Genomic DNA, 257,030 nt, shown 5'->3' with positions numbered 1-257,030 from the left:
TATCAACTATATCTATATCGGAACAAGAGTACAAGAACCGACCCATAAGTAATATATTGCAGTCTTGGCTCGACTTTCTTGGTTCCGATTCTAGTGGTTCAACAACTGGAACAGCTAGACTGATGAGGGCATAACTTTGGATAATGATCATAACTGTAGGGTCTGCTTCTTATCAAGGAGAAAAGGATACAAACAAGGACATTTGCAAGAATTACTCGGAAGTCGATCCTCAATTCTACTCTGAGTCCAACAAGGACTTACAATTATAACTCAGCCACAAATCCTCAGGGTTACGCTCCGTCTTTTAATGAGCACACACAATCGTTCCAACAGGTTTTGAGAAGGTTGTGCCCTTGGCGGTCTTGCGGTTCTAATTCCTGTTCTTGAACTGCTAGATCCAGAACCGATAAAGTCGAACTGAGACCACAATATATTGCTTATCGGTCTAGGTTCTTGTACTTTTGTTTCATCATAGAATATATAAAGAAAATAAAATATATTTATAAAAATAAATTAGCTTTAATCAATAAGTCAATTTTCTGAGTTCTTTTTGTAGAACTAGATGAAGCCGTTTTCCAATGATTTTTTTACGTTGCCAGTGTGATACATTTGTATCTGTGTTCCAAATAGCTAAGGGATTCTTAAGAATCTGAAAATGGGGTTTTAGGCACCAGACTGTGTAAATACAAGAGGAAGAGGGTAGGGGGGGGGGTAGATATAGGATCCAGGTACGCAACTATGTTTGTCTGGGCTCAATAATATGATATCGTATAATATTTCTTATGTCAGGGTTTCCCAAACTTCATGATACAAAGCTCCCCTCCCCCTACACTAATACATTTTAAACTGAGGCCCCCTTTATACGAGTTTTCAGGGCCCTGTTGGAACTTGGGGTGATACGCACTCTCCATATGAGGTAGCTTCCCCCTTTTTGTATGGAATATCATTTCGTGGGCCCTAATTTTCTACTGAAGGCCCTTGTTATATGTGTCTGTTACCAAAGTGATCATGTATTAAAAAGAACCGGGACCGATAAAGCTAAACCGTGACCGAAACTGTTGAAACGGAAGAACTGAGACCGGGACTGATATAACCGCTGAACCTGAACCGAGCACAACCTTGGAATTTGAATATAATTGAATCTCTTTAGGAAAGGATGGTCACTTCTCAGGAATTAATTAATCATTATAACTGCTATGGAAAAGAAAATTCATTTTTCAGATTACCAATTTCAAAAAAATGGACCGATTAAAAAATCACACGATTTACATCACTATTTATATGTTACTTAATTATTAATTAAGGATGGGTTTTTGGGAGAGTGCAAGGAGAAGGGAAGAGCAACACTTATTGTTTTACTTAAGGTTAATAGAAATACAAGGTTATAATACCATAACGCATGTACGACAGTATTGACGTCATAGTATATGATTGCTTGCGGGTTTTTTCAAAATCTGTCTTTCTTGCTTTGCAGTTGGTACGATAGTTATAGATAAATATCTTATTTTTTCCCCTTTGTAGTTGTTAATTTTGATTTATAATATGGAAATAAGATTTTTAACGGTGTAATAACATATTTTTAATACATTTTAGGGTCAGATTTAATAATAAAACTATGCCATAAAAGTTGTTATAAAACTTAGTTGTGTAGCCCCCTAAAATAACTAACACGGAAAGTCCTGTTAAATTAACTTAATATAATATACTTATATGTAAGGTTACGAGATATTATGCTTAAACTCTAGAAGCATCGAAACTAGATCAAAACAAACAGTTTTAAATAAAATAACAGTTTTGTTAAAAACAATGGAAGCCAAAAGAGAGGCTAAAATCACTGAGTACCTGAAAGGCAAATCTCGACCAGCCATTTTGAGAAACCTGAAGAGCCTGGAGGTTGACCCCATACTCATCAAGAGAACCATTGAGATGTACGAGGAGACTCAATCTATAGAGGAAGATCCAAATCAGGCACACCAATGTAAAAAAAGACCCCCGGAGTCGTCAAAGCAAGGATATAAAGAAAGGAGAGGAGGAGGAACCTCACCAAGATGTCCAAGGATTTCAATATGGGCGCAACAACAATGACCTTGGAATGTATCCCTACAAATTGGAGAGGTAATAGCACTTGTCAAGCAAGGTTAAGGCTAAAAGGCTCGAGAGAAGCGATGTCATTCTTCAGAAGCTGAGGACTGGCACAGCTCCCAACTTTGTGTTCAGTGATAATAAGATTTTTACTGTTGAAAACCCTTCTGGCTAAAAAAAAAGTGAGTTGGGTGACCATCGAGTCAACAGAAATCAGAAGCCACATTGTATGATGGTTTGGGTGGCAGTGACTGAGACAAAGAAGTCCCGCTTGGTGTGTGTTAGTGCTGACCGGGACGAGGATCAACATCAAGGAGTACATCCGTAACATCATGGTGGAAGTTCCTGTTCCCCAGGCCCAACAGCACTTCCAGAATGAGCCATAGACCGTGGTCAAGGCTAAGGGTCTCCATTTAGCATGAAATGTAATACCACATGTTTTTGGAACTTGTGTCGATCTACGGATGTCTATAATTATATGCAAATTAAGTAATTAGTTATATCATTAGTACTTTAATTAACATTAAACATAACTCTCAGCGAACTCTGTACAATGGGCGTCACGTGAAAGCGCTGTTTATGATTTATAGGGGAGAAAATTAAGTATTTCTAAATTTGAAAATCATTGGTGGAGGGAAAAAATTATAATGATATTCAAATACATATATATTTATTTTATTATTATTCTATTGTTTAAAATTTACACCATAGATAGTCGAAAATAATAAATGTAAGCCTGATCAATCTGAATAACCTTTTAGAATAGAGAAGTTTAGCTGACCTTCGGTTCGATCAGTGACAAGAAGCTGTGACGATGTAATAGCCTTTTTGAGTTCATAAAAACGTTGAGTTGACTGCTCTTAATCATACAATTGAGTCAAATTATGAAAACATAAGATAACAGATGAAAGAAAAATAATCTTATTTATTTCAAAAAGCAAGGTTTAAGTGTGACAAATGAGTAATGTCCTTTAAATTACCTTCCTCTCTAGCTCCTTGGATAATATCTAATGAAAAGTCAATACAGCTCATCTGCTCTCTTAAAAATTGTTCAAATTGTTGGGATTACCTCGTTAATTTGTAGGTTTATTTATCATGATCTCAACCTCAAACATCAAATAAGAAAAACAAAATATATACATATTATCAAATAAATGTGTAATTCAAAAATATTTTTATTAAACGAAATGCTTGATAATTTTGTTTGAAATAAAAAACATTTCAATGTTTCCGCAAATAAAAACTGTAAAATATTAGTCGAATAAATTTACTTAATTTACTTTTTTCTGAATAGTAAAAATGAAAGAAAATACAAATATACTCGGAACCTTTTCATCTAATGTTAATAAAAAACTCTCAATATATGAATTATACATCAACACAACCTTTCAATAGAATAATAATAACTACTGAGTATTATAAAAAGACAGAATAATGAAATTCTGAACTTCTTTTCTTCTTAAGTCAATTATGCTTCGTTTTTTACTCTAAGGAAAATAGTTCATTGATAAGAATCCTGAAGTCTCTTTGATTTATATGAATATAACGCCGAAAAAACTTAGCTAAATCACAATTTCATTTATAAGGTGGAGTTTGTGATGTATAGTCTACATGGATAATTAGTATAACCTGGAACCTTGATTACTTTATTACTTGTGGACTTTTTTTGTCATTGGAAAACGAGTGGAAGATTATTCTAGGCTAGTAAAGATAATGTGCCTCTCTTTTCTCGCTAGTTTTGTCTACATTGTCAATGCATATTCTATTCTGCTAATAAGTATACTTATTAATGTATAAAAATGTCTCATTTTATTCTAGATGTATAATATCACTCATAAATTGTTGAATCAATTTATTTTATTTTTTATTAAGAACTTCTATATCGTATCATTTATACTCTTAAATTTGTTTGATTCTCTACTTATGACTTCTATTAAAAGTTATAAATAATATAATTGTGTTTTTTATTGTATTTAAAAAAAATTACCCATACTTATTTAACTTACTATTATAAACATACGTTATAATAATTTAATAAATTAACATAATAATGTTCACTATTTCAATGTAACGATAAAGACGTAATAATTTGTAATAATTAATATTTCTATATAATATAGTGCTTCATACAAATTCAAATAAAGTAAATACTAATTATATGTGAAATATTGAAAGTCCCTACTCATCGTGAATGGATCTTTTCAAAGTTGCAATCTTGGAATTAACTTCGTAAGGAAGGAGTCTAATCTCCTTTCTTGAGATGGATGATCAATTTAGAAGTGTCTTTCTTCGATTTCCTCTATCTGGCTTTGGTCTAATCTCTTGAAAAACATATCTGAATAGTTTCCGTATTTTCATCTCATCAAAAATGCAAGCCCTGATTTTAGCAGTTGGTAGTTAAGTTGTATCTGGATTTACGAACAACGAATAACAACTGCCTGAATGTGCTCCAAAGGGGTCTTAGCTTCAAATGGTGCGCAAGGTGTTTGTCTAACATCCGTTTATTTGGGTAAACACTTGGGTTTACTCCATGGATTCAAACATGTAAATGTGAAATTTATTTAAGATCATTGAAAGTATTTTTAGTTTATTTAAAGTAGGATAGGATGAAGATGGATTTTATTTCTATTAATAATTAGAATATTTATTTCTTAGTAAAAATTCCATTATTAATTGGTTTGATTTTCCATGCTTAATTTCTATTTAATACTTTTTGTAATTTCGTTACTTCAGTTATTTTCTAATTTGCCCATATTTTTTTGACTTAATATCACAAATATAAATAGTAATATCAATATACTAATTAATCTACTGCTACGGCTAAGGTGTCAGCTATATTTTGATTAGTCATTGTACAAAATATCATATTAGCAACTTTAAGAGAAGAAATTTAAGAGATCTCAGTGTTAATATATCCATAATATAGAAATATGAATTTTTTTTTGATGAGTTTCACGAAGTGAATCAAGTATTTGAAATTTTCGATTATTTTTTATATACTCTGTTCTAGTGTCACTCATTTCTATAGTCACGTGATATAAAAACGAGCAGTACATCACTCAAATCAGTCCTCATTTTCTTTTCTCTCACCCTTCCCGATACAACCAGGGGTTTAGCCAAGGAATACTAGAACTATTTGTTTTTAGTATTCCTTGGTTTAGCGTAGTGAAGAATAAACATGTCTAATGATGAAAATCCGGTGTATTTTTTTACTGGCCCGTTTTTTTTTTTTTTTTTGGAATTGGTAATCTAAAGAATAAATTGTCTTTTCCTTAGCAGTTGTCATTATTATTTAATTCCTGATTAGTGAGCATCCTTTCCTAAATAGAATCATTATATTTAAAACCTTTTTGAACATTTGTGTAACTTTGAGGACTTTTTTACGGAGTTAAATTTCTAGTACTGTTGGACTCAAAGTAGATTTGGGGATCGACATTGGAGTAATTCTAGCAAAAGTCCTTGTTAATATCCTTTTCTCTCTCCTCCCTTGCAAGGCTGCGGAGTCGGTTCATAAAATACCCGATGCCGACTCCAGTATCTCCAAACTTCGTCTCCAACACACATTATTATTTTTTAATCATATGTTTTATAGCCAATATAAGTATTAGACAATTGAGTCACTTGAGTCTATATACTTTAAATATAAATTTAATTTATAGCTATGGGTAGTTATTAGCTATTTGTAATAAATAAAATATTTGGAATTTAAGATATTTAACTAGATGAACAAAAAATGAAATGGATCAAAATCTATATTATATATATATCTATATTATAGATTATAATAATTTTTGTTGTAAGAGTTGGTAAAAAATTTCCGACTCCTGACTCCGACTACACCAAAAATGGAACCAACTTTGTAGCCCTTCTCCCTTGTCCCAGCTGATTGTAGCTGATATAATGAAACGTCATGAGCATGATTCTTTCTCTCCTCCAAAACATTCCTCAAATTGTCAGGGTTACCATTTTGATTTACGTTTTTTTAACATTCCCATTCTATACTTGATTTTATCACTGAACACGTCCTTATATATGGCGCCAGGATAACAAAAGCAAGTCCAATGGATGTATATCTTATCTAAAGTACTTTAATTTAAACATAAAAGAAATATAATCTATAATTAGTATAGTAGAAAATCATGAAAAGAGAGTTCCTTGATCCCTGTTTTGACAATTTTTGATTGCATACCAATGTATGATAAAATAAAATTATATTATGTGACAAGCGAAGCAATAAGAATTTTCAAGAATGCTCGTCAAATCAATTTGATGTTATTGAAAGAAATAGCAAAGCTCTTTGCATCTTATGTAAGGAACAAGTTGTGAGAAGATCATGGAATGTGAAAAGACATTACGAAACTGATCACATGTGACTGTTAAAAAGAAGTAAAGAAGAATGTAAAGAGTACATCAAACAAGACCTAAGAAAGACAAATACTCAATCAAAAAATTTACTGCGATTCGTAAGTGATAACTCAGATTTAGGTTTTGCAAGTTTCTGTCTTTCATATACAGTATTGTTAAGCATAGAAAACCCTTCATGGATGGTGAGTTTCTTAAAAGTGCTTTTGTGGACTATTCACCTTTTTTATTTGATGAATTTAAAAATAAAGACACTATGATCAAGCACATAAAAGAGTTACATACTTCCAGAAACACTATTAAAAATCGGGTAATTACCATGAACGCTAATATAGCCAGTAAATTAGGAAGAGACTTGCCTGGCTGTGATTTCTTCTCAATTTGTCTTGATGAAACTACTGATATCCCAAAGTCTGCACGACCAACAATATTTGACAGATATTTTAATGGTCATGAAATGTATAAAGAATTGCTTCCTTTATAAACATTGTCTTCAAATATCACAGGGATCATACATGTGAGATTGTTAAATATATTTTGCCTGAAAGTAACATAGATATGACAAAAATTGTATTGGTAACAAAAGAGGGTGCTCTCAACATGGTTGGCTCTAATATTAGATTGGTAAAGTTTTTCACAGAAGTAGTTGGTCATCCCATTTTACCGTTTCATTGCATTATACACCAAGAAGTATTATATGCTAAATTTGGGTTAAAAGAAATCAATGATCGATCGTCACTAAGGTAGTTAACCTGATATCAGCACGAGAATTACACAAACGTGAATTCAGCTTACTACTAAATGAAGTAGAGCCCGCTTAAATGGATTGTTAATACGAAATAATGTACGCTGGCTTAGTAGAGGAAAATCTTTTGAACGATTCAAAGTATGTTTAAATGAGATAAAGCTCTATTAATAAACATGAAAAATAATAACGATTTTCCCCAGTTCAATTATGATGCCTGGCTCAGTAAGCGAATATTTGTACTGATCTATCAATGCATTTAAATGAATTAATTGCTAAGCTACAAGGCTATGGTAAAAGTATTCATATTATGTTTGGGATTATCATCGCTTTTGAATGTAAGCCTCATATTTTCCAACGTGATGTTGAAACTAAAAGTTACAAATACTTTCTGTGACGACTGAAAAAGAAGCGAGAGGGATTGAATTATCAAGATCAGGCTGTAGTGGTTGCTAAAAAAGCCTATTTGACCTAAGTTTTAATTTATCTGAAAGACCATTTTCATCAAGATTTACTAAATTTCGGGCGCTTCAAAAAGTTCTACTTATAATGATAAATCCAGAGAAGGCGAATTTAACCAAACTGAAAATAGACTTGTTTGAATGACTAAAAATATATAATGTGGATATTGAGTTAGTGGAATGTCAATTAGCATAACGTGAGCGAGATAATTTACGTGGATTCAGTGCTCTTAATGAAGACAAAGAATTATTCTGTGCTTAGAATAGCATTCCTGAAACATTTGGTGCTCTCAAAAACTTCGGTAATTTTCTCTTCAAATGGCACATGTAAAATATTGTTTTCTTTACTAAACTGCATCAAGCACAAATAGAGAACAGTTTAACAAAGGATGCCAGCTCAACCTGTTTTCTTTTTCTTTTTAATAAAAAACACACATTATATTTTTTCTCTTTTAGTCTGTTTTATCTAATAGATAATGGTAAAAAGACATTTTGATACCAAAATGAAAAATTTAATTTTAATATTAAGGAAGTTATGACTAATTTATCATCAAAATTTCACGTCTTTTTTTCCTACTGTTTATGTTATAATCTACATCAAAACTCTCTGATCTAATAAAATATGATATTTCAATAAAATAACACAACTTTCGTAAACATCAAGAGCATTGAATGAAATTTTCTTGAATTATAGAATACAGTATTTTGCATAAGATGATACTTTTAAATACCTGCAATTAAATGGTATAATATGGGATTTGAGTAAATGCATGACTTTCCACGCTCTCCGGACAATAAATGATAATTATTAAAAAAAAAAAAAAGTTAAAAATTAAGACAAAGTACTTTCATATTATGTTGTAATAAAGATTGAAAATGCCACTATCGGATACCAATTTGTGTACTTAGCATCAACAAATTGATTGGAAAATACACTGAATATTAATTTGATAATTGTTTTAATGTCCATTACATTTTTTATTTTATCCGTTATACTTTATTTGTATTTTTGAAAACTATACTGAAATGACTTATTTTTCAGCAAATGTTGCGATTAAACGAAGCAACGAATTAAAAAAAAAATAAAGCTGGGTGAAAGATTAAGAATTTATTTCCATTAAATAAAAATGACGTGAAATGGATTTTTCCCATATAACTAATGAAAATCCAGCATTTTTATATTAGATATCCCCAAAACACTTATAGACTTCCGTTCACGCCTCTTGTAAGTTTTTTTAAATTAGGATTTTGCAATAAATCTAAATATTAAAGAATTGTCCGTAGCAGTACAATATCACTAAATAAATTAATAATTAAGTAACTTTTTTTATATTCAGTTTTTATAGACTTGGTCATTTTGTTTTATAGACTGATAGCGTTAGTTTTGGCCTGTGAAATAATAAAACAAAGTTTTAAAAAAATGTGAATCTTATACCAAATAAATTTTGGACCCATATATTTGTTTTAAAAACATAATTATATAATTATGTCCTATTAATTGATGAATTCTTTTTTGTGAATGAGGTTCCAGTCATATACTAAAAATAAAAATAAAAAGACTAGATCTTCCCTAGTGTCTTAGAAGCCGAGAAATTGCCATCTGAACGTGAACGACGAATTTCGGTCTGTGCACTTTTGGACGCTGGAAAGAAACCAACAGAGATTGCAAAACAGTTGTAGATCTCCAAGACAACCGTTTAACCCGTTATGAAGTCGGAGACGATGGTCAAGAAGCTAGGATCGGGCGGGAAAATGAAATTGAATCTGAAAGAAGTCAAGGAGACTGCCCAGGGCAACCCTTTGAAGTCGATGCAGGAACACACCAAGGACTTTGACGTTTCAGACCGAACCGTCCGTAAGACCATCAAAAAGGATGAGGGACAAGAGCCTTGTGAGGGCGGAGATGCCCCTCATAACACCAGCATCTCCAACATTGCAAGGCTCTGTTGAATGACCTCAAGAAGGATAAGGTCAGTCGGGTTGTGATCTTCAGTAGACCCCGTGCGAAAGTGCCAAAATGACAGGTTTGTCCTTTGGGGCCGAATAAAATGTGGTCTCCACTTACGAGATGCTTACTCATTGAACTTCACCTATTGGTTGCATGTTGAGTCCAAGGCATGCATCGTCCGTTACGTAAATATCAACAATCTCAAGAACACCGTCAGCCAGCACTCGGATGCCATGCCTGAGGACTACATCTGCATTGGGTGTAAGGCCTTCCGTTGCCACCTGGAAGCCATCATTGCTGAAAAGGGGGGCTACATCCATGATTAGGGTACCCAAGACATCATATTAGTTATTTTTATGTTATTGACATACCCATTTATAAGTGATTGCTGAAATATATTTCGATAAAGTTCTAGATTGAAAGTGTAAATATTTTTTTCACTGCACCCAGTATATGAACAGGTTACAGAGATGAGAGTATTCTATGGATGAAGTGTATAGAGTTACAAACAGGCTATGTTGAAAAATAAAATAAAAAATGAAGAAAAACATATCTTTGTTAGGTCGGAAACTTTTCAGATAACCCTCGTACACAAAGGGGTGTTCCATGATTCATTCATTCAGTTATTTAAGCTGTATAAAATGCCACTCAAATATTATGTTTTAATATTGTTATCAAACGGGTCAAAAATGACAGGATAGCCCCCTCTCCAATATAATAATGATTATAAGAGATTCAAATACATGCATCATGCAAAAACTGGTTATGAGCAATTATTCTCAAGAATGTGTTCTTCATATCATTTATTCTATTTATCAAGAAAAATGTATATGGGCATGGTACAGACTTGACTTGAGAAAAGGTACCGGGTGTTCCATTAAAATCTGAGCACTTGGAATTTTAAATTCAACAAGATATTATTTATTTATTAAAAAAATAATGATATTAATAAACGTAGATCTGAGCTCTTTTAATAATTAATCTCTTAGCGGCAGGCACGGCTGCCAGATGGCAGCAATGTAAGGTCTACCACGCGGTATAGATGTAGTCCTCTCTCATCCCAGTGAGGGTTGCCAGTGGCTTTGAGGGCTTCAGTGTCTGAATGAAGGACACTGTATGTAGGTCTTCTGCTCGACATGAACACAAAAGGTGTAGTCGAGGGGGATTTGGAATCAAAGCTGTAGGAGGGAGGGGGGCAAAAGTGTCAAAAAAGAGTTCAAAAGATCATTACAACAGAAGAGATGGGTGTCTTTCATTGCTGGTCTCAAAAGTGGCCTCTCCACCCTCACAAGCCTCTTTCCACCCACTTTTTTTCAATAGCTATCTGGAATCTGTGGTGTGAAACCCCAATATTTCTTGCATAGGCCTCCACGGACTTTAGGTGATTGGTCTGGCCTGTTTTCTTTAACTCCTCCGGGCCCAGTTTGGCCTTTTTGACAGAGCACTTCTTCTTCTCCAATGTTGGACTAGCTAAAGATGGTCCTGGAAACGCCCAACTGATGGAGAGAGCGAATGGACATTTGTCGATCAAACTCAAGTGTAATTTTCTCGACTTGCACATAAGCTAGAGAGCTCACGTTTGGTGTTTTATAACTAATTGCTTATGCTTTAATACTTCAAAATAACAATTAATTTCCATCACTCAACTTTCATTAATTTTAGAATTAATAAGTGTTCAGATTTCAATGGGCCACCCCATAAATCAGTATTTCTCATACGAAACTATTGCCTCAGGTTAAAACGACAATTGAAAAAAACATTTTTTGAGCAAACTCTTATGTTTTACCTGGAAAAAATATTTAAAAAAAAAGAAAGGGACAATGAAGCACCCAACCCTAGTGCTGTAACTATGGGGGGGGGCACATTAGGGATCCAGAATTATAATATACATTAGAATAATGTACACCATTTTGGTACAGATAAATTTAGTCTTGGTTTAGTTTTGAATATTAATATTAATTATTTGACTATAAATTTATTTCTTTTAAGTATAATTAATACTCGAGTAGGTTTCCCCGTCCTTGTCAGAAACATGAAGAAATTAAAATTAATTCTGAACTCTTTTTCCTCTTAATCATCAAAAAATAAAGACCATAAAACAGTAAACTCATTTTTTTTTTAAATAAGAGATTATAAGGTTTACAGAATAAAAAATATTCCAGTTGAAATGTCGTTCGATCAATTTTTATATTATTGTCAAAATCCTTTGTCTTTTTCTTCTTTTTTAAGCCCTATTATCTCATTTACCAACATATAAACTGTTCAGTGTATAGATTTAATTAGAAATAATTGTTAAAAAATTAGCTGAAATATTTTATACATTAAATATCTTGGCTATACTAAAATTAGAAAATGTTACGTGGATGATCTATTTTTGCAATAATTTCAAAAAATGTTTCGCAGTACACCATATATGTAGTTCATGTGATAATTTATATCAAAGGTTGACCATTTTGGCAAGGATACAAAAGCGTGTGAGGAGAAGGGAAGAAATACTTATGGTATCATTGTCCATTGACTAAAATAATAAACATCTTCCTCTATCAAGAACGTTATCAATTCCTGCCTTTATTATTCAATATTAATATAATATTAGATACTGATAGTCGATAGAGAACTGAATAAAATCCCTAAAATAACGTCTCCTTCAGTATGGAGTTCTGGAAATGGAGGCCCAGGAATTTGGAAATACTTACCAGACGAGAAACAGACGGATTGTCGGATTTGTCGATATAAATGTGCCTTTAGCCCCCCCGTCTAGAATTAAACGCCACTCATTATCCTCATCTCTAAGGGTGATAATTTTGGTAAGAATAGAAAAGCGTGCGAGGAGAAGAGAAGAAATACTTATGGCATCATAGATTAATTAATATACATCTTCTTCTATCAATCAAGAACGTTATAATTCCCCCCTTTATTATTCAATATTAATATAATATTAGATGGGGATAGTCGATAGAGAAATGAATAAAATGCCTAAAATAACGTCGCCTTCTGTCTAGATTTCTGAAAATGGAGGCCCAGGAATTTGGAAAATACTTACCAGATGAGAAACAGATGGTTTGTCGGATTTGTCGATATAAATATGTCTTTAGTCCCCAGTCTAGAATTACACGCCACTCATTATCCTCACCTCATATCAAGAGCATGGATATTCATCTAAAAAATCAAATTAATGATGAATACATCAAGTCAGACTTTAACTCTGATCTCACAAAGATGCTTATTGCATGTAATATAACCTTATCCATTGCTAATCATCCTACGTTCAAAAAATTGATGGAAAAATACACGGGTAAATTCTTCCCTTCCCGATGAACCATCATTAAATTAATGGATAGTATGGAAATAATGGAAATTATCAACCTTAGATATATGTAGTACGTATATATGCAGGAATTGATAACGTTCTTGATAGAGGAAGATGTTTATTATTTTAGTCATTGGACAATGATACCATAAGTATTTCTTCCTTCTCCTCGCACGTTTTTGTATCCTTGCCAAAATTATCAACCTTTGATATAAATTATCACATGAACTACATATATGGTGTACTGCAAAACATTTTTGAAATTATTGCAAAAAAGATCATCCACGTAACAGTTTCTAATTTTAGTATGGCAAGATATTTAATGTATAAAATATTACAGCTAATTTTTTAACAATTATTTCTAATTAAATCTATACACTGAACAGTTTATATGTTGGTAAATGAGATAATAGGGCTTAGAGAAGAAGAAAAGAAGAGAGGAAAAGACAAAGGATTTTGACGATAATAATATGAAAATTGATTGATCAGAAATAAAATCGATCCCTCGCGACGACAATCAGGTTGTTTTTACTTTTTTTTTTAAATAATTATTCTGTTCTAAAATAGAATAAATTATATAACTATTTAACAATATAATATTGTTTTTTATTGAAAATTAATGTCAACTATTTAACTTTTTTAGTACAAAACAAAAATTCCTTAATTTGGACGGGGGGGGGGGTATAGCCCTTCCAGCTACCCCTCTGGTGTAAAAAACGGCACCACCCTTTTCAACTGATATATATATAAGTAGGTTATAAGGAAGACCTACTTATACTCGATACCTTTATACAAAAAATATAAATTATGTATGTATTTACATATCTTTTGAACCATAAATAAAACCAGGTAGGTATATGAAGAATTTTTTTAAAATCTACATCTATTATTCTGTAATGTAATGCAAACAGTTTTTTGTCCTGAGGCCAGTTATCTTATTATGAAATAAGGCCAACAAGAGTATTTCTTGCCGGACTCAATATTTTGGATATTTTTAAAAATGAACGCTACAAAATTGTCAAATAAACTTTTACTGGTCCGACTACCCTTGATCCCTGGATAGAAACCATTTAAGGCATAAATAGAGTTGGGTTTTTTTTTAAGAGAGCAAGGAGTAGGGCATATGGCAGTACTAAAGATCTGGAGTAAAAAAGAAAAATGATTAATGCGTGTTCTCTTTCATTTTCTTTGTTTATTATTTAATAATTCGTGTCTGTGTTAAGATCTCTCGCCTACATTTCGTGTTAATTGATTTAAAAATGTATAATAACATAAATATTAGTGATGGGACGATTCATCTGAATTTGAATCAGGAATTGGACAATGGGGTGTTTTTTCTGGAATCCCAAAAATAATGTTTAATTTGTGGTTCCGATTCTTCTTCATACCTGGTATTTTTTCTTCTTCTTTTTTTGAACAGCAGTGGATTTTGGAAATGAATTTTTTGTCCAAAGCTGTGGGTTGTTTTAATTTATTCCCAGATAATTTAACTTTTTGAGAACAGCCATGGTTTTTTTTTGTGAATTTTTGAACTTGTTTTAAAAATCAATTTGAAAAAAAAATGATATTTGAAATTTTTTCCAGAAAATTTTATTATTTAAATTTTAAAAAACTTAGCCCCCCCCAAATATAACCCTCTGGACACCCGTGATAGCAAAATTGTGTTTTGTGACTATCATTTAAAATATTCAAAAATTGGAATCGGTATTCGGTATATCCGTATCGGCCCATCACTAATAAATATATATGAATTTCAATATAATTAGGATATTTTCTCTGTACTAATGATATTTTAAATGTAGAAGGGTTTCCTCTTTGAAACAATATCTCATTTTCTCCCTCAAAAATCATAAAACAAGCAGCTGTTATATATAGGGTCAATAAAACCATCTCTAATTATTATATGAGTGGTCATGCAGTTCTATGAAATTAAGTGTAAACTCAAAAATAATTCCTCTACAGACATGCAAACTTTGCTTCATTTTTTAAAATCATTCTGGTACTGACAGTCCGGAGGACCAACGGTCTTAAGGACATCTCCCAAGGACTAACAGAACCTGTTCCAAGATTGGACAGGATAGAAAAAAAAAAAGAAATAACCGACACAGCTAGGAACGTAAATACTAAAATCTTTAATATGTATAAACAAAAGAAACCTAAAAATAACATGGTACCCCTGACAATGTTTTGGAAGAGAGAAGATTAGCTGTCATGATGTTTCTATGAGATGAAGGAAATAAACGCAAGATTTTTCATTGGAGCTCTTCAGAAATTTCCCTATTTTTTTAGAGACATTATTCTTCTGAACTCAGTGTACGTATGTTTGAATCCCAGTAGCTCCGAGAGAAGGAAATATAATTTTACGTAATTTTTATATGATTATTCTGCGGAGAGATCAGTTAAATGTTTATTAAAGTACTAATGATATAACAGATTACATCATTTGCATATAATTATAGACATCTGTAGATCGACACAAGTTCCAAAAAAATGTGACATAGCTTCCTTTCAAAATGGTCACCCTTAGCCTCGACCACAGCCCGAAGTCGGGGATGGTGTCGCAGAAAGCCCCCAGTTTGGCCTTCTGGTGGCCCAAATTCTTTCTTGGGATCACTCAGGCTCTGCTCTCAAGAATGGTCCACATGGAGTGTGGGAAGGGGCACCATTGTGTTGGAAGGGATATGGCTCATTCTGGAAGTACTGTTGGACCCAGGGAACAAGACCTCTTCCAAGATGGCCGATACATCAAGGGGGACTTACCCGTCTCAGTCACAGCCGTCCAAACCATAACAGACTTTGCCTTCTGTACTCTATTGACTCCATGGTCAACCAAGTCACCTTTTTTGGGTATAATCCTATCATTTTGGGGTTAAAAGACTATTACATAGTGAAAATCTTATCATCTCTGAGCCCAATGTTGGGAGGCATGCATGCCAGTTCTCAGCTTCTGAAGAATGACATTGTTTTTCTCAAGTCTTCTAGCCTTGGCCTTGCTGGACAAGTGATGTTGTAGGGATACATCTTAAGGTCATCTCAGATAAGGTCTCTCATTGTTGTTGCACCCATGTTGAAATCCTTGACCATCTTGCTGAGGTTCCTACTTGGATTTCTTGCAATCCTTACCTTCACGTTCTTGACGACTCTGGGCATCCTTTTCGACGTTGGTCTGCGTAATCTAGGTCTGTCCTTGATAGATTGAGTCTCTTCGTACCTCTCAATGGTTCTATTGTAGAGCATGGGGTTGACTGCTCGGGCTTCTATTTTGGTTTCCATTGTGGTTAACAAAAATATTATTCTATTCAAAACTGTTTGTTTTGATCTAGTTTCGATCCAGCTAGAGTTTAAACATAAAATCTTGCAACATTTAATAAAATTACAGGGTTCGGAACCAAAACGTGGACTGTTAATAAATGCTAATTATGCAATTAAAATAGAGGTTTTGGGATTTTTCTTGCATATTCCGAATCTTCTGTCCTTTCTGCATAAGTAAACAATAATAAACATTTATGAAATCTTTCATCACGAGTAAGCAAGAAGCAAACAGGCAGAGGATCTCAGACCTTCTGGATGCCAAAAGTGAGGTGGCAGAGGTTATGGACATTGTGAAGTGCTCCAGGAGCCTCATTTTCAAGGTGGCCAAGATGAAAGAGGATCAAAAAGACCTCTCAAGGAAAGAAGGAAGTGGGGTACACATCTTGAAAAGGGATTCTGAGTTTCTGGTGACCTGAAGAAGAAGATCAAGGAGGACCCCACAAAATCCATGAATGTATTTCCGTGGACCCTATATAAAAAGAGATGTTTGTAATGAAGAAACTAAGTAAATCAATTATAATAGGAAAAACGTTTGATTTAAAAATGCATAATAAATTTATATAAATATGCATTTATATAATAATATTTTCAGAATTTTAAATATATAAGATTATACTATTTATAACAGCAAGAGTCCCCATTATTTTTAAAATGAAATAGTATAAAAGTGCACATTTAAAGGGTGAATTTGACATATCAAAAAGTTAAAAAAATAGTTTTGGTTTCACTCTATGTCTTTTCAAAAATCGCCACGGTCATTTTAAAGATTTGGTCTAATATTAGTATGAGGTTGCGATAATATGTATATATTTTTTGATATGCCCCGAAGAAATGATCTTATGACAATAACCCTTCCAAAGATTATGAATTAAGTAATGTTTAATCGAAATCATATGTATACAAAATATTTTTTATTGATAATCGACTTTTTTTTTTATACATTTGTCATCAAAATTACATTTTCTAAATTTACATGGAAGTTTATTGAACAATTTTACCTTATTCAGAATACTAGAATTCCCTTTCTTCTGTCCAATTTCATGTTTTGAAGCCCTTGAAGTGAGGGCAACAAGTCTTTCCAAGCATTGAGAATGAGTAAGGATTTTATTTAATTCTAAATCTCGCTTTCCTTGAGCTGTAAGTTTTAGTTCTTCATTTGAATATTTTCTCAGATGAGAATGGGGAAAAATTACTCTGGGCTTAAGTTTTTTCCAATCCAACATGGTACTTTGAATTTTCTAATATTTTTGTCTTTAAGTTAGAATGCCTGTCAACAAAATTGCCTCAGAATGAGCAAAGTATGAACTCGAGAGCTTTGAACCCCTCTCCATGTTATGTCTTAACGAGCGAAGAGATTTAATACAATTTTTATTAGAAGTTTCAAATTGTAGTACCAATTAGCGTCATTACTAGTAGTAGGTATTGCACTAGATTCCTCGTTTGGTGCTTTAGATTGACAATAGAGCCTAATAATATTTCCTGCAGTAGTGTGCCAACGAGCTACGCTCAGTTTTCCAGGTTTGCGAGTCAAAATGGATAAATCTCCTTTAATTGGCCCATCCTGGACCAAATGACACATAAGATATAAGTTCTCAAAGTTATTGTCTTTTATATCATAATCAATCATAGGTACTATTCTATCAACTGCTTCAAACATTTTGCATTATTTAGGTGGCTTTATCATGATCCCATCTTTTGAAGAAATTATTTTGCCAATGAATCCTGTATAATTTTCTGGTCCTTCAAATTTACCATCAATTTCTTCGAATAAGTGCCTGAAAGGGAACTCATATTCGTGTAATGAGCAAATAATTACTTGTAGAGCTTGTTGCAATTCTAATTCGACAAATCTAATAGCCCCTTTTCAGAACCAGTGTTCACTCCACACCCATCAGATAATATTGTATTTAACGAGTTTTTAGGTTTAACTTATGAACTCCACGAACGATTTCGTTTGCAATTGAAATTCCCTTTCCATTCGAAGGCACAAAATGGTCGACATAAGTGGCTCCAGGATACTTTACTATTTTGTATTTGTCCACTGTTTTACAAAGTTCCTGATGCGTTTCATTATAATTTCCCTCATCCTCAATGTTACTAAATTAAATTTCATTCTCAGCAATATTTGGAGTCCAATTCCATTATGTATCATCATAGGACTGCAAAAATCTAAATCTTTTTTGACTAAATTCATTTCTCATGAAATAGTGATGTTTTTTCCCTCACTTATCATTAACTTTTTAGTTGTCTTCTGGTCAATATGACTATATCCATGTAAGGACATTGAATTTGAAATCTTTTGAACTTCTTTACAGATACAATTAACAAAACGGATCTCATCAAACTTTACGATATCCTTAGAACACTGCAATTGCAACAATTAAACATATTGTTGAATAAATTTGACATCCTTTTAATCCATTCTTCCTCTTTTTCTTATTGAATTCGATATTTTGAAGGTAGGTTTTCAGCTTTGACAATAGATCTCTTCATATTCGCCTGGACGTATCTGTGTTCTAAAGTAGGTAAAGATGAGTGGCACCAAATTTCAATCAAATCTCTTGTTAACGTTTCTAGAATCATGTCCTTTTCTTTGTCAGATAACTGTCTAGAATTTTTCAAATTTTGAGTAAAGCTGTTTAATATAAAAATAATATTTGACAATGTCGATGTGAGAGGGTAACTTAATCATTCTTAAAGGGTAAGATAAATCACCAAATAACCAGTGATATCTGAAGGGTTTGCTCCCTAATCTTGTTTCAATTTGATATGAATTAAACGAATTGTTCCTTTCTTGAGAAATTTTCAAAGTTTATGATTGAGTTCTTCAAACTGTGTGAAATATTGATTTGCTTTGATGACTGTTTCTTACTTTTCTTCTAATTAAATTTGTTCCGAGATATGAAAAAGTATTTATTCTCGCAACCTCACACTAAAATTATAACAAATCTTTAAAATGACCGTGGCGAGTTTTGGAAAGACTTTAGAGTGAAACCAAAAATATTTTTGTAAGCCTTAAGTATGCCAAATTCACTTTTTCAATGCGCAGTTTCATAATAACTCATTTTAAGAATAGTGGGCACTCTACCGTTCATGTGCATAATAACTGACAACGATTGCTATTGTGTAAAATCATTGACAAATAATAAATTTCACATGATCTTCCAAGACCATTTCCATAGACACAAATTGTTGCTCAGCTCATAGGATATGCAGCATGTCCACAGGGTCTGACTAATAGTAAGTACCCTTAGTCAATTAATGTACTACAATCAGAAACGCCATCCACTATAATCCGGGTTGATATTACGGTCCATATATTGTGTTGTGGGCCAATGCGACTATCAAACGGGTTGTAACCCACAGCCAACTCATATAATATCATCAGAAACGCAATCCACAGTAACCCCGGTTCTTATAACAGTCCACAGGTTGTCTTGCGTGCCATCACGATCAATAAACGGGTTGAAACATACCGCCAACTCATGTAATATCATCAGAGACGCTTTCCACTGTAACTTCGATTAGCACGCAAGACAATGCGTGGGCCGTGGTATCAACTAGTGGCGTCACTTATAATGTTACAATAGTCGGCTGTGGGTTCCAGCCTTTAATTTAAAAATTTAAAAATAAAATAATTTTAAGAACAACATACTTATAAAGTTAATAAACGATTTATATAGATGTTGAAAGGGGTTTTTAAGCTATATACCTTAGTCTATGGTTTATATTCTAATTTTTTTTTTTAATCTACTTATTTTCCTTACTTTAAACAATGATTTTGTATCTATAAAATGCACTAAAATAATCAAATAAAAATCTCTAGACCGCAAAATAAACCTCACAATTTTTCTTATCTTGTATTTCGACATAAAAACAAACATAACGTAAGCAATAAAATGTTGTTACATAGTCATAATCCAAGGAGTTTTGTATTTTTAATCGCTTACTTTTCACGTTACTCATGGATAGACAAACAAACATTAGAATAATATTAGGTAAGAGCAGTGATTTCCACATTGTTATGATCCAGGATGTGTCAGAAGAAGAGGAGGTTGGTTATGGCGAAAAAAAACCACTGAGAGGATTCGGGGAGGTAGTCAAAGGTCGAGTCGTTGGAGAGCGCGAGGAAAACCGTAAAGCTTAGTACAGTTGGAGCAATATAAAATCGCAATAAAAGGATGGTCTTCGTCTCTTCATAAACCTTCTTTCTTATCCAAAGAGAACGAAACAGGCTACATTTCGCAGTTACCAAAAGGACTCCAATTCTTGAAGTCTATTTCTTTCTGTTAGGGATCGGTATTAGTTTAAAAGTGCCCACTTTTTCTCCTTCCATTTCTCCTTGAGATTTTTTCTTAAAATCAATAAAGCTACAAATATGTTCAAATATTAAATGTTCAAAATATCAGTAGATCTCTAAGCAAGTAAGACGTAATTATGGGATTAGTAGTCTTACAATTTTGGTATTCTACTAAATACTAATCTACTTATTTTGCCTTAGTTTACTATTTAGAGGATTAGGAGAAGGTATTAGGGGAATGCCCACCTCTGGTGTACTAGACATGATAGATATGACAACCCACCTTTAATTAACCTTTTTGACACTAGGAATAAATGTAATTTAATGGACATTATATGTATCTATGATTTGAGAAAATTTAATTGCTTTATAATTCGAATAAAGAACTAGAAACATGGATAAGATTTTATTAGAAGCCATTAGGTCCCACATCGAATAAACAAAAATGAATCTACAGTTTAAAAATTCTCAGGAGTAATATTTTAGGATGTACTCTATCAAAACCTTAGCAGACTATTTTGATAGTTTACTCTGCACATTGCCTCAAATCTCTCACAGAGCAAAAATTCCATACTCGTTTTCATGTTTTGAATTTTGCAATTTGTTAAACTAAGAAACATGAGGTATCTAAAAAAATGTCTTTGGATTAATATGATATTTTCTATTCCACTATTGACACATTTTATTTTTTATTTTTATTTGATACATGCTATTGACATAAACAAAACTAATTTTGCAGTTTTTTCACCTTTTTGAGGCACCTTGCAGTGATGTAAAAGTCATTAAGGTGCAAAATGGTTATATTTGTTTTGTTTTTTACGATTATTATTTTTACTTGGATATCAATGATTAATATCAACATTCAAATATTGTTTTTTGCTGTGGTTTAAATTTCTTAATTTGTCAGATTTTATCTCTTGTTAGTACCCTGAAAGTTTATCTACTGAACTGGAATAAAATATCGTTTATTAACATTTCCCTATTATTAAAAAAGTTTCACAGAAATGAAAACATTTTAATCGGCTAGCAACAGGATCATAGAGTAAACGAAAAAATATTTATTATACGCAAGGTGGTGTGACTTTCTTTAACCTGGGATAATATAAGCATGGATTGTTCGAGGACACTGGTATCAATGTGTTAATAATAATTGTTATTCAGAGAGTTGTATTATTTTGTCGCAATAGGGCGCCACTAATATATACAAGTAAACAACATACTTATTAGTAATTATTTGCATTATTTTTACTATAATAATGGACACGTCATTATCTTTATTGTATCTCACAACCTCTCATCCGAAAAAAAAAAAAAAAATTGGAGTACTATCAACTGATTTTTAACCCTTTTTTCTGTTTCTTTTCGGGGAAAAAGTTGTGTGATACAATAAAGGTAACAATGTGTAAGATAATGCCGGTCCGTATGGAATAACCACGCGATGCAACTCTTTATGTAGATGTTGCTTTCATCAATCATCAAGTTTTAAAGAGTTTATTAGTGAATTGCGAAATAAACAAAATCTTTTTTTATATAAATAACTAGGATTAAGTATTAACCAATGCTTGTTAGTTTTGGATCGGTCCTAGGAATGATTTCACTAAAAAAACACCTCCCCTTTTTAGTCTTTTAGTTTATCAGTGCGATCTTTTTTATCATGTATCGGTCCTTTTGGCAGGACAAACCTATTTTTGGACAAAAGAGAGATAATTTTTGATTTTGATTGTGATAAATAGACGAATTTATTTTTAGTTTTATGTTTTTTTTAAACACATCTGAAATGTAGTTTGTAATTAAATTAGCCAAAGTTTCAGATGAAACAGATATTTAGACGATTATAATCCTAAACAGCTTTTTCTTCTTGAAGAATAATCAAATGATGTCATTATTCATGATCACAATCAAAAAATTCGCAACAAATTTTAAAAAAATCCATCCTAAAATTACTTCATGGCGTAATGCTAAGCAAATTATGCAAAACTAGCCAATATTTAGTAGAATATTGACTGTTAGAAAGTGAAGACTGTGGGCTCAATAATATTTATATTAATAAATTACTAGTCCGAACACGCCATCCTAAAGATAGTTAATTTATGTTTAGCTTATTTATGTTAAAATTCTAAACTAAAACGATTTTCTATAAACTATAATTATATAATAGGTAAATTTATATTGTAAAACCTCTTTGCATACAACAATTTTTGTTGTGCCCTGTTCATTTGATGTAAACATAATCAAACCCGCATCTTGAAAATGCTACATATAATTGACCATGTGAAATTACGGATTTTGGTAAATTTAAAGCAATTTATTCAAATGTTTGACCTTGTGATTTATTTATTGGTCAAATCCATTGCTAACTTGCCATGTTCCTTCTTCAATCATAATGAAGATTAAAGCTACATACTAAGATTAACTCACTAATCCTCTTCCTAATTGTTTTTTTAAATTAGTATTTAAAAACGTTCTGTTATAATTCGTTTTTTGGACTTTTAATTTGAGACACGGTGAAATCATCTTGATTTATGACCATAAATCAACTTATTTGCGAAAAATTAAACATGACCACAAGAGCCCAAGAATCTGCTCTGATCAGAATGAAAGATAGCCTTAAAATTTTAAACAGCTTTTATTTTATGTCTTAAGTTGTATCTGCCCCTGTTTTTAAAATAAATGCGTTTTTAATATTGTTTTTCTAAGAAAGATGTACGTCACACACATATAAATTATTTTAATACTAAGTAGGATGTAGATTCATGATTTAGAAATAGGATGAAATTCCTTTCTTCCAACATTCAGAGTTCTCCAGTGAATATTATTTAATGACAATTATTTTTACTTCTTTAAGTTGAGAGGGAATTTGTTTTAATAATGAGTAGAAATGTTAATTATGAGCAGGAATTGGATGTTTGAAAAGTGTAAGGAGACGATTAGAGCACGTTGCTACTTTTATTGTTTCACGTAATCGTTCGTTTGAAAAAAAACAACGAAGGAAAATGATCAAAATCAGTTGATAATTAGCTAATTTTTCTAAACTAATGAAGTCTATTGAATAGTGATTAATAATTATTAATAAAAATTTAATCAATCAACGTTCAGAATACTGCATAAACATACATGGCTGAAAAAAAAATACAATATATATTTTTATATTAGCAAGGTAACCCCGGGATAGCATTACAACATCGTTAATTTTGTTGCATCACACAACCTTTCTTCCGTAAAATATCCTATAAAAGACCCCCAAAATATCTGTGGATAACACAGGGGAACAATTAAGGGGGGGGGGGATTTGTATATATGAATTGAAGACAATAAATGAGTTTATCAATGCCTGCAGAATACAAAACTGATCTCAATTTTTCTCTCGGTAATCGGAATTCTGAAATATCTGAGATTATAGTAATTTGAGACTATTTTTTACCCTTAAAATAATCCCCAAATTAAAAGTAGGATCCATAAAACTTATCTAAAAGAGTTTTTTATGATTAAAAACTGTTTGTTGATTCCGTATCTTGTTCCGAACAAGATATATTTTCATTTTTAGGCTGAAAAATGACACGTTTCTTTAGAGCCTTATAACTTATTCATAATACATAGGAATTAGAAATATCGTAGCTTTTATCATAGAAAAATATTCAATGTATAATTTAAAAAAATATGCATCTCCAAGGATTTTTGTTCCATCTTGTAGTAATCCCATTTTTAATGGGGTGTACTAGCAAATAGTCAAGATTATCATAATACAGGGTGTCCACGATAAATTGAAACTACTTTAAACTTCATCCAGATCCATAATGTGGATATTCGGGGTTAAATCGTACTAATATAAAAGGTTGCGTGTGCAATAAACTATAACTTCCACCACAATTGTTTTGACAACAAACAATAGTCATCATGGAACAAGCAAGGAGAGACGCCATCCTCGAATTGGCTCGCGCGGGACACCAGCCCTCTGCCATCTACAAGCTTCTTAACTACCCCAAGACCACGGTGTACCGGGTCTTCAATGCCTGGGAGGTTGAGGGGAAGGTCTGCTGCAAGGCCCACAACATGAGAAGTGACCGAATCCGCACTCCCCGCTTCCTTGAAGGCCTCTTGAAGTCCATCAAGGCTTCGCCGGGGACTTCCTTGTCCAGGTTGGCCAAGAACCGTGGAGTGAGCAAGCAGCTGGCCTCCAAGGCTGTGAATGAGGACCTCGGGTACAGGTCATACGGAATGGCCAAACAACACATCCTCACGGCATCCATGAAGGCTACCAGGCTCACCAACGGTAAGCGCCTCCTCAATGACCTGAAGAGCCATGGAGGAAGAATCATCTTCTTCTCCGACGAGAAGAACTGGATTGTCGACAGAAGCTACAACGTCCAGAATGACAGGGGCTTGCCAAGGAGAGAGAAGAGGTCCCTGCGGTCTTCACCACAAAGTTCCCGGCCTCCGTGATGACCCTGGGTGAGGTGATGCCTCCTTTCTTCTTCAATCCCAAGGAAAGGGTTAATGGATAAGGTACTGCGAAGTCATGGAGGAGTTCGTCATCCCCTGGATGAAGGATACGACCGCTGGGAGGGAGTTCATATTCCAACAAGACTCAGCGCCCGCACACATCGCCATGAGGACCACTAACCTCTTCAACTCCCACGACATCACTTTCTGGGATCGCAACACCTGGCCCTCCAACTCACCCGACCTCAATCCGTGTGATTACTACTGGTAGGGGAAGTTGGAGAGGGAGGTGTGCAAGGTCAGCCACAAGAGCATCGTGGCCCTGAAGGGCTTCATTACGAGGGAGTGGAATGCTGTCGATTCCGCGGAAGTCATCAGGGCATGCAAATCCTTTAGGGGCAAGAGGGAGAAGATGGTAGCTGCTGAGGGAGGACATGTTGCATAAATTTATTGTTTAATATCATGTCTAACTTTTTCATATTAACAAATACACTCCAAATTCCATTTTTATCAAGCAGGTTGAATTTTAAGATAGTTCCAATTTATCGTGGACACCCTGTATATTTCCAATTTCAATGTCAATTTCATAACACCACGCTTCGTAAAAAGGCAATCGAAGGAATATACTTCTAACTTGATCATCCATCTCAAGAGATTTTCGGATTCCAAATTCCAAGAGAGACAACGGGAGGAGAATTCATCCATGGAAAACTACCAAACTTCATTAGGGAGTAGACTGTGCTCCATCCTTGGGAATGACCTAACAAGATCGAAATAATCAAGCGATCCATTCACGATGAGAAGATCATTATAATATTCCGATATGAGATCACTTAAAAAATCCAAAATGGATCAAAACTCCTTCGATTAGGACTATGTAGACTATGCAGCAACATTTTATTGTTTAGTTTATGTTTGCTTTTATGTCGAAATATACTAGAGATTGTTATTTGATTCGTTTAGTGCATATTTAAAGATACAGAATCATTTTTTAAAGTAAGGAAAATAAGTAGATTAAAAAAAGTAGAATGTAAATTATACCGGGCCGTGCAGAATTATTTACCGATTTTTGTTCAGAACATATCGCAGACAATAATGACATTTCGAATGACTTGAGAAACAATTTATTCATACATTTTTAGAATAATAAAATGGTTTGTGATCAAGTTTAATCAATGTAGCCACCATTTGACACTGGTCAGGCGACCTCTGAAGCTGCCACAGACTTTCTGGATGTAATCGGCGTCCATGGAGGCCCAGGCCTTGTTGACAGCAGCCTTTAAGGCTTTTATGTTCTTGTGTCGTTTTTTGCAGGCCTTGGTCTCCACGTACGTACGTAGATAGAGAAGTCAAGTGGGTTCAGATCTGGGCTCTGAGGGGGCCAGTAGTCCTTGGGCCAAGAGTTCAAGTTGTCCTTGAGCCACTCCTGAGCTTTCTTGGAAGCGTGGGCGGGTGCTCCATCTTGTTGAAAACCCCAAGGAGAGTTGCCGACTATGGATTTGATCCACGGAAGGACCTTGGACGCTAGAATCTTCACATAATCCTCCGCTGTTAATCTGTAGCCAGTGGGGAACCATACCAGCTTCATGGCCTTCCCATTGGAGGCCACGAGACCCAACATCATCACCGAAGCAGGGTGCTTTGTTGTTGCCACATAGCGGTGCTTATCTTGCACATCTCCAAAGCTCACAACACGGTCATTTTGCCTGTTGAAAACAGGATCGACCGTAAAATTTTTCTCATCTGAAAAAATGATGATGCTCTTGATATCATTCAAGATTTTCTTGGCAAGCTCAAGTCTGACTTCTCGCTGACGTTCAGTTAGCAGAGGGCGTTCAGTACGCCTCAGGGACTTTCCTCCAGCCCTTTTCAATGCCCTTGAAACAGTTGATCTCGACGTTCCCATCTTTCTGGCCATGTCGGCAATGGACCTGTTCAGAGTCCTCTTGAACACTGCCTTTACTTGCCTTGTTGAGACAGTGGGTTTCCTGCCAGCCACAGGGGAATGCTTGAGATCAGCCTCAGCCTCCAAGCGCTTGGAAACGTTGTAAATTGTCTTCAACGAGGTCCCGACCTGTTCCTTAATGTTGTTATGAGGCACTCCTGCTCGGAGGAGGGCTTCTATTTCGATCCTCTTTGTTTCCTGATTGGACATGGTCTCACGTGTGGAAGTTGTTACGCTCTCACAGGAAGGATTTTTGTTTATTTTAACAGTAAAAATACGAAACAATCAGATTGGTTGTCACAAAACCTCTTAAAAAGTATATTTACATCATCAGTAAATAATTTTGCACGGCCCGGTAGACTAAGGTCAACGTCTATATATATCGTTTAAAATTTTTAAAAGTATGTTGTTCTTAAAAGTATTTTATTTTTAAATTAAAGCTATATTTAAATTCAGATTTTATAATTATCATTAGTGAAGAAAGTCGTGAGTGTTGTGTTTATGCAAAAAAAAAAAAATCAACATGGTAACCCAGAACATTTTTAATATAGAAATTTATACATTTTCTCTTCCTCCCCCCTCCCCCCCCTCCCCCAAAAGGACTGACATTAACTAGCTAATAACTACTAATTTATGACTTTGGGGGTATAATCCATGACTGCTATAAAGAGTAGAACCTTCTACATTTAAAATAGTATCCTTAAGACACGATAATAAAGATAGGTGTTTTTTCTGGGCGTTTTAGGGGAGTCTTTCAATACAAATTTTATTTTCAATTTTGGCCATTTTGTGGAATTAGTTATATAAAATGTGAACTTTATATAGTCGACTATTTACAATTTATATACTAAAATAACAAATACAGAAGGTAAAAATAATTAATTCACTAATGCTAACTATATATTAATAACCAGGATTTAACGAAGAAAAATTTCATTGATTTGTTAAATTTCTATCTTGAAATTGACCATACTCATTTTGAAATGAACTGTTCTTATTTTGAATTTGATCGTTCTCATTTTGAGTTTTACTATTACATTTTGAATTGTAAATGGTATCAGTTTAATTAGGGATGGGACGGGTCGCTAAGTCCACGGTTCGGTACGAACTATGGATGGTTACGGGTAAACCCTTACCCTCGTACCCAGAACATCAATGAAAAAAATTTAACCGTAAAAAGGGTCTCGGCGTGTAAAAACTCTTCATTGATAATATTTGATCAAAATAACCCGAGTATTCCTCTTCTGAGGTGGATAACCGTTTTATTCTGTTTATGTTTGAAAACTGTAGCATTAGTGTAGACAATAAAAGGAGAGCCATTTGTATTTAAAAATAACGCAACCTAACATATTTTATTCAGTTTATTATATGAATACAACTCTAAGGCTTGTTGATTTTTTTTTTGTTGTAGGCCATAGAAATATTCTATTCATGTATTTTCATTTCATCTACAAAAATAAGCTTTGCTTAGGTGTATTAAATTTTATGAGATGAAGTCTGTGGAAGAGTATGCTCCCTTTTAAACTGGCAAAGGCATGGACATGAATTGTCCTGGAAGAAGTGCGGAAGGATGATTTGATCATCATGAATGGAATCCAGATGCCAAGGCTCCCAATGCAATCCACAAAGGATAATGAAAGTCAGTACTGTACTTTTTAATTATTGAATAATTGTTCATAGACGTCTATAAATCTATAGATGTGTCGTCAATTACCAAGAACAAAGGGAGTTTTTTTCTGGAGAAGTAACTCCGAATTCAAGAACCTCTATTGTATAGATATTTTTCACTAGAACTAAGATAGAATAAAATGTGGTTTCACTGTAATCTCTTTTATATTATTGTTTATTTTATGATTAAATATTATAAAAATAGAATACTTTCTAATTGATTACCCGCGAGTACTAAAAAAAACTCAAGTATCGATTATACTATTTTAAGTACTCGAATTATTACACGGATCCAAAGATTAATTCCCCACAATTACTCGTTTTTCAAAAAATATCCACAACCCATCCTTAGTGCGAACTACAGCACATCCTTCACGGTACGTGGTTAGGTATGGTAACATGTGTTTTTTTTAAAGATTTAATCTAGTTTTGGCGATATTTTATTCTTTAATAATTTCTTTTATTTACAAATATTACAAAGTATGCTTAACTTCTATGTAAAAAAAGCTAGGTAGAATTAAAAGAAACACAGATCATATATTATTATTAATCATGAATTTATAATTCAAAATCAACAGGTATTCACAAAAAATTGCATATTTTAACAGAAAAAATTCCAAATATTAAATTTAGTGGAAACAAATATCTAGTTGCTCATAAAAAAAATATATTTTTTTAATAATTTTTCCAAAATCCACAGCTACTGACCAAACATAAAATTTTTTGTAAGAAAATTTCGAATAATATATTTCTTGTAAAAAAACATGAAAAATATATATACTTTAGAAAAAAATCAAAAATTTAATTTCTAATGTAAATTTTTTTGTATAAAAATATATTTTTTAGAAAAAAAAAAAATCATTTGTTACATAAGATTTTCTGTATAAAAATATACAAAAATCTATTTTTTAGAAAAAAAAACAGAAAAAAAAAATCAAAAATTTAATTTCTAATATAAAAATTTTTGAGAAAAAATTTCCAAAATATATAGTTATTCAGAGAAAATTTAATTTTGCGAAAAAAATTTGAAAAATTAAATTAAATTTAAAATTTTATAGTAAAAAGCAAAAATTCCTTAATTTTTTATTTTTTTTGTGGGGGAGGGGCTTTTTTCCATAGCTTAGAAAAGTAAATAATATTTTAATACCGGTAATAAATAAGCATTGGAATTGCAGAGGTTACGTGTATACGAATCAATGAAACAGCTGAAATAAATGCATTTACAATGAAAATCATTAGGGATATTATATTTATATTGTAGTGTGTATTTTATGAGTTGGCTATGAAAGTAATTAAATTATTTTATTGACCCGCATGTATAGTTTTGCTCATTTAATGAGCATTTGCTATCCCTCATTTTGAAAAAAAAAAAAACTCCCATAATCACCCTCCTCCTCATCATATCCATAAATAATATGATTGTTGATGTGTCTTTATTATCCACAATGGCTGACAAGAGCTAAATATCATTCTATCCTATTATTATGGGTTTCATCACTTAATTAAAAAATGATTCAACATAAATACTGAGGAAATGAAAAACCATCTATTATCATGTGATGAGATTGAACACAAAAACAAGCTCCAACTAAAATTAAGAAAAAGAAAAAAGTCATTCTAATATGTTTTTTATCTGCTGACAAGGCATATTTAAAAACATTTTTTCCTTTGGTTTTTCCGTAAAAATAATTATTTTAATTAACATCTCTCTCTCTCTCTCTTAAGATCCTGTTAAATCATGAGACGACAAAATTTAAAACTAATATATATGATTACATTCTACAATTAAAGGAACTTCATGGCTAGGTTTGTAAATCCTAAGCCAATTAACTTGTTAACCCTAACAATTTGAACCAATGTTTGGAAGAAGTTTCCTCAAATTTCTGCTAGCAAAAAATTAGAGCGTTTTGATTTACAACTATTTCAAAATTTGATGACGCCTAGTGCGGAAGAATTGTCATAATCTATGTAAATTACCTATGTAAAATTGCCTTGTCTTTTGTGGTCATCTTTAGGTCGTACATCTTGATCAAATTATGGAGTAAGGTAAATACTCTTTACTTATTGAATATAATTACTAAGAATAAATTATTGGTTATTTTGTACTAAATAATTTACATAGACGTTTTTGTAAATCATAAAAAGTGTTTAGCAAGTCTTTTTTTTTAAATTGTCCTATGGACCAAAAAAAGAGGGGGGAAAGTTAGGGAAATTCGATGATCCGAGTTTAGAACACTTCAAAAAGGAAAGATCTAAATTTTCTTATTTTATTTCCTTTTTTGCTTCATTGAGAAGCTCTAGAAAATAATTACATAAATATTTTATATAGATTAGAATAATGTCTATCGTAATTAATTTATGCAAATAATAATTAATGCTTTATTTTAATCCTTATTGGCGAAATAAGGAACTTTTATTTCCTTTCATACTTTAAACAAAATGTGCTACCTAAAGATGTATTCGTAGAAAATTTAATTTTGCCTTGGTAATTTTCAGACCATATGATAACTTTTCCACACTACCCGTAATCTATCGAAATTCGAAAAAAGTTGAAATAAAACCGGTCTAATAGACATCAAGCTGTTGAGTTAATAAATTAACCATTTGCATTGATGTAATTTTTTTCTCGGGTGGGAAACAGATTTACATGTCCTAATAGGGTATAAGCAATAATTTCTCCAATATCGATCCTCAATTTTACCCTGAATCCAATAGGAGATTGACATATAATTATAAATCCCCAAATAAATTATGAGCGTTACTCTCATGACTCGTGGTTACTGTTTATACGTGGCCAGTAAGAAATGCAAAGGGGAAAGGTAGAAAATGAAAAAAATTATTTTAAACTGATATAATACCCATTAAGATAAAAGAAAAATAAACAACCTCGACAGCGGATTATTCATATTAGGTATGATTTATGGATTGACGAACAAGGAAAATGTGCAAAATGCCCGGGAAATCTATGAAATTTCCAATAGTTTTCCTCATTTTACGTTCATTAACATTGTCATGTAAAAGGATTGTGGGTAATGTGATTATTAAACATTTTATTGCCAGCTATTTGATCTGAAAGCAATTTGATAATCCAGTGCAGGGATATCAAGCCTGTGGATTGTGGCTCGCCAAATGTTCAGTTGTGGCCCACTACTCATTCTCACTTCAAGTAGTATTATTTTAACAAAATTCAATCAATTCTATAGTATGATAAGAAATTATCACAAGAGACTCAATTTTATTTTCTAAATATACCTCGGCCAACCGGTTGTGCAGATGGACAGTTGGTCTCTAAGGTGGATCAAAACCTATTCCCACTACTACCCTGAGTATCAAGGCTCCCTTTCAAATATATTATAATTTTATTTAAAAACCAATCTCCAGACAAACTTCTACAAACGTTATTGTATTTACGTATCCCATATTCCATTGGAAGTTCATTTTTTTTAACCGGAAATAAATGAAATTGCAATTTTTACCGAATTCTATTTTTTTTTACCCATAACTTTTTTAATTTTGGTTAAATTTAGAAAACGTAGTTATTCCTTTAGTTCTATTTGAAACGCCAAGATATTTTTGATAAATAAAATCAATATGGGTTTTGGGTATAGCATAAGTCCCCTTTATATGACCTCCCCGAAAATCGGTTCTTCCGTCTTAACCCTACTCAGCTCTAAAGAGGGACCCATGCAAAATTTCAACCTCCCATTTTCAATGGTGTGGGAACGTATATAAAGGACATCTACATACACACACACTTTTTTATATGTACAGATATATTATTGCCCATTTTATTATTTGTATGAATAAATTTTAGTTATCACTCACAAATACAAATGTATAACCGCTATTTTAATAAAAAATGAGTAAGCAATATTATAATACAATATCGAATAAAATAATACGTAGATTTTAATATTATGTAATTCAGTTTAAAAAATGCGAAGAAATAGTATGACAGTGATGGCTAACTAACAGATTATTTCGGCCCTTTTTTCTATTTCTTTTTGGATGAAAGGTTGCGTGATACACTAAAGGTAACGACGTATGGGATATACCCTTGTTTTCTTCAGCAGCCGGCTATGTGATTTTAGAGGGAGAAAATGTATATCTGTTTAGAGAGGAGAACCTTTAACATTTAAAATAGTATTAGCTTGAAAAAAAATTTCAAATTATATTTAAACATCTACTCTACCTAATATACCTATTATAGTATATGTTTGTGGGCTAATAAAACCCATAACCAAGGGATTTATTTCACAAACGGAGACAAATATAGACTTTAGATTTAAAATAAAAGTTGTTCAGTATTCTGAGTTACGTACTGAAGGTTATGTTTCATTCTGGTCCGACCAGATTCCAAATCTCTGGAGGGCAAGTTTGTTTTTCGCAAATAAGTTGATATTTTCATAAAAGAAGATGGATTCCCTGTGTCTCCAAGTTTATTTAGCAAGTTTTTCTTGGTATGTATTAATAATATTCCTTACAAATACTACCTCGTCCACGAAACAAAACACTCTGATCACATTATGAGCTCCCTCCCAAAACCAATTATAGACATTCTGTTAAAGATCGGCTAGTATTTGAAATTACATTTCTATTTACATTTTGGTACTATTTAATTTTGTTATTTTTTTTTGCATGATTCGTTTTTTTTTTAACTTTAATATTCTTATTTAAAATGTAATACTTTTACTAATAATGATAATTTTTATATTTTGTAAAATTCAAACTATAAGTCGACGGTTTTAGGCTTTAATTATTATTACTGCTAGTTGAAACTCTCCATACTGTTATTTTTCGATTCTTTTTGTCCATCCATACTTATATTTTTTCCTCCTCAAGGATGAATGAATAGAAATAACAGCCTTAGAAAATTAAAAATACTATTCAGATTGTTTACAACAACAATAAAATTACAGGCTAAAAAAGGCTTACGATTTACATCAATCGAAAAGTTGCAAAAATAATGAAAAAGGATTGAAACAAATATATTTTTCCCTTCGGTAAGACTATAAGCAATGATGGGGGAAACCATTTGAAGAATGTTTTGGAGGAGAACAGCTGTAACAGATTTACTCCACGCTTGATTTTCAATTATACTCAGACTTCAACAAGGACTTACAATTATAACTCCACAACAAATTCACCGCTATATCATTGTCAGGTTTTTCCCTTTCTCTCCTCTTTTTTATATCATCTGCTTCCGTGAATTCTCCAGATAATAAATTAGAGAAAGGAAACTATCACTGGGATCTCACTCAATGGACTTTTATGCATTTTCGGCCTCCCTTTCCTCCAATTCTCCTCTTCATGTCAAATTAGCAGATACGGAAGAACGTGGGAAATATGACATCATGAAACCCGACTCACTAACTTGTTTGCCAACATATTAATTGGGATATCCATGCTCTTTTTAAGTTATGTTCTGGACTATATTCCATCATCTGTTCTAGATGGACTCTTCATCTACATTGCACTCACGGCACTCTATGGGAATCAAATGTTCGAACGAGTCCTTCTCTTTTTTATGGAACAGTCTGCATATCCACCTAATCATTACATCCGACGTGTACCTCAAAGAAAAATCCACATGTTTACGGCTTGCCAAGTTGTTCAACTAGGCGTTCTTTGCATCTTTGGATTCACTCCTTGGCCTTATATCAAAATGATTTTCCCACTCGTTATCCTAACTTTCTTACCAGTGAGGCAACTCCTAATTCCTCGCATCATTGAAAAGAAATATTTGGACGTTATAGACTCTTAAGGCAACACAAAATATATAAACTAAAACTTGCCCATTTTAAAGACGTTGAAGAAATCAATTGGGAATGATTGTTGAGTATGTAGGCTGGAGAGTTTGAGGAGACATCAAGGATCATTATGATTGCATGGAGTAGAAGCAACGGACCAACATCTCTCATTTTAAAGAAATAGTTTTGAACGCCTTCATTCTGGAACAAGAAAAAAAAAATCTCTATTAATTTATAGAAATATTATTCAAAATGGTTTTAATCTTTGTGTATCTTATATCTATATTGTTAAATTATACATCGCGTTAATTTATATTAAGTTTTTGCATGTATTTAATGACAATTAATTAATTACCAATCTTTGCCAAATTAATCAATTTATACTTCTATATTTGGTATTTTGTGACCATAAAAAACTGTTTTTTTCATGAACTCATTGCCCTACTTATTTCATTTTGTGCCGGGTGTAAATTTAATAATGAAACACTTCTTAATGATTTTTTAGAGGTAAATTGGGAATCACCTTAGTTTAAATAAAACAATGCTGTATTTCTTTTATTCAGAAATATCATTCTTGTGTGTCACATACTAGTGATTCCTTTATACTTTTATGTTCTCTCTCCAAGAATATAAGAATAGTTTTTAGCAGCTTTGGAAAATAAAACCACCTATTCAGGTAGCAACGTCAAAACTCTTCCATTATCATATAATTTTCATCTATGTTGATGAATGATGAATTGAATGGCCTGGAATGTAAATTGTGTGCGTATTTTTTAGCTGGCCTGTTTGTTTTTTAACTTTTTTTTTGAAATAGTAATACAGAGAATGAATTTTCGGAGTTTAATCCTAAGGATTTGTTATGGAGTTATTAGTAATGGCAAAATCGTTCGTATAACGGCCATGGTTAAAACAAGACACCGAAGAACAACATGGCCACTCTGACAATTTGAAGAACGTTTTGGAGGAGATCAGCTAGAATCAGCTGGTGCAAAAGAGGAGAAGGAAATATACAAGGGTATTTTCATGAATTAATCCGATGTCAATCCCCAATTCTACTATTAGTCCAACAAGGACTCACAATTATAACTCTGCAACCAATCTTCAGAGCTACGTTTCTTTTTTTATGAGCACACACAAAGGTCCCATCAGGTCATGTTTATCATTGAATGTTTTTTGTTAAAAAAAAAAATTCACTTTCTAGGAATTAAATAATATTGACAAATATTTGCGAAGGAAAAGAAAATTAATTCTACAGCCTATCAATTCCAAAAAAAGGATCAGCTAAAAAACACACGATTTACATCACTAGATTTCCTTACTCTGAGTACAACAACATGCACTTAGAGTTATAAATCACCAGCAATCCCTTCGTCTTTCATGTGCAGGCTCAATAGTTATTATAGTAATTTATAATTAAATTAATAATTAGCTAATAATGCAAACAACTATCGAAAATTAAAAAAAATTAAAAAATTTTAACTGGAAAAAACCGCTCGCCCTTTCTAGGACATATTTGATACATCTCTTCGTATTAATGGCTTTTAAATAAAGGGAACTTTTTGACGACGGCGTGCGAGGAGTGCGCTTTCCCCCTTTTTTTTATAAGACTTAAATGGGATTGATCAAAGAAAAAAATATATACTTTTAAAAAGTCATTGTTGTTGTTGTAGCGTTGGAAGAAAGGCAACATTAAGAGAAGGAAGGTGTCCCTTCGATATCAAATCACATTTCGTCCATAGTGGACCATGGACAACAACGTTTGAATCTTTGTAAGTACAGAATCTATCAGAGTTGTATTGTTTTTAGAGCAAAACAATTAATTAATCAGATTAATTTAAAATCAATGAACTATTACTATTTATATTTGTATAAAACCTGTTTTGAAATTATTTTTTTTAAACTACAAAGAGAGAAAAAGGCAGAATCCTTTATCTTTGCCAATGCCTCCACTCAAGTCTAAAATTTCCCTGAATACTTATCAGAGATATATTTATATACATAGATCCAATTCTCCCAAAATTACGAGAGCTGTCCTCAAGCTATCCATTATTTTCAATAAGAAATGTAGTCTACTGTCTGATGGTGACACTAAACTATGTAATTTTGATTATTTTATCTGTATACATATATATATATATATATAGAAGAGAATATCTTGTGGTTGTCCCTTATAGGCCCACAAAAAAGAAATGCCACAAAAGCATATATTTTGGACGTAAAATTTTAAATTCTAACTGTATATTAATGTACTTTAAATTTGTGGAACATTTTATTACATAATTTTTGCAATATCTGGTAAAATGAACCAGTTATCGGGGATTATTTTTTCGACAAAAAATTGTTCTTCATAAGTTTTTTTCTTCTTCAAATAACAAAACAATTGCTTGGTTGTGTTCCTTTGTATAATTCTAATAAATGCTACTCACAACTTTTTTTGCAAAATTAGTATAGGAAAGTTTTTTACAATTATCTTCGCGAATTTCGATTTTTGAATTTTTTGAAGTAAGTAAAAAAAGCACTTTTTATCCTAACAATTATATAGATGTATATATATTGGTATTCTATTTCAAGTTTATAACACATAATTTTATATATATTCATAATAATAATAATACTTTTTTTGGGGCGATGGGGAGGGTTGCTATTTATCAGGATCTTTTTCGACAACAAAGACACATTCAAATAATAATTATAGTATATAGAAGTTTTTTCTGAATAGTTTTTTAACTTTCTCAATTAATTTGACTATTTTCATGATATGATTTCTCTCTCCTTTCTTGGCCCGAGCAACGCTGGGTAAACCATTGCTAGTATTTATATCAAATTATATGTCTGTTTATGTCTTATGAGGTCCCAGACTCTTGGGTCTTTAAAGGCTGAAACTTTGTACGGGCGCCTCTTTTGAACTTGGTCAGGTTAAGACGAGTGTGGCAATTTTAGGGATGGGAGGGGGATCATTTAGGGGGGTTTATACCCCAAAGACAAAAATTATTTTTTGTACTCAATCACACTATATAAGAAGGTGCTTGAGTTATAAATCAAACAGTGATTGGGGTCTTAAAAAACAACTATCCGAATAAGGACGTTTTCTAAATTTATTCAAAATCAAAAAATTGAAGGGCAAAAATTGGTGAAAATTGCATTTTTGTTTTTTTCAGCAGTAAGAAAATGGATTTCCAATGGAATATTGGATTTGTAAAAAAATAAAGTTAGTAGAAATTTGTCTATAAAATCAAGTCATTATACAAATTGAGGTTTAACTAAAATATCTGTCATTTTTTGAAGAATACTTTGTTTTTTGTGCAATATTTGCAAAAATGAATCAGTTATCGAGCCTAATACTTTCGACGACATTATTCTCTATACCTTTTTTTTTAGCTAAAACGAAGAAATCCGTGTATATTTGTGTTCCTCTTTAAAATACCAATAAAAAAAACTATTAACTACTTTTTTTCCGATAAAATTGATGGGTAGACTTCTCATCTTGACAATTTTATTATGTATCTTATTTTAAGTTTACAAAACTTTTTTTTTTTAATTCATAATAATCAATTTCATATAATATACAGTCGTTATATTATAATGCCTGCAAGAATACCCCAAATCTCGCCTGAGCAATATAATATGAACATATTATATTTTATTCAGTTCTATTATTTAGTAAAATACTTTAAAAAGAGGAAAACACCCTCATTAACGTCACAAAAGGATCGATGATATCTTCTGTCAGGATCGAAAAATGGGACTGGGCAGGAATCGATTAGACGCCTGTCCTTAATATTTATACTGAACCAACCGACAAAAGAGAGTGAATTGATTAAAAACGAGATTATTTGGCCTTTGAATTAAATAATTAAAGTTAAATTAGTTATTCCTTCATTGTGAAGAATAATTTTTACTACAGTACGTACCTCCATATTAGAGTTGTATGGGCCCTTAATATGGAACTTAAAATAGGTTCCCGCCCCTGTTATCGGTCCATGAAAAACGTCCTGAGTTTACAAGCACTCTCAACATGGGATCATTATATATTATCGGTTCGTACTACCCCATGTAGTCTTTATTTGTAAAGGGATTCAGAAGTTACTGAACTTTGGAAGTTTGAATTTTAAAGTTATGTTGTTGAATTTCAAATGTTTCATTTAAATTCCTTTTCTCTAGACATACATAAGAATATACTCCTTATTTTTCCTTTTGAAGAAAAATAAATTGTTGCCCAACGAAATACTTTGAATAAGTTATATGACATATATACATTATGAACAATACTTATTAATCAATCTACCATTTCAAATTGAATTAAAATATCCAATTACATAAATCAATATCTTAAATTTTCTTTTTTCGCCCAAACACTTCAAATAATCCTTTGGCGAAATTTGATTCAGGAAATTTTCCTAGAACCTATTCATTCATGTCTTCAAGCATCAATTAACATCATGTCTATAAGTAAGGTGCCATTAGTCAATTAGTCCCTTCGAAATAGATTCATGATCGGGATCCGTGACACCTTTTTCCTTATAAACAATATATCTTTTATATTTTTATCACCATTTGACTTAAAGCTCAGATCTATAACTGAGCTGAATTAGGTAAAGTTCGAATCTACGTATATAATACAAACATAAAAAGGCAGCAAAATATATACATCAAAATTACTTGTCACGGATTATTTCAATTAATGGTAACGTAAGGGATCTCCGTTTTTTAGTCTTAATAAAGTAGAAATTAGTCTTATTAAAATGACAAAAGATTGATTTGTGATACTGAAGACGTACCTGGTGCACTTAAATGAATTAAAATCAAGTGAATGTTCTGCCAATATTCTCCATTTCTGATATAATAAAATATAAATGAGCCTTATTAAAATTAGATATGGGCGATGAATCGGAATCCAAAATCAGAGAATCGGTTGTTTTTTCTGGAGTCTGCATCGGAAAACAAATGTTTAATTTGCGATTCCAAATTTTATTTTTTACATTTCTAATTTATGAAAAAACTAGCCCTCCCCCATATAAAGGAATTTTTGCTTAGAGTAGAAAATGTAATACTTCTTTTCAAAGAATTTCATTTTTCAAAAAATATGTAATTTTTCAATTTTTTCCCCCAAAAATTCAATTTTCTATGAGTAATTATATATTTTTGAAATTTTCTGCTAAGAATCGAATATTTGATTTTTTTGAATTAATTATTTGAAATTATTTTCCAAAAGAATTAAATTTTAAATTTGTTTCTAAAAAATTAAAATTTTCCAAATTTTTATTTAAAAAAATCAAATACCCCCCCCCCTAAATATAGTCCTGTGGATGGCAAAATAGTATTTTTTTATTTACTATTTAAAATATGAAAGAATCGGACTCAGTAATTTTTACTAAAATTTCTTCGGAATCGGGATTTTTTTTGGAATTGTTCCATCACTAATTAAAATGACACAATATGAATTTATGATAACTATGCCAACATTTAATGTATCAAGGATTTGTCTATGGGATGGATTTTGCACTTTGGTTTTTAGATTTTTTTCTTTTTTAAATCCAAAAATTAAATTTTTTTGGAAAAAAATTCCAATTATTATTTTTTTGCAAAAAAAAAACTTTCAAAATTCTGTAGGTATTCATAATTTTTTTTTTTTTTTTTAAACAAACGAAAATTAAAGTTTTTGGGTTTTTTTTTTCAAAAATCCATAATAATTTAGGAAAAAATTAATTTTTTTGACTTGCTGCATAATTTGACCAAATGAGCTTTTTATAAGAAAATAAATCTTTAAAAATTTCTTCCCTCTCGTGAGTGCTCATAAAAGACTCGGTGGATTTACTACAAGTTATAATTGTAAATCCTTGTTGGACTCAGAGTAGAATTGGAGATCGACAACGGAGTAATTCTAGCGGCAAATGTCTTTTTTTGTGTGCCCTATTCCCTTCCTCCCTTGTCACATCTGATTGTAGCTGATGTCTTTCAAAAGGTTCCTCAAATTATCAGGGTTACCATGTTGATTTTCGGCTATTTTCTTTTATTTTTAAATGCGCATTTTCATCACGGACTAACTATATAAATATAGTCCTTTTTTTAATATGACGGGCAGGCTCGTCTCCATTGCTATTCCCTGGATCAACTATCTACGCACTACTAAAACATAGTCAGAAATGATTGTAAGGAGTACACACAGACAAACTTTGTTTTATTAATATATACATGGTTCATTAAATGACCGTTACTTGGGACTTGTCTATGACTAGACTGGACTACTATTCGAAGTGATCATTTTCTTTTGCTGTCTCTGTCTCCAACTCCGTGCGCCAGGCTAAGAAAGCTATCAGAAAAGCCACTTTGAATGAGTGGCAAACTATCTGACAACAGGCCACTCATAGCGGTTTATCGTCGAGCCATATAAATTGAAACAAAAGTTTACAAGATACCTCAAATCTCAAGTATAGTTGATATAGTTAGTGGTTAATTTCAAGTTAATAGACTTTTTTTTTAAATGGGTAAACCCCTGAGCCCGATCTCTCAACTCTGTGAAGAAGATGAGGAAACATCATTAATCTTCTCTATGACCCGGGCCGTACAATGCAGGAAATGATTGATCTTACAATGGAGTCTGTGAGAAAGAAAAGATTGATGGAGGATCAACTTTGGAGGATTTTTAATCTGTTTTGTAATTATGATTTACGGGATTGAGTTTCGGGAGTGGTGGGTGTGTGTTTAGGAGCTAAACAAACAATCAGTTTTATTTATTTGCATTGATATGTCTATCAGGTCTTTTAATAAGTCTCATAAGATCTATAATTGGCACTATAATTATTATTGAAAAGCTGAAATAAAAGTACTTTTTATTATAATCTACTTTCAAATAATGGAAAAAAAATAAGGTCTCATTTTTCCATTTCCAGTCGTCTACAACGCAGAGATGCAAATGAAGAATTATGACAAAAATGATGAATGATTACATTCTTGTTATTATTATTTGTTGTATTGATGGCAAAAAACGACTAGAACAACAGCAGTAGCAAAAAAACAGATGTTTCTGATTTCTTTGCTTTATCCATACATAATATATTTATAAGAAATTTAAATATGCCATAAAGAGAAGACGGAAAAACTTTCATCAATCAAGTTAGTTATTTTTCTTTTGTTTTTGTTTTAACTTGAGCTAAATAGAACGAAATGTATTCATAATAATTAATAAGAAGCATGGTTTCTTATAATATCTGTTTTTTATGGTCGTTTTATATATTTTAGTACAAACAATGGAGTTTTAATGGATTGAAGTAGGTAAGCTTTAAAACAAAATGGGGAAACGAAACCCGCTTGATCCATATTTGTACAAGAGTGTCCACAAGATAAGATTTGGGGAAGGGAGGGCTTGGATTTTTTTTGTCAAAAAAAATCCATAGCTTTTCACAAAATATTCAAAAAAATAAATTTTATAGAATTTTTTTTTTCAAAAATTCACAACTTTTTGCAAAAAATTGCATATCAAATATAAATTTTTTTTGAAAAAAATTTAAAAAACCTACAGTTGTTCTCAAAGAATTAAAGTTTTTAGAAAAAAATTCAAAAATTACATTTCAAATATTAAATTTGATTGATAAAAATTTAAAAAAATCTATAGCAATTTACAAAAAATTATATTTTTTTCAAATAAATTTATAAAATGAAATTTTTTTTAACCCTATTTTGTGTAAAAAAATTATGCTGAGCGAAAAAGTTTCTGGTTAAAAGTAAAAAAAAAAATAAATGGGGATGGGGGTTCTTCCAACTTACCCTTGCGGACATCCCTGAAAGTACTTGTCGTAGCGACACTTTTTTCCCCACTTGGGGACACCGAGTATATTTTTTAGTGTTGTGTTGTTCTACTTCAGACCTAGTATTGGTCTTTAGGACTGTCATTCCTTGGGTACAGTCTTTAAAACCAGTGGTCATTGTGATCAGTCGATAGGACTGTCTGTTCTTGGGACCAATAGGATCAGTCCTAAGACTCCTGGACAAGACTGATAGATTAAATAAGGATAGACAAAAAACTAGTGCAAACGCCCTTTGCTTTTACTCTCCACAGTGTGGCTACGCCCAGTACTTTGTACAAATAATGATCACGTGATCTTCGTTTCTCCATGTTGGCTTATGGAATTTTCCTTTAAAATGTTGATGGTTTTTTAAGCCAAATAAGATAAGGATTATTAGTATTGCACATATCTTGCAAAAAATATTCATGGTTTTTTGTTATGATATATTTAATGACTCGTGGTTTTGATAACATCTCCCTGTAAAGGAAGAATTCTCGCCTATCTTTGGTATACATTGATTTAAAAATATATGAATTTAAATATAATTGTAATGCTATCCCTACAAAATCATTTAACAGGGAGATGATATAAACAAGGGTCTGAATTCATTTATACTAAGGTTAATAAAAATACAAGTTTAGATCATCATGTAATCGGGATTGCTAGAGTTTTCCATTTGATGTATTGAACCGACTACTGGGCAAGACACACAGATTTTGACAAATCAAGCAACCAATTCTATGACGTCACTATTCCTATAATTCTAAATTTGATGTATCGTACCGATTTCTGGACAAGAGAGACATATTTTGACCAAACACGGAACCACTATGACGTCAATATTTAAAGACGTGGTGGAATTCAAACATCCGTTATTAATGTGATATTGTAGAACTTTGTATTTCTTTTAACCTTCCTTTATACCATATGTCTCGCTTCCGCCTTTTCCTCGCGCTCATAGACAAATCTTATCTCTTTCTATTACATATAAGGAAATAATTTAAAAAAGGAAATATCCCCTCAATAACGTCACAAGGGATCGATTTTACCCTCTTTAAAAACGTATAAGTGGGACTGGTCTTGGCTGGAGTCCTCGGTGCTAAATAAGGACCGAAACAACACTAGTTTTCATCATAGACGCACAATCCACAGAGTGCACGCAGAATTAAATAATAATCATAGCAGTGTAAGAAAATAAAAACTTCTTCCTCCTGTTGCCAACTCCAAAAAAAATAACAAGTGAGAATTAAATGCAAACATAAAAATATTTATGATTGAAATTTTTTTCTAATTAATGGCAAGCTGCGAAACACAGACCATATGATACTTATTTATCCAAATAAAGTTGGGCAGATTTAAACTTTTCAGGGGCGTTTATAGAGGGCGGGCTGGAGGGATTGTAGCTCCTCCCCCGCCAAATTAAGGATTTTATGGTTTTGTTAAAAAGTATTTTTTAAATTTTATTCTTATAAAAAATGGTCATTCGGGCAAATTATTCGGAAGAGTAAAAAATTTAATATTGGAATATTTTCTAAAAAAATGCATTGTTTATTAAAAGCTGAGGATTTGTGACATTGTTAACCAAAAAATTTAAAAAAAAATTTCCAAAAAATTGTAATTTGCAGTGAATAGCTGTAGATTTTTGAAATTTAATTATGATTTTTTTCACCCGAAAAATTTATTCTGAACAGCAATGGATTTTTGCATTTTTTTCAAAAATTTTAAAATTTTTGCAATTTTTTCAAAATATTTTAATTTTTGCAATTTTTTCAAAATATTTTAATTTTTGCATTTTTTTCCAAAATATTTTAATTTTTGCATTTTTTTCAAAATATTTTAATTTTTGCATTTTTTTTCAAAATATTTTAATTTTTGCATTTTTTTTCAAAATATTTTAATTTTTGCATTTTTTTTCAAAATATTTTAATTTTTGCATTTCTTTTCAAAATATTTTAATTTTTGCATTTTTTTTCAAAAAAAATTTCAAGAACCAAGCCCCCACCCCCCAAAAAATATTTATAATTCGGCGGACGATCATGCTCTTTTGTCTACTAGCGGGGCATTTAGGGTACTATGAATGCTGTCAGTGAAAAACTGTATTTAAAAAAAAAGTAGAATTTGAAGAAATAAATAGCACAATTCTTTTAAGCGATAACCCTATCAGCTATCACCTTAGACATAACATACACGCTGAGCAAAAGCATTGGAAATGTTTTGAAGCCCAAAGATAGAATACTCCTATACTTCTATCAAAACGAAAGACTGTCATAAAGACGAATATAATCAGCAAGAATCAAACATGATAATATTTGAAACACCCTCTATGTTCATAACATATTTATGACTACTACAAAGGTTTATAGAAATACAAAGTTACACAAAGTTAAAGTCCGACTGAGGTTTGACATCTTACCTAAAAGTAATGTCAAAGAGTTTAACTGTTACCAAGAGTAGTTTTATATTGCCTTCTTGACTAACATTGTTTGAGTACTGCGATTATACTCCATGGCGTCAAAATATGTCTGTTTTCCCCAGCAGTAGGTGCGGTACATAAAATTGAAAATTCTATCAATACCGATCAATACATGATGGTCTAACAGTCTAATTCCATTAACCTTGACTACTACAAAAAGTTTTAGTCAATTTCGACGGTGTAAACTTCTTCTTTCCATCATAACTTTATAATTTTCCCTGACGTCATAAATTGCATCATAATTGAAGGAAACACCTTCTTATGAACCAATTTCACATTAAATCTGATTAAACTCCATCTTTATAAATAAACAAAGACTCTAAGTTGCATTGAGTACTACTTCAAAACAATGATAAACGATGAAAATCCCTTTGTAATATGTATATAAATATGTTCAATTATTATTATTTCTTGAGCGATTAAGAACGATAAAAGAAGGATTGTAACGGTTCATTTGCATCCTCGCAATGGAAATAAGATTGTAAAACGATTTAACAACTTAATTTTAAATATAATTTATGGTTAGATAAACAATAAATCTAGGCATTCAAAGGATAGATGTTTGATAGACCGTTTGGTTTAAGTCATTTTATTTGTTCGTCAGAATTTGACATCCAATAGTTTCCCTTAATATTAATATTAAAAAGAAGAGTTTGTATTGTTATAAAACTTGGTTGTTCAGGCCTCCCAAAATGGCCAACATCAACAATGCTGACAATTGCATACGTCATCAGAAAAAGGGATATATTGACTTCATTTGTAACGGTATCATAGAAAGCAACAACATCTTGCGTGGGAAAAAGGATAAACCCTGGAACTTTCCTTCTCAAGCAAACAAAGTGAAATTGGCTACTTAAACTGAAGGCTTTAGATTGTAGTAACTTCCTCGTTCTGTAGGGTGGTGGGAGATACTCCTTTGGACACGACACCTTTTCTACGGCGAAGTTTGTACTGATTGAGTCGTACAGCCAGGATGATACAAATAAAGAGAACACAGAAGAATAAAACCAGTAAAAGGGTTTCCAGCTTTGTGTATAACTATAATAATGAAGAAGAAATTAAATGCTGTATACATATAATATATAATTATTAGTAATGGATTTATAGACGTAATTAACGGAGTAATTTTCTCCCATTAGGATGAAGCTCCCACACACACACAAAAGAATTATGTAATTGTTATGTGAAAAGGAAGAAGAATCCATCTTGAATTAATCATACTTACAAAAAGCAAATTCTAAAGAAACGAACCATTAAAAACTTACTTTCCCAAAAGAGTTTGGATCACAACTTTCACCGCAATAGGCGTTTAAGTTTGAGCAAGAATACGTGACGGAGCTGAAACAAGTGAAATGCTCTGCAGAGGAACTATTGGAAGTCTCTAAGCTAATGGCTATTTTGCCGTCTATGAGGCTTGAAGCTAAAACATTACACGTTTGTTCCAAATAAGTCATTTTTTTAAAAGGCACACATTTATTAACAAAAATTCTCAAATAATGATTATTTACTGAACTATTATAAAAGAAATGAAACTACAATGTGTCTTATCACATTTTAGAAATGTATACATATACAGGGTGTGGATGGAAATTGCTTACAAATATAACACCTATATTCCTAGATAACCGTAGGCTGGGGATTTTAAATCCGGAAAATTTAAAGATAATGTATATTACAATTTATTTCACAAAATTAACTCGGGGATTTACAAATCTTTTGTTGTTACAAACGGGGGTTCTAAGTGAAGTCAATCACTCGAAGCAACCAGATGCAGATATATGCTCCTACCTGTCTCTGAACCTGCACAAGATTTGACGAAGAACTTCTTTTTCATGTTGGGCACCGTCTCGGGAATGGAAACCCACAAGGAGTCAAAAGTGCTATGTGCACGTTTATTGGGCTCTCTCTCCAATACGCACCACACATAGTAGCCCAAGGTGTTCAGATCCGAGTACCCAGACGGCCACATTTCGTTCTTTGCACTTTTTTCTTCAGAAAGTCAGCAATGCGTATTTTGGCAAGTTTTAATGCAATTTCCGTCAGATCCAAAGGGTTATAGGAATAATTTAATGAAAAAAAAATACGATAATTCGATTCAGAATACTCTTATAATCCACCCTCAATTTTGAGAAAAAGAATTCCAGGTTGTCTTGGTACTGACGCACCAAATATAAGGGGTTGGGATTTTAAATCCGAAAAATTTGAGGATAATGTTTCTTCACAATTATTATGCAAAAACTTATTTAGTCATTCTGTAATCTTTTGATCTTATATGAACGGGTCCATAGAGAAAAGGGAATCCATCAAACCAACCACTTCCAGCTTCAACCACAACCTCCAACATGGAACAGTCCTTGATGAGGAACTCATTGTCCAAAATGTATTATGTGCACGTTTATTGAAATATCTCTCGGAGTAATTAGGAGGCATCTTTTCCTTTGTCCAAAACATAAAGGTCTTAAAAATGTGGGGTTTCCGGAATACATCCGGTTCCAATAAACGGATTTGAACAAACCAATTTAAATTTCTAGCAAGACACTGGATCTGTGTACATCAGTTATTGCTCTCTAGTATCATTATCTTTGGAGTTATTTGCGTCCTTGGGCGTGCGCCCTGCACGGAGGTACGCAATAATGGGCGTTCTTATTCGGAGGACATCTCTAAAAATTTTTATTCTTACGTGTACCGTTTTCTGGGCTGTATCTGATAATCACACTATTATAAATATAGATTTGAGGGTCACCAAGATATTAAGGTCTAAATTTAGTCTGGATATAAAATATCCACTCTGTATTATAACTTATAAGATAATACGACGCTTCCGTGAATAAATGTATGTTTGTTCTTTTGTTTTGTCTTTTAGAACTTAAGGTCAGATATCTTTTTTTTTTTTTTTTTTCGTGTTCTCTTAGAAGGGGAAGTATCAAAAAAAGATATTGGATTTCAAGCAAGTAAGCACAAAAAAAAAAAAAAATGAAAGAAGGAAGGAAAGGATTAAAAAATCATGAATACATGAATCTGTGAATCAGGATGATGATAATTTCATCCTCAAGTTCTATCTTTTCACACACAGCAAATGATCTCTGTAAATAATACTATGACATAACGAAAAGCCAAAGAATGGAAATTAAAATTCGTCAAAAAAATAAAAGTTAAGACAGATAGAGTTCAAGTTAACACATTTGTACATTGTCAAAAATCTTTTTAATTCCGTATACGTCCTGATTACACATCACTAATAGATTTTGTTCATGCATATCCATAATAGACCGTCATACTTGTCCTAAAAATTTCAAGTTGGATAATATTTAAAATATCACATCATTACCTATATTATATCACGCAACCTACCATCTGAAATGAAACCGTTGGAAAAGATTCAAATCAGTTGGTAGTTGGTCAATTCTTCCCAACTATGAAACTATAGGGACTGTTTGATGTACAAGAGGTTCTAGGGCTCTCAACCCTCCTTCCCTGAACGACTACCCTGTCATTTTAGCTCCTCGGATTTCACTCCCAGAGCAATCTACTACAAATACAACCCGGCCCTTAGGCTGTACCGGTGAAGTGCTGGGCCTATAAACAGTTTAACCTCCACCGCCTCCGTGTTTCTATCAAACAGATTTGGCCTTGAACAATCCCTGGATCAGGGATTGTCCAAGGCCAAATCCGTTTGATATTTTCATGGTTAACGTTTTAATAAAAATAAAAGAAAACTGTGTAAACTCTTTGATAGTCCTACATAAAAAGATTGATTAATGAAATTTAAAAAAAAACAACCATTTTTAACCACGGGAGCGAGCTCAGAGTCAGGGTGTATTATAGCATGTTAAAAGCCTGCCTTAGTGCTTAGAAACGCGGCGGCGGTGGATTTTAAACTGCTTTGGGGGCCAGCACATCACCCGCACAATCTGAGTGCTGGGGTGTATTTGGGGATATTTGAAGGATTCTTTGATCCTCATGGAAGCGGTGTCGGAGAATTCTAACTTGACTCATAGCCCAGCTGTTCACCTACACACCCCATGGACCAGAGTGTATTATAGCATATTAAAAAGGTTATTTCCTGGCATGTTTAATCATTATTAAGTAGTTTTACCGTCCGAACAATATATAAATTGCACACGATGATATTATCTTCCAATGAAATTGATAACGTTTTTGTCCGCAACCTTTTTTTCACAGTCCTTTTAGAGTGAAGCAAATCCAATACCTAATACTTAGTTCTTTAGTTTACTCTTACTTTTGAATGCAATTGCAAAACTGACCTCATATTTTTGTCACATTGTTTATGTATTTATTTTCCTGCTTTTAAAATACACTTTCTTCTTATATTTGTTTGACTTTATTATGTGTCATCAAATGAGCTCCCAAAACGTCAAATTTGAGAAGTTGGTATTCAAATAAAAATACAGTTTTATAACAATAATTAAAAGTAATGGAGTTGTTTTATACTTTCCATAATTTATTCCTAAATTTTGCTACCTTGTATCGTCAAATCAAGATTTGAAAGATTTTCTTTCTAAAATGTTTAGTTTTAAACATACCTAAAGTCCGTTCAAAGTCCACATTAGTAGTTGGAGCAAGTTTGAAGTTAACAAGATCTTTAGGAGCTTTATAAGAAGGAGTTATCTCATCATCACCATCACAGATATTACGTCCAACCTTTTCCATAAATGGAAGATCAGAATTTCGCAATTTCTTGCAAAGTTATGTATCCCTTATTGCAAAATTCAAAAGGGATTATTTAACAATCAATTTTGTGTCAAATAGATATTGTTTTTCCTCCAAAAAGAGAGATGGGTTTTCTATTGTCTATGAAGAAAGGTTTTTGTAGGTAGATTCTCCCATCGAAATTATCATCGAAACTTTTGTGTTATCTAACTAGAATACAAATTTTCTCTATTTATTTTATATCAGTCTCGAAAAATGAGTAGTTTTCAAAAGGTCAAAATGAGCGATTTTTTGAGTGAGGATTTAACAACCGCTCAGGAATATCAAGTCTATTAATTATGTTGTAGTAAATGATGGGCAATTTTTTAAATTTTTCCCAGAAGAGTGTTTTCGTATCATTTCTCATTTTCGGATTATTTTCACATAGGTTTGAACTAAATATTGAATAATAATTTATTTATTGTTTGCAAAAGTTGTATATGCAAATAGATTTCCAATCCGGATAACAGATAATTTAAATGTTAAAGCATCATTACATTTTCAGGATTTTGTTTGAATAGGATTTTTTTTGTCGTTGAGGATTGCAATCAATAAATATAATAAAAATTATTAAGTGATTCAAACACATTTATAAATTATTAATCAAGTAGTCTTAACTTTTTTAAATGTCAATTTTCATTTGAGAGACCTTTAATAAGATTTTATGGCAGTTTAATTAATATTTTAAGAATATCAGATTTCAATAAGTTACACCCCCCACCCCCCGAAGAGGACGACCATACCGTCATCTTTTAAAAAAATTCGTGTTAAAAGGTGTATGATATGTAAATCAAGAATTCACAGGTCAAATACATATTTTTTAATTCATAATGTGTCTTAAAGGGAGTGTCTATATAGTATATGGTCTTGTAAATCTTATGCAGTTTTTAATGCTTGAACAGTATTTCTTTTTTTTTTAAACTGTCATAATTATTTCTTTATCATCTTTGAGGAGAGAACATATAAGTATAAAGTGTAATCACAAGTGTGTGTTCTCATGAACAGTGGTGCTAATCTATTGCATTTTTTAGCTCGTCCGTTTTGTTTATATCCTTTTTCCTTCCTCTCTTGTCAAAGCTGATTGTAGCCGATCTAATGAAATGTTATGTCAGATAACCTGCTCTTCTACAAAACATTTTTCAAGTCGTCAGGGTTACCATGTTGATTTTTGATTTCTTTTATTCACATGCCCAAAATACAGACGATCAGCATCACTTTTCATAAGAAGAAGTGAAGGCAATAACCTCACTTATTCTGGGAGTTGCGCATTGTCATTGTCTTTTTTTGCGTTTCTGGTATTATTCCAGAAATAAGTGTTGTAGATTTGAACCTATTCTAATAGAAATACTATAATTAGATATACGATTACATTGAAATAACATCATGGAATCACGAATTCAAATAATATACACATTGAGTCAGTCTATTCCACTTGGAAGAATGGAGAATCATTATATTTTCTTTTCAATGATAGCAGAGAAGTCTTCCTTCCCTGAAGTAATTGCGATTTATGATTTATCCGTAACATGAATAACAAAAATAACGCTAATTTGCTGTAATCAAGGTTGTTCTCGGTTCAGGAAATCCATCGGTCCCAGTCTCAGTTCTTTCATTTCAACGGTATCGGTATTGATTTAACCTTATTGGTCTTCTTCCAAACTCCTTTCTCGATACAGCCCTGTTTGGTAGAATGGACTTAAAACAAAGGGCATTTCTAGAAAATTCGGGCCCAGGAAATGATATTAGATATAAACAGGGCTGCAGTTACCTAATACGCAGAGTACGTAGTGCACGCCAAGTTCTAGCAGGGGCTCCAAAAAAATTAAGGTGGCTAGTGGGGGGCACAGGAAGATGGAGAATTGAGGATTTATTTCAGTCTACTTATACATAGTACATATGTTTCGTTTAATGTGGGCCTAAGTTTAAAATGAGTTAGTGTAGGGGGTTTGACATAGTAAAGTTTGGGAAACCCTGCTAAAGAAATATTATAGTTACCATATCACTGGGCTCCTATAAGTTTAGTAGCGGATCTGGATCTATAATCTATCCCATTCCTTTCCGTTTCTATTTACACCGTCTGGTTCTTAAACAGACTTTTCTAGATCCAAAAGAAAAGCCTTCGCTATTTGAAACTAAGTAACAACTGAGTCACCCTAGCGACGTAATAAAATAAATGGAAAACGTTGCAATTGGGGGAAAAATCAGAAAATTGATTTATTGATAAAACTACTTTATTTTATAGAGTAAATATTGTATTTTCTTTATCGGAACAAAAACACAAGAACTGATACCGATTAGCAACATATTGTGGTCTTGGTTCTACTTTGTCAGTTCTGTTTCTAGCAGTTCAAAACCACTAGACCGATAAGGGCTCTCCCTTGGTTATAAGTGCAAGTCCTTGTTGGACTCTTAGTAGATTTGAAGATCGACTTTCCAATGTCCTTGTTTATTTCCTTGCCCCTCTCTTCTCTCGTTACAGCTGATTGTAGCTGTTCTAATGCAACACCATGACAGCTAAACTTCTCTCCTACCAAACATTCATCAACTGGTAGGGTTACCATTTTGATTTTTGGTTTATTATTTTAAGATTAACCAAAATGTTACTGATTAGCATCACGTTTTTGCTACTAACACTTTGTCCTTACTTAGCTATACATTCTTGGAGAGGCTTATAAATAGCCTAAATCAAATATCTTTAAAAATAGCATGACAAAGAATGAACAAGTTTAGTCAGAAATGTTTCATATCCACGATACTTTTTCATATACATTTATCATTGGGGTTATAAAAATATGTACAGCGAGGTTTAGTTGCCTATACCAGGTGTTCTGAAATGGGGCGTACGTGGAGAAACTCAAAGAGGTAGGTGAGATTTACACAGATATATTTATTTATTTACCGCCAAAAATATTTTGCACTATCTGGAGTATACGCGGCGGGTAACTTATTTCAAAATCCTTTGGCTAGTCACTCAAAGAAATGAGTGATTAAGCCAGTATCTTCAGAGATACCTCTTGATCATTCGATTGTGGAGGAGCCCATTGAGGTACGTTCTGTGTGAGCAGGAACTTCTGGCGTAAAGAAGGTGGAGTCATTCAGCACGGATCTGTTTGCGGAAAATTTTTATGAGGCACATGTATATTCCGTACTCCAGAAAAAAGTTCTCATAGACGGAGAAGTTGTCAAATTCAACCCCTTTGTGGAATATGAAAAAGATTGAGGAACACCTGGTCTATACTTTTGAAGTTCTTTTAAGCAGGATACCTGTTTAAAATTATCATAATTTATTATGATAATTTTATACAAAACGAGTTTTCTAATAGGCAATCTGAACAAGGTTTTTTTTTAATTTTGCAAAGCTGTTATCATTCTTGTTCAATTATTGAAGAGAGAACATATTAGTATAAAGTAATAACTAGCGTCTGTTCTCACAGAAGACGGAGAGTATCATTGTTGGGCTCAGAGTAGAATTGAGGATCGACATCCGAGTATTTCTGGAATCTGTGTATTTTATCCTTCCTCTTATAGTTGATTGCAGCTAATTTAATAAAAGGTTTTGACAACTAAAAAAATCCTCTGCATATTATTTACTATAAAAACATATCTTTCTCGTGAAATTCGAATTTTAACAAACTCTTTGTTGGGCATTCTTTTATGTACGTACACATGATTCAAAACTCTATCCCATCTGAATTTTCAATCATATGTTTTCGTCCTTTCATTGAATGAATGACGTATTATTAAATAATTCAATCTAAGATTTCCATAATATATACTTTTTTTCGAGAATTACTTGTAGGTTTAAAATCTTGATAAGTCCAGGGATCCTTAATATTATTTGTACATATATAAAATAATGTGTTTTAGCAATGTTGGGAAAAAGAATTTGTCATTTGACATTTTTTAAATTTAATTAAGAACATTTAATTTTTGTAAAAAAATAGTATAAAAAGATTTTTATAGAGATGAGATTGGAGATGGTTGACTCCAGTTTTTTATTTTCTCCTCCTGCCTTAGGGAATCATACATTATAATAAAATAAATAGAAATTTATAGAGGAATTATTATTATTTAAGCGTACGATAATTATTAACATGCGAGAATGAAATTTCTCCTGAATATATTAATGCCTTATAAACAAAAATTAAAATCGGAGAAGCTGAAGACAAGAAATAACTTTAAGAGCGATTGACTCCTTGGCTCTACACGATTTCTTAAGGAAGTTGAGCATAGATTTCAACAATATTGTTTTTTTTTACCTCCATTTGTTCTTTTTTTTTTAAACCCGCGGATTTATGGTGCGACTTGCAAAATAAGTTCCTAGTAAATCCGTTTCCTGCAAACTTTCATTTTTGTATAGGTATGTCTCAAATCTAGGGAGTATTTTTTTATTAACACTGCCCAAGGAAAACTTAGCATGTTGTAGAGTATAAGTGATGGAACACTTGGAGAAGGCGTTCAAGGTCCCGAGCAACTTGCTCATTTGCACTTATGAAGTAGTTATGATACAAAGTCTGAATAAAGTCCAAAAAGGAATTTGAAAATGAACTCTTGATTTTTGTATTTAGTGTTTCTTCCCAGAAATACCTCAATTATTAAAATCCCTTGGCTACTCACTGAGAAAAAAAAAAACTGATTCCGTCAATCCATTTATATATTTTTTTCATTAATGAATAGAAAAATATTCAAACTTCTCTACATTTAAAAAAGAATGATCTATTAATTAGAAGGGTCATTTTTGGGCGCAAACCGTCAAAGCCAATTTAAAGGTACAGAAATAGTCTTATTCATTTGATTATTAGTGGCAAAAAACGTATTCATCTCATACAAACGGATTCTCTAAATCAATTTATATATTTTTTCATTAATGAATAGAAAAAACTTCTATCTTCCCCCCATACCCCCCCCTTTTTAAATTTTTACTCTGTTTGCTGAAAGGGGTGATTTTTGGCCCCAAACTACAGCACAAATCTGTAGTTCATTACATTCTCTATTCATTAGCGACTACAAGCCATTTCATCTTATAAAAACTGAAGTTGTATTTTTCGACTTTTTCTTGAATTTTTGCAATGCCAATATAGTTTTAACCTTCTAGAATATTATTAGTGTAAATATTTTGTAATGTCTTTACAAAAAAAGTTATAAAATACATGATTTAAAGATGTATACATATATGGCGTTTTAGGCGTTAGGAAACTTCTTATAGAACGGCTATTCGAACAACTTAATACGTGAGAGAGAAAAAAAGATTAGAGCACTCCCTTATTTGTAAGATACGAAAATTTGAATTGTGATGAGATAAAAAAAAAATGATTATTCCTACTTAATATAAAAGACTTGTATGATTTCAAATCCATATAGAGTGTTTTCCCTGACGTCATATATTGCATCATATTTAGTGATGTCAATTTCGTGATTTTTTTAGCAGGTCCGTTATTTCAGAGTTGGTAAGAACAAATTTTATTTTCCTTAAGAGTTGTCATTATTAGTATAGAACTTCCTTTTTTAAATAGACTCAATTATATTCAAAACCTGATTGCACATTCGTGTGTGTTTATAAAAGACGGAGAGTAACCTTGAGGCCTTAATATTAAGTCCTTGTTCATCTGTAAGTAGATTTTGGGATCGATGTTGGAGTAACTCTTGACAATGACTTGTTTATTTCATTTTCCCCCTCCTCCCTTGCCACAGCTGATAATTGCTGATCTCCCACAAAACACTTTTTCCCAATTTTCAAGGTTGCTATGTTGATGTTGTTGTTCTTATTTTCAACAACCCCATTATACACACAACTTGCACCACTAATCATAATTGAAGGAGACGCCTTCTTGATGACTCAATGTTAATATTGCTACAACATAAAATCGAAAGATTTCCGCATAAAATGTCTTGAAGAATAAATAAAAACTCATCATTAGCATTGAATACTACTTGAAACCAATGAAAACAGTGATACTTAAATATAATCAAAGTACCCTGTACTAAAAATATCTAAAATTAGATAGATTTGTCCAATTATTATTATTAAACTTTTTGGGTTCGATTATGGAGAAAAAAAGTAGGATTATTAGCTAGAAATATCTTATTATTTCCATTGTAATTGTTAATTTATTGTCTATAATATGGCAATAAGACTGTAAAAGGAGGAAATAACATATTTTTAATACATTTTATGGTAAGATGTACGATAAATCTATGCATTAGAGATATAGGTTCACAAGACAACAAAATGAGTGTCTTAGAGCTCCCACAGGCCAAAACTCTATTGTTATTTAAGCTGTAGAACAAGAAAAATACCATAGAAACATTCAATCGATATAGGATTGGTCCCTTTAAAGTACTTTTTTAAATTAACTATTTAGGGTATAGCCATATTTTGACATGAAAGTACTATATAGATGAAAGGCAAAGTAAATAAAAAATTAGAAAAAAACATTTCAGCATTTATAAAAATGAATTATTCATTAATTTATGTGGATTACAATTAATAAAAAATGTATATTACCACCAAAAAATCGAGTAAAAGGAAGACCTTACTTGGAAGCTAATATCTTTTATATTTTCTTCAAGTGCTTTATATAATACCTGAATTTATAGAATTGACCTTATACTTCAATTTTTTTTAAATCCCGGAAAAAAGATCGATTTTGATTTATTTTTGGTCAATTTAATTTTTAATATTTATTAAGAAATTTAATTAAATAAGCTGGTTAGATTACGTTGAATATTGATTACAATAATATTCCGGAAAGAAATTAAATAATTTATGAGTTTTTAATTAACTATGTAATTACTAATTTAGATGCAAAGGGATTAAAAAAAAGTTTATAAATACTGCCTATTCAAATTGACGGATAAGTATTAAGTAATGCTTACTAGTATAATATTACAGGGGAAAAAATTTAATCGCTTATGAGTTTGTAACAACATAATTATATAATTAATACCAATTAATTAATTTGAAGCATCTATAAACTTTTTTTTTAAATCCATAATTAATCAAATCAGGGCCTTCTTTTAGAATTCGTGGTATTTTATACAGCGTCATTGATACTCATTTTGATAAAATTATCAATTGCATATGATAATTAATAACTATTCTCAAAATAATAATTAACAGTTAGCACCAAGAAAATTTTTAAAGTTAATAGCTATTCACACAAAATTAACTTTTTTTTTTAGAAATTTCTAAAATTATATTTCATATATAAATTTTTTTGAAAAAACAAATAGAATATTAAATTTTCCTGTAAAAAGCAGAAAAATCATTAATTTTGGGAGAGCTACTGCCCCTCCAGCCCACCCCCTGTGGACGCCCCTGCATTTACATAATATATGATATTATTGTAGGTAGATGGTTACAATTTGAAAACACACGTGACGTCATAAATAACTAATTTATTGACTCGGTAGCTATCTTATATTAAATGAGTCCAATGCTAATCAAATTTTTCTTCAGACCACTCTTCTTAAATGGATCGAATTAATTTGTATCACAAAATATCATAAATGTCTTAGACCGGTCTCATATGTTTGCTCCCAACTCCAAAACTAGTAATTACTTTCTTTTAAAGTCCATACTTTACTAAGGATATAATTATAAAGCGATCTACATATTATATAAAAAATATTTAATGTTTTCCCTGCACTTGATTCAACTTCTATTATTTTAAAAATAACACAGACATGTTAGTCAAGGTAACAAAGGAGATTGGACCATTAATGTTGCAGAAAACCTGTAATGCACCATTTCAAAAAGTTAAAACACAATGGTATTCTATAGAGCAATTTACGTTTTTCTTTGTTGTTGTTTTTAAACCGGTTGTAGAAGAACACTATGAAATTATATATGTGGTGCTTCAACAGAGAAACAATCTGGAACAAAAATATAATTGAATCTATTTAGGAAAGGAGGATGTTCACTACTCAGGAATTAAATAATAATGGCAACTGCTATGGAAAAGAAAATTCATTCTTCAAATTACCAATTCCAAATGAACAGGCCAGCTAAAAAACTTCATACTTCATATACACATAGTGTTGTGTCAGTCTTTATTTAGTCCTAAAACTTAGTTGAGATCTTGATGACGTCACTCAATATTATTTATTATTTTTTTAAACAGTTTTAGTTAGTGTTGGTTGAATCCTATCTTTTTTACCATTCAACGATCCTAAGGACTAATACACTGATCTTTCAGTCCTAGCTATCTTTTTATTTTTTTCACTCATAGCTAGGATTGAAGATTATAAGAACTAAGAAAATAATATATGATAGCTAGAAAGTATGATAAATCGTTCTAGCCGCACATGTATCGTTTCTCTTTGAAATAGGTTTTGAATTATGATGTAATTTGAGACATTCAAATGACGGATTTTGTAGTAATTACGTAATTTTAGCTGTTGCAGTTTCTATGAAAGACGGATAAGGACAGGTTCTAGGACGGACAAATTTTATTAGGACCGGACTGATAAGACTGCAATGATTTTAGTTTTTTAGACCTATCCAAGTTCGAATTAAAGACCATTATCGGAAAAATTAACTAAAACGTCGAGTTCTCTCTCTATTACACCTTCCAAATTTGTTAGTATGGGTTTCCCGTTAGATCTGCATGAATATATTATAACTTGCACTTAACTGATGATGTTCTCCACCTTAAAAGCCCTGGGAAGGATCGGTGGGCACTAGCCAATCAGTTTCTGACGTCGATAATTGTAGTTTTAATTTTACTTGGCACATCTTCACCAAAGGATTCACACTATTACACTCGTAGAAAATAAGTGTTGACGTTTCTATTTTCTCACTACAGAAGGACCGTCAGTCCATAAGACCAGCCAGAAGGACTGAAAGGTCCTAAGACTGGACTGGATAAATAAGAATTGGTACAACGCAATATATAGATAAAAGTCAATATATCTTAGACATAAGTATTTGTCTATTGTATTTCTATTTTGTGGGATGAGTTCAGATTCACAAGAATTGTGCAAATCTTAAAAAACTTTATTTGAACTTATATTGGCCCAATATTAGTGTTATGTCGGTCCTTATTTAGGACCTAGGATTGAAGTCCAGTCCCACTTGTTAGTCCTTATAAAAAGGTAAAATCGATCCTTCGTAACGTCATTGAGGGTGTTTTTCTTTTTTCGCAATGGCGTATATTATATATTATTTTGTTATATAATTGACTATATTTTATAACTAGGTAAAAATATAGTATGATATGTATTTTGGTACAATTTTTTTTTTCATCCCGGGAACAAAATATTCTTGATTTGGAGGGGCTGCAGGCCCTCCAGCAATACATGAATATTCTTTGTAAGATTTGTGTAATGCTCTTAATATATATCTCATAATAAATAAAATATATAATCATATTTGGCATAATAAACCAATGACACTTTTAGAAAAAATCCCAAGGAACGACGTTCCTAAGGACGATCATGATCGATCCTAAGAACGAACTAGATCTAAAGTTTAGATCTCCATGTTTTGATATTTTTAATATATATTTTACTGAAGTTTTTTCCATTCCTCAGTTACTCGATTTTCTAATTCTTTATTAATACCCCCATACACACGATCTTTCCTGGGCAGATCCATATACGATTACTTTATATTTAGATGTTGTCTCTTCAAGAACTAAAGAATTATGAAAACATCAGAGGAAAAGAAAATTCATTCTTCAGATTACTAATTTTTTTAAAAAGCCAGCTAAAAAACACACAATTTACATCCCAGGCCATTCGATTCATCATTCATCAACATAGATGAAAATTATATGATAATGGAAGAGTTTTGACGTTGCTACCTGAATAGGTGGTTTTATTTTCCAAAGCTGCTAAAAACTATTCTTATATTCTTGGAGAGAGAACATAAAAGTATAAAGCAATCACTAGTGTGTGACACACAAGAATGGTATTTCTGAATAAAAGAAATACAGCATTGTTTTATTTAAACTAAGGTGATTCCCAATTTACCTCTAAAAAATCATTAAGAAGTGTTTCATTATTAAATTTACACCCGGCACAAAATGAAATAAGTAGGGCAATGAGTTCATGAAAAAAACAGTTTTTTATGGTCACAAAATACCAAATATAGAAGTATAAATTGATTAATTTGGCAAAGATTGGTAATTAATTAATTGTCATTAAATACATGCAAAAACTTAATATAAATTAACGCGATGTATAATTTAACAATATAGATATAAGATACACAAAGATTAAAACCATTTTGAATAATATTTCTATAAATTAATAGAGATTTTTTTTTCTTGTTCCAGAATGAAGGCGTTCAAAACTATTTCTTTAAAATGAGAGATGTTGGTCCGTTGCTTCTACTCCATGCAATCATAATGATCCTTGATGTCTCCTCAAACTCTCCAGCCTACATACTCAACAGTCATTCCCAATTGATTTCTTCAACGTCTTTAAAATGGGCAAGTTTTAGTTTATATATTTTGTGTTGCCTTAAGAGTCTATAACGTCCAAATATTTCTTTTCAATGATGCGAGGAATTAGGAGTTGCCTCACTGGTAAGAAAGTTAGGATAACGAGTGGGAAAATCATTTTGATATAAGGCCAAGGAGTGAATCCAAAGATGCAAAGAACGCCTAGTTGAACAACTTGGCAAGCCGTAAACATGTGGATTTTTCTTTGAGGTACACGTCGGATGTAATGATTAGGTGGATATGCAGACTGTTCCATAAAAAAGAGAAGGACTCGTTCGAACATTTGATTCCCATAGAGTGCCGTGAGTGCAATGTAGATGAAGAGTCCATCTAGAACAGATGATGGAATATAGTCCAGAACATAACTTAAAAAGAGCATGGATATCCCAATTAATATGTTGGCAAACAAGTTAGTGAGTCGGGTTTCACGAACACGGACAATGATGTCACGGACATAGCCGCTTTCTACACGTTCTTCCGTATCTGCTAAGCATTTGACATGAAGAGGAGAATGAGGAAGAACAGCATGGAGGAAAGGGAGGCCGAAAATGCATAAAAGTCCATTGATCAGTCCAATTACCAAAAGATCCCAGTGATAGCTCGTTCCTTTCTCTAATTTATTATCTGGAGAATTCACCAAGGAAGCAGATATATTTTGATCCATAAAAAAGAGGAGAGAAAGGGAAAAACCTAAAGCCATGGCCACGAAAAAAGATCCTGTGGTGAGTTGGGAAAAGTCAACAAGTTTCAATGTTAAACCATCCCTTGGATACGAAAAAACTTTGACGTCAATTTTGGTGAAAGAGGATCCGATGATACTGAATATAATCACAGCAACAGGGAGAGCATAATCTGAGAGAAGCTCTCTCTTCTTAGCACTCAAATAGGGTGTTTTAGTAAAGTTAAAAAAGGTGAGGCCCAGAGCCACCGTTCCCAAGGTAAGTATAAGAGCAAAAAAACTTTGTTCAGGGTGACACTCGAACATAGAGTCTGAGACACTCCTTGTCACTAGAGGACGATCCAAAGTTTCATTGATGCTTGAAAGGATGGGACTAATAGATGAATCTGGACAAGTATAATAGTGTCTACTAAAATAACTTGCCAAATGTTTCAATGCGTCAGTGATGAGAGCTATGGTAATAAAGTTCCCAAATATTTCTTCTGTAGACCTTGAGCAGTACTTCATGAGAAGAGATAAATTTAAAAAACTATACAGAATCAGAAAGAACATATTCCATAGTCCAACAGCTGCATAAAAAGGTAAAAAGTCCACCTCCATTTGGAAGGATATTGAATAAATAATCTTGATAAAAATAGCAAGGGGTGCCGTTGTCATGACCACCACAAGAGGCTGACCACAAAAAATAACAAAAATGAGACCTCCAATTGTCTGTCCCACAATTACTTCTCTTACGGCGATGCTATTATGCGTGTTTTCTGAGTTCAAGACACCCAGGGCTACTGCCGGAAGTAGCATACTAAAGTATAAAAACATGGTTGTCGATATTGTCTTTTGAATTGTATTCTTTCCTCGTATTCCATCTAAGTAATCGTCTACGTAAAAAGGGATCCTACACTTAAGATCTGAAAGAACCCCTCTACCCACATGATACCATTTGAAAGGCTCATCAGCTGGGAAACTCTCCTCTTTTGCACATAATTCGGCAGCCGTTTTAATGCTTTGATGTTTAGCAAAATTTTCAGATACTTTTTTAATAGATTCCTTGAATTCATCCTCAGTAGACGCTATAAGAAGATCATGTCGAAGTTGAATATCGCTAAAGAGTGTAGAGAAGGTCCGACCCGCTTCAAGGGCATTTTTAGTACCCTTGACCTCAGAAGGGCACAAAATGAGTATGAATATCCTTACTTCCTCTGCTCGAATCCCAAGATTGACAGGTTGTTTGAGCCTCGCTATTCCTATTCGTCGTTTCTTCAAAGTTGGTACATTAATTGAGACACATAGCCAGGACTGTTCCCAATCATATCTTGAGCCCGAGTCCCTTGAGGTAAAATATGCCTGAATAGATTCACTCATAATGGTCTTTGCCTCATTCGCAAATATAAGAGAATTGAGCTCAGATTCTGAGATCGTTTCATTTTTGCTATCAATCATTTGGGAGAGAAGACGATGTACGATAGACTCGGAGTCTGTCTCCGGAATATCCAAAAGCACTTCTGAGGTCTCAGCCGAGAGAAAATGTTCAATGTCTCTAGATCCACGAACCTCTTGTGAGAAATCTTTTTTATCCACACGAACGCTAGACGTGTGCATAAGGGTTGTTTCTTCGAGAGCTTCATCAATGTCCTTTTCCATGATTTGGAACTGTCTTTCCTCTTTGGCGGTGGATATTGCTTTGTTCATCTTTTCTGTGATACTCTCTCGCCGATCCAATCGTGACATATCTATAAGAGAAAAAAAAGTAATTTAAAGAGAAATATTCATTACTTCTAGTTCATTAAGTTGAAAAAGAAGAAATAGGCCTCAAGATGTTATTGTTTGGTTAGCGTTTGTTCTTTTTAATTAAATATGAGGTGTTTATTTCAGTTACTTAGGGGTTTGGGTACATTCATTCGAGATAAGTATGTCTACACAAATGACATTATAGATAAATAAGCAAGATAAATCGTATAATATAATACAAGGCTTGCTTTGACCATGAGCTTTCCTTAAGTAACGTATTACCAATTTGATTGGCAAAAAACCAAGAAACTAACAAAATAAGTAACAAGGCAAAAGAAGAACAGCTTGACATGTCAAGCCTTAATTTATGAATTTAATAATAGTATGAACTAAGAACTCGGAAGCTAAGTATTAATAACAATCATTTAAAAATAATACATGGACTGCGTGTGGAGACTTCATTAAAGAATGGAATTTGATAAGAACGCATATACGTAATGAAATGAAATTACAATAAAAGGAATGAATGTTGCCCAGATCTATTATTAAAGAGTTGTTAAATCCATGGATATTATTGTATACTTACTGAGAAAGATCAATTATTCTATCCACACACACCCCACTCCCTACTCTAAGGTGACTGAGTCCAAGTTATTTATAATAGTATTTTTCTTTTGGTAGAAGAGAGGAATAATAAAATAATAAAGAAATGGCTGTGGTTGTTTTTTATTCACCTTCTAGATATCTCCTAGAAGCACACACTGAATAATAATATTAAAAAAACACCGTAATATCACTACCACCTCAACTATCCGTTAGTGAGGCACGACTGAAGGAGATAAAATAATAATAACGTACAACTCCTTCGTGTTATTTCAAATGGTTCTGCTAGAGGAGAGAATAAAGGCGTGCTGGTCATACTAAGATTTATTGACCGGTCAACTAGGGAAGATACAGAAATGGTGGAATCACTCTACATAATTTTTCTTGCACACACACTCCCAACTTTCACTCCGAGCATCTTCTTTAGCTCCTTTTTTTCCTTCCTTCAAAAGGCAGGATCAGCCATGTATGAATACGAATTTCTAAATAATAGTAGCTGTATACTAATAAAATAATCAATAAGTAATTCCTAATAAAATAAATTGGATATTCATTTTAGACGGTGAGTGTTATCTTGGGATCATCTTGAGACGTAATTACTATCTTAACAAACTTTTTTTTTTGTATCAAAAAAGGTACAAAAAAGGTAAAAAGGCAAAATGAGACTTATATTATTTATAAGCAGTAGTAATGGGGTTTTTAGTAATATACAGAGCCGTGCAATAAATCAGAACAAAATTTGATCTCATCCAAGGTTAATAGGAATACAAGGTTATGTCATCATATAATCGGGCTTGCCAGAATTTTCTATTTGATTTATCGTAACCACTGCTGGGCAAGACAGACATATTATGACGCTATAGAGTATAACAGCTGTACTCTAACAGTACCAGTTAGAGAAGACGATCCATAGCTACTCTTGGTAACAGTTATACACGTTGACGTTACTATAAAAAAGGTTGGTGGAAGTCAAACTTCAATCAGAGAAGCTTTATGGTATAACCTTGTATTTATATTAACATTGACCTCATCCAGATCCCGTATGAGTGCACCTTATCATTATTCAATTTAAGAAACTCGCCAAAGCAATGTTCATCTCTGAAGAGAATATTGCAAAATAAGTAATATAAAGTAAATTAATATTATTACTCTTGGTTCTAAGGAGTATAACTAAATTACTTTTCTATAGAGTAATATGTAATAAGTAACTTATTACTTAACTAATTAACAAAATTAAGCTTGAATGATTTTTTCTCAAAATTGTATTCTTTGGCAAATTATCCTCAATTTCTATAAACAAACTATTCTTATTTGCCCTTAGAATTCGTTGCAAATTACAATTAAAGTAGCCGAATTTGATCATCATAATAAAATAATGAGAAAATGATAGATTTTATTTGAAAGGCCATATCGGGCCCAATATAAGTTTCTTAAATCAAAGAAGGATTCTAAACTATAAATAAAGGTCTTGTATATTTACAATCATCCCAGAAATTTGAATAAAAGCCTTCACTTGACTCAAATATGTCTATGAAATATTGGGCTGTATGTACCTATGTAGTAAAAAATAGATTGAGATTTTTTAATTTTCTTGATTTATTTTGATGATTGTTTTTATGTTGACTCACAATATATATTGGGATTTCCCTTTATAAATATTTTCTCAGGAATTTATCCTGTAGTAAAAAACAAACAAAGGGATCCCGGGAGAAAATCCTTAGACTCTTAAATTATGTAGCACTCATCAGAATTTTTAATCATAAATACCTTCCTTGTTTTTATACAGGTACGCTCTTCAGGTGGCCGACGACCTCTCAACTCTGTTATATCTGGCTTTGTAAATGACACCTCATTATTTATTTGTCGCCACATTTTAGGAGGTAGCCGCTATGAACCAGGGATTCTTACTTGGGAGGCATGTCTTGGTATACAAAATACAAAGATCCCTTCCAAAAATACGATCTATGAAGTTCTTGTGAATTTTGATGGTGCATCCCGACTTGAATGGGCAAATTGGACGCACCACAAGGATGCCCGTCTGCCAATTGGGGCTGTAAGCATTTCTGGGAAGGAATTATTTGCAGCTCGTTCCCATGATAAAGATTTTGGAACTCTTTATTTCAAGGACTCATTGGGCATTGCTGCCTATATCACCACAATGAGGAATTCATATCTTCAAATCGGTCAAGTTCTAGTGGAACACGAGGCCCTTTATTTTGAGATCCGTAACTTTAGACGAGGGGTCATTCGCTCTGTTCATCGAGATCATGTTGTTCTTCCGGTTCCTATTCACGTTGTCATCGATAAAGACTCCGATGAGGATCTTATATACGACTATGAGGCTCCAAATTACCTTTACTTTGGATCCTCTGGACATGGCATTCCAAAAGGTGCGCCCATTCAAATGTATTTACAAAAATCACAGAACAATTCAAGAGAGTCCTTTAATTGGGGCTCACCTCTTAATCTTACAAAGAAACATAAACTTCATTTGAGCTACAAAGTGCCCCCCTATACCAAAGTCCGGGTGGATGTCAAGGCCATCAAAACGGTCCGAAAATACGATTTTTCTGCCACAGTTATAGCTCATTTCAGGGACGGAGCCATTATGATGAGAGGGATTCGCGGAGTCTACAAACATGTCAAATTCCTGCACTTTAAAGCTATTTTTGGCCAGCCCTCTCCTTTGGAAATGAATTCTTCAATGACGACAAAAATAAAAGGATTCCAACCCTCGCAGTTTCTTAAAGTTACGACCCCCAAGTCATCCTTTGACATATTGATTGTCTCCTCTTCTTCTTCCAACCCATATTTACTGAATGAAAAAATCTTCACCAAGCCTCGAGGAACATTCAAGGCGGAGTCCCAATTTGATGAGCCTGCCATCACCAATGGGATGACGAATGAGAGCAGTGCAATAGGGATCCAACGTTTAAATATCTACTTTCTTACTTATTTATATGTTTTTTTATTTATTTAAAAATCATAAATTAATGTCTTAAAAAACTGCAAAAATCTACAAACGTTTTAATTAAAATTTACAAAAATATATCATTGTTATTTTTTTTTGTATGATTATAATACATATTTATAATAAATTCAATAATATTAAATAATTATTTTAATGTATCACTTTATTTACAAGGAGGAGTCTTCGGATTCTCGTAGTGAATTGGATGGGGAACCATTCATTGTTGGGCACAATGCGATCTTTTTCCCTGCTTCTTTCTATGGGAGTAAATAGATACAGCTGTTATATATTTTTAACATTATATGTGTATATATGTTTGTACAAGTTAAACTTTTTAGGATCTTTTAATGTTTTAACTAATTACATTCATCAGTAATTTTAAATTATCAACTATTATTAGTATTGGATCCGTCCTAAGACTACATTCCAGATCCGTCCTTTGTCTAAACGGACCGATCGTATTGAATATTCATCGATTATAAAGACCGATTCGTCTGTATGAAAATAATTAATGATAGGCAGATACTATAATTCTTGAGTATGATCAATTCTATCCACACACTTCCTATTTTAAAGATAAGGTATCTACTCTCTATGAAAGAAGTTTGGATAAACAGCTGAAATGACGTAGTTAGTAACTACGTCATTCAAGACTTTGTAATTACCATAAAATACCAATAAGGATCCGTTCTAGGACTGATAAATTTAATCAGGACCGGACTGATTGGAGACCAGTCATTGTAGACCGATCCAACAGTCAATACGTTCATGCTATCCTCTCATTTCGAACAATTAAAATTACACATTTATTATTTATGTGGACTGTCAACAAATAAAAAGCTACAATGATTATCTCAAACTTGAGTGCGGATTACATTTGTATTCTTGGACGGATATTTGTCGTCAATTTTTATGAACTAAATATTCTGATTTACCCTTTGAATGTGTTGCAAAATTCATTGCTAAAATTAAAAAAAAACAAAAAATGGACACATTTTATTTAAAAAAAAGCCATATCGGGGCCCATATCAAATTAAAGTTCTAACCTTTAACTAAGATTCCTGGGTATATTGAATCATCTACTTAAATATGTCTATGAAGGTTGTACGTATATAAGAAGTAAAAAATAAATTAGGATATCCTCTTTTTCTCAATTTTTGTTCAAAATTGTTTATATGTTGACGCAACGCATGTCAATTAATTATATGCTCTGGGCATTTCAACTTGTTAATCCTTTATTTTTCAATAATTAAATCAATAATAACATAATTAATTTATCGATCGTCTAAGGCTTTGATTCCCAACCGTGGTTTCAACAATAGGCTATACTTTCTAAAAAATAAAAAAGGGTCATACGGAAATGTTATCAAAAAAATCCGAAACCCAAATGTTCCAGCCAAATAGTTTGCTCCAAAATTAATCACAGAGATGAAAAAAAACTAAGAGAATAATAATATTAGGATATTATATTATTGCCAAAATTAATCTTAGGTGGACATTATGCCCATTTCAAAGGCTTATAGATATATTACTCATAAATACATAATAAACAAGGTTAATAGAAATACAAGGTTATACTATAACACGTGTACAACTGATGTTTGACTTCCACCACACTTTTAATATTGACGTCATAGTAGATGAGTGGTTGCGTGTGTTGACAAAATATGGGGTTTTTTTTTTGCCCAGCTGTCTGTGCGATACATTAAATTAAAAATTCTAGCAGAAGTGACGTCATACCCCATAAGTGGTTGCGTGTTTTGTCAAGATTTAGCCTATCTTGCCCCGCAGTCGGTACAATACATGGGATTGAAAATTATAGGAAGCCCGATTACATGATGGTCTATCCTTGTATTTCTATTAACCTTGATAATAATCATGAAATTTTAAGTGATCAAATCTAATGATAACATCAATTCAATATAGTTGGTTTATTAGAATGATCAATGTTGGTATTAAATAATGCATTTTCAGTAGTGTTGGATCGGTCTAAAATAGAACTAAAAAGACTCCCGTTCCATCAGTCCCGTCCGTATAAAAAATTTCCCCCCTAAGAGTGGCCCTTATCCTTCTTTTATGGTAACTACAACAGCTGGCATGATACAATTATTAACTATACCATTTCAGTTGGAGAAGGTTCATAATAACCTGTTACAAAGAGACTAGATCCCTGGAGTTTAAAGTAGTAGAAGTGTGGCTAGAACCTATTATTATACGTTTTATCTACCGTTTCTTATTTTCAGTACTTAAGACTAAAGGACTCTAGGCAAAGAGTGGACACTCAAGGCAAGGAAAGTAGGATTTAGTAGTTCTCAATTCTGATTGGCTTAAAATTAGAAGCTGCTACATGTTCCTCCAGACACGTAGCCAGTTTTAACTGGCCGTCTCCCGTCTATTGAAAGAAGAAGAATAAGGGCGACTACGTCACAAGAATAACACAATATTATAGGTCGGTCTTTGGAACATAGTTTTCCTTGTTTTTAGATTGAATTGTTTATTTTTCTCTTGCCCCTCTTTCCCTAGACTCCTTTACTTAAGACCATTGAATTATAAAAAAGATCGAACCGATAAAAAAAAAAGACTGATTAGGAAATCAGTCCTTGGACCAATTTATCACTAACTTTAAGAGATAAAAAGTACAACTATTACACAACATAAATACCGACACTAAGAAAAAACAATGATTGTAACACACATGTATGTATTAGTAAAGAAATACTTTGCCGAGCGTATTAGTGATTGGCTCAGGAGAAACCAATCATATAAATAGGTGAACAAACCAAAATTGAGTAAATATATACATAATGAAAGACAAAAGAAAAGAAAAAAAAAAGAAGTAATTGATTGTTCAAAATAACGGACAATTTTTGTGTGATGACTACTAATAATTTACAATTAAGGCTTGAAGTATGAGAAGAAGTAAAGAGAAGACTAGAACTACATCCTGATTTACGCACTGGTTTGTTGTATGGTGGATCTGCTGGGTCGATGACTTGTTGAGGTCTTTTTCAGGATAGGAGTGCTGCGGCACATGTTGGTGGTGGTGCTGGTGATTGTCGGATGCGGCAGAAGAGTAGGATACACTGGAAGCAGATGAAGTCTTTGACAATGCAGGAGGTTGGCTTAACTCTCGTTTCCTGTGATTTGAATTTGAGAATATGAAATTGAGAGGATGATAGAGTGGCCCAACGGGTTTACATATTATTTTATGTGTCAGGGGCGTCTGTAGGAAGTAGATGGGAGGGCCTTTTTTTTACTTATAACTACAAAATTTAATATTCGATTTTTTTTTTTAAATTCAATATTTGAAATTCAATTTAATTTTTTCCCAAAATATATAATTTTCTGTAAATACCTTTGAATTTTGATTTCGTTTTCCAAAAAATGTAATATTACAAATTTAACTTTTGAAATGTTGTTCCAAAAAATTTAATTTTCTGTAAAAAGCTATGGATTTTTAAAAATTCTTTCAAAAAATTTAATATTTAAATTTTTTTCCCAAAAGTTTAATATTTAATTTTTTTTTTTACAAAAATGTAATTTTTGAAATTTTTTCCAAAAAAAAAATAATTTTTTGAGAATAACTGGGGATTTTTGACTTTTTTTTTTAAAAAAAAGTAATATTTATTAAAAAAATTTCAAAAAAATTAATTTTTTAAATTTTATTACAAAAAATAATTTTTCCCAATTTTTTTTTTTTTTTAATTGCAAAAACCGAAGCCCCCGATCCCTTATAAAAAAAAAATATATAAAAATATATTTATAATCCTGCGAACTTCCTTGGTTCTAAAGGGGTAAAAAAAAAAGAACCACGTAAGTCAACATCTGGTTTTGTCAAAGCTATTTAAAAAAATAACATCGTGGATTATGAATTACCCCTAACAGCTAATGAAATATACTTTCCAATGTTATGCATTAATATTTTTTTTTAATACTGAGTATAAGTGGCTCTGAGTTTCTTCTCACACAATAAAGAACACATTTAAAAAACACATACGTAATATTGAGTAGAATGAACAAAATACCCCTAAATCCCCCTTGGCTCTTATAGCAGCCTGGCAGGGAGAGGGATCGTGAATTTCCTATGACTAATATTTCAGGAGGGGGTATTCTAGGAGGCCAGGCATTAGGAAATCCAAAAAGAAGCGACTGATTTGAAAAAAAACCCCAAAAAAAAAAACATTAAAATTTTTTACCCTTAAAAAAACCATTAAAATTTTTTACCCTTAAAAAAACCATTAAAATTTTTTACCCTTAAAAAACCATTAAAATTTTTTACCCTTAAAAAAAAACCAATTTAAGTAGTCAATAATGTTAAGGGACGAATCATGTGGACCCAGACCGTCACCGTAAGTCTCTTACTATTCCTGAATTCTCCAAAATATATCAAAAATGGTTGAAATTTTTTTTTGATAACTTAACCACCAATTTCCTGGCCTGGTTTTATCATATGTGAGCCTTTTTTTCCTTTAAAAGTCACAATTTTTTATGTCCCTCTAGTAAAAAATTCAATTTTGAACTCTGATTATTATTTTTTTTTTAATTTAAAGTATATAATAAATTTAAAATATTTAAAAACACATAAGTATATGTCTTTGGACATACTTACAACCTGTCCTGAGCTTCCAAGGTTTTTTTTTTCTTTTTTTTTTTTTAATATAAATTCATGATACTACTTATTTTATATGGTTTCAGTAGATTTTCATATGATTTAAAACAGGATAAATATATTTTGATTCTCCCAAAAAAGAATGCGCGTTAGTTTTGCAGGAGTGTGGAAAATTAATGATATTGTTCCGGTTATTTTAGAAAATATGAATTAATAAAAAAGTTACGAAGAGGCTCCCAGATGTACCTAACAACATCTTCTATGGTCAGTCTATAGTTGTTTAGTATAAGGACTGTTTGGTGTGCAAGAATAACTACTAGAACGCCCTCCATCCGAGATCAAAACCTGACAGGAACTCAAATTTTAAATACTCTTAGAAGTCTAATTTCTGTCAAAAATACAAAAAACTAATTGGCATTATTTTCTTCTAATATAAACTTTACTTTGAGCTTGGATTTTTGACATTTCATAATGTTTGCAGTCATAATACTCGTTTAAAACCCTATTAAGTTTAGTCCCGATACACACCCCGTAATATATTTAAACATCAATTGACTCGTAGTATTGAAAATCGGTTCTAGACCCAAAACAATATCATTTCAGAATAAGTGATCTGCTAAACCTATTCGGACAGACCGAAATTCCTTCGTTTTCAAATCGTAGACTTATTTTTTATTTAGCAATATATATATATATATATATTTGCTCTCAATAATATGTAGTCTCTAAAAGAACAATTGGGAATCTGGCACGACTTGTTAGCAGATGCACAGGGCTAGTATCGCTGCAAATCGGTATTTTAAACGATTGTCATGACTGAAAAGATTATGAAATTTGAAAAATTCATCTCACTGCAATGTTTATATCACAAGAAAATGATGTCACGGGGTAATTTAAAATTTTCCATGGCAATTTGACTTTCCTTCATTTTTTTTTAATTTTTTTTTATTGTATATAAAATTTGAGATCTTGTCAAATTTTGACTGGATAGAGGGCGCCCTTGTGATTAGTCTTCTACATAAAACAATCCCTATCGGACAGATCAAAATAAATAAAGAAAAATGATAAATAAACTAGATCCATAATTACATATTTACAAAAAAAAATAATATCAAAACAGAGGGTGGAGCGAGTGGATGTACCCACACCCCCAAATTACAGTTTTCCCCCTTTTTACAAGAAAATTTAATTTTTGAAATTTTTATACTAAAAATTTAGTTTTAAGTGAGTCTCTATGGATCTTGAAAAAATAAAGTAATATTTGATTTTTTTTTGCAAATAACTATGAATTTTTGAAATTATATCCACAAAATTGAATATTTAAAATTTATTTTTTTAAACTATTTCAAACAAAATAAATATTTAAAACTTAATTTTTGAAATTTTTTCCAATTATTTTTTTGTGAATAGCTGTAGATTTTTGAATTTCAAATATTTAATATTTGAAATTATGTCCAATAAATTAAATATTTAAAATTAATTTTTGAAATTTTTTTCCAAAATAATTATTTTTTTGGGAACAACTGAGGTTTTTGAAATTTTTTTAAGAAAAAATTTAATATTTGTAAAATAGCTATGAATTTTTAATATTTTTTTCCAATTTTTTTTGTTGAATAGCTGTAGATTTTCGAAATGTTTTTCCAAAAAATTTAATTTTTCAAATTATTTTCCGAAAAATTATATATAACCTGCCGACGACCCTTTAATATCAACATATTTAACCCTTAAACCCATCACTCTTGTTAGAAAACAAAATATGGTCACTCTAACAAAATTTATTCTTACATTTTAGGAGCAGAGCCTGAAGCAGATGCCTCCTCTTTTTAGGCCCCTTAAAACCGGCCCTACTAACAATCCCCACTTCACTTCATCCTCATTTGATCCCCATAAATAAAAACACGTTTAAGCATTGGTTCAAATTTTAAGCAGTGTGTCTATATTTCTATTCTTTTTTTTTTTTAAATAGATTTTGTTCTTCAAAATTTGTGAGGGAAGGAATGGGGATTGAGTTGTGATGGGTACGTAGAAAGACGAAGGGAAAGAGAAGAAGGATTGAATTTGTTTGTTAGGCGTCAAAAAGAAAATAATCATTTGACAAAAAAGTAAAATATTTACGTACCTATATACGAAACAAAAAGCACAAAACTTTTCTTTTAAGCTTAGAGTAAAGTTAGAAACTTTGAAAATAAATAACCATTAGATAGGAGAAGAAGGAGGGTTTCGTTTTTTTAATGCATTTTTTTCTCTAAATGTAATTTTTATTATCTTCTTATATATATGATAATTATAAGTAACTATCCTACTCTTGACAGAGAAAAAAGTGTGGCCTGTCAATACACAAGCAAGCTGTAATTATTTTTATCAAAAATTTTATTCTTCGACGTATTATTTTCAATTTATATAAATAAATTATTATTATTAGCCCTTTGCAGGGGCGTTTAGAGGGGTACGACCCCACCAGAATTAAGGCATTTTTACTTTCAACTTGAAAAATTAATATTATGAAAATACTTATGAATTTTTTGTAATTTTTCGCCAAAAAATAAAGTATTTGAAACTTTTTTTCAAAAATTTTGAAATTAGTGATTTATTAATTTTTTTTCGGAAAAAATTTAATTTCTTAGAAAAACTGTAGATTTCTGAATTTTTTTTACCAAAATTTAAAATATTTTAAATTTTTTTTAGTTTTCGTAAATTTTTGTTGACTTTGGATTTTTTTTTGTGCGAAAAATTATATATTTGGGATTTTTTTCAAAAAATTTCATTTTTGAAATTATTTTCACAAAAATTTAATTATTTGTGAACACTTGTGGATTTTTGAAATTTTTTAAACTTATTTCTAAAAAATTTTTTTTTTTGACTGGCTGTGAATTTTTGAAATTTTTTTCCCAACAATTTAATATATATTTTTTTTTTCCAAAAAAGTTAATGTCGTGTATGCAAAAGTCAAATACAAAAATGTTGAAAAAACAAAACAATATATACCTCAATAAATTGGCAACATTTGCAACTTCCCTCCCCCTACAAAAAAAAAAAAAAAAAACCGGCTAGGGGCTCTACAGTCTTTTTCATATAAATAGCAAATTTGACAAAAAACATATTCATAAAAAAATGTAGTCATTTTTTTTTTTTTTTTCAAGATAACTTTTTTGTAAAATTTAAGTAAAAAAAAAAATCAGAATAATGATATCCAGAGGCTATTTATATAAAAAAAATCCAAAATCCATAGCTATTCACACAAAAATTTAATTTTTTTATCTTTTTATCAAAACAATTTATTTTTCTGTGAGTAGATATGGATGTTTGATTTTTGTTTCCTCAAATTTAATTTTTGGAATTTTATTTCACTAAGTTAAACATATTGTGAACAAGTGTGAACTTAAAAAAAAAAAAAAAAAAAAAAATTGGATTTTTTTTCAAAAAAATCCAAATTTTAGGGGGCTAGGATTTTTTTTAAAAAAATTCCTAGCCCCCTTATAATATAATCCTGGAGAAGCCCTTGGATACATAGATGATAAAAAATTGGTGGGTTTACGATACTTTTAAGGGCGATATGACCACCAAAATAATTGACTAATAACTTATTTTTTCCGGCAAATTGGACATTATGCTATAAGTCCTGGAGGTGTAGCACTCCCGCCTCATAGTCATGCCCCGGCCTTTTCAGAGTGATGAAAAGGTAGTGAATCACTCTGATGACGCAATGGAGAAGAAAAATATATATTATTTGCCGGTTTCTTTTTTCTTTTCTTTTTTTATGCCTTGCTTAAATATTATTGACCTTCTTTCCACGATAATAAAGGTCAATGAAGGTAAAAAGAAAAGTTAATGTTTTAGATCTATTTATATATACATTAACATATATAAAGAGGAATGTCCCATTAATGAAATAATATATGATGACCTCAAAAATGAATAGTCCTTATTTGAGGGAAAAAAAAAGTATTAGTCATGCTTTTGCTTTTTTTTTTTGAAAGCAAGCATTTTGACTCCCCTTTCTGCCTTTTTCTCACTTCGTAATGGTTGATTTATTTACCCTCCCTAATACTATTTGACTATATGGCAAATATTTAAAAGAATGAGTATTTGAATACTTTATAAATATAAGTATCGTAAAGGATTGGCATACGTGTTTTGTGTGGATGAGGGATCAAATTCCTGAAGAGGAGGAGGCTCCACTTCTTCCTCTTCCCTCTCGTCCTCCATGTCATATTCTTCTTCTTCTTCTTCTTTCACTAATTCAGTTTGAATACTATTGTAATGGTTGCTTATATCCTTTGAGGAATGAGAGGAGAGAGATGGAACTTCTTCTTCCTTCTCATCCTCTGACAAATCTAATCGAGATGACGTCGAGCGAACGGATTCAATTTTATTCAGGGAAAGAGTACTACTTCCCTTATTTCTATCGTAAGGCTTCGTGGAGGGTGGTCTAACCTTGAGTGCTGATGGAGGTCGTTCATTAGGATTACGCTCCGTTAAATTCCCTTCCTCATCTTCCACAAACCATTCGTACTCATCAATCTCTTCCTGGAGCCGAACTGCAAGGGTCGTTTGCTCCTGGAGACGTGTTAAAAGCTCATTGATTTTAGTTTCGTGCTCCTCTTCTCTAGATGCAATGTAGGCGTTTAGTTCATCAATCTCTGTGTAATTTGTTTCGGATTGGGATCTTATCCTATCATGGGACTCTGAGAGCTTGGATCGGAGTTCTTCCACTTTCATTCTCTCATTTTCTACTTCTCCTAGGTACATATCACGAAGTGTCTCCATTTTCTCGCTAAATTCTACCTCGATATCCTCACGGACCTTAAAAATAGAGTCCACACGATGTCCATCAGATGCACGTAGTCGAGACTCTAATTCACTAATCTTTCCTTTGTATTCCGCACTTGTACGACTAAGTTCGTCGTTAAGGCTACTTTGCAATTCCTCTAAATCCTTTTTACTCTTATCTTGAAACCGGGATAAGCGTCTATTGGCCTCTTGTTCCTTATTTTCATACTCTATTTTGAGTGAGTGCGTTGCGCGGGATATTTCGTTCGGGAAATCATCCACTTTTCTTTTTAGAGCCCGGATTTCCCTCTCTAGCCTTGTACGCTCCTCACTGAATGAGTTCTCGAGTGTGCGTTTCTCCCTTTCGAACTCCATTTTAGCCTTGGCAAAACTTGCTTCTTTGTCTCGAATACTCTGCTCTTCATAATTACTCTTTATAGAACTTCTTTCAGCCTTTAACTTTTCTTCCATGTTTCGGTGGAGATCAATGGACATTTTTGTAAAGGACTCATCTTTTGTTCGATTATAAGCGTCGTTTGCAGTTCGGATTTGATTCTCTCCCTCTATTTTCAACTCATCTAATTTATGTCTATGCTCACGCTCAATCTCTCGTAATTTCCATTCAAAGTCATCCATAAGCCTTTGTTCAATTTCAAGTGCAATGTCCTTTTCATTTTGAATTTCGTCTCCCGCGGCGAGTAAAATTTCTTCTCGCTCCGTTAATGCCTGTTCAAGAGCTTCTTCCAATTGTTGAATCCTTTCCTTATACTCATTTTCCTTAGCCACACCTAGTCCCTCCGACTCCAATAACTTAAGTTTCACTTCCTCTCCCGTGGACGTCATCTCTTTTAAATTTGTTTGCAACTCTTCTATTCGTTGATCCATGTTTAACTGAAGTAAGTTTACTCTTTCTTCCGCGCTTTTTTCTGTCTCACTAAGCCGTTCCTGGCATTCTGCCAAGGTCAATTCCTTTATTTCCCTTATAGCAATCTCAGACTCGGCTTTAATTTGTGATAATTCGGATCGTAATGAGTCTATTTCTTCATCACGGGTTTTGATACTTTGATTCATTCTCTCTGAGGACTCTTTGAGATCTTGAACAAGATCCTCAGAGGATCTTAGACTCTCTTGAATGTCAATAATTTCCTGTTCATAAAACTTTTTGGAGTCGTCAAGAGTCATTTCATATTGAGTGGCAAGTTCTTTTGTAGCACGCTCAACAATAGTCGCAGAATCAATTTCATTCTCCTTTCTCTCATTTTGCATCCTTAATAACTCCGAGTTGAGCTCCTCAGTTATTTTGTGTTCTTTGTCGAGCCCATTTGTCAACTCTGAAATAGTTTGTATTTGTCCTTCAATCTGCGTTCCTTGCGTAGTTTGGAATATAAGAGACTCTTCTAATTGAGATACCAAATTCTCCTTATTAGCTGTTAACTCTTCGATGCGGCGAATGAGTTCGTCCGTGAATTCATTGTCCTCTTGATCATCAGTGTTGTTTTTCTTATATGACAACTCAACACGTGCCGCAGATAGCTCTAAGTTGAGAGATGAAACGCTTCCAGTGAGCTCTTTTAATTCTTTCTGTAGGGATTCTCTCTCCAACTTGAGATTCTCATTGAGTACGTCCTTACGATCAATCTTCCGTATTAGATCCGTCTTCTCCTTTATCAATTGATTCACCTATATGAACAAAAGAGATTATTATAAACATTATTTAACAAATCAATCTTTCTAAATATATATTTATGGTATTCATATACGGTGAACAAGTTGTAACTTGTATAATCAAATTCTACAAGTTGCAACCAAAAAATGAGATGAATAATTTTAAATGAAGGATTTAGAGTACTTGGGAAAAGGATAATGCCATAATTTTGTGGAAGGACAATTCCCTAAACAGACATTTCGCCAGAGTATCAATTCGGACCTTTGACCGAAGAATCATAATTAATATATTGATGTATACGATTCCATATTTCAATAAAAGGTCATAGAAAAACTATGTAATGAACATTCTTTTGCAGAAAAATATATTCTTTTTAAATTAAATTCATTATTTATACACAATTCTTCAGTAAGGGATTCAAATGTAGTTTGAATCTTTACCGTTTAAGTACTTGACATAAATTAAATAATAAACAAACGCGACAGCGATTAGAATGGAAGAAGTGCTAATCACTTCTCCGTTATCAATTAATTATCATTCAAACCACATACTACTAGTCTGTTGTGTTTAAATAATGATTATTAATGCATATAATTAATAAAACAAATATTTTTCTGCAAAAGAAAATTCATTTATTTACCTTAAATGACCTTTATAGCATATGAAAAATATCTATTTATCATCTTATCATTTTAAATTGAATTAAAATACACAATCCCCTATTAAATAGCATTGTTCGGTGAAATTCCCTTTCAACAAAATGTCATTCGACAAAATGTACATTAGACAAATTGTCTTACAGCGATATGCCATTTAGCAAATCCTTCGGCAAAAATATTTCAGGCCAATCATCCTAGAACCCTATTATTGGTGTCATTTCTGGCCGTTTTACTACAAATTACTAAAATATCCATATTCTTTTTATTTGCCCATAGTTAGAATATTCATAAGGCATTAAGATCAAATTGTTGACCGGGTACAACGGCGATTTTGTTATGATGCTACTCTCTTTTTTTACGGTCAGAAACGTTGTTGTACCAACTAGTTTAAAGTAAAGTTTTGGGCATTATGGCGACAGCTACTCCAATTATAAAGAAGATTGAATTTAGAGAGGAGGAACGGTGTTGGACCATGATGATGATTTTGTCCTCAACAACATAGAGTTTTCAAATCTGGAGGTCTCAAATGTCGCTGGAGATCGGCCTTGGTTCTGGCAACAAGACTAAGCATCTTGTCATGTCTTAGACAGGTTGATGAAGTGAGCACTGATATGACTTCATTGGGAATTAAATATGGGCCCTACCAGTCTGGATCTTAATCCCGCCCATGGATTGTTTTGTCTGGGTCTATGTTTAATCTAAATTAAATTAAAGATCTTATGCAACGCTCTTACCTACGTTCCCAGAAACAGGTCGTGCTTGATGTTGGAGGAGGATACATCGAATGAGCTTTTTTTCAACATTCATATGCACAATTCAAGCTAATTTTCAATTAAATTTCCCGAAAAATAAGGCTTCAGTGACAATTATATATTTTTGAAAAATGAGCCGATTTGATTTCAACACACATTACAGCTTGTAATTTTAAGTGATCAAAATGAAATGATCGGATCAATTAATCTAGTACGTAATTAGAATGATCCCTTTTGATAATTAAATCAATCATGCATTTTAAGATGAAGAAATTACAAGTTATACAATGTGCTGATACAAGTCGCAAATTATCTGAGTAGCAGATCGTACAAGTTACCGTTTCTGCGTCTTATATCTCCTTATTTAATAACATCTTCTGTCCTATTAATTATCTTTTACTAAATTATGCAATCATATCTGTTAGATCTACTATTAAAATTACGCATTTATGATGTATTTACGAGTAATATAGATAATAGTAGGCATTTGAACTTGATAATGTGCCACTGAATATACCTATTAATCATTGAGTAAAAAAGTCATGAATTACAACTTGTACTAAGGAAAAATAGCTTCTATCAGTTATAACTTGTATACCATATATATATAGAATCGACCAGTTTGATCCTCGACTTTTTTCGATTATGGTTAGAGCTTGGGGTATGAGAATTACCAATGCAAAATTGTATTGTCCTACGAGGTCATCTTTAGGTCGCACATCCCGATCAAATTATGAGAAAAGCAAAAACTCTTTACTTAGTAAATATCCATACCAAAAGACATTTTTAGTTATTTTGTATCAAATAGTTTTGATAAATGTTTTTCTAACCTATAAAAAGTATTTTCAACTTTTTTTTATTGAAAAAATAGAGAAAAACAGATAGGAAAATTTGATGATCCGCATATAGTGCGCATACTTCTTCTTCTTTTTTTTCCATTTTCAAAAGAAAGATCAAAATTTTCTTATGTGATTCTTCTCTTTTTGCTCCATTGGGTAGCGTTAGAAAAAAATTATATTAATATTTTATATAGGTTAGAATAATGTCTATCATAGTTAATTAGTGCAAAATAATGATTAATGTGATATTTTCGTCCTTATTGGTGAAATAAGAAACTTTTGTCTCCATTCAAACTTTGAACAAAACGTGTACCCTAAAGATGTCATCGTAGAAAATGAATTTTTTCATTTGTAACTTTTCATAAAATATGAAAACTTTTCCGCACTATCCGTAATGGAAATTCGAAAAAAGTTGAAATTCCAACTGGTCTTATAGTAAGGGTTCTCTCAGATTGCAATTTTTTAGTGCCTAAAATGCTTTGCATAGAATAAATATGAACGTTAAAAAAATCCTCAGAAAATTCAGTTTTTCTTACTTTTTTGCAAATATCAACTTTATAGTAATTCACGAGAATGAATTGTTCCAAGAAGGACTTTTCCAGCTCTTATTGGTACAAATCATAAGCTGGTGACAATATTTATCGTTCTTTCTGGGTTTTTTTAAAAATCCAAATTCATGACACATTGCTTTTCAATCAATACAGATCAAGAAGATTAAATATATATTATAGTGGCAATACTGAGCAATAACATCAAAATTATTTGAGGTAGCCACTGGAAACGAGAAAAAAAAGTTCACTAAAATAATCGAAAAAATAGTATTTCACACTATAATCTCCAAACAATTTTAAAATATAAGTATATCTCCCATAAAAACTGTTATAAATTTAAAATCAAAGCGGATCCTTCATCAAGAAAAAAATTAAATGATTTGGAGAGGGGCTATAGCCTCTCAAGACCCCCCTGCAGACACCCCTCAAAATAGGGGTGAAAAATATTATGTTTTGTTGCCATTCCTCCTCCAAGGGACGACCTCACTCCATCGAAGGTTATGATGGGTTACGTCTATCCTCCTGAAAAATCTTGGGTAACACTCTCTTTGTCCCAGGGCAGGGCACTGAAAATGGGTCCTCTAACGGGGGCGCCCGTAAAAAAGTTAAAGATTTTTTTTTTCTAGAAAATTTTTTTTTTTTTTTTCAAATATTTTTTTTTTTCAAATATTTAATATTTTTTTCGTTTTTTAAATTAAATTTTTTGTGAACAACTGTGGATTTTTGAAATTTTTTCCACAAAATATTAATTTTTGTGACTAGTTGTGGATTTTTTAATTTTTTTTTTCTAATAAAATTAATTTTTATCAGAATAACTATAGATTTTTGAAATATTATTCGAGAAAATACAATATTAGATATTTTTTTCCAAAAAATTTTTTGAAAACGGCTATGAATTTTTGAATTTTTTTCCTAAAAATTAAATTTTTTATGAATAACTGTGTTTTTTTCTTCTAAGAAAATCCATATTTCAGATTATTTTCCAAAAACTAAATAACTTTTCAGATTTATTTGCAAAAAATATAATTTTTCAAATATTTTGAAAAAAGAATTTAATTTTGGGATTTAAAAAAAAATACCCCCTCCTCAGTCAAAAAATATATATATTACCCCCCCTGTACGCCCCTGTGTAATGGGTATTCTAACATGAGAATGACTCAAAACATACGGCCATGCCAACAAAGGTTGGGCTCAAGAAGAAAAACATTCAGGTCATTGAGTGGGTTATTCAGTCGAAAATCAGTATCAAAAGGCCAACATATAAAATCTGCAAGGGATCCAATATTTATTGCTTTCACTTATTCCCATACATTAACAATGTATGGGAGAGTCATCACTCATATTGAGTAATGCACTATTTTGCATTACTTTTTTTTTGTTTGTTTTTTGTTTTCCAAGAAATACGAATAAAGAAACAAAAAATAAAAGTTGAAGACATTTTATCAAAATGAAAGCATCTTTGCTTCTCTACGTCTTCCTTCTGATGAATTTCCAAGAAATATAGGACTTACATAGTACTAATGTATTAAACATATATGTGGTGAGAACATAAAAGCAAGCCTGTATTTTTTGATGAAACAGAGAGAACCGCATTATAAGTCTTTTACTTCAATGAAAAACCGATGAGGATTTTTTAAAGAGTCAAATACAATATTAAAACTACTCAAAAAATATCTAACAATTTATTAATATGAATTATATTTGTTAATATTTGTTCATGAACATATTATATACAAGTTCAGTCAATTTGATTCTACGATATTTGAACTTAAAATCGAATTTTGATATCATCAATATAATCAATTTCAATTGGTGAAGCACTTTCGTTATTCTTGCAACGTGAATACTTATGCACTCTTCTTTAATAATGAGTTTCACGTCATGACGTCACAGTATCTTTTATAGTCAGGTTTACCAAATATCTGATTTGTATCAGGTTCAATTAACCTTAAAAACCCTGGTTCCTAAGGTACTTAATCACTTTTTTGAATTAATATAAATTGTTTTTTATGTTATTGCCACGCATATGTCATTAAATGGTCATACAATCTTATAATTGTAGTAACCAAGTACATTGTCCCAACTTATTAGACGTCAACGAACATAAAAACTTTGCTTCAATAATATGGACGATAGAGGGAAATCAATAAAAAAAGACATTTTTATCAGAATCATCTTCAATTTTTTTTTCAAATTTGCTAATTATTTTAATATTAGTTAAAAACTCAACACTCTAAAATTTCAACCTCTTCTGTCCTTCACTTTAGAATTTAGAGACTTTTAAATTATCGACCTTGATGACACCTATTTTTAAATCGCAGTATTTACAATGTTTTTGAAGATATCAATCTACTTTAAAAACCATTTAATAGATAATTGTTTTATTCTTTTTTTGTATTTTATTTTATAAGCCAACAAAATTAGTTTTTTTATCCATAAGGTCACGAGCTCAATGTTTTGACATAAAAAATTATACTTGCTCCACTTTTTGAAAAATAAAAATTATCTATTTCACTCAAATTTCTTATATATTAATTTGTAATATATATCATTTAAAAAAATGCCTCTATTATTCAATATTAATATAATATTAGATACTGATAGTCGATAGAGAACTGAATAAAATCCCTAAAATAACGTCGCCTTCTGTCTGAATTTCTGGAAATGGAAGCCCAGGAATTTTGAAATACTTACCAGACAAGAAACAGATGGATTTTCGGATTTGTCAATATAAATGTGCCTTTAGTCCCCCCGTCTAGAATTAAACGCCACTTATTATCCTCATCTCAAATCAAGAACATGAATATTCATCTATAAAATCAAGTTAATGATGAATAATACATCATGTCAAACTTTAATTCTGATCTCACAAAGATGCTTATTGCATGTAATAAACAGGGTGTCCACGATAAATTGGAACTACTTTAAACTTCATTCAGATCCATAATGTGGATATTTGGGGTTAAATCATACTAAAATAAAAGGTTGCGTGTGCAATAAACTATAACTTCCACCACAATTGTTTTGACAACAAACAATAGTCATCATAGAACAAGCAAAGAGAGACGCCATCCTCGAATTGGCTTACGCGGGACACAAGCCCTCTGCTATCTACAAGCTTCTTAACTACCCCAAGACCACGGTATACCGGCTCTTCAATGCCTGGGAGGTTGAGGGGAATGGCTGCCGCAAGGACCACAACATGAAAAGTGACCGAATCCGCACTCCCCGCTTCCTTGAAGGCCTACGGAAGTCCATCAAGGCTTCGCCGGGGACTTCCTTGTCCAGGTTGGCCAAGAACCGTAGAGTGAGCAAGCAGCTGGTCTCCGAGGCTGTGAATGAGGACTTCGGGTAAATGTCATACCGAATGGCCAAACAACACATTCTCACGGCATCCATGAAGGCCACCAGGCTCACCAATGGTAAGCGTCTCCTCAATGACCTGAAGAGCTATGGAGGAAGAATCATCTTCTTCTCCGACGAGAAGAACTGGACTGTCGACAGAAGCTACAACGTCCAGAATGACAGGTGGCTTGCCAAGGAGACATAAGAGGTCCCTGCAGTCTTCACCACAAAGTTCCGTCCTCCGTGATGACCCTGGGTGTCATCTGCAGCACTGATGAGGTGATGCCTCCTTTCTTCTTCAATCCCAAGGAAAGGGTTAATGGATAATGTACTGCGAAGTCATGGAGGAGTTCGTCATCCCCTGGATGAAGGATACGGCCGCTGGGAGGGAGTTCATATTCCAACAAGACTCAGCGCCCGCACACATCGCCATGAGGACCACTAACCTCTTCAACTCCCACGACATCACTTTCTGGGATCGCAACACCTGGCCCTCCAACTCACCCGACCTCAATCCGTGTGATTACTACTGGTAGAGGAAGTTGGAGAGGGAGGTGTGCAAGGTCAGCCACAAGAGCATCGCGGCCCTAAAGGACTCCACTACGAGGGAGTTGAATGCTGTCGATTCCACGGAAGTCGTCAGGGCATACAAATCCTTTAGGGGCACGATGGAGAAGATGGTGGCTGCTGAGGGAGGACATGTTGAATAAATTTATTGTTTAATATCATGTCCCACTTTTTCATATTAACAAATACACTCCAAATTCCATTTTTATCAAGCACGTAGAATTTTAAGATAGCTCCAATTTATCGTGGACACCCTGTACTGCTAATCATCCTACGTTCAAAAAAATTATGGAAAAATACACGGATAACGGATAAAAAACGTCCAAGTCAATTATACGTAGTATATCTTCATTAAACATTTTGCTAATAAATACTTTCATTATACCCTCAAAAATCATAATAAAGCAGGCAGCTGATAATCATATCAGTATTTTAAACAATGATACCATAAGTGTTTCTTACCACTTATTGTATTATCCCCCCCCCCCTCTCCTTGCACGTGTTTTTCTCTACAGGATTATCAACTTTGCAGTTATAAGTTATTTGTATTGACTGTTATTTGTTAGGATTGCTATAAATTATCATAAGCATTCTTCATCAAATCGAAGATACTAGATGAATACTCCTTGGAGAATATGTGGAGTTCAATCCAACAAAAAATCGCGTTACTTCGTCATTCCCGGCATTAAATGTCGTTGTGATGAAGTGCAAGCATAATTACATATATATTAGGGATCATGAATTTGAAAATAATCTTAATGTGCATTGTTATGTAATGATTTAATTAAACGTAAGTATCCTAAAACAAATACTTTATTGAAATAGAACTGATTCATCCAGAGTCAAACAGTTCCCATATTGACTCTTTGTGGATTTGATACAAGAAGGAAACTTTGCTCCCAATAGCATTACAGTTCTGTTTAAAAAAAATGTTGGCCATCCAATTTCCGAGGAATTGCTTGACAAGGTTAGAACAAGGTTTCTCACATTTAGAAAGTTTATTGTTTAAAATTAAATAATGAGCCTAAAAAAAAATATCATTTCCGTCTCTATGTTTTAACTAATAAAATGAACAGTTTTTGCACGTTACTTGCTATTTTTCTTTTTATGCTACTTTTGTTTACAATATTAATATACTGAAGTCTAATAAATGTACAAGTGCGAATAAATTTTTTTATTACTTCATATTCTTCCTTAGGATACTTTTCCACAATTATGCTGATGAGTCTATCCATCACATATGGTTCGGTATCAAAAAAATTTCCATGAAACTTAATGAAATGCTTCTCTACTTTTTTTTGCAAAATTCCAAAAAAAGATTCCGATGGTTGAAGAAGTCCTCCTCTTTAGAATGTTTTAAGCCATTGACTTGGGTGAACTTGGATGTTGGAAGTATTACACCCCAGAGTGGGAAGTTTTTGATGTAACAATTTGGCCACATATCCAGCAACATAAATAAATGCTTCATCTTCACAGATTTTAAGAAGATGTAAATCATTAGATGGTTGTTCTATTGTATTTTCATCATCATTTATATCTTCCTGAATCTCACCTCTGATTTGATGATTTGAGGATAAATTATATCATCAAAGTCTTAACAAAATTTTATGTTATCTTTTGAATCTGCATCGCTCAAAATAGGATCTAAAAGTAATTTATTCAAACATAGTAACAAAACATTGGTCTTTCTTAGATCTGATAGGAGCACTCTAAACAACCCTTTTTTCTGAGCCACTTATTACGAGTATGCAAAATCGATCTATGGCCTCTAGGGCATTAGGATAGGAGTGGATCTGTCCAATATATCTTATTCTTGAAAAAAAGTTTTAAAGACAATCTTGATTTAAACGAGATGTCAATATATATGGAAGGTCAATTTCATTATTTATGTATTGATACAATGATATCAAAGATTGTGAAGAAATACTTATGCCCTTTTGGCTAGGCTTCAAAGCAGATGACTTAGGGAATAACCCTTCACTATTTTTATTCCTCTTAATTTGCTTCATTGTTCCAATCACATTTATCATGCCTTGGAGAATATCCTTTTGTATATCCAAATTTACTCCATAGGCACATCAAAAGTCCTTTTTTGATATTGGTCAGGAACTTCATCTCATCAAAGCACAAGAATGCTAAGTTTCCATTTGAAGTTTCGTTAGATTTGATATGTTGAGCGATAATTTTAATAATATTTGTTTGTCTTCCAGGAGCTGTTTTAAAATTTGGGATCCATCGTTTGAGGATTGTTACACTAAAGTCAAACAGTTCCCATATTGACTCTTTGTGGATTTGACACAAGAAGAAAACTTTGATCCAAATAGCTTTAGAGTGTTCTGTTTAAAAAAAGATGTTGCCCATCCAATTTCCGAGGAATTGCTTGATAAGGCCTACAAGGTTTCTTACATTTAGAAAGTTTATTGTTACAAATTAAAAAATGTTAATTCCTTTTTTTTATAATTTCTTAAAGCCATTTGATAAAGTTTAATCAAAATTTATAGGAAAGGTGTCCATTTATGCAGTAAAATTTACCAAGGCTTTGCACCCTTGGTAAATAAAATGCCCGACTCTGATTCCAATATTTTTAATGTCACCCACTCCGGCTTCAACACACAATTTCTTATAATATATATTTTATTGCCTATAAGTTTTATTGAGCCATTTAAGTCTAAAGACTATAAATATATAATTAATTAATAACTCCAGGTAGTTATTAGTAATATGCAGTAAATAATTGTACTATTTATAAATATACTATTTGGAATATAAGATATTTAACAAGATGAACAACAAATCAAATGCTTGAAACTTGTGAAGTAAACTTATTAATGAGTTATTAAATTTCAAGTTTGATATTTAATAGTTCTTAAGACCAAACTTGAAAGATAACTCATTAATAAGTTACTTTTATAGCAATTGAGCAAAAACTTTAAGAACACTCTATCTTAGCCATAGAAAATAGATATGTTGTATTTACTCAACTTTTGACCTAAGTGAAAATGCTGTATGTGTAGTTTTGTGCCAATTCTGATTTATTCGATCAAGTCGAGTCTTGGGACAGATCCTAACAGTCCTTCAAACTGTTGGTCCCTCGGACTGTCAGCAGTATAAATGATCAAAAAAGAATAAATAACGTTGAGTGACGTATTGAAGGACTAAACTTTATAAATTTTTAGGACTGGACCGGATCGGACCGAGGCTGAACTGAACGGGACTGCAGTCCAAGGATTGACACAACACTATTTATCTGTAATATTATTTTATAAAGCGAGTATTTACTCATATTCATTAAGTAATAAAACGCAAATTGTGTCCGCGTCCGTTATAAATATATATATATATAATCCTTCAGACGTGTAGTTATAGTCTAAAGGTGAAAATCTTTTGATTTTATCGAAGGTAATTTGAAAAAGAGGTGGGCGGCAACTTAGAGATTGATGCATGATATAAAGTTTTGTTGTGCAATTTGATTCAGGGATGAATTAAATGCAGTCATGGATTACATAAGAATGTATCATCTCATGAATGCAGGAGATATTTACATAGGTACATAGAGGAATGTTAAGAATAATTATTATCTATGTCAAGGAATTTTTAAAAGGAGCAACCTTTACCTAGTTTTATTTTTATATGACATTTATACTTTTTGTTTGATAAATATATCAAAACAATTTAGTTAATTTGTCCATTAATATTATTTTAAGAGTTTTGAAGGGTAGACGCTGTCTACTAGTAAAAGACAGCGTGTGGTCCATCAGCATAAAAACATGACAACTCCAATTTTATCAAAATGGAGTCTGGATTAAATTAATTGTATTATTTGACGATTTAATAATTACACTATCCAAAAAATCACACAAAAGAACAACATGTGCTGAACTTAGTACAATTTGATCCCGTGATTCCTAACATGGCCTTATTTTTTCTTTCATAGCCTCGTGGCCTTCAGAAAAAGGCCATACATTTTTTACATAATTTATACATAAATTAGGTTGATGTATTTTAAAACCAGAAGTTAACAAATTCTAAAACTATTTTTAAAATGGATGCATCCTACTTTTAACTCAAATTATCTTTGTTTTAAGTGCTTTTTATTCAGAGGCACATAGCTTCAAGACGAATAGATTCAAAAAGTTCATCAAAGCTCAACAATCCAAAATTTCAACCTTTTTTGTGCTTCTTTTCAGGATTTAGAGGCTTGTAAATTTTCGGCCTCGATGACATCTAGCCTATTTTGAATTTGCAATATTTACAATGTTACAAAGCTTTGTAAAAGGGCGGATAGTGATTAAGAATCTAAATAAGGTTACAAATTTTGTAATTTTTAAAGACTGCTGCATTTTAGAGGGGGGGGGGGCATGCATGAGGTAAAAAAATTGATTTTTGTTCAAGATGTCTTTTATGTAAAATCAGCATGTCATTAATAGTAAGCTAAAGAAACGCATTGCTTCTTTTTGTTTCATTTATATATAAATATATTGTACTAATTGTAGTTCTGACGTAAAGAAAACATAATTTAAGGATGTACTTACGCAGGAAACAGTTTCCTTCACAAAAGAAATTACCTACTTCATGATGTGTTTTTGCCAAAATTCATCCCAAAATTATGATTATTCATGTTTATATAAATAACTCTGCTAGGCAAAAAAAGTACTCTTTTAATATGAATATAATGGAAGTCATCGTTAAATAAATTATATTTTTAGATATTGTTTCCCATTTTTTATAAGCATGTGTTCCTTTTGAATTGTCTTCATTAAAAGAAGTAATTTATATTACTATAAAACGCATTAAATATGTGTTTTCTGTTGGAACAATGATGGAATTCTGACCTTGTCTCATATTAAGCTTGTTTCTCAATCTATGAGCCTTGTCTCTCCAACAACCCCAAATTTTCATTTTTGAATTTCTTTCCAAAAAAAATTATATTTTAAATTTAATATGTGAAATTCCTTGAGCCAAGACAAAAATATATATATATAAACAGGGTGTGGTTTTAAAATTAAGAATTTTTAAGACGAGGACATAAACCTTTTTATTTCTTAAATTACACTTCTTATTATATTTACAAAACCATTTATATACAAACGTAGGTCCCCTCCATGAACCTCGACATTCAATCCAACCACCCTCAGCCTAAACTACGGCTGCTTCCAACTTGGTGGAGATCCTGATGCACACCTTGATCAGGTGACCTTTATTCATATAGTACACAGCCTCAAAAATGGAGAAACCAAATTTTTGTGAGTAGACTTGTTGGATTCCCTCTCCAAGACGCCCCACACGAAATTATCCAAAGGATCGCAGTCCGGGGAGCTAAGCCACATTTTCTTATACTAGAACATCTTCAAATCATCCGAAAACCAATTTTGTTTGCAGATCGATCTTCCTTGCTGATGTTCCTATTCCTCCAGACTCCTTGAACTCCTTTGCGACATTGTACACGGTGGCAGAGGACAAGTCGAGAAAGTCGATGATCTCTTTGGGCACACACCCTGGACAGAAGGCGACAATGATTGATGCACGACGATCGTATTCGGAGCACATTTTCAACGCTTTGTAAACAAAAGTTATACAAAATTGTCTGTTAAATCTGATAAACTGGTTTTTAAAGCTGTACGTTAAAGGGTTCCCAAGAAAACCGGGTTTAAAAATATTCTTAGTTGTAAAACCACACCCTATATATATAATCTTGTAGACGCCCCTGACGTCATGGCAGCTAAGCCTATCTCCTCCCAAACATTCTTCAAATTGTCAGGATTATCAATTTCACTTTTTTTATTTTTACAGATCGGCAGGACATGTATTATAGATCGCAGCCTATAAGTACTGATGAAAATCATGAGCATTTTGAGGATGTTAAAAAAAATGAGGTACCCAGACAATTTCAATATTGTTTTGGAGAAAAGCAACTTAGCTGTCATGAGATTTCATTAGATTACCTTTAAGCAGAAGGAGAGAAGTAATTAAAAAGTGACGCAGGGAAGAATCACCACTACGTTATCGATCCTCAACTCTATTCTGAGTCCAACAAGGACTTACAATTCTAACTCTAGTAAAAGGAACGATCTTTTTGCCACCAAATATTTCTCTCAATTCCTTTTTTTATAGCCAAAACTAAAGAATAAACTTTATATTATAGCTTCAAAAGGTTTTTATATAAAATAAATAGTCAATTTTGATTGATTTTTCCAATTTAACTTTTAATTTTCTAATGGAATGTTTAAAGAATAATAAGGACTGTAAAGTTACACGACCAAATTCTCCAATTTATTTAATAATATTTGGTTGATTATTTGACTAATTGTAATAAATTATGAAGATTTTAGAGGCAAGGAGATTAACATACATTATATTTATAAATATTTATTACTCATATAATCAACTTATTTATATTTAATTTTGAAAAGTTTTCACGCAACCTTTTTTATTGTTTATCTATTAAATATTCCGTTAGAAAATTAAAAGTTAAACTGAAAAATCAATCAAAGTCAAAGGTTTTTGGACGGCTTGTAATATAAAGCAATTGATTAAAATATGTGAACAATATAAGTTTATTAATATAATCCATCATTTACTGATTTTTTGTATGATTTGACATTTTGTAGGAGCTCTATTGAATAGCACTTAGTTTATCGTCCGATTCATGGAATGTTTTTTATCAATTTTTGTTACCTTTAATTTTCATTTTTATGGTTATTTCACTTCAAAATACGGGTTTGAATGGAAATTATACTATAGAAACCTGATTTTTAACAAAAAAATTAAAGGGCAAACCTATTGTTGTTGAAGGCTTCAATGGTCATTTTCGTGTTTTATGGATGAATTAATCATTTTAAATGTTGTCGTTTTATGATCTGAAATTTTGTTACATACAGTTATTCCAAGGGCGTCACCGGGGGGAAGGCTGGAAGTGCTGTAGCTATCCCACACTAGATGAAGGAATTTTTGCTTTTAACTAGAAAATTCAACCTTTCAAATTAATTTAATTTTTCAAAAATATATATATATATATCCCCGTGTATTCTATATGGACATTTCTCCTTTTCATCAACAATATAGAAAAAACTCGTTTATGACGAAATATACAAATTTGACCTGATGAACGCCATTCACATTGTTATTAGAAGCAGGGCATATCTATGTATGTAACTATGAACAGTTTATGAGTAAAAAGTCATTTTAAATAATGTGGTATGTTAATATAAAAACAGTCTTGAACAAAAAACTGGAACAGAAGAAAATCCCAATATACTTTATAGAACATGCAGTGTGCGTAAAAAATCGTTCCATTTTTGCTGGTAAGATTTAAATCAACTTCATCAAGATTATGTATCAGTATTCAGGGGCGTCCGGGTGACTATATTTTTTGGAGGAAACTTGGTTTAAATTTTTTGGAAAAAATAAAAACTATATTCTTAAGAAAAATTTCAAAAATAAAATTAGAAAAAAAATTCCAATCGTCAGGCTACAATTAATTTTTTTCGAAATGAAAATTTTGGATTATATTCTTATGTATCACTTGAGAAAAGGAACTTTGATGAAGCTTTCGAAATTAAACAACATAACTTTAAAAATCAAACTTAGGAAATTCAGCAACATAGCTTTAAAATTCAAACTTCTGAATCCCTTTACAAATAGAGAATGTCGTTAAAAAAGTCCTTTCACAAAGTTACAGAGGTCAAAAAACGCATTTTGAATATTAAAAACATTACATACATTTTTTTTATGATTAAAATATAACAGAAAGTCTCATTAACAGGTCACCCTAAAATTTGGACACCTTAGTACAAATGCTAAAATAAAAATTTCGAAGAAGTTGACCTTTTTTGTGACCTTTTACCTTTGACATGACCTTAAAAATGTATTTAATAAACTTATTGACAATAGATTAAAAAAATACGAATTCATGGGCGACAAAGTAATTTTGGGGGTAAAGGGGGAGGGCTGGAATGTTTTTCTTTTTTTCTAGAGTGCTTAAAAAATTATTTTACAGGTAAAATTGAATTTGATTTTAACACCCCCCCCTTATAATATGTATATTATGATAAAAGAAAAATAAACAAACACGACATCGGTTCTAACAATGGAAGAAGTGATAATCCCTTAATTCTCCGTTATCAATTATAATATTATTCATGTTCGGCAACACTCTTGGATTATCGGACAAGTATTTGCATAGCATCTGGCAAGAGCAGCGATTTGCACTTCGTTACGATCCATTTGTCAGAAGAAGAGGTAGTTGGCTGTGGCGCAACAAACTACAGAGAGGACTCGGGTCAAGTCGTTAGAGAGTGCGAGGAAAACTGTAAAGCTCAGTTCAGTTGGAGCAATCGGAAATTGCAAGAGAACGGTGGTCTTCTTCTCTTCATAAACCTTATTTTTTGTCCAAAGAGAACGAAACCAGCTGTATAAGATAGTTAACTAAAGGACTCGAATTCTCGCAGTTATTTATCTAGGATTGTGAATTCTTACTTTCAATGTATTAAGCCAAGTTATAAGAACCATATTACTTATAAGATCTTCTAATACGATTTTTTTTGTGTATATTTTGTAGATGACAATCACATTTGAATATGTAACTACTTTTGTAATTGTAAATACTAATGTAACCTTGATACTAAGTAATATTATAATACAGTATTGAATAAAATAATATTTAGCATTTTACCATTATGAAATATATATATATACATTTTAAAAAATGTGGATAAATAATATTAGAATAATAGCCTGGGAGGATTAGTATGTAAATTATATTTAATTTAAGCCTTCTTTTTAAACTTGGAACTTCAAATATATTTCTGAATACTCTACTTTGTCATATTTGCTTTTTCATCAGTTATTATTCTTAGAATATGGTTCATAATGAATTACAATTTCATGGAGTGTGACGTTTTCAAGTCTACTGTAACGGATAAAAAACGTCTAACTCAATTATACGTAGTATATCTTCATTAAACATTTTGCTAATAAATACTTTCGTTATACCCACAAAAATCATAATAAAGCAGGGCTATGATAATCACATCAGTATTTTAAACAATGATACCATAAGTCTTTCTCCACCCCCCTTCTCCTTGTACGCGTTTTTCTATACAGAATTATCAACTTTAACTATGAATTATCAATTGTTCTTCCTTATAAATATAAAGGATTTTCACTGACGTCATAAATTAAATTCTAATTGAAGGAGACACCATTTTGTAGGCTCAAAGTTGATATTGATTACATTCAAATAGATAGTAAGGTTTAAGTCCCTTTATTTGTTTTTCTCATTTTGGCATTCAATATATTTGATATTTGAATATAATCCAAGTGATATATACTGAAAAACCTAGGGAATTTATAAATTTGAGCAATTACATATGTTTGGATCGATTAGGGATAAAAAAAAGTAGGATAATTATAGAAAAATATCTTATTCTTTCCATTGTAATAGTTAATTTCTATCTGCAAAACTGAAATGTGATTGTATAACGATATAATAACATATTTTTATATAGGTAAATTTGTGTCAGATATATACTAAATTTAGCCAATAGAGGGATAGTTTTTTGATAGAGGTTAAAGTCCTTCTACTTGATGGTCTCATTTTGACATTCAATAGTTAACTATTTTCTTAAATATTACTATAAAAAAGAAGAGTTTTCAATGGTAACTAACTTGGTTGTTTAGGGTCCTTCCAAAATGGCCGACATCTACAATCCTGACTTCATGTGAAAATACTCTATTCTATTATGGTATTTCTACATAATTTTAATGTATTTAATTCATAAAAGTTTTAAAAATCCCTCTTCTAAATATGGCCCCTAAAAAAGTTACTATATCTTTTATGTAGCCCATATCCTAAAAAGTTAAATCACCCCTGTTCTAGACCTAAGTTAATACGTACATAGTATATGATGTGGCAAAGGAATCATTATCCTTTCTTTGTCAATTTTACTTCTAGCTGAAGATATATGCATAATTTAATGTAACGTAGGTGACTGAATAAGTACGTAGCCAACTACTTATTAGAAAGAAATGTTTAATTTTCGATTTGACAAAAGAATTTTGTCATTTTTCCCCCTTTATTTGAAATAAACGTTGGGTTATAAATAAATGTAATCCTCTAAGCTTGACTCTATAAATTATTCTAAATATTTATTTTCCTTTGTTTTTTAATCAAATGCCACTCGTTAATGATGTAAAATGTATTAATAGTACAAAGTGGATTACATTTTGAACAATACATTACTCAATATCTACATAATATACTGTTTATTGACTCAAGGTAATTACATAATTAATCAACTACATACATAATTTGTTACTTCACACATTGTTTCTTATATAAAGGTTGCGTTAGATACATATTTGCTGAGATTGCGTTTATCTTTAGTAATTTTTGTACATGAACTAAGTCAGGGATTCTAGACCGACGGCCTGCAGAGTAAGTCTAGCCCTCAAGTGTATCTCATAAGGCACTAAGAAAATTATTAAATAAAATCAAAAATAATTTATTGAAGGCTTGATCAGAAAATTGAATCATAGATTTCAAAATAATGATAATTGTAATGGGGTATTTTAACTGGTTCAGTACAAGTTTTCAACTCTGCCCAATGGGCTATGGAATGGGCAGGCTCATCAATTTGTAAAAAATGCAAATCAAATTGATTGACCTACCATCAAATGATGAATTGAAGAACGTCTTCAAGTCATCCTCTTCTACTGAAGAATTATGGATGGGATTGCCACAACATTTTGAGCTTCTAAAACAATTAGGTCTTCGTGTTTTTGGAATATTCAGATCAACAAGATTGTGTCAGTCTGCTTTCTCTTAGATTAATGTAGGGAAAAGAAAAAAACAATTTACTAAACTCAGTCATGAGCACTTTGATTATATAATCTGGATGCGAACTTTAAAAAGATAGCCCAGAATTTCCGAGCAAATTACAATCATTAGGACCCCAATATATATAAATAAAAATATTCAATCATCAATTACTTTCATAATGTTTTTAGACTGAACTGGACACGACTGTTTTTCTTCAGATCTAAATATGGACCGACACAACACTACCTATACCTGGTTTTAATGCTGTTTCTGTCGTTATTGATTCGGTTCTGTTCAGTCTTAGGACCAGTCCTTGGGACTAGAACGAATTAATAAAGAAGAAGCAAAGGTGAGTGTCATCATCAAGGACTGAACTGTATAACTTTTAAGAACTGAACTAGACCGGACCGAGAGTGAACTGCCAGGACTGCAGTAGAGGTGGATCATTCTAGAAAAAAATAAAAAGACTGCTGTCCTACAAGTCCGGTCCTAATAAAATTTGTCATTCCTAGGACCGGTCCTTATCAGTATTTTATGGTAACTATAAAAGGAGAAATGACTTATTTACTAACTATGTCCTTTCAGCTGTTCATCATAACCTCTTTCAAGAGATTAGAAAGCTGAAATTTAAATTAGGGGATGTGTGGCTTCCCCATTTTCCCCCTATAATCAACCTAAGTACGTATGTACCATAAAGTTATGATATTACTCATTCAACTTTTTTAAGATAAAGAATTAAGATTGATCAATTAATGTAATTAAGTTTCATGGATTAATTCATCATTTATAATTTTATTTTTATAAGAAAAGTAAAGGTAGTTTAATTTAATTCCCAAACATTTTTTTTTTTACTTCCCCTGTAATGGATGGGCCGAATATGTGTTAATAAACTCCTTTCATTAATAATTAAGCATGTATGTTATGTCATAATTTATTTATGCATATATTAATTATACCTTTTCATTTAGTGTTGTTATCAAGGTATTGGATTCCTCCTGATTCAGAGTAGAAGAAGAAGTAGATGATACACTCTGCCCATTTGTTAAGTGATTTGAGCCTTCTCCTCGGATATTCAGACTCTCGATCATTTGACGGTTCTCTTCCTCTCTTTCAGCCATTTTAGCTTCCATATTCTTAAGGGTGTTTTTGGTTTTATTTAATTCCTTTCGAAGAGTTTCATTCGAGGATAGTGATTCGGGTTTAGAGGACTGTAAGGCGTAATAAAGGGACATTATTAATTTCAAATATAAGGCGTAGATTACATATATTCCTTAAAAAGGTATTTTAGTGAGATTAAATAGGCCCATAGAGGATCATTATTAATAGGGTCTAGTTGCTAAGATTAAAAAACTGACACAGATTACATTATTATTTATAACTCAATCACATTTCCTTTTCCTTCAATTCAATTTTTAATCTTTGTTCCACATATCCATTAAGATTAATTAAGCTATTCAGCGTAAGACGCATTTTTCATTAATTAGGTTTAATTTCAATAAATCGCAACAATTTTTCAGAGTTATAATAAATAATAGGCATTGCTTCACCTTTAGTTAACTGTTTGTTTCTTTGTTTGATGCTAGAACTATATGTAGCCCGTGAATAAAAAAGCAAGCTAAATTGAATTTTCCCAAATTGAGAGTGAATTATAATTATATTCATTGACGTATGATCTCATCTCCAATCTCTATCAACAAATTATTTTTATTCACCCTTTGGGAGTGCTGCAAATTGCACTTGAAGTAGCCAAAACTGATCCTCACAATAAATAATGATAAATATTCATGTTTTTGCCCGGTTCAGATTCAGCGGTTCTTTCGGTCCTGGTATCGGTTCTTTCATTTCAACAGTTTCGGTCTCGGTTCTTTATATACAGGCTTAGTTTGGTAACAGGGACTTAAAACAAGGGGTGTCATTAGAAAATTCGGGTCCATGCAATGATAATAGATGCAAATAGAGTAGCAGCTACCTTTTACGCAAAGTACTGGAATAGTACTCCAAGTTCCAACAGGTGTCCTGTACACTCAGGTTGATAAGACAATGGTTTAAAAGGATGGATCGTGAGGGGAGGCTAGGAGGGGAGAGGGCGCAGGAAGATGGAGAATTGAGGATTGCTTTCATTCTACATATACATAGTACACATGTTTTTAATAAAAGGTTAAAAGAAATACAAGGTTGTACCATAACGTGTGTACGACTGATGTTTGAGTTCCACCACGCTTTTAATATTGACGTCATGGTAAATGAGTGGTTGCGTGTTTTGTCCAAATCTGCCTGTCTTTTCCAGCAGTCGATAGAATACATAAGATTGAAAATTCTAGAAAACCCGATTACATGATGGTCTAACCTTGTATTTCTATTAACCTTGCCTTAAATCACTTTTCCAAGTCCATTAGAAGCCCTTGGCTTTTTGGAACTCAGATACAACTGTATCCCCCTAGCGACGTAAAAGAAATCATTGGAAAACTATGCAAATGCAAGCAAAAAAACTCAGAAAATTGACTTATTGATTAAAGCTAATATAGATTGTACTTTCTTTATATGTCCTATACAGGAACAAAAATTTGAAGATACATTTGACACATAAAAATGGATGTTTATCTGAAATATCTGTCATTTTCTGAATCATTTGTCAATTTTTTTCATTTATTCTCTCCTTTTGTCATCAAACGTCAATTTATAGGATGCCACAAAAACATTGCATTTTGAGCATAAATTTTCACACCTATATACCTTTTTTAGTATTTTGAATTTCTGGAATATTTAAATGGATAATTTTTGCAATATTCGCAAAAATGAACCAGTTATCGAGGGTTATTTTTTTCCAAGATATTGTTCTTCATAACTTTTTTGGTTTTCTAAGTACGAAAAAAATCTTGGTAGTTTAATGATCCTCTTAACAATACCAATAAATACTATTTTTTTGGTTTTTGAAAAAATAGCTGCAAAACAGTATTTTTGCAATTTTTTCATGAACTTCGATTTGGCAATTTTTTGACAAAAAAATAAGTTGGACATCTCATTTATATAGACAAACTTTTTCATGCATATATGTTAATATGTGATCTGAATACAATTATTTTTTTTTTTCAAATTCATAATGATACAGTTCATATAATATACAGGCGCTATATGACCCTAACGCTCGCCCGCACGGAAGGGTTTAAATATTAAGAAGAACAGACCATTGTCAAAAATGAAATAATAATTATAACAGCATTGGAAAATAAAAATAAATTGTTTACAACAATTTAAACTCACACGCTAAAAAATACTTAAAATTTACAACCCCTCCCCATTGATATTTCAATCTAAGGCCTTAGAATTAATAGAGTAGTTATAGTAAAAAAAATATATAACAGTTAATTAAATAATAGCATGATGACTCTAAACAGTCACGTAACAAGATCTATGGGCCAAGGAATAACCTATAAATGGAATGGAAATAGGACATCTACTCGTAATCCCCCTTCCCAACAACTATCCCTCGTGCTTTAACTCCCGAGCAAGTATCCCGCCCCCGTCCTTTTACCCCCTAGAATTTCTTTTTTATAATTATTACTAGAGTAGGTTTGCCTAAATTAAAATTAATTAAGAATTATTTTGTTTAATATATAGCAAAAAATAGAGACCCTAAAATCTTACGAATCATTCTCTCTGAATGTTAATGTTGGTATGTATATTTGCGCCCTTTTTTTATAAGGAGATAGAGTTGGGTTGTCCTGGCGTTGACCAGGACATTAAGAAATTAAAAATAATGCTGAACTCTTCTGATTTTTTAAAGGAGAAGTTTAGAGAAGAAAAAATATTCAGTTTGAACAATCGTTTGCTCATGCTTCATATTATTCTCAAAAATCAATTGTCTTATTCATTCTTTTTCTTAGTATCTTCATAAAAAAAGAGAGCAAAGAACCAACATGTAGCGAGAATCAATTTTAAAATTTTAACATCTTTATATTTTGTTTAACATGAAATAGTGGTTTGTTAGTCAAAAAGATTGTTTTTTAGAAAAATGCTACTTTATGGTTATCATGGCATTGAAGGTCAAAAAATGGTTACCAGAGCCCTTTCTTGAGCCTTAAAAACCTACATGAAAAATTTCAGAAAAATTCATCCATTGGTTTGGCTCTGATTCCAGGACACACACACACACAGACATTCGCATTTAATATTATTAATGAGAAGTACAGCTACTAAATGATAGAGGGCCAAAGTAATAAATGAATGTTATGGTTGTTTGGAGCGGTTGTTGGGCAATGCAACTTTTAAGTTAGAATGGGAAAGTAATCAGGATTTCTATAAATCATCTATCCATTAATACTAAAATAAAAACATTTCTCAATTAAAATAAATACCTGATTGTTTCGCCATGGGCATAACATATCAGCTTCAATAAATATTTGGTAAAACATTGAGTTTTAGTGGGTTATTTTATACGTTGAATTTAGGAATCAATTTTTGAAGGATAACTCCAAGATAAATATGCAGACCTTTCTGTGTCTTTTTACAAATTTGAATTTATTTTCGTGCGTCTAAGTACATATAAGGCGTAGGTAGGGTCAAAGTAAATAGAAATACTAGGTGTAATCATGTAATCGGGCTTCCTAGAATTTTCTATTTGATGTATCCTACCGACTGCACGGCAAAACAGACAAATTTTGACGTCATAGAGTATAACAACGTTATATTAACAGCATATTTTATAATACTAGAAATTATATGATTAACAGTAACAGTATATCCTCTTTGACATGACTATTAAAAAGCATGGTAGAAGTTAAAATCAGTAGAAAAAGCGTTATGGTATCTAAGGGTGATAATTTTGGTAAAAATAGAAAAGCGTGCGAGGAGAAAAGAATAAATACGCATGGCATCATTGATTAAATAATATACATCTTCTTCTATCAAGAACGTTATCATTCCCGCCTATATTATTCAATATTAATATAATATTAGATACTGATAGTCGATAGAGAACTGAATAAAATGCCTAAAATAGCGTCGCCTTCTGTCTGGATTTATGAAAATGGAGGCCCAGGAATTTGGAAAATACTTACCTTATGAGAAACAAATGGCTTGTTGGATTTGTCGATATAAATGTACCTTTAGTCCCTTGTCTAGAATTACACGCCACTCATTATCCTCATCTCATATCAAGAGCATAGATATTCATCTAAAAAATCAAGTTAATGATGAATACATCAAGACAGACTTTAACTGTGATCTCACAAAGGTGCTTATTACATGTAATATACCCTTATCCATTGCTAATCATCCTACGTTCAAAAAATTTATGGAGAAATACACGGGTAAACACGTCCATTCCTGGATGTTGGTAATGATGTCATTTATAGATATACCTCCATTGTAAATTGTGAAGTTGAGATAATTTTCAGCATGTCTTGAGTCATCTATACCACGATGTAGTTACGATCATGTTATCAGTAAAAAGTATAAAATATTTACTAATTTCGAAATGGAACTCTGAATTTGTACTATCTAACAGTAAGTATTCAATTTTTTTTAATCTAACCATAAAATATGATTCTATTTTAGCTAAACATATCAAGAATTATGATACACAACTCATTAAATGGCAAAAACAACTGCTTAAATGGTCACAACAACGGGGGTAGTAGCTTTGTATGGTTCGCAACTAGTTTGTCTGACACTAATTTCTTCACTTAAGGCTTAGCTGTGGTTGATAAGCTCCAAAAAATGGTGTTCAGAAAACTCATAAAAGGCAAAAACAACTGCTTAAATGGTCACAACAATGGGGGTAGTAGCTTTGGATTGTTCGCAACTAGTTTGTCTGACACTAATTTCTTCACTTAAGGCTTAGCTGTGGTTGATAAGCTCCAAAAAATGGTGTTCAGAAAACTCATAAAAGGCAAAAACAACTGCTTAAATGGTCACAACAACTGGGGTAGTAGCTTTGGATGGTTCGCAACTATTTTGTCTGACACTAGTTTTTTCACTTAAAGACTTGGGTATGATCGTTAGGTTTTCCAATATTACATAGTAAATAAAGATTACTTTTTTGTCACTTAAGGATTAGCTATGGTTCACAAGCTCCAAGAAATGGTGTTCAGAAAACTCATAAAAAGGCAAAAACAACGGCTTAAATCGTCACAACAACGGAGGTAGTTGCATTGGGTGTAGCATTATAAATCGCAATGTATGTATCCTTCATGATAATATATGTTGTTATACAAGCATAAATAACGGGGGGAAATCTTTTTTGATGACCTTAATAAGGAGTAATATCGCCGGACATTACTACATAATTAGCTTTTGCTCTAAATCTTTACGATGTCATGTTAGAAAACTACATTAAGTCAAGAATGGTTGCCTGAATTGTCTTATCAGTTATAAATGAGTCTTAATTTTATATATAAGATAAGTAATTAAGGTTTAAAATTTGACTGCATGGATTAACTTTTTTTTTTAAAGATAAACATGAAATAAATGAAAGTGTGATTATAAAAGCTGTTCGTACTAAGATTGGAAGAAGATATGGATTTAAATCTAACATTATTTTATGGTTTTGACATTTACTTTACTATTAATAATTAGTTAGATCTCATCGGTAGAGATATATCTATCCTGTGCACAATTATATATAGCAACTTCCACATGAAGAAGAGGGGTGATTATCTTTTTGATTAAACTCCACGTCTCGCTTGTGTATTGCAACCTAAAGTTATGACATATTGAACTGAATTCCGATGTTAGAACAAGAAAATATTATTTGCTTCAATCTATTATTTCAATATTCTGTATTTATAATTTATTGTTATTATTAGTTATATGAATCTAATTGTTTAATTTTGTATATTTAACATAAATGTTTAATGGTTTATTTTTTAGTATGCAGATTATATTTAATTTAAGCCTTCTTTTTTAAACTTGGAACTTCAAATATATTTTGAAATGCCCTACTATGTCGTTTCATTAGTTATTATTCTGAGAATGTGGTTCATAATTAATTACAATTTGATGGAGTGTGACGTTTTCAAATCTACTGTAAAAGATAAAAAACGTCAAAGTCAATTATACCTAGTATATCTTCATTAAACAGTTTGCTAATAAATACTTTCGTTATACCCTCAAAAATAATAATAAAGCAGGGCTATGATAATCACATCAGTATTTTAAACAATGATACCATATGTCTTTCTCCCCCTCCCTTCTCCTGGCACGCGTTTTTCTCTACAATATTATCAACTATGGATATATATAACCTTGTATTTCTATTAACCTGGGGTAAAGTTTGTTTTTTTCTTGAGGGAAGTCATTTTTTTTATTGTCTAGGAAATTTTAACTTATTTTTTTTTTAATTTTATTTATATTTTAAATAAAATGCTTTGTTTGAATGACTTTTTTAGGGAATCGAATATTTTTTCCATGACCAAAATCAATTTATTCAAAAAATCTACGATGATCGGGCGGGTGTAGAACGCAAGAAAAATCTCTTGACTAGGAGATAAAATCAGTGGACCATTACGTTTAATGTTTTCATCTTTTTAAAAATTATTGCAATGTGTGCAATAAATTTAAATGGTTCCCATAAAACAAAGAGTCCCTTCCAGGTATGAAAACATACCTCTAATTCTGCAAAAAAAGAAAAAAAAAACCACTAACTAATGATATAAATCCTTGCCAAATACTACGTCGTTTTTTTAGAGAGGGTCGCATAATATATATATATATATATTTATTTATTACTTGGTATAAATATAATATTATATGAATCATATTTTTAAACTCATGATTTTGCATCGGCAGAGTTGGCCAAGATCGAATATCAGACCACGTTTGTGCAGTTTAACTGTCTAGCTGTCTAAACTAATATTTTCAAAGCAGACATATTTGTTAGATCTATTTTCTTTCTTTTCGATCATCGACTCCTGCTACTCTACAAGAGAAACAAATACTATTTTGTGCGCGCACGGATATTTTGGCAGAGAGGTCTGAGTGAGTAACTCCTGCATACGCATACTAAACATCATCATCTGAAGTGAAAAGAAGTGAGTGAGTGAGAGAGAGAGAGAGAGAGAGAGAGAGAGAGAAGTTCCTTATTATAAAATAAAATTGTTAATGGAGTTGTGTTCAAGGCTTCTTGGAATTTGGTAGTGGGAGCTCAGCTGTGAGTTGAGGGTGTATGCTATTCTGGAACATGAGGGTCCTCCTCCCCCACAACTAGAGGAAAGTATTGGCTCATCATCCCTGCTCCATTGAGAGAGCGTGGAAGTAAGGAAGAGAGAGAGATAAAAGGACAAGACCATGAGTTTTCTTCTGGGGAGTCGATCCTCCAAGACTTTCAAGCCCAAGAAGAATATCCCTGAAGGCACTCATCAGCATGACCTGATGAAACATGCTGCTGCCACGCTTGGCTCTGGAAACCTCCGACTGGCTGTGATCCTCCCGGAAGGAGAAGACGTGAACGAATGGGTCGCAGTGAACACCGTGGACTTTTTCAATCAGATCAATATGCTCTACGGAACCATCACGGAGTTTTGCACGGAAGAGCGCTGCTCCATAATGAGTGCAGGCCCCAAATATGAATATCACTGGGCAGACGGACACACAGTCAAAAAGCCCATCAAATGTTCTGCTCCTAAATACATTGATTATTTGATGACTTGGGTCCAGGATCAGCTAGATGACGAATCTCTTTTCCCGAGTAAAATCGGGGTTCCCTTCCCTAAAAACTTTATGGTCATAGCCAAAACAATCCTCAAGAGATTGTTTCGTGTCTATGCACACATTTATCATCAACATTTCCGGGAGATTGTTTCCCTGGGGGAAGAGGCTCATTTGAATACATCATTTAAACATTTCATTTACTTTGTTCAGGAGTTTGATTTAATTGAACGAAAGGAACTTGCACCATTACAAGAGCTCATTGAAAGGCTAACAGCCATTTCTTCCGTTTCATCAGAGCTATCATCCTCATCATCATCTGGGAAGTAAGGACTCAGTCCCTTTATCCTTGTAGTAAATGAGTGCTGTGCGTGCGTGCAAGTAAGGAAGCAAATTCGATGGATAAGAGACCAAGGAAATGACTCGTATAAGTGCCCTTATTTTATGTGTAATTAATACATTATGAATGAAGAGAAAAAACTAAATTGTTTGTAATCTTCAGTCCTCTCTTAATTTACTCTCTCCGTCAGGAGAACAACTCAATAGAGGGGACTGCAAAATGACTTTATAATCCAGTAATATAATTTATAATCATATTTTTCATTAATTAGCTAACCCTTCTCCTATTCCTGGTAAATTAAGCGTTTTTGCTGTTATATACCAGCGTTGAAAATCCCAAACTCTTGTTTTTAAATTGTAAGGATATCATGTTATAAGCTATGAATTTTTGTAATAAATCACTTTAAAATTTTTGTCTACATGGTTCTGATGAAATTATTTTATGCAATTGGTAATTTAAGAAAAAGTTCATAATCATCCCTTTAATGTCATGCTCATCAGGATCACGCTGTTTTGTCTGACATTTCAAAGTTAGTTAATAAAAGGAGGAAATAACTTAAATGTAATACACGGAAAAGCGATACACACAAATTGATTGAAATATATGTATTAATAAATATAAATAGATAGATAAGTTACATTAGGAGCCGCTCCATTGGTTGTCGGTTGATGGTGTGGATCAAGGAGTTTTTGAATTTCTTCGTGAGCCTGAGATATTTTATCCTCATAGACCTCCCTCATATTCTCCATGTCTAATGCCAAATCATCATTTCGAGTATTGAGAGAATATATCACTTTAGTCAATTGAGCTATCTTTTTAGATAGCTTGTAAAGCATTTCTGGGCTGACAGTCTTGGTGTCATGAGGATGAAGAGTGCTCTCTCCTCCATTCGTGACGGAAGGGGCTCCATTGCACATTTCACTGGAGTTCATTGTAACTATTTCATTATTCTATTATTAAGGACAATATAGATGATAATTATTTTTATTTGTTAGAGAAGTTTCCCACTTGACTTGAAAACTGATTCAAGCATTTGGATCTTTGCCAGAAATTTAGCTACTTGCAGCTTGTCCGCTTTCTTGAAAAGAAAGATATCTAAAATAAATAAATTATTATAAACGAGTGGCTATTTTAAATCATTCCATGGATATTGATTGAGATGACGCATCAAAACATGTTTGTAGCATTCATTGATTTTGTAGTGATCCAGGTTTGAGAGTGAATTAAAAGTTCGTTCTCAGTTGGATCTCGTACCTCAAACATAGAAAATGAAATTTATATTCGCGCTTTCCTTGGCCATTCTTGTTTTCCTCCTGATCGTAGTAGAAGGCTCAATAGATCAGGAAAAATCCAATCCCTTACACCAAAGATTCCCCGGATCTATCCTTAAGTTCTCTAAAAACAAAGATCGTGATTGGGACCAACTAATGGAAATTTTGAAAGACGAGGGGCCCCAAGTTCCAGACTTTATATCTATTCATCCTCTTAAAGAAACTGACCCGAATCCATTAGCATAAGTTTAATTTTATGTATTTAATTTCATTATAATTAAATAAATTATAGACTTATAATAATATTACACATATCATCAAATTGATAATGACTATTGTAGTTGTAACAAATATGCAGTTTAGACTCTCTCTTATGATTATTTATCAGGATACGATAAGGTGTTATACAATGATTCAATGAATAATGTCGACTCAGTATTATATATTTTTGTATGTTAACCATTTACATATGTCGTATGTTTCCCATTCCTCCATGCCCTGCTTGAGAAGCTCCCTTATTATAGCCCGCTTGAAGTCCAATTTGAGAATCCCGTCCAGCTTTTATTTGATCCTCTGTGAAATTACGTTCATTTTTAGTAGCCATTTTTGGACCAATCCAAGGACCTGTGTACTCGGGGTGCTTTTGTGTTATACGACTCAGAGAATAGAGACAGATAATTACTTGAGGAATATTTCTAGCCTCAAAGAGATCAGGAGTTTGAAAAACTTCTTCTTCTGGTACTCCATAGTCTTTAGCGGCTCTCTGAAATAAGATAAGTAAAGTAGAGTACTAACTATTATTCCCCCCTCGAGTCATATTACATATAATGTACTTGAATTGTATACTGACTCACCAAAAATGCATTTATGTTTTCCATTAGGAGAAAGGCAGATCCCTTTTCTTTAATCCTTGTTATAGCTCCTGGAGATATTTTGTTCATTAATTTGCATAATATCACTCCGTTCTGTAGAATTACCTCAAAACCATCCTGGGACAAGGGCTCTTCTAGAACAGACGCAATCCAATCCAAAATTTCAGTTTCTCCCTTGGAAGAACTAGAGACCATTCTCAAACCTTCAAAATTAAATCTATATAAATATGCATTAATGGTTATAAATAACATATACCGCAAATTGTACGGTATAAGATTTTCAACGATATTCTACTGTTTTATAGTAATGTTAATGAAAATAAAGTCATTGTGCCGTTTCCTTAGCTCCGGGAGAAAACTTTATTTAATGAATATGGGGAAAAATCTAAGATCATATTTTTAAAGATTACTAACTTAATACTTATAATATATATTTATTCACTCAAGCAATAAAGAAGAAAGCCTTTAAAAAATTAGTAATAACATGCAGAGTTAATAGACGACTCAGATGTAGATTGTGTAGATGATTGTCTTTGCATGTACAAAGTTTCCGATCGATCAGTTTTAACATGCATTAATCAATTTGTACACGCCTTCTTCGAATTACTGAGTCATATTCATAAATGATAACATGGAGTCATTATTAACAGTCTACAATTGGTTTATTAGTTGGTGTGGCATTCCATTTTCATAATTGGATTATTGAGACACTTTGATCATTAGTTGACTCGAGGTGGCACGTCCTGAGATAGCTTCTGACTCTTGGCGAGAGAGTTTTGAATTCTATTGGTTTTTTTCTAATGTATTAACCAACCGGCTCATGTCAAGACTTCCTCTCTCATATTTAGTTGTATTGACAAAAAGTAAATTGTGATCTGCTCTAGTAATGGCATTCCGCTTAGCTATAGTGGGTCAATGTTTGGGAATAGCAAAAATAAAGTGAGAGGTGTTTAGATCCACGCAAGCGTTAATTAACCCATCTCAGCAATCTGATATCTATATACATAGCTCTCATGATGGATAGCTCATGTGATGTTCCAGCTCTATTCCGAGACATACGATTGAGTAGATCACTTGTTATTGTATAGCTTAATGATGTTTCTCGTCAACTTTTTTCTCCTTGAAGTTCTGGATATCCTGATCGCACTTATCCTGGTTCTTAGTGATTACGTTCGTTCGATCATCCATTAGCACGAACTGATCTTCCTTGGGAGATGATGGCTCATGTTCTATTGTCTGCATCTCCTCTTTCTCTTGACTGGGGAGCTCCATACTTTCAGACTCTGGACTTGGACTCAAAGCGTAGGTTGTCATGTCGGGACCCTTTGTCTCCGGTAAACCCTTCATCCCTAAATAGTTATCAATAACTTTATGATCTTGATATTAGCTATCACAGTAGAGAAGAGTGCCTTTTGAATCTGCGCCTCTTGCCGATCAGTCATCATTGGTTCATAAAAACCCTCTTCTTATATCAGTTGGGCAAATGGACTTTGGTATGCTATGGATTCATTTTCAATATATAGCTCCAATGCACGTGTTCCCTTGAAGTCTGACAATAGTGACTATTATTTCCTATACGTACATAATTATTAATTAAATATAAGGAAATTCAGTGAAATTAAGGATTTGTAATGAGTATCTATTCTCCATGAAATTGCATATTGGATATTTCGTCTTTTATGATCAAGTCATGCATGGATATATTCAACTACAAAATGTAGAATTTAAATTATAATCTTCTGTTATACTTGTGGAAGTGTCTCAAATTTGTTCGATTCTGTTAACTTTTTAATTAATTAAACTTTTTGAGGACATGTAAGGGACCAAATGAATATTGTCGGAAACAAAAGTTATTTGAAATTTTACGTGTTTGTTTTTTTACAATATAAAATACTTCCGCCTTTACTTGCATCCCTAGGGTTATTACTTATTCGAATCTACAAATGGGGGATTCATTCGACACATAGTACACACTTTTTCTTTCTTCGAAACTTTTTGGTTTATTAATTAACTATAACTTATTAGTAATAAAAAAAAGGTCAAAAAAAAATTGTATTGTTATTTTAGGGTGTTACTTTTTAACCTATCATTTGACACAAACTGATTAGTTCAGGGATTTACAAGGACATCTTTTACTTTATCATTCATCTCTTAGTAAAAGATGTCTTTGTGGAAATTTACCCTCAAAGAACAAAACTATGACACATACACGGTTTTATTAATGAAGAGATGTAGAACAGAAGCACTTTTAAAATTACAAATTTATTAATAGATGGCCGAGAATTTCGCGGGGAAACATTATATGAACAAACCTTTGGAAGCGAATACGAAAAGCACCAAAAATATTAAGAAACCTCAGTCAGTTGCCACTATCACATCAACAAAATAAGTGATAATTGAAGTAGTGAAACTCAAATATGACGAGATTAAAACTCTTAACCTGAAAAAGACGTATACAATATAATACGTATATAATATGACGTACTTTAAGGAATTAATTACTGGATAGGAGGAGGCCGGTTAGTACTAAACCTCGATGGTATTATATATTTATATATAATATATATGAATCTCACCGTCGCTCGTTCTTGTGCTAACCTCCCTTTGCGGATTGCTTATTTCAAAAATGATCCCACCTGATTTTAACCCTTTATGACATAAATTATGTTTGAATTAGATTTTTAAATTTTTCTCGCATATATGAAGTATATTCTGTATAGCTATCACATATTTAGCATAAAAATAAAATATTTTTAAATAAACCTGTATTTAATTGATGTGTCCCAAATTTGGAACATAAGGCACACAGACATGTATGTTTTTGTCAAATGGTCAAATATATCACATGGGGGCATAGAAATGCAAAATGTCATATTAAGTATTTATTAGTCTATAATACTTAAAATAATGATTATATTAGCACATAACTCATGGGATTTATAGCACAAAATTGTTAGAGACGATGAGGAGCAATCAAAATACATGCACACCTATTGATTTTGAGATGTAACTGAAATACTATGCGTGTTTTTGCGCAATACATATTATCCGTGTTGTTGTAAACGTGTACTGAACCGGTATGATAAGTTTTTAACAGATGCATTCAGTTATTTGACTTATAATTTATAAGTAATTTTCCAAATGTACCAAATCTGGCACATAGGGGGATAAAGGGTTAAGAGTGCCCACTGCCCAGTAATTTTGCCTTAAAATATAAATAAATGATGTTTACACGGTGTTATTCTTAATTTTTGGTTAAAATTGATGTTTCCTTTCAATTATTAATTCAAAATATGCAATAATTATTACTATAAAATGTATTAAATTATTGTTTTCTGTTGGAATAATGAGGAAATTATGCTCTTGTCTCATATTATGCGTGTTCGTCAATCCATATTGTGTCTTTTCTAGTATGAGTAACTCATCATGTCTAATGTTAATTAGTAACGGAGAAGTGATTAACAATTCTTCTATTCGGATCGTTGTCGTGATAATTTATTTTTCTTATTATACTAATTTTATTACTTATTTGTTTTATAGTAATACATATAATATATTTGATTAAAAAGTTCAAAGGGGACATCAATTTTAAGCCAAAATAAAAAACGACGTATAAATCACATTTATTTATATATTAAGCCGAAATCTCATTGACGCAAAATGACTTAAGGTGAAATTACCTAGCTCTGATTTTAAGCAGTGCAAGTGAGTAAATTTCCTAACAAAATCATTTAGATTCTGTACTTGGTATTCTGGTATATATTGTCAGAGTAAGAGGCCATTAAATTTTGAGAAGTCAAGGTAGCACAAAACGTTAAAAATACGCAATCGACCGCAACTATAGAACATATTGAGGTACAGAGCTCAAATAGGGGTCAAATTACGTTGGTTTAACATAAATCCTTCATATTGCCAAAAATTCAATATAAGGAAAATTACTATAGGTAAAGGTTTCCGCTCTATCGAATGTCCATTCTAGTTACCCGTATAATAGGTAGGATTAGTTAATCAAATTCAATTTTATCCCAACTTTTCGGATGCAAAAGGATTTTTTAAGCACTCTTGGGGGGAAAAAATAGTTTCCAAAGAATTTCATTCGACTACAATTAGTTTTTCCCCCAAATTATTATGTATTATTTTCTTATCACATGGAAAAAGGAACTTTAGTGAAGCTTTTGAAATTCAACAACATAACTTTAAAATTAAAACTTCTGAATTCCTTTGCAAATAGAGAATGTAGTTTAAAATAAAGTAATTTTCAAACGACTATGGAGGTCAAAAATCGCCTATGGAAGACTGAAACTTTATTAACATAAAATATAATGGAATGTAGAATTAACAGGTCATCCTTAAAATTGTCGCCCTTGTACGGACACTAAAATAAAAATTTAGAGGAAGTTGACCTTTTATATGACTTGACTAAAATTTAATTTGATGATTTTCATGAATTAACACCCTCCCCAAAGGTAACTTGAAATACTTGTATTTCAAGTTACCCCCAGTTATAAATGCTTAATTTATAAATAAAATATGAATCTCTATTCCGGTTTGAAGAAAGTTTTAATACATATTTAGATTATATATGTATACAAGACCAACACAAAATATACAACACAACTATTTTTTAACAGTAATTATTAGAATTCTTTCAACAATAATTCACAAAAAATATTTTTCTTCCAAAAAAAAAGCACCAGATAACAAGACATTAATCGCTAAAATGGAATTAAATAAAAATCTACGTTAAAAAAATAAAATAAAGATTAAGAGAAAATTGGAGTTAAATTGCTTTTCTGTCTTTTATGAATGATGATAATAATATGTTTTTGGGCGGATCTTTAACTATGGACCGTAATAATACTGAGTATTAAAAAATATAGCATCGCTCAATATGTACTTTTATTTATTTAGATATCATTATTCGCTTCTCCGACATTTTTTTCACATCGATGAATAGAATAATATTTACTAGTAAGATTGATTTTTTTTTTTTTTTTGGAACTTGAAAGCTAACTTATTTTTATCTAGGAATTTGTAAATAGGCATATATATATATTTATATACATTTTTGCAAGCAGAACTTTGGACTAGATTTTAAAAAGAGTAGTCAAAGACGTTGAAAATATATTTTTTTAAAAAGAAGACATAAAACACTGCTCAACACATAAAACATCCTCTCTATAACTACTATTTGCATCATCCTTATTAAAACGAATTATTCTGGTCTAAGAATCCTCCAGTAAGTCCAAGAATATTAGCAACATCTATTCCTATGTTATCATCAAAATCCATACCGTCCGTACTAGCATCACAGAGTGCTGGAGGGCTACTATAAAAAAGAAAAAAAACACATTAAAATTAAATAAATCCTTATAATATAAAATCTTATCTTACTTTGCTTCAGAGAAAGTAAAACTACTAGCTCCATCCATTATTTCGTTTTTGGGCATTCCCTCAACATGCGTGACGAGCATGTGTTTGACATACCCATTTGCAGTTGGCTGAAATCCTTGAACAATATTTGAACAAAATTGGCGAAACTTTAGTTTGGGAGTGTCAGGATAGAGAAGGGTGAGGGCCTCTATGTCGAAAATGACATCTGCCATGGAGCGTTGACATAAATCGCGTGACGTAAAAGGAGCAACCATGTTCACACTCGGAGCTATAATTTGTTATAAATATATATTTAAACTATGTACATTGGGTATAAATAAGAAATGAATTACGAGCATTATAGGGCTGTCGTAGATATCCTATGGTAATACCACCCAATTCAGAGTCTGAAAATCTAAGGAGAAAACAACCACTTGTGTTTGTACTAATAAGCATTGCTTCAGCCGCTTGTTTGCTGACAAATCCCATGATGAACCCTTCTTTCCAGAGTTGTTGCATATGATTAGATGTGAGTAAAAGTATTCGATAGAACCATTCCCAAAAAGTAAAACTCCGACCAGGAAGAGTCTCTTTACAAAATTGAGACCATGTCATTTGCATTTGATTCACTTCTGACATATTTCTTGGTAGGTTATTATTTCTAAATACCTTACAGGCAAGATAATACAAATTATCCTCAGTTAGAGGACTTCCACAGGCAGCAGTCCATTTCATATTCAATGCCTGTCCTGCTTTACCCCAGGGTACCTTATCAGGAATAACGAAAGGTCTTCTTCCCCACTCTGCAAAAGCATTGTCCCAGGTAACTGTTGCCAGGGCTTGAGGTTCTTGATTTCCGTGAACAATCACAACCACTGGGAGAGACAAGGTCCACAACTACGGAATATATATATATATATATACATACATTAATCTAATATTGAAAAAAACACTTATATCAAATACATTTTACCTGAAACTTGAGTTCCCCAACGAGGAATTCCGTCCAGAATAAAACTGCGAATTTTTCATCCATAACACTCTCTGTACCCTTTTTCTCTGTACGTTTAATTTTTTTCAATTGAAGATTTCTAAATGAAACTGAAACTTGCTTAGAGGTAGAGTGATATTCCATTGTTCCTTGTCCATTAAGAATTTCTCCTGAACTATAGTCTTCCTTCTTTTTTTGAATTGTTGGAGGAGTAGTAAGTAACTGATTAGACTGGCTTTCACTTACGATGGACACTGATACTTGTGGAGTTGCCATATGAACATTGAGTACACCCCCAACTAATAAACGAACAGTGGCTGTAAATCGAGTATTCGTTTTCATCACTTGTGGAGGTTGTTTCTCAATTATGAAGGTCCTAAAATAAATAAATATCAATTTTTTATAAAAATATATAATTATATATTTTTTTAAATGTTCCTTTAATTGATTAGATAGAGTTGGACTGATTAAGTATAAGTAAACATTATAGTATTACATATACTCCATCCAACCTAGGAATCTTTTGGTGAAATCCATATACAGAGAGTATATTTCTTTCTCTAGGAATCGCCTGGGCGCGAACGTACATTGAATTCAAGAGAATAACTTTAACCAAGCGCGTTGTCCATGAGCCACGGCGATTCCGTTTATATTATTATAATTTTCTTTATATGATTACCCAGTTACTAAATTGCTCAGGAGCTCAGTCACTCCAGAGAGAAGTTCTGGAATATGATTTGTATTTTTTGGATCAGCAAGTTTTTGCATTTCAACATCCAATTGCTTGATTTGTTGTCTCATTGTCCATATGATTTCAGCGAGACCCTCACACCTAAGTCAGAGTATTAATTTTTATCATTTCTCATTAATTTCTACTCCTATAAATTATTACCATTCTTGGAGAATATCCAGACTGAAGTTCATTTCCAAACCATTTCCCGCTAATTGTTGATCCCTTTTCCAGCGAATCAACTCTGTATCCAGAACAATACTCTGAATTTCCTTTACATCATGATAGGTCTTGAAAAATGAATTTACTAATTCGTTTCTTTGAGCCGAGAGCATTAAGTACCTTTCCTTGATTTTTTTTTCAAGCAAATCCATTTGGGATTTGTTCTTCACGACATCCGGGTGCTGTTCTCCGTGCTGAAGTACTATGGCAGTCATCTTTTTCTTTTTTTCGCAAAAGGAATAATATTCAACAGAAAAGGCTTCTTGAGATTGATGACATTTAGATAACTCCGTACTCGTATCAATATTACGAGCCTTAAGGAGTTCTATTTGAGTGCGTATTCTGGACATTGTATCGTGCCGAGTATCGAAAGCGTTGGAATTAGACAAAACCTGAAATTGAATGAGTCATTTTATTCATATCCTATTAAGGCAAATCACTGCTTGATTACTTGTTGGTTTATATTCATTTCATAATCGAGACATTGTCTAACTGTGATGTATAGAGATGCCGGATCGTTGCCATAGAGTTGCTTATTAAATAAATAAAAAAAAGGAAGAAGAGAATATTACTTTAAAAAAATAAATAATATGGGAATTATATTGAGAAACTTTTGATTATAAGGTTACTTCGAAAGTTTTTTGTTTTTTTTCCTTCTCCTACTTATAAATGTTATTAGCTACAAGACCTAGATATAAATAAACACTAATTTCATTGATAAGAACCCTTCTAAGCAAACTCAAAAATATACTTGATTAAGGCTTCTTTCTTTTTTTATTTGGTACTTTCTCAGGAGATTAATATATTGATGAATTAAATCTAATTAGTTAATTCTGTGAATCAAAGAGAAAGCTAATAATCTGTTGAGAAAGTAATAGATCAAAACAAGGGAATTAATTGCTTAATGAATTATATAATATCAATCAATATTTGTTATCCGTCAACGCAAAAGTAAGCTAGAATGATTTTTCTCAAAATTGAATGTGGATTACCTTTGTATCCTTTAGCAAATTATCGTCAATTTCTATCAACTAATTATTGTTATTCCAAAATTGATCATTACATTAAAGGAATGAGAAATTGATAGATTTTATAGAAAGGGGCCATATCGGGGTCAATATAAGCCTCTTAAATCAAATAAAGTTTCTAAAGCTAAAATAATTGAGACTCTTTTAATAAGCCTTTGATTGACTCAAGTATATCTATAAAATATTGGGTTCTAAAATAATAAATTGGGAGTTTCGCCTTTTCTTGATCTGTTTTCTAGATTGTTTTTATACTAAGTCACCACATATTAAAGGATACAATACGTCCTCATACAACTGAGAAAAAGCATCCTTTTGACTATTTCGAAACAACATATTAGGGATCAGTCTGGCTTTGACTTTTGTGAATTGATGGATTTGGATATAGATATAAAACATATATTAATATTAAGAAAGAGGGAAGAAGGAAGGCCCAAGCTGGATCCCACTTACTCTCAAATGAAGTAAATTCTGTCCCAGAGTATTTTTCATGAAGAACTTTTCGGGTTCATTTGGCATGGACTCCACTCGAGCCTCTAACTGCGCTAGAAGTTGAGACCCAATGTTGGCAGGTGTTTCATCCGAAACGATTGGTGTATTGGGATCAAACTTCTCCTCAATCCATGATGCCAGCTCCAGTCGTACTTGAAAAGGGAAACGATCCCCATAACGGTTCTCCACAAGTTTGAGCATCTCTGGAGGCAATTGTCGAGTTTGATCCCATAGTGACATTCTCTTGAAAGTAAGACTTCAGACTTGAGGAGTTGTAAGCTCCTTCGAGAATACACCAGTTGGAATGTATAATAATAACAATAGATGAATCAATGAATAAGGAGTTTTGTTGTTCTTATCAATGAGCTGAGGAGGAATAAATGGAAGAAGAAGTATTTAGTTATTATTAGTTAGTACTTAGTAGTACTACAATAGCTACAGAGTAAGAGACCCCCTTCACGACGAATCCACCTCATAGAGACATGTACACACAGAGAGTCAAGAGCAGACTCGCTCAGTGCTCACACTTAGCTGTACTGTACTGTAATAGCACATCGCCTCTAAGACCCTTTCTTTTCCTCTCTATATCAGATTATTATATTCTACTGTCTATACTTCTTCTCTCGCGTACTCTCACTTCTGACTTCTCTTTCAAATCTATGCACTTAAGTAATATATAGCCATAGGCGCCATAGTCCATAGGTTTTCTTTATCATAAGCATATACAATAATTATATGTAGAATCATTTATAATACTCTATTAACTATATCATATTAATTTTGTAAAGACTAATTAAAGATTAGGAAAAACTCCTTTCACATTAAGTAACATTTTTATCTGGAAATACAGAAAATAATGCTCATCAAAATATATTTTTTATACATTATATATTGAATATAATATTATTAATAATGTATTATTACTCACCCCATACTATAATTTGAGTTCTTACTATGGAGAAAATTAAGTAGATAACATGTTTATTTAATTATGAAGATAAGTGCAAAGCCTTATTTTTTGTATTTTGAATGACTTATAACACCGACATCTCTCTTCTATATTTGTATAGTACTTACTAATTAGCAAGTAGGATATATTTTAGAAAGAGAATCCTTATCTCTTAAAATGCATTCAATATACATTTATAAAAGTTATCAATATTACTGGTATACATATTAAATATTAATTAAATCAGTTAATATCATAATATTGTGCGAAGTGTATTAAACAATCGGAGCATTTTAAATCATCATGTCTACAACAAACCCTTGGGTACAAATTTACAAAATCTAAAACTACCTAGGTAATAAAATATAGGGTTCATTTTATAATTATCACAACATTTCCTTCTATAAAAATCATAATTCAGTCCTCCGGCCAACCAAAGTCCATATTTACTAAATCATAGAATTCATAGTTGTAAGGCTTAAAAAATGTTCTTAGTTTAGTAACAACGGAGCTGGAAATATTTGGGTGTTGTCGGCCCTTACTTTTGGCTAAACAGCGTCCGGTAGTGCTTGAAGAAGAGGTTCTTAGACAATGAAACCCCTTAGAAGCATTAAAATAAAAATGTTTTTTCATTATCTCATGGGGAAGATTGAGGAACTTTTCCACTTTTCGAATTTCGTGCCAGGGTTTCTTTATGAGCCGATCTCCATTTACGATATGAAATTGATTCAGAGAAAAATGTTTTAGCCAAAGTTTCATAAATCGAACATAGATACTCCTGGACAATGCATCATATTTTGTATTAATTGTACCGTCAGGTCGAAGGGCAAGACTCTCAAATTTAAAATATTTTAGATTTTTGGAACGATGGTTATCCAGTATCTGTGCATAATCAGAGACGAGTCTGGTCACAGGATCCCTAACGATGAGAAGGAGTCGAATACTTTTATTCATAGAGCGCACTCTCTCAGGAGCAACTTCAGTTACAAAATAACTAGGAGTCTTTTCCACAGATATTTCATCATCGGATTTTAATATTGGAATCTGGGATGAGTACCATTTGAGTCCCTTCAGAAAATTGGTATCCGAGTCAAAGAAGTGGATCTCTGTTCCTGCGGGTTTAATTTTGGAGTGAAGCCCCATCATATCGATGAGAGCACGGGTGCCTCCCTTACGAACACCTATGACAAGACATTTGGGAAGATTGCGAGGGATTACTATATCTGGAGTTATATGGGATGATTGATTACGATGGAGGGAACTGAGTAAATAGAGTATAAATGATGAAAGGGATAAAAAAGAAAAATATAACCAAATTTTACGTTTTTTTCGCATGACACTCAGCTCAATATGCTCGTAACAGATTTTCATGAATCCTTTTCAATGATCACTGGAAAGCAATTTTTTATTTACGTTTTTAGTAAGATACAAAGAGGAAAGAAGGGCCTTTCTCTCATGGCGAAAGCAGAATATTACATATCATAAATTTGGATTGTTTATATAATAATAATTGTTCATTTGACAATACAACATTTTTATTGTATTTTCTTCAATTCATAAACTCAGCCTCAACCCTAAAATTTTATCATCTTGACGGTTTAGGATTTTCATATTTTATTCATGAATCTATTTTATCTTGAGTTTTATGCAAATATGACTCATTAACACGTGTGTTTGATGTATATAATATATTTCATAAGAAATTATTTTCTCAATTAAATACAATAATTAATTTAAACGAATCTTATATTTATTTCGTTATGACTCATTTGTCTTTAGCTCATTTTTAACAATTGTATGGTTTTAAATCAACTATTTAATACTAAGTATTAAAACAAAGTCCCTTGTAAATTTGAATCAACTAATATAACCATAAAAGTTTTGTATAAGTTTCATATAAATTTCCTCAAAGTCATTTCCATATTTGAATGAGCTTAAAGAAGAACGAATACCTTCTTTATATATTTTATCAATCTTATCATCCTTTAAAAAACTTAAAAGCCAGTCTCCTAATTGAATTCCGAAGGTATTCCAGGGTTTTTCAGAACTAGTTAAACAAACCTGAATGGAAGAAGCCAAAAAGTCAACTGTCTTATTCTTACTAGAGGGGACAGAAATGATTGGGCGAAAAATGAAGGTATCAACTCCTGAAAAAACAACGAGGGCTGAAATGAATACATCAAACAAAATAGGGAAATATTCTTGTTTTTTTCGTCGGACCAAACTCAAAATAAGACCCATAAAATCCATTAGCCATAATCGATTTGACTCTGCGTTCTCTCTGGATTCAATGAAAGCACTCAATAACAATTGAAGAACAGAGGATGAGTCAAATACCCCAGAATGAGTAGTCAGGGCTTCAATGCAGTCATTAAACCAAATAAGTGAATTTTTGTCCTTTCGAGAAAGAATACGTCTCATTCTAAAAGCATTCATCAGATCCACCTCGACTTTCTAAAATGAGTTAAAAATTGGAAAATTTTACATCATAATTAATTTATATATATATATATTTACACAATTTGAAAGAGTGGGATTGCTTAATTGCGTCCAGTATGGATCATGTGGTAAATTCTCAATCAGTTCAAGATAATGCGAATAGAGCAGACTATCCAAATGTACGTGATCATGTAATGATTTGATAAAATTGATGAATACATCATACTTTCCACAAATAGAGGCCTTTTCTTTTAAGATATCAAGTAGGGAGATCAAAGGAGTCTTATCTATGACTGTGGAAGAAACATTTTGTATGAAGGTCTTGAGTTCGGTACATGGATGGTATTGAAGAATGATTTCAAGTTTTTTAAATACACACAAAATCATTTCGAAGCTCATTTCAGAAATCAACATCCCCTCTAAAACATTTCGTGCACACTCGGATTTCCTCAATTGATTAACGATGATATTAAAACATTCAGGCTTATAATTCTTGGACATGGAAGACAGGAATTCCCAATTTAACGGTGGAAATTGTTGACTATATTCAATGCTCAAAATGCGTAAGCAAGAGGCTAACACTGATGATATAGTGTCTTTAGATTGACAGCACTCTAAAATATACCTAAGAACACTTGTTTCAGATAAAACTTGAGAATAATCCATTCGAGTTTTCTCATTCTTCTTATGAGGGAGATAATATACAGATTTAGGAAATTCGTGAACCTCATCTCTTAAAAAATCCATCAATAAGTCTTCAATGAGTACTAGGTCTTCTTTAGTAGAATTAATGAGAATTTCGATCCAGCATTCGCCTGGGACATACAGATTCGTCTCTTCATTTTCTACTAGTTCAATAGGATTGAAGCCATTCGTCAAATTACTTGGAACAAAGTCAAATTTCTGTCTGTAGAGACCATATTTACCAATGGCACTAAACGCAGCTTTTCGAAGGGCCATCGGATGCTCCTGCTTTTGTACCGTACAAGACCAAAGGAATTTTAAGATATGGTTAGAAAATGTTTCATATTTGTCAGTTGGAATATCAAACTCAGGAATAAGAGTACAAATTTCTATAAGAGCAATCCGTACATCATTCAGACCGTCTGCCATTATTTTGGGCTGTAAAGCCTTGAAAGTTGTTTCAATATCTATTACAGAGTCTGCAACCATGGCTTGTATTGCTTTTAGGGCCAATACTGAAGCAGAGCCGTGACCTTGTCCATTTAATATATCCGATAGCAAAGGTAAAAGATCCGAAGCATGCTTCGATGATTTTTTTGAGCAAATTCGAAGTATTATAAAAGCCTTTGTCACATTTGATTCATCCGTGGAATATTTTTCTTCTAAAGCTTTATGTAAGTAAGCATATGTCCTCTCTTCTATTTGGTAAAGATCAAATAAAAGCTTGAGCTTGATTGTACCTGAGCGTGAGTTAATAGTAAGTGAGTTTATAACTTTAATCACAAACTTTATGCAGTTTTTATCTTTTGCTACGATGGATAGACTTTTTATTAGAACATTACACGCTCCGGGATTTTTTTCCTTAGATAATTTATGTAAAATGATGGATAGCACTCCCATTGATCTTTGAGGGTATATATCAAGAATACGAGAAAGAACATCCACTGAAGCTTGAAGAACGGTTGGATAACTCGTACCTAGGAAAAGTGTTTTAACGATAGGCAAATGCTCAAGCGTTAACTTCACATTGCTTAGGGTGGACAACCATTCCAAACAACTAGTTTCGGAGTGAGAGATACAACTGAGTAAATTGACTTTTAAAAAGCTTAAATTTACATCCTTATTCCACTGGAGATATATAGTGTCTCCAACAAATTCTTTAGTTCCAACGTCAGAAGCTTTATAGTACTTCTTGATGAGAGTTGATGCAATCGTCCATACGTTTTGGTCTAAGAGCTTTGACGGAACTAGAGTTATACCCAAAAGTGAGCAAATACATATCCCTAAAACATTTTTGTTCCGAATTACATCAAAAAAATCCTTAAAGACTTGAAGAAACACCATATAATGCCCAAAAAAAGATTTATCAAATGCCTTTGTAAGAATAACAAGGCAAACACTTAGAATATTATCTGGGCCGTTATATTTCTGGAATTGGAAGAATGAAACCTTAAATATGAATTTCTTTTATATTTTTTGAATAAATTGCATACCCTTAGTTCTAATTGAATTAGTTTCAACAGCTCAGAGGGATCCATACCAGTGATCACCTTATTAATTATCAATGCAGAGTACATTAATAATCTCTTTTCTTGACACTCTTTTTTAGTTATCTCTAAAATCCAGAAGCGATTTTCGGGTGTAGGATTTAGCCATTGCAAAGACTCCTTTATGAAGAATTGACTCTCAGCTAGAATATGAATTGATTATTAAGCAAAAAATGTATAAATGAGTAGATGTAATGTTCAACAAAAGAGTATATTGACTTAACCATGACTCATTTGAAGCAAGCATTCCCGAAGAGCAACTCGGAAAGGTGTCAAATGAAGAGAAGGAGAGGGATCCAGAAGTATTTGTGTATACAGCGCGTTGAAGGACTTAAATTCTCCTTTCTGGATTTCATCGAGTACCCATGGCCATGATGAGGGACAGTGCTTGAGAATGGGCAAATATGTCCGAGAAACATCCTGCGATTCAAGACGTCCAATCGCAGAAACAAATGTACCTGGGTATGCAGCTCGAGGCAACTGATACAAAAGCTCCTGAACGAATGTGGATATGTTTTTCGAAGCCTTCCATCGAGAAAGTACCTCAATTACAGCAGATGAGATGCAGGGGTTTCGAGATCCAAGGGCTGTTTGGAGAAGCTCACAGATCTTTTGAGCTTTTAGCGGCTCCGCTTTATAGAGTTCCTCAGCAATGGGGTGTATTGTATTCAATATCTGAAGCGAGTCCGTGAAAGGAGACTCCGAGAGCTGGGACAGTCGATCTTTAATCTCATCCATTCCCCGGCCAGACAATCAAATTCTATCAATCCTCGCTTGGTATTAATATTTAATAAATAATAAGTATTATTGAATGTATTTAAAAAATATTATGGTGACGAAATCGGTGCAACGGTTTACAATTTTGCCCAAACGTCATATGTTTTATCTTCTTATCTCAAAATTGGAGACAACAAAAGCGGAAAGTTACGACTCAATTCTCGCAACCTTTTTATAATGCGGAATAATATATATTAGTTATTGCCTATTGGAGACTGCAAGCGATGGATTTACAATTTTAGACGATTCCTGCTAAAGGGTAATCGTAAAACTAATCATATTAGGACGGTTCATTAATAGAAAAAGAGCGGTCAGTCCCTCCACCTGATATTTCATATATTCACAATTTCTTCCTCATAATGAGACCTTCCATCCATTTTAAAAACCTCCAAATTGTCTGAATAAATTTAAAGAGTTGAAATTCCTTTCCTCCTACTATAATAATAATATTATTATGTTAGCGCCACATAATTAACTATTAAAAGGTTGCGATAGTTGAATTTCATTTTTCCATATTCAATATTTGACGCAATCTCCAATTTCGTAATAAAAAAATAAAATAATATGACGTAGGAAAAAAATTGTAAAGCATATCCAATATTAATTTGTATGACCAACTTATCCACAGTAATTGTGGACATTTTTTTCATTTGGCAATCCTGAATGAGTTCTGATACTGTCGGGACGAGCACAAGCTCAAATTACGCAACCTGTTGTGTTGAAAAACTTCATTTTTGATAATAAATTCGAGTTGGTGAACTCATATGAACTTTATATAATTATAACAATATAATATTTGTCGTAATTTGTATAGTCGTAAATAGTTCTTGAGAAAAAAACGATGAATTGAATTAAGGTATACTAGTACTACTGAAAATCAAAGTTACCATAAAAGTTTTCTAAAGTAAACTTTTAAAAAATTATTGAACGAATCATTTAAACTTATAAATTTGCCCTTCAAAAATAAATTGTCAACTTCGGATCGGGTTTGTGTAAGATTATTATTTAGTATATTTAATTGAAATAATATGAAATATCTCCCCATTAATAATATAATTTATTCATTGAGATGAACAAGATTTTTATATTTAGTACTAAATAGAACCAATTGGACGCATAAGTAAGGTTGTATCAATATTCTTTGTCCCCATTCATGAACTTAAAAGAATCAAAGTAATGTGATTTTTAGTAACTAGGTATATCTAATTCCCATGAAGTAATAATTATGCCTGATAAGTGAACCAGGACTCAGCAGAGTCCTATGTACTTACTCACGGTCTCGGTTTGGAACACAATCAATATTCAATCTTTGATTTGTAGTGCAAATTTTAAAATAGCTGCAGAATTGGAGACAGGATCTATAAATATTCTAAATCTAACCTCAAGAACGGTTCGAATAGACTCTAGAAATTAAATTCATATTCTACGTCTCTAAAATAATAGATCAACATAAACATTAAAACTACATACATCTACGAATAAATTATTCTTGATTTATGGTTTGGAATAATATTTTGTAATGTTGGTTCTGAATCCAACCATTTACATTATGAGACTTCAAATCAATTTAACTACTTGTGGAGATACACTCAACTCTATCAAATTTATGAATTACCTAATCACATTAGTGTCCAAAGAGTAATCGAAGAATAACATTTGCCAATTAATTAATTATTTGAATGACAACTTAATAAATATTAATCTTGTACGAACACAAACTGAAGTGGGTACTATATTTTTTAAGGACCAATTCATCAGTTTAAATAATTAATTTTCTAAACACATTTGATTTTGAATTGTATACATTCAGTCAAGCTATCATTTTTTGCACAAAAACAAATTTTTGGGATAGCAAATATTCTCCGAAAATGGAAGAGTTGATTAAGTTTCCACGTGATGTCGAGGTATAATTATAATTACGACAAATATTATAGCATTATCATTGTATTAAGTTGATATGAGTTCACCATGTGAAGTTTATCATGAAAAATGATGTTGTTCCGCACCAGAGGTTGCGTGATTTGAGCTTGTGCTCCTCCGGATATTACAACTCATTGTAAAGATTCTTTCTCTCTCTCCCTTTCTCTCACTCTCTACCCTTCTCCGGAAAGGGCAGTTTCATTACTCTCATTTAAAATTGACACAAATCCCGGAAAATCTCCGTGATGAAGTACGAAGGCAACAAATCCGTGGTAGAATGGGATCTTACTAATTGTATGACACCCTATTTGGACCGGCACCTTGTGTTTCCACTTTTGGAATTTCTGTCATTTAAGAATATATATATTGAAACGGATCTTCTTCGATGCAAATTGGATCTTCTGAGCGACACCAACATGGTGGATTTTGCTATGGAGGTACACGAGAGTTTGTACCCTGACAAACCCCTTCCAGCTTCCCTCAAGGATAAAAGAAGTGAAGTTGTGACTATGCTCAAGGGACTCCACGAAGATTCTCAGCCCGTCTTATGTCTCTTTAATGATTCTAAGATTGTTTTAGAAATCGAGGAGGCGCGAGACTCCAAATCAGTGGTTGACTCTCATTTGAAGAAAGCATCAATTGATGTGGAGAAGATGAGAGAGACTTTGTACACTCTTGGTAAATACGAATATGATTGTGGTAACTACAGTGGTGCAGCAGATACTCTCTATTTCTACAGAGTTCTCTCCTCTCCTAATGACAAAAACTACTTGAATGCCCTTTGGGGTAAGTTAGCATCGGAAATCCTAATGCAAAAATGGGAAAAGGCCCTGACTGACTTGAAGAGACTCCAGGCCTTTATTGATGAAGCAACTTTCGGTTCTTCCCTACAAACTCTTCAACAACGAACCTGGCTCATTCACTGGTCCCTCTTTGTCTTCTTCAACAAAGCTGAGGGCACTGATGCAGTCATTGACTTGTTTCTTTATCAAAAGCAATATCTCAATGCCATTCAAACCACTTGTCCCTGGATCCTACGCTATCTTTCAACTGCTGTTATCGTGAACAAAAGTTCTCGACGTAGCATTATGAAGGATCTCGTCAAAGTAATTCAAGAAGAGTCCTATGCCTATCGAGATCCCATCACCTCTTTCATTGAGGATCTATATGTCAACTTTGATTTTGATGGGGCTCAGCAAAAGCTGAGGGAATGCGAAAAGGTTCTTGTAAACGATTTCTTTTTAGTCTCCTGCTTGGATGAATTCATTGAGAACTCAAGGCTCATGATTTTTGAGACCTTTTGTCGTATTCATCAATGTATCACTATCGACATGCTTGCAGAGAAGTTGAACATGAAGCCTGAGGATGCAGAGAGATGGATCGTCAATTTAATCCGCAACGCTAAACTCGATGCCAAGATTGATTCACAAATGGGACATGTGGTCATGGGGAAGCAAACTGTTTCTCCTTATCAACAATTGATTGATAAAACGAAGGTGCTTAGCCTTCGAACCCTTACTCTGCAAGTTAACTTAGAAAAAAAGAAGATCGTTCATGATCAACCCAGTTGGACCGGCGATGCATTCTAATAAGCTATTTTCTGAATATATATTTATACATTGTCAATTTATTCATTATAATATATGATCAGAAACAGAGATAGAAGCGCGTATTTATTTATTTTGTATTAATGTATTATTAGATCAAGTATTCTTTTTTTGCATCTCTGCTTGTAATTCTAAAAAGCTTAAGAGTTTATCGTGGTCTGTACCATTAGCAATATCCACAACGTCTGTTGGAAGCGAATATTGCCTCAATGTGTCTGAACGAATCCCTTTCTCTTCAGAAATGAAACGAAACTCCATCTCTTCTATCTCTTGAAGTTCAGACCATTCGAAAAGAAGAGCGTCTGTAGTTATTCCAGAGGGATTAAAATCCACCAGAGTTATCTTGCCTTTAGATGAGCGGACTACATCAAAAACAAAATCGTTGAGGGGAAAATTGGATAGATTATTTTTATGGAATCGTGTCAAGTCCTCTTTTATGAAGGATTCCTCCTTGATGATATAATCATAGAAGGACGTAAAGTCCCGCTGAGAAATAGCTTTGAGGGATCCATTCTTCACAAAACACCTGAACTCATGACCTGGATTGATGGATCTCCATTCTCTTAGAGCCAAATTGTATTGTATTTCAGACATGGCCTCATTCACTTCCTCAGAAGTAGCTTCACAGTCTTTGAAAGGTGAAGTAATATCATGATTAACAAACATAGAGCTTTTGAGCAGAAGGAAAATGTCAGTTAGAGTAGAGCACTTTAGAGAGTGGGAGATCCAAATGGCATCTTTTGGACTGCTCCAATTCAACTTGCAAAATACACTTCCCTTCTCAGAAAGAAGACTCTTGATGGAGTCACTAAATTCCGGAAAGGAGGGTCGACTCTTTTCTTCTTGATCATTCTCATCCAGCTCTTCACCAAAGTCACTAGTATTATCTTCTGAGTCGGAGTAATGTCTGTGGTTATCAAAGTACCCATCTGCATCGCATTCCAGGGGTAAAATGAGAGTGGAATCCGTATTGAGATAGGTGATAACTTCACAAGGGATGGGAATGAGGTTTGTGGGGAATGTGAGATGAGAGTAATCTTTCAACCATGACGATATATCACATTGTTGCACTTCCGGGATCTGCATTCTGAGACTGATATTGACTGTAGCTTGTATTTAACTATTGATTTTGTTCATCATGTAATAATAATTTAATTAATAATACATTAAATTCGGTAGTTTACAATCAACAATAAATGAGTCAAGCACATTAAATAGACTCAATGAGGTCTCATACTATTTGGAGAAGCTCAAGCTCCAATCACGCAACCTACTGTCCTGAAAAAACCTCCTTTTTTGATGATACATTCCACTTTGTAAGCTCATATATGAACTTCGTACATTTAATTAATATTTGTCGTATTTCAAGGTTAATAGATATACATATTTAATGACGACAGAAACGGCTAAAAAAAAATTATTCGACACTCATGTAGGTATCTAATTTGGTTAATTGTGGTAAGTATGGTTAGAGACAACTCTATGGGAAGGTTTCAGACCCTCAAAAATTTTCAGGTGCTTTATATTTCTCAATATGTTGTTATGCTAGTACTTATTCGTCAATCCATGAGTCTTGTTCAATATCAATAATCCATCATGTTTTATGATATTAATTATTATAATTGATAACAGAGAATTAAGTGAGCAACACTTACTGGTTATTGCATTTGAATCGCTGTTGTGTATGTTTCTTTTATCTTAGTATAGTATATTATTAATATTGGTGATAGGTATTGTATCAGTTTAAAAGAATCTTGCCATTTTCTCCACCTTGTCACTTTTCCTTTTATTTTCATTGACATTTTTTCCTAAAATCATATTACTGACATAACAAATTGCATCATAATTGAAGGGGACACTATCTTGGAGGCTCATAAATGATATTTCAATTACATAAAATGAACAAATATAAATAAAAAATCGACGCAACATCATCAAATAACTTTTAAATTGAATGTAGACGTAACACTTAAATAAAATATATAATGATTTGATGCTAAAGAAAAAAATGATTTTTGAAGTAAATAAAAATATTTAAGTAGTAAAAATCCATATAAAATAAGTAGATTTGTTGTATTAATTATGTTTTAGATCAATTAGAGACGTTAAAAGTAGAGAAAATATATTTTTTGCCAGAACAAACAATATTCTGGCAATCTTTTTGGTGTTATATATCCGTTACTACAAGGAGACCTAAACTTTGTTTGTCAAAACTCAAATGTATCATGTAATTCAAAATTAATCTATAGAAAAGACAGAAACTAATTAAATGTAGTCCAATGAAACGTTATCAAGTTTTAAATTTAATACAAAATAAGTATTCATAACTACTAGTCTCTATTTTGCATTACTTTACTATTAATCTTCGAGATTCCACTTCCAAACCTAAAAAAATTACGGGTTTTTTTATATTTTTAAGCTGAAGCACTTTTTAGTGGCATTTTTGAAAGAAAAAAGTCGATTCTTTTACTAATGGGTCAGCGCGAGAAGAGGGCAGGAGCAAGACTATTGATTGAAGTGTATTTTTTTTAATCAGTTCCCTTTTATGTTATGGTTTTGGAGGATAGAAACCAGAGGATCGACCAGTTATGAAAATCATGTGTATTTTGGTTTGTTAAAAAAAATATACCAAAAATTAACTTGGTAACCTTGACAATTTGAAGAATAATTTGGAGGAGAGCACGTTCGCTGTCATGGTGTTTCATTAGATCAGTTACAATCAGCTGTGACAAGGGAGTAGAATGAGATAAATAAAGAAATTGATAAGTATCACTCAAATGTAGATCCTTAATTCTACTCTGAGTCCAACAAGGACTTACAATTATAATAATTTTTTTTTTTTTATGTAAGTATATGTTAGGAAAGAAATAAACACAAATCCCACTCCTTAATTCTACTTTGAATCTAACTAGGACTTACACTCAGAACTTCCAAGGAAATTCTCATTGCTTTTGAAATTAATTGATTAACAGTAACAGTATATTTCCTCATTGGCATAACTATAAAAAACGTGATGGAAGTCACACATCGTCGGAAAAGCGTTATTGTATAACCTTAAGTAATAAAGTATTAATTTATTACAATAATAATAGTATTACTATACACTATACTTTGTAGCTTTGAAATAATATATTTTTACATATACTCTGTAAAAATAAAAATACTATGAATCATTGTATGATTAATTATAATTCTGGGAAAACAAGATGGTAATATTGCCATCCTCGGAAATGTACATTATAATATATGAAAATAATACTATAATGGAAAAGTGTCTGGCCAATGAATTCTAATACTCAGGGGTGTCCACAAGGGGAACAGCTGTAGCCCCCCAAAAAAAAAAAAAAAAAAGATACAGGAATTTTTGCTTTTTATTATAAAATTTCTTAGTCAGGATGAAAACAAATTAAGCGAAAGTAGGAGAAAAAACGACCCTGAATACTAGACTAATATTAGCCTGGCTTTTTGTAGATGCTACCTAAATATATGTTGTTGTTTTTTTAGATTTTCTAAAGCTGTTCTTATTATTCTTTTATTCTTGAGGAGAGCACATACATAATAATATTTATATTTTATAAACTATAAAGTGTAACCACGAATGTGTTTGCTCTTGAATGATAGAGAGTAACGCCGCCGTAAGTAAAATACAGTAATTCTTGCGTATATAATTGCTAGATACGTAGTGGGGGTGCTATTTATTTCCTTTATCTCATACCTGATCACAGCTAACTTAATCAAACATAATGAGAGCTATGCTGATCCCTTCCAAAACACTCTTCAAATTGTCATTGTGCATGGCAACGTTAATTTTAAGCTTATTTTTTTAAACATACCGATTGATAGTATTTTAAGTACGTGTACATTATACTCTTTTTTATATCCTGACCGAAGTGTTCGAAGAGTTTCTTCTATAAATTAATGATTTGCTCGGTTTTGTGGGTTATGTTGATTTTCATTCGATTTAAGATAAAAGTTAAATTAATAAAAAGCAAAGAGGAAAATCAAATTCTTACTAATAAAAGTAAGATTCAAAATTAACCAAAATCAAAAGTTATTAAGATTTTAGGTATCCTTAAATTTTATAAACGCCTCTAAATCCCTAAACTGTGACTGATCGAATCACATGTTGTCTTTTAAGGAAATCAGTGTTATTTTTCTCATCAAATTTTCCATTCGTCTTGTTTTGTTACTTTTAGTGTTAAACCATTTCGTCTCATCTCCTTTTATTTCGTCTCATCTGATTTGATATTGTCATATTTTGCAATATTATTAGATGCTATAATCGAACAATTTCATTGAAGTCATATATTGTATAATCATTGATGGAGAGGTCATCTTAAAGGGCTCAAAGTTTATATTTTTACAACATAAACGTGGCAAATTTCTAATTAATCTTTTTAAATAGTAAAAAAGAGTTAATACTTGCATTGTATTTTACTTGATACTAATGATAAATACTGATATTTGAATTAAATCAAAATATCTGATTCTTTCCATTCTAATAGTTAATTTGATTCTAAAACACGGACATAAGATTGCATAATGATGTAATAACATATTTTTTATACATTTTAGGGTCATAAGTAAAATAATAATACCTATTGGAGGGATAGATTTATGATTGGCAGTAAAGTTTAAGTCCTTTGATTTGTTGGTAGCATTTTGTCATACAATATTCCACTATTTTCCTTAAAATTAGTGAAAAAGTAGTTTCACTGTTATAAAAGTGGGTTGTTTCGCCTCTCAAAATGGACGCATCAAAATTGTGACGTCACGTGAAAAAGGTCTATCTTATAGCAGTATATATATAAAAGAGAGATTGCGTGTTTGTGTTTAGATGTGCTTTATACGTTCCCACACCATTAAACCTAGGAGGCCAAAATTTTGGATGGGTCCCTCTTTTGAGGTTTGACAGGCTAAGACGGGGGTGTCGATTTTACGTCATATAAGGGGGGCTTATGCTATACACAAAACCCATTTTTTGCAAGCTCGAGGAGACTAGATAGAGGTTTTAGTTATTTATGAATAAGTGATTGGCGTTTCAAAAAACGACTATACGAATAATTACGGTTTCTAAATTTATTCAAAATCAAAAAAGAAATCGGTAGAAATTGCAATTTCATTTATTTCAGCTTTAAAAAAAAGAACTTCCAATAGAATATGGAATTAGTAAATTGAATAAAGTTCATTGAAATTTGTCTGAAGATTCGTTTGTATATAAATTTGCCAGATAAAAATTGATGCTTTAATGAAATATCCGTCATTTTCTTAATATCTTTTCAATTTTTTTTCATTTTTTCTCTTTTTTCCCCCTTTAAAATCAAATAAAATTTTTCAGTTTAAAAAAAAAAATGCTTCAAGACGATGCAAGAAGACAAAAAAAAAAAAAAAAATGGCAACGCAACATCAACATGACAGTATCTTGAATTTCCGGAACATTTCATTACATATTTTTTGCAATATTTACAAAAATCAACTAGTTATCTAGTGTTATTTTGTTGACAACATAATTCTTGATAACTTTTTTTTTTTTTTGCAAGTAAGAAAAATATTTGTAGGTTTGTGTTTCTTTTACAATTCCAGTAAATGCTATTAACTATTTTTTTGCAAAATTAGTGTAAAAAAGTTCGCAAATTTCGATTGAGGGTGGGGGAGTTGCGATGATGAGACTATTTAGATTAGTGACAGGAAAAAATTGCTACGGAAAAAATGTTAAGGAAAAAATGACAAGATTCTTTTAAACTATTATATTAATAACTATCACCAATATAATACATATTAAGATAAATTAAAAATAAAGAAACCCATAAAGGGATTCGAATGGAAGACGTGCTAATCACTCAATTCCCCTTTATCAATTATAGTATCATTAAGATATGATGGATTGTTCATATTCAACATTGGATGGACGGACAAGCATTAGCATAATACTAGGCAAGAGCAGTGATTTCCACTTCGTTATGATCCAGGATGTATCAGAAGAAGACACAGTTGGCTGTGGCGCACCAAACCACTGAGAGGATTCGGGAAGTAGTGTAAGGTCAACCCGTTAGAGAGTGTGAGGAAAACATTAAACCTTAGTACAGTTGGAGCAATCTGAAATTGCAAGAGAACGGTGGTCTTCTTCTCAAGTTACAATTGCCCCTAAAACAAACCATATATCTATGTACTATTTCGTATCATATATACTTTAATCACCACATGATTTCATTTTTCCATTTTTCCCCCCCTAAAAAAATAAAGTTTCCTGTCGGTCTTTTTCTCTAGTAGTTCTAAAGTTAGTTAATAAATACCAACATTACATCACAAGGGAAATATGACGTCATAAGTTCCCGAAAGTGTTGAATGGTTTTATTTACAGACTAATATTATGGCGAGGTAAATATTTTAATATACATAAGTAATAATTGATTGCTCAAATAATTAATAGAATCAACATCCCCGTTTTCCTTACAATTTTATGGATCTCTACGTTAACAATTTACAATTAATATTATTATTCAATAATTCTCCCTCGCTTACCAGTTGCCACCTTACTAGAGCGAAACATTTATCACATGTCTCAAGTCTAAGATCAACAATTAGCTTCAAAGGTAATTGACAATGGAATATTCATCTACAAATTTGAGGGCCGCCAATAAACAAGCCAATCCCTTATCAAATCTACCAGATTGTCAAAATTTCAAAAAGAAGGGTTTGAATTTGATCATAACAACCGAGCGAGTTGCACAACTAGATAATGAAACAAAAAATTGGCTAATGGATTTGATGAAGCGTAACATGAAATCACAGTATGAAAGTACTAGTTGGGGATGGAATACGAAAAGTAAAGAAAAGGAAATGTTCGAGCAATCCGCCTGGTATCTAATTGTTCGTGAATCTGTTAGCAATTTGCCGGTGGCATTTAGTCACTTTCGATTTGATATTGATTTCGATTATGAAGTGCTGTATGTGTACGAGATACAAGTGGAAGAGGATTATAGAGGGAAGAGCATAGGAAAATTCATTATGGAGACTCTTGAACGTCTTTGCATCCAGAGCAAAATGGAAAAAATCATACTTACAGTTTTCAAACAGAACCAAGGGGCAAGAATGTTCTTCAGAGAAGTAATGGAATTCAAACTGGATGAAAGTTCCCCTGCTGATACCTCTGAGGAACATTTTGATTATGAGATTCTTTCAAAAAATACGGATAGAACAAAAAATAACTTTAATTAGGGTTAAATATGAAGGCCGTACGCATTAATTACCCTTCCCTAAAAAAAACACGCCTATCAAATTATAGTCTTCAACAATAACATATTTTAATTTTAATTCCGCATTCAGTATTTAAATAAATCCAACTCCACTCTATATTCATAATTAAGCTATTAATCCTCTTGCAACTCTCAATGGCCGATCATCACCTTTTTGAACTATTAATGAAATAAATCAAATATAATAATTTGTTAAATTATATTTCATGTATAAAAAATCCTAATATAATAAAAATTGATCCATAAAGTAAGTAATCTGAATGAAAATATACTTCATAACAATGAAAAACCACTTATATTAAAAAAAAAAAAAAAACCATGGAGGATAATATAATTTATACACATAGACATAGCACTTTTTCAAAATATTCTTATTTATTCATAAGACTCTCAAGCTCCTCCTGTAAGTAAATAGGCATTGTTTTAATATTACAATTATAAGCAAATCGTACAAGTTGCAACAAAAAAAGGAGAACCATAAATATTTTAAAAGGACAATTTTACATACGACGAAGCCTGGGGACAGATGCAACACTTAATGTTTAGGTAAATTGCTCAGTTGTTTTGACTTAAATGCACCAAAATTTAACAACACATTCCTACATGTCTTCAATTGTTTGAATATATTTACTGATGATATGAGTCTCGCAAATTGCAATTAAATTCAACAACTCAAATGCTGCTACAACTGTCTCCGCAGCCAAAGGCGGGTCCTATAGTTTAAAGAATTTTGAGTAAAACACTAAATAATATGTTATAAATAACTTGAATTTTCATTATGTCGAATATTATTACATTTCAGTGTATTATAAAAGATTAAGATTTATATTATAGATATGAGAAATTCACTCTCAGAAACCTTTTCCTGGCCTGCCTAATAAATATGCTTAATGTGCAGTATAATTATATAAAATAACAAAAAGATCAAAATTGCAGCACTTGTTAAAACTGACCCCCTTTGTAGGGAGATTTATATTATCTCAAATTTCCCCTAACTGAGTGACTTAGAAATTTTCCTTAAATTATATCAAAATAATCAATATTTAAGATCATATAATAACCCTTCAAAATCAGTGTTTATCTTTAAAAAAATGTACCCATAACAATCTGCATTATTTTACACAATTGTGACGTATATCTTATCGTCTTAGCTTTTTGATGTTCGAGGGAAAAGATCTGTTACAATCGTTCCCAGACTCCCCTACTACTTAATATGAGGATAATTGAATATCCCTTAGACTTTACTAATTGATAAAAAACATTCTGTGGCACATAGATAGTTCAAAGGTCCACAGACTAATGAAAATTGAATGACAGCAGCATCAATTAATAGTTTGTAACGGCCGATGTTGTAATCAGATAAAACGTTCAAATCTGCTAATGCAACTTGTACTCAATATATAAACATATAACCGAATACCTTCCAACCCAATGCCTCAGCCAACTTCTTACATCCATCATCACACGTTCCAATTTCAGCAACATCCCTATACCTTCTATCAGAAGTAAAGTCCATACCCCCTCGTCCCATCAACCTCATAACAAAGTCATTAGCACCCTCATCACCAACAACCTGCATGTTTATCAATAGTCGTGGAGTTGTGTCTTGTACTTGATTGACAAGACTAGCAAAAGGTTGAACTTGGAGGGATGTTCCCATTATAATGAGTAGATCACAGTAAGGAAAATCTTGAAAAACCAGATTGGAAAACCTTCCAGGTAAAGACTCTCCAAAGAATACTATATCAGGCTTGACAACACCTCCACATCCCTCTCGACTACAGCACACAACATCCACTTCTGTTAACTTCTTCTCCATCCAAGCTTGGTCATAACGGGACCCACATAATTGACAAGTAGAGCTGGCAAATGAGCCATGTGCCTCAACTAGTAGGTCCTGACTCACACCAGCCTTTCGTTCAAGACAGTCAATATTTTGTGTATAGTGTCGTAAAAGGAGTCCTTTGGACTCTAAAAGTTTAATAAAATAGTGACAGGGCGTGGGAGAGTAGTTTTGAGATTTTAAAAGATCTTTAGCCAGCTGAAAAAAAGGCTTTGGATTAGTTCTGAAATAACCCATGCTAAATAAATCAGTAGGGTCTTCCACATCAGGGTACTCCTGTGCAATGCGAGAGTAGAGTCCAGAGTCCGGCGTCCTAAAGTCAGGAATCCCAGCAGACGTGGATATTCCTGCACCCACCATCGTAATAATGCGACGAGCTTTTCCCGACGCAATAAATCGAACTATTCCGGAGAAGGAGACCTCGTCCAGGATTTGTTCGGGATAATAATGGTTCACACCCAGGTCCAGAAATCGATTGGCGAGGTATCCATCAATTTCATCGTTGTTCCCCTAGAAAGAAATATCTCAATCATCAATCTCAAGACATGGAGAGTACTCTTACGAACAAATCAATATTATTTCGCTCATCCTCGGAGGAGGATCCGCTGCAGTATTCGGGATCATCTAACTTGTCCAGTAGCGCTCCATCACCCCCACTCATTTTTCACTATACCAATCTTCTCAACCAATTATTATAACCAACTCCCAAGGCAAGTCAATTTTAGTCAAGTTGGTCTTAGCTATATTTGTACGCAAATGACAATCTAGATGGCCGTAAATAAAAACTGTACGTATTAATTATTATCACTAAATGGGCGGAGGATCCAGAGGCGAGAGCTGCGCTAAAGCAATAACTTTAAATAACTAATAAAAAACGCTTCTAAGGTTTTTAGTAACACATGACGTCATTCTAACTACTTTTTTACTATTCAATCCTCAATCATATAATGATGCCTTGCTGAAAGCCACACAGATGACGTTCTCACCCTACCACCGACTCCTAGCCAATCCGAAAGCCACAAAACAAAATGACAAACACGCTTGCGGTTATTTCCATGACAACGAGAAATCCTTTTTCCCCCGCGAGATGTCACTTTTGGAGAATAGATATATTCATTTTTTATGTATTGAGTACGTTATTAAATTAGGTGTATTAACCTACATATTTCTAGCTAATATAAATTTATATAAAACATGACTTATTATTTCCCCTTGTATATATGTATATTAGTATCATCGTATCCAATTTTTCACGTAATATTTCTTTAATGTTTAATATGTCTAAGTGTAGTAATACCCTCAGACTCTCTTAGTGAGAAAAAAAGTATTCTCGTAGACACTAAGAAAAAGGTCGAAAATGGGTCACGTGATCACTTGTTTTGATAGTTTTGGCTAATTCTATTGGTTATTCGCTTTTGATGAGCAGGTTCAGCTGTTGGTACTTGGTCCTAGACTACAATTGATTTGTTTAATACATTAGAATAGTAGATAAACTGAACTGAGGTGAAAACGGAGAGGAAAGGAATATAACTATTAATTATAAAGACTTTGGTTGATCATTGGCTACATTACTTGATAGGCTATTAGGTGTGATGGCTTCGAGTAAGGGGACGAATACTTATAATCGTCAAAATTGGGAGGACTCCGACTTTCCCATCCTTTGCCAAACCTGCCTTGGAGACAATCCTTACTTGCGCATGATGAAGGAGCGCTACGGGAAGGAATGCAAGATTTGTTCCCGTCCCTTTGCCACATTTCGTTGGTGCCCTGGAGCGAAAATGCGATTCAAGAAGACTGAGATTTGTCAAACGTGTGCCAAGCTGAAGAATGTGTGTCAGACCTGTCTTCTGGACCTGGAGTACGGCCTCCCTATTCAAGTTCGAGATCAAATGTTGAAGCTCAAAACAGATTTGCCGCAAAGTGATGTGAATCGAGAATATTACCTCCAAAACGTGGATTCCAATAGTAAAATGCCCTCCCAAAAGAATGAAGTTCTTTCCAAGCTCGCTCGCACTGCTCCGTATTACAAGAGAAATCGGCCTCACATCTGCTCTTTTTGGGTCAAAGGAGAGTGCAAGCGGGGAGAAGAATGCCCCTATCGCCACGAAAGACCTAATGATCCAGATGATCCACTCAATGATCAAAATATTCGGGATCGTTACTACGGTGTCAATGATCCAGTTGCTGATAAACTTCTCAAACGTGCTGAAGCACTACCTAAGCTGGAGACGCCAGAGGATCCCTTAATTACTACTCTCTATGTCGGGGGACTAGATGATGTACTGGATGAAAAAGACATTAGTAGTCATTTCTATCAATATGGTGAAATACGAAATATTACATTAGTTCCCAAACAGGGGTGTGCTTTTGTTCAATTCAGTAAGCGGTCCTCTGCCGAACTTGCAGCTGAAAAGACCTTCAATAACCTTGTAATACATGGAAGAAAAATAATAGTACGTTGGGGGAAGTCGCAGGGTAGACAGCTTACACCTGCTGTTGTTAATGCAGCACCCCAAGTTCCTGGATTACCTGGGCCCCTACCTCCACCACCCGAAGAGTTGCAAAATAACTTTTTCAATATTCCAAGTACTTCAAGCACAACTGTTGGATATCCTGGAACTCTTCTCATACACTATCCCTCGCAAGATCCATCTCGATTGGGCTCCATTCAAATGAATTAATTAATTTCTGAAGCGTCTCCTTTCCTTTTATTTTTACATATATTTGTATAGTATTACCAATTGTAATTTGTTTCGAAAAATTAAAAAAAATATACGCATTCTTCCAAAAATTAACTGTGTCGTCAATATGCGCGTTAGAGAAGATAATTATATGAATTCATTAGTCAGTTCCTTTCGAGCTGGGCGCAAAAGCTAAAAAATATTAAGTAACAAACTACTATATCAGAGTAATCCGATTCATCAAGTAGTGTAATAACTTGATTCGTCTTGTTTTTTAAAGTTAAAACATGTCAATAGAAATCTACAAGTCCAGAACATATCAGATAATAAAGTAATAATTTGGTCGTATCCATTTTGTTATCATCATCATGACTTATTTAAAATGAAGGCGGGAAAAAGATTTGAGGATTATACCAATTTATGAAGAATAGAATTAGGAATGAAATAGTTAGTTTTGTCCCTTCTCATTTTGTATATATATTTTATCCAATATAACTTTTCTCAAATTTATTTCTTATAAAATGAAGTTGTTATGTCCCAGGAAATTTCAAGCCAGGGGATTGGTTATTAATTAATTAGTTAAGAATGTAAAATAACCAAATTTAAAAAGCCTGAATAATATCAAAAAGCAAACATTCGTGACTTTTATATATATATAAAAGGGGGATACAGACAGTTCACTCCCTCTGATCAGAATATTTTAGATAAAATAATAATTAATATATTGGTTTTTTTCTCAAAAAAAAAAAAAAAAAAAAAGAAGAAGTATATCATAATAATAATTCATTTATTTACATGTACCAATACTCAATGGTATGGGTGGGCTTAAAATGACGCATTTTAAGGACTTAACACTGACTGTATCAAAGAATTGGATCAATAAATTAAGTGAATAAAAGAAAAATAGTGCTTCCAAAACCAGGAGGGAAAATGTAACAAAAACTGTAAGAGAAAAAGAATACAATATGTTTTTATTCACATATAAAAATGAATAAAAATAAATGTCTGTTGCAATATTTGGAGCTCATCATTCAGTAATATCATCCAATCATCACAGCTTTATATAAATTTTAATAAGTAAATTGTATCATCATCATCAATAGTCTTCGCTGCTTGAATCACCACCATCACTGCTACTCCCACTGCTACTACTATCCACATCCAAATTCTTCATCATGAGTGTTGATACCATTAGATCTCGAACAAAAAGTGACTTTTTCACTCTTGAATTGGCACCCTGACTATCTAACTCTTCTTCCGAGCTAGAACAAAGTAAATATTGATTATCCCGATTAGAACTAGAAACAGGCACAGTTGAAATAGATGAAGAAGAAAGTGGTGGAACGGCTTGTCCTTGTGAGCCGTTGGATGAGACTGTCGTCTCACCACCACTTGTTCTCATCCTTGAAGAACCCAAGGTATTTCTATGCTGTAAGAATTGATCTCTCTCCAATTGCAACTGCATGCGTATTTGCTGCAGTTGAGATGCAGAGGATCCATTACTATTGTTGTTTGATGAAGACAATCTTCGTATCCCACCCAACTGCGTCAACAGATCGGTTATAGGGTCTGCCTCCCTTGCGGGAGAGCTCAAAGATGAATGAAAATTTGCTATTCTGCGAGTACGAACACTTCCTCTACCTCCTGATGCTCCTCCACGAGACTGTTGTAGCCTTCTCATTCGTGAAGAACCACTTGAAGAAGATACATTAGCAGACGATGAAGCTGGATTATTCGAAGCGGGCTCATCCAAAAAGGAAATTAAATCCCTACTTGAAGATGACGCTGGGTTATTGTTGGAAGATGAACGATGTTCCGAAGATAGATGAGATGAAAAATCATCTGTCATTAGATTCGGATCTCCACCAGGGAGAGAAGCGCATATTGGACATACCACATCCGCGTTCTGAGAACTCGATTCATTTGAATGTGCTGACGCCATATGATCTGTTTAGAAATTAAATAAAAATTATTTCCAACAATTTATAATTAAGATAGAAGTACTTTTCATTCACTACATATAAAGGAAACTGACTTTTGAGAATTAAGTTACTACGAGTAAATGTGAATTATTTTATTTTAAATCAAATTCGATTAGAAATTTTATTATTATCCATATTCACCTGATGTAACTTGTTTAAAGCTAATTTAATTTGTTTAGATATTGCTAATTTGTCTCATTTAGAAAACATAAATTTACATTAAATCTCAAACCATCAAGATGTAATCATCTAAATCCTCGTTACATACTGTTTAATAATTTCAATATTATTTAATGAACTAATGATTCAAATACTATATAGCAAGACAGTTCCATTTATATATTCCAAAAAACATATTTTGCCTTTAGTAGGTATAGAGTCAAACTCTAACAGACCAAAGGAACAGATTTGGATCGTCAGTTGAGTAGCCAAGCTATACAGTATTATTGCTATCCATTACGAAATTGTTATTAACTTTGTGAAATTATTTTTATGGAGGTGATGGATGAGTATAATCAACTCAAACTTGATTAAATAATCAATTTGAATTTTAGAGCAAATGTTCTGCTGCAGAATAGGGAATAAAAGTTTTCTTGGAGAAATATTGAGGGATATTTTCCCCGGCCATGGATATAAGATTGGTCTTGGGATGTGGACTAAATAGGAAAGATAGAGATAGAATGAATAGAATAAGTATGAAAGACCTAATAGTGTGGCTTCAGTAAAACCGAGAGCAGCGCAGACAGGACACGTATATGAGTAATTGTCCATCATCATGGAGGATCCTCCTCCAGAGCCTGGCGGTTCCCCACCGTAATAGAGATCTCTATCCGCTCTAGTGAGTATGCATTGCATGGCGTGGTTGGGGGCATGTCGTCCGTTGAAGACTCCAGACTCGTGACAGGAAGCACAGAGATCGTAGTCATAGCAGATCAAGCATTTGTAACGGCGCCCACGAAAATTGCCTTTTAAACACGAATCACAGCTGACCCCATCATGACGTGACATTTTTTAAGTATTCAAACAAGGTATGAGTAATAATGACCCAGGATTTAAATCCCCAAAGTCTCCACCAAAAAAAAAAAGACCAAGTCGTTTCGTTTCTCTTCTAGCTCCCCCTCCGTCCCGTCCGTCCTCCTCCTCCTCCTCTTAGCTTAGCTACTTCTTTTCTTCTTCTTTCTCTTTTTAGCTAGCTAGCTGTATGTCCCTCTGCTGCTGCTTTTATCTTTTTCTTCTCAGCTCAGTTTCTTCAATCACTCTTAGCTGTGCTTCATCGTATTTTCTCCCCTCTCCTCAGCCGCCGCCATGTTACTTTTCACAATACGTACGTATAAGTTCATAATCATTCATACTGCTTCTTAGGGAAGACCGAGCAAGGTTGAGGACTCGAGCTGTCACGTATTCACTTTTTAGCTCTTACTATTGAATGAAATATAGGCGGAGAATAAAATATTTTCATTTTTCAGCTTCAAGTGTATAATAAAGAAAACTCGTAAGAACTTTGAGCTCTTCTCACGACCGGTTTGCTGAAAAAATGATTAATAATCAAGGATTTCTTCATTCACAAAATAGAATTTGAATTGGTATGTTAAGACATGATTAAGGATCCTACATTTAACGTAAAGTATCATTTCAATGACATAGAATATGAATTACATATTTTTGATTTAACCGAATTTGCATAATGAAACACAGATTTGATGCACAATGTTATATGTACACTATTGACTATTACACAATTTGTATCCAAGCCAATTTCTTCAAATGAGCGAGTGCAACTAAATTGCCTGTCAAAATGATTTGAACGGGATTGACATCAAAGTAACTCTTGACTAAATATGTCTGTGCTAGATGGATATTGTTTTCTAGGCTTAGGCTCTACTGGAGATCTAAGACAGTGCAGGTTCCATGTAATTTTTGATTTTCCTTCAATAATTAAAATTAAAGACACTAATGTGTGACAACCTACTTTGGTCCACCCTACTTACTTATAAATGGTTATAAAAAGGTTTTTGAGCATTTAATATTTTTTCTCTTCTTAATACGTCATTGTCATATACGAAGAGTTTTTGGATAATAAGGACTTGTTAAATAATAATTGGAATACAATTTTCACAAAGTGTGGTATACCTAAATATAATTATATATATATGTTCTTTTAATTGGTTTGATGGAGTTTCACTGATTAAGTATACGTATTACATTTAATCCGTCTAATCTAAGAATCCTTTAGCCCCTTTTAATTTTTATTGGTCCCAGTGCCCACGAGTAGGAGAGTCTGGACACTGAAACAGGTTACAATAATAACGGAAGCTTATGGAGGAGTCAATAGTTAATAAGAATTATTCTGCTGAGTTGGTCACTCATTATTTTGTAAGAATGCCTGCGTTGTGTCTTGACGAGGTTGAAAGACAGAAACTACTCAATACCAGGGGGAATTCAGGACGACCTAGAGAAACAAGAAGAACGCGTAGAGGAATGAGACTAAAATGAGTTATATATAAACAAGTATATTATAGACATCATTGTTACTTGACATTACTCTGATAAATACATGAGAGTTACAACTATTTATACTATTAAGATAGAAGCTAAAACAGTACTTTACATATACACATATTAAATAATAATAAAAAAAAGAGGAGGGGGAGAAGGAAGGAAAGAAGAACCTTTGTAGCTTCCACTATAGCCTGCTTGCTCTTTGTTCGGTTGCAAAATCACTTGAATCACTTGACAGTTTCCATGCCCTGACGTATCGTTTTTCGTTTTCCAATTAAGTCTAATGAAAGGAAGACTTAGATACGTGTCTTGAGAAGAAAGAAAATATTCCTATTTGCTATGTTTAGAGCACCTCAGCAAAAATAACATCAAATATGAGATTTATCGAATAAGGAAGCGTTTTTTACCTGAAGCCATACCATGCAACTTATATTTTCGAAGATGTCATGCCCAAGGACTTCAACCAATTCCGTGAAGTCGAGAGATCAGCTAGCAGAGGAGTCCGACCTAATGAACGAGATTATACAGCCAAAAACTTTCCCATGTTGTGAAACAGAAGTCCTTCATGCCTCTAGTAAGCTCTGTAAATTCGTTGGACCCTAAGAAGATTGTTTCTACATAATTAAAAGCTTAATTTATTCAGCATTCTACATCTGCTACAATGTGGCTTCTATTACCAGTGACAAACCGCAACCGTGTTGATGATTTCTTGTCTTATAAGTTTTGGTGAATTAGATATATTTTTCAATGCTTCAAATCAGTTTGAACATTTCATATTGGATTCCAGCATGACAGGCATCGTATTGATTCCAGGAGCATTGGTTAAAAGTGGCTTGGCAATCCGCAATCCATGTGTATTCAAAGTATTTACCTAGTTGTTTGTTGAAGGTCCCGGACCGACAACCATCGCCTTTGGTCGAAATTTCTCGGATCTTTTGCGTAGTTGAAGGTCTCGGACCGACAACCATCGTCATAAGAGATATTAAGCAACAAGATCTTGGATCTTTTGCCTAATTATTTGTTGACAGTCTCTGACAGACAACCTTCTCATGGCGGAATTTAGTGGCAAGATCTTGGATCTTTTGCGTAGTAATTTTTTTGAAGGTCTCGGACCAACAACCCTCGCCTTCAGCGAAATTACGCAATAAGATCTCCGATTTTTTGCGGAGTTACTTGTTGAAGGTATCGAACCGACAACCATCGCCTTAGGAGGAATTAAGCAACAAGATCTTGGATCTTTTGCGCAATTATTTGTTGAAGGTCTCAGACAGACAACCTTCTCATGGCGGAATTTAGAGGAAATATCTTTGATTTTTTTTTTGTGCTTTCTCATCAGGAGGGGTAAGAGTCATGGATACATAAGTCGATAACAGCCCTAGATGAATAAGTAGCGTCCTTGGAATCAAAGAATTCTTATTGAAATTGACCTTGAAACCAAGGATTGTGCATAATATCAGTGCTAAGCTGGAGGAGAGTGAGGCATGCACAACAGAAGTGGCTTGCAAAATTAAGTCATTTTAATAGATGCTACAATTTGTCTTAAGTTGTCACCAGGGCCGTACGTCAGTATTGCACTTTGTCCGCTTCAGCGGACCAAAAAAAAACAACAACCATACTCAACCGTCCACCAATCATATAGGTATGTAAATATAGATGAATTAAGTCATAATTAATTATTAAAATCTATTATATATATGTAACTTATGACCAACTCATAATAGTACTGAGTCATTATAATAAAATTACATATTTGTAGCACGTCCACCCAAAAGGAAGCTAGATAATTTTTCTCAAAATTGTGGAATACATTTTCCAACAAATTATAGTTCATTTAAATGAAAAAATGATTCAGATTAATCCTTTGGAGGCAGCACAAATTGTACTTAAAAATTCACCGGCACATTTATAGAATTAGTAAATTAATAAATTATATCTCTCAGACAATATTGGGGCCAAATTAAGTCCGATAGATAAAACGGAGGTTTTAAACTACAGTTAACATTCCCGGGTATCTCAATTCATCGCAGAAATTTGAATTCAAATCCTGTAATTTACCGTAATATCTCTTTCAAATATTGCCTGTCATTTTATAAATATAAATGATTGAACCTTTGGATATAAAACGCGTTTTCCGCTTCCCGTGATACATTTCTGATAATCAAGAAATTACTGCAATTATTTCAAGAGTACTTTACAGCCAAAAATAAAAAACAAAGACGCACACAACATTTTTCGTATGGATTTAAAGTACTTCACATTGAGTGGATATTTGAGTTAGATATTACGTTTAACGTTACTGGTTGCAAATGTGAAGTACTTTACAGCCAAAAAAAAAAAAAAAAAAGACGCACACAACATTTTTCGTATGGAGTACTCTTGAAATATTTAAGAGCGTGAGAATTTGTTTCATTGAATACAAGATAAATTAAATTATTACTGCTTAAAAGGGACATAAATAATAGTTATGTACTTTTTAGAGTGGATTGTTGCAGTAATTTATTAATTATCAGAAATGTATCACAGGAAGCGGAAAACGCATTTTAACAGAGAGTTGGTGATTTGTTCTATCTGTCAGAAGGAAATACAGAAGGACAACTTTAATGATCACAAAGTTAAACTCCATAAGAATGACCCCAGCTGCAAGTATCAAGTGAAAATTGATCATAAGAAGCAGAAAACATTGAACTTTGCTGTTAAGAAAACTTCCTCTGCTACATCCTCATCCTCAGTCACTGCCTCCTCCTGTCCCGATGACCCTGCTCCAGTTGAGGCCTTACTGCCTGAACCAAGATCTGAAAAGTCCGTTTCTGCTGAAGAGAAAGTTACTGCAGACACAGAAAATAATGGTGACTCATCAAATTACCCCAGCGGACGGATTTATCATGGAATAAGACTTCCTAATCTCGATATCGGACCAATCTTCTCTCCCGAGCAGCTCTCTGTAGTCAACAACAACAATATTCCCTCTGCAGAGGACTCTGAGACTAGCGACAATGTCCAGGGAGGTGAGAAGAGCAAGAATGAGGAGATGGAGTTTGTGGACGGAGGCCCAGAGTACCCTGTCGTCTTCACGAGCCAGCTGGGTGACCCGAAACTTACCGGGCGGGAGCCAAAGCGGAAGGACATCCAGACCAGAACCAGAGTGGAGACTGAGCGGGAAACTGTGGCTAAAGTCGAGAGAGATCATCCTCTACAGCCCAAGTTACAAACATACAGTCCTCAGATAGATGACAAATACTCCAGAGACTTTCAATATGATTGGTTCCGTAAGTTCCCGTGGCTAGAATATGACGAGGTTGAAAAGTCAGCCAAGTGTTTCGCCTGTTCCAAATTTTCCATTTCCAACCTTGGGAAATATGAGTTCAAACCATAGAAAAACAGTTCCTCGTTGAAAGTTCTTTCTAACAACAAAAAACACAAACTGTCGATGGAAAAGTGGATCAATTTCCTCACATCAAAGAGAAAGAATACCTCGGTTCTCGACCATGTTCAGTCTAAACATGCTGAGGAAGCATGAAGTGGCGAGCTTATTTGAGGTATCTTTTCCAAACTGTTGGGTTCCTCGCAAAGCAAGGATTTGCTTTTAGGGGCGATTCCGAAACAAGAGAAAAGTTGACAGAATCTAATGAAAACAATCGAGGAAACTTCTTGGAGCTTTTGTCCCTCCGTTCACACGACAATCATATTCTCAAAGATAAACTGGAGGCGGAAGTCAAAAAATTTGGTTCGGCTGGGGCAGGTTTTGCCAAATGGACTTCACCTGACATCCAAAATGAGCTGATAGAGATTATAGCATCCAAAGTGACGGAAAATATAATTGAAGATGTCAAGACTTGTGCCGGCGATGATTACTACTGGTTCTCTGTGATTGTTGATGAGACATCAGATATGTCAAACACGGAGCAGTTCAGTCTGTCACTGGGGATATCTGACGAGTGAAGGTATCAAGAAAGAGAGCTTCCTCAAGTTTGTAAGAGTTACCCAGACTGACGGCAAATATTTGTTTGAGAAGCTTCACGAGGCTGTCAAGGATCTCGGCCTTAACCCCGGCCGCACTGTCTTCCTGGCTGCTGACGGTGCCTCCAACATATCCGGCATCAAGAAGGGTCTTGCCGCCAGGTGGAAGGAAGCAGCCCCACTGTGTGTCTACCTCCACTGCTACGCCCATGCCCTCAATCTTGTAGTCAAGGATCTTCTCTCAGATATAACCCTGTTGAGAAATACAATGGGGACAGTACAAATTTTATGCAACTTCATTGAACAGTCGCCAAAGAGGTCAGCAATCTACAAATCGGTGAAGATAACAAGTAAAGATGAGAAGCATGCCAAGGTGATGACCCTGAAGAAACAGTCTGCTACCCGCTGGAGTCTCCGCTACGATTCTGTACACGCTGTATCTCTAGGGATGGTCAGAATCATGAAGACCCTCATAATAATGAGAAAAGATAAAGATACATTGTCGAGTTCAACAACAACTTCTCTGCTCAACAGCATCTTTAGTCACGAATTTGTTTTCGGCATTGAACTGTTGAAGACACTCCTCAGACCCACATTTAGCTTGTCAGATGAACTTCAAGGCAGAAAGGTTGACCTAACAAAGGCCCGGAAACACGTCAACCTAGTGATTAGGACTCTTGAAGATCTTAACAATGAGAAAATCTTTGAATCAATCTGGAAACTTGCTGAGTTGAAGTCATCTGAGATGAAATCAGTATTTGACCAGGAGGACTCAATTGACTTGGAATTCAAGGAGGCGAAGATTCCAAGGAGAATAAAGGGGAAAGGAACAACTGAATCTTACTTCCGTGAAACACATTTCGATGTTGCAATCAATAAGATTGTATTAGAGCTTGAGAGCAGATTTGCCACCGACGATACAAACATCACAATGGATCTCATTGCAATCGTCAATGACAGTGAAGTGGAGACCTGTGTCATTGAGCGTGTCGCCAAGCACTACAGACTTGAACTCGAGCCGCTCCAGTCAGACCATGCAATCTTCCAGCAATTTAAGGTTAATATTATAATGTTTCATTTTGCATTATATGTTTAAAATTTATGTTTCTCTAGGCAGATATTGACACAGAAGACATGGGTTCGTCACAAATTGCTGCGGAGTTAATAAGCTCGGGAGTGTTCCGCCTGATGCCGGAGCTATACAAGGTGATCGTTATCCTTGCCTCAATGCCCATGAGCAGCTGTGAGGCGGAGCGGTCATTCTCCTGTCTCAGAAGGCTCAAGAACCACATGAGGACCACCATGGACCAGGAGAGGCTCTCCTCCCTCACCCTCTTAAACATGGACAGGGTGATGGTGGACAAGGTGCTCCATGAAGACATGGAGAGTTTGATTGACACCTTTGCGTCAAGGAAAGAGAGGAAAAACTTCTTCTTCTAATCATGATAAAGAACACATGCATTTTTTTCTTCATTTTTTTCAAACACATCACCACGTATACATGCGAGTTAAGACTTGTGAACATAATTTATTTTTGAGTCGATGTAACCGTTTCATGGTATATTATAATCTCGTTCATTATCTTCATCCGTTATTATTTTAAAAATATTTAAGGAGGTTTTAAATTGATTGACTTAATTGTATAGTTCAAAAATTTTCTCTCATTCTTGCACCGTGCATTTTATACTCCATTATATTCCTTCCTTTATGAATAGGTCGGCATTGACTTTCTGTCTAGAGTTTTTCCTTTTCATTTTATTTTTCCCAATGTTTGCCTGAAGAAAATAATGGTCAGACAGTCCATTGGACGATATTTTTGCAAGATTTAATCTATGCTGTAGCATTTGCCCTGTTTAAATATCCCACGTTCACCACTGAAAATCAACCGTTCACCCTTGTAAAGCGGACCGAAAAATCTTCCTGACATACGGCACTGGTTGTCACCTAAAAAATATATGAAACTATTTGTTTCAGTAGCTTCGTAAAAATTATCGACCGAAACATATAACGTTGAATTGGTAAATATTGTTTTTCCATCGAAACGTGGGAAAGTGACGGTGGTCAGGAAAATTCTTAAAGTAATGTATCAAACAGATCTACAGAGAATAAGAAAGAAAACTTGGGCTAGCCAAAATCTTAATGAATCAACTAATTCCAATATAAATATAGAACAAACTTATTAAAGACCTTCAGATTTATTGATACTCTCCATCGAGAGTTATTCTTCGTAGGAACAGTGAATATTCCGCAAATGAAGAAAGGAGACTAATCATTTTCAGTTATTATCTCAAAAGCTCAAGAAAACAACATTTCTGAAACTTGTTTAGTCTCAGTCCATAAAGGAAGGTTGCCTCCCTCATAAGAATAGATAAAAGTTGTGGTTTATAAGCATATTCAAAAATATTAAGTATAGATTTACTTTTAGTTAAAATTGTCCAATTATGTAAACATAATCCTAGCCTCTGTGAGTAGTTGAAAAAATTATTTGACAGGGAGTTAAAATTTTGAATCGGAAAGTAATTAAAATTCTTTATATAAAGTCTCAAAATAAAAATAAAATATTCCTAAATGAGGAATAAGTCAAGGAGGTGTACTTCTGTATCCTCCTATGGGAGGCCTTTCATCACCTCCTAGATGTCCCATAAAATTTTTAGGCAGAGTTTCGACCCTAAGGGAGGGTTAGGGTTCGAAGGCTTGTTAGCCGTTGTCTAACAAAAAGGTATCTTTCGATGCCCCAACCCTTCCATATCGCATTAGACAATGCTTGGTCATTCTGAACGTTGTCCAACATTATCTTGAAGATGGGTTGGAGACAAACCTAATTATTCCTCCAGGATTGATGCTTTAATGGGCTCTTTTAAGGCAGAGACTAAAAGTATCTTTCCAGCGTCCTTAAAGAGTTTTTCCATTCTTCTCAGGCATTGCATGGAGTAAAAAATATACCCTTCCACAGAAGGCAAGTATTCCATGAAGGAAACACGGTAATTATCCCATTCCTTTAATCACATGGCCATGGCTTCCAAAAAATCTTGGTAACCTTCCTCGCTTGCCGTTTCATCCAAAAGATCGGCAGAGATAGGGATCGCAGATATCTTTCTAGAAATATCACTTATCTCCTCATGGGCCCCCATAATGGGTCTAGAAGACAATTTGAAATTCTTGTGTATGTCAGTTAGAGTGATAATTGTGGCACTACCTCCAGGCGTTTAATTGCGGATTTGCCATCGGAATAGCCAGTTGTACATCGACAAACTCCGTTAATTTATAAAATTCATCTATAAAGGATTTGAATTTCGCGTCAAATTTTGAGTGGGTCGCCCGTGCGTGGCAATAATCTTCACTGATGATGATAGGGAGTCATAGTCATGCATGCATAGAAGGACGGTAGCCTGTTCTGCATCGTTATTTCTACAGATTTTTCACTCATGTTTTTTTTAAATTTTAATTTAAACATTTATTTTTATATTTTTCTTGACTCTTAAAGCGTAGAAACAGAAAGGGGATGATGTAAGAAAAGTAACACTTGTCGTAGTGAGTGTGAGATTCAGAGTGACCAGATTCTTATTGAAAAGTTCTGGTGTCTGTTTCTAAAAGCTAGGGAAAAACAGAATTACAAATGTATAGCTACGCTATGACATAAAATATATAATTTATATAACAAAATATGTTATTTTCAAATGACCAGAGGTTACAAAAAGGGTATTTGAATACTAAACCTATTCAAATATATCTTTTTATCAATACATAGATAAAATCAGATTACCCAAAAAGAGGTACACATATTAAGATAAAAAATTGGAAGGTGCTTTTGAGTTTTTATTTTCTAAATTTTGACTTAGAATTAGTTGATTTACAATTTGTTCTTTGTTCAAAATTTATAGAAAATTGTGACTTTATTCTATTTATATAATTTACAATTTCAAAAACTAATCATAACATTATATATAATATATATAAAGATATATTATATTTAATACTATTTTTTTATAATTTATGCTCTTGAGCTTCTACACCCTTTATTCCATTGAATCTTGTAAGCAAATATCCTATATCAATTATGTTATTCTTAGTAAGTGGGGCAAAGATTAATGTATTTGGAAACTTATTATTATATATTTCGATTCGCTCTTTCAGGAGATTCCCTTGGACATAGTTACCTATGTTCAATGTCCATTCTAGACATGGACTTTCTGAGTTTTTATAAGTTTGGAATTGACTGTGGAATAATAATTATAGTTATCATATTATAATTAAATATATTTCAAATCTTTAAAAACGATTTGTAATAAAAACCAATTTTAATAATGAAATATATTCCAACTTTATTACTAAAACTTTGAAGAACTCTTAATTCAATTCAATCGTCAAAGCTAGACAACTCTACAGATCAATCGGGTTCTTGTATTTATGAACTACTACAAAGGATGTTTTATTTCTGAAGAGTCAAGAATCTATTTTTTTTTTCATTCGTTAGGATCCAAAATCCTCATAGTAATAGGTAGATAGATAATTACCATAAATTAACGAGTTGGTGCACACATATAAAAACAAAGTACACATAAAATATAAGTGACTGATATATAATATACGTAAATTCATGTAGACGTTCATGGACGAGGTCCATATCTTGAACTATGATTATAACTCTAGTACGAGTAGAATCCTTAATGCAAGTAAAGATTACAACGGATTTTGATTCTTACGGTCTTTGATGAAAAAATGAACGACGTACGAATACCAATGATTCTTTGTAACAAATCGTAGCAGTAGTAATTCCGTGATTTCTTCCAAATGTTTTAAAACATACATATTAAAGTTTGAGCAATTGTATCTTGTTTACTTTTTCGTTATTTATAATTTCTCAAAAACTCCTATACAGCGATAAATAAAAAATAAAAATAAAGCATTTATAATTAATATTAAATATTCACTTTCTTATTATCCAAGGCAAAAAAGTCTCAATGCAAAAACAGTAGAAGACGAAAATGTCACAATGCAAAAGCCGGACAAGGCGAAAACGTCTCTAGAACTTAATCATTCATCGCGGCGTTCTCTCACTAACACAAAGATACCTTATTAATTTTGCTGTCAGCTGTCAATTCCCTCTTCTCCCTTGATACGTCATGGCTAAGGGTGATAATTTTGGTAAGAATAGAAAAACGTGCGAGGAGAAAAGAATAAATACGCATGGCATCATTGCTTAAATAATGTACATCTTCTTCTATCAAGAACGTTATCATTCCCGCCTATATTATTCAATATTAATATAATATTAGATGCTGATAGTCGATAGAGAACTGAATAAAATGCCTAAAATAACGTCGCCTTCTGTCTGGATTTATGAAAATGGAGGCCCAGGAATTTGGAAAATACTTACTGGATGAGAAACAGATGGCTTGTCGAATTTGTGGATATAAATGTGGCTTTAGTCCCCTGTCTAGAATTCCACGCCACTCATTATCCTCATCTTATATCAAGAGCATGGATATTCATCTAAAAAATCAAGTTAATGATGAATACATGAAGTCAGACTTTAACTCTGATCTCACAAAGATGATTATTACATGTAATATACCCCTATCCATTGCTAATCATCCAACGTTCAACAAATTTATGGAGAAATACACGGGTAAATACGTCCATTCCTGAGGAACCATCATTAATTAATGGAGGATGTTGGTAATGATGTCATTTATAGAAATACCCCCATTGTAAATTGTGAAGTTAAGATAATTTTCAGCATGTTTCGAGTCATCTACACCAAATTACGAAATGGAACTCTAAATTTTGTACAATCTAGCAGTAAGTATTCTTTTTTTTTTTAATCTAATCATAAAATATGATTCTAACTTAGCTAAAATTATCAAGAATTATGATACACAACTCATTAAATGGCAAAAACAACTGCTTAAATGGTCACTGCAACGGGGGTAATAGCTTTGGATGGTTTGCAACTAGTTTGTCTTACACTAGTTTCTTCACTTAAAGACTTGGGTATGATCATTAGGTTTTCCAATATTACATAGTCAATAAATATTACTTTTTTGTCAATTAAGGCTTAGCTATGGTTGATAAGCTCCAAGAAATGGTGTTCAGAAAACTCATAAAAGGCAAAAACAACTGCTTAAATGGTCACAATAACGGGGGTAGTTGCATTGGGTGTAGCATTATAATTAGCAATTGTGCGTATCCTTCATGATAATAGTATGCTGTTATACACGCATAAATAACGGGGATAAATCTTTTTTGAAGCCCTTAATAAGGAGTAATATCGCCGGACATTACTACATAATTAGCTTTTGCACTAAATTTTTACGATGGATTTAATTCTAACATTTTTTTTATTAGTATATTTATTGTCTAATTTTATGATTTTGACATTTACTTTATTATTAATAATTATTTAGATCTTATTCGTTGAGATATATCAATCCTGTGCACAATTGTATATGCAACTTGCACAAGAGGAAAAAAGGGTGATGCTCATTTTAATTAAACTCCACGTCTGGGTTGTGTTTTGCAACCTAAAGTTATGACATATTGAACTGAATTCCGATGTTAGAAAAAGAAAATATTATTTGGATCAATCCATTATTTCAATATTCTGTATTTATAATTTATTGTTATTATTAGTTATATGATTCTAATTGTTTAATTTTGTATATTTAACTTAAATGTATGATGGTTTATTTTTTAGTTTGTAGATTATATTTAATTTAAGCCTCTTGTTTTAAACTTGGAACTTCAAATATATTTCGAAATACACTTACTTTGTCGTTATATTAGTTATTATTCTGAGAATATGGTTCATAATTAATTACAATTTCATGGTGTGTGATCTACTGTAACGGATAAAACCCGTCTAAGTCAATTATACGTATTATATCTTTATTAAACATTTTGCTAATAAATACTTTCGTTATACCCTCAAAAATCATAATAAAGCAGGCAACGGATAAATACTGATGTGATTATCAGTGAGAATCACATCAGTATTTTAAACAATGACACCATATGACTTCCCCCCCCCCCTTCTCCTGACACGCGTTTTTCTCTACAATATTATCAACTATAGTCATGGCTATTTCATAATTTATTCTTTTTGATAAACACACGAATTTATTCTATACTTATGCTCCGTTTCTAAAAGAACAGGAATACAATTTCTTGTTGATCTCTCGTCGTTTATATAGTATGTATATTGGCCATTTTATTATTTTTATGAAGAAATTTTGGCTATTTCTTCATAGAAATAATATAATAATTAATAGATAATCCTAACTACTCTTTCAAACAAATATTACTAAGCAATATTATAATACAGTATCGAATAAAATACTATGTAGATTTTAATGATATGTAATTTATTTTAAAAATGGTGAAGAAATTATATGACAGTGATAGTCTACGAGTATATAAGATATAAATAGGGGTTGGTACGACTGACTTATTTGGCTAACTACCAGATGATTTAGGCCTTTTTCTGTTGGTTTTTTTTTTTTTTTTGGAATGAAGGTTGCATGATACAAGAAAGATAAGTAAGTGTCATCTAGCAAGCTAATATGACGATTTATTAGTTATATTAGTTGCATTTCAGTAGGGAAGACTGAGAGCAAGCCGTGCGTTTTTTTACATTCCTTAACTTAAGATCTGAGAAAAAATTTCAGGATTGATTCAATATTAAATCGATATTTTAAAGGCATAAATAAGTATAGTCGGCTAAAAAATACAAGAGACTGCTCCTTCTTTTAGTGTGACTATAAAATGCCACTTTGGTATCTTGTAGAGCAAACAATAATTGGAACGAAGAAATATGAGGAACAAAGCTATGCATTTAGTAAAATATTAACTCATTAATATCATCATGCATGATATACTACATAATAATGTGATTCCTCAGAGAGTGAAAATTTACTTTAGATGAAAAAAAAGGGTTTTTTCTTGAATGATGATCACACAGGTGGAATTAAGCCAGTAAATTTCGTATGAATAGTCAATATATGGGTAGGTAATTACATTATTTCATAAAATGGGTTCTATAAGAAGCTCATTTGCACAATATATCGTGCTTTTGACACCACCTAACCCGTATGACAATCTCCCTCGGCCTCCCCTATAATCCCAGGTAAACGCTGATCTAATAAATATATGATGACGTCAGTTCATAAAAATCTTTGAAAGTAAATATTTATTATTCATTGGCGCAGCTTTTACGTACAAAACTCACGTGTTCAGGAGTAGTCATTAATCAGTCCATCATCATGGTCAAAGCACAGGAGGATAACGTTGTGAACTCAGGGTTAATAGATGCTTTCGTCTATAACTATATCAAGAGTACAGTGGATAAGCCTCTATCGAAGAAGTTCAAATCCCTTGTATCAAATTTTCCTAAGACTGAAGACTCCAAAGTTTTTGATTCAATCAAGACTCACATTATTAACTATAAAGTTCCAGAGAGGATTCAATGTCATACATGTTCGGAATTTGGCCATCTGAGTTTTTCTTGTCCCTCAAAAACCACCTCACATGATACGACTGCTGTTGACCATGATGGTGATAAAAATACTTCCTCTACAAACTGGAAAAACGGCTCGAAGGATAAAGTGCAATGTTACAAGTGCCAGGAATACGGACATTTAAGCTTTTCCTGTCCCAATGCCGCATCCACAAAAAATTCTTCTTTTGTAAATTTTGATAAAACAAGATCAGTTAAAAACATGAAATGCTATTATTGTCATGAATTTGGGCACGTGAGCAACGATTGTCCCCAAGTTGAATGCTACAAGTGTCATGAATTTGGACATTTTAGTTCCAAGTGTCCAAACAGATCTGAAGCTACTGGAGCAAACTCAACACCCCTCGGTGAACGGAAGGCTGCGGTTGTTGATTCCTAAATATTATCCATTATGAATATATTCACTAATGTTTAAATTTAATGTAACTTGTATCTAATCTTGTGATTCACCTTTTATAATAATTAAGATAAATTTTACTATCCTCTTAACTAGTGTAATTATTATTTCATTTATCCATATTATTTTAAGGGTATTTTAGTTCAATTCAATCACATTTATGTTATAGAAGCTCATTCAGTTTTCATTATAGGTGTGCTGTGCTAAACGATAGGTACCTTAAAGCTATTTTGTCTCAAGGATATGTCGCCATAATATATAAATATATGAGATTTATATGCTGTAATTATTAATTTATGGTTGAAATTGATTTTCCCTTACAACTTTTAAATCTATATATGTAATGTGTATTAATTTAAAAAATATTGACGGTTGTCATTTCATAAGAAGCATAATTCACTATCAAATTCTTTACTTCTTGTCCTAATCCTAGACCAAAATCGCTTCATTTGCAGACATTCCTGAATTACTTCTGAAGTAAATATGAGATAATATTTGATCCTCTTGATAAATACACTATGCAAATTATTCAAGAATTTGGCAAAACAATGGACGCCGTAGCTATAAAACGATAGTTTTTGCCAGATTATTAACTAAAATCAAATTTACTCTGTATTTATAACATTTTACGTATAAACATCGGCCAGATAAAGTTATTAGATTATATATTTATCATTATAATAGCTGAGGAATAGATAATGTAGAATAACGTGTAAAAAAGGGACACGGTTGCATAAAAGGAGCTTGGTTATGAGGCCAATGTCATTATTGAATCTTATTTATTTTTCCGTCGTGTGCCAAATACTTAAACAGATTGTTTAACCCATGCATTACATATAATCTTCTATAAGGATTTCTATATAATCCCATGATAAAAAATTGGCAAAACAATCAGTTTTAGTAGTTTATTTTAAATGATGAATTCAACTATCGACCTTTGAAGGGTTAAATAATAAATATCTGCGAAGGGATTTTCAGTTAACTCCTTAATTAGAGTGAAATAAAGTCATAAATATCAAAGGGAAAATATAAATAGTACAATATATGGGTCCGTCTATGTCATGAATAATTTAGCTTTACATTGATTTTTTTAAAGACTCATACAGCAAAAGGAAGTTTCGTAGGCGTAGTATCATCACTAATAACTATGAAGAATAAGTTCGCCTCCAACTGAAATATCAATATGAACACAGTTTTTAATTTTGGGCTTTCCAAGAATAATAAATAAAAATGTATTTCAACCCACAAGGAAAAATCCTGGTCACGGACCTGGAAACTCCTAAAATTTGAATGTCTATCCTTGGCACAAAAAAATAAATAAATCTAGTTTCGGGATTGTGTAGACGTTATAAAAATTAAGAGACTACTAACCTACATCCGCTCCACAACTTTATTAGGAAGAAGAAATATGCAAACAAATTGGATACATTTGGAAATATCATTCAGATGATAAATCAAGTAAATTGATTTCAGAATGAAGATAATTTAAAATTAATGTTGGTACTTATTCCATTATAATACCTAAGATTACGAGCAACATCCGGGAAAGATGAGAAAGGAGGGAAGGGGCTTTCAAACAAAACTAATTTAGATAATGTTTTATAAAAATACATCTAGCAATCAGTAAGTATCAACATGTTCTACTTCACCAACTACATGAATCCTCTATATAAGTCCTATGGTAATATCATAATGAGGTTGGTCGGCATTTATGGAGTGAGTCTACTGTCATGGACGAGACCAAAATCAAGACTTTGAGGGATCCCTAACAAAATTGATGGTAATAATTCTAGGATATATCAAAATATATTTACGTTTGAACTTTGCATGCCTGCCCTAAGCATATTCAAAATTTGGGAAGATATCTACTAATACGCTATACATAAAAAATAAACTAGATTAAAATATTGTCTTGTCATTACATATATTTTTATTTAACTAAAAGTAATTTTGCTGAATTCAAATTATGATCTGTTTTTAGATTAAGATAACACCAATGAAAATTCACTCCAAGTTAATAAATCTAATCTCTGAAATAACATATTTTCATAAAAAGACAAACCCCATATTTTTGTATAATATTCCATGCACTTATTTTATTTAGAAAATCAAAACTATTGACTTCATAATCAAACTATTGTAACATAAAAAAGTAATTAAAAAGCAATAATAAAATTTATTTTTGTGAAAAACATAAAAGAATATATATAAAAATTATATAATACTGAGGTTAAGATTATCACTAAATAAAAACGATTAAAAGATATTAGTAAAATGCAATTTGTAAATAACTTTGATACATAGCATCTTATTATTAATAATAGCTACTACAATGTAGAATGACCAACATTATCTTTGACTAACGCAGAATTGATAGGTACATCCAAAAATTGTTTTCGGTTACTGCATCTTTTATATGAACAACAGCAATCACGACATATTTTATCGTCCATACGGCACCTACAGTTACTGACATCACTACAATTATTCTGACATTTGCATCCAGAATGAGACATTAACTTTCTCCGTTTTTCAGGAGAGACCTCCTCAGAAATAGAATAATCCGAGTTCAATTCTTCTAACATCGTATTTAATTTTGTATTATTAGAGGAATTGTGATATGAGTTGTGTACATTGGCAAGACTATGTCTTTTCAAACCGTTGATTTGAGCAAAGAGTGGAGTGCGTTTCCACTCAAGAACATTTTCTTCATCAGAATCTTTTTCAATCGGAGAGCAGGACAAGTTTGATTCCTCTCTGCTACCCTTAGGAGTGGGAGGAGGCATTGAGAATGTTTTGTTCTCCAATGCAAATTTGGGACGATGATTATCTTCCTTCATTTTAGATAGGGTCTCCGTTAATTTTGAGACTTGACGAATTTCCGAGACTTGGTTGTTGAAGTGATTTTCTGTCTCAGAGGATGGCTCATAATCTTTAAAACCCGGTAATTGTTTAAGTAAGAATCTAACCTTTTTCTCATGCTCACAACTCATTTGAATGATGACATCCTCATAATTAGATTTCAAGTCAGCAATGTCTCTATCATGTTGAGAGCATAACCTGGATAGATAACCAATTTGGTTGGATAAATCATTATTTTCATTACGAGTGTACGATAAACTATCAAGGGAATCTCCACATTTCTCAAATAAAAATTCAATGGCTAATTTGGTCTCAGTCATGTTTTGGAGGGTATCCAGTTGAGTTGAAGTACCATTCCTGAACTTATTGAGATCATCGACATAGTGTTGCAAATTCGAAATCCCAGACGATCGGATTTCTATTTCTTTTTCAATATTATGAATTTTACACTGCATTTGTTTATACTTTTCTTGACAAACGATTAACTTTAGTTCCTTGCGATATCGATTGAGGAGGGACGTCAAGGTAGCACGCTCTTTCAAGAAGTTTTCTCTCGTTTGTACTGCTTCTTTATAGCCGACCAAGATTTCAATTTCATTATCAACTAAAGAACGAACCCTTTCACCCGATCCAGCCAATCCGTTAGAAGCTAAAAAACAAAATAAAAATAAAAACATCAAAAGTAACATTTGCAATTTTAATTATTGAGCTTACAAGTTTTGGAACGATAACTTTTTTGTTTATCCACAATAGCCTTTAATCTTGCATTAACTGCGGCTGATTCTTCTACTTTACGCTTCGAAACATTGATTTGTTTGTTATGAAGTGTTTCCATTTTAGATATTTTAAAATTAGCTTTTTTCTCTGAAATCTTGTCTTTAGTAAATTCTTCCTCTTTCTTCAGTTTCCAAGATTTAAGCTTTCGTGTCTCCTCTTTCATTTGATTAACTAGCTTGACCCTTTGTTGCTTCATTTGAAGTATTTCAGAGGCAAGTGTGGCTATTTTAGAATTATTTTTTTCATTGATTTCAGCTAATTTTTCCTGTTCCATTAATTTTTTCTTCAAATTTTGAATCATGGCTTCAAGTTCTTGAATCTGTAGTTTTCTTTGTTTCGATACCATACTCAAATTAGATTCTCTCTTAATTTTATTAAGAATCTCCTCTTTTTTTAGTACTCATTTTGTGAATCTCGGCTTCCATGTCTCGAATAGACTCTTCATACTTGAGCTCCATTAAATTGAATGTTTCATCATTATAAATCATGGTTGAGGCTAATTGTTCTTTTTGTCGAATATTCTTACTTATAGATTGGATCATGGTGGCAATGTTGTTTTGTCTCAATGCTATCGAAGCAGGAGACTCATTTGTGGTGTCAATTTCACATTGATCAACGTCATTTAAATCTTCATTTTCAACTTGGATCGTTGAGTTAGTCTCATTAGGAATAGACTCCATCATAATTTCCCCAGAATCTTCATTGACACTGAACAAATGCTGGATTTTTGGATGAATTGAATTTTCATCTTTTGAATTAGAATCCTTAAATAGTTTTGTTAATTCAATCTTTAATTTCTCATTCAAGGCTTCCGATTTAAGATTTTCATCATGAAGAAGAGCTAATTCTTCATGAAGTGTCATAAGTGCATAAGAAAGTTCCTTATTCTCAGTTTTGAGCTTATTTATCGCGTCTTGGAGTTTATTTATCGCGTCTTGCAGCTCTCCATATTCATGTGCCTTGTCTTGTAAATCCTTACTACCATTACCTCTACCCTCTAACTGAGCCTTAAGATTCGAAATTTCGTTTTTCAACATATCAATTTGCTTCTTTTCAAAGTTCACAATAGGCTTATTTTTAATTTTTCTAGCCCTATCTGCATATCTTAAGGCAGAAATCGTCTCATCTAAATTCGAATCTGAAGGCGAAGAACAAGCAATCATCAATGTATAAGAATTTCCCCCTATGGAGTCTTGAAGAAGTCTAGTTAGCTTGGAATCTCGATACGGAATGTGTTTGTAACCTGAAGAATGTGTTTCCTCTCCAAGAGCTGCAATAACGTTTCCAAGTGCAAGGAGACCTTTGTTGATATCAATACCTTCCTTAAGTCTTTCGCCAGTGGCCTTGGTTTTCTTTTGTCGCTCAGATCCTGCAAGGTCAACAAGCTGGAACTTGGCTACAAGAACATCCTTATTCCTGTTAGTTCCCTCAATGTGGAAAGTAAAAATAGCGTGAGATCTCGAAGATACGTTATTCATTGCTGTTGCAGCTGTGATCCTCTTTTTTGATCCTTTCTCAAGTTGAATGATGGTATCTGAAAGCGAATCCACAGGAAACTCAGAGAGATTTGAAATATGAAGTCCAATTTTGGGATCTTCTCGAATATCTAAGTAACACTCTTCTTTCCTCTGACTCTTGTTGGAGAGGAGATCATAGAGATTTTCTTTATACAGTTCAATAAATGACACTTTGGTAACGAAGGACACGTCCTCACATGCTTCTTGAGAAATATGCTCAAAAATGTCTTTGATGGCTCTGGGAATGATTCCAATGAGTTCCGGAGATGTGGATGGAGAATTTGTTGTTCCCATGGTGTACGTTTTACCGGATCCTGTTTGTCCATAGGCGAGAACAGTGACATTATAGCCCTTGAAGAGTTGAGGAATAAGTTCCTTGACTGATTTGCTATAGACTTCTTCCTGGTGCACATCATTTCCAAAAGCAAAATCAAATGTGAATGCATTTTTTGTGGATTTGATAAAGATTTGCTTCCCTTCAAGGACTTGAATTGCATCTTCATAGCCCTCATTTAATTCATTTTCATTTAGGGACGGAAACGAACGGCTACTCGTACAGGGATTGCACCATTTGTAGACATCATAACAATTAGAAGGGATCTTGACCTTACGACAGAGCCTAATGTACTGTCTCCTGATTTGAGAGTGAGAGTCAACCAAAGACTAATAAATAAGTACACGAGAGAATAAAAAACCAACTTAATCGCTTGAGTTGTTGCTAGACTCTCACTGAAGAAGAACGGATTTGAGATTGTCAATTAACCAGAAAATATTTTTAAAAGATAGTCCAGAGAGTACTATAGACAACCTGGATATTCATATTAAAGATAGTATATATATATATATCTTCTTATTGATAAAGCAAAGTTTTTCTGTTTGTTTGTATGTATGAATGTATGAAAAACAGTCTCAAGGTGTATTGTATTTAGTGCTTCCTGATGTATATTGTATGGTGCTAGGTGATTTTACCTTAAGGCATTTTTCCTTAAGGATATTTCGCCTTAATATGTAAGTAAATTATATTTATGGGTGATTTGATATATTTTGGTTAAAATAGATGGTTCTTTTTTTTAATCAAAATATGTAGTTTGTATGAAACGCATTAAATGGTTATTTTCTGTTGGAAAAATGATATAATCATACCTCAAAATTTCAATACATCTACCAACAAAATCTCACATGTAATGAATTGGAACAATAAACAAAATAGGTAATACTTATCAGTAGTGAATAACACTGAACTTGGGTCTGTTGTGTGAAAGAAGTTGTCAGCTAACGTCCACCAGATTGCGTTCTAAGTTTCTTATCGACACACCTTATATATAGTCATCTTGCAAATTATGAACTCAAAAAAAGTATTACATGAGATTTGGATTTATATCAATCTAAGGGCTTCGTTTAGATTTTTTGTAATTTCAAACTCAGTCATTGATACTTATTTTGATAATTTTATCAAATCAATGTAGATAATAATTGATAACTATTCTCTAGATAATAATTAATAGTTAGCAACAAAAAAAATACTGAAGACTTGCTACCATATATTTTTTCAAATTTTTCCTTTCCTGTTTGACAGTCAAGATTGAGAATTGATAAAAAGCTAGTCGTGATTCATGTACTTTTGGAAACGTAGTTTAAATTCAAGGACTCTGGGGAGAGTCCTTTAGCATAAATATATTTTAATTTTTACGAAAGATGGGATTTTTGTAAGAGCATTAGAATAAAGGGGAGTGATACTTATACTACTACTCAAAGTTAATAGAAATACAAGTTTATGCCATTACGCGCATACAACTGATGTTTGACTTACACCACGCTTTTAATATTGACATCATAGTAAATGAGTGGTTGCCTGTTTTGTCAAAATCTTTTTTTTTTTTGCCAGCAATCGGTATGATCTATTAAATTGAAAATTCTAGCAATAGTGAAGTCATAGACTATGAGTGGTGTCGGGATTTGTCCGAATCTATCTGTCTTCCCTAGCAGTCGGTACGTTACATCAAATTGAAAATTCTAGCAAGCCCGATTACATGATAGTCTAACCTTATATTTTTATTAACCGTGGTACTACTGAATTAAGAATTTTGTTAATATCAGCTGTCTGCTAAATTATTATTCTTTGTAGCATCGAGAATGTATGCAAAGAGAACTGTTTCTGTTGGTTTTTGTTATTGCTCGTCTATGTATATCATAATTAGAAATGGGTTCATTAAGAGCGCAATGAAAAAGCGGGAGCGACACATATGGTACACCTGAATGAAGACTGAACAAATAAACAAAGAGCAAATCTTCGATGTATTCTTTGTTTTTCACGAGCACATCCACACATAGTTGCTCCATAATTAGACTTTCTCTCCTCCAGAATAAAAAAAAATTATAATAACAACTTGATTTTTTTTAATATGATTTAATGAGTCAAGGGAACAGCTAAAAAATTCAGAGTATTCGCATCACTACATATAAGTATAATATACAGACGCTGTATTAAGAAAATTCTATTGACCATTCATTGTCAAAGTGATTTTCCACTCCATCCTTAACCCGAGGAACGCCAGGTAACCCATTACTATTACGTATTTATACAAAATCTATGTGTTGTATGGATCATGATTTCCAGGCTTGGGCTCGTTCAAGCTTTACCCTTTCAGACGCTCATTTGTTAATTTTTTTAAATAAAAAGATGACGTAGTGATCAATTTTTGTCCAAATTATGTGGCTATGAAAATTTAGCCACATTAATTTTTTATTTGTTTTTTTGATTTGGTAATCTAAAGAATGAATGTTATTTTCCTCAGCCGTTATCACTATTACAACATTATTTTCTAAATAGATTCAATTATATTCCAAACTTGATTGAACATTCGTGTATGTTCATAAAAGACGGAGCATAACCCTGAGGAAATATTGCAGAGTTACAACTGTAAGTCCTTGTTGGACTACATTTGGGAATCGACATTTGAGTAATTCTTGCCAATGTCCTTGTTTATTTATTATCCCTCTCCTCCCTTGTCACAGCTGAATGTAGCTGATCTCATCCAAAACATTTCTCAAATTGTCAGGGTTACCATGTTAATGCTCAGTTTTTTTTTTAACTTGCCCATTATACACACGATTTTCATCACTAATTATGTGAAATGCATTATTATGAATTTTAAAAAATAATTGTGTTATAAACTTCAAACAACATATGTCAAACATATATGCAATAAAAAAAATGGTCTAGATGAGAAGCTCATCTTTTATTTTGTCAAAAAATTGCTAAATCGAAATTCATGAAGGTAATTGTTAAAAACTGTTTTGTACTAATTTTGCAAAAAAAAAAAGAAAAGTTATTGATAGCATTTATTGGGATTGTAAAGAAGAACACAAGCCTACTGAGTTTTTTTTTCGTACATTCAAAACCAAAAAAGTTATGGGACATAATGTTGTCGAAAAAATAACCCTCTCTAACTGGTTCATTTTTGTAAATCTTCCAAAAACTATGTAATAAAGGTTTCGAAAATTAAAAATAATTTTAATGCATTGTTCAAGTCAATAATATTATGTTCTAAATACATCATTATGTTGCATTTTGTTTTTTGAGAATAGAATAAGACCCCCTTATATGACTCCCCCCTCTGAAAATAGGCACCCCCGTCTTACCTTGAACCAGTTCAAAAAGGCAACCATACAAAGAGTTCAGCTTGTTAGGCCCCCACGATGTGGGTACCCGTAAAAAACACCCCCACGAACTCTATTATATATACAGATATAGTTTATTAGCTTGATATGTTATACACCATTTATCTCATGGTTCCAGAGGAAAAATGATTGCTTAAAAAAACTTTTATCATGTCATTACTAACTTATTTTAAGTGGCCAATACACAATCGTGAGACGACCCAGAGTTGTGGTATATAGGACATTAGTTTAATATAAGTCGTCACCGTTTTCATTTAGTAGATTAGTCTCCTTGATAATTAATTAAGTATTTTGCTGGAGGTTTTATAGCATTAAGGCTATTGATCTTCTTTATAAACAGGAGAAGAGTTTTGATTTTTACTTCTAGAATTTCTTTCTTATTAATCAAATTTCAATTACAATTGGAAATCTATACAGAGGGGATCCCATCAGGGGCTTCACTCAAAGGTGGTCAAAACTGATCTTCGGTGAGGGATAGTTTTATTCATTTTTTCTGAGACTCTATTCTTTTTTTCATTTTTTTTTTGAGGATATTTTCATAGAAGGCTTATACCTAGATTTAAAATTTTGAAGGGCAGTTGCCGCCTTTAGGTTAAAACTTATTAATACATTTGCTTATCACGTTGGATAAAATGGGATTTTAGTTTTGAACCTCAAATTTGATTTACGGTGGAAATTATGTAAAATAATGAATGTGGAACATGTAAAAGTTAACCTCTTTTTTTATATATATACTTTGACTAAATGTTTGACATTTACTCACGAAGAATACAAAAATGATCTCCAATTTATGCTATTCAATTAAATTTAAAACTGCATAGTAGATGTGATCTACATCAATCATATTTTTTCTTAAATTCTTCATGTTATATTTCTATAATTTTTATCGACCTAGCAAAAAAAAAATCACCATTAATAAAACGAACGACGTAGCTTAATGGACAACCCGCTAGGGAGAAATTACTCTTTTGAACTCAATGTGCATAGATTTGTTACTTGGTTATTGCTAGAAAAGGAAATTATATACATAATGTAATAGGACTTCATCCACAATTTCTCAGTCAGATGAAGCAAATGTTAAACTATAATGTTTACTTATACAGTTTTTATACTTAATCAGTGCAACTCCATCTGACCATTAAAAGAATGCTAACTATATATATATGTGTTACGAACAATGTGCAAAATGCCCGTTAGAGCGGGCAATCCATAAAATTTCCAATAAAGTGGTCAATTTATTTTATTTACATTTTCAGGTAAAATAATTTTGGAAAATTGGATTTTTGAATAATTCATTGCAAGCAATTTGATCATTAAGGATTTGATAAGGATCCAATTTCATTGCAACCAAGTAATGATCTAATAAAAATTTACATAAGAATCATTAATCTTATTTAATAATATTAGAACTGTATCAAAACTTTATAAAAAATTTTAGTTCGTCAATTTTTCTATAAGAAAAAAATTATTCGGTTAAATTTTGTCTCTTCACAAAAAAAAATAAAAAGTATTTTTTCAAATTTGGCACTTATTTAAGAAAAAAATAAATATTATGTCAAACAAAGAAAAATCCTAGAAGTTAAGTCCCGCAATCAGTATAAGTTAAAAAGTTCAGAAGCCTCAATTCAAACTATTTTTATCACCATATATAGCTATTTGTTTAGTACAAGTTGTAATTTCTTCGTCTTGAAAGGCATTATTTAATTATAAGATGGCCGATAGGTCATTCTAATGACCAACTATTCATTGAACCCATCATTTAATTTTGATCACTTAAAATCCGAGGGTTATTATTAATTGTGAGTATATAACTGGACATTTGAACTTTATAATGTGACACATATTGACTTATATTTTAGTAATCTGTGTTAAAACTGTCGAAAATGACAGAATCATTCATAATTCATCTCATCTTTTATAGCTAGATCTTGAATAAAATCACAATTAATATGTATAATATCCAGTTTAAAGATAATTTAATTAAAACATTTTTTATTTTATATCAGTATATATCTCAAGCCAATTATATATTTAAATTAAAATCAATAATTTATCTACTGGCATCTGTTGGAAAGCTTTCCAAAGCCAGAACTACGACAACGGAGAAGACATTTTGGAAATCTTAATTATTCATTCTTGACGAATAAAGGTTTCAAACATTGTCCAAGAAGCATTCCACTTTGAATGGCAGCAGCTACGAAAACGATTGCAGTCATACCTTGAAGAATTTTCCCCAGGTTTCCATGACGCTCATGAATCTGTCAAGTATTGAAGAAATATTTATATAAATTCTCCATTTGGAGTACTAATTATTTGACAAAAGTATTTACCAATAATCCGTTGTTCACTTGGTATTGCTTTTGCACTTCCTTAATCTTCAAGTAAACAGGATGGACATCCTCTCCGGCGCTTCTGCGAATAGCAGAGGAGCAAATTCTTCTTGACACTTGGGACAACATGCCTCCGCTTAGGTTAATCGAAGAATAACTCTGTGTGATGAAAAATGGTGGCCAATAAAAATATTTTAAGTCATCGGCATTTGTACAGGGGACTTTCAATAGTTCTATGACGTCAATGGTTGGCTTATTTGCTTTCGATTTGCCATTTGCATCTTTATAGGCCTTTAAAATGTCTTTACAAGTTACAATTTCTTTGTCACAAAATGTATTATTTCATCATTTCCAACATTGGTCATTCTAATGACGAACTATTCATAGATTCTATCATTTCCTTTTGATCTATTCAAATGACATAGTTGTTATTCATTATTATGTATTAATGAGTAACATAATTGTCGGAATTGAGCGCTAGAGTGTGTCACAAAATACTTATATTTTAGTAATTTTCTCCAATTAAGTAAAAAATTACATTATTCATATTATATCGACCATTCATTGAATACTATTCAATTATTGCATTATGCTTATCCTAATAACACTCGGAACCCTTTATTTCATTTTTTGTTAGGAACATGTACAATTTGCGTATACAGGCTACAGCTTTTACATATATGGATTCGATCCGTACATAAGTATGTTTGGTCAATGAGTTCTAGAGCTCATTGGTTTGATGCATCTTGCAATTTTGTACAAGTTGTAATTTGTATAAGAAAATTATACGAGTTGCAACCAAAAAATGAGCTGATGAATTTAATATGGTTATGGAGGACTTGGATAATGCAATATTCCTTAGATGGTTGATATATTAATAGTGTAATGTTTGACTATTTCTATGAACATTATTAATTGAACTGTATTTTGTATTACAATACAAAGTTCAAATGTTCACATTCCTTAAATATATAAAAAATAAGTAGTTTTAATGGGTCAAGATGAAATGGTAGAAGCATTTATTTATAATAGCCAATAGGTAATTCAAATGAGTTATGTTTTAATTAAATAAGGCGTTATGAGACGTACAAATTGTATATTAAACCATTTGCTTGAACAAGTTATTATTTGTTGACAAATTTTTTATTTGGGGTCTCTCACTACTTTTATTTAATCTATTAATTTTGTAGATATACGATTTTGATGATTTTTAGATGTAAAATAATCAGTATTTAATGAATGTATTCAACCTTTTTTCATTAGTATCGTTTTGTTTAGTAATCCTATGAGTATTTATTGCAACTCATTACACAAAATAATATTAGTTACAATTATTACTTTGTTTAATTCTAAAGTCCGAGTTTGGTATAAGTAACATATTATAGCAAGCTAGGGCAATTAATTTAAGTATCACTGTCTGAAAAATGGTGATAATGACGACTTACAAAATATCAATCTGAAAATTATTTGCAATTTAGTTGTTCATAGCCCATAGAACAGTTATGGCTAGCTATCTCTCTGGAACGGCTACGCTACGACAGTAGTTCGGTCCGTTCGTATATAGCCTGTTGTATTACTAAGGTGTTCTAAGTAACTAGCCAGCTATTGTTTTTCTCTCATACATCATAGTTTTGGGTCCTGGGAGAGTGAGCCGGTGGAAATAGCAGTAGTAAAACCGCCAAGAACAGTATCATCATGGCTCTGAATCGTCCAAAGTCTGAACTCTCTCCGGAAGAGTTGGAGAAACGGGAAGAAGAGGAATTCAACACGGGACCTTTGAGTGTTTTAACGCAAAGCGTTAAGAACAACACGCAAGTCCTCATCAATTGCCGTAACAACAAAAAGCTTTTGGGGCGAGTGAAGGCCTTTGATCGGCATTGCAATATGGTCCTGGAGTCGGTCAAAGAAATGTGGACTGAAATGCCCAAGACGGGAAAAGGTGGATCATTTATTTACGAGAGAGACGCTTGTGGTAGTTGAGTAATGAAGTTCTAGATGGCGCTTTTTACTCTACTAATTCAATCATTTCTCCATTCTATGCTCAAAACCAATAATTCCTTATTTATGTTATTTTTCCAGGTAAAAAGAAGGCTAAGCCCGTCAACAAGGATCGCTACATCTCCAAAATGTTCTTAAGAGGCGATTCTGTCATTTTAGTATTAAGAAATCCTCTCGCAAAGTAGTCATTCTAAATTCTAATCGTCTAGACTCTACCCAACTATTTCTATCATTATATAACCGTACAGTTTTCTACACATTTATTAATAAATATGTACCTATCCTCCTAATGAACTTTTATGGTTAATTCAATTTAAACTACAAAGCACAATAAGATCCTATTGGGTTCGAAACATTTTATTTCATACACTTAATATATACAAAGAAATGGGGTGAAAAGGTTTCCAAAAAAATTAGGAGATCCTTTTTAATCACTAGATAAATAACTAAATTAATTCTCTTCCTCGAGGAAAGCGTAGTAATCCTTGCTGAAATTTAAAAAAAATGTTTTAGTATATACATATGATGTACCAACACAGAATTACCATTCTGGAACGTTCTCTGGAGTGTCACACTGTGTGGTTTCCGTGTTGAATACAAGTCCCAATTCACATCCTTGCTCTCTTGGTGTAACTCCATTTAGACAGATATAAAATTTAGCACAATCATCAGGATCTGCGTATTTTGGGTGTGGATCAGCAACTCCATAAGCATCAGCTTCTGCCTTTGAAGGACATATAAATCCATTTTTCAAAGCGTTGCGTTCTTATATAGATTTATAATCAATATATTTGTTTTAAATTGTTAGTAAGGGTATACCTTTTTGACACTCTGTACGATCCGTGGCCTCTGGCCAGTTGCACACTCCTGAGTATTCGTCAAACCACAGTCCAGGAGAGCAGGTGTATTCTTCAGCAATGCTATCCACACACGCATAGAATACAGTACAAACTCCCGCGTCAGGATGGGCATAGAATCCATTGAGTCGTGGACAGAGATCGTTGAGGCCCTTTGGTGGTTCTATGTATATAATATATATATATATAAGAGTGAAAGTGAATGTGAGGTATATCCTAGCTCCATACCCCTTAAAGTGAATGAATGGATCAGATCAAGGTCACTTACGCAAATCCAGTCTTTTCCCACAGTCAACATTGAAATAGTGGTCACAGGGTTCTTGTTTGCGACTAAATGGATCAAAGACGAGGCCATCCGGACAAAGTCTCTCTTGAGCTATTCCGTCATTGCATTCATAGAACTTGTCACATTGCTGATCATCTTGGAAGTATCCCCTTTTTTCGGGACATCTGAATTGCTGACCTACGCTAAATTAGAATCTATCAATAGTATTCAGAAATAGCATGAATGCCCACCTTGAGCAGCTCCTCCTATGAGGAGTACAGTAAATAGGCTGATAAAAAAATGAAACCTTCATTGAGGAAGTCAGATATAGTTGTCTTGGGAAGGTGCTTGGAAGGACAATGATTACAAACTAACTACCTGTTCACAATATACTATGAAATAATAAGAAAAAAGAAAAAAAAATAGAAATTTTTGTACGAAATACTTATTTACGCCTTTTATTCCTTGGGTATTTGTTCATTTGTACTTAAAAACACTTCCAGCCTGCCAGGATTTTAGATATCCTTAGGCATTTTATGAACCCTTTCTTCATCATATTATTTACTTTCTAAATAAAACTTTAAGCATAAGTACATAGATGAAAAAAAATATTTAATATGTATTATAATCCCGAATACATAAATTAGATTTCCTCCCAAGGTTCCTCAATTATTTTTTATCTTCGTTTCAGTACCCATGAGAGAAAAATATCTATCCCAAACAAGGACGATACGTAAATGAGTATCCTGGGGCGTGAATAAGACAATGATAGATAAATAAGAATTTGTATAATTTATACATAAAGACTGGTTAGAATGTTATACAGTATAACATTCTAACCAGTCTTTATGTTCATCTTTGTATTACCAGTATCGTGATTCTACGTCATATCATTTGGTAATGCTTACTTAGATGACTTTGTACTTTATTCGCTTTTGGTAGTTAATAATGTGTCGTCCATTTTTTATATTAGCTAGAGATAAAATGTACTTTTTTCAGTCTTATAAACTATATATTACTTCATAGTTGAAATGGATACTATTTAAGTAAGAAATGATAACATGTTTGAGGAGAGTGCTCATTTTTTGATGGATTGTATTCATTTAAATATTATAATTAATATCCAAATAACGTTATCCCTCTCATGCTTACCATACACTTTTGCACAGGGAAGACTGAAATGATTATATTATCATGTGTGAGCTTATTTTGACAGGAGTGGAAAATAACTTTTTCAAATTATTAGTAAAATAATTAGAAGCTGTCAAATGAAACTTTATTTAGTTGAAAGCATCATTACAATGTCATTAATAATAAATGAGCTTATGAACAGTTCAATCAGATGGTTCTTTCTTCGATTTTTCTTTTTTTAACTTCTTTTGGGGAGATACAGATTTCTTTGGAGTACTTTTCCTTTTCTTATTATTTGCATTAAGTTGGCTGTTTGCTTCAGAGACAAAATTTTTAGCAAAAATATTGAATAATTTAGATGCAATTTGATTAAAAAAAGTGGTGCTGAGTAGATGGTTATTACTACATGAGGATTTCTCAAACCATGTTGTAGTTAGATGATGTGATGAGAGAAATCTTCGTGCACCTTGCACAAAGACACTTCTTGGAGCCGTCATGGATAAAATAATATTACGAACTTCTTCATTCGTGAAAACATACTGTAAGAGTTCATAGAGATGTCCTCCAAGAAGATAAATTATATCACTGGGTTTTTTAAAACCTCCTCTATTGATTTCGTTAATAAAGGAGTCTAACTCCTGATAATTTCCCAATTCATCCATTGAGAAAGTAACCCCTCCATTTGAAGACAAGAAGTTGGTGCAGCATTCCCGATTCAAAGGCTTTAAAATAGAGTAGGTAACATAGCCACATACAAAATAAATAAGTGGTTCTAGTCCTTGAAGGGATTCTAATTCCATTGCACAATTGGAGGATATAAGGGTGACAAAACTAGAAATATCTTCTTCACTGGCATCATTTGACTCTTTGGTATCCACGAAAATGGAGGATATTGATTTGATTTTTGATTTTAAAAGTAGACTAACACGAATGATTTTTTCCGCCTCAAAAAACTGTCTACAACTGATGTAATAGTTTCCACCGGAAAGTTGTCTGTACCATCCAAAACGTTTTTCTATTGGGTCCGAATTAATTTTACAAAGAAAGACAAACTCCACATTCTTTTCATCCAGTAAATAAGTGACTAAATGGGCTAGTCCAATTGATGTTTGATAAGCAGCATGAAATGTTTCTGGAGATAAACCACCTCCGCTTTTCTTAGAGTACTCCTCCCACCCTTTAATCCACTCTGCAAACTTAACCAAAAAAATGATTTGCTCTCTCTCATTAACAGAAATTGGCTTTAGAGAATCATCATTCTTTTGAATATAGAGTGAGTTTGAATTTAGATTTACACAATTCCAAAAGCGTTTCAGAGTACCCATCACTTGGCCCGTTTCTTTGAAGCTTAAGAATTGTTCATCTTTTGATGCATAATGGCTGAGGGCTTTCAGGGTTGATTCGTGAAAAAATCTCAGAGATAAATCATCATTGTTACATTTTTCAACTGATTGAGAAGAAATGACTTTATGGCTCAGTTTGTGAGCTAGTTTCACATCCTGACCTAGTTCCATGTTGTAGATTTGCTTAACATGTTCAAATTCTGCTTCAAGAATAATACCCTCATTTTCAAAAGATGGACATGAAAATTTTCCTATGCTAGTAAAGTTGTTAAAAAATTTTTTTAAGATATGTATAGGACCAAAGAGCATAAATATTTTTTGTTCATTTGTGGAAAAAGGATTGAGTATATATCTGGGGAACCTTCCATCTCCAAGTTCATCTACATAGAACTTCCGATTTGAAGCATGTGCATCTGTAATTGTTGCAACAGGTTCAAGCCCAACTTTAGTAACCAATTGAAGGACTTTCATATAGTATTGTTTTATAATTGAAGAAGATATATTTGTAATTGGTACCATAGCCACCATGTCACTGTAGTTTCCAAGTACACTCTTTACCATAAAACAAAGTATAGTTTTAGAGTAGTTCCCATTGCTATCACAACCAAAAAAATTGCCACCACTAAATTCGACTCTCTGTGAGGAGTAGACTTCTTCAATTATTATCGATACAAGTTTGTCTTTTTCAGACAATGACTCAACTCTCGACTTCAGATAGTCCATGGTTGAGCCTGGTACTCCTCCTTGGACTGAGAATACATTTGTTATTCGTCTTATACGGGATTCAGTTGGCATGTAAATCATTCCAGATTCTCTAATTTGATTGTATAAAGCTGGACTAGTATTGTGCCAAAGTGTTGAAATTCCTAGAAATTCCGGGGAGTATCTTCGTCCTTTTGCACTTACGGAGTGAAGATGAAGTTGCTCTATAAGGAATCCAAGATGATTTTGCGAATAAAAGTCTTGCTGATATAGCGACTCTTCTAAGAGCTCAATGGCATACTTTATGTTTGAAGCTTGTTTCGACTCATCTGATCTATTCTTTAAATATGACAAAATTTTATTCACATCAGAAAAACGGCTCAGATGCTTTGAGGAGCAGATATGCTTAATTTCGATGATAGGTAAAGGAAGACCCTTGGAAAAAATGGAGTACGTGAGATCACTATTCACTTTTAAACCATACAAAATAGTAGGGACAAGATCTTGTGTTGATAATTCAGATAAAATAATATAGTCCTCATTAGAGTTTTCATTAATGCCTTTGGGTAAATTGGATTTACTCAGCTTTTTTTTTATATCCGTTAAGTTTTCGATCTTATCTTCTTTAGACAATTGTTCCATTTGAGAGTCATGACGAAGTATCTCTTGCTTTAATCTGAAAAATTAATAATGTATTTTAATTATCAAAGAAAATACCATATTTTTCTAAATTACTATATTATATGTAACTAAGATATAAAATTTGCAGATTTAACAATTTATGAAAGATGAACTATTCTATAAAAAATGCTGCATATTTACACTTATTAGTATGCTATTTCAAATGTGTTATGACCTGCTATCAGAAGTAGCTAGAGTGGTTTTCCTTTCCGGGAACGTTTTCTTTTGTAGGTGTTTGGGAATATCCGGAAAGATCGTTGGAATAGCATCAGATTTTAATTTATTTCTTTGAATAGGACCAGACTTCTTGTTTCGAGTAGAGTTTGTATCCCTTCTTTCAAGAATAAAAGCGGATTTAGGGAAATGCTTGCTACAAATCCTTGTATATTTATTTGGCTCAAAGTTTTCTCTTCTAATGGCTTTGATCCATATTTTAAGAAGTTCAGGATCTTTTGGGAGCACATGAAGAGAATGCTTTGCCTCCACACAATTTTCTTCACTGTGTTTTTGAAGGATCTTTTTCTTGGGCTTAGGGAAGCCAGTCCTACAACCCGGGCAACAACAAATCATTCTCTCTAAAATAATTAAATGTATTTAAAAAAATTGTAAATATATTAGATAATTAATTAAGATCTGTAGAATGCAAGTAACTGGCTGCAGTATACTATACTTAAGTTATTACTATAAAAGTATACTATTTTATAATTACTTATTAATAATTGAAGATAGATAACACTTATGAAAAATGAAGAACCAATATTATTTTAATGAAGAAGTCCCTTAGTTTCGAACAGGCTTCGATAATCAGAAATATTAATTATTCCTTTTATTGCACTCCTGTCACACAAAAGAAAAGAGCGTGTTCACATGACGTACTTTCTACGTACTCTTTTTCATTTTTCCTTCTTTCTCTCCCTCTCTTTCTTTATGTGTATCTTTCTTTAATAGCCTTTCATCATCATTCATCACCAAGGTGACTATATATAAGTTGTGTTAAAAAAAGATTTCTTTGTTTTTGTTTACAATTGTATTGGCTATTTTGATGATATCACAGAGGAGTCAATTGAGGAGGAAATTCAAATTTAAATGTAATTGTATTAATACAATTTATAATATTACTTTATTTTCTTATCAAACATATCTATTAGTGTAAAATTTTTTACCCTCGGACGATTACGGTACTAAAATTAATTAAAAAAAAGAAAATAGATTAAAAGTTCTTTTAAATTAAAAAAAATAGTTCAGAAGATACAATTTCAAAAATATAGTATAGCGAAGAAATCAATAATATATTAAGAATAAGTGCCCTAAATATAAAATACCCATTTGAAAAACATAAACTAAGGAAGATCTTAATTTGTCATTTATCTTGAATATAATAAAAATAGAGTTCAATTTAGTTATTTAGCTAACATAACCCAATGTGATTCCTTGAATAAAACTCTTTTACCTTATGATTTTGACTCTTCTCTCTAGATATATATATATATATATTAATACTAGGGAAATCAAGTTAGAATAAGATCTTAATTTGTCATTTAACTTGAATGTAATAAAAATAGAGTTCAATTTATTTATCTTGCTAACATAACTAAATATGATGTCTTGATGAAGCCTCTTTTGCCTTATGATTTTGCCTCCTCTCTTTAGATGTAGATATATATATATATATATATTAATATTAGGGAAATCAAGTTTTCTAAAACATCCCAACTTTTATATAGCATTGAAAAGTTAGTAATGCAAACTAATGATAGTTATTTAACTAATAATAGGAATGATTTTGAAGTCTCTACTCGCTTGGAAATAATCTCAATAACGAAATAGCATTTGCAAGTCCAAAATAAAACCGAATAAATCAAATGATCCTAATACAATTTTGATACATTTTTAATATCGTTTTCAATCAAACAATTGATAATTAGGTTGTATGACACACACTTTGTAATTTATTTATTTAAGTAAAGATCACAGATTTTCGAGAGAGTAATGTTCCAATATGCTAACAAGCTTAGAAGAGGATTACTGAGTCAATAAGTTTTGAAATTGTAACGACATTCAAACATTCCAATAAAATCTACAGAAGTTAAGAAGTCACGTATATTTTGAAGACATAATCACTTAATAGTTCTAAATAACTACTTATAAGCTATAACAGAATAAAATATGTTTTACAGACAAAACTATCAAGAAAAGAGAGGCAGAATATCTTCAAAGTCTATAATAATCTTCCATTTATTTTCCAATCATAAAAGGGACTCACAAGTAATAAAGAAATCATTAATCATGGGTGAGGCTTAAAGTGTTCAGGTAATATAATTATCCATATAGACCATACATTTCTTCATTATATGCATCAAGGACACTTATCAATGAAATAAACGAAGCAGAGTTTACTTAAGGAGAAGAGGACTCAATAACTTCAATTAAGGAACTGTAGATAGAGGATAAGAACTATCCGTATTCCTCACTGGATCTTTCAGTCGATTATTCTATCGTTTTATGGAATTCCATAGTTCTTATAGGTAGAAGTATACGATGATCTCATAAAAGATCTGGAAGAATTTATGTATTCTTGAGCATAGAGGCAATGATTTACGAGATCTGAAGTCACTATCATATACCTTGATGTGAAGAGCATTTGCACCATGCAGGATTCTTCCATTCAATAAGATAATATCCCCCGAGTAAAGCACAAAGACTAAGAGGCGATATCCCTTTAACATGAAGTTGAAGAGAGGATCAGAAGACGTATTTATTGGATATCCAAATGGAAAAAATATTAATTCCTAGGAACGGCATGGATGGGTGGATGCAGATGAATATATCCGAATCCTTCGTATGAAAAATCCATTGAAATCACTATGTATTTACAGGTAGCTCACAACTTTTTTATCCTATTTCGATTCTAGTATATATCTGCAATGACTCATTAACACTTAATCAGTAGTGAGTAACACTAAACTTGGGTCCGTTGTGACGTCATCAAAAAATTCTCAATTTACGTCAGTCATACTGCGTTGCAAGTTTCTTATCGACACACCCTTATCATCACAGTTACTTCTGCTGCTTACTAGCATGAGCGAGGATTACTTAAAAAATGAACTGGATACAGAATTGAGACAGCTGTTGAGTGAAGCCCTTATATTCAATGAATTTATTATTTTCTCTTGATTGATTTGTTTACTGATGTTTTCGTTTGATTACTTCCCAAATAATAAGGAATAAAAGGACTACAGTTAGTAGCTGACTCAACTCTGTTTCTAGTCCTTCTCTCTATTTAGTAATTTTTGCATAGAGGAAAAAAATTTAGAGGTGAATAGGCATGCAAAAGACTGTTTCATTGCCTTCAGTTGTTAACTTTGGCATATTATTATTATATAAAAGTTTATCTGTATGTATGTATGAAAAAAAAAATCGTATTAGTGTTGTGTCAATCCTTATTAATTCGGTCCAGTCATAGGACCGGTCCTATCAGTCCTTTAGAGTGGTCTTTATGACTGTCTATCCTTCGGACTGTCAGTACTAGAACTGATTAAAAAGTAAGAAATAAAGTTGAGTGACGTCATTAAGGACGGACCTTTATAAGTTTTAGGACTAAAATGTAGTATTGAAATGAATGGAACTGCAGTCTTCAGTTTTAAATAAGAAAAGATACCAGAACATTCATAATTCATATGCATACATATTTTTGATCGAAGAAGTAACAATGTAGTCGTATTAATTAAATATTGTAAGCGTCTGTATATGTATTTACGGAGTAAAGTTTTTGTTATTGCTTTATGATGTATATCCTAATTCATATGCATTCAACTCTGAAGATTTGAATAAAATATAAATGCTTGTATATAAAAATGGATTCACTCTCTCATGCTTTGTATATGGCATACGGGGAGCGCTGATTTGTTTTGTTTTTGTTAGTGCGCACTCTAGAGACTAAAGTACTCATCACAAATTAATACGTTGGGATTACTTAACATCTGGATAGTCACTGAACTCGCAACCTCTTTATGTGAGCATTGCAAATAATTAATTATTGTACTTATAAAAATTGTAAAAGAGCAGAATTAATTTATTTAAAATGAATATGAACGTGTAGACAGGGACTTATTCCATAGTCCGTTGAAAATCTTCATTTTTGATTTAAGTAATGAATCACGGAACTGTGGATAGATAAAAGATGTTGTCGGAAAATTACATTTTTTGGGCTTGAAACTTGAAAGAGTGCTCCAAAAGTAAATACCAAGTATGACTCAATTTGGTGAAAGAAATGAAGAATGAAGAATTTCTTCTATTCCTTTCAGATCTAATTTCTAATCTCACATCTCATTTATTAGTCAGTAAAAATGAAAAACATTTTATTAAATCTCATCAAAAGAAGACATCTAATGAGGAAGTATCCAGGAGATAGTTATTATATTTTTAGATACTTAGTAGTTCATCCTACTTCGCCTGTATTGGAGAAGAGTATGTCTTGATGAACCTTTTTTTATTATTTATAGCTTACTTTACATTAAGTAATTCATGTCTCTCCTAAACGATAAAATGAAATAATTTATTGAATCAAAACAGTTATGGTTATAATCAGACTTGTAAGTGTTCCACTATTTTGGAGGTATCTTCTTCTTTTTTTTTCTTCGTTCACCCATTATTTCCGTTCCATTCAATGTTCAAATCAATCATAAAGTAATACGATATACACTGTACGACCGCAAATCGCGACTTCCACTTTGATATTTTCAGGGGGCGTCATTGGAGAAATAGGTTTGATGCTTTTTTAACACTATAATTCGGTGAATATTAGCGTTCAAATGAGCGACAATTGACTGAAATCGGTTCATTCCTTGCCGAGATGGAGGCCAAAAGGTAACGTCTAGGCCATTTGATTTGTGCCCAGTAGAGCAACAGGATATGAAAAAATGAACCGTGGACTAGTCGAGAAACGACCGTTACCTCACCTAAGTGATCGATAAGGTTCCGGTGGTCAACCAGACTAAATTTTCAGCTACTGCGATGATGCTGGGTATTGTGGCATCAAGAGGATGCCCCCATATTGGTTCCCAAAAGGTCGGGAAATTGGAGCCAAGGAGTACCAGTCCTCAAGGAGATGGTACTTGGCCTGAGCACACGCCAACTATCTAAGGGGAAACTATGTGTATGAGCAGGACTATACAGCAGCCCTTGTAACACACGAGATCAGAATTTATTAAAAGTTATTTAAACTTTTGTTTCTTGATTTTTTTGTAAGTACTATTGGAACGGAACGCTAAAATCTTATTTTTAGCGTTCAGCGTTCAATTTACCGATCCGTTCACAAGTTTATTTACAATAGAGAGATTGTCTGATTTTAAAAGTGAATAGTTTAACCAGATGTAAAGTAATCCATGAATAGGATGAACGATGACTCATCATATTTTTTTTCTCAAAGTCTTATTATTATTCCTCAATTCTTGAGAGGTGAACACATGTGATCAAATCAATATATATTTTAATGAATATCATTTGAATTAATTTATGTATTGAGTAGTTTGGCGAAAGTGTGCTCATGAGAAAACGTAGAGTATCACTCTGGAGTTATCTTCTATATTATTAAAACCTAATTACTCCGGGAAATACCAAGTACTACCCCGAGTAAATAATATGAGCACTAATATCTTGTACATAAACAACGTATACTTTTTTATACATGGATGCTCTCGACTCACGAGTATTTTGATAATTTCCACATCCCTAATTAAAGCTTATAGACCAAATACATGAGCTGTATACAACTTTCCAAGATCAGAATATTTATTTTCTTTCTGCCTAACTAAGCCAGCCGGCCATGCATATAAAAATCCTGGTCACCTCTCTAGCTATATTTCTTTTTCTATGTTTGCTAGCTACGTAGTCAATACAGTAGCTGACAGCAGTACACTTATTACAACTAATCATTTTATTTCTATGACATCAGATCGAGCAAATATCGTCGTCCCATAGAAATACATATATACTTTGATAGTAGAGTTATTAAGTACTAAGACTAGAGGAGCAAAGAGTTGAGAATTCTTCCTCTGATCGACCTTAGAAATCATTGACAAGTAGTATCCAGGGAGATAATGAGTTTGGATTCGAGTGGAGATGAAGATGATAGCTCTGGACAAGAATTAAGTCTGGAGCAAACAGATAAATTAGCGACTCTGCAAGACATGACTGGGATTGATGACTTGAATATTTGTCGAGCTCTTTTGAGCTCCAATAACTGGGATTTGGAGGCCACTGCAAGGGAGCAATTGAATATTCCACCCATGATGAGAGGTAGTTATATTAGTAATTAATACAGGATTTCCTTTATCTAACTTACATTACTTCTTTTTTGACACTCTGGAGATGAAGAAGATCATGACATCTACAGGAGCAGAAGCAACGCCAACAATGCCAATTTGCCCCCCATGAATGGATTGAATGAATCCAGCAGCAGCCCCCCTTCTCCTTCTAGTACCACATCCATCGTTCTATCCTATGGATACTCCTTTTTATTATTTCCCTTCCGTTTTGTTTATCGAGTTATTCACTTTGTTTCTTCCTATTTTATATCCTTTTTCCCCTCGGAGCCTCCCTCAAGTCCAGGTGTAGATGTTACGAATTTTATTGCGGCATTTAGAGCTGAATATGAGAGCGAGGAGAGCTCCGAAACCAGCAAGCTTCCCTTCCTTCCTCTGTCCTATCATTCCGCTTTGGACGTAGCCAAGAGGGATCTCAAATTCTTAGTAATCTATTTGCATTCCCCTCAGCATGATCGAATCCATGATTTCTGTATTCAAACTCTAAAATCTCGGGAGTTTAAAAGTTTTTTGCAGCGGAGGAGGAATGAGCTTCTCCTATGGGGATGCTCCATTGAATCACGTGAAGGGTATAATGTTTCCAAAATATATAGAGAGTCTGCGTATCCTCTTATTGGTGTCATTGTTTTGAGACAGAATCGAATGATGTTTGTGGGCCAAGTTGAGGGATATGTTGAGCCAATGTCCCTTATATCTCGATTGGAGGCCATTATTGCAGATAATGAAGCATTTGTAGTTACAGCTCGGTTGGATAGGGAAGAAAGAAATATAACTCAAAGTTTGAGACAAGAGCAAGACGCAGCATTTCAAGAATCTCTTCGATTGGATCAAGAGCGGGAGAGAGCAAAGAAGGAAGAGAAGGAACAAAAAAATCGTGAGGAGGCTGAGCGAAAGAATGAAATAATGCGCTTAGCTGAACGCAAAAATAGAATCCAAAAACTTAAAATTGATTTAGTGAACTTAGTTCCAGAAGAACCTGATATTAAAGATCCAAGTGCGGTTCGATTAGTCATTAAACTGCCCGAGGGTCAGAGACTAGAAAGAAAATTTAGAAAGGAACATTCCTTGTTTTATCTTTATTATTATGTATTTTGTCATCCTGATAGTCCTGACGAATTTGATGTCACAACTAATTTCCCTCGTAAGGTTCTTAAGTGCAAACCCTCTTTTATTGACGACATTATTGAGAGAGGCAAAGATCTGGGGGAAGTTGACACATTAGCCACAGACGAAGACATCCTTACTTTTGAAAGAGCCGGACTTGAACGAAGTGTTATGCTATTTGTGAATGATCTCGATGCCTGAGCAAACTTTGCATTTTTTTTTTTTTTAAAAGAGGAATTAAACAAATAAAACAATGAACTATTTAACAAATCCTTAATACTGTTATTTGATACAAATTATTATTATAATGATATCTCAGTTTCAATAATTTTTAATTCGTTTTTGAGTCTGATGTGCACCTAGATATTCTATCTTATACCTAATTTAAATAGACTTTAAGTTATAATGTCGTTTCATAGAGAAACAACAACTATAGATGCATTTATGTATTACTCACGTTCTCAACCTTGTGTCTTGATAAATTTGAGTATGATAACGATTATAGTGGTCATAACTATGTAATTTTTCTCTAAAAAGTATTTATAATTTTTACTTCGGAATAAAACGAATATATATATATGTATACAGGTATCTATTGTCCTTCATGAATCAAACAGCTTCTTATTTTTTGGTTCATAACTATGTAGAGTTATGTAACAATTAGCAATCATTAATATATTTTCGGTACGGTGTAAGTAAATTATGAAATAGGAAATATTATATCAAGTTTTCTTCTTGTTGTTAATCATGTAATGGAAATGATTATATAGGCTGAAGTTACTGATTTTCCTTACATACATACATCTTTATGTCAAGAGTTTATGTATATTGACAGATAAGAAGGGAAAACATAATCTTACACGTACACATGGGATGTGCAATGTAGTTGTTACTTTACCATTGACTCCCAGGTCTATCCCCATGTCACTACTCATCTTTTCCCCTTGTTGATCACAATTTATTCGTCAAAAATGAGTACTAAAACCGAATTAGTCTTGTTTGTGAATGGTTCGTATTGATTTAAATTAATAGCCACTCTTTCCCATTTTTTATGTGAATTAATATAATTCTATATATAAAGGTATAAAAGTTAATAGCCCACATGTCAAGCCCGAAACAACCCTTTTATCCTTTCTGCGAAGAGACTTGAAGCTCAATGGAACCAAGTTGGGATGTGGTGAAGGAGGCTGTGGAGCATGCACTGTCATGGTTTCTGATGTAAAAAACGATCAAGTACGACATCGTAGTGTGAATGCCTGTCTCATCCCCGTTGTATCCCTGCATGGCAATGCTATCACCACGATTGAGGGGATTGGATCCACAAAGTAAAATATATACTTCATTTGCTTGATTACTTAAATTTTTTCTTTTTTAATAACACTGTTAGAAACAAAATGCATTCGATTCAAAAAAGAATTGCAGACTCCCATGGATCGCAATGCGGATTTTGTACTCCAGGAATAGTAATGTCTATGTACACACTCTATAGAAACAGTTGTAATCCTGACATACACGATATTGAAACTTATTTGCAAGTATGTTAATTATAGTCTATTTGATTTATATGATCATTTCTTATTATAGGGGAACCTTTGTCGTTGTACCGGCTATCGACCTATTCTCGAGGGGTTTAAGATATTCACTGAAGATTGGACAAAATACAGTTTTCCTTCAAGTAAAGGTTGTAATGGGCCTGTTAATGGAAAGTGCTGTCAGGATCAATCCAATGAGGGTAACATTCGTTAAAAAAAAGTAAATTATAAAACGTTATTAAGATGCGGTGTTTGATTTCAGAGGGACTAGAATGCCATTCTTCTTTATTTGATGGAATAAGCTTTATTCCCCCTGATCCGTCACAGGAACCCATATTTCCACAGGAGCTGAGATCAAACATTTACTCCAAACAATCCCTTATTTTTCATTCGGAATCAATGACTTGGTTCAAACCATCAGACCTGAAAGAGTTGCTCAAATTAAAAAGTGAATATCCTCATGCCAAAATCGTAGTTGGCAGTACGGAATTAGGTGTTGAAATGAAGTTTAGAAATATATTATATCCTGTAATGATTCAAGCAAGTCACTTAAAGGAAATGAATGAGATTTTGGACTGTGGAAATTATATTTCAATTGGGGCATCGTGCTCTCTGACAGATATTGTAGATTTTTGTACAGATTCAATTAAAAGTCTTCCCGAGTATAAAACCAGGATTTTGAAGGAAATGAAAGATATGTTGAAATGGTTTGCTGGTCAGCAGGTTCGCAATGTTGCTTGCATCGGTGGAAATATCATTACGGGAAGCCCAATTTCAGATTTAAATCCAATCCTGATGGCAGCCAAGGCTCAACTAGTTATTCAGTCAATGAATAACAAAAATGGGAGAACTTGCGAATTTAATCCATCGTTTTACTCTGGTAACTTGAGTGTTTTAGGGAGAAAGGCTACTCTCATTATGATAATACATTTCAGGATACCGAAAAACAACTTTAAATCCAGATGAAATCCTTCTATCCGTTCATTTACCTTGGAACTTGGAATTGAATGGTTATTTTTATGCCTATAAGCAATCCAAACGCAAGGAAGATGATATAACAATTGTAAATGCTGCCTTTTCTTTCAAAACGAATCCAGACCATCGTAGTTTTGAATCAGCCAGTATGGCGTTCGGTGGAATGGGTATAACAACTGTTTTAGCTCCATCCACTTCAAAATATTTAATTGGAAAAAAACTTTCTAATGATGTTCTGGAAGAGGCATCAAAGCTTTTGATGAAAGAGTTACCACTACCTCCTGATGCTCCCGGTGGAATGATTCGATATCGACATTCATTGGTGGTGGGGTTTTTGTCAAAGCCTTTGCTCAACTAGCCTCTGAAGTATCAAATGTACGTAATGAAGAAGAATATTTTATTTATGTTGTGCATATATGTTCATAGTTCAAAATGATTTTTTTTTTATGAAAATAGGAATTGACTAATTTTCTTCTGACTGCTTTTCAAAGTGCTCCCTCAAATGTGACAGATATGACCACCCAAGCTTCTCAGTACTTTCAAACCTCAAAGTCCAAAGGACCAATTCAGAAGGCCATCAAACATCAATCATCTGATAAACAAGCAACTGGTGAAGCCGTATATGTGGATGATATGCCTCATTACGATAATGAACTCTACGTGGGTTGGGTACTCAGTTCAAAACCTCGAGCTAAAATAAAGAAAATAGATCCTTCGAAAGCATTAGCAATAAAAAACGTTTTAGATTTCATTTCTTTCGAATCTATTCGTGAAAAGTTTGACAATACTTTTCAACTTGTGGATCGAAGAGATGAAATAATATTTGCAGAGGAGGACGTATATTGTATTGGACAAATTATTGGAATTGTATTAGTGGAAGGGACTCAGGAAGAAGCAAGAAGAGCAGCTGCTCTTGTGGAAGTTGATTATATAGATATTTCTCATGAAGCTATATTCACAATTGAGGAAGCTATCGCTAAAAACTCTTATTACTCCATAACACCTAACGGTTCTGATTATAGTCAAATGATAAGAGGATCTCCGTTTGAAGTTATGCAACAGAGTGGCATTAACATTTTGGAAGGAACGATGAGAACTGGTGCTCAAGATCATTTTTATCTCGAGACTCATTCCGCTCTTGTTGTTCCTGAAGATGCAGATGAATTTAATGTTTACTCATCGACACAAAATCCTGGCCTCGTTCAGCAAACAATATCTGAGGCACTTGGTGTTCCTGAGCACAAGATATTTTGTCATAATAAGAGGATGGGTGGTGGATTTGGTGGAAAACAAAGGTCCATGCCTTATACATTGCCTCTGGCCATTGCTGCTAAAATCCATGGAAGGCCTGTTCGCATGATGCTGGACAGGGATGAAGACATGCTCATGACAGGTCAAAGACATCCATTTTTGGCTAAATATAAAATTGGGTAATGAGAATCAGAGTTCAGAGGTTGGGAACCCAAAGTGTTAAAGAATCCCCATTAATTAAAAATGCAATATATTTTCCATTGAGAAGTGAGAGTATGAGAAACTACGAAAAAAAAAAGAAGTTTCAAATGAGCCAATATTTAAAGATAGTTTTGAATGGGTTCGATCAAATCACCCAAAGGTTTTCATCTCAACATCTCAGAATTAGATGAAATTTAGTATAGATGTAAATGTTACCTGCAAACTCCAAATATATATCAATTATTTACTAAATCAAATGATTGGTTACTGGGATATGAAGCCCTTTATTTACTAAATTTCGAAAAGGCATATATTATTAGCCTGTTTGTCAATTTCAACGAAGAAAATACTTTTGAAAACTAATCATATGAAGAAAAAAAGTGATGAGTTATAATTTTATTAGCGCATTTTGGAAACATGACAACGATGCAGTAATGTATTTGCAAGTGGGGCCAAACTATACAATGGTGACGTGATAACCACGCAATTTACACTCTTCATATAAAAATTAAGGGGAAGTGCAATGGCCCCCTATGGTTCCGGTGCAACTAAAAATATGACCTTATATAACCTTTGACTTCTTTGATGAAATTTGATTCTTTTTTTAGCCCTGAATGTCATCTGCTAGATATTTAAAAAATTAGAAGATAAATTTGTTTGTTTTGGAAGTACTTTGATTTGATTTAGAATTGAAATGCAGTCAATTAAATGAAAACATCATTTTAATAATTACAAACTTTAATTTCATCATATTAAAAAAGGTCAATTTAATTAGAACTCCCGTCATTAAATATTCCCATCTAGTAGACTGCATGCCATTTCTAATTCAAATCGAAATTTCTCTGAACAAAACTTATAGTTTCCATATTTACATATCGCATTTAGGACTAAAAAATATAGTCGGTTTGACTGAAGTACAGTTTGACCATCGAAGTCAACTTTAAGATCATAATATAAGGTCACAAAAGGAGCTAATATAAAACATACTTAAAATAAATTTATTTTTATTTTTCAAAAGTACATTGTTTGTTAAAAATTGAACCACAGGTTTAGAACATACGGACCACCTAAATTTGGTAAATAAAAATCTACATTTATACTAAATTTCATTAAATTTTGATTGTTAAAAATTGTTGTTTTTTTTGTTAAGGGGAGTGCAATTTGAGATGGAATAACCCAATTTCAATTTCTTTTTTAATACTTACTTCAAGGGCAATAAAGAACCAAGTGGGTCTAATCCCTGCATCTGGCCATCCTAATGATCATTTCATCTTAATATTTTAGTTATGATAATGAAGGCAATGTTCACTCTGTGATCTTAGATTTGTATAACAATGCTGGCTGGACTATTGATTTATCTGCCGCTGTAATGTCCAAAGCAATGTATCATTGCGACAATGCCTATTACTTCCCAAACATTTCCATCACTGGTCGTATATGCAAGACGAATGTGGCTTCAAACACAGCATTTAGGGGATTTGGTGCACCTCAAGGCATGTCCATGGTGGAGGCATGGATGGAACACCTTGCTATAACAATGAAAATGGATCCGGTTATATTAAGGACTAAAAATATGGTTCAGAACCATCATGTTACCTATTATGGTCAAACGGTAACAAACTGCACAGTTCAAAGATGTTGGGAGGAATGCCTAGAGAAGAGTCAGTATTATACTCGTTTGACTGAAGTTACAGAATTCAATGAGAGGTGAGTTACATGTTTGGTACATTTATTTACCTATAATCTTAAAAATTCTTAGGAATACATGGAAGAAACGGGGAATTAGTATAATTCCGACCAAGTATGGAATTGCTTATGGCGTGTTGTTTTTACATCAAGCAACAGCAATTGTTCATATTTACAAAGGGGATGGAAGTGTTCTCATTAGTCATGGTGGAACGGAGATGGGACAAGGACTCTACACTAAATCCATTCAAGTTGCTAGTCAAGTCCTTGACATTCCTATTGAAAAAATACACATATCTAAAACTTCAACAGACAAAGTACCCAATGGATCCGTAACTGGTGCAAGTGTAGGCACAGACATCTATGGTCAGGCTGTTATGAACGCCTGTGTTGAGATAAATAAGCGATTGGAGCCCTATAAACGAATGGATCCACAGGGGGGTTGGGCGTCTTGGATATCAAGCGCGTATTTAGATAGAGTTCAGTTAACAGTCTCAGGGTTTTTTTCTACCCCAGATATAGGAACGAATCCCGTTACAAATACAGGGAATCATTTCAATTACTTTACTTATGGAGCTGCTTGTAGTTTAGTAGAGATTGACGTGCTAACAGGGACTCACACAGTTTTGGAAACAACAATTGTGATGGATTTGGGTCAATCCTTAAATCCAGGAATAGATATAGGACAAATAGAAGGTGCTTTTATTCAAGGGTATGGAATGTTCACCATGGAAGAAATGTTATACTCTTCCAAAGGAAGTCTCATCAACCGTGGGCCTGGTTCATATAAAATACCTGGCTTTGGAGACATTCCAAAGGCTTTCAACGTTCATTTATTGAAAGGAGCATCAAATCCTCGAGCTGTCTACTCCTCAAAAGCTGTGGGTGAGCCCCCTTTATTCCTTTCGTCGTCTATATATTTTGCAATTAAAAATGCAGTAAGAGGAGCAAGAAACTCTGAGGAGGATTTCGATTTTTTTGCCCCAGCTACAGCAGAGAAGATACGCCTGGGATGTCAAGATATATTTATTGATAACATTGTTCCCAAGCTACCCCAAAGGGGAACCTATGTTCCATGGAACATAAATATATGAATTGATTAACTCACTATGTATATAATATATGTGCACACATTTTATCATCGAATATACTACTAAGCTATCGATTTACTCTGCATATTATTAACGATAACAATTTCAAATAGTGTATTCCGTTCTTGCGTTCATCTGTTATCCATCTGCAATGTGCATGATGGATAAAATATGGCTGCAAAAGGGAAGCTGGGAGCTGCAAGAGGGGAGGAACAAATCAATAATAACTCCCTATGCCCCTACAGGCTGAAGTATATGATCAATATTTTAGTCTAAAATTCAATGAGAGATAGAATAATATACAAGATTTATGACGAGAGTTCCAACATAATAATAATATAAGCTATAAAAAGTATGAAATTTTTATTTATAAATATCTTAAATATATATTATGTGAATGAACCTTCAATAATAAGGGTGAAGGGCCAGAGGAAAAGATAAGAAGAGCTCAAGAAAGAAAAAATAAGAGACAAATAATAATTATTTCGAGGAAAGAATAATATTACAACAAAATTTTATATATATCTGACATGTAAATGATGCAAAAAAAAATAATTTGAAAAATGAAGAAGTCACTCAGCAATTATAGCTCACTCAAATTTTTTTATTGTCATTGAACAGATAAGTCGTCAAAATCTTTAAGTATGTCTTTTAATTAGAAAATAATAATAGAATATGGAACAAAGATTGAGAGAGTAATGATGATGATGGAAACAAAGGATACTCTCTTTCGCATTTTGCGATATTTTTTATATCTCACCGAGAGATGAAATAATATATATATATATAATTTAGATAATAATATAGGGCAGAGAAACTAATAAGTGGTATAAATTAGTTAAATAAATATACATATACAAGTGTACTCCATTCTGACGTAACAACAACTCAAAAATTTGAAAGTCTGGTGGGGTGGGTGGTTTAAAAAAAAAAAAATTAAAGCATAATTGGTCATATTATATGTGCGTTTGTTAGATACTAACTAATTTTCTTCTTTCTTTCTTTCTAGCGATGTGCAGATGTTCACCTTTTTCTTCACTGTTTAGGGGTGGTGAAGGGAGGGACGAGAAGTGGAAGGGGGGAGGAATTATCTTTCCTCAAAGAAAAGGGGCCACTACTTTTATTAGTATTATTTAAACAAAAAAAAAAAAAAAAAAAAAAAAAAAAGATAGAAAAAAAATGTCTGTTTCAAATCATTATTTAAACCAGTTTTGAAATAACTTTTCACAATTTTCATTTCAGATTTTTTTCCCCCTTTTTTTTTTCAATATTTGAAAATTCATTGCTTTCATAAAAGAATTTATAACTATGAGATCATTGGCAGTGTTTTTTTAAGTATTAAGTTTTTTTTAAATATTTATATATAGTATATATAAGTTGTAAATTGCACTTTAAAGTAAATCTTTGTAAAAATGTGCTAATATATGTTATATCCAGAGACATAATCACAAGGATGATACTGTCTAACGTTTAGCTTTCTCCATATAGGTATATTTTGTTTTCTATGTTCATAAATTTAAATTTTAAACCAAGGGGAGAAGAAGAGGAGGAAGAAACAAAAATAGTAATTAAATAAATCACACCTAAAAATAAATATAGAAAATATATAAAAGAAAATGTTTCAATTACAAAGAGAGGGTAGTAGACGAGGTTTGAGCATATATATATATAAATATACATACACGGGGGAGAACATATATATATTAATATATGAAATAACTGAGAGGGAGGCAGGCAGGCGGTGGCGACGGAGGGGAAACGCCACTAAAGATTTAAAGGTCGCGAACTGTGACGTGTTCTAGCGACAGTTCCTCCTGCCCATGATTTAGACTTTTTATGGAAGGCTTTTGCATCCTTTTGATAATTTGGATCTGCCATGGATCTATAGCCATTAGGCTCACAAAGTTCTGGATATAGTCTAAAAAATTCCTTATAGCCTTTGTGAAGTAAATAGCACTCTGGGTAGTGAAGCGCAGGATATGTGTCCTTATTTAAGCAACGATCCCTGTAAACATGACAAATAAAAAAAAAAGAAGGGAATATTAGAGATATTTACAAGGAGAAAAATATATACATATGAAGTACTAATAAGAGTAAAAAAATACTTACTTTTGCCGTAACTTTTTCATGAGCTCAGGGCCACGAACGGATGAAAATTCACAATGAAAGATAAGTATTTTTCGTTTCGAATCCGGGGAATACGGAGTAGCGAGAGGATTCTTTGACAAAGGGAGAAATTCATCAAAGAACGTTGCCTCGTCCCATGACCCAAAATTTTCAGCTCCCACAATGTGTCCTCCTTCAAATTCATAGACATAGCGAGCGTCTATGATACGAAAACTGTCCACCTCATTCTCAAACTCCCCTTTGATGAGACGCGCTAGAGTATCAGAGTCAATGGGCTTGAGATCATGATGTTTAACTTCCTTGCCCGAAGGTACGATAGGGAAAAGTACAGGCCTACACATGTCTCCAGTGAGTTCACTTGAAGAAGCAAGTCCAGCGGATATGAGACCCGAAAAAGAAACTTCTGAGAAGGAGCGATTGAGTTTCGGAGATTTTTCTGGGTAATCATAGATTTTTCTGCGTTTGATAATGCGATCTGCAGGAGAGGTGGGCCTTTTAAAGGTAATGGGCATGCGTGAAACAGGAGACTCGATGTGGAGAAGAGAGAATTTGGAGGAGTTAAAGTTATTGTCGAGTGTCATGGCCCGTGTGGGAGTACATTCCCTCTCCTTGAGGGAAAGCGATCTTCGGAAAGAGGGAGGCGTATTTTTGAAAGAGGGCGAGAGGTTGGGTTTGGGTCGAATGATGGACTCTACCCCATTCTTTTCTTTGGGAGAGGCGATGACTTTATTAGTAATGAGAGTCTTGATGTTGATGGGCTTGTTGTTCTCCTCATTTTCCTCTTCCTCGTCTTCCTGATCCATCAAGTTCACGTCTAAGTCAAAATCCTCTTGCAACTCGAACCCATCAGACTTAGAGGGAGAATCCTCTGGTAGCCAGGTCAAGGGCTCGGAATCAGGGCGAGACCTCAACTCAGCGGTCGTTTGGTTAATAGAAGTGGAGGCCTCTCTAGAGAGAGCCTCCTCCACGACCGAGGAAAGACTTGAGCCACAGAAACCGCTATCTTTGGAGGATTCGTCCTCGGACTCTGGAGTAATTGGAACATTTTCTTTATTGTTGGGATACTGCTGCTGCTGCAATAGAGGCGCTATTTTACGTTGACTCCGAACCAAATTCGTGATTGTACTCAAAGGCGTTCCCGGAGAAGCAGAGTCCATACTCAGGCGCCTTCGAGTATCGGGACTCATTTTAAGAGCTACATCATTCAAATTTGCCGCCAATTCCGTCATTGGACTAGAAGTTCCCACAAAATCAGAGGGCGATGACATCGCCAATCTCTGAAAACGCATTCTTTCCCGCGATAATTTCTCTAAACTAGGATGTCTGCCTGACATTTTAATATTAATTTATCATTACACTAACTGACCAACAAAAACAACAACAACTACACAGATCTTCACTCTTGGACATCCAAATCCACACTAACAAACTCCCTCATACCAAACAAGAAATCCCTCCAAAAAGAAATAGAAACTTCAAGACACGCCGGCACACGCCCACACAGTACTAGACCGCCTATCTCTGCCGCCACCAACACCACCACCACTAACTCTAAAAATAACCGACAAATCTTCCCAGTTCATTCTCTCTCTCTCTCCCTCCCTCCCCTCCTCCCTTCCTTCTTCTTTCTCTCTCTCTCTATCTCTTTCTTCCCTCCCCTGGTACTCTGGTATTCTTACTAAGTTATTAATTATTCTTATTATGTCTTGTAATAATAATACCACCTAATCTTTCATTCGACCCTTAACTTGTTCATCATAGCCAGGGGAACACTAATTTTAATAGCCTCTTGGTCCACTCCGTAGTATCTACTTCCTGAACCTCTCCAGGAAAGACTAAAACTACCGTAATGATACTGATATTCTTTTTTTATCCCACTCAAAGAATATAATATTTGATCTAAAATTGTCAAATTGTTGCTCTCCAATTTGATAAAAAAGTATGGGTACATTATTATAATAATATTCGACGTTAAACTACCCACATCCGTAGGATTAGAAAAGGAAGGAAGAGGAGGGTCAGAGAACTCATAATATATTATGTTTTTCATTCTTCCTTCGCGGAAAAAAATACGACCATAAAAAAGGCGGGAGTCGATTTTTTAGGTTTTTAACTACAGCTTGTACTTTTTGAACGAACAAAATGGGATGTTATGTAACCGTTGAAATGATTTTGTACAAGAGGGAATTTCTTCGACTTAAAAAGTCTGATTAAATTAACAACTCTAGGGATTTTAATTACCAAGTAACCATTGAACTCCATTTTTGTTCGCAACTTGTACAATTGTCTTGTACAAGTTAAACTTGTACAAGACAATTGTAAAACATATGTAGATGGAAGGATGAACTAAAACCGATAAGTATTTCCTCTATTTTTAAATCGTCGAAAACCATATGATGACGTCATTGTCATTTTAATTCATTACATTCATATGATCAAAAAGTAGGACTCAATCAATGGTACTACATATATTAATAAAATATACATAATATAAATATAGCTTGATAAGATATGAACTCTGACGTTCGTAAAATGGGGTTTGTCTACTTTATAGCTGTATTTTAACTTACTTATATATATATATACATTTTTTTTTGTGTGTGTTCATTTCTTTCATAGTTTTTATTTTATAACGAATTTTCATTCTCTCGCTGCTAGGAGCTAGTAGCGACAACAGTCAAACTAGTGGAGGGAGAAGCAGATTGTTGAAGTTGAGCTAGCTGGCTGAGGGAGCGAGGGTTGAGACGTTGCTTTACTACTACTAGTTTTGCTTGTTGAATATTATATTTATGTTATGTTATTACTTATTATTATAGAGACTTATATTCTTCGTTTATTTTTATATTTCAGCAACGGTCCTGGATTCCTTTTAAAAATAAGTAAATAATTATATTACATTTCATATATGTATACAGAGCGTTTCAAGTGACGTCAGCAGTATTTCACATCGGACATTTCCCCCCATTATTAGTAGTAGTAGTGAAAATAGTCAACGATTGGATGTCAAAATAGGACCAACAATTAAAAAAAAAACATTTACCCCCTATCAAAAAAAATATATGTATATCTAATACGAAATTGTATTAAAAATATGTTATAGAATCTTATTACCATATTATAGACCCGGAGTCACCAACCCTATGCCCCCGGGTCACCTGCTGGAATTGCTCTGAAAATATTGTACGTCTTTGGTTTTTTGATTCGTTTATATATATTTTTTTGAGCTGGTAGCCTTTTGAGAATCTTAGAGTAGCCTCATCTTAAAAAAAGTTGATGACCCCTGTTGTAGACAATCAATGAACTATTACTATTAAAAGAAATCGATATTTTCCGCAAATTGCTCCACTTTTATCGTTCCTAATCTATAAAAAAATTATCATAATTGTACAAATATAGATATTTTTAGTACATATTACTTTGGTTATATTCAAATATGACTGTTGATCATGTGGATCAAGTTGTATTCAATGCAGAAGTTAATTTTTATTTTATTCTTAAAGCCATTTGATGGCGTTTAGTCAAGATGTATTACAAATTTGTTCATTTTATGTAGTAAAAAAAACTACTTATAGCTTCCAAGATGACCTGCCCTTCAATTATGATGCAATTTATGACGTGAGTGCCTATTGAACATACCTAAGAGTTTCAAAGTATTCAATTGAATCTCTAAAATGACTTCATTAAATTCCATAAAGAAATTTGTCAAAATCCGTTGAAATGAACGTTTCTGTTATTTTAACGAAAGGAAAAAGAGAAGAAAATTATGGATTTCTTTGCGTAAACGCGTTTTTCCCTCCATTTTAACTGTCAAATACCTTATAACGAGTAATATAATATCTATTCCTTAGGTAAAGTATAATATCTGTTTGTACAAGTTGAAAATTATATATGAGAATATTATACTATTTAATTATATCAAAAGACATTTAAATAAAGAGTTATTGTGGGACGTAGAAGTTGTAACTTGTACAATATGATCATACAAGCTGCAATTTGAACAATAAAATTGTACAAGTTGTAACAAAAAAAAAATGAAATTAATATTTTGAAATGAAGAGAATTTAGAGAACTTCATATTATTCATATTTGGATAATTCCTTAGTAATATGTACTATTAAATATATATTAATGATGTAATTACTGACTTTTTTTTTTAATGAAAACACTAGAATGATTATTCTCAAAATTGAGTGTAGATTACATTTGTCTTCTTCGACGAATTATCCTCAATTTTCCATAATAAATTATTCTTGCAAACCCTTTGGGTGTGCCGCTAACAGCACTCAAAATACCCAAAAATGATCGTCACAATAAGACATTGATAGATTTTAGGGTTGAAATGGGCCATATTGGAGCCAAAATAAGTCTTTTAAATCAAATAAAGATTCTAAACAATAGCTATTAATATTAAATAACCACAGAAATTTGAATAATAAGCCTATATTTCACTCAAATATCCATATCGGGGCCAATAAACGTTTCTTGGGTCAAATAAAGGATCTATAATATATGAAAAATCATTGTGCATCTACGCTCATCCCAGAAATTTGAATAATAACCTTGTAACTCACTTAAATATACCAATCAAATATTGGCCCATAAATTGGGATTTATTCCTCTTCTTGATTTTTGTTCAAGATTGTTTTTATGTGGATGCACAACATATAGACATGTACATTACCTAATATGGCCGTGTAGGCTCTCTTTACTTGTTATATAATACATGTATTAAGGTATTATATCACGTATGTACGACTGCTACTGAGTTGTTATGAGAGATTTAAAAGACTAGGAAAATGTGCTTCAAAAGAGTTATTTAAAAATAACAATAAAAATAAAAGTTCGTTAATTCAAGATGTGTCTTGAATGAGTGAACCTTCCTCCTATATATATATTTCTACGTTTTTACAATCCCATTAGACTGGCTCACATTCCTGAGCTCAGAGGAGGGAAGAGAATATCATTGATATAAACATTTATACAGCAGGAATCACTAAATATTTTTCCTATCAATAAATAGCTAATTGGCCTATTTTTGTCCATTATTGGATGGTGTTGGAGGGGCACCCAGTAGGATGAAAACGAGGGCGGAAGGAAGTGCCACACGAAGAAGAATGGGTTGAATAAAACATATCCCTTTATTGTACATAGGTAGATAGCTAGCTAGAAACAATAAACTAAATTATTATAAGAGATTTATAAATGAAATGCTTTCAATTAATATTCATCTACCCATAAAATTCAAAAAATGAATCTACATTTTATTGTATTTACGTTACATTTGTATAACTTTTCTTCCTAGTCCATTTCCTCTATATATGAATATATATTTATTATGTAGATAGATGGGAGATCAAATCAGCAACAACAAGGAAATCCTAACCGTTTGAATGAAAAAAGCTCTCCTTCCCTTTTACGACATACGTGCATACACATACGTATTCATATGTTATGTAACTAATGCCCATCCATTATAGAGCGTTTTCAGTGACGTCATAAATTGTATCATCTTTGAAGGAGACGCCATCTTAGGACGTGGTTCAAAATTGATATTTTCATATAATCAAAGTAATATCAGGGGATTGTATGGTTTTTCTTTTGGAGGGTGGGGGCGTGGGGGCTTATTTTTCGGAATTATTTTGGAAAAAAAATCCAAAAAATTAAATTTTTTCGAAAAAAATTTCAAAAATCTACAAGTATTCATAAAAAATTAAATTTTTGAAAAATATTTCCAAAATTAAATTTCAAATATTAAATTCCATTGAAAAGCTTTTCAAAAATCCAAAGTTATTCAGAAAAAATTAAAATTTTTGGAAAAAATTTTAAAAACCCACATCTCCATTAAAACATTTCAAATTTTCAATTTTTTGTAGAAAAATTTAAAAAATCCAGTTATTTAGAGAAAATTAAATCTTTTGGAATTTTTTTTTTAAATTAAATTTAATTTCAAATATTACATTTTCCAGTAAAAAGGAAAAATCCTTAATTGATTTTTTTTTTTTTTTTGGGGGAGGGGTACAGCCCCCACTTGGCCACCCCCTACGAACGTCCCTGAATATGTACTCAAGATCCCTTTTCTATAAATATTTTGGTTGTTGATCGATTAGAGACCATAAAAGTAGGAGGATAAGTTAAAAATATCTTATTTTGACCTCTGTGATTATTAATTTTTATCGACTATCATTTGTAAACAGTTCTGTTTTATGTGACGTCAGCATGGCTACAATGGTGAATGTCGGTGCTCTTTTTCATTAAGATTAAGGAAGGTAGTCAAAGATGTCAATGTCAACACCCTTTGGCACCGGCCCATACGTTGGAACTTGTCTACTAATCGAAGCTTAGTTCACAGGTTATAATAGTTGAGTTGCCCTGGATCTGCCCCCCCCCCTGTTGTAGGCAATAAATTAGATTGGCGTATCAAATTTATTTAGGGTGATGTTGTATTTAACGACACTCCAAGCAGATCCTCACATTTATTGCAGAAAAAAGTTACCTATCTAAAGGAAAGTGCTCCATAGGACTTTCACGTTAAAAACCAACTCAATTTATCTATCCGTTTGGAGTGTATAGACCATTCTCACTCACGTCATAAGTCGCATCATAGTTGAATGACGTTGTCGTCTTGGTAGCTCAAAATTGATATACTAGATTAAATGAACAAATATCCGATAAATCTTGATTAAACTCCATCAAATGCATCAAAGTAATGCCTACTAAAAATCCCTATAAAAAGACTAGATTTGTAAAATTATTGTTTTTTTAAATTATTATTTTAATAGTTAGTTTATTGTCTCTACACTATGACAATAAGATTGTATTATGATGTAATAACTAGTGTTGAGACTCGGTCAAACACCAATTTTTTTTTTCGTTTCGGTCTTAACTGATTTTTCTACACCGATTTGGACTGAATTTGATTTGGTCTCATATATTATGAGAGACTATTTTTTTTTTTTTTTTTGATGGACTGTCATTTATTTTTTTCAAAAAATTGTCAAAAGTACACGATAAGCTCTAGAACAAATACTGTATATATGTAAGCCACGGTGGGATCAAAATTAATCTGACTTATCTCTTTCAACGTCCTTTAACGTCATTGTACTTGGAAAAACATATGACGTCTTGTAAAATCGATCTAGATACATTTTTTGAGACGGATTTTTTTGTTTGTACCGATCTAGACCGAATTTTTATATGAGAGCGGTGCAGATCGAGCTTTTTGTTAGACCCAATTAGTTCGGTCCAACAAAAAATATAACGGTCTCAGACTGGTGTACGATTTCCAAACCGAAGTCAACACTAGTAATAACCTATTTTAGATACAAATAGGTATTAGATAGACAGTAAGGTTGAACTCCTTTTATTTGTTTGTATTTTTTTTGACATACAATACTTTTCTTAATGTCGTCGACAAAAGTGTTTTTATTGCTATAAAACTTGGTTGCTTAGGCCTCTAACAAAATGACCGACATCAACAATTGAAAAACTCTATTGTCTACATACATTTAATTAATTATATTTATCTATAAATATATTATAATTAATATTGCAAGATGTAGTTTCCAACTGGATCGTTGATAGAATTCTCTTAAAAACAGTTTTTAATTCAAATTAATCTTTTAGAATGACCTTTTTTTATGTAAAAAAAACCCTATTTTTCAAAAACCTTCAAATGGTCATGTTTCATGTAACATCAGCATAGTTACATTGGTTAATGGTGGCCATTTTTTCAGCTTAATATTAAGGAAATGAGTAAATTATTGCCGTTTGTAACCCCCCTTGGCTCTGGCCTTGTCAATCCATATGTGAACTAACTGCTCATAATAGTTGAGTTGCTCTGGATCGGGGCCCTTCCATTGACAATAAATTGACTATTACATTTGCAAAGATAATATACTTTCCTGGATCATAGCGTTGACTCACTAGCATAAAAATTTAGACTCCATCAAGGTTAATAGAAATACAAGGTTATACCATCATGTAATCGGCTTGCTAAAATTTTCAAATTGATGTACCGTACCGACTGCTGGGCAAGATAGGCAGATTTAGACAAAACACGCAACCAATCATAGTCTATAACGTCACTATTACTAGAATTTTTAATTTAATGTATCGTAGCGACTGCTGGGAAGAAAAACAGATTTTGGCAAAACACGCCACCACTCATATACTATGACGTCAATATTAAAAGCGTGATGGTCGTGAAACATATGTCGTACACGCGTTATGGTATATTAACCTTGGACTGGATCTTGTTTTCAACTGTCGATTGTTCTGTTTTCTATCTTTCATCAGCTCTTTTTAAGCTGTGAATCATAGTTTGAAAGATAAATTGTCTGAATACCACCCATAGGCGAATTTTGAAATTTATACTCGAAATTTTTTCTGGATGGGGTGGAGTAATTTGTACTTATTCATTACAATTCATATTAACATAATGAATTTTGAGAGTCAAGAGGGTCAGGACCCGGTCCTTACACAAATTCTGTTGATACTACCAACTCATTTGTGAACTTTTCCCCCGTTTCTTTTTAGTAGAAAGATTGCAAGCTAAAATAAAGTTAACAACGTGAGACATTTCATTTAATTCACTACTTTTCTTTTTCCTCCAATTATATTTTTCCATAGAGGTGTGAAGTATTACTTTCATTTTGAAAGCCATTTCATAAAGTTTGTACAAGATATATTTGTCTATTTCCTTTAATAAAAAATAAATATATCAACAGTAAACTCCTATATACCGATTTTGCGTGACGTCAGCATTGTGTATGTCAGCCATTTTAAGGTCCTAAACAGCTAAGTTTATAACTGTGAAAATCTGTTGACCTTAATATTAAAGAAACTAGTGAGTAGGGGTTCCCAAATGAGGGTACGTGTGACTCTTGAGGTACTTGAAGGAACTCCTGGGGGTACTTGAGATTTTACAAATGGTACATATTCAGGGGCGCCTGCATGAGGTGGGATGGAGGGGCTGTAGCCCCCAAATGAAAGATTTTTTGTTTTTTACTAAAAGATTTAATGTTTAATTTTCTATAAACAGCGATAAATTTTTAGATTTTTTTCCAAAAAAAATTATAATTGAAGTTTTTTTCCAAAAAAAATAGTTTTTTTTGAACTGTGGATTTTTAATTTTTTTCCATAAAAAATTAGTTTTTTGAGAACAAATTTTTTTGTGAATAGCTAGGATTTTTGAAATTTTTTTCAAAAAAAAAAAATTTTTAATAATAAAAATGCATTTTTGGAAAAAAAATTCGAAAAAATGTAATATTTTGGAATTTTTTTCCTAAAAAAAAACATAATTTTTGGATTTCTTTTCAAGAAATTTCCAAAAATCAAGCCCTTTGCAAAGGCCCCTGTCACTGAAGCTAAAAGTGTTTTGTGCTGGTAAGGGGGTATTTGGCTTAAATAAATATTTTAGAAGTGGTACACTACTAAAAAGGTTGAAAATCCCTGAACAATTGGATGTCAAAATGAGACCATTAAATAAAAGGACTTGACCCCTTTCTACCTATCAAAAATCTATCCCTCTATTACCTAGTTGTATTATAATATATATGATCTTAATATTCATTCTAAATGTATTATTACATCGTTTTACTATCTTATTTCCATATTGTAGACAGTCAATTAATTACTACAATGGAAAGAATATAATAATTTTCACTTATGATCCTCCTTTTCTCGTTCTTAATCTATCAAGAAAAAAAAGTATAAATCTAGCCTTTTTTTTAGGGATTTTCAGTAGATATTACTTTGATTATATTCAAGTATCACTGTTCATCATTGGGATCAAGTAGTATTCAATGCAAATATTAAGTATTTTTATATATATTGTAAGCCATTTGATCAAGTTTAATCAATATTTATTGAACATTTGTTTATTTAACTAGAATGAGGACTCGATAGTCTGCAAACCTTCCCCATAAATGTTATTTTTGTGACCTTCACCTCTCAAAATTAAATGGCTTCTTGCTATTAACATATTACATAATCTTCCCACAAAGGTTTACCAAAATCGGTATGTAACTCTTTGCGTAGCTCGACTTACAAACAAACTAAATAACTGGTGGCGTTCAACTTTGTTGGTGGACATAAAAATATCAATTTTGAGCCCCCGAAATGGAGTCTCCTTCAATTATGATGCAATTTAGGATGTCAGTGAAAATGCGCTATAAGTACCGTTTAACGTTCGGTATAACTTGTACGTGCCAGTATCCCAGTGTAACTCAATAGTATCTACAAAGATAACTATGACGACAGAAAACATTATGAAATATTAAAAATACAAGCTCAAAGCAAGGTTTAATTGATAAGGGAATGATGTAACGGAGTAATTTAAATTATTTAGTGGCTATTCTTGTACATCAAACAGCCCCAATGACGCAAGTTTATTCAAATGGTTTTTTTATATTTAAAAAAAATCCGGATATCCATACAAGTGTGCTTCAACTTGAATTCATTTCTTTACTAATAAATTCAGGAAAAGCTACAATCCCACAACTCTCCACTGTGCTTATGACAGAATAATTACTCTCTGATGTGGCAAAATGCGTCCAACTCTTTGTTGTGATAATTAATGACATACATACTCGGACCTACTCTGAGGAAGTTTTTTTTTTTTACTCTCTCATTTGGGATTAATTAGTTTTAGGTTTATTTTCCGTTGATTGACGTTTATTCTCTATAAATGAGAGATTCATATCTCTCACATATGTACATAAAATATATATATATAAATATCAATTCACATTATTATTTTTTAAAATTAGACTAGAAAATGATTTGACTTGAAATTATTTACAATATGATTTTTATTATACTAAAAAAAAAGGGAAATCTGTAGCTGGGGGTGGTGGTGAGTCCAGGGGATCAAAAATGAGGAGATGAAGGAAGAGGGGAAAATGTCTTCATTAGAGCATTCTTACGTGACGTCATCATTGCTCTGTCGGCTTTTTTGTGAGAGGCCTAAGCAACCATGTTGATTAACAATGTTTTTTCATTATTTGTAAAGAAACATGTGAAAGAAAAGGTCTTAAAACTTACTGTCCATTAAAAATCTATCCCTCTATTCCCCAATTGTTTTATATATCTGACCCTAAAAAGTATTAAAAATAGGTTATTACATCGTTTTACAATCATATTTCCATATTGTAGATAAAAATTAACTATTACAATATGGTTCTTAATCTATCAAAAACAAAAAAAAAAATACAAATCTAGCCATTTTTAGGGACTTTTAGTACATATTACTTTGATCATATTCAAATATCAGTGTTTATCATTGACATCAAGTCGAATTCAATAATGATATTGAGTCTTTATTTATTCTTAAAGCCCTTTGATGAAGTTTAATCGATATTTATCGTAAATTTGTTAGTGTTGGATCGGTCAAAAAACTAAAACGACTGATGTTCGGTCCTTATAAAATTTTTCAGTTCTAGGATCTTATCAGTCTTTTAGAGTAACTACAACGGCTGAAATTGGGTAGTTACTAGTAACTACGTTATTTGAGTCGTTGAAGTTTCATCATAATTCATAAACTCTTTCATAGAGAGAAAAGATACCTGCAGTTAAAATTACATACTTTATTTTCTTAGTTCTTATATTCTTCAATCCTAGCTAGGAGTGAATAAAATAAACAGGTAGCTAGGACCGTAGGACTTAAAAACTGATACATCCCATACATGTAGGACCGATACATGGTAAAAAAAGATCGTACTAAAAAAAAAAACCAGAAGGGGGGTGAATGAGGAAATCAGTCATAGTAGGACCAATCCAACACTAAAATTGGTCCATTTTATGTAGTAAAGATCAAGGTTAATGGAAATTCAAGGTAATGCCATCATGCAATCGGACTTGCTGGAATTTTCAATTTGATGTACCGTATCGAAGGCTGCCGAGCAAGACAGACATATATGACGTCATATAGTATAACAATTACAGTCAAGTAAGGAGATATATAGCTACTACTCTTGGTAACAGGTTTATTCTTTGATGTCACTATTAAAATGCGTGTGGGAGGTCAAACATTTGTAGGAAAAGCGTTATGGTACAGGGGCGTCCGCAGGATTATATATATAAGTACACATATAATATTTTTTGGGAGGGAGGGCTTTGTTTTTTGGATTTTTTGAAAAAAAAAAAAAAAAAAAAAAAAAAAAAAAAAAATAGCCAAATTAAATTTCAAATAATAAATTTTCTAGTAAAATAAAAAAAATCCTTAGTTTGGGGGCAGCGCTCCGGCCACTCCTATCCACCTCCTGCGTACGCCCCTGTACCTTGTATTTCTATAAGCCTTGGTAAAGATGTAGTATCATCTTTGAGTCCCCAAGATAGAGTCGTCTCCTTAAAAATTTGATGTAATATATGACGTCAGTAAGATGCTCTATAGAATAAATTCTTTTTTAATATTATGACTATGGTTATTGGCACTTGAAAACTGACATGAAGGTTTGAAATTTGTGAAATGGATTTATTTGGTATGGGATATACTTTGATAATGTGTAGATCGGTCCACATTACATCAGAACGATTTTTTTCCAGCCCGCTCTTAATTTAATATACAGATTCTCTTCACTTTTTGAATATACCAATGAGCCTACAGGAGTATTACTCATTGCCTGAAAAAAAAATGGCGGGATTAATGATCAAATATAACTAAATGTTGAAACATGACTCAAGGTTGTACCTCATTCTATTATTTTACTAACACAAACCAATACCCATACGTTATCAGTGTGGATGTTTCTGCTTCTTTAACCCTGTTTAGTGTTCTGAATGTTGATTGATTAAACTATAATTACTTCTTGTTGAACTGTTAATAATATTCAATAATGATTGAATTACATTTTGTTACCTCTAGTGTATCATCATATATACAACCTTACATATGAAAAGAAACAGGAAAAAGGGTCAAAATCAGTTGGTAGTTAGCAAATTATTCACAAATATAGAATTGCTATTGTTGATAATTGTTCATAGCTTAACAAGAGTTAATTCAAAATTGTTAAGAATGGGATAATTACTACTAATCGGACGATCCCCCCAAAAAAAAAAAAAAAATACCAAATTTTTTTCGGTAAAATTTTTTGAAAAAAAATTCAAAAATTAAATTTTTTGGAAAAAAAAATATCAAATATTAAATTTTTTGGAAAAAATATTAAAGCAAAAGAAAAAAAAATATCAAATATACTATTTGATATTTAAATTTTTTTCCGAAATTAACAGCTCTTAAGAAAATATAAAAAAAATTTGGATAAGAATTTTAAATATTAAATATTTTGGGAAGAAATTACAAAAATCTTGAGTTATTCTCAAAAAATACATTTCTGAGAATGTATTTGAAAAATAAAATTTCTGATATAAATTTTTTTGGACTAAAAGTTCAAACATTCAATTTTTATAGAAGAATTTCAAAAATATATAGTTGTTCAAAGAAATTAAAATATTTCTGCAAAAAAAAAAGTATCAAATTTTTGGCGCTAATATTTTAAAAATTAAATTTCAAATAATTTTTCATAATTTGGAAAAGTAATAAGATTAGAATCGGAATTAAAAATTAAATATTATTTTCTTGATGCAAATCCCGATTCCAGAACCAGTGGCCAAACGTCTATTTTTTTTGTTAGAAAAAATGAAATATTTGTTTAATAAACTGTAAGATTGGAATGAAATTACGATAATTCCCCCTCCCCCCATATCTAATACATTCAAACGCCGCTGCTATCAACTGATTTTGGTCCTTTTTTAAGTTTATTTTCGCATGAAAGTTACCAGAAAACAAACAAGGTGACAGTTTGACCTATATTTGCCTCAGGGATATTTCGTAGGCTGTAACAAATGTAATTTCGTATTCCCGCCCTTTGTTTAAAAACAAAGTATATTTTGGTCATTATTGGTCACATCAGATCATACGAAAAGGCGTTGTAAAGTTTCGAGTACATACTGCAAACCCTTTAAGGTCAGTATTGCGTTTGGTCGGTTGTGTCGAGAATTGTCGTGAGTCGAGTATTGGGGTCTCGAGGGAAGATATTTGCCATATTGTATATTTTTACTATCAGATAGGGAAAAAGGCTTCGAAAGCGACCAAGAAAATTTGAATGCTGTTTTGAACCATTTGTAGAATGTTGAATACAAAATGAATAGGTGAATAGGAGTTTATCAAGACAACATCAGGATACACATATCTTTGATGACGCCAGAAGCATCGGGAGCTGGGGTGTTAAGTCCTTATTCATCAACTATCTGGTCCGGACCTGACACCAAGACACTACTACCTTGTCTTACCTATGGCCAACGCCTTTGGGGTACAAATTTGGGATCATTAAAGCCCTGTGAAAATTGGTTGTCCGAGTTTTTGCCAAAAGGGACAAAGGCTTCGACGAATAGGGCATTATGAAGTTGGATTATCTGTTGGTAAAAAGTTATCGAATATAAGGGGTGATACGTTCCTTAATTCAGAGGATTATAACACTTCTTGTAAAGAATTAAAATAAACCGAAAAATACGAATTGACTATTTCTCCAACCGAATCACCGAATAGGCCGAATCACACCCATTGCTATGCATCGGTACACCCCTAATAAAAAGTTTTGGTCTCCCTTTTTAGTGTATTTACTTTGGTGGTAGTTTTGAAGGATGTAGTCATACATCTTTAAGTTATGGGCTTGCTACACTATTTAAAACTTACCGTTTGTTGGAAAGGTTAGGACACTATATAGACTGGGGGTTTGTTTTCTATGTAAAATGATAGCTTAGAGGGGAAATAAAGTATAAGGTATCACTAGGACATATTCCGCTAAATATCACACCCGAATATTTCTATAAATTGTCCAATATGTTCATTTATTATTTATCAGTAATGATTGCTAACAATAACTTATAAGTAATAAACTACTAAAATATATTGACTAATCCCATCAGTGGGATGCCGCATTCCACACCTCTAGTTTGAATCGAGACTGGAACCATTTAAACTGAACCAAGACGCGTGAAATAAACGAACCGGAACCGATGGACTTTTACCGTGAGTAGAACGCAGGGAAAATACAAATCTGAGTGGCCCTTTTCCTTCAAATCTTAAATTGAATTTAGAATTTGTGTCTTTTAAAAAAGAGATTTCAACTTTTTCTAAAAAGATAAAACCATTTCATTGCCGAAATTTCATTATTGATTATTTTTTAATTTGGTTCATACATTTACAAGACTCTTTTGCTTTAAAGAAGATTTTCTTTTTTCAATTGAAATATACTCTATGAAAGGTACTTTTGCCTCATCAATCATAATCAGGAGCAGGGTCGGAGCAAGTTTAATAGAAATATAAGGTTAGACCATCATATAATCGAGTTTGCTAGAATTTTCAATCTGATGTATTGTATCTATTCCTGACCAATATAGGCAGATTTTGAATAAACACGCAACCACTCCTCTGCTATGACGTCAATATTAAAAGCGTGGTGGAAGTCGTACACGCGTTATGGTATAGCCTTGTATTTCTATTTACCGTGGGTCGGAGGAATTGCTTCCATACAGCCGTGCCGCGAATGTATTTATAACGAGGGAGGAGGGATTATAATAAAGATGACATTATGGTCACGCAACCTTACAATTTTATTATATAACCTTTACTGGGGTTTTAAATCGTAAGTATTTTTGGTATTTAAAAAAATTAAAGAAATCAAAAGTTAATATGGGAACCTTGACAGTTTGAAAAAGTGTTTGGAGGAGAGCTGTTTAACGGTCATGACGTTTCATTAAGAGAAAGGAACAAAAAACAAGCACAACTCCGTATCAAGCAAGGATATTGGGAGGAATGACCCAATTTCGATCCACAATTCTACGTCCTACAAGGACTTCTACTTATATCTCTGAAGCGTTACTCTCAAGCATTTATGGGCACACACACTCGTGGTCACACTTTCGGGGCGTCCAGAGGGGTGGGCTGCAGGGGTAGTAGCCCCCCAAAATAAGGAATGTTTGTTTCTTTACTAGAATTTATTTTGTCAGAAAGATAATTTTTTATACGAAAAAAATGGTAAATTTATATTTAAGGATTTATTTTCTTGAAAAAGGCTATTCGGGGAAATTATGTAGCTGTGAATTTTTGAATTTTTTTTCCAAGAAATTTAATATTTGGGATTTTATTTCCGAAAAAAACAATTGTCAACAAAAAACTCGTAAGGGAAAACTACATAGAATTTAAAGTTATACTTGAGATAAAAAAGTTTGAGAAGGGTCCAATGCCTCCTACGGTTTTTGGCCTAGAACGGGGTACAACCTTGTCAATAATAAGTAAAATATTAAATGATAATTTATATATCATGACTTACTGCATGAATATTTAAAGTCAGTTTTTGTTTATTTGGACTACTATACATAATATGTATGTAGTACCGGGTGGTCCATTGAAATCCAAACACTTACTAATTCAAACGTTATTGAAGGTTGAGTGATTCAAATTAATTCATATTTCAATTTATTAAAGTGTAAATAATTAGTATCGAAACAAAATAAACCTGAGCTCTCTAGCTTACGCGTACAAGTCGAGAAATTACACTTGAACATGATTGAAACACCTTCCACACTGTCAGCAAGTCCATCAAGTCGGAGAGGAAGAAGGTCTCTGTCAAAAAGGACAAGCTGGTTTCGGAAGAGTTAAAAAAACAGCCCAGAACAATCCCTCCAAGTCATTGAGGCCCCACGCAAGAGATCTATGAGATTTCGCACCAGATTTTCCAGATAACTATCAAAAAACTCTTTTTTGACCACCCTACAGTCCTAAACCCAACCAGTTCGACTACATCATGTCAAAGGGAAGGCCTGGAGTGTCCGTCATTCAAACACAGAGGCCCTGAAATCCACCACCAGACCTTCCACAGCCGCATAAAACCCATCATTGCCGCTAAAGACGACTACAATTATGATTAAGAGAGCTCAGAATCATATCTATATATTTATATACATTTAATTTTGTTGAAATTCTATTGTGTATTAATAAATTATATTTTGTTCAAGTTTAAAATTAAGAGTGTTTCGAGTTTAATGGACCACTCAATAGGTATTCATTATCTTTTTACCTCTTCATAAAACTTGGATTCGATTTCCACGATTTGAATGCAGGACTTTCCTTCTCCATCCTTGCCATTTTCCTATTTTTGTGTTTAAAGAAGAAAAATTTCATAATTAGAGCGTAAAAAGGCGTTTAGGAGGTAGAGAAAGAGTTCAAATACCTCAAGGGGAGTAAATGGATTAGTATTGTGATGGGATATATATGTACAATTATATGGATCTTATACCTGACACAAATTAAAACTCTGATACTATCTAAACTACATAATATATGTATATGTATTTCAAGATTATTTATATCATGGATGGGAAAAAGAGATGGGGAGAGGATAAATATGCGGGATTTGTGTATTGTTAGGGATTGACATTTTGTAGAGTTAAAGATGGAAGCAAGAGTTTACTACTACTGAATTCAGAAACTTGTTAACATCATCTACCTATTCAGGAGCCCCTCCAGTCCAAATCAAGGATTTTTGTTTTTTACTAAAATTTATTTTCTCCGTCATCTGAACAAATTAAGCAACAGAGATAAATATTTAAATTTGAAATTTTTTGGGAATTGGTATAGATTTTTGATTTTTAAAAAAAAAATTTTTTTTTTTCAAAAATCAAAATAACTACTATTTTTTCAAATCTTTAAAAAAAATTAATTAATTTTGATTTTCCCAAAAACCAAGTCTCCTCATATTATAATCCTGCGGTCACCCCTGCGGGGAGAAAATGAACTACCACAATAAAAATAAGATCCTTCAACATTAAAATTATATCATTAGTGTAGGGAAACTATTGTCCAATTATGTTTAAACACAAGCGGGGACCCAAAACTTGCACATATAGCATAATTAAATTTCAAAGACACAGGATTTTTATAAAATCAAGAAAATATAACAGTTGTTTTGAGTTTAAATACTTTTTTTTTAATATTATTTTATTATTCAATATGTCCCCCTTCACAAGCAATAGGAGCCTCATAAGGCCGGCGAACAAATTGACAGGCTGTGACGATGAAGGAAGTGTACAGGGTGCACCATGTCGTCATGTCAGACATACATTCTTCTCCAGGATACCCCCAAACTGCAAAGTCCAGGGGTTGAGGTCAGGGATTGGACGAGGGTCACATGGACCAGGCCCAAAGTTTCCCATATCGTTTCAACAGCAGTTTTGGGTCTTCTTGGCTTTATGGGGTTATAATGGACTTCTTGATGTTGTAGGCAGTACGGATAGAGATATCAATGGTCTCTACAGCCTTTGTGATGCTGAGAAGATTGCACAAGCTTTGACCTTTTGCTTGTTACTACGACATTTTTAAACTTAGGAAAAAAACAAAACTAGTTTATTTTTGTTTGGTTGCCTAATGACGCCTCCTAATTAAAAATAATGGCGATAAAATCGTCATTAAGTGATACTGCAATTTTTGGGTCCCCACTCTAAATATTATTATTTTATTATGCCTTAAAAAAATTATATCAAAAGAAGGCGGGAATTTCCAATTCAGAGAGAAACGAGTAGAATAGATTCCTTTGTAATGAAAAAAAGTACCTTTAAAAATTCAAAAAAGGAAAAAAGTGTACTCTTTTTTCTTCATTGTTCAATCGTGGTGTTAGCTTCTTTCTCTGAAGTAAGCATGCTTCTCTATCTTTGGTGTATATTAAAAAAAAACATAATAAATTTAATTTACTTATAATAATAATATTTTCACGGCATAGATACCATTTTAAATGTAATAAGTTCTTCTCTTCATAGGAATAATTCATTTTCTTACCACAAAATCATATCACAGACAGCTGATATTAACAAAAGTCTTAATTCAGGTGTACCATATGTGTCACTTCCGCTTTTTCATTACAAACTACTCAACTATAGTTACGAGTATACTCATCTTAATACAGCATAGTGTCTTACAACAGTTACTCCAAAAATAAAAAGGGAAATAAACTGCCAAATTCAGTTGGTAGTTAGCCTTCTGATTTTAAAAAAATGGACTCATTATTGAATAACGAATAACCATCCTAAAGAACTTATTTAGTTTCAAATGATTTGTGGCTTTTTTTCTTCATCTCTCTATTCCAGAATAAAGGTTGGGAATAAAGGCAACAACGTAATCGTTGCTACCTCACCAGAATCAAAACTAAGACTATATTATGTCAATTTTTTTTACTTCTTTTCTCCTACTCAGTGTTCTGAACATTGTTTGGTTGATTTAGAATGAGGTCTTGTTCAGCTGTGAGCAATTACCATCAGTTATTGAGTAATAATTTCAAAGGCTGGAAGAATGGACAAGCTTCCAGCTGATCTAGGCCTTCCCTTCCCCTTGGAGTAAAGGTTACGTGATAAAATTCTGTTACTTTTTTTATCCTAATCAGTGTTCTGAACGTTAATTGGTTCAATTAGAATTAATTCTTGTTAAGCTGTGAACCATTAGCAGCAATTCTTGAATAATAAATCTAATTTTGGAAATAATTTGCTAACTAGGAACTGGCCTTATTCCATGTTTCTTTTTGAATGAGAGGTTGTGATGTTTATTAAAGTTAAGGAAGTGTCACCTCACTAAAATAAAAATTAAGAATGTTTTTTGTCTTGCGCTAACAGGGGCGTCCGAAGACGAGGAGTATATTTAAGGGTTTCTGGAATTTGTACGAAAAAAATTAAATTTTTGGAAAAAAAATTGAATAAGTAAATTTTTTGGAAAAAAATTCAAAAGCCACATTTATTCACAAAAAATTTAATTTTTTGGAAAAAAATTTCAAAAAAATAATTTTCAAATATTAAATTTTTGGAAAAAAATTTCAAAAATTAATTTTTTGGAAAAAAAAATTTCAAAAATTAATTTTTAAAAATTAAATTTGTGGGGAAACAAATTCAAAAGTTTAAAGCTGTTTACAAAAAATTCAATAATCCACAGCTATTTACAAAAAAATTATTCTTTTTTTTTTGAAAAAAATATAAAAAAAAAAAAAAGTCAAATGTTAAATGTTTTGTAGAAAAATTTACTGTTATTTACAGAAAATTACATTTTTGAACAAAAAATGTAAGAATCAAATTTTTTAAAAAAGAAATAGAATATTAAATTTTCTAGTAAAAGCAAAAATTCCTTACTTCGGGGGGGGGGGTATAGCCCCTCTAACCCACCATCTGCAGACATCCCTGGCTATCGAAATTTCCGATTCCCCCTTTCAGTTTTGGGATTAGTTGAATTCGCTCTTATACGTCATCTATGAACAGTTCCCTAGCATAAATAAAGTTTAATTACATCAGTGGGATAATGAATTGCCTATCTAATGACTACCAAATGATTTGATCCTTTTTTTCTGTTTATTTTATTTTTTTGAATACAATACAATTAAGGCAAGGAATTACTGTTCTTCATTGATTTATTGATCAATGACATGATTCAATTAAGCCCAATTAATAATAATAGGTTTTATGAATATTTTTTCCACCTGCCCCTCCTTCTTGTCTTTTATTTTAAGGATCTAAAAAAAACAAAAAACTCTTTTATAGTGATCCATATCTTGTACAAAAGAAAGTTCCGCATTTAAGATGTATATCAATGATAAAATACTATTCACCAATCCCACCACCAGCGTCACCTCTCACTATTATATTCCTTTTCTCAAGGTTATTTTAAGGACATTATTAATATATAAATTATATAGCAATAAAAAACAAAAAGGGCCGAAGAAAATATATATAAATATCCTTACCACTCGAGTCCTCCAGCTTGGCTGTAAAAAAAAAAAAGAAAGAAATTAAATACAAAATTAGACTTTCTCTAAAAATCTATAGAGCTTAGTGTTCAATGCAAATATTACTAGATCACAAATCTATATATTTTTTGTATACAAGTATATTATGGTTTGCGGGAATTTTCAATTTGAATAATTAAGATAACAAATGAAGCACCCCCCTTAATGATTTTTTGCGTTTTTCCCTAAAATCAAATTAAAATTTTAAATTTTTTTCCCCACCAAAAAAAAATTGAAAATTTTTTTTTCCAAAAATTTAGCTTTTTCTAAATAGCTATGGATTTTTAAATTTTTTTGGAGAAAAATATTTGAAATTTAAAAATAAAAAAATACCATTAAAATTTAAAAATAAAAAATATCATTGAAATAAAAAAATATCATTGAAATAAAAAAATATCATTGAAATTTAAAAATAAAAAATACCATTGAAATTTAAAAATAAAAAAATATCATTGAAATTTAAAAATAAAAAAATATCATTGAAATTTAGTTTTTGAGTTTTAGCTCCAAAAAATTAAATTTTTAATAAACAACAGTGGATTTAAAAAAAAAAAAAAAATATTTATATAGTTTTTCCAAAAACCTTGTATTTTTAAAATAGCTTTGTATTTTTAAAAAAAATTTGAAAAATTTTTAAAAATTAATTTATATCAAAAAATTTATTTGAAAAATTAATTCTTTTGAAAGAATATTTTATAATACTAATTTTTTTTTGAAATTTTTTTCAAAAAACCTTAGTTATTCCGAAAAAATTAAACTTTTTGGACGAAAAAAAAAACACAAATCAAATAGAGAATTCTTGGATATCTTAAATCATCTCGGAAATTTGAATAATACCGGGCCAACCGTTATTATTTACTAATTTCTATTATGCAAATTATGAGAGGTTAAGAGTATTTTTTTTAGAACGTTTCTTTGAGCAATGTTGTAGAACACATATTTAGCTGTCGAAACATTGTCTTAGTCGCCACTTTAAGCACAAAGTACTAGAAAAGGATTGAGATCGCAGCGTTCCTCTACGTGGGATTGTCGCAGATGGGCATTTGGGACTGAGGCCTCGAGGAACACGATTTACAATGTACCCATGCAGTTGAAGGTCGGAAAGGACCTCATACACTCTAAAGCCACAGGAATGAAACTCTCTGTATATGTCAACTGCCTAATTCGGGCTTTCAAAAGTTTCTCAATTGCTGACATAGCCAAAAAGATGAACAAGTCCCAATCAGCAATGATCGAGTAATTCCATTTGGGGATGTAGTTGAGGATCCCTCGACCCTCAAACACCCTGATTCAGTGATTATGTTAGTCCTGGCTGTATCCATCTGGAAGTCCATAAATCCCGGCTGGCTTCCTTGAGGATAACGTCTGAAGACTGATGAATACGTCAAAATTCTGGATATCAAATTTATTCAATCCCATGGATCAAACCCATCGTGTACAATTCTCCCTGGGTGTTCCAACAAGATGGAACAACTGTTTACTCTGCAAAGAAACCCCAACAGTGGATCCAGGCCTTATTCACTCAGGATCCTCCCATGGACTTTAATACATTGTGTGTTAAAATGGGTAAGTAATAACATTTGGCCAGGTAAGCGTATAGTTTAGTCAATGAAATATTGACCTCTTTTTATCTATGAAGTAAAAAATATATTGGGATTTCCCCCTTTTTTGATTTTGTTTCAGATTGCTTTTACATTGAGGCACCAAATATTTGAAATCAACTTAATTTTTTTGCAAAGAATGAATTAACTTTTATGTGGTAATTTTTGTTTTATTTTTCTTACTCAAAAGTTGACTCAAACCTATGAAAAGGGTAAAAATAATTTTTTTAAAAAACATTGGCAATTTTTGAAAACTGGATTTGATACAAAAACAACTAATGGGCCGTGAACATTGTTTACATAGGTTAGTTTGTAAGAGATCAAATACAAAGAGCAAAATCAACTCTATTTCTTTGAAGCCGAAGGTTAATTGACCAAAACAATGGAAAATATATTTATTCATACGTCAATCTTGTATATTAAATCATCCTATACTTCTATAAAAACAGAAAAAGTTATATACAGAAAAATAGAATCAAGTGTACAATACAGTGAGTATCAATCATAAAAATATTTGAAGCCCCCTCAGTCTAGGTTGTTAACATTCACCTATTTATTACTACTACAATTTGAATGTTTTGGTCAATTAGGACGGCCTCAACTTCTTCTTGACACATCCCACTTTGTTTTTTATCTCTATGGTACGTAAGCAAAGCGATAGAGGGGCACGTCGTCTTATGGCAAAATAATACAACTCCCTGAATGATAGTAAGTGAATTCAAAAGTATCTTGCTCCGTAACGATTGGTTACAATGTTATAAAATTGTCTACGGGGTTTTGTGATATATTTCTTAATGCTATGTATTATTTATAAATCAATTCAAAAAGTAATTCTATGTAGGCTTGTTTTTTGCATAATTTGGTTATCAATAACCAATGTTTGCTCCTGTACATACCAGTTATTTGATAAAAAAACTAAAGTTAACCAGATTTAGGTCGAGTGAGTTATGGCTACCATCAAACCCAAACCGGAATCTACTTGACTTCGGGAAATGGAAGCATGTGGAGGGTAGCAACAATGTCAACAGCCTAATTTTAGTCCTCAATTGGAAAAGTATGAAACAACATGTCGGAAGAGTATATCCGAAAAGTATGCAAGTAGATTGGAGCTTGTATTTCTGCCGAATAAGAAGTTTTTAATAAATACTTGTAGATATTAAACAGATTAAGGAAAAACGTAAAAAAAACAAAATACTATTGGGTTTATTCGTCAAATCGTTTTGCAGGAAATTTGAATTGGAACTACTTATATTTATCACTCACAAGTAGTGTTTGATGGGTGCCAAATCAGGCCATCCCCCTCCTTTTTTTTATGCGACCAATCTTTTTTATTCTTAAACGGTCCCAAGGACAAAAATATCAGTCTCTCAGTCCCACGGTCATAGCTATCTTTCAAAAATACAAGCTATTAAGAAAAAGTTAAATTTTTAGGGGGGAAAAAATCAAATATTACATTTTTTTGCCACGCTACATAATTTGCCAGAATGACAAAAACAATTCTAGTGAGACGCCAAAAATTCCTAATTTGGGTGGGCTACAGCCCTTCCATCCCACCCCCGCAGACGCCCCTGATAATATAATGAATGATACGTTCTAGTCCCACATATATTTTACTTTTAACTTTAGGTATTTTTTCTCTCTTTGAAATCGGTCATGAATTATGATAAAAACTTTAGTGTCTCAAATCACACATAGTCCAAAGAATTAAAAAAATTATTAGGACCGGAATGAATGGGCCGGAGACTTTTACAGAGAAGACATTATGATGCATAAGGTCAATGTTACTCCCATAGAGGGCGCTCTGAAAAATATATGTTACTTTTGTAATCTGTTACACCTCTTCCCGGAAAATATTTTTTTTAAGTTTCTTCTTGCGCTGCTATAGAATTGTGATCAGAACATCAGCAATTTATTGATTATGGAACTTAAGAGGTGTTTTTTTTTGTAGACTTGTGATATTCATTAAATTAAGTTGAATACTATGAAAATGAAGAGTGTTTGAGGTGAAAAACTCTTTGTGAGTCCTCATTATTATTTCCTTCCGTTATTTTTGGAGTTGACCTATATTATTTAGGAGTTAGGTCATAGACACAATATCTTTATTTTCTTTTTCTTTTTTTACGTTAGGAAATAATAAAAATATGTTAAGATTAGGTCAAAAATAAAGAGAAAAAATAGAGAGAAACGATTTTTTTTTAAAGTCTCATCATAGACGATGGAAAAAATCGTTAATTTTCCCAGAGTGTAATAAAATAAAAAGATAGAAATTTGCCCTAGAAATTTGTAACCCTGAATGTCAATTATACTGTAGATGGATAGAAAGAGAAAGTGTAAGGAACTTAACCGATTTGATTATTTTTGTGTCCAGTCAACAAAAAAGCAAGCTAGAATGATTTTTCTTAAAATGGAGTGCAGATTACCTACATTTGTATTCTTTGACGAACAATTATCATCAATTTCTATGAGCAAATTATTCTTATAAACTATTGTGGATGTGTTACAAATGCCACATTGATAGTCACAACTAATGTTGTGTGAGTGATTATTTATTCGGTCCAGTCCAGTCTTAGGGCCGGTCAATTTTTGGGGGAGCTTGGTTTTCGAATTTTTATTGAAAAAAAAAAAAAAATTCAAAAAACTTACGTACAAAACATTAAATTTTTGGTAAAAAAATTTAAGAAAATTGTATTTTTTTGAAAATAATTTTCAAAATCCCTAGCCATTCACAAAAAATTAAATTTTTTTGAAAAAATTTCAAAAATAAATAACTACTCACAGAAATTTTTTTTTTTTTTTGTAAAAAGATAATTTCAAAATTAAATATTAAATTTTTAGGAAAAAAATTTCAAAAATCCATAGCGACTTAGAGAAAGTAAATTTTTTGGTAATTTTTTTTAAAAATTAAATGTTTTGGTGAGAAAATAAAATTTTAATTAAATTTGAAACATTAAATTTTTCGAAAAAAATATTTCAATATTAAATTTTCTAGTCAAAAGTAAAAATAAAATCCTTAATTTAGGAAGAGGGGAGGGGCTCCAGACCCTCCTACCCACCCCCTGCGGATGCCCGTGTTTTAAAACCGATATGCAGGACTGAACTGGACTGGACCGAGAGTGAACTGGATAGAACACAGTGTTCAGTCCATAATTAGGACTTACACAACGCTGGTCACAATAAATGAATGTGAAATTGATGGATTCTATTTGAGAAGTTTGTTATATCGGGTCCAATATAAGTCACGTAAATCAAATAAAGGTTCTGACCTATTGACAAAATTCTTGAGTATCTATACTCATCTCATTAATTGGAATAATAAGCCTACAATTGTCTCAAATATGGCTATGAAATATTGGCCTGAATTAAATTGGGATTATCGCCTATTCTTGATTTCTGTTTATAATTGTTTTTATGTTGACGTATCACATTTGTATTCTTCGACGAATTATCGTCAATTTATATTTAAAAAATATTCTGATTAATCCTTTTGAGTTGCCTCAGATCCCTGTCCTAAAGGAAGCCAAATTGATCGTCAGTGTTTAATGAATGTTAAATTAATAGATTTTATTTGAAGGGCCTTTATATCGGGGCCAATGTAAATCTCTTGAATCAAATAAGGGATTTTAAATATAGATAAAATTCGTAAGTATCTTAACTCATGCCAGAAATTTGATAACAAGTCTACATTTTACTCAAATATATATATCAATGAAATATTGGGTTGTATGTATATATGAAGTAAATCAATAAGGTTTTCTCCTTTTCACGATTTTTGTTCAAGATTGTTTTAATTTTGACACAGCACATATGTATATTTTACATATGATGTGTACAAGTTGCCATGCTGATACAATTAAATTCAATATATATGCCTACATATGTGACAGGTTAGTACAAAAGCAAGCCAGTATGATATTTCTCAAAATTGATGTGGATTACATTTGTTTCTTAGACGAATAATTGTTCATATCTATGAACAAATTGTTCTTATAAACCCTTTGAGGGTGCCCCAAATCCCACTTAAGCAGTCAAAGTTGATTGTTCCAATGAAACAATGAGAAAGTGATAGATTCTATTTGAAGAGGTAATATTCGGTCCAATATCAGTCTCTATAATCAAATAAAGATTCTAAATGGTTGTTGAAATTCTTGGTTACCTATAATTATCTCAAAAATTTGAATAATAGCCACTAATTGACTCAAATATGTCTATGAAATATTGAGATGTACGAAGATGAAGGACATCAAGGTTACAAAGAGACAAGACACCCTGTCAAATCTGTATATCATATCCATGCATCATAAAGCTATTCAGTGATGAGTCAAACCTCAACTTGGACGCTGCCTACAACCCAAAGAATGAGCACTGGCTAACAGAAGACAGAGGTAATATTATATATATATTGTTGCAAAAACTGCCTTCAGAGGGGTGGGTGTGGCCTGTAGGATATGTATCCCCCAATTATCTAAATTAAATATATATATATATTCAATTTTTTTTTCAAAAAAATTAACTTTTTGTGAATAACTATGGATTTTTGAAACTTTTTTCTAAGAAAATTCATATTTGAAACTTCAAATTTTAAATTTTTGATTATTTTTTGTGAACAACAGTTGATTTTTGAAATTTTTTTGTGAATAGCTCTTAATTTAAAAAATTTAATAATTGAATTTTTTTGATTTATTTCAAAAAAATTTTAAAAAAATCTTCAAAAAAATTAATATTTGGAAAAATAAATTTACAAAAATATTTAATTTTTGAACCTTTTTATGAATACCTATGGTTTTTGAAATTAAAAAAATATATATATATATATCTCCCTTCCCCACAAAAAAGAAAGGAATATATATATATTCCTGCGGACGCCCTTGGACATTACCTCGACATACATTTCTACGTCGTTGTCAAAGCTTTTAATAGCCCTGACCTTTACCCGTATGATTTCTAGTTGTGGTCAGAGCTGAGAAAGAAGATAAAGGAAAATCCCTATAGTTCTTTGAGATCCCTGAAGCTCTTTGTAAAGAGAAACATGTCCTGCTTCAACAAGAAAGATGTAATAAAGGCCTATTCAGCCTTTATGTCCCATTTACAGTTGGTGATCAATGCTGATGGGGATCAAATCAAATGACACAACAATTAATTGTTCAATTTAAATTTCCTATGTATTAAATAAAATTGTCAGAATAATTCTGCCCACCCCCCCTTAAATATGAGGTAAAAGAATTCATGGGGATTTTCTCATTTTCTTGGATTTTTAAAGACTGGTTTTATGTTGAACAACTACATTTATATATGTTGATTGTCTGTCAACCTCATACGTTAATACATGGTCAGGATTTCCCGATTTTTTGAAATTAGAATCCTTGTTTATTCCAAACAACAAACATTTTTGTTGTTTGAAAATTGGAGTTTTTGGAAAAGATGGGACGATTAATCAAAATCGGAATAGGAGAATACATAGAGTGTTTTTTCTGGAATCGGAACAGGCATTTTTTTTTTTCAAAAAATTCCAAAAACCAAGTAAAACCCCTAAAATACAATCCTGTGGACACCCCTGAAAACAAAATGGTATTTTTTAACCATCATTTAAAGTATTAAAAAATCGGAATCAGCTTCTCTAATTTTTACTAAAATCCCATCGGGATTTTTTTTTGATTCCTTCCCTCACTAGTTTTTTATTTGTAATCTATTAATTAACTATTCTTACAGATGTTTAAATAAAAATGAATGATATTCTCCATATTATAACATTTAAAAATCAGATTTCAAATTTTTGAAAAATAAGTAGTTTTAGCACTTTTTCAATGATGCGTGCAACACTGGAAGATATTTAGTACCAAAACTGATTTTTTTTCTGTTTAATGATCCATAAATTTATTATTTGCACTTGTATGTATAAAGTTTCTATTAAGCTAAAAAAATTGTCAACATAGAAACAAAGTTTTAAAAAATCAAGAAAGGAAAAAATCTCAATTAATTTTTTTACTTCATATATGCAATAAATATAGACTAATATTTTCTTACAATTATTTGGAAAGAGTTAGAATACTCAATAATATTATTAATAGTTTATAGCCTTCATTTGATTGATGAGGGTCATATTGTTTCCAATATTTATCATTTATCATTACGACGATCAGGGCGTTGCTAGCTTTCATAATTCGAGGGGGGGGGGGATGAGGAGCTTAGCTTAAAAATGATAAACTCCGTAGTATAATTACTTATATAAATAGATAAGGGGGTAACCATGAGCCTGGTGGCGATAAATTTTATGTTCCTTTCAGTACAATTTACTACACTGCCAAAAGGTTAAGAGTAGTGATAGGACGATTAATCGGAATCCGGAATTGATGAATCGGGTGTTTTTTCTGGAAACGGAATACGCATTGGGAATATAATGTTGAATTTGCAATTCAATTCTAATTTATTACTTTTATTTAAGGTTTTCATTACTTTTCCAAGTTGTGAAAAATTTAATTTTTCAAATGAAAAAAAAAAAAAATATATATAAATATATTAGAAAATTAATTTTTCCAATTTTTTTTTCGAACAATTTTTTTTTTGAACAACTGTAGATTTTGGAAATTTTTTTCCAATTTTTTTATCGAATAGCCATGAGCTATTTAAATTGTTTGCAAAAGAATTTAATTTTTTGGGTACATTTGTGGATTTTTGAACTTTTTGTTTCAAAAATATTTATTTTTTGGAGAATAGGTGCGTCCGCAGGATTATATTTTGGGGAAGGCTTGGTTTTTGTAATTTTCTAAAAAAAAAATCAATAAATAAAAATTTTCTAAAAAAAAATTTCAAAAATCCAAATTTAATCACAGAAAATTTAATTTTTAGAATTTAAAAAAAAAATGAAATTTCAAATTCCACAGATATTCGCGATAAATTAATTTTGTTATAAAATAATTTCTAAAATTATATTCTTTGAGGAAAACAAATCGTGTAAAAAGCAAAAATTCCTTTGGGGGGGGGGGCTACAGGACCTCCACCCCACACCCTGCGGATGCCCCTGGCTACGTTCCAAAAGCAATACATATTAACCAATCGTCCTTTCCCTTTTGTTGTTGTTGAATTAGCAAAACGTGAAAACCAGCTCATTTTTGTGTAACATGGAACAATGGTACATAAAAATTCAAACCCTCCAATATTTAGAAAATAAAATAGCAAAAGAATTCACCATTTAAAAAATATTTATTTATTACTATGCTACTGTTTATATGTGTTTCTTTTAAATGATCATTTTGCCGCAACCTAGTGATCAACTTACCTCATTCATGGGGCAAGTCGAGGATTTTAACATCAGTACTGAGTGCGAAAAGTTTATGATGATATTAATTTTAAGAGGCTAGACATATTTGTCAATTAATGTTTTAATAAATTTTTGAAAAAAAAAAAAAATGATAAAAAACAAAATTATGAGCAAATTGAACGTGCTTGTAAAATCTTACTCAACTTATCCCAATCTCCCTTATCTTGTTTATTAGTAAGCGTTACAGAATGGGCAATTTCTAGAGCAATCGTTTATGACTAAGTAATTTTGAATGACAAACAAGGGGACATTATTTTTTCTTCATTTTTTTATTACCTTATGTTGACAAAATTTGGTTAAATAATAATAATAATATGTTTTTCCTCTCGAGTCTATCACGATGGTTGGTATTTTTATTGGGGCTTAATATGCTAAATACCTAACTAACATAAAGTTGACTTTAAGATTGTTATAATAATGTAACTCACATCGTTTGATCCATTAAGTGGAGAGATTGATGGAAGACCGGGTAATCCAGGAGGACCTCGGGATCCATCTTTACCAGATGGCCCAGGAGGCCCTGGCGGACCTACTGGACCTTTTTTACCATTCGCACCCGTGGTACCAGGAGCCCCAGGATCCCCTTTATTTCCCTTGGTTCCTTTAAGAGTATACATATCCTGTGTAAAAGAGTAACGCATTAATAAATTAAGGTCATCCAGGGGGGAGGGATAGAAAAGAAAATATTTAACAGTCATGAGTGATGTGACCCATTTCTTCCACACAAGGGAAATTGTATCATATTATACATACATTACAATAGTTTAATAAGGGATGTAACTACTACATACGTCAATTTTCTTTTTAATACCATTCTCTCCAATGACCTCCAAACTACCATTCATGATACAATGATTCCTCTGATTCTCTCCCAATACGATTTTCATTTCCTGAATTATACCCTAAAATAATAGAAAATATAAATAAATACATAAAATTTTTATAATATACATATGGATTATAGATGTAAACCTCGAATTCTCCATGGAGTTTAGATCCGGCTTGTGCCAAGTAAAGCGTGGATGATCGATCTAACAGTATCTTTTCTCTTCCTAACTTCAACTTATTTTTAGAGACAAGAACGCAATTGTGTTCTACAGTGAGATTTCCATTAACAAACTTGAAAATAATTAATAATGTTACGTACTCCCAAAAATTATATTTATAGGGTAAAAAGCCCCGATTTAATTACTTTAAAGTCCAAAAAGTTCCACTGAGGCTTAAGATGTCTCAGAGTAATATAAATAGGATCCTGGTCTTGATCACCATTAATATGAACATGAAGGGATTGGGTTTTCTCTAGAGTAGGAAGGATTTCTATACCCAATTTGATACCCCTTTCAAAGGAATTCAATATGGCAAAAAGGTATCCACCCTATTAATAAATTACAAATAAATGTATTGGTATGATATGCTTCCCCATAAATAGTTCAAACCTGATCATCAGAGGGCTTAAATACGGTTTGAATCCAAAAATTCTCCAAATACTCTTTATCATATATTAAATGAAGTGGTATCATGATATTAGAGCCAGCTTGAAATCCGAATGCCTTTCTTCCTTGATAGCCTTTAACTGGGTAAACATTGGAAGAATCATAAAAAGGAACTGTAACGGATTCTAAAAGATCTATGGTATTATCCTTGGAGTGACTTGACGTTCCTAGGTAAAGAGAAATAATGTTTTTGAATCTCTTTCATTTGCAACATTATGCTCATGACTTACTCTCGATCCTAAATAGGAAGCTCACAATGATCAATTTAGCTATATTAAGCATGCCGCACTTTGATTTGAATTCATAAAATGACTGAAAAATATAATTTAATAGACTTTATGTAGCCAATGCCATAGAAAGCACTCATGGTTTTTCTCTCCCCTACCTCATATTGTATAAATCTCTCTAGATTCAATATATGAATGATGATATAGAAAGTCACACCTACAGCATTACCATCCTTCAGCTCAACATCATTTGATGATTTTTCTCCGAAATTTAGCCATGGAAAAGCAAGAATGTATAAGGCTATGGATGGATGTTCAATGTACAAACAAGAAAATAATTAACACGGTTAACTTTAATTAAATTTTATTTTACATATTAGTTACAATACCTAGATATAATTATAAATTTAAGATCAAATAAATGTAAAAATATGTTTCAATCTGTTAGCAGACAATGCATGCTTCGAAACTTTCTTATAGACAACTCACAAAACCTCTTAATTTGATCATCGCTTAAAGAATGTAAAAATCTTAATACTTTATTTGTGTTATCAAATGTATAAAAATTATCCGATTATCGACTTGTCATCATTGATGAAATAATCAAATTCTATGGAACTCTCAAATTCTTTGATTAATCCATGGTAGATAAGATTGAACGCTCGTATAGACACCAGGGAAATCATTTCTTGCGCATTCAACACCAAAGGAGGTGACTCCTATAACTGTCCATCTACTTGAAATTTTATCACTCAACATTGGTCCTCCAGAATCACCAGAACAGGAATCTCTTGGCCCCGGTCTTCCGCATATTTGTCTTCCATCAATAGTGATCCGTTCTATTCCACTATAAAATTGATCACACTCACTAGCAGATATAAGAGGAACTGTTGCCTCTCTTAATTTGTCCACAGTAGGTCCTCCAGTACTTGTTGCTCCCCATCCCACAATAACAGCTTCATTTGTTGGAAGGATATCATTTGGCATTGGAAGACAAGCAGGGCGTACTCTTTGTGTAAACACTGCACTTTGAGAGAGTGTGACTATTGCTATATCATTTTTGAGGTCAACGCCGTTATAACCCTCATGGGCACTTACTTGAGCCACTCCAATATCCTGAGGCGTTGCTCCATCAGAATCTGAAGTAATGTCATGTTCCCCTAATCGAGCAATAGTAATGGCTCTTTGACCCCTAAAACAATGAGCCGCTGTTAGTACATGCCGATCAGAGATGAGAGTTCCACCACAAATCACTTCAATATTTCCATTACTTATTTGTCCCAAAATGACTGCCCATGGCCAAACTCCTGGTAAAGATACTTTACCCCCGGTTACTCGAGTGTTGAACCCAGTGATTCCACAAATATTTGAAGAGGGCTGTTGAGTTTCCGTCGTTGTGGTTGTTGTCGTTGTGGTTGTCGTTGGACTTGTGGGTGTAGGCCCTGGAGGAGGTAGTACACTTGAATCTTTACAGCAAAGAGTGTAATCAGTACGATCAAATCCACAAGGGGGCTGTATGGCCCGTCGAAGGTAATTGATGACTTGTTGAGTGATTCCAACTCGTTGAATTGCACTAAGAACTTCTCCACATCGGAAATCCGAGATAAAGCTACAAACTCCAGGCTCTCCTCTCGGAGTTATACAACGACTTCCTGAATTCCGTGTACTTGGACTATTTAAAGAATTTCGAGTAGAAATTGAAACACTACTTTTATTTAGAATATTAAAAAGGTTTTGATTTGAGTTCGTAGCTTGATCCCCAAAAGAGATTTGGGCATTCCCTCTCGAATCGAGAATAAATATAGACAAACAAAAAAACAAGGCTACGTTCCTCCTCCTAATCATTTTGCGAACTGAGCATTATCATTTCACTCCTTCAACCTATATACGTACATTTATAAAGCTTACCATTTACCAAAGAGTAGATGTAGAATTAATTTTATAGTCTATACAGGTGATTGTTATGGGGAATTTTTTTTATGCAATGCAATAATACTTATATTTTTCATTGATAATCACATAAGATTCAATATCATGATTATTAATACATATTGTGTGTGTGTAAGTAACCAGGCTGTACACATAGATTACCCATGATAATGGTTACTTTACTTTGAACTAACAAACTAACTTTGTTCAAAATAATATTGACTTCCTTTTTTCATACATCAATAAATATCTATTATTTCTATAAACAAAGGTTTCCATGTTTGACGTTGGTCATTCCTTTATTATTAGTGTCATACACAGAACTGGTTTTACTGTCGTGAGTGAACCAGATACAAAAAAAAACGGGGCCATATTTATTCACACAAAATATATGGGCCCTCAAACCAAAAGAAAGCTACAATTATTTTTTCAACATGGATTACAAGTGTATTCTTAGATGAATAATTATCGTCAATTTCTACCAACAAATGCGTCGCAAATTTAATTTTAAGCATTCAAAATGCATATTCAAATTAAATATTGAGAAAATTCTTTTGTAGAAAGGGCCCATATTGGGAGCAATATATGATTTTTAAATTAAATAACAAGGTTGTGTCTTATTGATCTAGCGGTTCTGGTTCCTGAACCGCTAGAATCGGAACCGATAAAGTCCAATCAAGACCGTAATATATTGCTTATCCGTCTCGGTTCTTGGGATTTTGTTCCTATAAAGAAAATACAATGTATATTTAAAAAAAAAAAAAGTGCTTTAATCAATGTCAATTTTCTGAGTTTTTTTTTAATGCAATTCCAGCGTTTTACAATTATTTTTTTACGTCGCTAGGGGGATACAGTTGTATCTGAGTTCCAAATAGCTAAGGGTATTTTAAAGTATTCCATTATTTTGAATATATAATAATTGACTCAAATATGTCTATGAAATATAATATTGTATGAATAAAATCATATTGGAAGAAAATTTTGTTTAAGATTATTTTTTGATTAACACACCACATATGTACAATGCGTAGGGCCTCTATTTTTCTTAATTAAAGAACGGGCCCAAGTACTCCTTCTAAAAACGACATTGCCAGACACTTGCATGAATTCCATTTTTGATCGATTATTACACATTTTTATGATGGATGTTCAAATCTAGATATAAATATGATAGTATTAAATAAATTGATAGGGGAAATTATAAATAAAAAAATAGTGTTGTGTCAGTCCTTATTAATTCAGTCCTATGAGCCCTTGGGAAAGGTCCCTCGGACTGGTACTAAAACTGATTTCAACCAAACAAAAAAATAAATGACGTCATCAAGGGTCAAATTTTATAATTTATAGGGCTGATATGCAGAATCGACTAAACAACTAGACTAGCACTCCCTGCAGTCTTCAGTCCTAAATATGGACCGACACAACACTATGAAAAAATGTGCGTCGTTATTACAATGAGTTCTATAAATATTTTATATATATCTACTCAATGACCATTACTCATTAGTTTGTAAAATAATAATAATAATAACAAATAACTAATTATTTGTAAATATTCTTCAAAAAGCCAAGAATATACTTTATTTATATCTATGTAATAAACGACGAAGAAAAGAAAAACTGGTCATGGTGGAAAAACCATGAATATAGAACTCTATAAAATACTTAATACTAAAATGTGAAACTTACGATTCAATTTGACGCCTCCCATGTCGTTAACTCTTTAGTATCACGTAACCTTTCTTGAAAAAAAAAAAAAAAAAAAAAAACCAATGGAAAAAAGGCCCAAAATCAGTTGGTAGTAAGCCAATTCTTCTTAACCATGGAACTATTATTAAGAATCTAGTTCATGAGAACTGTTCACAGCATAACAAGAACTCCTTCTTTTTGTCGAATCCACGTTATAAATACTGATGTTGAGGGAAAAGCAGAAAAATCGACAGTTAACAGCAAAATAGAGCGTATTTTGCTGTTAACCTTCGTATTTTTGACTCGAAATTGAATGGAGGTTATGTTTTTCATTTGTTTGTTTGTTATTCTCCAAGATTACGCTAAAAGTTGCTGATCGATTTTCATTAAACTTGATACGAGGGGTTAACTATGGTCACAGTAAGAGGCCATTAAATTTTGAGAGGTCAAGGTAACACAAAACGTAAATAAGAAGGGGCAATCTGTAGAGTGCAATACATCTTCCTTAAATCAAATTGAATTATTCAACTCATTTTTTACCAAAGTTATGCGCGAGTATGCATTTTTTTACATCTCAAAATTTAAAGACTTCTTACTGTGATCATATATAATCTTCATACCAAGTTACCAAATATAACCTCTGCTCAACTTCGTTGCCTGAGGTAAAAGTACATAATGCACCATAACTTTGGAATAAATTGAGATGAGATACATCATTCAATTTGATTTTATGTGGAGATTTTGCTCTCTACCAAGTAGTCACTCTAGTATCATTTGAGATTCGAAATTAACTAAGATACATAGGCACAATATTTAGTAAATAGCAGAAAAACTTAGCACGACACTGGAAAGGAATAATTCATAAATGTTTTCTTAGATTTTTACTGATTGCATCTTATAAAATATCAAAATTTGTTAAAAAATTCCGATACGATAAATATACTGAACATTTTGCCCGATATATCAGAGCACGTCTAATAACAACCTATTATAATTGATTAATTTGCTCCGAGAGCATTAACAAATGGATTAATATGTGTACCGTTATTCAAGGTCAACCTATCTCGGGGTTGTATATTTCTATTATAACAATCACGACATATGTTTATATTCTATAAAATGTTGGAGACATGTGTTTTCAAATTTATTTGCCAAACATTTTTACGAATTAATGAACTGAAGAAATCAAAGCAGGTAAAAGAATGACCCTATTAAAATCTCACACCTACAATGCGTCAAAGTGTGCGTTTAACTCCGTTTGGATCATATATTTTATTCACACTGCTATTATAATCAAAATTAATTATAAAATTTATATATTTATCAAGTATAATATAACCTACTAACTGTGAATTTAATTAATGTTGCAATTCACATAAGTATAATATTTCTTACAAATGACTTATTATTTTCTTAAATAAAGAGGCACCTAGGTATGTATTTAAAACACAGGTATCATTGCCTGGATTTTATACAAAGGTGGCTGTATAGGCATTTGTATTAATATCCATCTCAATGCCCCCATAAAAAAACTGAGGGCAAAGAACCAAGGATTTGACAATTATACATGTAAGAAAAACAATAGACAAAAACATCTGGGATTTCCAGGGTTCCAACTTTACTTAAATAAATCATATTCTACTGAAGGTATAGTCATTGTAACCTTTAACGATAATTTGTAATATGCATTAACATAATTGTATCTTTCTTTAGAGATTGACTAACATCATGGGATCAGGGGATAGTCGAACAAAGGCTGGTGTAATCGTAGAAACGATGTCTGCACCTAATCCCTTTTGTCCCAATACTAAAGGAGTCTGCTGTCTTATGCTCTTAGTCAATTTAGGGATCATTCTAGTTGCAATTGGTTTCATTATTGTTTTGCAATTAACAAAGCCTGATATTGTTTGGTGAGAGTCATTATTATATATACAAAAAAACTCATTTAATTTAAATCCATGTAGGAACATTGGGATTATAATCCTTATTTTTGGATTCCTCACATTCTTTGCTTCCCTTGTATACTGCGTGTATATTTGTCAAGAGGGAGCTAATAGGGTTAACGAATATGGTAGAGACGGGGACCTTTACTGGACGCATCATTGGCAAAAGAATATTTCCATGCCTGAAGTCAAAACAAAAAGTTGGAAAAACGATCATCCAAATCAAAGTAGTAGTAATCTTAGTGGAGGATACTATAATGATGGAGCAAGTGTGGCCTCATCCAGAGACTATCCATCTGTTTATTTAGAGTCAGACTACGGGAAACTACAGAAACAATACCGTTAATTGGTCGTCGACTAACAAATATACACAATAATTAAAAATTGCATGCTCTCTAACCAGCAACTTAAGTTAATACGTTGTAACCATGAAAAGGATAAGACAGAATCCCAGATATTGAAAGAAAAGACTTCTAGGGGCATTAAAATTTGAATGAATCATCTAAATGTGATAGATATTTATTTATTCATGAACCATGGGATTTATTAATTCTAATAACAATACTTAAAACAAGTTTGTTGGTCTAATTTATACCAATAATGTATTTATAACAAATAAAGATATTATGTGAAGACAATTTAATACAGAAAATCAAGATTTCACATGTGTGTGAATAATAATGATATTAATTTATAACAATATTTAAAAAAGAAAAACTATTCAAAAATATAAAAACTGAAATATATATTCTGATATTGCTTATCAATCAGTGAAAATGTATGTATGTTAATTTACGCTTAAGAGGAGAAAACATAATTACTAATTATGTTTTTATGTATTACTAGGAAAATGCGTTAAAAAAGAAGAGATGGATTCATATAAGTGTAAAAACTTCTATGAATGAGATGAGGAATCAATTTCTGGTCTCATATACTTTGTACTTACAAAAGCTAAGGCCCACTTCAAACTAGTAAGCATATATCTGAGAGCCTTTGTCCAAGAGTCCTCGGAATTGAATTGCAATTTAATGGAAAAGAATTGTTCAGAACTTTTATCTCGGATTTTGGCCTTTTCTTTATCTACCTCATAAGGAAAATTAAATCCAAATCCCAACTTTTCAATCTCTTTAATGAACTGACTTAGACAATCCAGAAAGGCAGCCATGCCTGAATCAAATTTAGTGTCCCAAATCATTCGAAAACCTCCTGCGCCATATAAAGGAAGCTCTTTCTCATCTGCCAAAACTTTAATATAAGAAAAACTGCCATAAGGAACGATTTGATATTTATGGAAGGCGGTCATTCCAATTTTTTTACTGAGGCAAGAGAGAAGTAAGGCTGTTTGACCCCAGGCTGCATTGATTTCGGGCCATTCTACAGGTACAGATGGCAAACGGCCCAAACGAAAACCATTAATGGTTGCAAAATGCCCCGTATGCCAAATATGAAAGGTAGCATTATAAACATTTGTTTTTTTAAGTGTATCCAATTGTTTCTGAGCGTATTTGAATTGGCAGTCTAGAGATCTATAGTCGTCCTCTGCATTGAGTAACTTACGAGTATAGCCATAGTATTCTCTCCAATAGCGATTTTCTTCTTTTTCATAGTTCTGTCTTTCTTGAATGAGAGACTTGAGTCTATCCTCACCCTGAACCTCTTCTTCTTTCAGGACTTCCAACTCCTTTTTAAGCGTCTCCTCTTCCTCTAACAGAATTTGATACTCCTCCCCCAGCTCCTTGATGGCCTTCCCTGAATCCTTGTCTTCATTTTCCAACTTTTTGAGATAGGCCTGGTATTCCTGGGCCTCTTCTTCCGCAGATTTTAATCTTGAGTCCATTGCCTAGACAATGAATAGTGCAAGGTTAAAAAATAGCTAAATAAATGATGAGTAAGTAGTAACGTACCTCTAGAAGAGAGTCCGCACATTCTTCACAGAGAGGATGATCCCTTGAGGAAACGTCTGAGACAAGATCAAACAACACTTTGGCCATTCGCAATCCATGACTCAATTCTGCAGGCTTTCCAGATTCATCGCGAAAATGAATTTCATTTGCTAACACAACTAGCTTCTTCTCATGAGACCCCTTCTTTTTGGAGTCAGTGGAGTAGGAACTTGGTATTAGATCCGGAAGAGCAAGTTCGGCCTTTGTATGCTCATTGATCTGTCCTTTTGTTAACGAAGGATCGATCTGGAGAGGCGTCAAACATCGCTGACAGAGGAAGCTGGAGTTTGACTCCATTAAGTTACACAATTGATCCTATATAATGAATAAATGAGATACGAGAAAAGGAAAATATGCCAAATCCAGTGAATGAGGGGCGAGGAGGAACCTACTGGAGACGATAAGTAAATAGTAATTATTATGATACTTTGTTCTTCACGTGACGTCAAACTGGCATGCTGACCTCTAATGACGTCATCCTTCGTCATGAATTGAAACGTCATCATAAAAAGGTACTGCCCATTCAAGCACGGACTTGGGACTCAGAGATTGCTGTGAGGGCCTACGGAATGGAATATCTCTACCATGAGACGAACCGTTCTATTCAAGACATTCAGGAATGTCTTGTGGGGTTGGAAAAGACTCCTCTGAATGAAGGAGCTCCTCTTGAGAGTCGAATTCACCAAGGAATTCAAGTGATTCACAAAAATATTGAGAGACTTGACGTACTTGTTCATAAAGAACCCACCAATCGTCGTTACAATGCCAAAATACGTGTTGACCAACTTAAATCAGACGTTCGGCATCTCCAGTCCTCCACTCAGAGTATCAAAAATAAAAGACAGAGTCTTGAATTGGAAAGTTTAAATAGGGAAAGACTCCTTCAGACCAAATTTACTACAAATGCCGCCGCAGCAGGTAGTTCAGATACCTCCATACTCATCGATCGTGCTCTACAGCAACAAGACGGTCTCATTCGCTCTAATAAAAGTTTAGATGATTTGCTTGGACAGGGACAAGCCATGCTAGAAAATTTAAAAGATCAGAAAAATATGATAAAAGGATTTAAACGAAAGTTGTTGGATATATCAAGTACATTAGGTATGTCCAATACTGTTATGAGACTCATTGAGAGAAGAACAGAAGCAGATAAATACATTTTCTTTGGTGGAATGTTCGTTACTTCGGTCATTGTCTTCCTAGTTATTTACTATTTTACATGAAATTAGATCTGTGATATTATACATAATTATATTTCTTCGACATTTACTTTTTTCTTTTTAAAAGTCATGATAGTAAGGTTTTTTAAATAAATATTAATGTAACGGTTAAGAAAAATAATAAATTTATGATAAAAAAAGCACACTTTTCTAGTATTCTTCTTTCCCATTAAATTTTTTTTATAGGAACATTCTAAAATAATTAAAAAGTGAATACAACATAATAGTTCATGATCACATAGTAGATGGATTTAATAATACTTTCTGGGAATATCTTTGATGATAATCACTGTGCCTCAACAGTGGAGGAATCACATTCATTATCCACATTTTCAGATCCAAAGCAAAAAAGAATTTTTTGCTTCTTTAGTTCAATTTCATCGGCATCACTATGCACCCGCTTTTTTGACGAATGAGGAGCTTCCGGACTTTTAAATGTATCAACATGAGGTTTCATGACCTTTTGAACTCGGATTGCATTCCCTGAATCATCTTTCAGCCATGGATGATTTAGAATTTGAGCAGCACTAGGTCTTTTAGACACATCAACCGTTAATAGCTTTCGCACCAAGTCGATAGCTTGATCAGATATAGAATCCCACATTCTTTGATCAAAATAATAATCCCCTTCCGCAATTTGACGCACAAGCTCTTTTCCATCTCTACGATCTTGAGAGAATGGAGGACACCCAGTGAGAAGCACGTAGAGAATGACTCCCATTGACCAACAATCAACTTTATGACTGTAAGTTCCATCTCCTCGAACACAAGATGTTAAGACTTCAGGTGCCAAATATTGAGGTGTACCAACGAAGGTTTTAAGTACAGACTCCAAGTCAACCAACTTAGAAAGACCCATATCGGATATTTTAATCAATGGATCACTATCCAATTCATTTGAGTCCAAAAGAATATTTTCAGGCTATAATAACAAAAGTTTAAGGTATGGGTTGAAAAAATTAAAATATGAAAGAAAAAAGAAAAATAACCTTAAGGTCTCGATGAGCAATTTGCTTGGAATGCAAATATTTGATGGCTGAGGCAATTTGAAGGAATACAAATTTTGCATCCTTCTCTGAAAATTTTTTCTTTTCAAGGATTTTATCGAAGAGCTCACCTCCATCAGCCAATTCTAAAATAATATATAGTGCTTCATCTGTATCAATTACATCCTCAAGGCGAATGACACAAGGATGATTAATGGACTGAAGTATTTTAACTTCATTCATGATGTTAATTGTATTCATTTTGTTATGAAAATTAACATGATTTTTATGGATAATTTTGACTGCAACGCGCTTATCATCCGAAATTCGAAAAGCAAGCCTTACAGTACCACATGCTCCCTTACCCAACTCTCCAGACATGACATATTTGCAAGTGAGTTCAGAAGGGTATGCTTCACAGAGAGGGGGCTTTCGAAGCATGAAGACAAAGGGCTTCCATTTGCGCTCTGCAATCGAAATATAAGAATTGTGCATAAGGGGGCGCCTTTTATCCTTTCCCACGAGATTTCCGTCGACAAAGGTGCCATTGGAACTTTTATCCTCTAAATATACAAGTTCATCCTGTGAGTGGTGTAGACAAAAATGAACTTTGGAGCATGAAACGTAACGCCGCTTTCCCATCATTTGCTCCGTGAAAACGACGTCATTGGCAGTGCTACGCCCAAAGGAAATGCTCTGGTTCTTCAAACTCAGGCGCTTGACGTTGTCCTTATTTGGATAGAGGTAACCCCAAGAGTTCTGCAAAGACAAAGAGTAAAGAAATTAACTAAAGAAGGAAGGATCCTGCAATGCACAGTGTCAATTACATCCTCTTCGACCTCCATATCATCCTCAGCGTCCCCATTGCTGAGCGGCTGCGTTGGAGGTTGAGAATCCAAAAGGGGATTTTTTTCCGGACTAATGTAGTCTAGATCCATTAAGGAGTTCAGTTCCGCATGACTTTTCTATTCGAGTTCGGAGATTGAGATAGACGTTACTTGTTAGAAATGAGTAAACATTGAATGAGTAAATCCCGCCAAGGCAGCTCCACTCTTCTTTTCCATTTATTTATTTATATTACTTTGGAACAGAGTATTGTGTATTTTTTAGGAATGTAAGAAAAGAGTTTCCTCTTTCTCTCTTCTTTGCCCAGAAGCCCAGACCTGAGAACACCCCCACAATTTCAATTTCCAGTTAAACCAAAAGTAAACCTATTTTGATTTCACTTAATTCTTATAATCTACCACATTTTTGCTATTTTCTATTAGATATTTCAACTTATTTTTTTTATAGAAAAAAGAATGCTCGCATGCAATCATCTTAAGTAAATAGTTGGACATTTATCATTAACCAAAATCATTTGAACGTAATATTTATTATATAACGATCCGGCCTTTAAAAGCTATACTTTGATGCATGCATGAATATAATACGAATGGTATGAATGAATAAATAAATCATGATATTTTAACTATCTCAAGATGTTTATTATATAAATTTGCTATAAAGTAGTTGTACAATAAATAGACGGATTAAAAACCTTCTGTGCATGAGGTTATTTTATCAATTTTGTCACGTGGCAGTTGCGTTCTCATGCTCTCGCTACTATTATTTTAACATTGATATAGTTTCTTTACTACAGGGTGTGCAATGTTTTGGAAAGCCATAACATAATTTCGACTCCACTTTATATAAAGTCTCACAACCTCTTTGAGTGGAAGCTTTGATGTAAAAGTGTGTAATATATATATTATATAAATGAATGGGTTAGTCATATTCATTTATTTCATACTTTAACAAAAATATCTGAGTTCGTTATTTAAGAATAATAAAAATGGATTGTATAATTAGAATGAATATAGTTTGTTATTATTTTAAGAAGTGAGTTAAGAAATGAATGGGAGTATTTCCCCCCCCCTCACAAGTCAAGAGGTTGCGTGATTTAAAATGCATCCTTTACACAGGTCCATTGCCTCTAGTCCCATGGTGGGATGAATGTTAGGCTACTGAGCCAGGAGTACTTAGGCGATGTTAATACTAGAAGTTAGTTATATGTTATAGTCCGAGCTTGGAGGATAGATTAAGTATATCTACTGACTACACAGACTTGACTGCTCAGCACATCCCCTACCTTAGAGCTAAGGAGCTTGAGTTTGACACGTGTAGGTTGCAATTCTCGACCACGAGGAACATGTCCGTCACGTTTCGATCCCTTACTAATGGGATTCGATTCAAAAAGAAAGAGAGCTCTGAGCTGAAAGAATTAGAAGAGGACTCTTGTATGGTTGTTGCTTCCAATGTCATAAACGTAGGAGATGCAGCTATGAAGACTCTTCGGAAGACACTGGGAATTCGTGTCCAGGGAAAGGATGTTCCTGACCCCTTAACGAATTGGTGGGATTTGTCTGGAAGTCTTCCAGAAGGTCTCATAGAAATGGTGAGCTCCCTCTATCCTAATCCAACGCCAATTCAAGCTCAATCCATTCCTATTATGCTCCAAGGTTCGTATCATGTATCCACATTTGAGTCCTTGTTTTGTTTTTTGAATTGTAGGTCGTGATGTGTTGGGCTCCGCTCCGACTGGAAGTGGTAAGACGGCTGCATATCTGCTACCAATACTTGTCAATCAAGAGAAAAATAAATTAAAGACGATCATCCTTTGTCCTACTCGAGAGCTGAGTCATCAGATCCATCAAGAGGCTCTCAAACTTATACCACCAAATTATCAAACTAAAGTCCAAGTAGCTTCCTCCAAAAAATCAAACCAAGGAGCCAATGTTCTCATTTCAACGCCAAATACTCTTGTTTACCTTATTAAAGATGGCTCTTCCCTGGATTTAAAGTCTCTTGAGTGGCTTATAGTGGATGAATCAGATAAACTTTTTGAGGATAAGGGAAAAGCCAGTTTTCGTGAGCAGTTGGCTGTTGTGTATAAGGCCTGTATGTCGAGTAAGAAAGCATTTTTTTCTGCAACACTCGCTACTGATGTAGAAAATTGGTGCAAAACTAATTTGGATAATGCAGTGTCGGTGACCATTGGTATTCGCAACAAAGCTTGTAAGGATGTTAAACAAAGTTTAGTTTACACTGGAAGTGAAAAAGGAAAAAATTATGCATTAACAAATTTGATTAATGATGGAATAAAGCCTCCTGTCCTCATTTTTGTTCAGGATTTTGAAAGAGCAGATGAATTAAAGGAAATATTAACCAAACAAAAGAAAATCAAGGCTGAAGTCATTCATTCTCACAGGTTTGTTTTGAGTTCAAATCATTATTAAAAATAAAAAAATTGACTTATTCTATTTGTACACATTTGTCATTAGATCCCTTTTGCAGCGTGAAGATGCCATTAAAACGTTTCGAGCAGGTCGCACTTGGGTTCTTATCTGTACAGAGCTGATGAGTCGTGGTATCGATGTTAAAGGTGTGAATCTTGTTATTAATTACGACTTTCCTCCATCGACTGTAAGCTATATTCATCGGGTTGGTAGAACGGGCCGTGCCGGCCGTCCGGGTCGAGCTGTCACTTTTTTTACTGATGATGATAAAGTACTACTCAGAAGTATAGCTCAAATTGTAAGTTCGTCTGGAAACAATGTTCCTGAATTCATGCTTAAACTTAAAAAGGCATCTCGCCAGGAAAAACGCCGATTAGCATCGAATGGAATTGAAAGAGACTCTGTCAAAGGAGAAAGTAAATATGATAAAAGGAACAGGCTAAAAAGAGAACAAATTATTTTAGCATCAAGAAAACGGAAAATGAAGGCTTCTGCAGAATCTAAGGGAGAAGTATTTGATGAATCTCTCTTTGACGCGAAGTTTGCTGCACTCAAAAAATCATCATCCAGTAAAAAGTCTCTGTCTAAGAATAAAAATTCTAAGGATGACAAAAAGTTTAAAAGAAGTGGTTTAAAACGCAAAAAGAGTGAGACAATTCCGAAAAATATACTAGAATCTACTTTATCTAAGAAGAAAAAAACAAAAAAACAAAAAAATCTGTGAAAGTGATATTAAAAAATAAAAACCTAATATAACAAAAATGAAAACTGAATTTAAATTTTAGACTTTTGATATTTATATATTTCATATTTCAGAAATCGGTAAAGAAAATATAGTCTTAGTTGAAAATGAGTACTGCTCGCCGGGCTGGAAACACTCGAACAAGGCCTCAAAAACATCAAAATGAATTTGCATGGTCGTTTGCAAAGCATAAAACTGATCCTACAACGAAAATTATACAGAATGTTGTGATTACCAACTGTTGTCGCCGTTGCACGGATATATTGAATTGGAAGATCTCCTACGGAAAATATAAACCCCTTTCTCGCCCATCAAAATGTGTCAAATGCTCTAATAGGACCATCAAATACGCCTATCATGTCCTTTGCACAGATTGTAGTCTTCCAAATGGACTTTGTGCAAAATGTGGTGAATCCGCAGAAATTGTTCAAGACAATTCTTCTGAATGAGTTAAGAATCTATATGCATTCGTATAATTATTCTCCAGATATACTTTATTCATCCTGTGTGCCGGGAAGATTGTCGTGAATTCTCAATTTAATGTGAATTGACTTAACGGACTCAAGTGATGATTCATTTATGAATAAATTCGTAATTGTTCGTAATGAAATATAAATGGCTCTACTTATCTAAGGAATTAATATAAATTACATTCACTATAATACTAATGCCTAAACATTATTTTTCTAGTGTGACCTTGACCAAGTAATGAACAAACCGCGATTTTACTCTGATGAATGTAATTTAATTTCGTGGCTGCTCGAGGGAAATAAGAAGAACTCTAGCTCCAACTCGATTGAAAAAGAAAACGTCGTTACGTGTTGCTGCGATTCTTGCACATATATTCTCAATTGGAAGATAATTGAAGGAAGTTATATCCCTATAGGAAATCCGGAAAAGTGCTCAAATTGCGGAGAACTTAAAATCGAAGAAGCATATCATACTCGTTGCTCAGACTGTAGTGAAGGATTTTGTGCAAAGTGTGGTAAATCTAAGGAAATTATATTATCTGTTGATTCAAAAAACAAACTGGAAGACATTTTGGAAGAAATCAAAAAGTATCTCACCTCAGCCCATTCGAAGGACTACTTAGATGCGCTACAGGACGAAATAGAAGAAGAAGACGATAGCCATTTGAAAGATAGGAAAAAGTTTACATAAGCATACTCCCCTTAAAACGTTATTTTTTTAATATCTGTGATGAATATGGAGTTGGGAAATGTATCCTCCCCTCCAGAGCACTGTCCTGGAACACAGAGTGAAGAAGCTGGTAAGGCGTCTGCTTGCCAAGGGTGTCCTAATCAAAATATATGCTCGACTGGTCCTAAAGGACCGGATCCTGATATCCCTATAATAGCTTCTAAACTGTCCTCCGTTAAACGTAAAATTCTAATACTCTCTGGGAAAGGAGGAGTTGGGAAATCAACTGTGACGAAAAACTTGTCTCAAGGATTATCATCTGCAGACGAGAATATCAATGTTGGTGTTCTTGATATAGATTTATGTGGTCCTTCTTTACCTCGTTTGTTTGGGGTTGAGGGTGAGCAGGTTTTTAATTCAGGTTCTGGTTGGAGTCCTGTATATGTATCTGATAATTTGGCTCTTATGTCGTCTGGCTTTCTTTTACCCTCTTTGGAATCTGCTGTGATATGGAGGGGTCCTAAGAAGAACAATCTGATTAAACATCTTCTCAAAGATGTTGATTGGGGGGACCTGGATTATTTATTCATAGATACTCCCCCAGGTAACGAAGCTGCTCTTCTTACGCTCATCTTTTTTCTTTTTCATTTCTATCACCAGATTATTTTTCATCATTAATCTTTTCTTAGGAACTGGAGACGAACATATTTCAATAGTGCAATTCTTATCAGAGGCAAAAATTGACGGATGCATAATTGTCACGACTCCTCAACAAGTTTCTATTCTTGATGTAAAGAAAGAATTGGATTTCTGTGCTAAAGTAAATTTGAAAGTCTTTGGCATAATCGAAAATATGAGTGGTTTTTCATGTCCAAAATGCTCTGTTACTTCAGATATTTTACCGAGAACCACAGGAGGTGCAGAGGCACTAAGCCAAGAGACTGGAATACCTCTCCTTGCGAAGATACCTCTTGATCAACGCATTGCAAAAGCGTGTGATGAGGGTCTAAATATATTTGAGAATGAATCTTTATCAGACTCTCCTATCCTACAAATTTATTCTCAGTTATCTAATCATTTAAAGAGTCTTATACAGTGATATATACATATGTATATTAAGCCATTATTACTATATTTAGTGTTAATTATAATATAAATTACTTGCTCATGGAGCAATTGCTATAATCACTGAGAGATTTCTTTATGTTTCGGGTTTTATTTTTACTTTTTCTTTCTTTTTTATAGATAGATTGACTATTATAGCTTAGTGTTACTTTGTTCAGTCAATCATGTCGTTGCTATCTTTTGTAAAGGGAATCAGAGATCGAATGGTCTCAACTGATCAATTGCATGTGATCCTCGGCAACGAATCTTTAGACTTGGATTCAGCTGTTTGCTCTATTGTATATGCTCATAGTCAACAATCATCAAAGCCGCCAACGTCATCTTCTCTTCCTCCTCCTATACCCGTTCTTAACGTTGAAAGAAAAGATTTGTCTCTTAAGACAGAGGTGCTATTTTGTCTGAGGGTCGTGGGAATCGATCCATCTTTCCTTATTTGTAAGGATGAATTTAATTTTGAAAACAAAACAGAGCTTATCACCCTTGTGGATCATCATGTACTGTGTAGAGACTTAGGTTTCCTTTAAGACAAAATCCACAAAATATTTGATCACCGTCCATTAGTCAAGGAGAAGATTCCACAGGATGTGGGTGAGTCATCTACATTCTTATCTCTTCTTAAAACAATCCTATCAAAATCAATTATATTTGTTCTCTTACTATCAAAGAGCTCAAACACTCTCTGGTCGGCTCATGCTCTTCTCTGATCACATCAACTGTTTTGAATGCAAACTACAGGGATCCAATTGGTCTTAAACTCCTATATGATGCCATATTAACTGATACTATGAATCTTAGCAAGGAAACAAATGTGACTACTCCTCTGGATGTAGAGGCAGTGGAGCGAATTGAAACTACTTTGTGCCTTAGTCCTGAATCTCGTTCAACGGAATTTGAATCCATTATGATGGCCAAAAGTGATATTGGTTCCTTTACAACACATCAACTAATCCAAATGGACTTTGTGCAAAATGTGGTGAATCCGCAGAAATTGTTCAAGACAATTCTTCTGAATGAGTTAAGAATCTATATGCATTCGTATAATTATTCTCCAGATATACTTTATTCATCCTGTGTGCCGGGAAGATTGTCGTGAATTCTCAATTTAATGTGAATTGACTTAACGGACTCAAGTGATGATTCATTTATAAATGAATTCGTAATTGTTCGTAATGAAATATAAATGGCTCTACTTATCTAAGGAATTAATATAAATTACATTCACTATAATACTAATGCCTAAACATTATTTTTCTAGTGTGACCTTGACCAAGTAATGAACAAACCGCGATTTTACTCTGATGAATGTAATTTAATTTCGTGGCTGCTCGAGGGAAATAAGAAGAACTCTAGCTCCAACTCGATTGAAAAAGAAAACGTCGTTACGTGTTGCTGCGATTCTTGCACATATATTCTCAATTGGAAGATAATTGAAGGAAGTTATATCCCTATAGGAAATCCGGAAAAGTGCTCAAATTGCGGAGAACTTAAAATCGAAGAAGCATATCATACTCGTTGCTCAGACTGTAGTGAAGGATTTTGTGCAAAGTGTGGTAAATCTAAGGAAATTATATTATCTGTTGATTCAAAAAACAAACTGGAAGACATTTTGGAAGAAATCAAAAAGTATCTCACCTCAGCCCATTCGAAGGACTACTTAGATAAGCTACAGGACGAAATAGAAGAAGAAGACGATAGCCATTTGAAAGAAGCTGGTAGGGCGTCTGCTTGCCAAGGGTGTCCTAATCAAAATATATGCTCGACTGATCCTAAAAGACCGGATCCTGATATCCCTATAATAGCTTCTAAACTGTCCTCCGTTAAACGTAAAATTCTAATACTCTCTGGGAAAGAAGGGGTTGGGAAATCAACTGTGACGAAAAACTTGTCTCAAGGATTATCATATGCAGACGAGAATATAAATGTTGGTGTTCTTGATATAGATTTATATGGTCCTTCTTCACCTCGTTTGTTTGGGGTTGAGGGTGAGCAGGTTTTTAATTCAGGTTCTGGTTGGAGTCCTGTATATGTATCTGATAATTTGGCTCTTATGTCGTCTGGCTTTCTTTTACCCTCTTCGGAATCTGCTGTGCTATGGTATTGTCATAAGAAGAACAATCTGATTAAACATCTTCTCAAAGATGTTGATTGGGGGGACCTGGATTATTTATTCATAATTCCAGGTAATGAAGCTGCTTTTCTTACGCTCATCTTTTTTCTTTTTCATTTCTATCACCAGATTATTTTTCATCATTAATCTTTTCTTAGGAACTGGAGACGAACATATTTCAATAGTGCAATTCTTATCAGAGGCAAGAATTGACGGATGCATAATTGTCACGACTCCTCAACAACTTTCTATTCTTGATGTAAAGAAAAAATTGGATTTCTGTGCTAAAGCAAAATTGAGAGTCTTTGGCATAATCGAAAATATGAGTGGTTTTTCATGTCCAAAATGCTCTGTTACTTCAGATATTTTACCGAGAACCACAGGAGGTGTAGAGGCACTATGCAAAGAGACTAGAATACCTCTCCTTGCGAAGATACCTCTTGATCAACGCATTGCAAAAGCGTGTGATGAGGGTCTAAATATATTTGAGAATGAATCTTTATCAGACTCTCCTATCCTACAAATTTATTCTCAGTTAGTTAATCATTTAACAAGTCGTATAAAGTGATATATACATATGTATATTAAGCCATTATTACTATATTTAGTGTTAATTATAATATAAATTACTTGCTCATGGAGCAATTGCTATAATCACTGAGAGATTTCTTTATGTTTCGGGTTTTATTTTTACTTTTTCTTTCTTTTTTATAGATAGATTGACTATTATAGCTTAGTGTTACTTTGTTTAGTCAATCATGTCGTTGCTATCTTTTGTAAAGGGAATCAGAGATCGAATGGTCTCAACTGATCAATTGCATGTGATCCTCGGCAACGAATCTTTAGACTTGGATTCAGCTGTTTGCTCTATTGTATATGCTCATAGTCAACAATCATCAAAGCCGCCAACGTCATCTTCTCTTCCTCCTCCTATACCCGTTCTTAACGTTGAAAGAAAAGATTTGTCTCTTAAGACAGAGGTGCTATTTTGTCTGAGGGTCGTGGGAATCGATCCATCTTTCCTTATTTGTAAGGATGAATTTAATTTTGAAAACAAAACAGAGCTTATCACCCTTGTGGATCATCATGTACTGTGTAGAGACTTAGGTTTCCTTAAAGACAAAATCCACAAAATATTTGATCACCGTCCATTAGTCAAGGAGAAGATTCCACAGGATGTGGGTGAGTCATCTACATTCTTATCTCTTCTTAAAACAATCCTATCAAAATCAATTATATTTGTTCTCTTACTATCAAAGAGCTCAAACACTCTCTGGTCGGCTCATGCTCTTCTCTGATCACATCAACTGTTTTGAATGCAAACTACAGGGATCCAATTGGTCTTAAACTCCTATATGATGCCATATTAACTGATACTATGAATCTTAGCAAGGAAACAAATGTGACTACTCCTCTGGATGTAGAGGCAGTGGAGCGAATTGAAACTACTTTGTGCCTTAGTCCCGAATCTCGTTCAACGGAATTTGAATCCATTATGAAGGCCAAAAGGGATATTGGTTCCTTTACAACACATCAACTACTCAGACGAGATCTAAAAATGATATTGAATGGAGATGGGGACAAAAAAGTATCTCTTAGCTCTATTTTTCTTTCTTTGAGTGCTTTAAGGGAAACTCGATCCAATAACTTCTTCGTAGATTTGAAGTCCTTTCTCGAGGAAAATAAGTTAGAATTCTCTGTAGTTACTGGCCTCTACTTTCCAAAAGATGTTATGACGAGAGAGCTGATTATTTATGCTAAAAGCCCAGGAGTTATTATGGATTTAAAGGACTTACTGTTAAGTATTGAGCATTTTGATCTCACTATTCTAGAAGAAAGTCTGTCCAAGGATGAGGCATATGTCTTATTTTCATTTGGAAATGGAACTATTTCTAGGAAGAAACTTATGCCTTATGTCCAAGATTATTTAAATAAGTTAAATTCTTATTAAGCCAAATTATTGATTGTTAATGTATGTAACCTTTAATGAGCTTCAACTCATTTTCATTGTTAGTAATACACGTTATTACTCTTCTAATAACTTGTTACCTATTCACTTGAGTTTCATTTTCATCATTGACAAAAACCACAAATAATTATTTTGAAAAAACGCAAAACAAGAACATTCTTGTGAATTCCTTTGATCCTTGAACAATGTTAATAGAATATGTGCGTACCTTCTATATATTTTAAAAAAGTACTATGGTTTTTGTTGTTTGATTTAATTTTCCTAATGATGCATTGTTTAATTTATGATCTAGAAATGTTTTGCTTCCCTTGGAACTTGAATGTGATTAACAAATTTTGGATGCATTCTGATACAAAGTACATAATTTAGGTTATTAGGTAATTATGTTGAAAGTTCATTTGGATACAATATGGTGGGCAATATTTTTAACTCATTAGTTGTATTGATATATTTAAGTCTGTCCGGATACCAAATCAAGAATGATTGTGGGTTTATGCGAAGTAAACAATCTTTCGGTTAAATCAATGAATAAAAGATTTTAACCTATAATGGGACATAATTTTTGTCTTGAATATATAAGAAAGGCTTTACGAAAGCAAATGCGTCGTATCAACAGTATATATGTGAAAACAAGTGCTGGTCCGCTTCCTTTTCTGTCTGTACATCGAAATAAATACCCGAAAATCCAAATAGATTTGATCTATTTGTTCTTTAATCTACATATATCTGAGACGACCTTTATTCATGTTCATAAGACCATTCAAGTAAGTTGTCTATTAGCCAAATCGTCAAATGAAAGAACAATTTTTTGTTAATGAGCTCAGAAAAGTTAATGGATTACCTCATCATCTAAGAAAAGAGCTCCATAATCATATGACCACTTTATTTAAACTTAACAAGGAAGACAAGAGAGTGTTAAATCGAATCCTGATTATTACCTGCCAACGAAGTTGAACGAAGGCTATGTTTTTGCTTCTGTTTGTACCAGGATTACGGCTAAAGTTACGAATCGAATTTCATCAAACTTGATATGTATAATATATATGGTCAAAGTAAGAGGCCATCAAGTTCCGATAAATAAACGTCAAGTTACCACAAAATGTTGATTAAAAATGCATAATCGACCATAACTTTTGAAGATATTAGGTAGACCTCAAATTGGTATCGTTATGTAGGTTTAATAAAGATGCTTCATAAAGCAAAAAAGTCCAATTTAGGAAGATTAATATGATGATCGAGAACCAGTTTTCCTGTGTTAGCCTTCAGGCATATATGTCTTACGGAGGAGGGCCTGTGACATGTGAGATCATCCTCGCCCTCCTAGAGAAATGTACCAAGGATTTCTTTTATTCAGCTAATTAATAATGAATACGCTAATTAGAAATACTATACCAATTATGGAATTTTTATTTAAAGTACATGCGTATTGATAAAAAAAAATGCTTTAAACATCAGAGGGCTTGTCATTTTGGAGGCATACACGACCAAATTTTATTTCATTCAAATGTTAATGTACTTCTCCAGCACAGTGGTTCTCAACATTTAGTAAATTTATTCACTACCTATAGTATTTGGAAGTGATTCTCAAAACTCTGGTATGCAAACCTTCGTGAGGTACGTGCAATTTTACAAGCACATTGGTTACGTGGAGGCTTAGTGGCTGTGTGTGTTTGGGTGATTTTATTGTTGAAAAATCAATAAATATACCTTTAATAAAAGAGGAAAAAAGTTTCACTTAAAAAAAATTTTATTTTTAAAAATTATGGTACATGTATATTTCCTCTGGTGGTATGCAATGTATTAAGTTTGAGAGGCACTGGTTTATATGGAATATTCTTTTATATCGATAGAGCGTTTTCACGTTGATATAAGACATTTTTGTGGCCTAAACAACCAAGTTTTATAACAATGAAAGTCCTTTTTCATTAATATTAAGAGAAATAGTGCGCTATTCGATGTCAAAGTGGGACCAACAAATAGAAAGTCTTAATGAGTCCAAAATTGATCCCTCCATTATCTAGTTTGATTATAATTCAGATACTAATATGTACTAAAATTATGTTAGTACATCATTAAACAATCTTATTTCCGTGTTGTAGATACAAATAACTATTAAAATGGAAAGAATAAGATATTTCTCACTTATTATCCTACTTTTTTTATCCCAAATTGATCAAAAGAATTGTACAAATCTAGCCACTTTTAATGCATATTACTTTGATTTAATTTAAATATAACTGTTTATCATTGACATCAAGCAGTATTCAACGCAATTGTTGTAATTTTTTATTCATAAAGTGGAGTTTTATCAAGATTTATTGGAAAATTGTTCATTTTATGTAGTAAGAATATCAACTTAGAGCCCCCAAAATGGAGTCTCCTTCAGTTATGATGCAATTTATGACGTCAGTGAAAATGCTTATAGATACTTTCCCCTTTGGTCACAAATTACATCATATTCGAAACTGAGACCATAAATATCTTCATGGAATGCCCCACTGGTACATTGTAGAAATGTAGACACCCTTCTGCCATCACTATCACCGATTCAGATAATATTTGGTCACAATGTATATCTCGTAGTGCCGTGTCGTTCTCGAACGATTCGTTCTTTTGGACGGCTTTTTTTTAGTGAACGTACTGAACCGAGTCAGTCGTATGAGTGATTCGTTCATTTATACCGTAAATTTCCCATTTATAGAATATATCACTCAACCTCAATCAAATATTTATATCCACTTTGACTTTTTTGTAAAGGTTTTATGAAATATGAATATATTCAAGTATCACACGTTAGATCATGAGGTTGATACTTAGAGCGCACTCTAATTCGTGCACTACAAATGACTAAAATGTCACTAACTCCGCAACTAAACTGTTTTAACTAAAGCATTTGGTGTAATGCTTTATTTTTAACAAAAGAACTGATTCACCAAAAGATATGAATCATGAAAAGAACGAATCTTTAAAAAAACGAGTCATAAAATAAAACTGAATCTTTAAAAGAACGAATCATCAAAAGAACTGATTCACTATAAAATTATTAAGGACTTCTTGTAGAACCGGCCCACGGGTTCTGCAAGTGAAGTTCTGAGTCCTCAGGTAGTTTAAACTCAACCGCCATCGCGTTTCCAAGCATCAATGACCTCTTCTATTATACCATAACACAACCCGACCTACGGATTTTACATATGAAGTGCTGGGCCCCAAGGCAAGTTATATTCCCCCCCACCGCCGTTTCCTTGAGCATCAAGAAACTCTTGTAATGTCCTACAATACACCCCGCCCCTCAGAGAAGCGGCTGTGCAAGAATTTAACCTGCCGTGGGCCGGGGTGTGTTTTAGTATGTAAGATGACTTTTTATATTATCATTTTAATAGTTTGCTTGCCCGAATTTTACAAAGCAACGATACTACTCCAACCTTTTTAACACAATAATTTTACCTTTTTGGGTGCAGCCTCGATACCCTTCCATTTCTATTCAATAGCATCCCTAATCCCTATGTTTTGAGAAATGCATAACTATTGGAAGGTCACATTATCCTTTTGAGTAGGCAGTCTTTGAATAAGCTTGGAGGTAGAAAAGGCGAATTATCCGAGCCCACGAACAAAAGGCCCCTATTTCAAAATATTATTATTATATATTGGAAAAATCTATAGAATAACATTAAGAAGAGGGATAATTAGATTAAGATAATTGCATTCGCCTTTATCAAGATGCTGATCCCATGATAGAAGGTAATATTAAAATTATGCCAACAACCTCATTGCCTAGTAAATATAAGTGCAGTGTTGAGTGAACTTCTTCTTTTTATATAAATTTAGTAACTACTTAACGAATTACAAGACTTTCAATAGTAATCACTAATCAGATTAATAATGATTATTTAATGAATAAATGAGTTTACCTTTTTGTAATGTATAATTCTTCGAAATTATTTTACGATGTACTTCACGAAGTTGTTTTACGAAGTACTTTATGGAAGTTGTTTTACGGAGTACTTTACGAGTTTATTTTAAAAAGTACTTTATGAAGTTATTTTACAGAATACTTTCTCATCATTATTCAGTAATTAGTAGCCAATAGTCGTAGCATTAATCAATATTCATTAGTTATTATAATATTTCAACTTGACCGAACGCTTAAAAATGAGTGATTTGAGAGAAAAAAAAAAGCTATATGGACCAAATTTAATTCCCTCTCGGCTGCATCTGCTTTTTGCAAAATTTGTAAGTCAAAATTATCTGTTAAAGGCGTGTCCACTACCAACCTCCACCGACATCTACGCACAAAACATCTTACCAATTGGATTTTAGATAAGTCTACAGCCTCGACCACTCCTTTAATAATGAATGACTCTCCACTTTCAGCTCATCAAAGTGACAATGTTGGCATCATTGTGCCTTCACCTGTACTTACTGAAAATCCGAGGAATGTAGGGTCAAAAATAAGAGTAATAGGTGGAAGACAAACCACCTTACCTCATTCAACTGTTAGGCCAATGATCTTTTTACACGAAGTGCCATGGACGAAATATTAGCCTTTATGATACTTTTACCCCATCTCTATTGTTGAAGACTCTGGGTTTAGAAGATTTAAAGATGTTAAATTCCAACTATGTTTTGCCTTGCAGAAAAACTCTTTCAAACTCCATTATTCAGATGTATTCAAGACAACCCTATAGAAAATGAGGGAAAAAGAAAATAAAAAAAAAAAAAAGATGAAGCGGTTTATTTAACTACAGATTGCTGGACGTCCTGAACTACTACACCATTATGTCTCTGACATTTTAACTTCATTTACATTGTTAAGTAAAACGATTGTGAGTAGTTTGATTAATAACAATTCATTGTCAGCAATTTGACCATTAAGGATTTGATTAAGATAATATTTCATTGCAAGCAATGTGATAATCTAGTGCAAGGAAAAAAAAGATTTTACGACTATCTAAAATTTAAATTTGAGACTTGTTTTTAGTATTTCCATATATTATCTTTGTTTTGTTGTGAATACCGTATTTTTTTTTACCTCCGATAGTATTAATTCTAGCAGTTTTAAGTTCGTATTTTTTCGTAAATTTTAGTAACATTGCGATGTAATCTTACCCCAAGCTTTAGTTTTAAACAAAAATGTTTATTTATGTATATATTTTACGTCACTGCTTCGGTATTTTCGGTACTTTTTTCAATAAAATTGGATCACTCGTCACCCCATCAATCGAAATTGAACCGTTGAACAAAAGTGAACATACCGGATTAAAAAATATTTTTGTGCAGCAATCTCCTTAGAGTATCAAGAATAGAATTATGAAAAATTGAGCAGACACTTTTTGAAGTTGATCCCTATGATAGGCCCAAACTTGTTCCTTGATTTAGCAGAATAAATCACAGCTTGAATATTTTGTGTAATATCTGTAATTCTTCTGTGCTTTAAATCCCTTTCTATGCCATTCCATTTTTTTATTCAATTAGGCTGCATTTGTTCTGTCAAAATACCAGATAAAATTCTATAAGTTCCATTAAGAACCGTTATTGCTCTCCAGTTCTTAGAATCAGTTCCATTACCTTTTTTAGGAATGAGGACTATTCTTTCATTCTCTTTTTGTTTATATTGTTGATTTCTCTTTGATTCCTCACGTATCCTAAAGTAGTTTGTTAAATAATATGACATAGCATAAATGTTACTGGAGTAGATTAATGAAGAGGGTTGAATCAAAGACTCCTGTAAGTAGGACAGGACACTGCGCTCACGCGTTCCCAATATGTGTCTATGCTTATTAGTTATTCTTAGAGTTGTTGGAATCGTTTAAAAAGAACGAATTTGATTCGTTGAAAGAGATTATGCATATAAAAAAAAGGAATAAAACACGTTGGTACCCTTGCATCTTCTAAACAAATTTTCCTGAGTATTGTACTAATCATCAGCAATGTAACTTCCTTCTTACTGCTCTCTCACGTGTATCATCATCGTGCCGAAGAAAACGTGCCTTCTTTCATGGGTGTCTAACAACGGAGGTACTGATGTGTGGAATTATGATTTGGAAAATAAAAGTATATCTTAACGTTTTTGCGGTTTTACGTGCCCATCTCGTTCTTTATGACAAGTAATCCGCCACTCCAAAACCTCTCATCACATCAACAACTTATAAGTCTTCAATAAACATAAGATTCAAGGAGACGAAGGAGAATTAAACGATTCATCATTCAATTTGGACGTGGATTTGAAATACGTATTTCCAAACAAGGTCATTTTTTCTAAAAGGTCCAGAACCAGAAAACATCCTTTACAAAATAAAATAAATTATATATTAGATACCTAGTACGTACAATAAAAACTACACAGTATATTGGCTCCAAATTATGTCTCTTGTATACAGGGTGTCCACGATAATTTGGAACTACTTTAAACTTCATCCAGATCCATAATGTGGATATTCGGGGTTAAATCATACTAATATAAAAGGTTGCGTGAACAATAAACTATAACTTCCACCACAATTGTTTTGACAACAAACAATAGTCATCATGGAACAAGCAAGGAGAGACGTCATCCTCGAATTGGCTCGCGCGGGACACCAGCCCTCTGCCATCTACAAGCTTCTTAACTACCCCAAGACCACGGTGTACCGGGTCTTCAATGCCTGGGAGGTTGAGGGGAAGGTCTGCTGCAAGGCCCACAACATGAGAAGTGACCGAATCCGCACTCCCCGCTTCCTTGAAGGCCTCCTGAAGTCCATCAAGGCTTCGCCGGAGACTTCCTTGTCCGGGTTGGCCAAGAACCGTGGAGTGAGCAAGCAGCTGGCCTCCAAGGCTGTGAATGAGGACCTCGTGTACAGGTCATACGGAATGGCCAAACAACACATCCTCACGGCATCCATGAAGGCCACCAGGCTCACCAACGGTAAGCGTCTCCTCAATGACCTGAAGAGCCATGGAGGAAGAATCATCTTCTTCTCCGACGAGAAGAACTGGATTGTCGACAGAAGCTACAACGTCCAGAATGACAGGGGGCTTGCCAAGGAGAGAGAAGAGGTCCCTGCGGTCTTCACCACAAAGTTCCCGGCCTCCATGATGACCCTGGGTGAGGTGATGCCTCCTTTCTTCTTCAATCCCAAGGAAAGGGTTAATGGATAAGGTACTGCGAAGTCATGGAGGAGTTCGTCATCCCCTGGATGAAGGATACGACCGCTGGGAGGGAGTTCATATTCCAACAAGACTCAGCGCCCGCACACATCGCCATGAGGACCACTAACCTCTTCAACTCCTACGACATCACTTTCTGGGATCGCAACACCTGGCCCTCCAACTCACCCGACCTTAATCCGTGTGATTACTACTGGTAGCGGAAGTTGGAGAGGGAGGTGTGTAAGGTCAGCCACAAGAGCATCGTGGCCTTGAAGGGCTCCATTACGAGGGAGTGGAATGCTGTCGATTCCGCAGCAGTCATCAGGGCATGCAAATCCTTTAGGGGCAGGATGGAGAAGATAGTGGCTGCTGAGGGAGGGAATGTTGAATAAATTTATTGTTTAATATCATGTCCCACTTTTTCATATTAACAAATACACTCCAAATTCCATTTTTATCAATTTATCGTGCACACCCTGTACTTGGCCCCAGATACTAACGAGTGGACTCGTCAAATTTTAATACAGCAAGGCTTTTGTGTCTACTATACTTTGGATCTATTACAAGGTTAGACTTTTAAAAAGGAATATTTAATGACAGATCGATACTTAATTTGTCCCTTTTCACAAAAACACACACATCAACTATCTCAAATGACTTTTATATAACAGCTGTGCGTCCAAAATGGCTCAAACTTTGGTGAGTAAATGTCATTAGATGCTAGGTAGAGCATACGAGCTGTTATTTTTGAGCACTGCCATCTTCACGACGTTGAGGTTGGAAACTTTTCAGACCACCATTGAAGCTTAAACTGGGGTGTATTGAGACTTTATGTACATTTAAATGCTGCCCTCACTAAAACAAAGTATGAGAAACGCTGGACTAGAGAATACAAATAGACTCTTTAGTTGTTATTTACATATGAATAACTTGCCAAAGCTAATTCATCAACAAATCCTATTCTAAATATTCTTTGAAATGATTTTGATCCTATTTCAATTACTTATGGACAATAATAGGGAATTTACTATAAAGTTACCCATCAGGTCAGGATTACCGAGACTAAGGAAATATTTATTGCTCACATGATCAGAATCACAATTTATTTCCGAGCTATTAATCTTAAACTTTGGAATGGATTATATTAGTTGAAATTGGTTACTAATGGAAATGTTCATATATATGTCACGAATTTATATCCCTAATACAAAAATTAGAGATATGCCGCAGGCTGAATCGAGTATTTTCGAGTTTAAGAAAAAATAAATAAAATAAAACACTCGAGGAATTACTAGCTATACTCGTCAATCGCCCAAACACTTTTTGCTAGCTAACAAACTCGTAATTTTTATTGAATCAGTCCTAGGACTGATCGCCTTATTGTAGTGCTGGATTGGTCTAAAAACTAAAAAGACTGCAGTCCCATCAGTCCGCTCATAACAGTCCTAGGATAGGTCCTTATCAGTCTTTTATGGAAACCACAACAGCTGAAGTTATATTGTAACAACTAACTACGTCATTTGAGTCGCTGAAGTTACATCATAATTTATAACCTCTTTCAAAGAGGCAAGATACTTGTAGGAGACGTGGGCTAGAACGTATTATTATACGTTCTTACTATAATTCATTATTGTCTTAGTTCTTAAATTCTTCAATCCTAGCTATGAGTAAAGAAACTAAATAGATAGCTAGGACTGAAAGACTTAGGTATCAGTCCTTAGGACCGTTCAATGGTAAACAAGATTGGACTGATCCAACACTACTTTTCAGTCTTTTTTCTCCCCCACTATCAGTTTTTTTTTATATCAGTCGGATCTTGTTTACTTTTCAACGGTCCTACATCGGGGTTTCAGTCCTACTCTCCTCGCCATCTTTTTATTTTCTTCACTTCTCGGGCCTGGGTCCTGTTTAGAATGAGTAAGACTTGATAGTTTAAATTTATATTTGATATGTTTGCTGAAATGGTACTAATCCCCTGATGATATGGTACTTCTGTAAATACCAATGATTATATTTACTGAAAAGAAAACTTTGCTGCCTGTAGTCCCTACTTTTTAAGAGATTCAGACTCCCTTATTTAAAAAAAAAAAAAAAATCAGCCTTTTGATCAGCTAGTGTTGTATTTTACACTAAAAATATATTTAAAGATAAGAAATTAATGGGTATGTAGAAAATTGAACTCTAATCTAACCGAGAATACCTATTTCATTCACGACAATTCTATAGTCCAGTGATTTGAGAATGGATTTCTGTGAGACATTTCATAAAAAGTAATCAAATTACATAGTCAAAAAAAAAATAGATCCATAATTTTTTAATATAGATATATTTATTTTATTTTAAGCAGCCTCAAAGATAATAATAATCATACCCAAAATCAAGGAAAAAAACTTTGGAAAAATAGTTAGAAACAAAAAAAAATGATTGTTCATTTTTCCCCCTTATTGTTATTTACATTTGGGTGACAATGAAATCATTTTTTTTTTGAAAAAGTAAATGACTTATATATTTTTGGAGGTACCATCTTCGGCAAGGATGTACAGGATTTTTATTGCTATTTTTATGTCTTAAAATTGAATTAAACAGATCACTTTCTGTGAAAAGGTCATAAGAAGGTCACTAAGGTCATAGTAACTATTTTTTTCGTTGAATTTAATGTAAATTATATAATAATACAAATAAAATGCTTTATAGATACATCAATAACATCACAGCAAAGAAAACTTGGATTCGAGTGTCGATAGGGATCATTCTGAAGAATCCCCTTTACTTGAGGCTATGTAAGTTGAAGATTCATCAGAATACATATTCAAAAATGTACTTGTTCAGGCTAATATTGAGGGGGAAGAATATCTTAATAGTAGGGAAAAGTAGTAGCAATTACTTTTGAAAATAAGTAGTCTTCAAAAAAGAGTCTTTTCTCTTCAAAAGAAACATCTGTACTAAAAGGTATCAATGAAACAGGAATCACAAGCCTTAAAATATGAGTTTATTTTCATCAAGTCAAATCAATGTGTTAATGAACAAAAAACTGGACTGAAGAAGTCATTCAAAGTTATCTGATTTGGAGGTCAATGCCTGGAGGAAATGCATATGATTATCTTCAAACGAAATTCCCCCCTTTACCAGCTTTATCAACTTTGAGAAAATGTATTTCAAAATTTTATTTGGTCCCTGGGATTCAACATAAGCTTTTAGATATTTTGAGGAACAAATGAAAGGTATGCGCATGTAGAATTACATTGCAATTGAAGTATTGGCATAAATATTTTAAATTGTTTTCTCTTCCAGAATTTTCTCTAAAGAATAATCAGTTTAAGTGCTGTCTTTTAAATAAATAGATTTAAAAAGAAGTGACAATTACGGTCCTTCCTATGATCAAGACTTGGGCCCAAACAAGAAGATTCAGGTTACAATGACAGGTGGACTTTGCGAATTCTGGAAAATGCCTATTTACTTTGATTTCGACACTGCCATGTCTATTAAAAATCAACCCAATATCATAAAAGATATAGAAAAGAGAGGAATTTGTGTATTACCCATGGTCTTCCCATATGAGTCTATCAAATTTGGGACTGTGTAACACATTAGGATTCTCTGTATTTTTGGAATCCATCGTACACATCAAAGAAGAATTACGCCTTTCATGAGGTGCTTTACCTCATCAAACTCCTGAGAAACCATCTTTTGGATAAAGGGTCCCAATTATACTTTTTGTACTTCAGATTTAACTCCTTGGATATCAGCTTTATCTAGTAGAGGGTTGACTAAGCCAGACAGTCCATTTGTACTAAAATAAAACCATTCTGGGCAACCTATGAGGGTTATCATGGAACAAAAATTTCAAACCAACATAAAGTTATTGAGCCAGAAATATCTGTCCTCATAGTGTCAGCTCCAAATTAGGATTCCCTTAGGATGTCATAATAAAATTAATTGCTCAATTAAGAATCATTATTAGAATTAAGTAACTAACTAATAGTATACATTTGCAAAAAAAACAACCCAAAGAAATTGGCCGAAAATTAAAGAAATATCACATTCTATAACATAACTTTCTATAAATTATATTAAATTTCTTATAATTGGTTAATAATAAATTTAGGATTTTTATTATAAATTTAAATAAAATAAAAATAGACATTTAAGCATCAAATTATATTATAATTTAGACAAACCATCTCCTACTACCACTGATTAGCATGATCCAACTACGTCTTAGCGCCAACTTACTTGACACACCTTGAGTGTTCAGAAGAGCATATCTTCTATTCCATTACCCTGCTATCAATTACAAATTAACAGGCTAGCTAAAAAACAACACACCAGTTTGATATGTATGGTTGTTAATGTACATATATTTATGTTCCCATGTCTTTGAGAATATAAGTTACACTACGCTTAGTAGTTAGTGACATCAGTAGGTTGCGTGTATCATTTAATACTTTCTACACTCATTTGACTTACTAAGGAGATGATCATACTTTAACCAAAAAATATGGAAACTTGGATAGGTATACTGAGGTTGTTCAGGAGAAGATAAAACATTGCAATGGAGTTAGTACTCCTGTTCTTTTAAACTATCTGGGAACTTGAGGATGCATATTGAAGGTGTTTATGAGAAGAATAAAAGCTTTCATTAGCGAGTCAATCATCAACCAGAGTGGAAAATAATTTTAAATAAAAAATTAACCACCTTTCAAGAATGTTTTGAAGAAGAGGAATTTAGTTGTCATAACGTATACTGGATTAGCTCTCAACAGCCCTGAGAGGATGGGAAAGAAAGGAAACACAAATCCTGCTATTTATCTATAGTAAAATAATACCAAAAACTACTTTGGTGTCGATCCTAAACTCTAGCCTTAGTCCAACAAGGACTTTTTATCATAAACATAATTATAATTTCCCAAACAATGTTGACCCGTTAAGACGGGTTTCAATATTAAGCCATTATCTCACTCAGTTTTTATCAAGGTTGAATGACTTACCAAATGTTCAAATTTGAAGAAAAGGATTCAATCCTAGATCATTTGTGTCCTAAAATGGTACAGCTCTCAATAAAGGTATGAGAAGAGTAGACGATATGGATCCTGAATGCTACAATATCTAACTGCCATGTTCTCTAAATATAGAAATCATGTTATCTTCTTAATTACAAAATTATTATTGCCAAGAATCGGATTCAATATTATATAGAACGTCAAAGAACAATTCCATCGTTATAATCAAAACTTTAAAAAGACAACTCAAATTGTATAAATGTATAATTGTGATGGAATTTACCAAAGTTTGATTCAAAAATTAAATAAAAATGATATGAAATTTAAAAATAAAAACTTATGTAAATTTTATAGCATGTCCTCCTTAATGTAAGATATAATTTATACACATTTCCATTTGTATACGTATATTATAGGTTGTTTATTTTTTTAAATTGTATTTAATCCAAAATGCATTCTATCTACAATTTCAATAATACATATTTTGCGTATGAAGAATTCTGACATGTTTAAAATATAATATGATGCATTTAACAAGAAAAATAAATATAACAATTAAATTAATTTTATTTTTTAAACATTAAAAAACAATATTTTTCATTTTATAATTGTTATATATAACTTTAATTCCTTTTTCGCCGATCAACAATGAGAAAAAGTATAGATTTATGCCAAGGCTTCATGATTTTTGTCATGTGGTCTTTGTGGTTTTGGGATCCAAGCCTATAGAAAATTTGCATCTCAACAGCATAAAAAACTGTATTGATAATGATCATTTGAAGCTTTATTCAAAGAATATAACTGAATCAAGTCCCGATGCTTTTAATTTATGTCAGATATGAACAAGATGCATGTATGTCTCCTGCAATGTCTTGCTCCATATTGATATGCATCCAAGTCTTGTAAAATTTATGAAACTTGATACTGGCAAAGCCATTCTGTCGTCTCGCTACCCCCTTCACAAAGTAATTGGAGTACCTTAGTAATGTAGTCTCGTCAAAGATTACGAAAGAACTTGTAGGAAATGATAATCTTCTTCTCTTAGACGAAACTATGATCAATGACTCCAGTATTGATTGGTACTCTGTGTGTTCATCGCTCGGTTGCGCATATTTAATAAACTTGAAAGATGTTAAGAAGGCCGACAATAGAACAACTGAAGTCAAAAGTTTTATCAATATTTTTGAGTCAGATTTTTGTGCCAAGAGACTATTGGTTTTTATTGTCCATGGTCAGGCTATTTTAAAAAAATCAGTCAAAAACTTTAAGCAAAATTTCCAAATGATGTTGAATGTCACTTGTCTCTCTCCTGTTCCGAACAAAATATCAACGCACTTACTTCGAAAATACCAAGCAGTGTAAAATTTTTGTTTATTAATTCTGGTGATCGAAAACGATTGATTACTACGCCGAGTACTTCAATTCAGTCTCAATGGTATGTAGGAAAACATTGATGCAATCAATGAGTCAACAGGAATAACGTTATCCATTGACGGCATATAGAGTTGAGCCCAAAAGTATTCGTACCCTTTTTAATATTTGTCATATCTATAGCGGAAATATTTAACATTTGTTTTTAATTTTCTTTTTTGTAACATTTTTGATAATAATACTATTTATTGACTAAAAATATAACGTCAAGTGTACATACCCTCACGCCTAACCATCACTGATTTGGATGATTTTTGGTGAGCTGGCTTTTCTATATGAAATAAGTGAGGATGTGAAATATTAAGATTCTGTGACTCAATTGGGCCGTTCTAGGCCTGCTCAAAGATGGGCCTAATAAGTTGGGCCAGTGCTGTTCAAAAGATCCATAATTCCGTTCGTTGTGGCTTGATTTACAAAAAAAAGCCATTTATAATATTCTACATATTCTAATTAATGCTCTTGTTGGAAGTAATCCAATTAAAATCCAACTCTGAATTTTGAACATGTTTGAAAACATAGATTAAGACTTGTTCTACCAAAATTAAAACAAAATTGGTTTTGCTGCATGGAAGGGTTCCCATTTTGAAGGCCAAATTAAACTTTTACTTTTCATTAAAAGAAGATTATGATTGAGTATAAGTTAAAGTGTGTGTTCTTGTGCATCTTTTGAATTAATTTTTATTGTAAATCGAGCCACTTCGAGCGAAATTATGATCTTCTGAACAACACTGGTACGACTCATTAGGCCCATCTTTGAGTGGACTTAGAACGGCCGAGTGAGTCACAGAACCCTAATATTTCTACTCTCTCTTATTTCATATGGAAAAACCAGCTCCACAAAAATCATCAAAATCGGTGATGATTATGTCGTAAATTGCAAAAAAAGTGTATACACTTGACGTGAAATGGCACAAAAACTTCTTATATAAGATAAAAATAATTTCAGGGGAGGTAGGGAGTCATAGCTGAGCTCAACGCAAGTGAGATATGCAGTCTAATAGATTGCTAAGAATCCAACATATAACTCTAAAATCCATCCAGTAGGGGTTGAAAGCAATATGAACTTCGGTTGGCCAATCAAGTATGCAAAGGGGTTTGCACTAGAATGGGTTACTGGGTGATGAGCCAAGAAAGACTCCACTTCTCAAGAGTAGGGATATGAAGACTAGGCTGAAGTATGGTAATTACCACAAAGATGATGCCCTACGTTTCTGGTGCACTGTGCTATGGTCAGATGAGACAAAGTGGAGTTCTTTGGCTACAACATGCATCGCGACATTTGGCGACAGAAGGTGTAATCCTTCAACCCCACATACATTATTCCTAGTGTGAAACACAGTGGTGGAAGCATCATGATTTGGGATTGTTTTGCTGACAATGGAACGGGAGACTTTACAAAATTGATGGCACCATGACAAAGAAAGACTACATCGAGATTCTTAGATTTGTGAAATACATATGCATCAAAAAGTAAGGATGCTTAAACATGGAAGACATTGGTGGCTCCAGCATGACTGTGCCCCAAACCACAAAATGAGAGCCAAACTTGTCAACTAAAGACAGCAGAAAGCCACAGATACAGCATGAAAAAAAAAAAAAAGAAGAAGATTCTAGTTTATCTTGAGACATAACTTCAATCTTCTTTTCTTTCAATCATTAAAATTATTCTTTAATTCTCAATTTTTGATGTGATCTCATAAGAGGTAGAAACGTAAAAACTAATACAAATTTATATAAACGGTTTTATTACTCTTAACATCAGTTTTTTGAAAACTCCGATTCCGATGCAGAAGATAATTTGATAAATATATTTGATTTTTAAAATTGATAAAGGTGGTCTGGAAAACACAAGTGATATTATATTTTCATTATGTTAATAATTAAACGTTATGGATGTTATGTTTGAGAGTGCCGAAGTTTATTTATACCAAGATTTTTACCTGTGAGGAGTGTCAATGGAAAAATTATATTTGATTGGCAAATATAAGTTATTTATTACTATTACTTTTTAGTAGTGATGCCCAAATTATACAAATAAGATTTATTTACCTTTTGGGCTCTTATTTACATTTTCGACGTTAATTTGAATATTTCATACAATTTTTAGATACAAAAATATTTAGTCATTTAAGTAAAGGGAGCATTGAATGCAAGTATTGGAAGAAGAAGAGGAGAAGAGGAAGAGAAAAAAAAAGGGATGAATCCATTGGCGCCATGAATTATATAGGAAAAATACTGGAATATTCAAAAATATTATTATTAACTTTGTTTTCAAACCTTTTAATATTTGAGTTCTATAGAAACTAAATATACCAGTCATTTAGATTTTGGACTACAGCTATGCTTGCCCCATTGACCTTGAAAATTTATTGTTCGTGCCTCTAAAAAAAAGAAAAAAAACTGTGAGTATTTTTATTCTTTTGACTTTAGCTTCGCAATGGCTTGTCCTATAGCATTGATGTGGGTATCAAATCAAAGCCAATAAACTGTGCTTCAGTTTGTATAAATTATATTATTAACTTTTTATTTGCGCCCATGGGTAAATTTTACCTCAGATATTTAAAAATGTTTGTTTTTTATAATTTTGTCCCAATCCTTTTAGGTATATTCTCCTAAGTTATTATTATCTTGCCGTAGATGTTTACAAAAATAGAATATAAGATACATTTTTGTCTGGAACAATCTTTTCTATCTAACAAACAATACAATATAACATACTAGAAATACTGGTATACTTAGTTTCTAATGACCTTGGAGAATGTGGAAAAGTCAAATATTTAAAAGTTTAAAAAAAAAGTTTAAATTTGAACAGGCATCCCGTAGAATTTATTTCCAATATATTTACATTCATTTAAAGTGAAAGAAATTCTTTTCAAATTGACGATGCCTAAGATGGTGGACCCCTGTGTGCTCATTAAGGAGCTTCGTGTCACCAAGATATGAACTTATGTGCCTGAAAAAAAGTATTTTTTTATACAAGCTTTGCAACTTCAGGTCTAAAGCCAACCGGAAATGTGTCCTAAAACAGCATGAACAGTACGCCAGGCACAAAAAGAATCTAGGTTTAAACAACAAGAGATACAAAGCTATAAAAAAAGGTGCTCACGTCATTCTCTCTAACGATAACAGCGAGTGCGTCTTCAATACTGACCTAGTGAATGCCTTAGTTTATGTTAATATCTACCTTGTCAAGAACTACAACAGAGAGTTTAAAAGACTTCTTGGAAAAGTACTCTAAGAAGACGATGCCTAGCCGCACCACTTGATAATCCAACGGAACAAGAACCTGCTTGATTGAGAAATTATAATTATGTAAATATTGGGTTCTTACTTATTTCGCCAGTTTTATTTTCATTTTTGATTTTTTTATTAGCATTTTTGTGCATTACTTAGATATATATTCTTAGTATTTGAACGTGATTTCTGTCAGTTAACATAATTATCTTTAGGTGTGCTATATAGGCTTATCCATAAACATGGAGACTATAAGGAGGTTTATATTGGCAGTTTGGTAAACTAAGGCAGCAGTACATTAAAATTTTGGGTCTGCTGCATACAATAGCATCCAGTTCTATAAACATCTGGAATAACATCCGTTCAACTGTGCAACCTCATCGGTATGCTAAATAGACCAAATGAACAAAGTCTACTATATTAATGTCATATTTTATTAGTAGCATGGCTATACATTGGTCATTTTAAAACAAAATAGGGAAAATCCCCTCTTACCTTGAAGAGATTCATTAGTGCAGTATTTATATATTTTTTTGCAAGATGTCGTCCCCTGAACAAGTTGTACCTACCGTTCTTTTACCCCTCGATTTTCACTCCTCGAGCCAATAATCTCCCCCTGCAATTTACCACATATCACAATGTGTGGCAACCGCACCATCAATCCTTCAACAACCATACAAACGTAATTATTTATTTAAATAATACTGGGATATCCCAAAGTTAATAGAAATACAAGATTATACTAAAGCTTTTAACCAAGTAGCAAAACTTTTGAGCAAATAATATGCTTAGTATTTTTCATATTTTTTCGCTGGAGGTTGCTTTTCCTACAACGTCTTTTATTTATTTATACTGAAGGCTATTACAAGTGTTTATCCATATTCTTGTCTTTATAAATATTTTATGGAGAAGTTGGGTCTATTATTGTTTTTTTAAGAAAGAGATTAATTATGTCAGGTGTTAAGATTAATCTATCGG

The 257,030-nt window shown here is 32.8% G+C and overlaps 36 protein-coding genes and 2 long non-coding RNA genes across 49 annotated transcripts; 18 read left to right on the top strand and 20 right to left on the bottom strand.

Annotated features, from left to right (window-relative positions):
• The first annotated feature begins 35,961 nt into the window (after nt 1-35,961).
• On the top strand, nt 35,962-65,858 carry LOC121124040 (protein unzipped-like). Of its 2 annotated transcripts, XM_040719146.2 has the most exons (3): nt 35,962-36,092; nt 59,571-59,726; nt 64,532-65,858. In XM_040719146.2, exons 2-3 carry the CDS (start codon nt 59,601-59,603, stop codon nt 65,723-65,725), a joined length of 1,320 nt encoding a protein of 439 aa, XP_040575080.1. In that variant the 5' UTR covers nt 35,962-36,092; nt 59,571-59,600; the 3' UTR covers nt 65,726-65,858. The 2 variants fall into 2 exon arrangements, with proteins under 2 accessions (XP_040575080.1, XP_071747211.1); XM_071891110.1 differs by lacking the exon at nt 35,962-36,092 and having other exon boundaries at nt 59,558-59,726.
• On the bottom strand, nt 45,136-47,387 carry LOC121124044 (uncharacterized). Its single transcript, XR_011781808.1, has 2 exons — nt 45,846-47,387; nt 45,136-45,618 (listed from the first exon to the last, which is right to left on the bottom strand). It is a non-coding gene; the product is annotated as an uncharacterized lncRNA (long non-coding RNA).
• LOC121124039 (solute carrier family 4 member 11) lies at nt 59,341-63,182 on the bottom strand. 3 transcript variants are annotated; one of them, XM_040719145.2, is made up of 2 exons: nt 62,877-63,182; nt 59,341-62,144 (listed from the first exon to the last, which is right to left on the bottom strand). In XM_040719145.2, exon 2 carries the CDS (start codon nt 62,140-62,142, stop codon nt 59,758-59,760), a length of 2,385 nt encoding a protein of 794 aa, XP_040575079.1. In that variant the 5' UTR covers nt 62,143-62,144; nt 62,877-63,182; the 3' UTR covers nt 59,341-59,757. The 3 variants fall into 3 exon arrangements, with proteins under 3 accessions (XP_040575079.1, XP_040575078.1, XP_040575077.1); XM_040719144.2 differs by having other exon boundaries at nt 62,729-63,178; XM_040719143.2 differs by lacking the exon at nt 62,877-63,182 and adding an exon at nt 62,291-62,434.
• Nucleotides 65,683-104,641, bottom strand: LOC121124038 (uncharacterized). 4 transcript variants are annotated; one of them, XM_040719140.2, is made up of 5 exons: nt 103,918-104,641; nt 95,250-95,501; nt 74,455-76,775; nt 68,610-68,853; nt 65,683-65,973 (listed from the first exon to the last, which is right to left on the bottom strand). In XM_040719140.2, the coding sequence occupies exons 1-5, from the start codon at nt 104,209-104,211 to the stop codon at nt 65,884-65,886; spliced, it is 3,201 nt and encodes a 1,066-aa protein (XP_040575074.1). In that variant the 5' UTR covers nt 104,212-104,641; the 3' UTR covers nt 65,683-65,883. The 4 variants fall into 4 exon arrangements, with proteins under 4 accessions (XP_040575074.1, XP_040575075.1, XP_071747210.1 ...); XM_040719141.2 differs by having other exon boundaries at nt 68,674-68,853; XM_071891109.1 differs by lacking the exon at nt 68,610-68,853.
• Nucleotides 102,025-103,697, top strand: mats (MOB kinase activator-like 1). Its single transcript, XM_040719147.2, has one exon. It carries the CDS (start codon nt 102,580-102,582, stop codon nt 103,267-103,269), a length of 690 nt encoding a protein of 229 aa, XP_040575081.1. The 5' UTR covers nt 102,025-102,579; the 3' UTR covers nt 103,270-103,697.
• A 152-nt stretch (nt 104,642-104,793) lies between the features above and the next one.
• LOC121124043 (myophilin) lies at nt 104,794-108,429 on the bottom strand. 2 transcript variants are annotated; one of them, XM_040719149.2, is made up of 4 exons: nt 107,925-108,429; nt 107,735-107,862; nt 105,405-105,639; nt 104,794-105,313 (listed from the first exon to the last, which is right to left on the bottom strand). In XM_040719149.2, the coding sequence occupies exons 3-4, from the start codon at nt 105,615-105,617 to the stop codon at nt 105,014-105,016; spliced, it is 513 nt and encodes a 170-aa protein (XP_040575083.1). In that variant the 5' UTR covers nt 105,618-105,639; nt 107,735-107,862; nt 107,925-108,429; the 3' UTR covers nt 104,794-105,013. The 2 variants fall into 2 exon arrangements, with proteins under 2 accessions (XP_040575083.1, XP_040575082.1); XM_040719148.2 differs by having other exon boundaries at nt 105,405-105,625.
• A 1,534-nt stretch (nt 108,430-109,963) lies between these two features.
• On the bottom strand, nt 109,964-115,333 carry LOC121124574 (signal transducer and activator of transcription 5B). Of its 3 annotated transcripts, none has more exons than XM_071891187.1 (9): nt 115,184-115,333; nt 114,217-115,093; nt 113,190-113,270; nt 112,679-113,130; nt 112,466-112,618; nt 111,769-112,162; nt 111,149-111,692; nt 110,817-111,084; nt 109,964-110,751 (listed from the first exon to the last, which is right to left on the bottom strand). In XM_071891187.1, exons 2-9 carry the CDS (start codon nt 114,493-114,495, stop codon nt 110,628-110,630), a joined length of 2,295 nt encoding a protein of 764 aa, XP_071747288.1. In that variant the 5' UTR covers nt 114,496-115,093; nt 115,184-115,333; the 3' UTR covers nt 109,964-110,627. The 3 variants fall into 3 exon arrangements, with proteins under 3 accessions (XP_071747288.1, XP_071747289.1, XP_040575664.1); XM_071891188.1 differs by having other exon boundaries at nt 114,217-114,621; XM_040719730.2 differs by lacking the exon at nt 115,184-115,333 and having other exon boundaries at nt 114,217-114,621; nt 114,695-114,839.
• On the bottom strand, nt 115,313-116,575 carry LOC121124575 (heparan sulfate glucosamine 3-O-sulfotransferase 5). The gene has a single exon (XM_040719731.2). The coding sequence runs from the start codon at nt 116,573-116,575 to the stop codon at nt 115,622-115,624; it is 954 nt and encodes a 317-aa protein (XP_040575665.1). The 3' UTR covers nt 115,313-115,621.
• Nucleotides 116,576-116,877: 302 nt separating this feature from the next.
• On the bottom strand, nt 116,878-120,867 carry LOC121124572 (uncharacterized). Its single transcript, XM_040719728.2, has 4 exons — nt 120,099-120,867; nt 119,821-120,017; nt 117,722-119,755; nt 116,878-117,658 (listed from the first exon to the last, which is right to left on the bottom strand). Exons 1-4 carry the CDS (start codon nt 120,610-120,612, stop codon nt 117,062-117,064), a joined length of 3,342 nt encoding a protein of 1,113 aa, XP_040575662.1. The 5' UTR covers nt 120,613-120,867; the 3' UTR covers nt 116,878-117,061.
• A 1,818-nt stretch (nt 120,868-122,685) lies between these two features.
• Nucleotides 122,686-124,229, top strand: eIF3e (eukaryotic translation initiation factor 3 subunit e). The gene has a single exon (XM_040718990.2). It carries the CDS (start codon nt 122,817-122,819, stop codon nt 124,158-124,160), a length of 1,344 nt encoding a protein of 447 aa, XP_040574924.1. The 5' UTR covers nt 122,686-122,816; the 3' UTR covers nt 124,161-124,229.
• On the bottom strand, nt 124,179-125,445 carry LOC121123931 (translation initiation factor eIF2 assembly protein). Its single transcript, XM_040718991.2, has one exon. The coding sequence runs from the start codon at nt 125,262-125,264 to the stop codon at nt 124,275-124,277; it is 990 nt and encodes a 329-aa protein (XP_040574925.1). The 5' UTR covers nt 125,265-125,445; the 3' UTR covers nt 124,179-124,274.
• Nucleotides 125,446-130,640: 5,195 nt separating this feature from the next.
• Nucleotides 130,641-131,685, top strand: Naa40 (N-alpha-acetyltransferase 40). The gene has a single exon (XM_040719659.2). It carries the CDS (start codon nt 130,782-130,784, stop codon nt 131,394-131,396), a length of 615 nt encoding a protein of 204 aa, XP_040575593.1. The 5' UTR covers nt 130,641-130,781; the 3' UTR covers nt 131,397-131,685.
• LOC121124497 (NAD-dependent protein deacetylase sirtuin-2) lies at nt 131,620-134,346 on the bottom strand. Its single transcript, XM_040719658.2, has 3 exons — nt 133,840-134,346; nt 132,855-133,787; nt 131,620-131,835 (listed from the first exon to the last, which is right to left on the bottom strand). Exons 1-3 carry the CDS (start codon nt 133,936-133,938, stop codon nt 131,806-131,808), a joined length of 1,062 nt encoding a protein of 353 aa, XP_040575592.1. The 5' UTR covers nt 133,939-134,346; the 3' UTR covers nt 131,620-131,805.
• Nucleotides 134,347-134,717: 371 nt separating this feature from the next.
• Nucleotides 134,718-136,068, top strand: LOC121124496 (pre-mRNA-splicing factor RBM22). Its single transcript, XM_040719657.2, has one exon. The coding sequence runs from the start codon at nt 134,870-134,872 to the stop codon at nt 135,956-135,958; it is 1,089 nt and encodes a 362-aa protein (XP_040575591.1). The 5' UTR covers nt 134,718-134,869; the 3' UTR covers nt 135,959-136,068.
• Nucleotides 136,069-136,410: 342 nt separating this feature from the next.
• Nucleotides 136,411-139,151, bottom strand: LOC121124495 (E3 ubiquitin-protein ligase KCMF1). The gene is made up of 2 exons (XM_040719655.2): nt 138,645-139,151; nt 136,411-137,905 (listed from the first exon to the last, which is right to left on the bottom strand). Exons 1-2 carry the CDS (start codon nt 138,946-138,948, stop codon nt 137,055-137,057), a joined length of 1,155 nt encoding a protein of 384 aa, XP_040575589.1. The 5' UTR covers nt 138,949-139,151; the 3' UTR covers nt 136,411-137,054.
• Nucleotides 139,152-140,174: 1,023 nt separating this feature from the next.
• LOC139906410 (zinc finger MYM-type protein 1-like) lies at nt 140,175-145,904 on the top strand. 2 transcript variants are annotated; one of them, XM_071891196.1, is made up of 2 exons: nt 140,175-145,453; nt 145,510-145,904. In XM_071891196.1, exons 1-2 carry the CDS (start codon nt 144,314-144,316, stop codon nt 145,834-145,836), a joined length of 1,467 nt encoding a protein of 488 aa, XP_071747297.1. In that variant the 5' UTR covers nt 140,175-144,313; the 3' UTR covers nt 145,837-145,904. Both variants share the same exon structure in this region, with proteins under 2 accessions (XP_071747297.1, XP_071747298.1).
• A 6,684-nt stretch (nt 145,905-152,588) lies between these two features.
• Nucleotides 152,589-153,400, top strand: LOC121124472 (uncharacterized). Its single transcript, XM_040719627.2, has one exon. The coding sequence runs from the start codon at nt 152,658-152,660 to the stop codon at nt 153,288-153,290; it is 633 nt and encodes a 210-aa protein (XP_040575561.1). The 5' UTR covers nt 152,589-152,657; the 3' UTR covers nt 153,291-153,400.
• A 1,976-nt stretch (nt 153,401-155,376) lies between these two features.
• LOC121124307 (chromosome-associated kinesin KIF4A) lies at nt 155,377-157,293 on the bottom strand. The gene is made up of 2 exons (XM_040719462.2): nt 156,885-157,293; nt 155,377-156,819 (listed from the first exon to the last, which is right to left on the bottom strand). Exons 1-2 carry the CDS (start codon nt 157,291-157,293, stop codon nt 155,636-155,638), a joined length of 1,593 nt encoding a protein of 530 aa, XP_040575396.1. The 3' UTR covers nt 155,377-155,635.
• On the bottom strand, nt 157,273-158,758 carry LOC121124869 (chromosome-associated kinesin KIF4-like). Its single transcript, XM_040720068.2, has one exon. It carries the CDS (start codon nt 158,756-158,758, stop codon nt 157,322-157,324), a length of 1,437 nt encoding a protein of 478 aa, XP_040576002.2. The 3' UTR covers nt 157,273-157,321.
• Nucleotides 158,759-160,996: 2,238 nt separating this feature from the next.
• SmD2 (small ribonucleoprotein particle protein SmD2) lies at nt 160,997-166,763 on the top strand. The gene is made up of 3 exons (XM_040719157.2): nt 160,997-161,019; nt 166,105-166,414; nt 166,555-166,763. Exons 2-3 carry the CDS (start codon nt 166,171-166,173, stop codon nt 166,656-166,658), a joined length of 348 nt encoding a protein of 115 aa, XP_040575091.1. The 5' UTR covers nt 160,997-161,019; nt 166,105-166,170; the 3' UTR covers nt 166,659-166,763.
• LOC121124050 (uncharacterized) lies at nt 164,105-164,858 on the bottom strand. The gene is made up of 2 exons (XR_005866186.2): nt 164,476-164,858; nt 164,105-164,403 (listed from the first exon to the last, which is right to left on the bottom strand). It is a non-coding gene; the product is annotated as an uncharacterized lncRNA (long non-coding RNA).
• Nucleotides 166,764-166,814: 51 nt separating the features above from the next.
• Nucleotides 166,815-167,978, bottom strand: LOC121124868 (protein obstructor-E). Its single transcript, XM_040720067.2, has 5 exons — nt 167,847-167,978; nt 167,599-167,798; nt 167,293-167,493; nt 167,019-167,238; nt 166,815-166,961 (listed from the first exon to the last, which is right to left on the bottom strand). Exons 1-5 carry the CDS (start codon nt 167,906-167,908, stop codon nt 166,925-166,927), a joined length of 720 nt encoding a protein of 239 aa, XP_040576001.1. The 5' UTR covers nt 167,909-167,978; the 3' UTR covers nt 166,815-166,924.
• Nucleotides 167,979-168,849: 871 nt separating this feature from the next.
• On the bottom strand, nt 168,850-172,368 carry LOC121124127 (uncharacterized). The gene is made up of 3 exons (XM_040719250.2): nt 172,162-172,368; nt 171,628-172,027; nt 168,850-171,447 (listed from the first exon to the last, which is right to left on the bottom strand). The coding sequence occupies exons 2-3, from the start codon at nt 172,020-172,022 to the stop codon at nt 168,930-168,932; spliced, it is 2,913 nt and encodes a 970-aa protein (XP_040575184.1). The 5' UTR covers nt 172,023-172,027; nt 172,162-172,368; the 3' UTR covers nt 168,850-168,929.
• Nucleotides 172,369-177,332: 4,964 nt separating this feature from the next.
• Nucleotides 177,333-179,462, top strand: Faf2 (Fas-associated factor 2). The gene is made up of 2 exons (XM_040719252.2): nt 177,333-177,749; nt 177,822-179,462. The coding sequence occupies exons 1-2, from the start codon at nt 177,551-177,553 to the stop codon at nt 179,078-179,080; spliced, it is 1,458 nt and encodes a 485-aa protein (XP_040575186.1). The 5' UTR covers nt 177,333-177,550; the 3' UTR covers nt 179,081-179,462.
• An 82-nt stretch (nt 179,463-179,544) lies between these two features.
• LOC121124867 (xanthine dehydrogenase) lies at nt 179,545-186,198 on the top strand. Its single transcript, XM_071890853.1, has 9 exons — nt 179,545-179,887; nt 179,961-180,204; nt 180,267-180,414; nt 180,464-180,611; nt 180,674-181,291; nt 181,347-181,738; nt 181,843-182,816; nt 184,123-184,545; nt 184,598-186,198. Exons 1-9 carry the CDS (start codon nt 179,851-179,853, stop codon nt 185,616-185,618), a joined length of 4,005 nt encoding a protein of 1,334 aa, XP_071746954.1. The 5' UTR covers nt 179,545-179,850; the 3' UTR covers nt 185,619-186,198.
• On the bottom strand, nt 186,199-189,183 carry LOC121124128 (uncharacterized). Its single transcript, XM_040719251.2, has 2 exons — nt 187,725-189,183; nt 186,199-187,620 (listed from the first exon to the last, which is right to left on the bottom strand). The coding sequence occupies exons 1-2, from the start codon at nt 189,074-189,076 to the stop codon at nt 187,380-187,382; spliced, it is 1,593 nt and encodes a 530-aa protein (XP_040575185.1). The 5' UTR covers nt 189,077-189,183; the 3' UTR covers nt 186,199-187,379.
• A 9,211-nt stretch (nt 189,184-198,394) lies between these two features.
• Nucleotides 198,395-219,361, bottom strand: LOC121124865 (uncharacterized). 2 transcript variants are annotated; one of them, XR_011781712.1, is made up of 11 exons: nt 219,195-219,361; nt 218,908-219,131; nt 218,664-218,846; nt 218,444-218,590; nt 218,263-218,373; nt 217,900-218,091; nt 208,514-208,534; nt 204,818-204,889; nt 200,235-200,362; nt 198,786-198,837; nt 198,572-198,707 (listed from the first exon to the last, which is right to left on the bottom strand). XR_011781712.1 is itself a non-coding variant. In XM_071890942.1 (9 exons), the coding sequence occupies exons 1-9, from the start codon at nt 219,244-219,246 to the stop codon at nt 200,261-200,263; spliced, it is 1,104 nt and encodes a 367-aa protein (XP_071747043.1). In that variant the 5' UTR covers nt 219,247-219,361; the 3' UTR covers nt 198,395-200,260. The 2 variants fall into 2 exon arrangements, 1 of the variants encoding a protein (XP_071747043.1); XM_071890942.1 differs by having other exon boundaries at nt 198,395-200,362.
• A 177-nt stretch (nt 219,362-219,538) lies between these two features.
• On the bottom strand, nt 219,539-221,309 carry LOC121124462 (venom protease). The gene has a single exon (XM_040719615.2). The coding sequence runs from the start codon at nt 221,034-221,036 to the stop codon at nt 219,813-219,815; it is 1,224 nt and encodes a 407-aa protein (XP_040575549.1). The 5' UTR covers nt 221,037-221,309; the 3' UTR covers nt 219,539-219,812.
• Nucleotides 221,310-224,289: 2,980 nt separating this feature from the next.
• LOC121124461 (uncharacterized) lies at nt 224,290-225,529 on the top strand. Its single transcript, XM_040719612.2, has 3 exons — nt 224,290-224,456; nt 224,523-224,719; nt 224,774-225,529. The coding sequence occupies exons 2-3, from the start codon at nt 224,538-224,540 to the stop codon at nt 225,096-225,098; spliced, it is 507 nt and encodes a 168-aa protein (XP_040575546.1). The 5' UTR covers nt 224,290-224,456; nt 224,523-224,537; the 3' UTR covers nt 225,099-225,529.
• Nucleotides 225,325-227,006, bottom strand: Atg6 (Beclin-1-like Atg6). Its single transcript, XM_040719610.2, has 2 exons — nt 226,657-227,006; nt 225,325-226,592 (listed from the first exon to the last, which is right to left on the bottom strand). Exons 1-2 carry the CDS (start codon nt 226,990-226,992, stop codon nt 225,648-225,650), a joined length of 1,281 nt encoding a protein of 426 aa, XP_040575544.1. The 5' UTR covers nt 226,993-227,006; the 3' UTR covers nt 225,325-225,647.
• A 144-nt stretch (nt 227,007-227,150) lies between these two features.
• On the top strand, nt 227,151-228,058 carry Membrin (golgi SNAP receptor complex member 2). Its single transcript, XM_040719611.2, has one exon. The coding sequence runs from the start codon at nt 227,151-227,153 to the stop codon at nt 227,916-227,918; it is 768 nt and encodes a 255-aa protein (XP_040575545.1). The 3' UTR covers nt 227,919-228,058.
• lok (ovarian-specific serine/threonine-protein kinase loki) lies at nt 227,930-230,264 on the bottom strand. The gene is made up of 3 exons (XM_040719609.2): nt 229,729-230,264; nt 228,905-229,660; nt 227,930-228,837 (listed from the first exon to the last, which is right to left on the bottom strand). The coding sequence occupies exons 1-3, from the start codon at nt 229,837-229,839 to the stop codon at nt 228,202-228,204; spliced, it is 1,503 nt and encodes a 500-aa protein (XP_040575543.1). The 5' UTR covers nt 229,840-230,264; the 3' UTR covers nt 227,930-228,201.
• Nucleotides 230,265-230,837: 573 nt separating this feature from the next.
• On the top strand, nt 230,838-233,611 carry ais (DExD-box helicase 52). The gene is made up of 3 exons (XM_040719591.2): nt 230,838-231,402; nt 231,455-232,151; nt 232,225-233,611. Exons 1-3 carry the CDS (start codon nt 231,093-231,095, stop codon nt 232,901-232,903), a joined length of 1,686 nt encoding a protein of 561 aa, XP_040575525.1. The 5' UTR covers nt 230,838-231,092; the 3' UTR covers nt 232,904-233,611.
• LOC121124444 (uncharacterized protein C9orf85 homolog) lies at nt 233,029-233,370 on the top strand. Its single transcript, XM_040719595.2, has one exon. It carries the CDS (start codon nt 233,029-233,031, stop codon nt 233,368-233,370), a length of 342 nt encoding a protein of 113 aa, XP_040575529.1.
• Nucleotides 233,612-234,121: 510 nt separating the features above from the next.
• Nubp1 (NUBP iron-sulfur cluster assembly factor 1) lies at nt 234,122-235,246 on the top strand. Its single transcript, XM_040719594.2, has 2 exons — nt 234,122-234,665; nt 234,751-235,246. Exons 1-2 carry the CDS (start codon nt 234,122-234,124, stop codon nt 235,158-235,160), a joined length of 954 nt encoding a protein of 317 aa, XP_040575528.1. The 3' UTR covers nt 235,161-235,246.
• Nucleotides 235,247-235,350: 104 nt separating this feature from the next.
• Nucleotides 235,351-236,292, top strand: LOC139906278 (exopolyphosphatase PRUNE1-like). Its single transcript, XM_071890852.1, has 3 exons — nt 235,351-235,699; nt 235,852-236,159; nt 236,239-236,292. Exons 1-3 carry the CDS (start codon nt 235,351-235,353, stop codon nt 236,290-236,292), a joined length of 711 nt encoding a protein of 236 aa, XP_071746953.1.
• On the top strand, nt 236,131-237,947 carry LOC139906297 (cytosolic Fe-S cluster assembly factor nubp1-B-like). The gene is made up of 2 exons (XM_071890941.1): nt 236,131-237,366; nt 237,452-237,947. Exons 1-2 carry the CDS (start codon nt 236,460-236,462, stop codon nt 237,859-237,861), a joined length of 1,317 nt encoding a protein of 438 aa, XP_071747042.1. The 5' UTR covers nt 236,131-236,459; the 3' UTR covers nt 237,862-237,947.
• Nucleotides 237,948-238,051: 104 nt separating this feature from the next.
• On the top strand, nt 238,052-239,345 carry LOC121124442 (exopolyphosphatase PRUNE1-like). The gene is made up of 2 exons (XM_040719593.2): nt 238,052-238,475; nt 238,553-239,345. Exons 1-2 carry the CDS (start codon nt 238,052-238,054, stop codon nt 239,242-239,244), a joined length of 1,116 nt encoding a protein of 371 aa, XP_040575527.1. The 3' UTR covers nt 239,245-239,345.
• The last annotated feature ends 17,685 nt before the right edge of the window (nt 239,346-257,030 follow it).

The sequence above is a fragment of the Lepeophtheirus salmonis genome, chromosome 9 (genome assembly GCF_016086655.4).
Source record: "Lepeophtheirus salmonis chromosome 9, UVic_Lsal_1.4, whole genome shotgun sequence".
Taxonomy (NCBI): Eukaryota; Metazoa; Arthropoda; class Copepoda; order Siphonostomatoida; family Caligidae; genus Lepeophtheirus; species Lepeophtheirus salmonis.
Note: the sequence above shows the minus strand (reverse complement) of the source record. Positions and strands in the feature narration are given on the sequence as shown.

Coding starts and splice junctions, on each gene's coding strand:
- lok (XM_040719609.2), bottom strand. CDS start 229,839: ATGGATCTAGACTACATTAGTCCGGAAAAAAATCCCCTTTTGGATTCT. Junction 229,661..229,728: donor ATATGGAGGTCGAAGAGGAT/GTAATTGACACT, acceptor TTGTCTTTGCAG/AACTCTTGGGGTTACCTCTA. Junction 228,838..228,904: donor TTGCTCATCGAGACCTTAAG/GTTATTTTTCTT, acceptor TTGTTATTATAG/CCTGAAAATATTCTTTTGGA.
- LOC121124462 (XM_040719615.2), bottom strand. CDS start 221,036: ATGATTAGGAGGAGGAACGTAGCCTTGTTTTTTTGTTTGTCTATATTT.
- eIF3e (XM_040718990.2), top strand. CDS start 122,817: ATGAAGTACGAAGGCAACAAATCCGTGGTAGAATGGGATCTTACTAAT.
- LOC121124461 (XM_040719612.2), top strand. CDS start 224,538: ATGGGATCAGGGGATAGTCGAACAAAGGCTGGTGTAATCGTAGAAACG. Junction 224,720..224,773: donor ACAAAGCCTGATATTGTTTG/GTGAGAGTCATT, acceptor AAATCCATGTAG/GAACATTGGGATTATAATCC.
- LOC121124575 (XM_040719731.2), bottom strand. CDS start 116,575: ATGAAAATCTGTTACGAGCATATTGAGCTGAGTGTCATGCGAAAAAAA.
- Atg6 (XM_040719610.2), bottom strand. CDS start 226,992: ATGGAGTCAAACTCCAGCTTCCTCTGTCAGCGATGTTTGACGCCTCTC. Junction 226,593..226,656: donor GTGCGGACTCTCTTCTAGAG/GTACGTTACTAC, acceptor TTCATTGTCTAG/GCAATGGACTCAAGATTAAA.
- LOC121124444 (XM_040719595.2), top strand. CDS start 233,029: ATGAGTACTGCTCGCCGGGCTGGAAACACTCGAACAAGGCCTCAAAAA.
- LOC121124496 (XM_040719657.2), top strand. CDS start 134,870: ATGGCTTCGAGTAAGGGGACGAATACTTATAATCGTCAAAATTGGGAG.
- LOC121124574 (XM_071891187.1), bottom strand. CDS start 114,495: ATGTCACTATGGGATCAAACTCGACAATTGCCTCCAGAGATGCTCAAA. Junction 113,271..114,216: donor AGAATTTACTTCATTTGAGA/GTAAGTGGGATC, acceptor TTATTTAATAAG/CAACTCTATGGCAACGATCC. Junction 113,131..113,189: donor AAATGAATATAAACCAACAA/GTAATCAAGCAG, acceptor ATTCAATTTCAG/GTTTTGTCTAATTCCAACGC.
- Faf2 (XM_040719252.2), top strand. CDS start 177,551: ATGAGTTTGGATTCGAGTGGAGATGAAGATGATAGCTCTGGACAAGAA. Junction 177,750..177,821: donor TATTCCACCCATGATGAGAG/GTAGTTATATTA, acceptor GACACTCTGGAG/ATGAAGAAGATCATGACATC.
- LOC121124472 (XM_040719627.2), top strand. CDS start 152,658: ATGGTCAAAGCACAGGAGGATAACGTTGTGAACTCAGGGTTAATAGAT.
- LOC121124128 (XM_040719251.2), bottom strand. CDS start 189,076: ATGTCAGGCAGACATCCTAGTTTAGAGAAATTATCGCGGGAAAGAATG. Junction 187,621..187,724: donor ATGAAAAAGTTACGGCAAAA/GTAAGTATTTTT, acceptor TCATGTTTACAG/GGATCGTTGCTTAAATAAGG.
- mats (XM_040719147.2), top strand. CDS start 102,580: ATGAGTTTTCTTCTGGGGAGTCGATCCTCCAAGACTTTCAAGCCCAAG.
- LOC139906278 (XM_071890852.1), top strand. CDS start 235,351: ATGTCGTTGCTATCTTTTGTAAAGGGAATCAGAGATCGAATGGTCTCA. Junction 235,700..235,851: donor TGTACTGTGTAGAGACTTAG/GTTTCCTTTAAG, acceptor TTACTATCAAAG/AGCTCAAACACTCTCTGGTC. Junction 236,160..236,238: donor TGGACTTTGTGCAAAATGTG/GTGAATCCGCAG, acceptor ATTATTCTCCAG/ATATACTTTATTCATCCTGT.
- LOC121123931 (XM_040718991.2), bottom strand. CDS start 125,264: ATGCAGATCCCGGAAGTGCAACAATGTGATATATCGTCATGGTTGAAA.
- LOC121124572 (XM_040719728.2), bottom strand. CDS start 120,612: ATGGATGAGATTAAAGATCGACTGTCCCAGCTCTCGGAGTCTCCTTTC. Junction 119,756..119,820: donor TAATTCAATTAGAACTAAGG/GTATGCAATTTA, acceptor TTCCAATTCCAG/AAATATAACGGCCCAGATAA. Junction 117,659..117,721: donor ATCCCACTCTTTCAAATTGT/GTAAATATATAT, acceptor AACTCATTTTAG/AAAGTCGAGGTGGATCTGAT.
- LOC139906297 (XM_071890941.1), top strand. CDS start 236,460: ATGAACAAACCGCGATTTTACTCTGATGAATGTAATTTAATTTCGTGG. Junction 237,367..237,451: donor TTATTTATTCATAATTCCAG/GTAATGAAGCTG, acceptor ATCTTTTCTTAG/GAACTGGAGACGAACATATT.
- LOC121124869 (XM_040720068.2), bottom strand. CDS start 158,758: ATGGGAACAACAAATTCTCCATCCACATCTCCGGAACTCATTGGAATC.
- ais (XM_040719591.2), top strand. CDS start 231,093: ATGTCCGTCACGTTTCGATCCCTTACTAATGGGATTCGATTCAAAAAG. Junction 231,403..231,454: donor CATTCCTATTATGCTCCAAG/GTTCGTATCATG, acceptor TTTGAATTGTAG/GTCGTGATGTGTTGGGCTCC. Junction 232,152..232,224: donor GAAGTCATTCATTCTCACAG/GTTTGTTTTGAG, acceptor ATTTGTCATTAG/ATCCCTTTTGCAGCGTGAAG.
- LOC121124127 (XM_040719250.2), bottom strand. CDS start 172,022: ATGATTTGTTGTTGCCCGGGTTGTAGGACTGGCTTCCCTAAGCCCAAG. Junction 171,448..171,627: donor CTAGCTACTTCTGATAGCAG/GTCATAACACAT, acceptor TTAATTTTTCAG/ATTAAAGCAAGAGATACTTC.
- LOC121124865 (XM_071890942.1), bottom strand. CDS start 219,246: ATGCTTAATATAGCTAAATTGATCATTGTGAGCTTCCTATTTAGGATC. Junction 219,132..219,194: donor CTTCCTATTTAGGATCGAGA/GTAAGTCATGAG, acceptor CTCTTTACCTAG/GAACGTCAAGTCACTCCAAG. Junction 218,092..218,262: donor GTATTAAAAAGAAAATTGAC/GTATGTAGTAGT, acceptor TCTTTTACACAG/GATATGTATACTCTTAAAGG.
- LOC121124039 (XM_040719143.2), bottom strand. CDS start 62,312: ATGAATGTACCCAAACCCCTAA. Junction 62,145..62,290: donor GAATGTACCCAAACCCCTAA/GTAACTGAAATA, acceptor TTTCTCTTATAG/ATATGTCACGATTGGATCGG.
- Membrin (XM_040719611.2), top strand. CDS start 227,151: ATGCTGACCTCTAATGACGTCATCCTTCGTCATGAATTGAAACGTCAT.
- LOC121124442 (XM_040719593.2), top strand. CDS start 238,052: ATGTCGTTGCTATCTTTTGTAAAGGGAATCAGAGATCGAATGGTCTCA. Junction 238,476..238,552: donor GAAGATTCCACAGGATGTGG/GTGAGTCATCTA, acceptor TTACTATCAAAG/AGCTCAAACACTCTCTGGTC.
- LOC121124307 (XM_040719462.2), bottom strand. CDS start 157,293: ATGGTATCGAAACAAAGAAAACTACAGATTCAAGAACTTGAAGCCATG. Junction 156,820..156,884: donor AAGTTATCGTTCCAAAACTT/GTAAGCTCAATA, acceptor TTTGTTTTTTAG/CTTCTAACGGATTGGCTGGA.
- LOC121124043 (XM_040719149.2), bottom strand. CDS start 105,617: ATGGTCTCTAGTTCTTCCAAGGGAGAAACTGAAATTTTGGATTGGATT. Junction 105,314..105,404: donor AAAACATAAATGCATTTTTG/GTGAGTCAGTAT, acceptor ATCTTATTTCAG/AGAGCCGCTAAAGACTATGG.
- LOC121124040 (XM_040719146.2), top strand. CDS start 59,601: ATGAGAGATGTTGGTCCGTTGCTTCTACTCCATGCAATCATAATGATC. Junction 59,727..64,531: donor CTTCAACGTCTTTAAAATGG/GCAAGTTTTAGT, acceptor GTTTTTATACAG/GTACGCTCTTCAGGTGGCCG.
- LOC121124038 (XM_040719140.2), bottom strand. CDS start 104,211: ATGAACTCCAGTGAAATGTGCAATGGAGCCCCTTCCGTCACGAATGGA. Junction 68,854..74,454: donor CCCTCATCCACACAAAACAC/GTATGCCAATCC, acceptor TTCAAATCACAG/GAAACGAGAGTTAAGCCAAC. Junction 65,974..68,609: donor TCATACTTCAAGCCTTAATT/GTAAATTATTAG, acceptor TTACTCCCATAG/AAAGAAGCAGGGAAAAAGAT.
- LOC121124497 (XM_040719658.2), bottom strand. CDS start 133,938: ATGAGTGGGGGTGATGGAGCGCTACTGGACAAGTTAGATGATCCCGAA. Junction 133,788..133,839: donor GAAATAATATTGATTTGTTC/GTAAGAGTACTC, acceptor ATTTCTTTCTAG/GGGAACAACGATGAAATTGA. Junction 131,836..132,854: donor CTGAGGCATTGGGTTGGAAG/GTATTCGGTTAT, acceptor ATTTACTTACAG/GAGGAGCTTGAGAGTCTTAT.
- LOC121124868 (XM_040720067.2), bottom strand. CDS start 167,908: ATGAAGGTTTCATTTTTTTATCAGCCTATTTACTGTACTCCTCATAGG. Junction 167,494..167,598: donor TGGGAAAAGACTGGATTTGC/GTAAGTGACCTT, acceptor TTATATACATAG/AACCACCAAAGGGCCTCAAC. Junction 166,962..167,018: donor CCAGAGAACGTTCCAGAATG/GTAATTCTGTGT, acceptor TTTAAATTTCAG/CAAGGATTACTACGCTTTCC.
- SmD2 (XM_040719157.2), top strand. CDS start 166,171: ATGGCTCTGAATCGTCCAAAGTCTGAACTCTCTCCGGAAGAGTTGGAG. Junction 166,415..166,554: donor AATGCCCAAGACGGGAAAAG/GTGGATCATTTA, acceptor TTATTTTTCCAG/GTAAAAAGAAGGCTAAGCCC.
- Naa40 (XM_040719659.2), top strand. CDS start 130,782: ATGGAATATTCATCTACAAATTTGAGGGCCGCCAATAAACAAGCCAAT.
- LOC139906410 (XM_071891196.1), top strand. CDS start 144,314: ATGAGACATCAGATATGTCAAACACGGAGCAGTTCAGTCTGTCACTGG. Junction 145,454..145,509: donor CAATCTTCCAGCAATTTAAG/GTTAATATTATA, acceptor ATGTTTCTCTAG/GCAGATATTGACACAGAAGA.
- Nubp1 (XM_040719594.2), top strand. CDS start 234,122: ATGAATATGGAGTTGGGAAATGTATCCTCCCCTCCAGAGCACTGTCCT. Junction 234,666..234,750: donor ATTCATAGATACTCCCCCAG/GTAACGAAGCTG, acceptor ATCTTTTCTTAG/GAACTGGAGACGAACATATT.
- LOC121124495 (XM_040719655.2), bottom strand. CDS start 138,948: ATGTCACGTCATGATGGGGTCAGCTGTGATTCGTGTTTAAAAGGCAAT. Junction 137,906..138,644: donor TACTGAAGCCACACTATTAG/GTCTTTCATACT, acceptor ATTTCTAAACAG/ATCATATGGCGTCAGCACAT.
- LOC121124867 (XM_071890853.1), top strand. CDS start 179,851: ATGAGTACTAAAACCGAATTAGTCTTGTTTGTGAATG. Junction 179,888..179,960: donor ATTAGTCTTGTTTGTGAATG/GTTCGTATTGAT, acceptor CTATATATAAAG/GTATAAAAGTTAATAGCCCA. Junction 180,612..180,673: donor TCAGGATCAATCCAATGAGG/GTAACATTCGTT, acceptor GTTTGATTTCAG/AGGGACTAGAATGCCATTCT.